The 248,398-nt window shown below is 37.8% G+C and overlaps 25 protein-coding genes and 2 long non-coding RNA genes across 32 annotated transcripts; 12 read left to right on the forward strand and 15 right to left on the reverse strand.

The window, feature by feature from the left end:
* The first annotated feature begins 12,260 nt into the window (after window positions 1–12,260).
* Window positions 12,261–17,073, forward strand: LOC134816319 (ELAV-like protein 1). The gene is made up of 8 exons (XM_063825117.1): window positions 12,261–12,399; window positions 12,577–12,779; window positions 12,946–13,011; window positions 13,216–13,370; window positions 13,732–13,846; window positions 14,009–14,160; window positions 14,289–14,403; window positions 14,609–17,073. The coding sequence occupies exons 1-8, from the start codon at window positions 12,270–12,272 to the stop codon at window positions 14,786–14,788; spliced, it is 1,116 nt and encodes a 371-aa protein (XP_063681187.1). The 5' UTR covers window positions 12,261–12,269; the 3' UTR covers window positions 14,789–17,073.
* A 22,282-nt stretch (window positions 17,074–39,355) lies between these two features.
* On the reverse strand, window positions 39,356–44,895 carry LOC134817015 (uncharacterized). The gene is made up of 4 exons (XR_010160459.1): window positions 44,760–44,895; window positions 43,500–43,587; window positions 40,771–40,905; window positions 39,356–40,563 (listed from the first exon to the last, which is right to left on the reverse strand). It is a non-coding gene; the product is annotated as an uncharacterized LOC134817015 (long non-coding RNA).
* A 14,587-nt stretch (window positions 44,896–59,482) lies between these two features.
* LOC134816318 (lipase member J-like) lies at window positions 59,483–62,268 on the forward strand. Its single transcript, XM_063825116.1, has 8 exons — window positions 59,483–59,728; window positions 59,841–59,983; window positions 60,217–60,393; window positions 60,897–61,061; window positions 61,190–61,294; window positions 61,495–61,613; window positions 61,746–61,869; window positions 62,051–62,268. Exons 1-8 carry the CDS (start codon window positions 59,532–59,534, stop codon window positions 62,215–62,217), a joined length of 1,197 nt encoding a protein of 398 aa, XP_063681186.1. The 5' UTR covers window positions 59,483–59,531; the 3' UTR covers window positions 62,218–62,268.
* Window positions 62,269–63,750: 1,482 nt separating this feature from the next.
* LOC134816553 (uncharacterized) lies at window positions 63,751–66,631 on the reverse strand. The gene is made up of 4 exons (XM_063825446.1): window positions 66,509–66,631; window positions 66,123–66,280; window positions 65,527–65,685; window positions 63,751–65,126 (listed from the first exon to the last, which is right to left on the reverse strand). Exons 1-4 carry the CDS (start codon window positions 66,612–66,614, stop codon window positions 65,019–65,021), a joined length of 531 nt encoding a protein of 176 aa, XP_063681516.1. The 5' UTR covers window positions 66,615–66,631; the 3' UTR covers window positions 63,751–65,018.
* Window positions 66,632–68,781: 2,150 nt separating this feature from the next.
* LOC134816324 (uncharacterized) lies at window positions 68,782–71,732 on the reverse strand. The gene is made up of 2 exons (XM_063825122.1): window positions 71,722–71,732; window positions 68,782–70,144 (listed from the first exon to the last, which is right to left on the reverse strand). The coding sequence occupies exon 2, from the start codon at window positions 70,100–70,102 to the stop codon at window positions 69,146–69,148; it is 957 nt and encodes a 318-aa protein (XP_063681192.1). The 5' UTR covers window positions 70,103–70,144; window positions 71,722–71,732; the 3' UTR covers window positions 68,782–69,145.
* A 492-nt stretch (window positions 71,733–72,224) lies between these two features.
* Window positions 72,225–75,638, reverse strand: LOC134817414 (uncharacterized). The gene has a single exon (XM_063826554.1). It carries the CDS (start codon window positions 75,636–75,638, stop codon window positions 72,225–72,227), a length of 3,414 nt encoding a protein of 1,137 aa, XP_063682624.1.
* A 3,256-nt stretch (window positions 75,639–78,894) lies between these two features.
* On the forward strand, window positions 78,895–79,647 carry LOC134817415 (uncharacterized). The gene has a single exon (XM_063826555.1). The coding sequence runs from the start codon at window positions 78,895–78,897 to the stop codon at window positions 79,645–79,647; it is 753 nt and encodes a 250-aa protein (XP_063682625.1).
* A 2,094-nt stretch (window positions 79,648–81,741) lies between these two features.
* LOC134817416 (uncharacterized) lies at window positions 81,742–83,428 on the forward strand. Its single transcript, XM_063826557.1, has 8 exons — window positions 81,742–81,815; window positions 81,918–82,007; window positions 82,097–82,174; window positions 82,327–82,518; window positions 82,662–82,741; window positions 82,826–83,012; window positions 83,163–83,226; window positions 83,402–83,428. Exons 1-8 carry the CDS (start codon window positions 81,742–81,744, stop codon window positions 83,426–83,428), a joined length of 792 nt encoding a protein of 263 aa, XP_063682627.1.
* A 2,504-nt stretch (window positions 83,429–85,932) lies between these two features.
* On the forward strand, window positions 85,933–92,088 carry LOC134816316 (ubiquitin carboxyl-terminal hydrolase 39-like). Its single transcript, XM_063825114.1, has 15 exons — window positions 85,933–86,037; window positions 86,917–87,558; window positions 87,846–87,940; window positions 88,119–88,271; window positions 88,402–88,468; window positions 88,654–88,823; window positions 88,984–89,073; window positions 89,240–89,371; window positions 89,620–89,742; window positions 90,068–90,170; window positions 90,410–90,573; window positions 90,736–90,866; window positions 91,109–91,303; window positions 91,526–91,610; window positions 91,743–92,088. The coding sequence occupies exons 2-15, from the start codon at window positions 87,513–87,515 to the stop codon at window positions 91,782–91,784; spliced, it is 1,596 nt and encodes a 531-aa protein (XP_063681184.1). The 5' UTR covers window positions 85,933–86,037; window positions 86,917–87,512; the 3' UTR covers window positions 91,785–92,088.
* A 143-nt stretch (window positions 92,089–92,231) lies between these two features.
* Window positions 92,232–93,514, forward strand: LOC134816332 (uncharacterized). Its single transcript, XR_010160398.1, has 3 exons — window positions 92,232–92,334; window positions 92,515–92,618; window positions 92,980–93,514. It is a non-coding gene; the product is annotated as an uncharacterized LOC134816332 (long non-coding RNA).
* A 5,287-nt stretch (window positions 93,515–98,801) lies between these two features.
* LOC134816312 (peroxisomal ATPase PEX6-like) lies at window positions 98,802–101,535 on the forward strand. The gene is made up of 2 exons (XM_063825111.1): window positions 98,802–99,633; window positions 99,971–101,535. The coding sequence occupies exons 1-2, from the start codon at window positions 98,847–98,849 to the stop codon at window positions 101,329–101,331; spliced, it is 2,148 nt and encodes a 715-aa protein (XP_063681181.1). The 5' UTR covers window positions 98,802–98,846; the 3' UTR covers window positions 101,332–101,535.
* Window positions 101,536–102,152: 617 nt separating this feature from the next.
* Window positions 102,153–103,854, reverse strand: LOC134816325 (uncharacterized). The gene is made up of 4 exons (XM_063825123.1): window positions 103,502–103,854; window positions 103,252–103,366; window positions 102,638–103,008; window positions 102,153–102,357 (listed from the first exon to the last, which is right to left on the reverse strand). The coding sequence occupies exons 1-4, from the start codon at window positions 103,809–103,811 to the stop codon at window positions 102,209–102,211; spliced, it is 945 nt and encodes a 314-aa protein (XP_063681193.1). The 5' UTR covers window positions 103,812–103,854; the 3' UTR covers window positions 102,153–102,208.
* Window positions 103,855–104,012: 158 nt separating this feature from the next.
* On the forward strand, window positions 104,013–134,988 carry LOC134816306 (mediator of RNA polymerase II transcription subunit 24-like). 4 transcript variants are annotated; one of them, XR_010160396.1, is made up of 14 exons: window positions 104,013–104,210; window positions 104,438–104,561; window positions 104,740–104,817; window positions 105,048–105,154; window positions 105,902–106,063; window positions 107,395–108,536; window positions 108,740–108,868; window positions 109,057–109,179; window positions 109,385–109,480; window positions 110,464–110,572; window positions 111,410–111,498; window positions 128,408–128,545; window positions 128,723–128,867; window positions 134,488–134,988. XR_010160396.1 is itself a non-coding variant. In XM_063825097.1 (14 exons), exons 1-14 carry the CDS (start codon window positions 104,087–104,089, stop codon window positions 134,678–134,680), a joined length of 2,760 nt encoding a protein of 919 aa, XP_063681167.1. In that variant the 5' UTR covers window positions 104,013–104,086; the 3' UTR covers window positions 134,681–134,988. The 4 variants fall into 4 exon arrangements, 2 of the variants coding, with proteins under 2 accessions (XP_063681167.1, XP_063681169.1); XR_010160397.1 differs by having other exon boundaries at window positions 104,746–104,817; XM_063825097.1 differs by having other exon boundaries at window positions 111,410–111,496; window positions 128,405–128,545.
* Window positions 115,988–117,569, forward strand: LOC134816804 (ZP domain-containing protein-like). The gene is made up of 2 exons (XM_063825798.1): window positions 115,988–116,415; window positions 116,607–117,569. Exons 1-2 carry the CDS (start codon window positions 115,988–115,990, stop codon window positions 117,457–117,459), a joined length of 1,281 nt encoding a protein of 426 aa, XP_063681868.1. The 3' UTR covers window positions 117,460–117,569.
* LOC134816326 (uncharacterized) lies at window positions 119,314–121,204 on the reverse strand. Its single transcript, XM_063825124.1, has 4 exons — window positions 120,986–121,204; window positions 120,251–120,383; window positions 119,994–120,132; window positions 119,314–119,888 (listed from the first exon to the last, which is right to left on the reverse strand). Exons 1-4 carry the CDS (start codon window positions 121,151–121,153, stop codon window positions 119,399–119,401), a joined length of 930 nt encoding a protein of 309 aa, XP_063681194.1. The 5' UTR covers window positions 121,154–121,204; the 3' UTR covers window positions 119,314–119,398.
* Window positions 134,989–137,159: 2,171 nt separating the features above from the next.
* LOC134816593 (metallophosphoesterase domain-containing protein 1-like) lies at window positions 137,160–157,520 on the reverse strand. Of its 2 annotated transcripts, none has more exons than XM_063825515.1 (9): window positions 157,064–157,520; window positions 144,184–144,374; window positions 143,981–144,036; window positions 141,975–142,088; window positions 141,199–141,358; window positions 140,849–140,964; window positions 140,249–140,359; window positions 140,011–140,130; window positions 137,160–137,619 (listed from the first exon to the last, which is right to left on the reverse strand). In XM_063825515.1, the coding sequence occupies exons 2-9, from the start codon at window positions 144,342–144,344 to the stop codon at window positions 137,552–137,554; spliced, it is 906 nt and encodes a 301-aa protein (XP_063681585.1). In that variant the 5' UTR covers window positions 144,345–144,374; window positions 157,064–157,520; the 3' UTR covers window positions 137,160–137,551. The 2 variants fall into 2 exon arrangements, with proteins under 2 accessions (XP_063681585.1, XP_063681586.1); XM_063825516.1 differs by having other exon boundaries at window positions 137,226–137,619; window positions 144,184–144,430.
* LOC134817144 (uncharacterized) lies at window positions 147,333–151,750 on the forward strand. 2 transcript variants are annotated; one of them, XM_063826265.1, is made up of 9 exons: window positions 147,333–147,544; window positions 148,046–148,154; window positions 148,399–148,517; window positions 148,728–148,857; window positions 149,073–149,202; window positions 149,508–149,816; window positions 150,006–150,158; window positions 150,260–150,421; window positions 151,269–151,750. In XM_063826265.1, exons 1-9 carry the CDS (start codon window positions 147,429–147,431, stop codon window positions 151,481–151,483), a joined length of 1,443 nt encoding a protein of 480 aa, XP_063682335.1. In that variant the 5' UTR covers window positions 147,333–147,428; the 3' UTR covers window positions 151,484–151,750. The 2 variants fall into 2 exon arrangements, with proteins under 2 accessions (XP_063682335.1, XP_063682336.1); XM_063826266.1 differs by lacking the exon at window positions 148,046–148,154 and having other exon boundaries at window positions 147,475–147,544; window positions 151,269–151,579.
* A 55-nt stretch (window positions 157,521–157,575) lies between the features above and the next one.
* On the reverse strand, window positions 157,576–171,547 carry LOC134816405 (uncharacterized). The gene is made up of 8 exons (XM_063825240.1): window positions 170,862–171,547; window positions 170,510–170,705; window positions 170,145–170,281; window positions 169,808–169,883; window positions 169,487–169,599; window positions 169,148–169,340; window positions 159,479–159,670; window positions 157,576–159,363 (listed from the first exon to the last, which is right to left on the reverse strand). Exons 1-8 carry the CDS (start codon window positions 171,150–171,152, stop codon window positions 159,017–159,019), a joined length of 1,545 nt encoding a protein of 514 aa, XP_063681310.1. The 5' UTR covers window positions 171,153–171,547; the 3' UTR covers window positions 157,576–159,016.
* Window positions 171,548–171,697: 150 nt separating this feature from the next.
* LOC134816407 (mitochondrial amidoxime reducing component 2-like) lies at window positions 171,698–173,786 on the reverse strand. Its single transcript, XM_063825242.1, has one exon. The coding sequence runs from the start codon at window positions 172,754–172,756 to the stop codon at window positions 171,722–171,724; it is 1,035 nt and encodes a 344-aa protein (XP_063681312.1). The 5' UTR covers window positions 172,757–173,786; the 3' UTR covers window positions 171,698–171,721.
* A 943-nt stretch (window positions 173,787–174,729) lies between these two features.
* On the reverse strand, window positions 174,730–175,755 carry LOC134816406 (mitochondrial amidoxime reducing component 2-like). Its single transcript, XM_063825241.1, has one exon. The coding sequence runs from the start codon at window positions 175,753–175,755 to the stop codon at window positions 174,730–174,732; it is 1,026 nt and encodes a 341-aa protein (XP_063681311.1).
* A 16,880-nt stretch (window positions 175,756–192,635) lies between these two features.
* Window positions 192,636–194,754, forward strand: LOC134816653 (actin, cytoskeletal 1A). The gene is made up of 3 exons (XM_063825594.1): window positions 192,636–193,690; window positions 193,816–194,115; window positions 194,263–194,754. The coding sequence occupies exons 1-3, from the start codon at window positions 193,189–193,191 to the stop codon at window positions 194,586–194,588; spliced, it is 1,128 nt and encodes a 375-aa protein (XP_063681664.1). The 5' UTR covers window positions 192,636–193,188; the 3' UTR covers window positions 194,589–194,754.
* Window positions 194,755–196,662: 1,908 nt separating this feature from the next.
* On the forward strand, window positions 196,663–199,024 carry LOC134816654 (actin, cytoskeletal 1A-like). Its single transcript, XM_063825595.1, has 3 exons — window positions 196,663–197,946; window positions 198,081–198,380; window positions 198,526–199,024. The coding sequence occupies exons 1-3, from the start codon at window positions 197,445–197,447 to the stop codon at window positions 198,849–198,851; spliced, it is 1,128 nt and encodes a 375-aa protein (XP_063681665.1). The 5' UTR covers window positions 196,663–197,444; the 3' UTR covers window positions 198,852–199,024.
* Window positions 199,025–203,731: 4,707 nt separating this feature from the next.
* Window positions 203,732–208,284, reverse strand: LOC134817227 (uncharacterized). The gene is made up of 8 exons (XM_063826361.1): window positions 208,191–208,284; window positions 207,646–207,825; window positions 207,328–207,470; window positions 207,056–207,147; window positions 206,833–206,892; window positions 204,514–204,568; window positions 204,248–204,354; window positions 203,732–203,929 (listed from the first exon to the last, which is right to left on the reverse strand). The coding sequence occupies exons 1-8, from the start codon at window positions 208,208–208,210 to the stop codon at window positions 203,900–203,902; spliced, it is 687 nt and encodes a 228-aa protein (XP_063682431.1). The 5' UTR covers window positions 208,211–208,284; the 3' UTR covers window positions 203,732–203,899.
* A 256-nt stretch (window positions 208,285–208,540) lies between these two features.
* LOC134816252 (dol-P-Man:Man(7)GlcNAc(2)-PP-Dol alpha-1,6-mannosyltransferase-like) lies at window positions 208,541–218,633 on the reverse strand. Its single transcript, XM_063825010.1, has 9 exons — window positions 218,447–218,633; window positions 218,107–218,194; window positions 217,738–217,919; window positions 217,324–217,469; window positions 216,634–216,736; window positions 211,916–212,076; window positions 211,460–211,609; window positions 211,059–211,180; window positions 208,541–209,488 (listed from the first exon to the last, which is right to left on the reverse strand). The coding sequence occupies exons 1-9, from the start codon at window positions 218,537–218,539 to the stop codon at window positions 209,067–209,069; spliced, it is 1,467 nt and encodes a 488-aa protein (XP_063681080.1). The 5' UTR covers window positions 218,540–218,633; the 3' UTR covers window positions 208,541–209,066.
* A 278-nt stretch (window positions 218,634–218,911) lies between these two features.
* Window positions 218,912–223,031, reverse strand: LOC134816251 (BTB/POZ domain-containing protein 9-like). Its single transcript, XM_063825009.1, has 7 exons — window positions 222,233–223,031; window positions 221,763–221,998; window positions 221,314–221,489; window positions 220,961–221,141; window positions 220,710–220,826; window positions 220,455–220,568; window positions 218,912–219,797 (listed from the first exon to the last, which is right to left on the reverse strand). Exons 1-7 carry the CDS (start codon window positions 223,029–223,031, stop codon window positions 219,672–219,674), a joined length of 1,749 nt encoding a protein of 582 aa, XP_063681079.1. The 3' UTR covers window positions 218,912–219,671.
* Window positions 223,032–223,985: 954 nt separating this feature from the next.
* On the reverse strand, window positions 223,986–227,800 carry LOC134816250 (uncharacterized). Its single transcript, XM_063825007.1, has 5 exons — window positions 227,621–227,800; window positions 227,373–227,475; window positions 227,069–227,189; window positions 226,798–226,834; window positions 223,986–226,638 (listed from the first exon to the last, which is right to left on the reverse strand). Exons 1-5 carry the CDS (start codon window positions 227,787–227,789, stop codon window positions 224,039–224,041), a joined length of 3,030 nt encoding a protein of 1,009 aa, XP_063681077.1. The 5' UTR covers window positions 227,790–227,800; the 3' UTR covers window positions 223,986–224,038.
* A 142-nt stretch (window positions 227,801–227,942) lies between these two features.
* On the reverse strand, window positions 227,943–230,181 carry LOC134816772 (palmitoyltransferase ZDHHC9-like). Its single transcript, XM_063825764.1, has 7 exons — window positions 230,041–230,181; window positions 229,715–229,876; window positions 229,420–229,538; window positions 229,098–229,214; window positions 228,854–228,970; window positions 228,615–228,707; window positions 227,943–228,473 (listed from the first exon to the last, which is right to left on the reverse strand). The coding sequence occupies exons 1-7, from the start codon at window positions 230,156–230,158 to the stop codon at window positions 228,384–228,386; spliced, it is 816 nt and encodes a 271-aa protein (XP_063681834.1). The 5' UTR covers window positions 230,159–230,181; the 3' UTR covers window positions 227,943–228,383.
* Between the last annotated feature and the right edge of the window lie 18,217 nt (window positions 230,182–248,398).

The raw sequence follows: 248,398 nt of genomic DNA on the forward strand, positions 1-248,398 counted from the left end.
TAAAACAGTACAAACTAACAGACTTCACTGGTAAACACTACCACCTCTGAACGGTACGGGATTCAAATCCCAGCATCACCTATTCTAGAGGTGAGCTAATAATCCCAATAATATCATTGTTTTTAAGCAATATTACAACACTGTGTAGAATCACCTCAGTGGACTCAGCTGAATGATCGGGATATCTGTGATTGATGGTTTAATGAGGAAAGTCCCTTCCCGGAACATAGAAGCAATGTAGGTATGATAACTAAAAATCCTGTATATCAGAGAAAGTTGAACACGATCATCACATGTCTTTTATTTCTGAAACAGAGAGGCTGTTGTATGAATTATGAATCTCCAGCTCACACAAATGCAACACCATCGTGCTGTAATCATGACGGCGGTTCAGCAAGTATAGCACTGTAGAATCGGCAACATCAAAAAGTTAGTGCACACGCTTTGTTGACTGTTTTGAATAATTCAAGGATAGCGCTCGATTCTTTTAGTGCGCTATATTTTAGATTCCCAGAATTTGCGCGGCTCAATTATTTATTATCTCATTCCACATTCTAAAGCAATAAATTATTTGTTAATATAATAATGTTTAATTAACGGCAATACAATATTTCGCTTTATTATATTTTGAATGTTGGTGGTTTCAATTTATATGGTTTTGTATTGTATCACGTTGCGACCCCCACGGTCGTTTCACTATACCTGTTTCAAAAGCATCCTGTCTGGAAGTTCCCTGACTGCCGTGTGAATCTTTGGATCTATTTTTGGATCTATTTTTATATTGATATGATTTTTATATACCTATATATTCCTCGCATAATTTCCATGTCCGCCTAAACAAACCTGGCACCATCAAATCTTAACTCTAGAAACCCCAGAACTCATCAAGCCTAGTCTGAATTCAAAACTAGTTGACCAGCTACGTACAGTTTCCTGGTATGGACAACTGGAACCTTTTGGGCCATGCACAAGCCAATATCATGTATGGTCCTGCAGTGGGGTCTCCTTGTCCTTGGATTTGTGTTTTGATCCGTCTTTTCTTAAAATTTTCCATTCGTGTCACTTAGAATCACCTTTTAAATGTAAATCGACACCACTGGTCCTAGTTAAATTTAGCCATGGCACGACTACTCGAACGTAACAGTTAACTGGGTGTGACGTACTATTATATTCTTATAATTATATCATATGAATTGATTGCACTGCTAATAAATAAAATACTTTGTTTTACTAAAAAATACTTTGTTTTACTACTATGGTCCTGACGATATGGTCCTGACGATACAGGGGGAGCTGCGCACTTCGTACGCGGCGGGTCATACAACGTATGACAAGTTTTGTACAGCTTAAAACTTTTAGCATAACGCAAAATTTGCGGCAGATTAAGTGATCATATGTAATATATATTGAATATGGCGCAATTTATTATATTTCCCTCGATAAAGCAGTACACTCCTTTCAAACTTCATAGATCGAGATCAAATCATTTGCAATGTATTTAGAATCAATTATATAATATGTTGTCATACGTTGTATGACCCGCCGTGCGCGGCTCCCCTGTATCGTAGAAACTTGATTCACGATGTCAATCCTTCGCATCTCGCCGATTTGCATGTGGTTGCGAGAAGTATTATTTGATGCGCGCGCGACCCAGTAGTGCATCGCGCTACAACGTAGAAACTCTACAGTGAAATGACCGTGGGTCACGACGTGATACAAATAATATGCACTTAAATAAATTACTTGAGATAATTTTAAAATATATCAACAAGCGCAAGCGATCAAAAACGCTAGTGTCCTATTTCCCCGCGTAAAAAGCACAATTACATAAAATTAATTTATTGTAAATTTTTTAAACCATTAGTTTTCTGGTTTTTGCCTTACTTTAAAAAAATAAAAAGTTTACCATTGTTAATGGTTTGGCCCGGCGCGCGCTACTTCGTAGCATTTGCCATAATATTATATAATATGTGCGTTTCAATGAAACTAATAAATCAATGAAACTAATAAATCAATGTTTTAGCTCATTTTACAAAGTCAAATATTTAAAACAATTAAAATTGTATAGTGCTCAATTTGTAAATGACTAGTTGATCTTTGCTATTGGAAGTTTGTCAAGGACTGGCAGCTAGCGGGGCAAGGAATGCACGGGCTTAGGTGCTTTTGTGCACACCAGAACACTAGCTCGGTAGATTTTTGGAAACTAGAAGGACTGAAAACTAAAATTGTTTTTGATGGAGGCTGAGGCATGTTTTTGAGAGGGACGGTATAATAGCTTGTGGTAACAACTGGCCTTTACTTTAATAGGATGAAGTTTTAGTTTTAGGACAGGAAGAAGGCATTAAGAAGATTTGCTCTTTGTTTACAAGGCAGAATATAAGCAATGTTGGTTATAATATGTATCAATATGATTTGATTTGATTTATATCTAGATCTTCGTTTATCAATTTTCACTAAATGGGTTTAAAATTTTAATAGGGAGGGAAATTCATCAACTTTATTAAGTACCTGTCAAAAATAAATCTTATATCAATGTAATATATTAAAAATCATAATCCTAAGTCTAATAATAAATCTGTTAAAAACACTTTCTCACTACACTGCGCTCACACACGTTAGTAAGACAAAGGAAAATGCACACCCAGCTAATTTTCAATTTCAAGATAATCATTTTGGATGTGTGGACCCTAGGGTAGACTTAATGTCAAAGTTTAGATTAGAGCATTCGAAATCTTTGTTTGTCCAATCAAGATCAGCATGGTTATGCTGGTTGACGAGCAGTGATTGCTTCATCCTAGACTTCAGGCAGGCCACACTTAGACAGTAGTCACGTATACCAAGCTTAGGCACAATTACGTTCCAAATACGAGTCGTTCTGCTATTGAAGTTGTTTGATGTGGGTGCCTGTTTAGTTTTATTCGACCTGATTTTTAGGGCCTGTCGTGATATCATGGATCGCTTAGGTTCCACCAGGATCTGGTAGTCCTCATAATTCTGCGGCCTCTATGTGTCGTCATCTCGCACAACTCCGAAAAACCGTTGTGAGTTTGGCATGTGAAAATTTGCAGCCCTCCAGACATCGATTGGGTTAACGAGTTGTCGTACGTCACCTCAAGATCGGGTGACAGGGGGCTGAACAGGCCAGAACCCAATTGATTGGGTCGGAGGTCACGTGATTATGAGCCTGAGGTCACGTGACTATGACGTCACCAGAGCTGAGAGCTCGTTCTCCGTTTCCCGCTCTTTGGACCAGGTGAGCTTGCATGCTTGTGAAAGTGGGTGTAAGTACAGCTGTACTGTAGTTACATCCAATTACCCCTAATAGAACGAAGATTTATTTTCTGACAGAAAGCTAGAAATTTACCAAAATATCGACTTTGTTCAAAATTTATTTTGATGACCACTCCTGACCTAAAATTGCACGAGAAATCGATTAAACTTGGTTTCAGAACTCAACAATGCTTCCTTATGCCTTAAAATCCATTTTTATCGATACAATAAACATTTTGATCCTGTGGATTAATTAGTAACAGGCACAGAAAAAACCGTCGCACTTACATTGTATTCTTAACGGGTCGATTTCGAGTGACCAATAATCGTCGTGATGATATTTATACGTCATGCGTTCCTGATCATCATCAGCAATCAAGAGACAGGAGCGGCGATTGCTTTAAATCAACGGTTTACGTTATTTTTTGTGAATTCGACCCCTGTTTTAACAGTTATCACACTTTGTCATTGAATGTATTGAGGATATCTTTACAAATAAGAGGACCAGTAAATAAAATTGTCACAAGTGTTCTCTTACTCACTTTCGATAAGACACAATGCAAATTCTTACTTAACCATAAGATTCGGAATTTTTCAACCGTTCGCGTTGAAGAATATCGGAATTTTATAAAATATAAGTTCAATTTTTACAAAAAATCAACGAATCGTATGAAATTCCATCAGCAGTTAGTTCCAGAGTAGGGATCACAGCAAAACGAAGGAATATAATTTCTTGCGGGAATCATTCCTGAAATATTGTCGACACTCGACAGGTTAAAGTCTACTAGCAGGAACCCGTCTAACCCCTGAGTGGTTTTAAGACTCAAGAGACTAAATAAATTATTACCTATTTAATTCGCGTTTTTGCGGAAAATCGTGTTAAATTTGATGCCGTGGTGTCAGTAAAATGGTACGGATATATATCGTCTCGCTTTATATATAGTAAGATTGTACTTCCGTCACTTGGGTGACATATAGTTGTTAAAAGCCTAAATAATAAGTTACATTCACTTAATATGGCTTATGTTTAGTCATATTTATAACCCATTAATGATGTGATCTGAAATTTAATTAAGCTACAGACGTTTTTTTGTGAAGTAACAAGAAATCGTGGACCTTCCTCATGGTCACGTGAAGCTTCTTCAGTTTTCTAAAGGTAAAAGATAAATGAATAAAATCTGTTATAGTTTGAGGATCAGTTAACGAATTTTAATGTTACATAGGAAAAATGTTACAGCACAAACAAACAAAGTCCGTCCGTAATTCGCTGATACGTGCTCTATGTTCAAACTTGCTCCCTTCTTAAACTTCTGACTTAGTCTACGGATATTGAATAAAAAATTCACGTGTAAAGTTACAAGTAATAATGGGGGGGGGGGGGGGGGGGGGGTGTCACGTCCGTCTATGTCCGCCTATGTCCTGTCCTTTTTGGATTCTATGAGACAACGGACGTGTTTTTTGGGACATTGGCGGACACGGACGGACATTGGCGGACACGGACGGACATTAGCGGACTCGGACGGACATTGGCGGACCCGGACGGACATTGGCGGACTCGGACGGACATTGGTGGACATTAGCGGACAAGGAGGAGGAGTAGGAGGAGGACTGAGGAGGGGAGGAGGAAGAGGACTGGGGAGGATCAGGAAGACCCAGGAGGAGGACCCAGGAGGAGGACCCAGGAGGAGGAGGAGGAGGACTCAGGAGGATGACTCAGGAGGAGGAGGACTGAGGAGGAGGACTGAGGAGGACTGAGAAGGAGGAGGACTGAAGAGTACTGAGGAGTACTGAGGAGGATGGCTGAGGAGGATGGCTGAGGAAGATGGCTGAGGAGGATGGCTGAGAGGGAGGAGGAGGAGGACTCAGGAGGAGGACTTAGGAGGAAGAGGAGGAGGAGGACTCAGAAGGAGGACTTAGGAGAAATGAGAAGGAGGACTGAGGAGAACTGAGGAGGACTGAATAGGAGGAGGATAAGGAGGGGGAGGAGGAGGAGGACTGATGAGAAGGATGAGGAGGAGGACTGAGGAAGAGGACTGAGGACCGAGGAAGAAGAGGAGGAGGATGAAGAGGAGGAGGAGGGCCCAGGAGGAGGAGGACTGAGGAGGAGGACTGAGGAGGACTGAGGAGGATGGCTGAGGAGGATGACTGAGAGGGAAGAGGAGGAGGAGGAGGACTCAGGAGGAGGAGGAGGAGGACTGAGGAGGACTGTGAAGGAGGAGGACTGAGGAGGAGGAGGAGGACTGAATAGGAGGAGGAGGAGGGGGACTGGGGGAGGACTGAGGAGGAGGATGGAGGACTGAGGAGAAGGATGAGGACTGAGGGGGACTGAGGACTGAGGAGGAAGAGGAGGAGGATGAAGAGGAGGAGGAGGACCCAGGAGGAGGACCCAGGAGGAGGACTCAGGAGGAGGAGGAGGACTGGGGAGGAGGACAGTTGAGGACTGATGAGAAGGACTGAGGACGAGGAGGAAGAGTAGGAGGAGGACTGAGGAGGGGAGGAGGAAGAGGACTGAGGAAGATCAGGAAGACCCAGGAGGAGGAGGAGGAAGAGTAGGAGGAGGAAGCATCTAAATGTTATTTCCATTTTTGTCCGTTTTTGTCCATTTTTGTCCGTTTTTGTCCGCTCTATTTTTTGTCCGTTTTGAAAATATAGGGTACCGAACGGACAAAAAACATGATCCCCCCTATAACAGCAAAAATTGAACATTTTATTTAGCAATTTAGGTGTCCATTAATGTTCGTATATGTCCGCCTATGTCCGTCTATGTCCGCCTATAGCTATGTCCGCCTAGAAGGAGGAGGACTGAAGAGTACTGAAGACTGAAGAGTACTGAGGAGGATGGCTGAGGAGGATGGCTGAGGAGGATGACTGAGGAGGATGACTGAGGAGGATGACTGAGGAGGATGACTGAGGAGGATGACTGAGAGGGAGGAGGAGGATCAGGAAGACCCAGGAGGAGGAGGACATTCTAAAAGATCGATTATTACGCTAAAACCCTGCTGTAAACAGCTTACCAAATTGGCCACTGTGTATGTGCTTATAGTCATATTAAGGTTGATAAGTGTGATTAGATTTTATAAAATTCCGATTTTCTTCAGCGTTTAAAAAAATTCCGAATCTTTACAAATAAGAGGACCAGTAAGTGGTCATCAAAATAAATTTTGAACAAAGTCGATATTTTGGTAAATTTCTAGCTTTCTGTCAGAAAATAAATCTTCGTTCTATTAGGGGTAATTGGATGTAACTACAGTACAGCTGTACTTACACCCACTTTCACAAGCATGCAAGCTCACCTGGTCCAAAGAGCGGGAAACGGAGAACGAGCTCTCAGCTCTGGTGACGTCATAGTCACGTGACCTCAGGCTCATAATCACGTGACCTCCGACCCAATCAATTGGGTTCTGGCCTGTTCAGCCCCCTGTCACCCGATCTTGAGGTGACGTACGACAACTCGTTAACCCAATCGATGTCTGGAGGGCTGCAAATTTTCACATGCCAAACTCACAACGGTTTTTCGGAGTTGTGCGAGATGACGACACATAGAGGCCGCAGAATTATGAGGACTACCAGATCCTGGTGGAACCTAAGCGATCCATGATATCACGACAGGCCCTACCTGATTTTGGAGATATTTTAACATATTGTACTGCTGTAAAATATAAATTAAATGTGCCGTGACCTGTTTGTTTTATCAATGTAGTTTTTGCTTGTGTTGTTTGAGCCCACAAATATTGCTATATGAGCTAATTCTTGAGACTTGACACCGTGTCGGGGGGCCGGGAAACGTTTGGCACCACATCGCAAATGGCTGCATTAATCTCCATAAAGTGTACTAGACAGTGTGAACCCTTGTCTAATAAGACAAAAGAAAATATTGATCAAATATGAAAGTGGATTTGTTTAAAATCGAATCTACAGTGTCACAGATCTCTCCAACAGATAAGAAGCCTGCTACTCAAACCCCCGAGTTTGTTGCAAGAAGTTCGAGCTTGACAGTAGTGTCCTCCTCACAGGAGGACTATAGTGCAAAGAAACTGCTGCTCACTGCTCACTGCTGCTCACTGCTGCTCACTGCTGCTCACTGCTGCTCACTGCTGCTCACTGCTGCTCACTGCTGCACTGCTCACAGCTGCTAACTGCTGCTGTCGCGTGTGCGCCCATAGCAGCAGTGAGCAGCAGTTAGCAGCAGTTGAATTGGGGCGGCTCAAATTAACACACGAAATCAATGTTTAGAGCCGCATCAATTCAGAGCCATGCCAATTTAGATGTGAAGGACACACTGTTACAATTCAAGAAAGTATAATACCACACCTCTAATTTAAGTGTAATAAACTCGTGTTTCTTATAACTAGGATAGTCTACCATTTATTATCTAGTTAATTGGGAACAAGATACAATTTATAATTACAAAATTAAGCCCCATTATGTAATGATGATAAATCTCTAACTCAAAATACATCAACTTTTGTGACAATGAAATGAGGTATTTATATCCCGCTCATATGATTAACCAACAACACAAGGAAGCTGGTTAACCATGTCAGAGCGGCTGATTGTGAGTGATGTGAGCAAATGTGTAAAAATGAACAAAAGCATAACTCATTATAAGGCTAAGACAAAATTAAAACATCTTTTATTGTAAACCACACTAAACTAAAAAGAAGCAGAAACCATACAATACATGTAGGTAAGAATCATGGAATTTCCAAACTTCTTGATTTGCACAGAATGCTAGACTTCCTTGCCGACCTTGGGTCAATGTGAAAAATAGATTTAGATATAATGCTGTATTATGGCCTTAAGGTGAGAGTTCAAGAAAATCATGAGACGATGAATTACATCCAAGCCCCTTTGAGTGTTATTGGAGGTTCATCTCTTAATTCGTTCACTGACACTGTCTTCTCGTTTTTGAATCTTGTCGTACTGATGTGAGTTTTCAGTCCGAGGTGAGGTTCAGGAATACTTCTCTTATTTATTGAAGGAGATCCTGCTATCCTTACACTGGTTGCCGAAACTTTGCACAATTCGCGCTTGCTCTTTCTTGAAAATCTGTATTGTATCTGGGTAAAGTACTTGCTTAAATATTAATGGAATAGATAATAATATTAATGTAAAATTGAGTGGAAAAGGTGAAATGTTTGTGTGAGCAGAACTAATGAAAAAATTTAATATAATAACCAAAGTCAGTGGGATGAGTGTCAAGCTTGTCAAATACAATGAAACGAGTTGATATGATGAAATAGGGTAATCCGATGTATCGTTATATAATCATTACAAATACATAGTACTTCCTAGATGGGAGTGATGGTTAATCTTAAGGTAAAATGTATTGTACTAAAATATAATATATAAATGGCCCCTGACAGGGGTCATAGAATCACCAACATAATCTGAAAATCTAGGTAAGTACTCATCATAACTATAGCACTGGTTTGTGGAAGGCAGGCATGGCTCCACCGTGTAGGTGAAGGTGGGTGCGCACCCACCCAAAGGATGTTGCACCCACTCAGTTTGGACTTGCACCCACCCAAACGATTTGAAAATTTGTCCACCAAAATTGTCAAATTTTGTATAAATTACGGGTCAATTCAATCTTCTGACTTCTAGTCAATTGAGACTGTTTTAGAGATATTGAAATACGTTTAGGAGGGTAAAATTCCAAAATTTTCCAGGGGGCTTCACCCCCCCCCCCCCCCCCTGCGCCGCGCTGCACCCACCCAAAGATTTTGAGCTGGAGCCATGCCTGGTGGAAGGTAAATGTGGGGTAGGTTGCCCTGATATTCATAATACCTCAGCATAAGATAAAGTTCGGGGCTTCCTTTCGATTTGCCTGTTTGAGTTACTTGTAGTTTTAGCACACAGGTATAGTAAAAACACTGAAATGAGAAATTAATCAAAGGCTACTTAAGCTAGGTAGGGCAAAATTTCGTCATAAGCTTTTTAAATATGGCAGTATTGAGATAATTATAAGTGATGTGTTTCATCATAGCAAATAAAACAGTAGTTTATTTGATAACACAGACACAGTCAATCATGTGTTATCTGCTTGAGAACAATCTTTTATTGAATCTTAGCTCAGTTTAAAAGAATCAACATAACTTTACCTGAAAGAACTCCTGAGAATGTAAGGAAAAATACAAGTATCTGATTGTTTTGAATATGAGTCTCTGACATTCAAGGTGTCCTGTTTCCCGTTGCAATTTTCACAGGCACATGTTCTGAAAAAGTCCATTATATATCAGAGTATAGTATAAACTGACGACAAAAAAAAGTTAGTTTTATTGTATTGGCAAACAGCTCTTGTAAGTTTGTTGTGAACAGTTTTGGTAAATTATGCAAGACAAACCTATATAACTGGAAGGTTATCCAATTGTTGAAAAATTGTGATTTTTAGACTTTTAATATTGAACGATTAAAATGATTCTACAGCTGCTTTGGTTTTTATGTTTGATGGAAGTGGCCAGGACCCATCTGATGGTCATGTCATGGACTTCACCACTGGTTGGGTGGACGATGTCTTCATTGGAACCTACACTCACTCTCTAACATAAGATTATCTCAACATATTTATGTGCAGCAGTTCATTAAAATTGGAGTTAAACTGAAAACTTTGGGCAAGATATATTATAATATACTGAGCTAAACCTCTAAATTTGTGCAACAAGACACATCAAAATATAATGCAGGTTTTTGTAGTGTCAAAAAGGACAAACCTTATGAGTTATGATACCTAGACATATAGTAAAAGAAAACCTGGCCTGGGGTGCAATGAAAAGGGGTTTGTGGGCAACGGCAAACCAGATTCGTGGAATAATACAAATTGCAAAACTTAGTGACGAAATACAAGTAGATTGCTGATTGTTAATTTTAGAATCGATAAGAAACAGAAGTTCAGCATGTAATTTGAAACTTTACATCATCACTGATGCCTTAAAAAATGACAGCCTATAGGCATCCGTACAGTATAATATCTCAAAATTTGATATCGTATCTCCTTATTTGTTACCATGGCACCTGAGCCCTGAGTGTTACTTAAGACCTAGTTTCTAGATTCTATTTAATTGAATCAAATTTGGTTCTGCTCCAGTAGTTTTAAAACTCGCTGGAAATTATAAAGCGATAAAATCTGTTATCTGACAATTTTGTTGTATCGGATTATATCTGAATTAATGTATTAATTAATGTCTTAATTATTCTATGAATTGCTATTGTAATCTAGTATAATTCCCAGAAGAAAAACAATCAGACAATTAATATTTGAAAATCAATCATTTTACAGCTATGAGAAGATCAAAACGTGTTAGTTTTCACCAAGAAGTGACGGTAAAGGAATTCATCAAGAAACAAGGTAACAGTTCCGTTGAATCAGACATAAGCTCCCCTGACTTATACCGAGCGCCCATAAACCACCGTGGCCAGGACATTGATGGCCAAGTTTCTGGTGATGATTCATCCATGGAGCTGACAGAAATATTTTCCAAGTCCAATAACTCGGGGATGAGTTCAGATGATTCTAACATGGATTTGACTGATGTTAGTTTACCAGGCGCGGGCCAGGGCGAGCTAACAATGATGATAAACAAAGATAAAAGAGAGTATGCTAACAATATGTCGCTGTTGGGAGACTGCACTGAAGTTGTGAACTCTAAAGCGGTTGCTAATGAAATGATCTTTGACAACCTGGATATTAGCCTGAATACAACTTCAAAGGGATGGAACCTCGACTCTTTAGCCAGAAAAATGCTTCCAGGGAACGCAAATTTCAACAATTCTATAAATGTGTCCCACAACTTATCTCATAACGTCTCTCACAACGTGTCTAACATGTTAGATGAATCTGAAAGTTCATCTGTTCGGAGAAGTCTTCGAATTGCCAAGCGTAGCAGTGAAGGAGGAGACACTCCCCAGTTTAAAACACCTCAAGTCAATCTGCAGAAAAAGAAAAATAAGGGAGGAAGTCTTTCGAGATCTAAACAGAAAAAGAATGTTTCTCTACTGAGTAGTGCTAATTCAACTTATTCCAGATCCTTTTCCAACGTCTCCAAAATGCCATCCATAAACCTACTTGAAAATTCTGGTGAGGGTTCTGAAATTTCGCTGCTATCAAATAACGAGAGTATCGCTGAAAATCAGGCTGTGGAGAAGCAAGAAAGACACAGCCAACTCATCCAATTAAGAGACGAAAAGTTGGCAGAACTGAAAAAGCAAGACGCAGAAATTGTTATGTGGGAAACGAAGATCAAAGAGGTCGAAGAAAAATTGAGAATGACTCAAAAGTCACGCCCTCACCCCTATACAGTGGAACTTTTAGAGTTGCTCGAAGGTTGAATCTTTTAGTTGATAAGATTTGAAGTAATTGATGCCAAATTGAAGAAAAGCAACGAAAGATGGACGGTCATATTTGTGAAATACATGACGTGATCATATTATTGTGATGAGCCGTTACTTATAGCTCTCTTTTGTTACATGACATTCGCAATATCTTGTCTCTATATTATGACAATCATTACGCTGTATCATGTTTACTTGAAGTAGAAATTTTGAACATTTCGTTTCTTTTTGTCTGTGGATTCTTTTCGGTTTTTATCATGTCAATTAGCAAAATGCATACCACCTAAAATTATTTGCTTTATTTTCATGACGTCGAATGCTTACATGTTTTAATTTGTAGTAAAATTGATCTTGGATTTAGTCATTTTGATATTAAAATGTTAACGTTTTTAATGTCATCCTGTGATTTCAATTCAATTTTTAATTGTAAATTAATTATTAATTGGAGTTTATAAGTTCGAAATTATGAAACATTTTCCTTCTTCAACATGTCCTAACTATTTAATCTCATTAGCACCAATTGATGATTGGTTATAACACCGATCTGCTAAAATCGCTTAACCAGAAATTATTTGAACTTGAAGAGTAGCCGATACATTTTCATTTCCTCACGCAATTCACTTGAAATGAAGTTTTTATACCCATTTTACACTAGGGAACACACAGATATGGTCATGACCGTGCAAATAGGTGCTGAGTGTTTTGGACCGCCAAAACATAAGTACAGTCCTGTACGAAACAGTTTGGAGTACACTTCTGATGATGAAGGGGAGTTCAGTGATGAAAGTAGAGGTTCAGGTATGTCTGGTATTCTGGCCCAAATTTAAAACTCTGACACGATCATGTAAGACCTTGAAGTCAACTTATACACCTTTTTTTTTCTCTACTGACAGCAGGATCATTCGAAACTCGTGTAAATAAATCAAATGTTAATCACGTGTTAATCACGTGATAATCACGTGTTCACATTTCCAGGATCACGTAACCACCGGTTGTTCGATGCCGAGCTGTTTCAGCACTATGTAACAGCATGCGGTAACCTCATCATCAACTACATCCCTCCTAACCTGACAGAGGAGGAGCTGCTCAACTTGTTTAAGACTGAGGGACCTGTGGAGAATGTTAAGATTGTCAGGAAGAAACCTGAGGGTCACAGTCTCGGTTACGCTTTTGTTAAGGTAGGCTCACTTGACTGATATCGATTGAAAACGTAAACAGTTCAACTGTATTTTAAGTGTTTTGTCATGATTGGAGTTTATTTAAATATTGCTGCGCCATTTTAAAGTTGCACTTAACGATCTGTGGATGACAAATTGCTCGGACTAAATCAATCCACTGTTACAGTACGTCTGTCCCGGTGACGCTCAGAAAGCTATCTGTAGATTTAACGGTTACCGACTCCAAAACAAGGTGACTCATTACAGAATACTAACATGCTAACATGCTAACATGCTAACGTTAACTTAAAATGCCTTGTTAAAACATATTATCTTACTGAACTAATCTAACCATAACTTAGACCCAGTTCCATAATACAAGGTGCTTGATTAATTGATACAACCAAGTTTTAGCATCAGCTATAATCTATATCAGCTGAACTAATCCTACTTGCAGATATTGAAAGTGAGCGTGGCACGGCCCTCCTGCTCGGAGATAAAGGACGCTAATCTGTACATCAGTGGGATACCCAAACATCTCACACAGGCTCACCTTCACGGCACTTTCTCCGCATTCGGCACTATTATCAACTGTAAAATCATCACCGACAAGTAAGACCTGTTTTAAAATTGGCGTTTAGTTCACCGTGTCCCATGCTTAGGCCTAGGGTTCGTTCACATATATTACGTAATCAACCGAGGGGAGAAGGGGAGCGGGGCGGGGGGGGGGGGGCAGGGGGTTACCAAATGATTACGCTAGTGTAACCTGGCACAATAGCTATGTGTAAAACTGATTACGGAGGGGGGGGGGGGGGGTTAATATAATGTGAACAACCCCTTAGAGTTCGCTAGGGATTCTTTATTTTTAAAGCTCTTCTTGGGTTGTAGTAGCCTTGTTCGGACAACTTGTCCAGGTACAATTTTTGTAGGAACAATGATCGTACAAATTTATAACAACCTTACCGTTTTTAAGCAACGGCCAGAGTAGAGGAATAGGATTTGTTCGATACAACACAAAACAGGAAGCACTGGCGGCCGTGCAGAACTTAAACAGACAGATCCTTCCTGGCTCCTCAGTTCCGTTACAGGTACGGATCATGTTCCTGTTAAGTTTACCTGTTGGCTGTTGTTCCAGTTATTTGGAAAGTGGTTTGTTGATTCCGTCATCAATCCAATAAAATTTGATTAAGCTAAGCTAATTAATCTGACTAATTATAATAATGATTGATTAATGACCTATTACTCGGCAGGTGAAGCTGGCCGAGAAACCGTCTCACCGTAACGTGAAGAGCGGCATGTATGATGAGATGCAGAAGTTGCTGTCTACCTACAAGCTGGACTCTAATAACAACGTTCATCCTGTTGTCACTAATATTCTCAAGCAGTACTTTCCCAATGTCGAGTGAGTTCTAGTTCATTTACTCATGTTTATAAGTTACGAGCGACTCTCACTAAGATTTCCAAATCTGAGAACAATGTACAGTAACCCATTACATCCTATTTAAATGTTAACAAATATTACATTTTCAGAGAGGAAGGTAACGAGATGGAACAAGGTCGTCCTGAACACCTGACTGCTCCTAACTCCGTGTGTTTGTACGTCTACAACTTACCTCCAGAAACTGACAGAGCTTTCCTTTTCACGGTCAGTTATCTCCTGTTTTAGCTGGGTTTTATACATAAATAGTGAAGAACTGAAGATGTTAATTGCATTACTCAGCGGGTTATTTGTATCATTTGAAAGTTTTAATAACAGTTCGTAGATTAGCAGTTCACGTATTCCATTACAATTCACATGACCCCCCCCCCCCCCCCCGGCACCCCTCCAATCATTCTATACTATTTGTCAGCTGTTTAAAGATTTCGGTGAGATCGCCTCGGTGCGCCCCATCATCCACTACCCTACCATGCAATGCAAGGGATTTGGGTTTGTGAACATGAAGCACCATTCTGCTGCTACCCTTGCTATCCACTCTCTGCACGGCAAGATCATCAACGGGAAACCACTCCAGGTTTCTTTCAAGAAATAAACTGAACATTTTGATTTTAGTGTGTCTTTTAAAACTTTATTTAAGATTTATTCAAAATTTGTTCAATTTATTTAGGGTTAAAACTTAATTAAAGATAGGTTTTTGTAATTATAACTTAATTTTCGACTTTCTGTGAATAGAATAATGGGTTATATAGTATATACTATATGGTTGTAGTAAAATTGTTCGTAGAGATTCTTTGTTAAAAGTATTTTGGGGATTATCGACTCTCGATTATAAATTGTTTCCAAAAATTCGATAATATCCTGACTTCATTAAATGATAATGATATATAAATAGTCAACAATCAGTGGTCTTTTTAAGATATTATTAAGAGAACGGTTATTTAGTGCTTCTTTTAGTCCTTATTTTGAGATTTCAAAACATTGCAACTGTTCTTTTTATACTTCCTTCATTCACAATGTATCTATTTTCCAGTTGATTGACACTTCACAGTCCAAATTTTAAAAATGATTCACTGTCACAGTCCAGATTTTTAAAATGATTCACTGTCACAGTCCAAATTTTGTAAATGATTCATTGTCACAGTCCAGATTTTATGCCGTTTTCTTGTATTTTAGATGATTTTATTTCCAAGTCCTATTGTTGATTTTTCACAAGAATTTTAATCATACATTTTAAATGGAATTTTTTGCTTTACCATAATACCAAGTATGTAAATTATTCATCAATGTTACGTTGAATATTGACCTTATGCTTAATGCTTAATCGTAAAACAAATTTAATAAAATTGTTTTGAAGGAGCAGTATATTTAACTTGAATGGTGTAATTGGAATTAATTTTGTGAGGGAAACTTTAATTTAAATAAGGGATTATGATTATTGTTAAATCTACGTTTGTTAGTGTAAATTTGGTGTGAAGTTTGATGTTCAAAAGTATGTTTTCAATATGTTATAAAAAGTTTACGTTGTAAAATTGTTTTTCAAATTGCATAGAATTGTGGGTCATAGACTTCCCATGTCTTAACATGTCATAACCATGTCACAACCGTGTCTGACATGGTTATGACATGGTTATGACATGGTTATGACATGGTTATGACATGGTTATGACATGGTTATAACATGGTTATGAAATGGTTATGACATGGTTATGACATGGTTAAGACATGGTTATGACATGGTTATGACATGGTTATGCCATGGTTATGCCATGTTTGTGACATGGTTAAATGATATGGTTCTGACATGGTATTTCTAGTCTATGACCGATTTGTGAAGGGCGATGATAACTTATTTATTGTTTCATCAGACATTATAATCGATCGAAATTGGTAAGGTATCAACCGATCAACACCCTTTCACCAATCTAATTTATATCATATTACCGTGCAGTGCTGTGTAGAAGGTTTTTAAAATACCTTTTATTGAGCCGTACGATAAGACATGTAGATAAAATCCCGCCGGTTAATAGCACTTAAAAAGCATTGCGATATGATTGTAATTTGATCGAACTTCTTGACCGAGGTTTCTTTTATTATAAGACTTTTATTACTGTATAAGATTAAGACTGTTATAAAAAAGTGACAATCGTTTTTTGTCTAGGGGATCGTTAACATAATAAAAATGTAGAGGAAAAGTGGTTAGACAATTTTGATAATGAAGTATAATGTTAACGATCACCAGGTTTTACTAATATAGTAAAACACGAAGATCATTTATCTTAATTTTGATTGTCAAATGTTAAAAAATTAATAGGATTTCTAATTAATATTTAGGTTTTGATATAGAGAGGCAAAGAAAGTTTTTAGGTAGATTGTGTTAACAGCACAATTTACATCAGCATTATTAGGGCCCAATAAATGAGGCATTAAACGATGGTTCACGAAAGTGTATCTCCAAAATAAAACCTATGTATGGATATGTTTCAAGGATAAATTAGGAGATATTATTGCTGGGTACAATTTTATTATTATTATTGATTTTGGGGTTTTAAGTATTAAATTAAGTTCTGCAAGAAGGAGATTCTTATCTTGGAGGAATTATAACAACTATTTTAAATTAATTATTAATTTGGGTAATTTTGTTTCCCAAGATCTGTTATATTTAATGACTTATTTCAAAATGCAGATACTATATTATGATTTCTCAAATAAATTGGGCGTGGAAAGCAATGATATATTGTAAATTTGCGGTTAAGAAACTTGGATCTTGTTTTTATAATGTGTTGTGTTTTTTTCTTTCTTGTTTTCTATATACATTGTTTATTATTATTATTATTATTAATTTAAATTGTGTTCCTATGGTCCTTATTTGATCTTTTTAATGAAACATTTGCGTTTTTCTTTGATTGCACAATTCATCGATTTCAACTCAAAATTGGTTAAACTGAGTTCAGTCTCTGACTTAATTCTAAATGTTCAGAAATCAATAAATTCAAAGCCTTATCTCTTCTCACAAATCGAAACTTATTCTGTTATCTTATTCTTAACGAGATGGAACAAGGTCGTCCTGAACACCTGACTGCTCCTAACTCCGTGTGTTTGTACGTCTACAACTTACCTCCAGAAACTGACAGAGCTTTCCTTTTCACGGTCAGTTATCTCCTGTTTTAGCTGGGTTTTATACATAAATAGTGAAGAACTGAAGATGTTAATTGCATTACTCAGCGGGTTATTTGTATAATTTGAAAGTTTTAATAACAGTTCGTAGATTAGCAGTTCACGTATTCCATTACAATTCACAAGACCCCCCCCCCCCCCCCCCCCGGCACCCCTCCAATCATTCTATACTATTTCTCAGCTGTTTAAAGATTTCGGTGAGATCGCCTCGGTGCGCCCCATCATCCACTACCCTACCATGCAATGCAAGGGATTTGGGTTTGTGAACATGAAGCACCATTCTGCTGCTACCCTTGCTATCCACTCTCTGCACGGCAAGATCATCAACGGGAAACCACTCCAGGTTTCTTTCAAGAAATAAACTGAACATTTTGATTTTAGTGTGTCTTTTAAAACTTTATTTAAGATTTATTCAAAATTTGTTCAATTTATTTAGGGTTAAAACTTAATTAAAGATAGGTTTTTGTAATTATAAAGCAATGAAAGGCATTAGTTTGGTCAAATCAAATGGAACATATGCTATCAGACTTTCAACTGACTATGGCAGGGTTAAAACAGTTTTAACGCTAGCAACGATCCCCTTTTACATAGTTCCACTAAAATGATAATTTAAGATTAAATATGTATACTGTATAGTGATAGGTAGATAAAGTAAAATGTGTAATAAAACGGTAGGAATAAAGTATACTAAGTAAACGTAGTCAACACGTCATACAATGAACTGACCCAAACTACAATTACTCCCGCGTAATTTCCCGCGTAATCCTAGAACTCCGATTTGCGCCGCCGCAAAGTTATTATAAAACTAAATTCAACACGTGCGACAAATATTTCGTAACATTAGAAAAGGATGCCATAGGTCAGGCTATGGCATTAATATATTTCCACACCCAATACCAAACTTATTCTTTAGCCCATGCCTCTTTACCACTGATAAGTATATTTTACTAAGACGATCCCGTCTAAAACCCAACTCAATTAAATCATCAGTAAACTTCAAAACCTTATCAGAAAAAGCAACAACGTTATTACATATCCTAGAATATCTCACAACCTGTGAACAGTACGTGCCATATAATACACTACTAGCTTGATTACTCATCAAAGGTTGAAACTTGACCACTTTAAAACCAAACTTATCCCTTTTATCATAAACTCTACACGAAAACTTCCCCTCGCTATTTATCGAAATATCAAGATCTAATACATTGGCGGCACTATCTACTTCATTTTCCTTATTAAGAGTAAGAGAGTCTGGATATATTAACTTAAAATATTCCTCTAAGTAACCATCAGAGTTAAGGGTAGTAATATCATCTATAAGTCTAAATGTATTATTTAACTTCTTTACAATATAGTATCTACTTTTATACGTACTGTCTAGGAAACTGTTCTCAAAATACCAAAGTGTTAAGTTAGCAATATATGGACCAGGGTTGATTCCAATAGGTACACCGATATGTTGCCGATATAAGATCTCTCCTACTTTAAAGTAACAATTATCCAGTAGAAACTCAACACATTTAATCAACTTAACTTCATCAAAAGCCACAGTCCCATCTCTAAAGCTATTAACCCAAGCAGACCCTTTATCGTAAACAGCTATAAACTTCTTTTTACTATTCCTAAAGGCTAATTTAACAGTAAACTTGAGAGCATCCTTGATATCTTTATGGGCTAAATTCGTGTATAAAGTAGAAAAATCAAAAGTTTGGATGTTTCTCGCTAAGCTATTATCATTAATTTTATCTAAAGCTTCTAAAATCGGCTTATTATTCAAAATGACCCAATTCCTATTAACTCCTGTTACTTTAAACAACATGTTAGTATATCTGCAGATCTCTGAATAAACAGCCTTTAAGGCTAAAGAAATCTTTACTGCCAAGGGCTTAATACTACAATTAGCATAAGAAATAACATACCTAAACTTTAAAATTGGCTTATGAAATTTAGGACTCGAAAACATGTGAGGTAAAATATCAATATTAGAATCTACTTTTATCCCAACGTCTTCTATGAACTTGAAAATATCTCTGTTAATATCACGAACTTCATGCTCCCCACTAACATCATCAATACCCTCATTAGATTGACACTCTTGTATAATATCACTTAAATAATAATGTTTACAAATAATAGCGACGTTCTTAGTTGCTTTGTCCACCGGACATAAAACAAAATACTTTCTGATAAACGCTAATTCTTCACAAGCTTTATCATTACTAAACACAGATTTCCGTTTAAGCTGTTTAGGATATTTCATTTTAAGAGCTTCAGTATTCTTCTTAACAATATCACTAAATTCATTAAACCAACCATTTAAACATGCACTATCGATTTTCTCTTTCCTACTCCAAGGTTTTAAGATTTCTTTAACATTATCTATTACCGAATTACAATTCTTATCAAAATCAATCGTTTTAGGTTCTTTATAAGAAGGACCTTTCTCTAACAGACTTCTCAAGGCGTCGTGCTTTACAAAATTAACATCCCCAGTCACAACATGACCACAATCCTGATTTACGAAATCAGTAAACATATGACATTTGCATTCTAAAGGTTCAGTGTCTCCCTTAACAACGTTATTATAATTAAATAACTTCTTAGAAACATTATCAGTACCTTTATATACAACAGTAGGTTCTTTAATGTTACAAAAATTAACAAACGATTTCAAATTAGGAGATCTAAAAACTCTAGGTAAATTTAACATTTCAATACCCTTGTTCACAAAATCAATAGAACATAAAACTTTAGGCTTACGGACGCTCTTACTTTTATCAGTTCTCGAGTTAAAAGGTCTAATTTTATAAGTGAATAAGTCCATTATAATACAATGTATCTGAGATCTACTAGGGTCTAGGTTATCAATTTGAAAAACTTTATCTAAATAGCTCTCTTTAAGTTTAACGAGTGTAGACTTATTTAAAGGAAACAATAATTTACGTAATAAAATATTAACATCGCTGTGAAATGGTTCAACAACTAAACGTAATAATTCACCCAAAATATTGTCAATATCAAACTGAGATAAATCGCTTTGCTGTCTATCAGCCCAGGATCTCTTTCTAGAACTGTCTTTACAAGAAATAAATTTAGCATATTCACAATTATAACTATCTTTATTAGCTAAACTATCAATCCTATCATTAACCCCATAAGGAAATTGTGTTTTAAGTACTCTGATCCAACGATCTTCATGTCCTTTCCTAATTTTAGAAATAATTTCATCAATAACAAATTTAGTAGAATTAGGACGCTTAACACCAGTTCTCCCATTACCTGCAAGTTTCTGAATAATTTGAACATTAAACGAATTACAATTAATAGATTCTAAAAAATGCTGTCTCAATCTAAAATTTCCCGAATTTCCAGTAGGATTCGTAGTCCCACGGTGTTGCGACATACGATCCTTAAGTTCTTGCACAGTCTCTCCTACATATTGAGAATTACAACATTTACAGCTCAAAAGATAAATAACATTAGTACTTTTACAATTAATAACTTTCTCTTCTCCAACATCAAACTCAAATATACAGTCAAATTTAGTCCCAGATACAGATGACCTAAAGTCCGTACAAAACACCATATCAGCACAGGTTTTACAGCGACGAGAGCAGCGAAGGAAGGACACATCCTGTGACTTAGAAGAAGCAGCAGCAGCAGTAGTAACCATAGACATCAAAACCATCAGAACCAAACCAAAAGACAGGAAGAGAAGCCAGACAACAATGAACCATCCAAATTAACAAACAAATACCAGTCTCCAGAGTTATCCCTTGGCCAGAGAAATCTCTTAAGCACAAGTTCCAACTCCGATGCTTATAAAGCAATGAAAGGCATTAGTTTGGTCAAATCAAATGGAACATATGCTATCAGACTTTCAACTGACTATGGCAGGGTTAAAACAGTTTTAACGCTAGCAACGATCCCCTTTTACATAGTTCCACTAAAATGATAATTTAAGATTAAATATGTATACTGTATAGTGATAGGTAGATAAAGTAAAATGTGTAATAAAACGGTAGGAATAAAGTATACTAAGTAAACGTAGTCAACACGTCGTACAATGAACTGACCCAAACTACAATTACTCCCGCGTAATTTCCCGCGTAATCCTAGAACTCCGATTTGCGCCGCCGCAAAGTTATTATAAAACTAAATTCAACACGTGCGACAAATATTTCGTAACATTAGAAAAGGATGCCATAGGTCAGGCTATGGCATTAATATATTTCCACACCCAATACCAAACTTATTCTTTAGCCCATGCCTCTTTACCACTGATAAGTATATTTTACTAAGACGATCCCGTCTAAAACCCAACTCAATTAAATCATCAGTAAACTTCAAAACCTTATCAGAAAAAGCAACAACGTTATTACATATCCTAGAATATCTCACAACCTGTGAACAGTACGTGCCATATAATACACTACTAGCTTGATTACTCATCAAAGGTTGAAACTTGACCACTTTAAAACCAAACTTATCCCTTTTATCATAAACTCTACACGAAAACTTCCCCTCGCTATTTATCGAAATATCAAGATCTAATACATTGGCGGCACTATCTACTTCATTTTCCTTATTAAGAGTAAGAGAGTCTGGATATATTAACTTAAAATATTCCTCTAAGTAACCATCAGAGTTAAGGGTAGTAATATCATCTATAAGTCTAAATGTATTATTTAACTTCTTTACAATATAGTATCTACTTTTATACGTACTGTCTAGGAAACTGTTCTCAAAATACCAAAGTGTTAAGTTAGCAATATATGGACCAGGGTTGATTCCAATAGGTACACCGATATGTTGCCGATATAAGATCTCTCCTACTTTAAAGTAACAATTATCCAGTAGAAACTCAACACATTTAATCAACTTAACTTCATCAAAAGCCACAGTCCCATCTCTAAAGCTATTAACCCAAGCAGACCCTTTATCGTAAACAGCTATAAACTTCTTTTTACTATTCCTAAAGGCTAATTTAACAGTAAACTTGAGAGCATCCTTGATATCTTTATGGGCTAAATTCGTGTATAAAGTAGAAAAATCAAAAGTTTGGATGTTTCTCGCTAAGCTATTATCATTAATTTTATCTAAAGCTTCTAAAATCGGCTTATTATTCAAAATGACCCAATTCCTATTAACTCCTGTTACTTTAAACAACATGTTAGTATATCTGCAGATCTCTGAATAAACAGCCTTTAAGGCTAAAGAAATCTTTACTGCCAAGGGCTTAATACTACAATTAGCATAAGAAATAACATACCTAAACTTTAAAATTGGCTTATGAAATTTAGGACTCGAAAACATGTGAGGTAAAATATCAATATTAGAATCTACTTTTATCCCAACGTCTTCTATGAACTTGAAAATATCTCTGTTAATATCACGAACTTCATGCTCCCCACTAACATCATCAATACCCTCATTAGATTGACACTCTTGTATAATATCACTTAAATAATAATGTTTACAAATAATAGCGACGTTCTTAGTTGCTTTGTCCACCGGACATAAAACAAAATACTTTCTGATAAACGCTAATTCTTCACAAGCTTTATCATTACTAAACACAGATTTCCGTTTAAGCTGTTTAGGATATTTCATTTTAAGAGCTTCAGTATTCTTCTTAACAATATCACTAAATTCATTAAACCAACCATTTAAACATGCACTATCGATTTTCTCTTTCCTACTCCAAGGTTTTAAGATTTCTTTAACATTATCTATTACCGAATTACAATTCTTATCAAAATCAATCGTTTTAGGTTCTTTATAAGAAGGACCTTTCTCTAACAGACTTCTCAAGGCGTCGTGCTTTACAAAATTAACATCCCCAGTCACAACATGACCACAATCCTGATTTACGAAATCAGTAAACATATGACATTTGCATTCTAAAGGTTCAGTGTCTCCCTTAACAACGTTATTATAATTAAATAACTTCTTAGAAACATTATCAGTACCTTTATATACAACAGTAGGTTCTTTAATGTTACAAAAATTAACAAACGATTTCAAATTAGGAGATCTAAAAACTCTAGGTAAATTTAACATTTCAATACCCTTGTTCACAAAATCAATAGAACATAAAACTTTAGGCTTACGGACGCTCTTACTTTTATCAGTTCTCGAGTTAAAAGGTCTAATTTTATAAGTGAATAAGTCCATTATAATACAATGTATCTGAGATCTACTAGGGTCTAGGTTATCAATTTGAAAAACTTTATCTAAATAGCTCTCTTTAAGTTTAACGAGTGTAGACTTATTTAAAGGAAACAATAATTTACGTAATAAAATATTAACATCGCTGTGAAATGGTTCAACAACTAAACGTAATAATTCACCCAAAATATTGTCAATATCAAACTGAGATAAATCGCTTTGCTGTCTATCAGCCCAGGATCTCTTTCTAGAACTGTCTTTACAAGAAATAAATTTAGCATATTCACAATTATAACTATCTTTATTAGCTAAACTATCAATCCTATCATTAACCCCATAAGGAAATTGTGTTTTAAGTACTCTGATCCAACGATCTTCATGTCCTTTCCTAATTTTAGAAATAATTTCATCAATAACAAATTTAGTAGAATTAGGACGCTTAACACCAGTTCTCCCATTACCTGCAAGTTTCTGAATAATTTGAACATTAAACGAATTACAATTAATAGATTCTAAAAAATGCTGTCTCAATCTAAAATTTCCCGAATTTCCAGTAGGATTCGTAGTCCCACGGTGTTGCGACATACGATCCTTAAGTTCTTGCACAGTCTCTCCTACATATTGAGAATTACAACATTTACAGCTCAAAAGATAAATAACATTAGTACTTTTACAATTAATAACTTTCTCTTCTCCAACATCAAACTCAAATATACAGTCAAATTTAGTCCCAGATACAGATGACCTAAAGTCCGTACAAAACACCATATCAGCACAGGTTTTACAGCGACGAGAGCAGCGAAGGAAGGACACATCCTGTGACTTAGAAGAAGCAGCAGCAGCAGTAGTAACCATAGACATCAAAACCATCAGAACCAAACCAAAAGACAGGAAGAGAAGCCAGACAACAATGAACCATCCAAATTAACAAACAAATACCAGTCTCCAGAGTTATCCCTTGGCCAGAGAAATCTCTTAAGCACAAGTTCCAACTCCGATGCTTATAAAGCAATGAAAGGCATTAGTTTGGTCAAATCAAATGGAACATATGCTATCAGACTTTCAACTGACTATGGCAGGGTTAAAACAGTTTTAACGCTAGCAACGATCCCCTTTTACATAGTTCCACTAAAATGATAATTTAAGATTAAATATGTATACTGTATAGTGATAGGTAGATAAAGTAAAATGTGTAATAAAACGGTAGGAATAAAGTATACTAAGTAAACGTAGTCAACACGTCATACAATGAACTGACCCAAACTACAATTACTCCCGCGTAATTTCCCGCGTAATCCTAGAACTCCGATTTGCGCCGCCGCAAAGTTATTATAAAACTAAATTCAACACGTGCGACAAATATTTCGTAACATTAGAAAAGGATGCCATAGGTCAGGCTATGGCATTAATATATTTCCACACCCAATACCAAACTTATTCTTTAGCCCATGCCTCTTTACCACTGATAAGTATATTTTACTAAGACGATCCCGTCTAAAACCCAACTCAATTAAATCATCAGTAAACTTCAAAACCTTATCAGAAAAAGCAACAACGTTATTACATATCCTAGAATATCTCACAACCTGTGAACAGTACGTGCCATATAATACACTACTAGCTTGATTACTCATCAAAGGTTGAAACTTGACCACTTTAAAACCAAACTTATCCCTTTTATCATAAACTCTACACGAAAACTTCCCCTCGCTATTTATCGAAATATCAAGATCTAATACATTGGCGGCACTATCTACTTCATTTTCCTTATTAAGAGTAAGAGAGTCTGGATATATTAACTTAAAATATTCCTCTAAGTAACCATCAGAGTTAAGGGTAGTAATATCATCTATAAGTCTAAATGTATTATTTAACTTCTTTACAATATAGTATCTACTTTTATACGTACTGTCTAGGAAACTGTTCTCAAAATACCAAAGTGTTAAGTTAGCAATATATGGACCAGGGTTGATTCCAATAGGTACACCGATATGTTGCCGATATAAGATCTCTCCTACTTTAAAGTAACAATTATCCAGTAGAAACTCAACACATTTAATCAACTTAACTTCATCAAAAGCCACAGTCCCATCTCTAAAGCTATTAACCCAAGCAGACCCTTTATCGTAAACAGCTATAAACTTCTTTTTACTATTCCTAAAGGCTAATTTAACAGTAAACTTGAGAGCATCCTTGATATCTTTATGGGCTAAATTCGTGTATAAAGTAGAAAAATCAAAAGTTTGGATGTTTCTCGCTAAGCTATTATCATTAATTTTATCTAAAGCTTCTAAAATCGGCTTATTATTCAAAATGACCCAATTCCTATTAACTCCTGTTACTTTAAACAACATGTTAGTATATCTGCAGATCTCTGAATAAACAGCCTTTAAGGCTAAAGAAATCTTTACTGCCAAGGGCTTAATACTACAATTAGCATAAGAAATAACATACCTAAACTTTAAAATTGGCTTATGAAATTTAGGACTCGAAAACATGTGAGGTAAAATATCAATATTAGAATCTACTTTTATCCCAACGTCTTCTATGAACTTGAAAATATCTCTGTTAATATCACGAACTTCATGCTCCCCACTAACATCATCAATACCCTCATTAGATTGACACTCTTGTATAATATCACTTAAATAATAATGTTTACAAATAATAGCGACGTTCTTAGTTGCTTTGTCCACCGGACATAAAACAAAATACTTTCTGATAAACGCTAATTCTTCACAAGCTTTATCATTACTAAACACAGATTTCCGTTTAAGCTGTTTAGGATATTTCATTTTAAGAGCTTCAGTATTCTTCTTAACAATATCACTAAATTCATTAAACCAACCATTTAAACATGCACTATCGATTTTCTCTTTCCTACTCCAAGGTTTTAAGATTTCTTTAACATTATCTATTACCGAATTACAATTCTTATCAAAATCAATCGTTTTAGGTTCTTTATAAGAAGGACCTTTCTCTAACAGACTTCTCAAGGCGTCGTGCTTTACAAAATTAACATCCCCAGTCACAACATGACCACAATCCTGATTTACGAAATCAGTAAACATATGACATTTGCATTCTAAAGGTTCAGTGTCTCCCTTAACAACGTTATTATAATTAAATAACTTCTTAGAAACATTATCAGTACCTTTATATACAACAGTAGGTTCTTTAATGTTACAAAAATTAACAAACGATTTCAAATTAGGAGATCTAAAAACTCTAGGTAAATTTAACATTTCAATACCCTTGTTCACAAAATCAATAGAACATAAAACTTTAGGCTTACGGACGCTCTTACTTTTATCAGTTCTCGAGTTAAAAGGTCTAATTTTATAAGTGAATAAGTCCATTATAATACAATGTATCTGAGATCTACTAGGGTCTAGGTTATCAATTTGAAAAACTTTATCTAAATAGCTCTCTTTAAGTTTAACGAGTGTAGACTTATTTAAAGGAAACAATAATTTACGTAATAAAATATTAACATCGCTGTGAAATGGTTCAACAACTAAACGTAATAATTCACCCAAAATATTGTCAATATCAAACTGAGATAAATCGCTTTGCTGTCTATCAGCCCAGGATCTCTTTCTAGAACTGTCTTTACAAGAAATAAATTTAGCATATTCACAATTATAACTATCTTTATTAGCTAAACTATCAATCCTATCATTAACCCCATAAGGAAATTGTGTTTTAAGTACTCTGATCCAACGATCTTCATGTCCTTTCCTAATTTTAGAAATAATTTCATCAATAACAAATTTAGTAGAATTAGGACGCTTAACACCAGTTCTCCCATTACCTGCAAGTTTCTGAATAATTTGAACATTAAACGAATTACAATTAATAGATTCTAAAAAATGCTGTCTCAATCTAAAATTTCCCGAATTTCCAGTAGGATTCGTAGTCCCACGGTGTTGCGACATACGATCCTTAAGTTCTTGCACAGTCTCTCCTACATATTGAGAATTACAACATTTACAGCTCAAAAGATAAATAACATTAGTACTTTTACAATTAATAACTTTCTCTTCTCCAACATCAAACTCAAATATACAGTCAAATTTAGTCCCAGATACAGATGACCTAAAGTCCGTACAAAACACCATATCAGCACAGGTTTTACAGCGACGAGAGCAGCGAAGGAAGGACACATCCTGTGACTTAGAAGAAGCAGCAGCAGCAGTAGTAACCATAGACATCAAAACCATCAGAACCAAACCAAAAGACAGGAAGAGAAGCCAGACAACAATGAACCATCCAAATTAACAAACAAATACCAGTCTCCAGAGTTATCCCTTGGCCAGAGAAATCTCTTAAGCACAAGTTCCAACTCCGATGCTTATAAAGCAATGAAAGGCATTAGTTTGGTCAAATCAAATGGAACATATGCTATCAGACTTTCAACTGACTATGGCAGGGTTAAAACAGTTTTAACGCTAGCAACGATCCCCTTTTACATAGTTCCACTAAAATGATAATTTAAGATTAAATATGTATACTGTATAGTGATAGGTAGATAAAGTAAAATGTGTAATAAAACGGTAGGAATAAAGTATACTAAGTAAACGTAGTCAACACGTCATACAATGAACTGACCCAAACTACAATTACTCCCGCGTAATTTCCCGCGTAATCCTAGAACTCCGATTTGCGCCGCCGCAAAGTTATTATAAAACTAAATTCAACACGTGCGACAAATATTTCGTAACATTAGAAAAGGATGCCATAGGTCAGGCTATGGCATTAATATATTTCCACACCCAATACCAAACTTATTCTTTAGCCCATGCCTCTTTACCACTGATAAGTATATTTTACTAAGACGATCCCGTCTAAAACCCAACTCAATTAAATCATCAGTAAACTTCAAAACCTTATCAGAAAAAGCAACAACGTTATTACATATCCTAGAATATCTCACAACCTGTGAACAGTACGTGCCATATAATACACTACTAGCTTGATTACTCATCAAAGGTTGAAACTTGACCACTTTAAAACCAAACTTATCCCTTTTATCATAAACTCTACACGAAAACTTCCCCTCGCTATTTATCGAAATATCAAGATCTAATACATTGGCGGCACTATCTACTTCATTTTCCTTATTAAGAGTAAGAGAGTCTGGATATATTAACTTAAAATATTCCTCTAAGTAACCATCAGAGTTAAGGGTAGTAATATCATCTATAAGTCTAAATGTATTATTTAACTTCTTTACAATATAGTATCTACTTTTATACGTACTGTCTAGGAAACTGTTCTCAAAATACCAAAGTGTTAAGTTAGCAATATATGGACCAGGGTTGATTCCAATAGGTACACCGATATGTTGCCGATATAAGATCTCTCCTACTTTAAAGTAACAATTATCCAGTAGAAACTCAACACATTTAATCAACTTAACTTCATCAAAAGCCACAGTCCCATCTCTAAAGCTATTAACCCAAGCAGACCCTTTATCGTAAACAGCTATAAACTTCTTTTTACTATTCCTAAAGGCTAATTTAACAGTAAACTTGAGAGCATCCTTGATATCTTTATGGGCTAAATTCGTGTATAAAGTAGAAAAATCAAAAGTTTGGATGTTTCTCGCTAAGCTATTATCATTAATTTTATCTAAAGCTTCTAAAATCGGCTTATTATTCAAAATGACCCAATTCCTATTAACTCCTGTTACTTTAAACAACATGTTAGTATATCTGCAGATCTCTGAATAAACAGCCTTTAAGGCTAAAGAAATCTTTACTGCCAAGGGCTTAATACTACAATTAGCATAAGAAATAACATACCTAAACTTTAAAATTGGCTTATGAAATTTAGGACTCGAAAACATGTGAGGTAAAATATCAATATTAGAATCTACTTTTATCCCAACGTCTTCTATGAACTTGAAAATATCTCTGTTAATATCACGAACTTCATGCTCCCCACTAACATCATCAATACCCTCATTAGATTGACACTCTTGTATAATATCACTTAAATAATAATGTTTACAAATAATAGCGACGTTCTTAGTTGCTTTGTCCACCGGACATAAAACAAAATACTTTCTGATAAACGCTAATTCTTCACAAGCTTTATCATTACTAAACACAGATTTCCGTTTAAGCTGTTTAGGATATTTCATTTTAAGAGCTTCAGTATTCTTCTTAACAATATCACTAAATTCATTAAACCAACCATTTAAACATGCACTATCGATTTTCTCTTTCCTACTCCAAGGTTTTAAGATTTCTTTAACATTATCTATTACCGAATTACAATTCTTATCAAAATCAATCGTTTTAGGTTCTTTATAAGAAGGACCTTTCTCTAACAGACTTCTCAAGGCGTCGTGCTTTACAAAATTAACATCCCCAGTCACAACATGACCACAATCCTGATTTACGAAATCAGTAAACATATGACATTTGCATTCTAAAGGTTCAGTGTCTCCCTTAACAACGTTATTATAATTAAATAACTTCTTAGAAACATTATCAGTACCTTTATATACAACAGTAGGTTCTTTAATGTTACAAAAATTAACAAACGATTTCAAATTAGGAGATCTAAAAACTCTAGGTAAATTTAACATTTCAATACCCTTGTTCACAAAATCAATAGAACATAAAACTTTAGGCTTACGGACGCTCTTACTTTTATCAGTTCTCGAGTTAAAAGGTCTAATTTTATAAGTGAATAAGTCCATTATAATACAATGTATCTGAGATCTACTAGGGTCTAGGTTATCAATTTGAAAAACTTTATCTAAATAGCTCTCTTTAAGTTTAACGAGTGTAGACTTATTTAAAGGAAACAATAATTTACGTAATAAAATATTAACATCGCTGTGAAATGGTTCAACAACTAAACGTAATAATTCACCCAAAATATTGTCAATATCAAACTGAGATAAATCGCTTTGCTGTCTATCAGCCCAGGATCTCTTTCTAGAACTGTCTTTACAAGAAATAAATTTAGCATATTCACAATTATAACTATCTTTATTAGCTAAACTATCAATCCTATCATTAACCCCATAAGGAAATTGTGTTTTAAGTACTCTGATCCAACGATCTTCATGTCCTTTCCTAATTTTAGAAATAATTTCATCAATAACAAATTTAGTAGAATTAGGACGCTTAACACCAGTTCTCCCATTACCTGCAAGTTTCTGAATAATTTGAACATTAAACGAATTACAATTAATAGATTCTAAAAAATGCTGTCTCAATCTAAAATTTCCCGAATTTCCAGTAGGATTCGTAGTCCCACGGTGTTGCGACATACGATCCTTAAGTTCTTGCACAGTCTCTCCTACATATTGAGAATTACAACATTTACAGCTCAAAAGATAAATAACATTAGTACTTTTACAATTAATAACTTTCTCTTCTCCAACATCAAACTCAAATATACAGTCAAATTTAGTCCCAGATACAGATGACCTAAAGTCCGTACAAAACACCATATCAGCACAGGTTTTACAGCGACGAGAGCAGCGAAGGAAGGACACATCCTGTGACTTAGAAGAAGCAGCAGCAGCAGTAGTAACCATAGACATCAAAACCATCAGAACCAAACCAAAAGACAGGAAGAGAAGCCAGACAACAATGAACCATCCAAATTAACAAACAAATACCAGTCTCCAGAGTTATCCCTTGGCCAGAGAAATCTCTTAAGCACAAGTTCCAACTCCGATGCTTATAAAGCAATGAAAGGCATTAGTTTGGTCAAATCAAATGGAACATATGCTATCAGACTTTCAACTGACTATGGCAGGGTTAAAACAGTTTTAACGCTAGCAACGATCCCCTTTTACATAGTTCCACTAAAATGATAATTTAAGATTAAATATGTATACTGTATAGTAACTTAATTTTCGACTTTCTGTGAATAGAATAATGGGTTATATAGTATATACTATATGGTTGTAGTAAAATTGTTCGTAGAGATTCTTTGTTAAAAGTATTTTGGGGATTATCGACTCTCGATTATAAATTGTTTCCAAAAATTCGATAATATCCTGACTTCATTAAATGATAATGATATATAAATAGTCAACAATCAGTGGTCTTTTTAAGATATTATTAAGAGAACGGTTATTTAGTGCTTCTTTTAGTCCTTATTTTGAGATTTCAAAACATTGCAACTGTTCTTTTTATACTTCCTTCATTCACAATGTATCTATTTTCCAGTTGATTGACACTTCACAGTCCAAATTTTAAAAATGATTCACTGTCACAGTCCAGATTTTTAAAATGATTCACTGTCACAGTCCAAATTTTGTAAATGATTCATTGTCACAGTCCAGATTTTATGCCGTTTTCTTGTATTTTAGATGATTTTATTTCCAAGTCCTATTGTTGATTTTTCACAAGAATTTTAATCATACATTTTAAATGGAATTTTTTGCTTTACCATAATACCAAGTATGTAAATTATTCATCAATGTTACGTTGAATATTGACCTTATGCTTAATGCTTAATCGTAAAACAAATTTAATAAAATTGTTTTGAAGGAGCAGTATATTTAACTTGAATGGTGTAATTGGAATTAATTTTGTGAGGGAAACTTTAATTTAAATTAGGGATTATGATTATTGTTAAATCTACGTTTGTTAGTGTAAATTTGGTGTGAAGTTTGATGTTCAAAAGTATGTTTTCAATATGTTATAAAAAGTTTACGTTGTAAAATTGTTTTTCAAATTGCATAGAATTGTGGGTCATAGACTTCCCATGTCTTAACCATGTCTTAACCATGTCACAACCGTGTCTGACATGGTTATGACATGGTTATGACATGGTTATGACATGGTTATGACATGGTTATAACATGGTTATGAAATGGTTATGACATGGTTATGACATGGTTAAGACATGGTTATGACATGGTTATGACATGGTTATGCCATGGTTATGCCATGTTTGTGACATGGTTAAATGATATGGTTCTGACATGGTATTTCTAGTCTATGACCGATTTGTGAAGGGCGATGATAACTTATTTATTGTTTCATCAGACATTATAATCGATCGAAATTGGTAAGGTATCAACCGATCAACACCCTTTCACCAATCTAATTTATATCATATTACCGTGCAGTGCTGTGTAGAAGGTTTTTAAAATACCTTTTATTGAGCCGTACGATAAGACATGTAGATAAAATCTCGCCGGCTAATAGCACTGCGATATGATTGTAATTTGATCGAACTTCTTGACCGAGGTTTCTTTTATTAAAAGACTTTTATTATAAGACTGTTATAAAAAAGTGACAATCGTTTTTTGTCTAGGGGATCGTTAACATAATAAAAATGTAGAGGAAAAGTGGTTAGAGAATTTTGATAATGAAGTATAATGTTAACGATCACCAGGTTTTACTTACTTAATTATAAGTAAGTTATTATGGTAATAGTAAGACACGAAGATCATTTATCTTAATTTTGATTGTCAAATGTTAAAAAATTAATAGGATTTCTAATTAATATTTAGGTTTTGATATAGAGAGGCAAAGAAAGTTTTTAGGTAGATTGTGTTAACAGCACAATTTACATCAGCATTATTAGGGCCCAATAAATGAGGCATTAAACGATGGTTCACGAAAGTGTATCTCCAAAATAAAACCTATGTATGGATATGTTTCAAGGATAAATTAGGAGATATTATTGCTGGGTACAATTTTATTATTATTATTGATTTTGGGGTTTTAAGTATTAAATTAAGTTCTGCAAGAAGGAGATTCTTATCTTGGAGGAATTATAACAACTATTTTAAATTAATTATTAATTTGGGTAATTTTGTTTCCCAAGATCTGTTATATTTAATGACTTATTTCAAAATGCAGATACTATATTATGATTTCTCAAATAAATTGGGCGTGGAAAGCAATGATATATTGTAAATTTGCGGTTAAGAAAACTTGGATCTTGTTTTTATAATGTGTTGTGTTTTTTTCTTTCTTGTTTTCTATATACATTGTTTATTATTATTATTATTATTAATTTAAATTGTGTTCCTATGGTCCTTATTTGATCTTTTTAATGAAACATTTGCGTTTTTCTTTGATTGCACAATTCATCGATTTCAACTCAAAATTGGTTAAACTGAGTTCAGTCTCTGACTTAATTCTAAATGTTCAGAAATCAATAAATTCAAAGCCTTATCTCTTCTCACAAATCGAAACTTATTCTGTTATCTTATTCTTAACGAGATGGAACAAGGTCGTCCTGAACACCTGACTGCTCCTAACTCCGTGTGTTTGTACGTCTACAACTTACCTCCAGAAACTGACAGAGCTTTCCTTTTCACGGTCAGTTATCTCCTGTTTTAGCTGGGTTTTATACATAAATAGTGAAGAACTGAAGATGTTAATTGCATTACTCAGCGGGTTATTTGTATCATTTGAAAGTTTTAATAACAGTTCGTAGATTAGCAGTTCACGTATTCCATTACAATTCACAAGACCCCCCCCCCCCCCCCCCCCCCCCGGCACCCCTCCAATCATTCTATACTATTTCTCAGCTGTTTAAAGATTTCGGTGAGATCGCCTCGGTGCGCCCCATCATCCACTACCCTACCATGCAATGCAAGGGATTTGGGTTTGTGAACATGAAGCACCATTCTGCTGCTACCCTTGCTATCCACTCTCTGCATGGCAAGATCATCAACGGGAAACCACTCCAGGTTACTTTCAAGAAATAAACTGAACATTTTGATTTTAGTGTGTCTTTTAAAACTTTATTTAAGATTTATTCAAAATTTGTTCAATTTATTTAGGGTTAAAACTTAATTAAAGATAGGTTTTTGTAATTATAACTTAATTTTCGACTTTCTGTGAATAGAATAATGGGTTATATAGTATATACTATATGGTTGTAGTAAAATTGTTCGTAGAGATTCTTTGTTAAAAGTATTTTGGGGATTATCGACTCTCGATTATAAATTGTTTCCAAAAATTCGATAATATCCTGACTTCATTAAATGATAATGATATATAAATAGTCAACAATCAGTGGTCTTTTTAAGATATTATTAAGAGAACGGTTATTTAGTGCTTCTTTTAGTCCTTATTTTGAGATTTCAAAACATTGCAACTGTTCTTTTTATACTTCCTTCATTCACAATGTATCTATTTTCCAGTTGATTGACACTTCACAGTCCAAATTTTAAAAATGATTCACTGTCACAGTCCAGATTTTTAAAATGATTCACTGTCACAGTCCAAATTTTGTAAATGATTCATTGTCACAGTCCAGATTTTATGCCGTTTTCTTGTATTTTAGATGATTTTATTTCCAAGTCCTATTGTTGATTTTTCACAAGAATTTTAATCATACATTTTAAATGGAATTTTTTGCTTTACCATAATACCAAGTATGTAAATTATTCATCAATGTTACGTTGAATATTGACCTTATGCTTAATGCTTAATCGTAAAACAAATTTAATAAAATTGTTTTGAAGGAGCAGTATATTTAACTTGAATGGTGTAATTGGAATTAATTTTGTGAGGGAAACTTTAATTTAAATTAGGGATTATGATTATTGTTAAATCTACGTTTGTTAGTGTAAATTTGGTGTGAAGTTTGATGTTCAAAAGTATGTTTTCAATATGTTATAAAAAGTTTACGTTGTAAAATTGTTTTTCAAATTGCATAGAATTGTGGGTCATAGACTTCCCATGTCTTAACCATGTCTTAACCATGTCACAACCGTGTCTGACATGGTTATGACATGGTTATGACATGGTTATGACATGGTTATGACATGGTTATAACATGGTTATGAAATGGTTATGACATGGTTATGACATGGTTAAGACATGGTTATGACATGGTTATGACATGGTTATGCCATGGTTATGCCATGTTTGTGACATGGTTAAATGATATGGTTCTGACATGGTATTTCTAGTCTATGACCGATTTGTGAAGGGCGATGATAACTTATTTATTGTTTCATCAGACATTATAATCGATCGAAATTGGTAAGGTATCAACCGATCAACCCCCTTTCACCAATCTAATTTATATCATATTACCGTGCAGTGCTGTGTAGAAGGTTTTTAAAATACCTTTTATTGAGCCGTACGATAAGACATGTAGATAAAATCCCGCCGGCTAATAGCACTTCAAAAGCAGTGCGATAGGATTGTAATTTGATCGAACTTCTTGACCGAGGTTTCTTTTATTATAAGACTTTTATTATAAGACTGTTATAAAAAAGTGACAATCGTTTTTTGTCTAGGGGATCGTTAACATAATAAAAATGTAGAGGAAAAGTGGTTAGAGAATTTTGATAATGAAGTATAATGTTAACGATCACCAGGTTTTACTTACTTAATTATAAGTAAGTTATTATGGTAATAGTAAGACACGAAGATCATTTATCTTAATTTTGATTGTCAAATGTTAAAAAATTAATAGGATTTCTAATTAATAATTAGGTTTTGATATAGAGAGGGAAAGAAAGTTTTTAGGTAGATTGTGTTAACAGCACAATTTACATCAGCATTATTAGGGCCCAATAAATGAGGCATTTAACGATGGTTCACGAAAGTGTATCTCCAAAATAAAACCTATGTATGGATATGTTTGGATAAATTAGGAGATATTATTGCTGGGTACAATTTTATTATTATTATTGATTTTGGGGTTTTAAGTATTAAATTAAGTTCTGCAAGAAGGAGATTCTTATCTTTGAGGAATTATAACAACTATTTTAAATTAATTATTAATTTGGGTAATTTTGTTTCCCAAGATCTGTTATATTTAATGACTTATTTCAAAATGCAGATACTATATTATGATTTCTCAAATAAATTGGGCGTGGAAAGCAATGATATATTGTAAATTTGCGGTTAAGAAACTTGGATCTTGTTTTTATAATGTGTTGTGTTTTTTCTTTCTTGTTTTCTATATACATTGTTTATTATTATTATTATTAATTTAAATTGTGTTCCTATGGTCCTTATTTGATCTTTTTAATGAAACGTTTGCGTATTTCTTTGATTACACAATTCATCGATTTCAACTCAAAATTGGTTAAACTGAGTTCAGTCTCTGACTTTATAAATCTTAATTCTAAATGTTCAGAAATCAATAAATTCAAAGCCTTATCTCTTCTCACAAATCGAAACTTATTCTGTTATCTAGAAATCCCTGATTGGTCGTTCAGATCACGTGACTGAATTCTTAATTCTCATTGGCTGAACTGACCTTTATTGAGTCAAATCGGCCTCTTTATCTTTTCAGAGATAAGATAGAACACTGTACTCAAAATTTTAATAAAATAACGGTCGTTTTATTTCTCATTTTAAAAGACGTTATCAGACAGCTACACGATCTTTCATTTAAGCGGGAGGAAAACGTTTTTTAAAATAACGGAATTATAAATGTATGTAACATGATTATAATATGTAGTCATATTATCTATTTATTTTAATACCCGAGGTCGTATGTGATATAAAACTTAAAAACCTAAAACAGATCCCAGATAAGTTTTGATGTACACTGAAATGATAGTTAATTATGGTTTATATACTATATAGTGACTACTTAGGGATGTAGGAGACATTGTAAGTATGTTGATGTGACTCCCAATAAAGAAAACTTTCATATAATTGGAGGAAATGATGTAACAGAGTCGATATATTTTAATGTTGCCATGGGGTGGCAAGTCCCCATACATCGTGGCCCGGTAGTTTCATTGCATCCTAATATAAGAGAAGTTGTAACCCGGGCCTTCGCGCATCCCATCTTACTTCACGTTCATTGACACGTCTTGCAGGACCATGGCCATACAGATTCAACCCGGATAGATTTCCCAGCTTCTATAAAAAACATCGACCCTTTACATGTGGGCCTTTCTCTATTGGGTCCAGAATCTGTCCCGTATCAGGCTCCACTTGTTTTAAGTGCGAACACTTGTTTTAAGTAGTTTACTTGATTTGAGTTTTGGTTTGTACAAGTAAGACAGCTATATAAAATGTGGTGATTAGAATAGCGTCTCACAATAAAAGTGGTTCAAACATCCTCGATCATCTTCCTATAAAGTTTGTCATCTTTTCTGTTTGTTTTTCCCATGTCCATTCTTGATCGTCAAAACATACGTCCTCGTCAAAACACCCATCTTTAACTTTCTGCCGTCACACCTTGTCCACAGGTTAAACTGTAGACTTTTGTTGCATGTATGAGACTTGAATGTGAAAGTGGTACCACTTAACTATGAGATCTGGTTGATCTCTGATCAACAAAAAATAGATCAACAAAAAATAGATCTATATTACAGTGAAATAATCATGTTAGATCAGCGTTGCTAAAAAATTCATAGTCCGAAAATCAAGTAGAAAATCCGTAAACCACTCGTATAGTTTCTCTCTTGCAATTAATACTAAGGAAATAGGCCAAGAAAATCTGATCCCTTATCTGATGTTATACAGGCTGTATAAGACAGTATTGGATTTAAATTTAATCTTAATGTTGCCGCCATAACGGAAGGAGCGATCGCCGAACGTCAAGTTCATTGACATTGATCAGCCGCGCCGCGCGCGCGGCGGCCTTGCATGCATGCCATTGCATGCATGCCGCGCCCGGGCGCCCACCCTGTCGTATTCGGCCCTGTATGTAGTACTCTAAGTAAACTATAGGTAAAAATATAATATTAATCATCAGCTAAAATGTACTAATCTTTGTATTCTAAATGGGGAAAAAGAAGAAACATTGTCAGTCAGTCGAGAAAATTGTCAGTCAGGCTATATGGCAGCTTTGTAGATGTTGTGACTATGCTAGTAGTGGTCCCAGGCTTGCGACTGGAATTGCGGTGTTAAATCGATTTAATGGTACCAACGATCCACCTCCCACTTGTTGTTTGGTACTTAGCATTAATAGTGTTAGCTGTAGCCATTTATAGCAAGAATCTTAAAACATAAGGGGATGACAAGGAAAAGAGGAAGGAAAAAGAATAACGGGACAAACAATTAATTAAAGTATTTATAGGAGCATTAGATATTGTAATTACAAGCTTCAATAATAAATCACTGACTAAAACTTCTAATTAAAATGACACTTGGTACGCTCGCCCATTTTCACTGGTCAGTCTAAATACGTTACGCATTTTAGTTTGTCCAAGAAGTGCGCGCAAAGTGGCGAAGTGATGGAGGTGATTCAAAAGTGATGGCAAAGTGACCTCAATGCTCAATGCGCACTGATTTTTGATGCGGATATGATGGCAAAGTGATTGCGTAAATGATCGCGAAGTTAATCAAAATGATTACGAGTGATGCGAAATGATTTGAAGTGATAGATTAATGAGAGGCATTCATGTGATAGTTGAAGTGAGTGCAGAAATGATGGCGAATGTGATGGAAAAGTGATGGAAACTCGCTGAACGTCGTTTTGGCGATATAAATGCCGAGGCTGTTCAGAAGGGCGATTTCTGCGATTTTAATCAGATAGGATTTATCCTAGCGCCAGTGATGCCTAGCGGAGAGCTAGCGGAACTTTATCGCGCGCGGGTCTGTTATGCGCAGCATTATTACCTAGCGGAAGCTAGCGGTGTACCATTTTAATCATTAAAGAACTATTATAAGTATAATCCACGGTTGATTCACGATGTCAATCCTTCGCAGCTCGGTGAGGCACAGTGGTGCATCTCGCCGATCTACCGAAGGATTGATGCATAACAACAAGACACGCGCTAAAGACGCGCATTTTCTGAGTGATGTTAACGATAGCTTTAAATTCACTGATGTCATTATTATTCAGCGTGACCGGTAATAGTTTAAAAATCAGAAGGAGAAAACACATGTTTAAATTACTAAAAAAGGAGTATCACTTTACAGGATTGAATTTAAATATAGTCATAATAGATAAGAGAGGAATTTGTTTCCCTTTGAATCAATCAAACTAGATGAATTGTTGTAAATACTTAGATCAAACTATCAATCTACAGGCTATCGTCAAACATGTTGCAAGGCGTCATCTTCAGTGACATAATAGATAAGAGTTTATTAACTATCATGCCAACTTTAGAGACGGTAACCACATTAAACTAAAGTTTTCCCAATCAAAATAAAGGGTTTATACAAAATAAAAGGTTTATGCACTAGACTGCGAGACAATTAACCTTATGCAATGCAGGTTAGTATAACTATAATATCGGACTGAGTTGAAATTTCTGAGAGCATGATACCCCAAAATAAATATATGCCTGTGTCTGGCAATAGCGTTCAGATGGCTTCCGAACTTGTGCGGATAAGATAATATAAAAAATACAAATAAACTATAATAACAATCTGAAAATTAATGTATCAGTACAGATCTTATACTCGAAATCAGGCACTTTCAAAACATTTCTCTTAAATTATCTTTCTTAACACCGTTCAATTGTAACTTTAAATTGAAATATTATGATGATCCGGACGATGATAAATATTAAATTACAACTGATTATATTTATGGATTTCGGCCTGTCGATGCTGGAAGCTGATCAGCTAATCGTTAATCGTTACCATGTGACAAGAATAGTATGATGAACCTCCCAATCAGTATCTATGTATCAAAAGAAAATATTGATCTAATTCAACTCGTCGGGAGCCCTTTTGAAACATCTCGAAGTTAGAGTGCAGAGTGCATGATTACTGATTATCAGCACGATTGGGTGAAACAAAGACGAAACCGTGTGTTGATTAGAATTAAAAGAGGAAGATATTTAGTGATAAATTGTGCACTCTTGCATTTAAGTTTTAATTGTTAGACTTGTTCGATGTAGGGCCTTTAATTTAACCTAATACTAATGCAGTTACTTAATACTTGGTAAGTCTAGGGAAAACAGGTGCTAGTTGTCGGAAATGAAATGGAGTCTGTTCCTGATCGAAGTTACATGATGCTGATAGATTTGATGCAGCTCAGCACTCAGCAGCCACTGTCTTCAAATAGAGTGTTCCAGTTCTGCAATCTGCAGTCTCAAATGTTTTCGCCCAGCTTTTCTTTTCATCGTGGTTATAGAAGACAGACCTGAAGAAATACTAGTATAATGATAATATAGGTAACATGTCCAGAATGAGTAAAATTGTATTATCGGCAAATTTACTTATGCGAAAACTCCCAACAGGGTGGCGCTGGCCCAGAAGTAACTGCACACAAGCAACCCTTTAATGATCACGCACGTAATTTGTGTGAAAATATGTAACTCATTTAACGAAGTCAGTGAAAAGAACCTACCTTTATTTACCAATGTCGATTTTTTGCTTGTGATGAAGTAGTCCTCGCAAATGTGAGATATGTATGTAGTTTGTTTTTAAAAGTAGGATTGTAGTCATAGTCGATGTATAGCGACGGTAGTTTACCAGCAGCTCCCTGTACAAATAGAAATGTGGTTTTTATATAATATTACTAGTTAAATTAATGAGTACAATGCAGGAATAAAAAAATGTGTCTTAAATGTTTTATATTAAATGTGTTATAATTATATTAACCACCTTATATTCGTATAATATGTACTCACAAACAATGATAGTCCCAACTGTTTTTAATTGCTTATAATTTAAACCTTCTTATTAAATAATTTAGATGACTGTGTCTGATCTAAAATTGCACGAGAAATAGAGAAAATTAGGTCTCAGACAGAACTCGACCGGGATATAACCGGCGCAGCCGGAATACCGGCTGGTATTTGGCGATTTTTTACCGGTACCGGCCGGGATTTTGGTTTTAGCCGGGATTTTTCAAAATAAATTCAGTTTTTCTCAACGTTAATTTGAGTCCAAAATTAACAAATCTGTGAACATTTTCCTAAAACATTTTGACGAAGTCATTGAACAATGGAGACTGGAGTCAATCTATATTTAACATAATCATGGGTGTACGAATTATGGACTTCTTTCTGACTTATGACTTAATTATTGTGACTAAGTGTCACGGCTCACGGTCTTGTGTTACCGAGGGACAAGTAAAACAGAGTTCTCTGGGTAAAGAAAGCATTAATAAATGCTATTCAGTATTCATCCTATTCAATTATTCAGGTAAGGTGATGTAAACTGTAAAGTGATAAGCTCCAACGTCAAACACCATGTTCAATTAAATAAGTTTAAGTAACCAATACCAGATCACAGGATTGTTATAGTTACGGAGACTGTTGGAAACGATGCAAACCAGGATCGGACTCCTATCAGAAATAGTCGACCACCGGTCCAGCCTCCCTCAAACTCAAATGCCCTACCACTACCCCAGACCACATCCACCTCTTCAGCCAGGAACAGCGCTCCCACTATACCACTACCAGCAGTTCCTACCGCCTCAGAGGATACACTGCACGTGCCCGTTATTCCTCATGCCTCGTCTTAAATGTCCAGTCCATGAATCCTAGTGCATCAAGTGCGAGTATATGGGAAGTGCCAAAAATCTCAGCTCTTATTCAGGAGAAATCCAAAAACCACTCGTTACCGTTTATTGCACTTACGGAAACGTGGCTCAAGTCCTACATGTCAGACAAATACAAAATGTGCATCACCTCTTTCTCCTGCTGAGCAGAACCTCCCCCTTAAAAGTAAACAAATCTGCATCGCCTCCCAACGACAATCCAGATATATTAAGCAGCAGAGACAATCATTTAAGGAGACTTCGATATCTATCAGGATCATGATTATACTGCCTGAGAACTCAGCACTTCAGGATGAAACATATAATATTTGGTTTTCTCGATTTCATTCATATTTAGACAGAAGTCCGTGTAGATAATTGGTTATAGAATAATTGGATATAATTTTATGCGAAGTTGTGTCTGCGAAAATATACGTGTGAACTGGTCATCCCGCAAATGCTGAAAAAGTAGATGTTACCTATCATAAAATAACCGCTCGCACCGTACAGTGTACACGACAGAGTTGTGACTGCGTTTACAAATTCTTTATCATATTGATGTGTTGCCATGGCAACCGAAACTCCATCGGAAGATCGGCCTGTAAGGCATAATCATGATAATACACAGTATCAAAACATTGCCATTGATATCATAGCAACATTCCAGAGATTAGATTATGTGTGTGTAAGAAAATGTATGTTATAGTATTATACAGTCTGCTATAACATTCCGTTTACACATGGTGGCCGATAACAACTTGTTTAATTTATCTCCGAATTACACACAAATTTCTGAAAGTTTCGTAGACTTAAATCAATTACAGAGGGTGTGGCTATTGGCCAGCCCCTCTATTTCACTATTATGGTTGAAACTATAAGAATACAGATTATATTGATACAGTGATTTTACAAAAGTCGAAACAGTAAACACCAATTTGTAGGATACTTTAAATCACACCAAAATTGGTCCCAGAATGCAATGAAATCTGATGGCGTCTTTTCAGTGAAAAAGAGGCCACACTCTCTGTAATTGATTAAAGTTTACGAGACCTTTAGAAAATGAGTTATATAACTTGCAACTTAAACTAAGATAAATTGAGTATTTATACTCAATTTATCTTAGTTGCATGAGTAATATATATATACTCTCATTTTTTTAGAGCAAACGTAATTTAAATGGCTAAACACAATTCAATAAAATTTGGCTCGATCCGATTATCCAAACTATCAAATAAATGCGAAAATGAACCTTCTTTTGAAAACAATGAACACAAATATGTTTCGATTTGACAAATTTCTCGAACCAGTGGTGGTAGTAAGTCATACCAGAACCAATTATTTCAATTGGGCACTCAGTGACTGAGCTATTAATGCCAACGTTTGCACACTGACTTTTGGCCCACCCTGTATATTTATAATATACGGCTGGAAAAAATGTAACTGGATATCTGCCACAATGCTGCTATTATTAAGGTTAAAGTAACATTTAGCACATAAAGAAGTCTGGTTTGCTAGGTTTTAATTGGTCGTATAATAACAAATAAAAATGAGTTAAGACTACAAAAACGGTCGATAGAACCTAATTATAATACCTGTATCGAGAACTCGACTTCAATGCACTGATAGCGTTGGTACTAACATTCTATCAAATTATGTCATATCTTGAGACTTGATAGCTGCCTGAAACAGTTTTGAGTCAACATTATCGTGATATTCTAGAAATTGAAACCAATTCTCAACTTTAAAAAAGCAGGTTTCAATAAATGCCATAGAATTAAATTCTACCTTTTTAAATTTTAAGAATTTGTTGATTTATTAAAATTCTGTCTCAATTAATATATAAGGGTACATGCAATGTATTTCGACACGCACTGTAGACTCACTTATTGGATTCGTGCTAGATGCTGTGTACGTCACCCTCTTAACCACCTCTATGGCGAAGATGAGGATGGTAAGTGCAAGTACAGTAATGTGAGGAGAGGATGGGTATCATTTAGCACATTTTTGCTGTAGGTTTAAAGTAGCTCTTAGTCAAGGAGTATATAAATGACGGCACGACAAGGTTCTGCAACAGATCTCTGAACATGTTATCTTGTGAGCGCCGAGTGAACACTTATAAGAACAAGGCCAGCGATGTAAGACAGTATCATTGACTTAGTCCATGCTGGGAGGAAAAAAGCAAGTACAGACGACCGAAAGGAGTCGTGGTTTGGGATCCTGAGTGTGTCTCGATATTGGATAGTGCTTTTATATATCGGACCTTATGATATTCTCAAGGTCACCAAGACGGCACAGTCTTATGGCGGGAGGTAACGGTACCATCTAAAGAGCAGATTGCTGAATCATACAAGTAAAAACTCTACCGGTACAGCAGTCTTACAGCAGACTGAGATTCAAGCGAAAGAATTGTGCTGTTATAATTATGCGGTTAACGTTCTAGCACCGGGAGTAGTTGTTCACGGTTTGGAGAGAGCTGAGTAGGCTAGTACGGGATAGAAGGGAAGAAGCAGCTCACTGTTCCAGATGGATCTACTTCTTATCAAGGAAGAAGGAGTGGTAGGTATAGTAAGGAAGATTGGAGCCTAAGAGTTAACTTAACATCTAGAGGTACCACAAACTTTATCTCGTCGCCAATTGCGAGCTTTAACGGGTTTCCTCAAGTGACTCGATGGTTTAATTGTGACAAATCATGATACGAACTTTGATGAACCCATAATAGTATAGTGCAATAATACTATGATAGTATTCTCATAAGTTCTACCCTTGCAACCGAGTACAATGTACATACTAAGTGATATCAAGCTGCAATCTAAAATTTATTAATTGAATCTCAAAATAACTTCAAATTTTACCTAATAATTGCGACATCGTTGGAAGTGAGAAATAAAATACATTAAATTTTAATCCAATTCTGCGAGAGAAGATTTGCCCAGACAGCTGACAAGAATGTATTACCATACTTCCTGTAAATGTGGTAGTTATTAGGTCATATCAAACTTGAAAATTATGTCAAAGTTTTTCTCAGTCTCTGGTGTCAATCACCAGTAGAGTGCCCAGCCGCACCAAAACAACCTGCGATTTTTACGTGGGAAACATCGTATAATACACATGCTATACACTCTAGTTTTATAGCAGCTACTGATATCATGCGGCAGTATTAATAAGCATACAAATTCAGCGCAAAAAATTGTACAGACGACACAAATTCATGCGGGATGTTAATAAATGTGTCCATGTTGAACTCAAACTCCGACAGAATAATATTTCAAATCGGATATATTATAATTAATCAAATGGTATCTGCTCATGTTCCGTCTATATAAACTACAAAACTTAATAAATTAGTGAAGTTCTGAAACAAAGATCACGACTAGGTTTTATCAAAATTGAAAAGAAAACCGATCGAAGTGCACTAGAGATATAGTTTAAGTTTAAAGGGTCATCATTACTAAAATCTCTTCCTAGCTCCTAGCAATCAAGTTGTTAATCCTAGTTCTACACCTAAACAAGTACAAAATTACAGCCTTACATTTTGAAATTTTTCGATATCCAGCTCAACATAAGACTTCGATACCAATAATGCATAATGGGTACATACCGATGATCGGTGTTCGTAAATATTTGATTATTTATAGTATTGAAGTTTAAAATCTTCCTAATTATGTAAGAATAACAAAAGGAATCACGTACTAGTGTGCTGTTACGAAAAACAACTATTTAATAAAAATAAATTAACAGTATTCGAGTACAAAATTAAAAATACAAACTCCAACATAATCGACAGACAAACTCAATAAGTGAAGATTTCGTCGTGAAACGAGCTATATATACAGCTATAACGTAGCGCTCGACTCCAGTCTGAACCAAAATTAAGTCGCGTTCGTAGGAAATTGACCACCAGCTGCTGGTGGTTCGAATGTTGGTTTGCACACTACTGTGGTTGCGAGAAGCATTATTTGATGCGCGCGCGACCCAGTAGTGCATCGGCAGGCATTTATAATTTTACCTTCATAGTTAAGCTGAAGGTAAGTTGACCATTGTTAATGATCTGACCCGGCGCGCGCTACTTCGTAGCTCTTGCCATTCGTAGCTCTTGCCATTTCGAGAAGAAAGCGGCGCCGCGCGCGCTACTTCGAAGAAATTTAGACGAGTAACATCCGTCAAAAGGTAAGCCATTCAATTTTTGATTCCTCAGTGATATGCAGTTCACCTAATGTCATGTACAATTGTATCAGTTTCATGTAAACTTGTATACAACGTATGACAAGTTCCCCTAGGATACCTCCGATGAGTTCCTATCGCCGAGCGGCGATAGGATGTGTAAGTTCCGAGAGGCGATAGGATTTGCTCTCGGACCCGATAGGAAATTAAAAACCTATCGGATCCGAGCGCTAATCCTAGCGGAGATAGGATTTAACAATTCCGAGTGCCGATAGGATTTGCTCTCGGACCCGATAGGATACTCAAATCCTATAGGATCCGAGAGCAAATCCGAGAGGCGATACAATTTCAAATATCAGGACCGCAATAATTGGAAGACGACGCCTATCTAACTGTAGGTTGAAACTTCATGCTTTCTGTCAGTTAACTTCAGAATCAGATCATGGCTTTATCTTAAGTTGATCCACGGTTGCCTGCAGGCTACAACAACAACATGGAGGTTGTTTAGGTTAAATTAAGTAGAGAAATGATAACTTTAAGCTAACTTGTAGTTCTCTTTAACTTTAAGAGTTAACTTCAGGATACCTTGTAGTACTCTTCGAGCTAACTTCAGGATACATTGTAGTACTCTTCAAGTTAACTTCAGGGTACATTGTAGTACTCTTCAAGTTAACTTCAGGATAACATGTAGTACTCTTCAAGTTAACTTCAGGATAACATGTAGTACTCTTCAAGTTAACTTCAGGATACCTTGTGGTACTCTTCAAGTTAACTTCAGGATACCTTATAGTTGATAGTACTCTTCAAGTTAACTTCAGGATACCTTGTAGTATTCTTCAAGTAGTATTCTTCAAGTAGTATTCTTCAAGTTAAGTTAACTGTTAACTCCAGGATACCTTGTAGTACTCTTCAAGTTAACTTCCGGATACCTTGTAGTACTCTTCAAGTTCAAGTTATCTTCAGGGTATAGTAGAGGCTCTTACGGGCATTGTCTGCTCGATACGCTAGGGACCCCAAATACACCTTCCTAGACGTATTTTTGACCGTAGAATCGATTAAAAGTGGTTTCAAAATGATTGGACTGAGTTAGTGCCGTTAAAATTGAAAAAAACCGATTTTGGGGCCAAAAATTGGCCAAAAAAGCATGTTTTTTGATAATTTGAGCAAGTTAATTTAGTTGGCATGTCGGCAAAATTTGCGTGAAGGTAGCTAAAAGACAGCCGCACAAGATGGTATAAAAATAAAAAAAATCCCTCTATTTTAGTGCAGGTAAAAACCCCAAAAAGTGATAAAAATTTTGAATTGTTTGCTTGAAGTTTGAATAATTTTCTGCAGTTGTATTAAATCAACCCAAAAATAGTCACATCGTGTTTGCCTAAATGTTTCCTTTCCGAGAAGTACCCACTTCATCTACTTTATAGAAGTTTGAATATTGTCACTCCGCAAGCGTTTTTGCCAAATTTTCGACGCGCACTACGCGCAAAAGCATTTAGTTGTTATCAATTGGCACCTGCGCGTTCATCATAAATTTCAAACAGCTATAACTCAGCGAGATTATGTCCGTTCTAGCTCATATTTTCACACCAAATAGAAAATAATGTGATCTTATTGCTGACAAAATATGAATATAATTACTCTATTTGCCTTAGAGTAATAGACTGTCAAAGTTTAAAACGCGCATTGGTATAGCACGTGACTAATAAGGCCAAATTTATACTTCTTAACAGATTGTCGATCCTTAGACATCATACTATTGTGTCCAATTAGCGGTTAGGTCTCTAAACTCGTAGCAGAAAACACGTCTTTTTGCCCGTAAGAGCCTCTACTAATACCTTGTATAGTATTCTTCAAGTGATGAATCCGAGAGCACATCTCTCGGAAACATAAATCCTATCCTATCGCCTCTCAAAAATAAAATCCGAGCGCCTAGCTCTCAGGAGCGATCGGACGACGATCTGAAATGCGATCGGATCAACCTAGGACAGCGAACGTCGTCCAATTTGAACTAAGAATGGCGAAATCCTATCGGATTAAAATCCACGCTAGAACAGCCGTGATGCGCAATGAATATCATTGCGCATGCGATGCCATACAAATTAAATAGTAGGGACCATCTACTTAGAACGTCTGCCAAAATCGCAGATTTTCATACCACCCACCTCCCCCTGTCCGGGCGTGTCCGAATTTTCGAAACCACCCGAACGTCCGGATTTCCAGCTACTTTTAAGAGTACAAATAAAACCAACTCAAATTCATTGTCAAAGAGTTGAAATAAATGAGACTTTTTCGTTAATTCTGCCAAAATTTCCAACGAAGTATTATATTGCCATTGTATTGTTGATTGTTATGTTGCCATATTGGTACAATATGGAATAAGTCGACAAAAGTAAAACTGCGATTGCGGCATGTACTCAGTCGGCCGAAACATTTGAAGAATAAAGACATAAGAAATCCGATTGTCTTCAAGTTTGAAAAGTTAAATTATTGATGAGTTGGTCCATGGTCTTCTTCTAGTTCTCTGGCCACCCAGATTTTTTTTGTCGGACGTTGCCCGTCCGGCGTCCCATCATTTCACATGTGAGTATAATAATCGTAGCCGAGCCGGCGGACGAGGTGCATGCGAAGAGCTACAAGAGTTTTTCGTTTTAAAAAATACCCGCTAAAGATCTACAATTTCGTCCGCCTCCGAAGTCCGATCAGCAGATGTTAAAGGTTATTAGGTTTATAACCTACTTCTGACACTATCCCGAGTTGCAGGCCGGTAACATCCGTTTAATAAACTATTCACTTAAATGATTCAGGAGAGCTTGAATGGAGACTAAATTGACCAAACTTTCGACCGTTCAGTCGACCGGGTTGAAACAATTGAATAGTCAAGTGACACGTTGATAGATTATTTCTATATTCACGGTCGAAACTTTCCGCTTGCAGTTACGTTCCGCACACTTCGCACATCTTATCTGGCCGGCCACCACTGAACACTAAAAGTATGGCACGCTTTTATTTAGGTTCGTGGTATTTGGTAAATGTTAGTTTTAGTTCCACTTTTTAGATTTTTAGGTTTTGGCCACATTGTATTTGCAACACTCCGTCCGGCCGGTCACCTCTTAGTCTAATATAATCGATAATTTCAACCAGGTTGAAAAGTCATTTTAAATAAAAGTAATTTTCAATATTTGACGTACTGAGGTACTACCTATTAGTATTAATTGTTTCCTCAACAAGTAAAGTTCCTTGGAGACTGGAGCCAAGTCAAGTCGTTGACACATATTAAATTTTAACTTTTTTAAATATCTCGTTTGAAAAATGCACTGGCAAGGATTCCAAATTGCAACAAACTTCTAATTACCCATGAGAAAGACCCAGATTCTAGTTCAACACCTTTCACAGTTTCGCTACACTGATGACAGACTTCCAGTTCCTTAGTTCCTGAAATATTTAAACCATTCTTAACACATTCTGAACTCGGCTGCCAACGGCACTGTTTTACTTTTCATTGTTGACTTTAGATTTACTGCTTGCAATTTCGGCAGAGATTATATATAGTTATGCCGCGTCTCAATCATCGTATTGTTAGTAATCAAGAGTGGCTGCTTACTAAGCACGCAAACTGAAGTGCAAATGCAATAGTCTTGAAGCTGTCTTTAAAAAGATATTTTTTCGATCCGCTTAAGCTGCTTCTTTATTCAATTTCATGTTAGCAAGTTGTTAGACAAAGTGGTTATTGTTCCTAAAGTCCTTTAATTTTAAACTCGAGATTTAGCCGAAACAAGCGAGTAAAAGTTCAAAAACCACAATGTAGCATGGACATTGGACAATGATTGGACCAATATACATTATTAAAAGGAGAACTTTGATCGAGAAAATCTGCAGCTTTTGATAAGATCCGTTGAATAGCTATTTCGAATCAGATAATTGTCCTTGATAACATGCAACTGTTATCAGTCCAGCATTTCATTGTTAACTAATTACTGATCTAACTGTTACATCGTGTGCCCAAACTGTAATAGTGTAATCATCGTCGGCTGTTTAATTTTCTACGAAATTTTTTATTAAATTGTTTCAAATTCTATCCTCGTACATACAACCACACCCTTTTAATAGATTGTTCGGTAGGATGAGGTGGTTCGAGATTGATGAAAGCATGGCTGCAGCTGATGGGCGAAGCGGCATCATCTTTAACTCCTAGATCGAAACGAGATCGTCCCTCTTCAACTGTTGTCTACACACCACCACCACCACCACCTCCACCACCCAAACCGACCAGTAGTCAGACTCCTCGACAAGCGGGCACCTTGTCAGGAAAGCAGCCGGCCAGATCAACAAATGGTTATATCAAGAAGACCGAAAAACCAAAACCGACCAAAAAACCAATAAACTTTGGGTTTTATCCACCAGAATATGAACGGAAATTCAAGGATGAGAGGATCAGTTTCAGAAAACCTAAAAATGGTTGGTATGATTAAGAAAACTAGATATCGTCCTCACAATGAATTGCTATTCTCACATTAATGATGCTAGTACAAGCCCAATTTGAGTCTTGACCCTTGCTGATCATTTTATGACTAACAAATATGCAGTTTGGGAGAAATTAGAATGCTGTATTATTGAGACAAGTTGGATTCAATAATCAAGAGGATGGAGTAGATCCCAACTCTCATAAGATTGTGATTGTCCAGGCCATGTTACCTCTCAAACAACGGTATCACGACAAAATCAGCATGGCTCAATCTAATGCTGCTATTGGAATTTAAGTACTCTATGAGTATGACGTCAATGGATCTCCCATATCGTCAATAGTGACGTTAAACTAAAGTGGCCAAGGTTGCTAATTGATTGAGTCCATTGATGGACAATGCACAATGGCCAATGGTTGGTCGTCATTATATTGCAGGAAGGTTAATTTGTGCCACTTAGTAGCGCCGGCATTGCTGTTAATGTTGGTGTTGACTATTCATGACAACTAGAAGGATCAATGGCCCCATCGACTTCGAGTGACGCCACTTATAATACAACTTAAAATCGTCAATTGATCCGTTGGAATACGCCAACATTTGTGACACAACTGATCAGAAAATGGCGACCTCAATCTTCATAACTACTGTCGTTCAGGCAATAAGATATAGTAGGATTATAGCAGGATGCAGTAGCTTGGATAAATTTAATATACTGTTAAAATGTTAAAGTGCCTGGAATTTAGATGTTATTTTGTATGATACAGATTAGATTCTGCGACAAGCTACGCCACTTACTTATAAATTTACAACAACAACAGAATAAATATAATGCGAATGATAGTTGCAACCGGTTTTTAATTATATTTCATTATATATATATTATCATCTTGAATAAGTTATTCAATCTTATTTACCACTATGTCAAGCTGAATGCTTGTTGATATGTCTTGTTTTAATTTATTCCAACCGGGCGGCTAACCGACCTGCAACCACATCATTAATAAGATTGAAGATAGTTGCTTTAAACAAAATTTTAGACAGCAATTCAAATCCTCTATGAAATTAACCAGTGTGAAAACACGTACATTATTAAAACACCGAATATCCAAGATGTGATGTAGAATTAGTAACTAGTAAGCACTGTTTGTAAATTGGTCACTGAAAATATCATTTTTCTTGCCATTGAATGGGCCACTGTTTATTTCATTTTGACAATTTCCTTAAAATCTGTGTGAATTGCAAACAAGCACAGGTCACACCTCGAATCTAAATAGTCAGTTAACAGATCTAGTCTTGAAATGGACTTGCATTATCCAAACAAGCAGACCGCACACACAAGAGCCGGACATGTGACTCTTGTACAACTACTATGTACATTTATAATTTTACTACTATAATATCTTAGATGGGCTTTCATAGTTTCATGGCTACTGACATCTACGTAAAATGCAGGTCTGTATTATTATTCGGAGCTTATTTGGTCCGCAAATAGCTAAGACTGAAGATCTAAACAATGCACAATCATAGTGTTGCATCACAAAAGATCGCAAATCAGAGTGATAATTTCCATTAGGTGGAGTGGTTGCCGATTTTTTAATCTAACACTTATTTTACTTCGGACATTCCAACAGCCACATTGTTACACGGTAACCAGCCAATTACAGGAAGCAGAAATCCCCTAAGCTTAACAAATGTAGCCGAGCTCATCTCCCGACCCATAATTGATAATACTTTAATAGCGATATGATTTATAGAGGACATAAACTTGAACGAAAGAGCTGACCCCAGTAGGATCAAATTATTTAACTGCTAATGTTATCTAATATCTGCATTCTGCAGTGTGGACCGTGGTACTTCTTAACTGCTGATGTTATCTAATATCTGCATTCTGCAGTGTGGACTGTGGTACTTCTTAACTGATGATGTTATCTAATACCTGCAGTGTGGACTGTGGTACTGCTTAACTGCTGATGTTATCTAATATCTGCAGTGTGGACTGTGGTACTGCTTAACTGCTGATGTTATCTAATACCTGCAGTGTGGACTGTGGTACTGCTTAACTGCTGATGTTATCTAATATCTGCAGTGTGGACCGTGGTACTTCTTAACTGCTGATGTTATCTAATATCTGCAGTGTGGACTGTGGTACTGCTTAACTGCTGATGTTATCTAATATCTGCAGTGTGGACCGTGGTACTTCTTAACTGCTGATGTTATCTAATATCTGCAGTGTGGACTGTGGTACTGCTTAACTGCTGATGTTATCTAACATCTGCAGTGTGGACTGTGGTACTGCTTAACTGCTGATGTTATCTAATACCTGCAGTGTGGACTGTGGTACTGCTTAACTGCTGATGTTATCTAATATCTGCAGTGTGGACCGTGGTACTTCTTAACTGCTGATGTTATCTAATATCTGCAGTGTGGACTGTGGTACTGCTTAACTGCTGATGTTATCTAATATCTGCAGTGTGGACCGTGGTACTTCTTAACTGCTGATGTTATCTAATATCTGCAGTGTGGACCGTGGTACTTCTTAACTGCTGATGTTATCTAATATCTGCAGTGTGGACCGTGGTACTTCTTAACTGCTGATGTTATCTAATATCTGCAGTGTGGACTGTGGTACTGCTTAACTGCTGATGTTATCTAATATCTGCAGTGTGGACTGTGGTACTTCTTAACTGCTGATGTTATCTAATATCTGCAGTGTGGACTGTGGTACTTCTTAACTGCTGATGTTATCTAATATCTGCAGTGTGGACTGTGGTATTTCTTAACTGCTGATGTTATCTAATACCTGCAGTGTGGACTGTGGTAATGCTTAACTGCTGATGTTATCTAATACCTGCAGTGTGGACTGTGGTACTGCTTAACTGCTGATGTTATCTAATATCTGCAGTGTGGACTGTGGTACTTCTTAACTGCTGATGTTATCTAATATCTGCAGTGTGGAGTGTGGACTGTGGTACTTCTTAACTGCTGATGTTATCTAATATCTGCAGTGTGGACTGTGGTACTTCTTAACTGCTGATGTTATCTAATATCTGCAGTGTGGACCGTGGTACTTCTTAACTGCTGATGTTATCTAATATCTGCAATGTGGACTGTGATACTGCTTAAGGGGGCAGGGGGGGTCTTTATGAAATTTCTCTCGAAATTGATTTTATAGTTGTTTCTGATAGAGGGGAGTGATATCTATCTACTGCTTTTGGTCCTATGGAAAAATTTTGTTCCTAGCCGAATTTATTGCCGGTCAAAGGTCAGCGCTCATGTGTAATTGTATTGCGCGAGCGATTTTCAATCACGCGCCCTGAAAATCGAGTCTAAAAATCTATCTTCTCCTACATTTTTTGAGCAATCACCTTGAAACTTTCAGGATATGTTCTAGGGACCATTTAGAAGAGATAAGCCGGATGGAATTTTGAGATAGGCCTTTAAAAATTTTTTATTCGATTTTGAAAATCTTGGACCTCGAAAAATCATCAAAAAACGAGGTCCAAGATTTTCAAAATCGAATACAAAATTTTTAAAGGCCTATCTCAAAATTCCATCCGGCTTATCTCTTCTAAATGGTCCCTAGAACATATCCTGAAAGTTTCAGAGTGATTGCTCAAAAAATGTAGGAGAAGATAGATTTTTAGACTCGATTTTCAGAGCGCGCGATTGAAAATCGCTCGCGCAATACAATTACACATGAGCGCTGACCTTTGACCGGCAATAAATTCGGCTAGGAACAATATTTTTCCATAGGACCAAAAGCAGCAGATAGATATCACTCCCCTCTATCAGAAACAACTATAAAATCAATTTCGAGAGAAATTTCATAAAGACCCCCCCCTGCCCCCTTAACTGCTGATGTTATCTAATATCTGAACCCAGCTAGGATTTTCGGAATCACTACTCCTCGATGAAAGCGGACTTGACTAAAGACATTGCTGCAATGATCCAGTCTTCTCTCCGCGATCTCCTACGATCTCCACAGGTACTCCAAAACCTTCAGCACCAGGACCTCCTGTATCCCCCACAACCTTCCCTGAACCATCACCTCTCCTCCCAGCAGCGCCAGCTGTACCACCCAACACCTCCTGTCCCAGACTACATTCGATCAGGTCACCACTCAGTCCTGTGAAGAGTAATCTTCCGATCTCCAACGCATTCCTCCTCAACATCCAAGGAATGAACCCTGGCATCACCAACCAGCGATGGAAAGTGAAAGCCCTCCAAGAATCTATCAGCTCCAACCCGATCCACACTCCTTTCTTCACCTTGACAGAAACCCACCTCAAGTCCTATCACTTAGATGCGGAGGTTCACATCCCAGTGCAGGTTATACCTGCTACCGAGCGGATCGTACCAGTCGAGCTTGTGGTGGAGCCGCTACCTATCTCCACAACTCCATCACAGCAGAAGAAACAAAGTCCTTCTCAAACTCCTACTGTGAACTCGTCACCATCTACAGTAAAGAAGCTAACATCGTGATAGCGGGCATTTACCGGCCCCCTTCAGCTCCTTTTGACAAGTTTGATAAATGCCTCTCTACCCTCCAACAGTTCATCAACGGAATTCAACGCACCCCTGTACTGCACATTACAGGAGACTTCAACCTACCCTTCATCAACTGGACGAATTCTTCTATCGACACAGGATGCAGTATCTCCCTTTCAGACCGACAATCAGCCCTAGCACTTCTGAACTTCAATGAAGAATGCCTGCTCCAACAAGAAGTCCTCGAGCCAACTCGCAAGAACAACATCCTAGATCTTGTTTTCTCAAACGACTCTGACTCGATCCACAGTATCTCTGTTACCAAGACAGAGTTATCAGATCATGACATTGTGAGCTGCACTCTCCTCAATCCTGAACTCCTCCTCCCATCGCAGTCTCCGGAGCGGCCAGTCTTCACCCCCTCCTGCCTCTTTGATGACATAAACTTCAACTCTGCAGACTGGGATGCTATTAATGCAGAACTAGTAGAAGTAGACTGGGCTTCTATCACTGACCCAAGCAACGATCAGGATACAGCTTGGACATTGTTTGAAGACAAGGTAGCGTTCATATGCTCTAAGCACGCTCCCTCGCACAGCAGAAACATCCAAGTGTCCTCACAATCCTCCATTCCCAAGTCCAGAAGGGAACTTATTCGTAAGAAGCGCCGTCTTAATGCCAGGATCAATGCTATAAAGCATGGTGTTAGAACTCCACGGAACAGCGTTAAACTCGATAACCTCAACAGCGAACGTGCTAACATCGAAATTCTTATGAAGGAAGACATCAAACAAGAACGGCTCCGACAGGAGATAGCTGCGTTAGCTAAGATGAAGATCAATCCCAAGGCATTTTATTCTTACGCTAAGAAATCGGCTAAGTTCAAGGCGCCTGTTGGTCCTCTCGCCGATGATGCTAACAACCTCCAGTGCGATCCCACTGTTATGGGCAATATCCTTCAGAAGCAGTATCAGAAGGCCTTCAGTAACCCTGAAAACGTCAACCCCGATAACATCCCTGACGAAAAAGGGCATACAGAAGAACTCTCCGACATCACCTTCTCGGTTAACGACGTCCTTAGTGCTATCAAGGAAACGGGGAGGTTCTCCGCTCCAGGACCAGACAAGTTCCCTGCTCTCATCTTGCGGGAATGCAAGGACGCTCTTGCTCCCACTATAGCCAAGCTCTGGCAGCTATCTTTTGATACTTCGGACATCGCTGAGATGTTCCGCTCCCAGAGTATCATCCCTATCTTCAAGAAGGGGAGCAAGGCTGTAGCCGCTAACTACAGGCCGGTTTCCCTGACCTCTCACCTCATCAAACTCTGTGAACGCATCATGCGCAACCAGATGGTCAGCTTCCTTGAACGCAACAACATGTTCAACCCTGATCAGCACGGTTTCCAAAAAGGCAAGAACTGCCTCACTCAGCTTCTCCATCACATCGAGGATATAATCTGCGATCTCAACCTCGACAAAAATGCTGACGTGCTCTACCTCGACTTCAGCAAAGCCTTTGATAAGGTTGACCACAAGATACTGCTCAAGAAGATCCAGGCCTTTGGTATCCGTGGTAAGCTCTACGACTGGATAGCCAGCTTTCTTACTGGCAGAAAGCAGCATGTTATCGTGGATGGGGTCATGTCCACGATCATCGATGTCATTAGTGGGGTTCCTCAGGGTACTGTCCTAGGTCCCCTTCTCTTCCTCATCTACATTGACGACATCTTCTCCGTAGTCAAGCACAGCAAGATCAAAGTGTTTGCAGATGACTCGAAGCTCCACTAAGATATATCTTCCAGTGAAAGCAGTATTAATGACATTCTCACTTTTCAGAACTAAGTGCCTAATATAATTAAGATAGAACATCTAAACAGTTTTATTCCTGTTCCATATGATCGAGGATAGTCAGGGCTACAAAACCTGACCAAGTTTAGCTCAATCCAGTACTGCGCGTTCAAGATATGAGGTTAAATATACCAAAAATAGAGGTTTTCTGGTGTGACATCATTGTAAATTATTTGGAGTATAACCTCAATATCTCACAAACTATACATTTGTGGTCTTTCTGAGTTACACTATCTGTTTCCTTTGGCAATTTCGGTTCAGAGTCAATTAAGTTTGAAACAAAATCTCAGTATATGTGAAAGGACTGAGGATATCAAGTTTGTAAAAGCGCGCGCGCGCGCGCGCGCGCGCACACACATATAATGACCTCATATCTTCCACATTTAACGATTTTTTATAGAAATTCTTTCACCATCCTGTAGCACTCATGTGCTGAGTAGGATAGCATTCAAATCATGTCTTTAAAAGATTTAGATAGATACTGAGGGAGAAAATTCATGTTTGTAAAAGCGCGCGCGCGCGCGCGCGCATGGCCCAGACTATATCAATGGACGGCCACGGGAGGATAAAAGTACTTTCATACACACCAGCATGCTCATTGATGGCTTAAAATGAAGCTAAGACATACTCCTATCAGATCCACCATAAGTTAGATACCATAATAATCATTAAATGTGTCTAAAATGAGGAAGCTTTGACAAGTGCGAGTGGTTTTGGCAAATTTTGGTATAAAATGGGCCCTGAGATCATATTTTTCTCATTAAAATCACATATATCACGAATATTTATGTGTGTTGGGTGTATCCTCATTGGTATCAACCATTTCAATCATCTAGAGCAGCTTTCCTGATTCTTTATCTCATGAAAATGGGCAAAAAAGCTCATAAATAGTCCAAAATCGGTCATTTTCGCCGCTTTAATAACCTCATTCCTGGCACCCAGAACACTTTGGGTACTCAAAACATGATTTTTCGGATACCTCAGACCCCTAACTAGCACATGGAGCCAGAAAGAACAGCATGTAGGGACTTCTAAATTTCCATGGTTGAGAACCCAATGTCACACTATTCGTTCATTAATCCTGCTTTCACTGCTTCCCATATCGATCGCATCCTTCTCCAAGAAGATCTTCTCTCGGTTGTGAATTGGGCTGATGCTAACAACATGGAGCTTAACGAGGAAAAGTTCCAGCTTCTACAACACGGCAAACTACCGGACTTGAAGCAACCCTACATCTTACCATCTGGAGAGACTCTTAAGGGCTCTGACCACGTGAAGGACCTGGGTGTCTATATCGACCCAGACCTCAACTGGCGCACTCACATAGCGATGAAGTCTGCCAAAGCCAGAAACATGGCTAGCTGGGTGCTACGCACCTTCATCTCCAGGGATGTAGCGACCATGATGCTCTTGTACAAGTCCTACGTACGATCTCATCTGGAATACTGCTGTCCTCTGTGGTCTCCTCACATGCAGTGCGAAATTATTAAACTCGAAGCAGTTCAACGATCCTTCACTGCTAAAATCCAGGGTCTTGGAAATCTAAACTACTGGGAACGCCTCCGTCACCTGTCTATGTACTCCCTTCAAAGGCGGCGTGAGAGATACACTATCATCCTAGTTTGGAAGATCTATAACAATCTCGCTCCAAACAGTATGAACATCAAATTCCGCGAGACCTCACGATACGGAACTACGTGTATATATACGACCACTAGGAATTAGGATCCTCCAAGTACACTAGTGTCAATAACCTGAGGTTCAACTCCTTTGCCTCTAGAGCCTCTGCACTGTACAACGTGGTCCCTCCTAGCATCAAGTCCCTCCTTACCTTGACCACTTTCAAACCTGCTCTTGATGCTTTCCTCAATGAATTCCCTGACACTCCACCAACACCTAGGTACACTGGACAGAACAGGAACTCAATGCTGGAGTGGGCCGGTGGCACGTGTCTCTGACGCGCTACTACTTGGCGGTGGAGATGCAAGACATTCTTGGCCTGGTAGCACTCTAGCTCGGAACCCAACCCAAGTAACCCAAGTAAGTAAGTGTGGACTGTGGTACTTCTTAACTGCTGATGTTATCTAATATCTGCAGTGTGGACCGTGGTACTGCTTAACTGCTGATGTTATCTAATATCTGCAGTGTGGACTGTGGTACTGCTTAACTGCTAATGTTATCTAATATCTGCAGTGTGGACTGTGGTACTGCTTAACTGCTGATGTTATCTAATATCTGCAGTTTGGACTGTGGTACTTCTTAACTGCTGATGTTATCTAATATCTGCAGTGTGGACTGTGGTACTGCTTAACTGCTAATGTTATCTAATATCTGCAGTGTGGACTGTGGTACTTCTTAACTGCTGATGTTATCTAATATCTGCAGTGTGGACTGTGGTACTGCTTAACTGCTGATGTTATCTAATATCTGCAGTGTGGACTGTGGTACTGCTGATGTTATCTAATATCTGCAGTGTGGACTGTGGTAGTGCTTAACTGCTGATGTTATCTAATATCTGCAGTGTGGACTGTGGTACTGCTTAACTGCTAATGTTATCTAATATCTAAAAACTGCAACTGAGTACACACTACCCGGTAATGCTTATACTTTTCACGTGATTTTCCTCCGTTTTAGTGTTGTCCTGTTATACTAGATCTAGTACGTCTCGAAGATGGGCAATTGGCGGCCCATGACCACATGTACTTGGTTGACCACTTTGGTCACTATGGTGATCTTTATCATGTTGTGTGATTGTCACGTGGATCCGGAGTGTCACATGACGACACCTCAGATCATCGAGTACTACGGACACAAAGTTGAAACTCACAATGTCACAACTGAGGATGGATACATTTTGACCATCCACAGGTATTTCAATAACATCACATGTTTACACGTATTGTAAGGTTTTTTATTGATCGGTTTTAATATTTTGGAAATTTAAATCCGAAGATAAACTTTAAACAGACCCCCTTTTAAGAATTATCCAGAAAACTGCCGCCCAAAAGGGAGTGGTATTCCTTCAGCATGGGTTACTGGACAGTAGTGCTACATGGGTAATGAACACGTACAACAATAGTCTGGGGTTTGTTCTGGCTCAGGCTGGCTATGATGTTTGGCTGGGTAGGTCTAAGAGAGGAGCTGTAAATATTGTAGAAACTGGAATAGATCAGTTAGTGATATTAGAATCAGTTTAAACTTATAAGAATCTAAGAATCTTAATTAAGCAACATGTCATTCTGTATCAAAGACTTCAGTGGATAGTCGGTAAAAGAAGTGTGTTTGTATTATCTGATCTTTCTTTAAGTTATATTGATATGAAAGTTAAATCATTGGAGCAAAAACTAAAACTTCAGGGAATGTTCGAGGGAATTACTACTCCCAGAAACACACCACTCTTACCACAAAAGATCCAGAGTACTGGAACTTCAGTTTTGAGGAACACGCCAAGTACGATCTCCCAGCAATGTTGGAATATGTATTGAAAAACAGCTGGCATCATGGGTTACTTTCCTACGTGGGACATTCACAGGGTTAGATACTTTTATACAGGGTTAGATACTTTTATACAGGGTTAGATACTTTTATACAGGGTTAGATACTTTTATACAGGGTTAGATACTTTTATACAGGGTTAGATACGTTTATACAGGGTTAGATACTTTTATACAGGGTTAGATACTTTTATACAGGGTTAGATACTTTTATACAGGGTTAGATACTTTTATACAGGGTTAGATACTTTTATACAGGGTTAGATACTTTTATACAGGGTTAGATACTTTTATACAGGGTTAGATACGTTTATACAAGGTTAGATACTTTTATACAGGTTTAGATACTTTTCAAACATCCAGAAGTTAAAATTTCCATCTAATTCTTTAATTCTTATATTATATATGACTTTCGTGAGGCTATATTAGATAAATAGCAACGCAGTGTAGCTGTGTTAAAATATTTAAAGATCACCGTGATTTATGATCACCCCCAAATCATACTCTGAGAAGCAGTAGCATTAATAGCACACTATTCTCAGGAACTCTGATGGCACTGATAGAATTCTCAAGGAACAAGGAGCTGGCCGGTAAGATCAATCTCTTCACAGCACTAGCGCCGGTGGGAAGGATTAACAAAGCTGTCGGGGCCTTCATACTCTTGTCGGATATTCTCCCTGAAATCTTAGCTATCACTGATAAACTTGGTATGACTGTAAGCAGCTGATCAGCAGGCAACAAATTAGTCTTGTACACTCCCTGTTTTACAGTTAGATTAACAATAACCTACCGAAGCTGAAGGATGTAGTTCCCAACAATCTCTCACTTTTCTCAGGTATTTACGATTTTGCGCCCCTTACACCAGTTGTATCTGAGTTTGGAATTCTACTGTGCCCACTTATTCCAAGCATTTGCTCGGAAGTCTTCTTCGTTATTGCAGGTAGGTGAATGCTTCATTTATCATCTCAGAACACAAAAAATATAATACACATTTCACAGTTTTGAAAGGGTCATCTAGCTTCTATACGTTATAGCTATAGCTCTATAGGAGACAGAAGCAGAAATATTAAGAATTTTATTCAAATGGTGGGGAAAGTTACAGTAAATACTGACAACTTTACAATTTTACAACTGTAACAGGACCAGACGAGTATCTTAACTCAACCAGAGTACCGGTGTACGGGTCCCACGCACCAGCCGGAACTTCTATGAAGAACATCCTACACTGGGACCAGATCTACCAGGCAAAACAACCTCAGGTAAACCCGTAAACCGAATCATATGCTGGAATCAAATCTGAAATGTACCAAATAACATCATCCTCGTAAAGCACGTGGAAATCAGAATAACATTCAAAAAGAGCTCCGTTTCAACAACTAACCCCACCCCAGATGTGGGATTACGGGTCTGCAGCAGAGAACCTGGCTCATTACAACAAAACCAAACCCCCTGTTTACCAGTACACCGGTCTTCAGGTTCCCACTATCTTCTTCTCTGGGGGTAACGACTATCTAGGTCAGTTCACATACCTTTAAATTTGGAATCATGCCAACACAAAACTATACTGTATGATGAAAACTAAGCAGCTGAAAAAGTGAGCGGCAGAGTCACTGTGTTGCCTAATAAGTAATAAGGGAGATTGTAGTTTGCGCCCTTGTTTGATTATGTGTAGGTTAAAACTCTGTCACTCTGCCAGGTGACCCTGAAGACGTACTGTGGCTAATAGGACAACTCCAGGCCGGCGTGTTGAAGCACAGCTACACATATGACGGATACGCCCATCTCAGTTGTCTCTGGGCGTTGAATGCCAGAGAGTGGGTCTTCGACAAGATCATACAGCATTTGAACGGGGTGTGGCAATAGAATGGATTTTAAAGCAAGTTCATAGGTGCAGCTTGTGTGAGATTTTTAAGTTTAAGTTTTGATGTGTGTTTTATAATAAAAGATGTTTTAATTGTGTCTATGCCTTATAATGAGTTATACTTTTGTTCACAATTACCCATTTGCTCACATCACTCACAGTCAGCCGGTCTGACATAGTTAACCAGCTTCCTTTTGTTGTTGGCTAATCATATGAGCGGGATATAAATACCTCATTTCATTTCGTTTCATGATTGTTAAGAAAAAGAAAGCATTTTAATGAGGAGGTCGTAAAAAAAATTATCAATTCTTACAGAATCGGACAGTCGGAAGCTGGGAAAACACATTAAATTCGATGGCGGTGTGTGAATGTAATTAGGCGAAATGACCACAGTTTAAATTTAATTCAAAATGGATTTGCTATCCAAGAAGTAGATTTGATGTTAGCTATAGCTAGGTTGAGATATAATAACTTAACATTCCAGTTAAGGCATGAAATAAAATACCATTTCTATCAAAAATAAACTGTTTAATATTTACTATTCAGTTTTACAATATGCTTAATTATCAATCAAATAGCTATTTGTACAATGGTACGATAAAGGGAGCGTTCACCAATAACTAAACTTGAAGGGACGGGAGGAGTTAACATCGGAAGGGGTATAAGGGTTAAGTTGCAGTCATAGAGAACGTATATGTTTTTTGGTTATCAGAAATACTAAAAATTTCAATATTCAATTCAAATTTATACTTACAACCTGGATCATTTGATACATTTGGTCGTGTTTACAAATAAAGCTGGTATGTAGAAGAGACACAGCAGTTTTAAGACCGATTAGTGCTTTTTTATTTGATATTAGTAGTGCTAGTCACTGCTTATCAGCTTTACAAAAGTGTTTAGTTTGTTTCATTCTATACTATAATTTTCCGAGTGGAGTTGTACCCCATCCATAATTACTTACATGCTACAAATTTTAACTGATTAAATTTTGCCTTTGTTACAATTTTTACGTTTGAGTTAATAAACTATGATGATTATATATGATTTTTACTTGATAGAGTGCTTATGTTAAGTTAAATGTTTTACAGGCTCTAATGATGTAGTTTTACGAAGATTTGAAGCCTTATGTTGTGTGTTTCCCTTCAATTCGTGTTCAAAAGAATTATAAAAATTTCAATAAGCTCATGATAAAAATTGACTAAAAAAGCTGAACTTCTTTCAATTTATGGGAGGGGCGATTATGGCGAAAATCACGGCAGAGAGTGTCGATGGAGACTTATAAAGATTTATAAAGGGGAAAATATTGGCATAATAAATGTTAAGTACTTTGTGAACGCTCCCTTATTAATACATAAATGTGCCCACCAAAATCGCAAGACAAAATATGAAGTAAAACGTCTTCATTGAGATCTATATCTTCCGTTTTACAATGGGATAAAAATGCGAGGAAAATTCATCAAAAGCACTCTAATCGTTGCAAAGTTGCGTGTGATCACTAGTCTTAACGTACAAAAATAAACTTTTCATGCTGTATTCAAAAAATGATTTTCATCTTGAAAATAGCATATCAAATCTTCCAAACTTTTTGATCGCTCGAAATCATTTATTTTCTGCGGAAAATCGGGTATATGGTCGATATTAGTTCGCTCATTAACCAATGGGAATTCATTCTAATAAAAATCGGCACACCTTTCAAATGTACAGCCGTCAATGTGTAACTTTGTATCAAGAAGGTCAAAAATTCCAAAATGCAATAATTTAATATAAGATGTGTAAAATGTGCCCAACCAAATTCGTTATCATTCCTAGTTCTAGCTTCATCAGCAAGCCACTGACTAGTCGGTTATATAAACATACCTAGGAATCAACTAAATTAAGCCTGGTAAATCGAGTAATTTTATAGCATTATAACTAGATGATATCCTAAATTAATAACAGCTCCAATTTATGGACCGCAATTAGTATTTGAATGGCAGATACCGATTAATCGATGCAAGTTGACACTTAAAACGTAAATACAGTCAAGGCTAGGCTATCCAATTCGCTATGATACGATTCCTTAAGTCAGCAGTAGGAATTGTTATACTGAAACCATAATGTCAGTCGATATATGACGGAGAGAGCAGGTTTCTTTCCTAAATACAGAATATTTCTATCCACAGGATGGCCTTTAAAGAAGCTATTTTAGGACGGACATACATATTGGAATAAAATAAAGTGGGAGGTAGGCATAATACTAGGGTATTTGACTTTTGGACTTTAATATTATGATGGCAGGAGACATTTTAAATGTTACTGCAGCCAATGAAACATACTACTTAGAATCGTATCAAAACAAAATTCATTTTCTAATTATTTCTTTAAAATGCTACCTTTTTCCGTGATTTATTTTTCTACCACTATTATGATAAAAGCTGAACTTAAACAGACAATGAGCCGTGAAATTGTGTACATATTTTATTAAACAATATGTTATTTATGTGTATTTTATGGGTTAAAATAATTTAATTTGAAGACAAATGTCCGTAATATTAATTCAGCGTCTAAGCCTATATATATAAAAAACTAACATACCATTTCATTTGAAGACAACAATTAGGAGACGAACAATTTCGAGTCGTTACAATGGGGGTGAGAAACTGTTTTGTTTTTCACAATTTGCTGGCGAAACCATCTTGAAATTTCTGATCTGATTTTGGGTGTGTCGGGAATAGGAACAAATTCTTCAATCTTTGAGTGGTCTCGTATCATGTAGAACGTCCGGGAAGTAGAGCAAGGAATGTCATCTATTTGATCTATTAAGCTACAAGGCAGAAATGAGGAACTGACTGCCGACAAAGAATGCCACTTGAACTGCTACCCTCTTGAAGTAGGACCAATAAACACTAGTCTTTCGAGACTGCACCAAATCCTGCGGGTAAGAATCGGATTAATACCAAGAGAAATTACAACCGGTATTAGTAGTTATCTAGTGCAGTAGTTATCAGCTGCAGTAGTAGCTGAGAAGAAAAAGAATGCGTAAGATGTACACCGTACATATTGTGGTACATGCGTCATCAGCTAGTTGTGCAATACATTGTTATTTCTACAGTAATTAAAGAAGATATGACGTGCGCGTCACAATAATGAATTCAATGACCAAGAAAATCACGTTCGGCGATCGCGCCACCCCTCCAAAAACTAGACTGTCATACATTACACGATGACATGGAATGCTGACGTCTTTTCATAATATCAACTTGACAACCACAACTCCATGGAAGGTCCCAGAAATTTCGCTTCTGGAAATTCTATCTGGGTGCTCTACTTACATCCAGCGACTTGGTGATGTTATCAACAGGAATTCCCATCTCCACGGCAATTGTTGCCACCATCCCACAGAACGATATACATGAAAGTAACGTGCCTGCTGATGTTCCGTTTAGCAAAACTTTGTACCAAATCTTGTACAACATATCAGATATCTCCTTCTGAAATTTTAAGGTGAATGCAACTGAAATTAGAATTACTATTGAAATCAGAATTGTAATTGAAATAAAAAATAAATCGAAGCATATTATAATATCATACATATAATAGTTTAGTTTTAGTCTATATGGTAATTGTTTATTTCTTTAACAATAATGCAAGTTTAACACTACTATATAAGAACTGCTGTGTAGGAGAATGAATCTCAAGGGTCGCCAAGCGATGTGATGGCCAGCCTTGTTCAATCTTAACAAAGCTGAGCATATTATGCGACATTGGTAGGTGCTAGGTAAAAACCGAATCAAGGGCAAATTCTGGCTAAAATAACAGTTCGCATTAAAATCTTTTGTTGCGTGACAAAACTGGGAACTACTGCTCCCAGCCGGTAGCAAATATGGTTGCACGGAAAGAAACCAAAAACATAATTTAAGAACCCAACCTCTGTTGAAAATTTCTGTATAGTTCTTCGGATGAGCTTGTAAACTTCTTCATCTTCATTTTGTTCGGCTAACATGCACATTTGTTTCTCGCATTCCGGCAAGGAATCCAAAAAATTCTTGGCACATTCTTCTGGGGTTGGTAACCTTTCCTCATCGCCTGTGGAGATATAACAAATATTTTAGTAAGATTAGAATTTAAAGCCATGACAAATTCCTTACTGCCTAAACTATATGAGTAGAGGGCTATAATTAATAATTATAGTGTTGTCAAATGAAAATGGCCTCTGAGATTCAAAGGGCCATGAAATTGCGAAATCGTCCCACACAAAATCATCAATCAGCATGTTCCCAACAAAAGGGCATTCCCACAATTTACAAGAATTACCTTGTTGGGGGACGCAGCATTTCCGGTCAAGGTGGCGGTCGGTGGGCAAGTTGGCGCGCAGGGCGTATTCTACATATACCGACGCAATATGACCTGGCTCTTTCATCCCCCTCTGAGAGCAGCACAGCTACGGTTAAAGGTACTGTTAGTGGGGTAGGTGCCAATATCTAGGAACGGTTTAAAATATATATGCCACATTGAACAAATTTTATAAAGCTGCGTGATTAGAAAGAAAAGAATGTATGACATAACTTTAAAAGGAAGCAGTAGAGTTCACGAATTATTATTATAATACTTTGATAACAATAAAACACGTAGATAGACAAGACGACCATTCTTAGGATTGAAAACAATTCAAAATCTTAATCTTCAAATCATCATCAATAATGATCAACTTTAAATCAATCATCCAATATCGTGATTGGCATTGACAATAATGCTTTACGGAAACTTCAATCCATTCTCTTATTGGTTTATCTTAATTGCAACTAATCATGATTTGTAACCCGAATTAGTTTAATTTATCATATCGAATATTGATGATATATAATGCAAATAAATGAACAATGGTTATGTCTAGACTTTAGAATTTACACTTTATTCCTACCACACACGGTGTTGAATTCGCAATATATCTCAAGAAACTTGGCATCATTACAAAAATGATCTAACATCTGAACTTGAACTGAAAAGGCTTCTAATAAGCTCTGATTACCAAAACCTTATGACTTACCTTAGAAATTAACTTAAGAACAAAGTTAAACAAGAAGATAAATCTATAACATCGGCACGAAAACTAAAAAGTACGGACCAAGTAAAACGAACTCGACTGTAGTGGTAATGGTGCAATTTGAGTTATATTCATTCATCACATTCATCGCATACCACGGACTTAAATCATAAATACCGATATAAGTACATATTAAGACGGTGGATCTTAAACCTGACACCACTACAGCAACACACAAGCCGACTAGCCGAGTCACTAAACATTACATCATGTTCTGTGTGAGTTAGAGGAACAAAAACAAAAGCTATGAGCTTATTGTTCTACACTCTTTATTGTTTGCTACTTTAGCATATTGTTATGTGATGTTTCGAGCTTCAAGGAAAACTCAATGTTTACCATAAAACTAAGTATTCCCTTCTCTCCTGATCCTAGTTCCTATATTACATAATAGTACCATTCATCACTTTCTCTAGCTTAGCTTTATATAGTATATATAATATAATAACAAAAGAAATTCATAATTTCCACTCGATTCTCAGCTAATTAAAATTTAAAGACAGACTTTTTATTTTTATCATGCTTCAACACCCGAGGCCAGGGACATTCAAAAATTGTAAGTAACTTAATAATTAAATACCCCCTAAAATTTAAACAATATCATCTAAAATTTCTGGCGATGTTTAAAAGCTACCTCCGACCCTGTCACGAGGTATCAGCCGGAGGTCCCTGCCGTGCTTTAAGAAAACGTTTCCCGCATTCTGTTGTGGATTTATACCCACACCGTCGTTTGTGATTATAGCGCTGGTTGCTGGGGGTACCTGTGTAATGGTAACTGAGTTACAGTACATAAATTGTAAATATTACAGTTATTAAGTTATGGTAGGAATTCGTGTGGACTGCGGAGACTGTAAATACATTGTAATGAATGCCATGGTATGATGATTATTATTTTGGTGCACATTCTTTCTGAAAATTCATTCGTAAACAATTTACAGCTTTATTTAAGTGACATTATGTGTACTCTGCCCAGTGTCCATGTTAATCCTGAAACATGAAATAGAAACATTATTTAACAGCAGAACTAAGTTCCAAAAATACCTTAAATTCTTCAGCAGCAAACTTCAGTACAGCAGTAAAGGGCGTAGTCTCCGGAACGCTCAGAACTTTGAAAGGGAGTTTAGGATCGCTGGTTAGGGTTATCTTGAACGTAACTTTCGGCGCTGCCATGTCTTGAAATTAAGATGTTCAATAAATACACTATACTTTCGGATTTAAAATTAGCACATGATACGTTTCCAGCACAAATTTTAGAATGATGCCGGCTGTTAAATAAATATTGTATACGAAAACTTACATATTATATTCTGACCTAATCATTTTATCGTAGCTTTGAGTATAAATTAGCTGTTGCAGGGTATTTCAATTGGCTGCAGCCACCGCACCTGTACTCTTACATACTTTTTAAACCATAAGAGCATATAGATAATTTGGTTAGATTACTTTATATTTTTAAGAGTACATAATACAAGTAAAACGATCTGAACCACATAAAAAAATCAAGCAAGCCCTGTTATTTATTATATGGTAAATTTAAAGACTCCCTCATGTAATCATATGGTATTTATTACAAACTTCATCATGCCCTTATCATGCCACAACAATCAAGCAAGCCTATCAATTAAGTGTGTTTATGACAGTCAAATAACTAGCACATGTAGTCATCAGCTGAAGAATAAAATACTTGTGGTACTATAATAATATGAGAATATAACAAAAATCTGTAAAATACGAATGGTTAAAATAAACACAATTTCCCATTAAAAAACTTTATGATGATGATGACATCAAAATGATTAGATTGTATAAATGTTTGATAGTGACTAATTCAGGGTAATCAGTTGTAAAATCTATTTGAAACAAACACTTATAGCACTAACTCTGACAGCTAGCGCTTCAATGGTCTCTTCTTCTTGACTCCAAGCTTTCAGAAGAGCATTCTCAGCACTTTTATCAGGCTTCATAGGGACACAATCACTGACAACAGATGTGAACACAAACAACCTGTCCTTGTATGGTGCATTCTCATTATCACAGTACCTAAGAAATAATTTGGCCTGATTCCAACTGAGGTCTGTGAAGTCCTGTATGACAATTGCTGAGGTTGTAGTTTCAAATTTGTGATCCAATATTGTATCAAGGTCTCCGAAATGACTGAGAAGGTATTCTCTTGATAGGGATTCTGAAGATTTTAAATATTCACTGCCACACTTAGAAAATATGTGTGCAATGTTATTTGCGAATGAAGTAACGCTACTTCGCTGATCTTCATGAAACATGAGAAAAATAGACAGAGGGTCAGAACTCGTTGAACTGTCTATTTTGGAGATGATGTTACGCCTTATCTCTAACTTTTTGCTGAGTGAAAGAAGAGGAAAACCATCCAACTCTTCTTCCAACATACTTTCTAGCATTATGGAACAACTTATAGTATTCTTTATCAGAGGAACAGCAAATGGTAAACACAAAAGAAGAAATATTATGATTTTAAAACACTTAGTGTCACTGAATGACGTATGCTCTTCAGAACTGTCTACTTCGACCTCAGGTTTGTCATCTACTTCAGGGATTTCTACCTCAGACCCGTCATCTGAGTATTCAGGTTCAGAGTCCTCGGATTGGCTCCTTAAAACACCGACTAGTTGCGCAACGTTTTCATATGCTCCTTTATCACAACCACTGTAATTGTCTTCAGACTCATTTCCACTATCTAAAGTTGGGTAGAGATTTGTACTCTGTTTGGTAAGTTCAAGAGAGTCTCTTGCTCTTTTATTTTTTCCTCTTGTATTTGGACCTTTGTCTTCCATTTAGAGTATCATACAGTTCTGGATTTCATTGACGGCTACAGCCTGAAATCATTAACAAATCTTATTACAAACTATGATAATATAGATCACTGGATGTGATATTGACACCCTGGCAACAATGTTAAAGGGAATCATATATATATAAAAGTACAAATTAATATACAATGGAGGAATCAAATTTTCGACACTAAAAGTATATTCAACTTATTTAATATGCTCATTGCAACTGTCTCTGTAAGACTAAAGCAAAGAATGGAATTATTCTAAGGAAATTTAACTTCAAAGTATTAAATAGAATATAGACTTTGTATTCTTTCATCCCTCAACTCAAATTATGTTGAAGTATAAATGTGTAAATGATTATTTTTTTCACAAAACTGAGTTTATGTCAGGCTTTACGATATTCTGAGGGAAAAATAAATCAAATCAATGGCTGATTAATTTCAGAGCTGAAAATCCTAGGATTCATCACTTAGAAATTTATTACAGGCAGAAAGACAGCAATCGTGTCCATTACTCTGCTATGTAACCAGAACATTTTCGTGGCTGACTTATCTAAGACTTTAAACTCAAGGCCATATCTGATCAATTTAAAATATATTTAAACTAGGAAACCAAACTTTTCTATTTTAGCTAATAATTTAATAAGCACTGCGAGTTGCGACCGCACTAAACCAGCATTGCAGAGCAACAATTTTTGTTATCATTTGTAAATTTAAGAGTGTAAAAGCATTGAAATACACTTTTAATTAATTGGGATGGGCGTTTCCGAACCTGCACCACAAATGGCAGCGTCACTAATAGTTATAAAACCACTTCTGTAAAGTTGTAATATGAATACTATGTATTGTCATTGATTGTGGATATATAATAAATTCTATGTTTGAATAAAACAGGATTTGAGCCTGTTTTCATGTGGGGCAGTGGCGAAACGTACCTGTATGCCACCCCCCCCCCTGCAAATTTTTTTCCACCCCAAATTTCATACACACACACACACTATACATGAATAAAAAGGTTTCCTTAGAGTGGCCTGGAACAAGTTTCTCCTTTAGGGTTGTTCACATATTATATAATCAGCCGAGGGGGGAGAGGGGCTTCCAAATGATTGCGCTAGTGTAATTTTGACACAATAGTAATGTGTAAAACTGATTACGGAGGGGGTAGACATTTTCCAGAAAGTGATTACGTAATATGTGAACAACCCCTTACTGATAATTAGGGGTCGTTCACATACTACGTGATCACTTTTTGGAAAATGTTTAACCCCCCCGGCCCATCCCCCCTCCATAATCATGTGCACAAAATCAAACCTCGACTTCTTGTATTCGGTCTACAAGTGAATGTATGGTCCATGTATAGTATAATAGTAGTTATTATATCGGGTCTCAATAAGAGGTCTCGACTGCCTAGGCATCAAACCTTGGCAATCGGTAATTTTCCTCTGGCCCGGAGTCAGCCGACCCTAGGGACCAGAGGATAAAGGCGTAGAGACTGTGTGTATCTACAAAAGTGGTTGTTTTTACAAGAGACAGGGCTTGCAACGCAAGGGAAGAAAAACGGGAGAAACAAACACAAAATGCATATTAAATGACTTAGAAATTCAAACAATCCTACACTACAATAAATGTTTATTACATAATTATAATATGTTGTATAAACAAGAAACAGGGCTTGCAGGGCAAGAGATGGGACACATAAGAGCTGGCCACAGAGTGTATAATACAGTAATTCAGCAAACACCTATTACTAATACTGAAAACCGAATCACAAATTATCACAATAATTACAAGAATATATGAAATACTAAACACAATTTTTATACAAGAAACAGGGCTTGCAGAGCAAGGGAAGAAAAACAAGAGAAATAACTGTAACAATTGTATATCACAAAGTCCAGACGAAAATAATCTTTGCACAAATCTGGGAGTAAATTCAATACAGTATACTTAATAAATACAATAACTTTCCGATATGTACATTGATATGAGTTAAAAGTTGTATAAACTAGAGACAGGGCTTGCGGAGCAAGGGAAGAGATAAAAGAGGACCAGGCAAAAAGTATATATTACAGTTATACAGAATAAACTAAAACTGAAAGAAATGTGTATTAAACACTCAATTAGATGTCCAAGACCATCCTGAGAATTCTAGCTGATCCAAGCAGAGCTGTCTTCTGAAGATTAGAGATGCTCAGATTGCAGTGGACTGCATCGAGGTGCTTACGAAAGTTTATGGTGACAGTTCCTAAAGCGCCTACCACCACTGGGACAATTGTAACCTTTCGTAAATTCCAGTTCTTCTTAATCTCTCTTTTTAGGTCTTGATAAGCTAGTATCTTATCTTGCTCTCTATCCAAGATCCGGGTATCTCCTGGGACTGCAACGTCGATGATGGTTGCTGCGTTGGTTACCTTGCCTACCAGGAGAAGATCCGGTCTGCAGTGCTCAATAACGTGGTCTGACTGGATGTGAAAGTCCCACAATAGCTTGACTTTTTCGTTCTCCAACACCTTCTCTGCTCGGTGTTCGTACCACTTTTTACTGCGTGGGAAGCCGTATTCCTTGCACAGACTCCAGTGCAATGCGGCAGCTACTTTGTCATGCCGACACTTATATTCTGTCTGTGAAAGTTTTGGGCACCCATTCAGTATGTGATCTATTGTCTCATAATGATTTCTGCAGAGTCTGCAGAGTGGAGAAGAGCCAGGTGTTTTGTCAATCTTATTCTTTACATAGTTAGTCCTAAGTGCTTGGTCTTGGGCTGCTATCAACAATCCTTCTGTCTCCTTCTTCAAGTCTTGTTGAGTGAGCCAGTTCCAAGAGGTTATCGGATCTGCTATACCCGTCATCTGCCTTGGAAACTGTCCGTGCATCACTTTAGTAGTCCACTTCTCCTTGCGTTTTTCCTCGCGTTGTGTTCGGTCAGTATCTTTGTCTATCTCTTCACCTAAGAGTATCTTGTCTTTGACAAAGTAGTCCTTCAGAGCAATCAGTTCCGGGTCTCTACTCTTCATCACATAGGTGGTGAGTGCATTCTCCTCTCTCTTTACGACTTCCTCTATACTATGAAGCCCACGGCCACCAAGTTGACGGCTGACGTATAGCCGATCAACATCTCCTTGGGGATGATGAGCTCCATTTATCCTCATTAGTTTCCGGGTCTTGACGTCCAAGGCTTTGATTTCTCCAGCGTTCCAAGAAAGAATTCCAGCTCCATATCTTATCACAGGTACAGCCCAGGTGTTAATTGCTTGTATACTATTCCTACCATGAAGCTGGGATTTTAACACCTTTTTGACTCTTCTGATATACTCCTTTGTGACAAGTGCTTTCATCTCTTTGTGTAGAATATTATTGGCTTCTAGTATTCCCAGATACTTATAGCCCTCGTCCTCCAACTCATGGATCTGTTCACCTGTGGGTAGGGTGATGCCTTCAATAGCGGCTTTTGCTCCCTTCTTCACCTTCACCACGGCGCATTTCTCTAGCCCGAATTCCATTTTTATGTCACTGCTGAACTCTGCTGTGGTATTAACCAGTGTTTGCATTTCGTCTTCACTCTCGGCATACAACTTGAGGTCGTCCATGTATAGCCTATGCGACACTTTTGGTCCATCATTTCTGTCCAGAGAGTATCCTATGTCGTGCTTATTCAAAAGAATGGAAAGGGGTATAAGACTAATGATAAAGTGGATAGGGGAGACTGAGTCTCCTTGAAATAAACCTCTATTAATTTTAATCCTCCCAAGGGAAACTTTACCAAGCATCAGGTTAACATATGATTGATTGAATGAGGCTTCAAAGAGGTCTATGATGGATGATGAGATACCGCACATGGTCATACAAGACAGGATCCAGGAGTGTGGGACGCTATCATACGCCTTCTTGTAATCTATAAACGTCATGTTCAAGTTCCGCTTCCTTCGTTTACAATTCTTCAGTATAAGTTTGTCTATCATTAACTGTTCTTTACATCCTCTGCTCTTCTTTTTGCACCCTTTCTGCTCAGGGGGGAGGAGTTTCTGTTGGTCTAGGTGGTAGTAAATGGAATCTGAGATTAGCCCAGTGAACAATTTCCACATTGCTGATAAGCATGTAATTGGTCTGAAATTGCCTGGGATGGGTCCCTTGGAATGATCCTTAATGAGCAGGTACGTGCGACCCAGTGTCATCCATTCTGGGATATCAGCATTGGACAGGCAATTCATCAGTTGATCTGCAATCCTATTGTGGAGTTCTTTAAAGTGCTTTATCCAATAAGCATGCAGTCCATCTGTACCAGGGGAGGACCAGTTGGTCATTTTCCTTACTCTAGTTGCAACCAGGGTGCTGGTTATAACAAACTGTCTTTGTTCATCTGCTGAGGATAATGCTGTTCTGACATCTGGTAACCATTCAGCATCGCTGTTATGTTCAACCGGCTTCTCCCATATGTTCTTCCAGAACTTCAAACAAGAATCCTTGTCAGCCTCAGGGTGGGAGATATCATGCTCTTCAGGGTTTGATTTAAGGTTTCTATAGAACTGCCTCTGGTTGTTTCCAAATAACTTGTTCTGGTGGAATCGTTCACATCTTTTGTTAAATCTCTTTATCTTAGCAGCTTTTGCACGGAGACGTTGCTTGAGCTCTTCGATGATGCATGGTATGCCCTTTTTCTTCAACAGGGGATGTCGTCTGTTAAGCCCTTCCAGTATTTTTTGTTTAAGGGCAGTACCTTTCTTCTTTTCCTCGAGATAAGAGATGTCTTTCCTAACTTGGGTAATCTTATCTTCGATTCTTCTTTTCCAGAGTGGCGTTTTCCGTTTCTCTGTATTCTTATTTGTAGGTTTTTCACCAAGTCTTTCACTGACTAAATGTGCTCCTGCTAGCAATAGAGTGTTGGTTTCAGTGATTGAAGAAGTATGAATCTCTGCTATACATGAGTTAATGAGAGATGTTTCCTCCATAAGCTTCTTCCTGTTCACGTGTCTAAGAGGTTTGGTTTCTATCACTGAAGGGTCTTCTAAGAGGGTTTTTAGCCGCTCAATGATTGCCTCCTTGTCAAAATCAGATACCGTTGCGGTGGGGGTGAGTTCTTCGGCGGCAACAGTTGGGATACTTGCATCCCTCAATGTCCTGATAGCTTGGGAGACAGTGGGTAAGGCTTGACTTGTAATTGTACTTGTTGGAGTCTCTTCCACTACACTAGTTGGGAGTGTTCCTCGAATCTCCAGTAGTTCTATGTCTGAAAGGAGATTGTTATTTCTGATTGACCTTGCTTGGTCTGCCAATCTTTGTTCCGTACAGGTAAAGAGTCCGGCATCATCCCACAGTGACCGGAGTCTCCTTCTGTAACCAGAGTGGGATGGTCGGCTCTGATAATACAGCGTCATGAGCTGTATGTTGTCCTCCTTGCTCCACGTGTGACGAGTGGAAGTCTCAGTGCGAGCCTTCCTCTCACGGCGAGCTGGAGGGGCGATGTTAGGTAGTTGATCCTGCTCTGTCCCATTAGTAGGGAGAGTTGGAGAGTTTGTAAAATTTGAGAGAGAATTCATATCATAACTGGGGGACTTAACACCCCCTAGAGAGTTGGCAGGGAAAACAGAGCACTGAGCGTTGCCCCGCGTCGCCCAGCTCCCCAGGTAGCTACCTCCTGGGTAGTAGACCCGTTAGTAACCATTTAACCCATGGCCACACATCCTTTCGCCACGAGTCCACAACTTAAGATTAGGGGACTTCTGCGGGTCAGTCCACGCCCGATAAGAAAACCACTAGGTGTCAATTGCACCTAGTCAAGATACCAAGAACTAGGAGAGAAGGATAAAAGCTTTTTACAGACGAGAGGCAAGAAGGGGAATTAACCGGGGGACAAGTAACACCAAATACAAGGATATATATAATATAATTTCAAATACAATGTAATTACTAATACAATGGGTATGGTAAATGGTAACACTATAAATAGTAATTATTTACTAAGGATGGAGAATCTTTCAGTACTGACAGTCTATGCTGCTATGATAACGAATAAATATTATATAATAAGGGGATACATCTTAAAATATTGCTGTTTCAGTCACAGATACTTTTCTTGGTTTTTCCATTTTGTGCTTTTTTTTTTTCTTTTTTGTTTTTAACTTTTTTTTGTAATTTTCTTTCTTTTTTTTTTTTTTTTTTTGTTCCTTCCTAAACATGAATTTTAAGCAATTACAAAATCTCACGATAACATTAAATGATGTTGAGAAGGACAATAGAGCCTGAGGTTCTGGTGGTCTACAGGTGTTTCACCAGCTGTTTGGTCAAGTTCTAGCCCGTTACTTGGACTAGTAACGGGGGAACTAACAGTGTTAATAGTTTAAACTTTGTGCTATAACTGAACCTCAGGAAGAAGACATCTGGCAATGCCAGGGAGTGAGTAGCTCTAGCCGGCAGCCATCCAATGGACTGCTGCCGTTACCGACCCCGGGGGTGCTGACCACGAGTATCAGCCTCGGACCCACTACTCACTAGCTCTGGTGTTCTGAGCGGGGGCCTAGTTATTATTATTATTAAATCTAAAATAGCTAATAATTTAATAAATTATTAACAGGCCCCTTAACGTGGGCAATAATATACGCTTTATAAATTATATAAACAAATGGAAGTCTATTTTCCAATGTTGTTAAGTGTCTCTTTAGATCTGTTTTGGTCTTTCGTGGGAGTTCCCACATTTGTTGGTTGAGAATGCTCAACATAACATACATGATGCTTGACTGCTTTATTGACCCGGACAGGCACCGGGGGCAGACATCCCAACACCAGTGCTTATGGGACATAGTGTTGGTCTGCTTCAGGACGTGTTAGATCCTAGAGAAGCCGCCATCCCCTCTACTGCTTTAGCTCAGCGGCAGCATGAGCCCTGGTTTCCTGCCACATTGGTACCTCTGAAAGTACAGAAAAGTGGTGGATTTCGGGGTCCAGGATACTCCCTCTTTGTTCTTTATGGTGGTAATATTTCTCTGAGATGTTTGCAGAGTCTTTATTTCATGATCTTTCTAGTCGGATAAATCCTGGAGAGCATCATTTTGTCCCCAAAGAAATTCGACTCTCCTAATGAATGCTTTTTGTGTGCTGCTTTTTGTTAACACTCCATCTAGATAGGAATGTGAGTCTGCCCCACCCAGCTCTTCTTTCAGTTGCAGGTAACTGGTGTCTTGCACCTCCAGACACAATAGGAGCTGGTGTACGGGGGAATCAATGAAGCTGTTACAGAAACGACAGGCCTCACCACTGCCACCACCCATGATCTTTTGGATGTTCGCAAAGAGTGGTGAGCTGCCGTGAATGTAGTCCATTATTCGGCTGTCCAGATTTTTACTCGTGTTGTGCCCGAATAAAAAGTTGTTTTTGTCTAGGAGCAGCCCACTGTTTTTGATCTTTGTGATCACACCGAGTATCTTGGTCTCCTTGTTGTTACTGACAGTTCTGCATTGCAGATTTGTTTCGATGCTGTCAATCCAGATCTTATTTTTGTAGCTCATTATGTCTGCCTGAGTGTAATAGGCTAGATCCTTGAAATGTTGCTGCGTTAGGTCTATCATTCTGGTTCCGTGTGACTTATGAAAACTTGGTATTCTGCTTTCATCAACTTGGTAGAGGGTAGCTGAAAGATTGTCACCTTGTGTGAGTATTTTGCACATGAATTTAACCGAGAGAGCTTCGAGTTGCACATCCAGTGGTGGTAGGTGGAGAGCAAGTTCGGTTAATTCCCTTTGTGGGTTCAGGACTGATCCAGATATTTTTAGAATTATTTTATTCCAGAAGCTTTTAAATTGATTGAGACACTTGTGAAGCCAAATAGGTGCTGCGTAGAACAGTTTAGTGAGGACCATTGTCTTAAGGAGGAGAGTGAGGCTGTAAACGTTTAGACCATAGTTGCGGTTAGTTGATTTTGTTATTAATCCCCACTTTCTTTTGCATTCTTTAAGTTTTTGAGACGCATGTTTCTTGAAATTGAGGTCCTCATCTACTATTACCCCAAGGACCTTCGTACTTTTGACGTAGTTGATGCTTTTCCCATTAATACATAATTCTGCAGGTTTCTGTTCTTCATTATAGGCTGCAGTTTTCAAGATTATTGCCTCTGTTTTATTTGTATCACAGTTCACTACTAGCTTGTTCTTGATGCACCACTTACTAACTAATTCGTGGTTTAAGCTCTTATTTTATTTATGATTAAAGGAATGTAAAATAAAACTTTTCGTTTCATTGACTAAGGTGGTCACATATCATCTGCATTTTTTCATGGCATCCGGAGATGTTCTCAAAGGAAATCATAAGTGTACCATCATCAGCAAATTTGTAGCAGCTTAGATATCTTTTTACCTCTTCCGGGGTGTTGTGCGTCATGTCTGCTATGTATAGGATAAAGAGGAGAGGTGAGAGTACAGCCCCCTGAGGTAGTCCAAATATTGTGCATTTTCTTTTTTCTCCTTTATAGTTGTTCACTTTTAGACATATCGTCCGGTTGAACAGGAAACTTCTCAACACGTTAAGAATATTTCCTTGAATACCGAGAGTTGATAGTTTGACACATAGTGATGGAAGATGAACACTGTCAAATGCCTTTTCGAAGTCAAGGAAAAGCACTATACATGCCAGCTTCTGTCGTTTAACTTCCTCAAGGTTAGCCAGCATTCTGAAAAGATATCGCGTTGTTGATCTCCCTCCAATAAAACCTTCCTGATCTTCATCAAGAGTTCCTTCAATGTCCAGGAAGAGTCTCAATCTTTTATCTAGCACTCTTTCACAAATCTTTCCAAAGTAGGAAACATGCTGTACCCCACCATACTGTACCCCACTCAAACGGTGAAAGATCTAGGAGTGACAGTTTCCGCTGATTTGTCCTGGACCCCACATGTCAACATGATAGCTGAACGCGCAGGAAAAGTTGCTTCTTGGGTGCTAAGTGCGTTCAAAACGAGAGACAAAGCCACCATGATGACTCTGTACAAGTCTCTCGTTAGAAGCCATCTGGAGTATTGCTGTCCTCTATGGAATTGCTCTAAGAACAAGGACATCCAACAGCTAGAAGGGATTCAGCGTACGTTTACATTGAAAATAGATGGCACCCAGCACCTCAACTACTGGCAGAGATTAAAGGCCCTAGATCTGATGTCATTGCAAAGAAGAAGAGAACGGTATTTAATCATCAACATGTGGAAAGTTCTGCATTGCAAGTGCCCTAATGATATTGGTATCCAGTTCTCGGTGACTCTCAGACATGGTCAAAAAGCAGTTGTGCCCAGTATAGCTAAGTCCAGCAGTCAACGTAATCAAGCACTACATGACAACTCATTTGCAGTCACTGGACCTCGATTATGGAATGTAATCCCAACACATATGCACACCATTGAGGATCTTATGCAATTCAAAGCGGCTTTAACGAACTTTGTGAAGTCATTTCCGGACGAGCCTCCAGCTCCAGGATACAGCCGTCGGAATGGAAACTCCTTGCTTGATTGGAGTGGTGATAAAACAGTTTCTACACTGTCCGGGGGGTCGACTTTTTCGATGGCCCGATAGAGGATTCTATGAAACCCTACAAAGTAACAAAGTAAGTAGGATGATATATGGAAATCGGTCTATAAGCACCAGGTAACATGTAGCTGGATTTTCCTTCTTTCCTCAAGAATGTTACATCGGAAGATTTCCATAGTAGTAATAAGAAGTTGTTACTTCGTTGTTTATCCTAACAGTGCAGTATCATTTGTCTCAAGAAATCAGAATAATCAGAAACTATTTGGAACTCCCAAAAACTGTCTATAGTATAATACTATCGACTTGTTTTCGTACACTACATTGTTTGCATAAAAGTAAAGTAAAGTAAAGTAAAATTTATGACATCACATCATCACACATGTCTACAAACAATCATCGCACTGTGTGAAAAAATATATAATAAATATTTCCCCACCAACATTAATTAATTATCAAATACAATATTTAAAAACAATTTCCTCAAAAACATTATCCTATTTTAAAAACTTCCTAGTGGAATAAAGATTTATAAAACGCTTCTTTGCCACATAAGGATGGAACCAAAGATAATTGTTATGTTTCTCTGCATACTAAAGGGTACCCTAAGGAAAGAAAAATTTTTATTTACCACAAAACAATCAATACATAATGTTATATTCATAAATAAATTCAAATTTCAATTTCAAACACATATACAGTACGCCGCGCACACAGCCACAATTTTCAATTGTTCAGAAATTCGTAGGTCAGCTGTAGGCGCCGCGCACAGGATCTATTTAATTGTTATCTTACAATTACATGTCGCATTTCTTAATTACTAGAGCCAAAATTTCAGAAGCAAAATAATTTAAAACATATTTCTGTCGTTCACGCAGTACAGGCCGTGAGCACTGCGATCTAATTAATAGATCGAACGTCATTTGATGGTGGTGTCTTTCCTTTCATCATTCAACACCATTCAGCACTCATGTGCGAAAATTATTCCACTGAATTATCAATTGGATGGTACAAGATTCTGGGGCATAGTATTATGACTGCAAACATGAAACAGATCGCATAGTTTGATTAAAAGCATGAATTGTCGAGCCTGCTTGGATTAAAATTATTTATTTATACGAACTATTGTAGATTTAAATATTGAGCCCTTTGGCTAGAGAATACTTTCTTAGATATTTTGGATAGTTTTTAATATTGGTAACATTAATGAATTGTAATTGATTGATATGTAATATTTAGGCCTGTGCACAGGTCCGTATTGCCTGATTTAAGTTAGGGAAAAACCAGCGGTCAGCTATCGGATTATAGCGGATATATATCGGAAACTAGCGGATGACTAGCGGAAGATGGCGTGCGCCTAGCGGAGACGCGCTAAAATGCTGCATTTTTACCTAGCGGATGGCTAGCGGAGTAAAGCGGACGACGCGCGCAAACTAGCGGCGAATAGCGGTGTTCATTTTAAACATATATTTTACAATACTCATAAATTCAGGGGAAAAAAACATTGTTTAATTCTTCTACAAAATACAATATCAAAAAATTAATTCAACAACTATTTTAGCTTTAAAGCCTATTTATTGTATCAAGTTTTGAATATTAATGTATTTGGGTAAGCCGCGCAAGTCAAGCAAAAGAATTTTATATCGCGTCGCGCTGAGAATATGAGAAATGATTGCGGAGTAAACAACTAAAGAATCTCTCAGCGAGCCTAGCTCTCAATAAATATAGAAATAAATAAATAATACTAACACGTGCATTACAAAGGAGCAAAAGTTTGCGGAGGCATCCTAGATACTAACACGTGCATAACAAAGGAGCGAAAGTTTGCAGAGGCATCCTAGAACGGTATAAAAACAACACATCATGCACAGGTGCCATTCTGTTTATTTGGTTCACAGCTATTTCCTAGACTCGGTGTTCGAACTTTTGATTTCTGTAGCAGTTTATCGTTAACTTAGAGTTAGATTTTTATTCCGCTTTTTAATTTCCCCACTCTACGTGATAGTTTACAAAAACTTGGTCGGATAAGTCCCTGCGTTGCATGTGCAGAACTTTTAAAACTTTTGTACCAGTTTAGAGAATTTGAAATAATTTCGTTGTGCTTGAATAAAATAAGTTGTTAGTAACTTTCTACAATCTAGAATGTCTTTCATGGATAAAATAACGAAAGAGCTTATGAAAAAAATTGAAGATAACGAACCACTTGAAACATCGATGTGAGTAAAATTTAGCATAAACTCCTGATAAAACATATAATCAAATCAGTAAATTAGTCCGTTCATTAATACTTCATTAGTGAACTGTATTTTTCCCTCTAGACCGTCTAAAAGGAAGTACAAAAGAACAATGACGCCGACCACAGTAGTTCCTCCGCCAGATCAGGAAGAGTACATTGAATATCTTAGGAGGTGAGGAAATGTTATGTGGATGTAAATTGAAAGTTTTGTAAAAGTTGCCAAATTGTTGTCTATAAGTGTTACCATTTTTATATCATCAGAGTACGGAACGAATCCGCAACGCCTCCCCCTCGATCACCTAACCCATCCACTCCTACACCACAGCCGCCACAAGAAATGTTAGTTTTTATTTGTACGGATTTGCTAGAATCAAACTTAAAATAACACAGTTCTCATTAGTCGTTATATTGTATGTACGTAGACATGAAAACTATTTATAAGTCTCCAAACTGATGTGTGCTCTCACCATGTTGAATGTTCATATTATCAGAGTGGGTACCTCAGAACAATTGGCACCCATCATCGACATTGAGGTGCCGATATTTCCGCACACAGTGGATTTTGAAGTGTTTTTCTGTGGCGTCAAGAATACTTACCAGACACTCCTTGATGGGAAGTCTGTCTTCAAGGGAGTGAAAACGAACCCCCTGAAAGTGTCGTATTCAGATAAACTCATCTGGAGGTAATTATCATTATCATGGTTACTATGTCAATGAAAAGTAAGACTCGGCTTCATTTATAAAAAAACTATAACGTGTATTGCATACCACAAACAAACTTTCAAATAAATTACAATTTTGAAGAGTTGACTGGGATATTTCTCAGCGATATGACGAATGCCCTAGCGACGGTGGGCTCGACGAACACCACAGTGTTACCTCATGTGGTGGACAAATACATCGCTGGTAAGATATAAAAAGCTGTAGTGTTATTTTTCTACAAATTTATTAATTTCAAGTATTGATAACTGACAATTGATCTCCTCACAGACAGAAAAGGAAGATCAATAACTCGTCTCCAACTTGACGAGATTGTTAGGAGGACAGCAGCAAAGGAGAGTGGGCGAAAGCAGAACGCCAAAAGAATCCTTAAGAGGAAACTCACTAATAGGATTAGCGCTGCTAAAGCGATGGAGGAGCAGCGGGACTGTCTCAACGAGAGACTCAGAATGTTATAGTAAGTAGAATGAATCATCATTACAAAATAACAGTAGCATTTATGGTTAAATCCAATGGTAATGAGAACTAGTATCCAATCAGTGCATCATTTTTTAGCATTCAACACATTGTATAAATCAATTACTGTTCTAACAGTACATATTTTCAGCGACGAGGAGGAAGTGGTGGTGACAAACCAGTGTAGTTCAGCTTCTCCGCATGACACTGTTTATGTAATAACTCAAAAGTTGATTAATCGACAACATTACGTAACATATTTTTGTATAAATGTACATCATGTGCGGTTTAATCATTCTATGCATAACATGAATAAATTTGAGGTCTAATGGTTGCAGCTGAGCTAAATGGATTGCAGACCGATTATTAACTAAAATGGTACACCGCTAGTGGCTAGATCCCGCTAACTTCCGCTAGGTATCCGCTGTCTTCCGCTAGGTAATAACGCTGCGCGGCTTACCTGAGGACCCCAGGCTATTATGTTCATTAACATAAATAAAGATTTGGCGGAATGACAGGCTGAGCGCGGCCCAGTAATGCGCGGCAAAATTGCGCACGTTAGATGTCCGCTAGGCATCCGCTAGCTTCCGTAGGACATCCGTTATTTTCCACTAGCTATCCGATATTGCCGCTAGGTCCGCTGGTTTTTCCCTAACTTAAATCTGCAAAATCGGCTATATACGGACCTGTGTGTGGCCAGTTTTCACAAAAATATAAAAATATAAATATATTACAACGCTCGATTTCATTTTTACAGAACTGTTAACATGTTAAGAAACGACAAACTAAACGCAACTTTCACATTTTTGATCAATGTACGATGTTACAATACAAATATCACCTTTTGTTAATAGATTAATTAACGTATGATGTATTATTAAATAATTAATTTTGAATTTATGATTTGTGATGTGAAATATTGTAACAAAATTTTGTGAAGTAGGCTTTAAAAAAGTTAAAATTGCATTAATTCTTCTATAGCTAGCTTGCTAGTTTTATTTATTATTAGTTTCATTTATTGCATTTCTCTTAACGGGTGATACTCGTAAAATATCTATTCCATATATTAGGACCGTCGACGAGTCCAACTCGGCGCGCGTCCTGGTAGGTTATAAACCTACAACATAGCTCTAACCATAGCCCTTTCGTTTGCAGTAGCTCCCGACTGCCGAAGGCGACACAGGAAACAACTTGTGAAACAATTTTTGTGAAAAAAGCGTTTTGCACAAGTAGAATAGTCTTGCCACCTTCGGCGGTCGCGCGCTACTGCAAGCGAGAGGGCTCTGGTTAGAGCAACAGTACGCGTAGACACATGGCTATGTAAATTTATTGTACGCTACTCTTACGTATATAATGCGAGAACATATTTCCAATATACGTGCGCAAAAGTAAAAAAGCTAAAGGTATTTAATAAAAAGTTACCTGGGTGCCCCAATTTGTAATGTTAACAAACATAATTTAAATATTTGGGCGGAATGACAGGCTAGGCTGAGCGCGGCTCAGTACATAGTAAACAACGGATCGTGTCATAAACTAGCAAGTTGAAATAATAAGTGAAAATTTGCTCTATCCAGCTCAGAGCCCTTTTGCTTGCAATCTCATGGCTAGGTGAAAGTGAAAATGCAAAAATAATCAAATTAATAAATTATCAGCGGAATTTAAAATTTAATTTATTCGTTAAAAAAATCTCAGCACTTATTTTAATTCGGACATTCCTACAGCCACTTTGTTACAAAAGTGTAACCAGCCAATTACAGGAAGCCGGAGGATTCAATTATAGATTAGGCCAGTGACGGTTAAGGTAGTGTGTACCATACTTGTAGCGCGATGCGTTACTGTGCCGCGCCGCGCACTCAATGAGGCTTCGTTGGCTAGATCGGCGAAATGCGCTACTGTGCTGCGCCGAGCTGCCATGAATTGACATCGTCAATTAAGTACCATACTTTATTCGCCCGAGTAGAGACTTAGCTGCAATGGGCAGCTCCTCATTTAACCCTCACACCTGATTTCTCGAGTATTCGGCTGAGTGGGCCGGGGGTTTGCATAGACCACTCAGGATTTTTAGCTGAGCGTCGATGACGCTCACCCTACGGCTAGTGACAGAGTCGGTAATCAAACCTGGTACCTCGAGAAATGCCAGGCCGATTTACCAACTAGAACTGAGCCACTAAGCCGAATAGATTCTTGGTTGACGATGTCAACCCATCGAGATCGTTGCTCTGCGAAGCAGAGCAACGATCGACGATGCGAAGCAAGAATGCTAGTTCGCGCGGCGCGTCGAAGCGGCGAAGTCCTCCAAAATAGATTCATATGTTGCCGTATAGATTCATATGTTGTATTTACTGCTGAAAGTATTGACACAGTGGTGGATTGAAAGAACCGGGATTTTTCCAATCGAGACACTTTTTGATATAGTGGTATCTATAGCTCCCTTCCAGATTCAATATTATGATGTTTCTCTGATATAGTATACTGGAATGCTGTTTTCAGCATCCCAATGATATGCTTTTAGCATTACAAAGCATTGAACAAAACAATAAATAAATGAATTGAAACTTCTTCCAGTGCACAATCGACCAGTTGTTAATTTCCTTTGCTTTTTATGTTTGATAGATAACTCAATAATCATAGCGTATGGCATCCAATCGAAAGCCAAATTTCCAATATTAGACTATTTAATGCAGCTGTAGTTTTCGCCTGTTAATTCTAACTAAACTACTGCTAATAACAAATTGCGGTAATTTCTTCACAAAGCTTGTTGCATGGGAGTTAAGATTTCCTATCTTCGGTAGTTCAATTTCTCCTGCTACACGTTTAGCAACCTTGGTACAGCTCTAAGTTATACCGCTCTGTGTGGGTAATTGGTCAGTATCATCTTGAGTCCTTGTAGGATAGAGTAGAGTTCAAACTGTTGATAATTTACAAATACTTTCAGGAGCTGCAATAATATATGTCAAATTATCGCTGTTACACATGTGATACAATTTGAGATCAACATCTGTTGTGAATATGAATGATAAATCAGTGTAAGTAAGATCACTAGTGTCTTAGACTTTTTGGTTCTTTACTGATAGTTGAAATTTGATATCTAGCGCTATCTAACACTATCTAATAAGTATGACAGTGTGCATAGACACACTGTTGCAAATGTTGCAAGTTAAATTGCATTACATTTCATTCCATCATGTCTGTAATGGTTTAATAGTTTTATGATACCTTGTTTTACTGACTACTTCAATGAAGAACGTACATATGGTATTCAATAAAAGTATAGATTGGACTCTGATATTAGTAAATGTGTATGATTTTCAAAATATTGAACATACTCTGCAACCTGGTAGCGCAGCTAACACAAAAACAAAAATTTTGGCCTAGCTTGTGCATAACCTAGTAAATAACCCGCACTCCGTTAAAAGCCGTCTGGAGAAACTCCGCAAAATGTTCATTGTAGTCAGCGGGCACAAAGAAGCATTACTAGCAATTGTGTTCTTTACACAATTTGAACATTTTCGTGGCTAATTCATTGAACAACGTCAGACTTAATATGTATTTAGTATTAAACAATTCAGTAAGTTATCTTTTCATGTACGCGTACGCTGCACTGTACACTGTAGTTAGTAAATGTAAACCAAACAAAGTAAAAATTGTGTATTTTTTGTACATTTTTTAGTGTAAATTAATTTATTAATTTATCACTTGTACACATATCACAAATTATTTTATTATAATAAAACCACTTCTGTGAAATGGTTATTTTGACTTTAAATATTTGAACTAAATATGAATTGATTGTATTGTGGGTATAAAATACAATTTTGTTTTACTAAGTTTTGTTTTACTATCCACAATTTTCAAAATTATTCTATTAATTACATGATTTTAATGTTAATGAAAATACATCTCAGGGAGTACTTGCGGCAAGCCATAATTTTACTTGGATTCACAGTTTGGTTATCAGTAGTATACTCATTCTGCTCCGAGGATGTAGACTCTTCCATGTGCTACTACACTGTCTTTCCCCCTGTGTTGGCTCCTGCAGCACTGGCTTTCTTTTATGTGAACTGGCTTGGTTATAAAATGTTTGTACATAACTGATAGTGTCTTTTAAAAATAATTTGAATGGTATTTACTATTTCTGAGAGAATAATGTTAACTAAGAAAACTTAAATTGTTCCAGATTGAAATTATAAATATAATCTCACAAATGTAATATTTATGATATAAGCATAACATATAATTTGGTTGTTATATATTATTGTTGTTCTACTTCCTTTTAATTGGATATTATGTAAATTGATTGATCGTATTGATTGATTGGTAATATTTAACTATAAAATTGTCTTTCCTCAAAAAAATGTCTTATCTCAATTGCATGAACAAAATTAATATCATTTAGCAAATTTGATCTTTTTCAGACATTTATGTATTTTATCAAAAATAGTCTAATATCACTTATTTGAAATTGAATAGGAGGACTTAATCTGGATCGTTTTAGTCTGTGATGACTACAGCAAAACGGCAAAAGCTTGACACTGAGGATGATGAAGGTGAATAATACTATACAGAAAAACTGGTCAGGAATTTGATCATGTGACAATCATATACTTCGAATTTCATGAATCTGCCAAAGTGCAATCGGTTTACCAACGTTATTCAACCAAATTAGTGCCACTTTTCTACCAATTTCCAAGGTCATCAACAATACAATATAGCCATGAACCCAGTGACCTGGGTAATTTATCATTATTTTGCATTGGCATGTATTATAATACTGTAGCTTCTTCTGAGGTAGACACTAGACATGTATAATAAATTTAAATTACCAATCCTTCAGTAAGATCAGAAGAAAAGCCTACAATCAAAGTGGAACCAGATGATTCAGTACCAGTCATTGTTAAAACCGACCCGATTAAATCAGAAGATATTAAGGTTTGAATTTGCAACATGTGATTAGTATAGGAAAAATCTGTTGCTTTTCAGATACAAGTAGACTTTTCAAGTTAACCCGGGGATTGACCCTTTTTAATTAAAGCTTGTTATAAGGCTATTCCTTAGATTTGATACAACAATTGATATGACTATAAAAGCATAATTAAGCTCTCCTCAGATTGAATACAACAGTGATGATGATTATGTTGATGAGGATGATGATGACGACAGAAAGCCCCTCATTTCTGCTCAAGAGAGGGAGTGGAAGTCTAAGCACTGCCCTTATCTTGACACCATTCAGAGGTCAATCCTTGATTTTGACTTCGAAAAGGTACGGTTTAACTTGTTAATAGTTCCTCCAAATAAACAAAGACGTTCAAGAGTTGAGTTTCAATCTGCAAACAAAATTTGTTTACAGTGTAAATTTGTTTCTTCTTTTGAAATCATGAAATTTGTTACAGGTTTGCTCAATATCTCTCTCCAACCTGAATGTTTACGCCTGTCTCGTGTGTGGAAAGTACTTTCAAGGTGATTTTACAGCGTCAATTATTATCTGTCTAATTCTGTATAATTCTATAGAGTTGCTTGGTACTGAATCCATACTGTTTTACTTTCATAGTACCCAAATAGATTGTTTTTTTTTCAACAATAATACTTATAAAGGTTATTGACGATTTTATCGTTCTAGCTTCACTGAATCTATCAACCACCAGGTCGTGGTAAGAACACACACGCGTACACGCACAGTGTTCACGAGGACCACCACGTTTTCTTAAATCTACACACTCTCAAATCCTACTGTCTCCCGGACAATTATGAGATCATTGATGCGACCTTAGAGGATATCAAATATGTGCTGAATCCTATCTTCACCAAAGATGAGGTGGGCGTTTTATAAATTGACAATAGCCCATAAATTGAATTATTTTTTGATCTTTTGACGAATTTTATAAAATAAAATAAAATTTGTATTAGTGAACATAAAGATGTATAGACATACAAATTTCCCAAATTTCTGTCCGTCTTTATCAACTTCCTAACAGATCAAATCGTTGAGACACACCCACAAAATATGCAGAGCTCTAGATGGAACATCTTACTATCAGGGAATTCAGGGGCTTAACAACATAAAGGTATTTTCTAAATATTTTCTCTTAGTTTGGCACTGTATTTCATTTTAACTTAACTTTGTTGATGATTAAGAAAAGTTAATTAAGCAGTACTTAATCCCTAAAATTTAGAACGTTGTCCCGATACTTGTGATATTCAAGATTATTTATGCATGTTTTATGTCTGCAGGCAAATGACTACATGAACGTAATCCTGATGTCACTGTGTCACGTCACTCCAGTTAGAGAGTTCTTCTTGGACGTAGGCAACTACTCCAAAATCAAACTCCCCCCTGGTAGCATCATGTATCCTTTAGTTCAGGTAACATTCACTAACTTTTAGCAGATCTTGTACTTTAAAGCAAGATCTTATTGTACGGATTAATCAATTAGATTGCCCTGCATAATCAATTTCCCACCTGATTTAAAGGTTAACTTGACTCGATTTGCTAGACCAAACTAATTTAATCTTATTTCAACTCCGAATAAAATTCAATCTAAGAATACCCTAATCTAACACTTCTTGTTTTCAAGAATATACCCTAATCTAACACTTCTTGTTTTCGGCAGAGGTTTGGTGATCTGGTGAGGAAGTTGTGGAATCCTCGGAACTTTAGATCACATATTTCCCCTCACGAAATGTTACAAGCTGTTGTGATCTGTAGCAAAAAGAAGTTTCAGTTCACTAAACAGGTACTGATCTCTTGGCGTTGAATACTTTTGTGTTAATAAATAAGAAAATGACTAAACGACTTTGATAATTAGGTGACTAGTATTAGTCAATAAATATTAAGATATTGTCTTATTTAGTTATTATCTTCTAAGTACATAAGTGTTATCGATTTTATTCAAGCATAAGTTTCCAGTCCTTACCTATTTTTTTGGGATGTTTAGATTAAGCAGACTTAATTTTAAGTCTTCAATTTATTATTATTCCTATCCATATGTTTCCTATCCATATTGTGTAGAGTTCCTTAACATGCGAAGTATGATTACTAAATCATAATGATAAACTCAGGGTGACCCTATTCCGTATCTATCTTGGTTGTTAAACTCACTTCATTATACGTTAACTGGAGCTAAGATCAAGAGGAGCAGTGTTATCTTCGATACTTTCCAAGGTAATGTCTAATCTACCTGTTGGCAGGAAGAAGTTCACTAATTTAAATTGAACTAAACCTTGTATTATTAATGACGTTCAATTAATGTCGATAAAGATTTATACGGAGAAAATAATTTTCAAGAGCAGCTACACTTAATGATAATATTCTTAGAGTCATACATGGTATCTTGTGTATCCCCATAAATGTTGCTATAACACACAGCTGTAACACACACCTCCCTCACTAACTTTGCACAGGGGAGATGACAGTCCACAGTAGGAAAGTGCCTCCGCCGGGGGAAGCAGCACTAGGTGAACAGTACAAGACAACCAGCACATCCACCTCCTTCCTCTATCTCACTCTGGACCTTCCTTCTTCACCTTTGTTTACTGAGGACGGGGATCACAACATTATTCCTCAAGTAAGATTATCAGTTGGGCTTTTTGGAACTCTCAACTCAGGGTTAATTGATCTTTCCTGGCCTGAGGGACTAAGTTTGTGTTATATTATACTTTATTTCAATGGGTATAGCTTTTTAAATCAATATTTTTGAGCTTTTTTTTGTTAACGGTTTGTGATCCAGGTTCCGATTTACAAGTTACTTGAGAAGTATAACAATGTGATGGAAGTAGAACATAAAACCTACGACGCAACCTATCTTAAGAAGTACGAAATCACTAAGCTCCCCAGATACCTCATCCTCGCTATCAAACGGTATGTGCAGGGTACACTAAACATACACATAACCATTAACCACCACGTCTTGGTGGTCATATAAGCTAGGTTTCCTTGAGATACTGAGTCTTGGACTATTCCGTCCTAAAAACAAAAAACAGTTAGTCCCGTGATACTATAAGTGTCCTGAAATGAAATAGACCCCAGAAACGAGCTTATGATTTTCCGTGATATGAATTTATCAGATAACATTACGTATGATAACTAAATTCTTCTCTCAGATTTACGGAGAACAGATTCTTTATTGAGAAAAACCCCACAATCGTTAACTTCCCGATATCATTTGACATGGCGGAATTCATTGAGACAACAGTATCAGACAAGTATACCAACACGGAGTACAATTTGTTGAGTAACATTTGTCACGATGGTACGCCCACTGCTGGTACCTACTCGACTCATCTTCACTTGTCCAGGTACTGTTCAATCTATTTAGTGACGTAATTATTTGGTATTACAGTACTATATTATGTGATACTGTGTTGTTCTACGGCTGTACAGTGTAAATACAGCTTTAATTAGCCCTTCTCATTTGCATGCCCCTGTGGGCCAGTATTCACCATGCTCCTTGTTATTTGCATGCCCCACCCTGTGGGCCAGTATTCACCATGCTCCTTGTTATTTGGTTTTAACTTCAGTGCGAATCAGTGGTTTGATGTGCAGGATCTGCACGTAACTAAACTACAGCCTCAGATGATTACCTTATCAGAGTCCTACATACAGGTACAACTGCTTATCTTTTATCAGGGTTTCTTAATCATTGAGATACAAATTTACAGGCTTTCAAAATCTCACAATACCTCTTTATAAATAATTCTAGGATTTATTTTCACTCTGATGAAACGTTACTCTTAGATTTACGAACGAGCGGATTTGGCTGAAGATTCAAAAGGATAGTGAAGAGTCAAACTGTAGGCTTTATAATGCACATGCCATAATACTATACTATACATGAACATTCTCCTTCAGATATCGTGTTTAATATGCTAAGCACAGTACCCATTATAAATTTACGGCCATGCTAATTATCGGCTTGGGTAGATTTAAATTTGATTTGGCGAGAGTTCATTTTTGCTACATTTGGTAGATTTGAGAGCCTTTTTTATTATGTTACCTTTTTATTGTACGATGGTCTGACAGCTATTGTTTGCTTCAAATGTGACAATTCTAGATATTTATTGAATCAATATCCTTTTATCAACTGTTATTTTTTATTTAACTTGAATTTATACAATCACTCGTAAACAATTATAAGTCACAAATTTAACAATACAATGCAGTAAATTTTTTGAATCATCCTTCAAGTTAAAAGTATCTATAAAGTTTGATAACTTTCCACCATGAAGCATGGACCCTCTTGCGATCAGTAACAACTTGAAACATCTGTCCCAGCATTCCGCCTCGGCTCTCGCTTCTGTAACCGAGGCCAGCAACAATGGAAATAGTGGTGAGCTATTAGATATTAGCTATATTTGCTTTAATAATGTTGAAATATTCATCCTTTCTTCAAGATGCTACCAGATGTAAAGTACCCAAAGATTTAGTTGATGAAATCGAAATTAATAATCAAAACTACGAATTACCATTTCCAGTAATATTAAAATTCCTGTAACCCTTGATACTGCAGTGAAAGAGCGGTTCTCTTCAATAGAAACACAGCTGAACAGTGTAAGGAAGATGGTTATTGACGGGGGTATGGGACCTCTTTCCTGTAGTTCTGACCAGATAAAGGTACACTATATATATTACAAAATCTGCTAATATACCGATTCACTTTGGTGTTGATTTGATGACATTTCATGATGTTAATATTAAAATCTTCGCTTGGTTGGGTCAGTATGGTCTAAATCATGCAGCTCACTGAATCAAGGCAGTAAGGTAGTACGTTTCGTGAAAAGTCAGGATGAGATGTGCCGAAATTTTTCCTTCCTTTTTAATTTATATACTAGATTTGAAAGTTCAACCTTTTTGTCTAGCAGTATTCTTGCTCTTATTGTAGGCACTGGGCATGAACAATGATTCTCATAATCAATTCATATTTCCTGAGAAGCAAGAACTTATCATGGGGTCTTTTAACTGTTTCCTATTTCAGTTCCAAGTTGAAGAATTAAAGCTACAGAACACAAGATTAGAAACGAATAGTCTGGCTGCTTTTAACAGAATGAAGGAAGCTTTAAATATGCGTCATTGAATATTACATGTTCTAGGGCAAGAGTGCCTTTGCATAGGTATTATAACAAACAGTGTTCATCAATTAATGTGAAATGGTTGACGAGTTCGTGCAGTGGAATCAAGAACAAAGAATAAGATTGCATACACAGACTTAGGCGATGAATGCAATATTATTGGGACATTTCTTGTTCGTTTCACTGGGTTATCAATTATAATTAATATTTCCATATTGTAGATAAAATCCTTGACAAGTCATCTTTATCGTGTTTAAGCTCTAATAGTGTTTAAGCTGTAATAGTCCTCTAAAAGACCATTCGCATTCCTGACATTGTTATTAGACTGCTTCAAAAATTGAATTGTAAGTTTGAAATTGATCGCTTTATTGATAGCAGTTTCTTTAAGTCTTTATTCTCTCTGTGTAACATGTGCATTTCTTTCAACAAACTGTTCGAATTTACCGTTATAATTCCTGATTCCTAATCTAAATCTCCAATTCGTCAGTAAGGTGTGTACTTGTGTTGCGGATGGAGGGCAACTTGAAAGTCTATGAATGTGAAGAATGTTCTTACAGTACTAAATATGAGCATTACTTGGAACGTCATACCAGAACTCATCTTGACAAGGTTAACACATCAAACAATCTACTGCACGATTCTGTAAAAATAACTTCTGCACTTGGAAAGCAAGATCCTGTCAAGATTACGTCACCTGCATTGCAACAACAAGAGTCAGGCGATGTAAACAAGGCCCAAGATACCATGTTAACTGAGTACAAAGAATGTGTGCCGTCAGATGATTCGACAACCGATTCAGAATGTGATAAGACTGAAAATTATGAGGTGGTGGAGGGACCTACAAAGAAGGTTAGACGTGACCTGAAAAAGGAAGAGCTACCTGGTCTTCAATTCCAAGATGGGGTTTATCATTGCCACCTGTGTCAATATAAAAGCACTCGCACAATAACAGTTAAAAATCATATTAAAGTCAAGCACCTTGGAGAAGCTCTGTTTTCATGTAAAGAGTGTGATATCCAATTCTTTGCTCGAAAACCGTTCCATAAACATAATGTTTGTTTTCATCCTTCACGTGTTAAAAAACGCCCTTATCCTGTCAAAAAAGAACATGCCAAACTTTTTTCATGTCCAGATTGTAGTTACACCATGTGCATAGGAAAGAAAGCTGTTTTTCAGAGACACTGTTCGATTCATGCGGTCCCAAAAAGTGAACTATTTACTTGCCATGTATGTCTTGTAGATTTCAAAACACAACATGGTTTGAAAACCCATTATGGAATGTATCATAGAAAAGGAGAATCATTAACATGTGACATGTGTTTTAAAACCTTTGGTAGAAATAGTCAGTTGGAAGATCATGTTCGTAGACATACTAGGGACTTCAAATTATTTTGTGATAAATGTGAGAAGGGATTTGCATCAAGGTTTGAGCTAAAAGGTCATCATATAACATGTTATGGACTAGCAAGCATCATTGAAATGCACAATTGCAGTTATTGCAGCTTTTCGACAAAAGAGAAAGGAGTTTTGATGGATCATGAATATAAGCATGGTTCAAAAGAGCCACCCTATAAATGTGAGCTAACAGATTGTGATTATACCTCTTTCTATAGAAGGAGTCTTCAAGAGCACAAGAGGAAAAAACATGGAATATTTGTACATCCGAGAGTTCAAATACTTACTAATTTGTGAACCAATATAATTTATTTAAAAAAAACAGAAATAGGTCGTATCTTAAAATCTATTCCTTTAGAATAGATGGTCGATATTTCAATTTTAATTTTTATCGCTCATTTTTTAATCACAAGTTTTTGTCCTTCATCATATTGTGCACAAACGATATGGATTTTCTCCTTCTGCACTATTGACCTTATCCAACGGTTTTGGCTGGAAATATGGGATTGCTTGATTTCAATGTAAGCCGTTTAACTGACCATCATCAGTTTTAATACATCATGTAGGAATAGGATGTGTAGAAATGTGTAGGAATAGGATGTGTCTATCGCAGAATTGCAATTTATTATAAAATATATCATGAGTACCGTAATGTGTAAATTATCTAGCTATTTTTTATCTTTGTCGCATAGTAGCGGGGTAGTAAATACAGTGTTTCGTTTATAATACAAATTTATCATAAAAATTTATGAGAACAATTTATAATTTTTTATTAGAATTGTAGGTTCTTTTGCGATAGTCAAAACGCGACAACTAGCGCTGGATGGCGACAACTAGCGCTATCCAGCGCTAGTTGTCGCCATCCAGCGCTAGTTGTCGCTATCCAGCGCTGGATAACGCTGGCCAGCGCAAAATATATATGTTCGATAATTGTCGCTATCCAGCGCTAGTTGTCGCCATCCAGCGCTAGTTGTCGTCATCCAGCGCTAGTTGTCGCTATCCAGCGCTAGTTGTCACTGGCTATGCGACACTGTCGCACGCGATAGTTTGCGATGGCCAGCGCAACTGGCCATCGCAGAAAACAGTTCGATAACTAGCGCTGGATAGCGACAACTAGCGCTGGATAGCGACAACTAGCGCTGGCCAGCGCTAAGCGATAGCCAGCGCTGGCCAGCGCTGGCCAGCGCTGGCCATCGATATCCAGCGCAAACTTTTTGCGCTATTACCCGTCAGCTAGCGCTGGCCAGCGCTGGCCAGCGCTAACCAGCGCTAACCAGCGCAATGTATCGAAATCATATACTTGCGATATTACTCGGATGATGATTAATCACTTTGCACTCGACTGTCACGTGACTTTTTTACCCATTCTCTGACTCTAGCTGGTTCTGAACGACTTTTCGAAACCCTAACCCTCTAATCTGATCCCAACCCTAACCCTATAACCCAATCCTTAACAAAAACATATGCTGAAACCCTAACCCTAACGGTAATTATTAATTATATAAATACATCGATTGAAGTTGGTTACAACTATCGGGGGCCCTGTTAGAACAATCTCGAAGATCGACTGTAGAGTGATTTAGCAGGCTAGATATTAGTAATAGTATTACTCGTCAGCCAGCGCTGACCAGCGCAATATAGTTGCAATATTACTCGTCAGCTAGCGCTGGCCAGCGCTAGCCAGCGTTGGCCAGCGCAAAATATAAAAATCAAATATTTGCGATATTACTCGTCAGCTAGCGCTGGCTAGCGCCAGGCTAGCGCTGGTTAGCGCTGGTTAGCGCTGGCTAGCGCTGGTTAGCGCTGGCTAGCGCTGGTTAGCGCTGGCTAGCGCTGGTTAGCGCTGGTTAGCGCTGGTTAGCGCGGGTAATAGCGCAAAAATTTTTCGCTGGATATCGATGGCCAGCGCTGGCTATCGCTTAGCGCTGGCCAGCGCTGGCCAGCGCTAGTTGTCGCTATCCAGCGCTAGTTGTCGCTATCCAGCGCTAGTTATCGAACTGTTTTCCGCGATGGTCAGTTGCGCTGGCCATCGCAAACTATCGCGTGCGACAGTGTCGCAAAGCCAGCGACAAATAGCGCTGGTTAGCGACAACTAGCGCTGGATGGCGACAACTAGCGCTGGATAGCGCTAGTTGTCGCCATCCAGCGCTAGTTGTCGCGTTTTGACTATCGCAAAAGAACCGAATTGTAATCTGCTTTGATCATTAGTTTCCATCTCTTCAATGTATCAGCCAATTAAATAAAGATACTTGATGTTGTATTGATGCTGCAGCTAGATGTGTAATTTCCTTTCACAATATATCTACCTATAATTATCAAATTATCATACAAAATATACTTTATATAGTATAATATACTTGTTATAATTTATTATTATCTGATATTTTGATAATATTATTAATGATCTCCTCAGTAAGGTGTGTACTTGTGTTGCGGATGGAGGGGAGCTTGAAAGTCTATGAATGTGAAGAATGTTCTTACAGTACTAAATATGAGCATTACTTGGAACGTCATACCAGAACTCATCTTGACAAGGTTAACACATCAAACAATCTACTGCACGATTCTGTAAAAATAACTTCTGCACTTGGAAAGCAAGATCCTGTCAAGATTACGTCACCTGCATTGCAACAACAAGAGTCAGGCGATGTAAACAAGGCCCAAGATACCATGTTAACTGAGTACAAAGAGTGTGTGCCGTCAGATGATTCGACAACCGATTCAGAATGTGATAAGACTGAAAATTATGAGGTGGTGGAGGGACCTACAAACTCTACAAAGAAGGTTAGACGTGACCTGAAAAAGGAAGAGCTACCTGGTCTTCAATTCCAAGATGGGGTTTATCATTGCCACTTGTGTCAATATAAAAGCACCTGCACATTAGCCGTTAAAAATTATATTAAAGTCAAGCACCTTGGAGAAGCTCTGTTTTCATGTAAAGAGTGTGATATTCAATTCTTTGCTCAAAAACCGTTCTATAAACATAATTTTCGTTTTCATCCTTCACGGGTTAAAAAACGCCCTTATCCTGTCAAAAAAGAACATGCCAAACTTTTTTCATGTCCAGATTGTAGTTTTACTACATATATTATATATCGAAAAACTGTTTTTCAGAGACACTGTTCGATTCATGTGGTCCCAAAAAGTGAACTATTTACATGCCATGTATGTCTTATAGATTTCAAAACACAAAATGGTTTGAAAATTCATTATGGAACGTGGCACAGAAGAGGTGAACCATTATCTTGTGACTTGTGTTCTTATACAACAAAAGGTTATAAATCGTTGGAAGTACATATTCGTAGGCATACCAAAGAGTTCAACCTGTTCTGTGATAAATGTGGAAAAGGATTTGCGTCACCGAAAGAGCTAAAGAGTCATGGGTTGTTCAGCGCATGTTCTGGACTAGCACATGTTATAAAAATGCATAATTGCAGTTATTGCGATTACTCAACAAGATTTAAAAGAGTTTTGATGGATCATGAGTATGAGCATGGGTCAAAAAAGCCACCCTATAAATGTGAGCTAACAGATTGTGATTTTACCTCTTTCTATAGAAGGAGTCTGCAAGAGCACGAGAGGAAAAAACATGGAATATTTGTAATGCCACGGATTCAATAATTTATTAATTTCTTTATATGTTATAACGTTTGCATTTGTTTAGGTGTTCAAGTTTATGTGTTCATTTACCGACTGTAAGTTTAACGTTTCAAAGATTATACAACAACTTGATTTGGGACCATTTTCGAGATAAATTTTAGTTTCCTTAACCTTAAGGGGCTGCAGCCTGAACCCTGTTATTAAACGAACATTTTATAATTTAAATTTTTTAAATCAAATGTTTTGGTTCAATCTGGTCCAAAAAAAAAAGCACTTGTTGGATGTCATTATTGGTAAATGTATTATTTTTAGTTTTTACCGCAGTAATCATGAATAAATGAATTATGTAAATCAATAATCCTTTCAAGAATAATTTGAGATCCCTTAAAAAGTTAAGAATTTATTTTTATTGGCACGCTTTCCACTTTCTTTGACTTTCAAGTAGCATGAGTTATTTAAAACATTAAATTGAGTAAATTAAGATTTCTTACATTTTCTTCATCAAGTATATCATTATAACTTTATAATGACGAATTGGAGCATATTTTCATTGATTGATAAATTTGAATACTTCAATTGTTTTTCTTGTTGAGATTTTATACAACAAGGTTAAAAGTACTTAGAAAGTATGATTACAGCTGTACTTTTAAGGCAGATGCTATTTCAACCAATTATCGAGTAATCTTTGACAGCACGGTATCATCTGAATTTTTCGTTTGATCGAACTAACATTTTTATTTCAGGTAATGGCTTTCGAGCACTGTAAAACTCGTGACAGATGACTAAAACTTGCCAAAGTGACACTTCGATTCGCTCCTACTTCATGATAGATCCTTCCACCCATATAACAGTCACTCCACCAGCGTTGAAGCAAAAACAGAAAGTTTTAGTGGAAATAGACAAATATGCGGAGTATTCCTATAACTTAACTCATATCGAAGCATCCCGTCACTTGATCGCTCTCCGGAGTAAATCCGGCTCTGTCCTCATCAGACAGCAAATAGACAGTCAAACGAAATCAGTAGTTTTGAATTCATGTGACCATTTCAATCTGTTTAATTCGAACGAGGCAACTGGAAAAAAGGCCAAGGTCGCAATACTATCCTCGCCACCTGTCCATGCTTCCTCTGTGACGATCAGTCTAGTTCGGTCCGGTAAACACGCTGTCACTAACTTCACCGAACATCTAAAAATATTTTTTGAAAGTCCCAAAATTTTACACTCAGGACACATATTTTGCGTGAAGATCCCAGTAAGCACACCTGCAAACATTCCATTGACTGCGTGGTTAAAACACACTGCTTCCAACAAAAACTTTATCCAGCCTTCCTATTCAGTTTGTTTCAAAGTCATTTCGGCCGTGGAAGGCGAAAAGAAGTTGTCGGAATTTTTCTACATCAGCTCTGGGAAAACTACTCTTTTTGAAATCTCCAACGTTCACGAGAATATTCCAACGTTTGTTCCGCATCAGAGAGTTGACTTGTATTACTCATCAGAGATTGAAGTTTTGAAGAGTCAGCTTAAAAGGGATATTTTCGTCCCAATAGTTCTTCCTGGTGAAAAAGGTATGGTTTATATTATTATTTGTATAATACATACATTACCATCGGGATTCGATTTAGGGTTTCTATTTTTTTCTTTCGGTTTCTTCTGATTTTGATTAGATTCTTCACTGTTCCTACAGGCTAAACCTTAACTCTTTTTAGAACACGGTATGAAGCTTAATGTTTGAAGCAAATACCCAAAATCTTAAATTAGCTCCTATATTATATTTATTTAGTTATCGGTACATCCTATCGAATTTTCAACCGACACTGTACTTTTGAAATAACCTTTAATTAGAATTAGAATTATAATCAAATTGTAAGGTATATGTTGGATTTAACACCCACTCTCCCTCAGGAAGCTGCAAGTCGGAGGTAGTACATAATCTTGCCGGACATCTCGGAGTTGGCCTGTACCACGTTCCAGGTGTCAACTTTTGTGGGGAGGCTCCAGGAGCTCTGGAGAACAAATACTCCACCCTCTCAGATAACATTGCCTTATCTCTACCGTGTCTTGTTTACCTGGATAATTTAGAGCTGCTGGGTAAAACCCGTGACGGAAGTTCTGTTGACCCGAGGGTTGTGCTGGCACTCGGCCAACTGTTCGAACGGGTTCGGAGACTATGGCAGGAAGGAAAAGTGTATGTTATTGGTGGTTGTTGTGAGACTAGCAGTGTCGCTATGCAGATTAGACACCTTTTCGATTCATGCGTTGTGTTGCCTTCTCCTAAAGTCGAGAAATTATACAGCTTTTTGAGCAGACACGTTAACATCGACAAAAGCCCAGTACTTGAAAAAGATGTGAAACGGAAACTTACGAAAATGTCTCTTAGAAAGACTCTTAAGTTTATCGACGAACTTCAGATGCAGCTTGGTTTAGGTCTCAACGATAACGAAACTGTTACTCCGGATAAATGTAGAAACGTTCTCCAAAATATGAGACTGGCAGAACCAACTGAGACCTCTGGAGTTCCGGACACAAAATGGGAGGACATTGGAGGAATTGATCACGTGAGAAGAGAAATCGAGGAAACGATAGAGATTCCTCTCAAGTATGCTGAGCTGTTTGGACCGGGAATTAGAAGGTCTGGTCTACTTTTGTATGGTAAGCCTGGATGTGGTAAAACCATGGTGGCTCGAGCCATTGCTAGTCAGTGTAATCTTAGCTTCATCAGCATTCAAGGACCTGAGCTACTGAACAGTTTCGTTGGACAAAGCGAAGACAATGTTAGGAAAATTTTCGAAAACGCCCGAAATGTAGCCCCTACTGTTTTGTTTTTCGATGAAATCGACGCTATAGCTCCAAAACGCTCAGGAGGTGTCATTGACAGAGTGCTAGCCCAGCTCCTTTCAGAAATGGACGGTATTCAATCTAGTAGCAATGTCTTTATAATCGCTGCTACAAACAGACCCGAACTGCTTGACCCAGCTCTCCTGCGTCCGGGACGTCTCGATAAAAGGGTCGAGGTGTCTGTTGGTGCAGATGTGGAGTCAAGAGTTCAAGTATTCCAGGCTCTGTCTAGGAACCTTAAACAGTCAGATAAGGTAGATTTTAAAACAGTGAGTGAGATCAGCGGTCCACTGAGTGGAGCTGAATGTTATGGGGTTCTGTTGGAGGCGTGCTATAATGCTATTCAGAGGTGCATTCAGTCTGGGGAAAAGGAGTTCCTCATTAACTTGAATGATTTAATCTCTTCAGTGCATTCCCGTGGCAGGTGATACATTTTGTAGGTTAAAATGGGGCAATTTTATTTGTTGATTTAGATGTTAGTACTTTTCTGAAGAAAGTGTAATTGTTTTAATATGTTGAAGTAATGTTTATGTGTCATGATATATGTTTTAGAAATGATCAATTTTAAACAATTGTTTTTCTAATGAAAAGCTCAAATAGCGTTGTCACTTTTGAACTTTTAATTTATGCTATTAATGTTTCATTTTTTATATAATTTAATAAACCCCTGTAAATTCAACATCTAGAAGTATTACTAAAATATGGACATTGGGAATTGGGATATTTCGTAAGAAAATGCTGTTAGAAACAGACATTAGACACTCCTCAAGCTAACTCATAAACTTGTCAGCAATTGATATTTAAAAATTCGTAAAAGTTATTATTTTGACCGAGTCAGACATGCACCTGATATATGAAGAGAATAATTTAAGGGTCACATTCTGATCAGTGCGTGTTTCATTGTAATTGATATATAACTCAGCTTTCTATAATAGATAATATGTAATAGTAGCCCTACTAAATTGCTCCATTAGTTTCCGCATACTAGAACACAGATTCTACAAAATGCAAATTCGAGCCTTGAAGGGTTTATCATTCATATTGTCTGGGTTCTGTGCAGTTTTTTTCTGACTTTAATCTTCTGTTAAATCTCATTCTGCTTTATTATTGTCCATGATACAAGATGATATGATATACGATGCTTAAGTTTCCGGAAACATTAATATAACATAATTAATATAATGTCAATACTAAATAATCTGAGCACACTATATTAAATCTATTTGCGAGTTTTGGAATCTCCGATCTTTGGATAGTATAATAATATCAGTAACAAGTTTGTTTGTGGGGGCCAGTTACTTTTCATCAATAGCAAGTTTGTTGGTGGGGGCTTGCTGCCCTTCGTATTTCCGGAATTTCCTCATCCTCGCCCTCACTTTCGGAAATTTCTCGAAGCACTTCTTCTCGTTTTAAACGTCTTCTCAGTGCTTTTGATAGATGTGTCGCTGGTTTTGCTGGAAATTTTTAATTAATTGGCTATGTTCTTATGTTCACTGCTACTGACTACTGAGTATAGCTCAGTTATATAATAAGTTGTTCATAAAACAAAAAAATTCATCAAAAAACTGTCATTTTAGGAGAATTTTCATCCTATTTTATAATGTTAAATTACATACCTACAGCTTACCAGTTTTTAAAATTTTCAAATCAAAAAATTTAAAATCCAATTATGGAACATAACTTGTATTGGTGAATTTTGTATATTTTAATGGTTTAAAAACAACTTTAAAGTACCTGGCAGATACTCCTTTATCTTAAGCTCTGGGTGTTCCTTGTAGATAACATGCATCAGCTCCGCAAAATCTGTCCTATCATTGAAGGGTCTATCCATCACTGGCTTGCAGATTCCAGCCAACTTCAGTTCAATATCTGAGATTTTCAAGTTGGGATTGAGGTTTGGAGATGCAAGGCAGTGTGCTATTTTCAGTGCTGCCCAGGCGTCCAGCGCAGCGTACTTCATCTGTTCTGGTGACAGCACTTTGCAGTTCCAGTCACCTGCTCGTAGGTCTAAACTTTTGTCCATGCTGATGTTCAGGAGTGTTTCTGACAAGGCCCCCAATCCTTGTCTGGGTCTCCAGCTTCTTCTTTCTTCCAACATGTTAAACCTGCCGTGTTTCAGTTAAATCTTTAAATTACTGCCGAAACTGATCAATTTACGGAATATTTAGCGGAAGAAAATTACAAAACCCCTCAAACCTAATGATAAATACTATAGCTATCATGAGTAACGTGCGTCACAGCTCTTTATTATATATAACAAGTACGATATTCCAAACGGTTCCTGACTCCTGTGATTGTAGGAAGTAGGCACCTGTACCTAATGCCTATAATGTACCTATCATATTTACCTGGGGTTGAACTGTTTCTTGCTTTGGAGCTCCCTCTCGTGCTCTTGAATCTTCTTCCAAAAATATTCCTGGTACGGCTTGCTGTGGTTCATCAGTTTCCGTAGATCAACTTTACCTGTAGAGATTTTCAGTTAGGGCGTTTCATGAGTCTTCTTGTCATACAAATTATATCACTGTTCCGTTAATAAGTTGATAGGCATTACATTTTAAGATTTACAAGACGTAACCTATTAAATAATATTGACCTTACCTTCTAGAGGCATTTTGAAATCCGTCATCATCTTTTCCCCGTCTCTCGATATACTGACCCCAAACTTGATGACGGACGAGTCCTGCAGGAACCTCTCCAAGCACTCGGTAATAACCATCTGTTTCACTCTGATCAACAACACAGTCTCCAGAGTAGCTATCTGAATTAGTGATATCTTCTTTTTCTTGATCCACTCACAGTCGAACCCCACAAACTTCGCTCCACCCAATTTAGTCTTGATTAGATCGTCACATGTGATCGCGTCTTCGATTACAAAAGTTTCAAATTTGGGCGAGGTTTCCTCCGTCATATTAAGAGCATACTATTAGGAACAAACGGCTTGAAAAACTGTAAACTGAGAAAAGCTGGTGAGAGTTTCACTGTCAGCTTTTTGATGTGATATCATGTGGCAGGTCTTCATGTGATCTTGCAGTGAACATCGTGTCCTGTTTGACTGTCGGTCTACAAAACCACTGGTTAGTGGTTATCTGACCAATTACCATATTTAATGACCATTTAATTGTTTAATTACTGATCTAAACACTATGACGTACCCTACGAACTAACAGCAACCTCACAGTTATTATGGTGGAGACAGTAGAGGAGAGCCGCACAGTACTGACAGCATGGAAGGAGAGGTGGAGTGACGAACAGTGGCTGTGTGAACTCATTGATAACAGGCACAAACACGACCCTATTAAACTCTCTAGTTAGTAGTTTTATTACACTGCAACTGGTTATTAGAACTATTACACTGCAACTGGTTATTAGAACTATTACACTGCAACTGGTTATTAGAAATATTTAGCCTGGGCAGGAATTGAACTTCATAGATAGATTTGATAACCTTTTATTTTGGCCCTCCAATCAATGAGGTAAGGTATAAGATCGCTTAAGTCCGCGTCGGTCATATTTCTAAATATTATTAACTTTCAGATGTTGTTTTGGAACTGTTATCTGTTGGCAAGAAGCCAAATCTGCAACTGTTACATTATCTTGACCTCGCTATCGCGTGTCAAGCTGTACCTTTGTGTGCTTTTATCAGAGCAGTTCATGGCAGGTTAGAACATGTTGATATAATGCAAATGTGACTGCCACTCAAAAATCTTGATCTTGTTGTATCGCTATCTGGTTAAATTCCACAATTAATGTCACATTGTTTTGGGTGCGTTATTTTAATAAAAACCGCAATGTTGTCATTATATCATCAAGCTGCAATTGTATTTATGATGACGAAGTTTCAGGGCTAAGAGCGGATCATTAGATATCATCAACAGCTTAGTTACAACCGTTTCCAATCACATGGCAAATCTAAGGTACATTTTGTTAATAATAGGTGATTTATTACACTTTTTATATTTGAATTAATACATATTTTTTAAAATGTATCATAAGTTAACACAAAACCTTATGCATCTAATGTTTAAAAATATTTCAGCTGCCCAATGAATAGTTCATGACGTGTTAAGCTCGGACAAAGGATTTTATATTATTAGTAGCATATTCACATATCCCACTAAACTTTGAATAACATGTGCGTTTTCAGAGATGAAGTAGACCAAGAAGACCCAGCCAAGTTACCCACTTCTCTTCTAGCTCTTGTAGAATGGCTGGTGTACGTTCAAGTTAACGCCATCAAGCAGCTTTCTTTCGGTATGTTATAATTGTGTCTTCAAACATTTGCATTATATATTTGTACCATAGAGTACTGGGCATCTCTAAGCAGATTGAATTGTTGTTGGGCGAAATGTCATCTCGAAATATACTCTTACCCAATCGGAAGCATGAGATGGGCCTAGTCTAGTATGACAATTCAGCAGAAAGGGTCTTCACAAAGTTAGTGCAGTAATGCGCGGAAAATATTTTTGTGTAGATTTGCATCGTAAACTAGCAATAAATGCGCGCTCTGCACATTTCAAGCACGATTCGTATTTGCCTCGCTCTTCGTCTTTATCAGATAGATGTTTATTATGATGGAGTAGTGGACACAAATCACAATATAGCCTAGAGGCCTGTACTCATGCCTGAGTTTCATTCACTCCAAAATCACACGAGCTTTCTAAAAATAGCCACGTTTGCGAAATAACTCAGCTTACGCAACGTTATTAGTGCGATATTGTTTTCTGTTACAAGTGTCAGCTGTCTCGTACCTCATTAAGTATTGCTTCGACTTTGAGGAGTTGACTACTACCAACATAGCGACCTTTAACCAGCGTCAACCGACAATCAATCAGATTAGTAAATCTATGTCTAAATATACACTCCATTTCTCCATTAGAGGTTTATTAGATGTAGCCGCAAATATTGGGTTCGCCCTACTGTGCCAAGTTCGTCACCGTTGTTGGTTGTTGGTTGTTTTCTAACTAATTTAATCAATTTAACGCCAAACTCACTCTTCAGGCACGGAGGAAGAATGTTTGTCACTTTTCCGAGGATGCACATCTATAATACAATCAATATCCGAGGATATACTGCTCTCCTCGCTGGCTCCTTTGTGGGGCGCTGGGAGATGGCAAAACCTTACTTCTGCTACTCAAAACATTCACATTCCCCTTGATGCTTGTGAGTTATCTTTTTGTGCCTAATTTTCGGAACTCCCGGACCTATGTGGCAAGCATGCTCCCTGAAAAAAAATTGTTCCCCCTACTCTTGCCGAAGGCAAAAATATCGTAGGGAATAAGTAATCGGGTTTGGATATATGAGGTGGCCCGACGGTCCTACAAAAGTCTGCTCCTTCGCAATATAGACCACTCCCCTATGCTATAATTATGTGTATAAAAGGAGTCTATTTTGCGCGCGCGACGCCAGTTATGTGTTATTAATTACAGGCACAGCAACCAGTTTTTGGTGCTTGACGACTGTTACACAGGTTTCCATCGGGTTAAAATTCACTCTAATTCATTATTATAGCATATTAGTCATCTGAGCGGATCAATCATCAATATACCTTACAAGACATATTTATGTGGATCATAATCAGCGGGGATCGAAATTATGGGGGAACGAAAATATGGGGATTTTTTTCAGAAATACAGTAATTCAGTACGAAACTTCAGAAATTCAGTATAGTACGAAAATATGGGGATTTTTTCCCATTTTTTCCAAAAATCCCTAAATTTCGTACCATATAAATATGTCTCGTAAAGTAAGTGTTATTTTGGTAAAACAAGCTTAATAAATTACCGAGTGATAAAATTCAGCAAGTCAAAACAAATTAAATTATGATATCAGCTGATAAACTCGTGGCTGATCATTTAACAGTTGATCGAAATTTAATGGTAAAAAGCGAAAACATAGGTAAGAAAAGATGTTACTTTACATTTACATTCAAGAAGCAACTAAGATCAAGATTGCGGTATGCTTTTAAAGAATCCTATATCAAATCAAAGGCTCGATAGTCGATGGTGCTGTAGATGTGTCGAGTAAGCATCAAAATGTATTAGTTTATGTTAGATACAAATAATAACTAAGATGAGACAGAATATTTTATTACAGTCAATAAAGTTGGCATACGATGCAATAATATGACGTGACATGATACGCATCGTTAACACGAAACAAAATTGCGCAAAATATGAAATGATCTATTACCAAACCACATACAGATCGACGGCGACACCTCAGATGTGCGGAGAATTTTTCAAGTTCTGCACGCCTAATATAATATAAACGATCATCACGTGCGCCAAACACCATTCTGGGATACAATAAAGTAGAACAATTACATTGTAGGCAGTAGGGAAATTTGATCGTGCGTGGTGTTACCGCGGAGAAATTCTTGTTGTATTTGGAACATCCATTAACTATTTTAACTTATCATTGAACTTTAGATAAAGAAATAAATGACGAGTTTGTTAAATGTATTACAACTTTCTGTTACTCATCTTTGCCAGGTTCTGAAGACGGTAAGAAAGCTTTGGCCTCCTCTGTCGTCTCCTTTGTACGGTATTTAGAGAAGATCCATCCACCTGCCTCCTCCCCCACCCTTAGCAACCACCTCTTCAACTTACCCTGCAAACTCCTCCTACACCTAGATATCCTGCACCACGGTTCTCTGTGCAGCGCCACCTACTTCACCAAAACAGCACTGCACTACCGGTGCTCCTTGCAGAAAGTGTGCATCGAGTGGGGCAAGGCACACCTGCAGGTCATGAACGAGAACAAGTGCACAAAACCAGCAACCATACTGGACGAGAAGAAGAAGAGTTGCAGGGAACTGGTCCTGGCGATGTTCCTCTACAAATACCCTAGAGTTGTTGCTGAGTTGTTCCCCAGTACGAAACAGAGTGAGGTTGTAATTACTCATCTCCTCCAACAGGACGTGTGTTGGGCTACTGTGTGTTCTACTCCAGAGTGGAACATTGCACTCCCCTTCTTACAGGCTGCTCTCAGACACAACCTCATCACTAACGCAACGTTTGAGAAACTGAAAGAGAGCAAGTCTTCAGAGCATACTTCCTCGGAGATCGTAAACGCGCTGCACAACGCAGAGCGCACGCTCGAGGAAGCGTGTGAACTGTTCAACACCACTACGTACACCGCCAACACTGCAAACCAAACCATATCCCTGCTGGAGGGAATGACTTGTAGCTCAGCTAATATAATCGAGATATTTGATCGGTTGTTCTACGTTGCAGCAGCTAAAGGAGAGCTGAAAGTTCTGGTAGCTCGGATATGTAACCTGATAGATAACACGTGTGATGGCAGCTCTACTGACCAGTTCGAGGAACAGAACAGAATCGCTCTGTTTGATATTTCCTGTCTTCTCCTTATCCGCTGCTGTATGATGTTCGGTTCTGAGGTTGTCCCAGAGTCGGCTCCGTTCTGCCGCTGGCTGGGAAGTCACGTGTGCGGGTTAAATAACCCCCTGCAGCCCCTCATGCCGCTCATTCATCCCGGACACCATGAGAATGTTAACATGTTGGTTAAGTTTTTCTCCTCTCCTGAGTGCAAACTTAACACCAACTCGCTGCAGAATGTTATCTCCGCTATACCTGATACTTTAAGCGATATAATTAACGGATTCAAAACTGAGGTCAGTATCTTGAGCTCGATTTATAAATCTTGTGAATTTGAAAACCACGTACTTTTCGGTGTTTTATTTTACTGTGGACAGATAAGAATAAAAGTCTCTTAACATGTCAGAATACATCTATATTATATAAGTTATTATTATTGCTGTAGCACTAGATATCAGTTCACCACAGACCGCCTCCAGTTGACAAATCCCTGTTTCAGATGATACAGCAGGACGTGTTCAACCAGCAAGCAATGATTTTAAGAGAGTACATGCTAGCTCCTTCCTTCATCGCAATTCACTGGCTCATAAACTTCAAGGATACGGCAATAGAGGATAACAGGCACATGGTTCGTTACTTTAATTTGATATCAGAGTCTGCTTATTTTTTAGACGTACAATGTGTATTATTAATTATTATCATCGTTTCAAACCAGGTCATTATGACTTCACTTCTTCTAATTGCTTCAATACTTACCTACCCATTTTTCGTTGTAAACTGATAATTTTACTCTAACCATGATATATATCCCGACAGACTATCATGATGAAACCTTTACTGAAGCCATTCCGCCCATCTGAAGCAGGGTATACACAGGTACTCCTCGGACAAAGGATAGAAATTCTACACAGATCAATTAACGCTTCTGTCAGTCTACAGGTAAATATAACAATTCTTTTAGAGATACCAATTTAATGATGTTTTTGCAAGTTTCGACAATGTGGTTCACGACACGGCACAAGAGTGCACCTGATCATCCCAAACTGTCACTGAATAAAGGGATCAGCAACCTCGTCTAATAGTTGTCAGATAGAGATTATAATGTTATTGAGTCTAATACTCACTATGATACCGGTATTCTCAGGACATGAAACTGAAGAAGTTGAACAAGAAACCCTTCTGGGTAAACCACGTGGAACGGCCAGTTAGTCAGGATTCCTTAGACAGTGTCTGGACTCAGGTTAGTGTTGTGTCGCAAGTGTCGCAAGTGTTTCTGTGCAATTATATTCTATGTGTAATATGTTATGATTGCGACCTAACCATATGATACAAAACTTACCGAACTTTTGTCGTTCAACAGCCAGATAAATTGTCTACAGCATCTATACTCTATACTTCTATATAATATGTGATAATATTGTTGACGTTTACTTTAACACGTGACTGTCCATCTAATTGGACGATGCTACAATGCAAGGTTAATCTCTGAGTGGTGTACCACCTCCCCGGCCACCAGGCACTTGTTACTGTACCCGACTATTGAACTGACATATGGTTAATGATTGTCAGCTGGTTAAAAGCTGCCGCCTAGACAATACTGTTAAGCAAGTCTATCTAAATTATCACGGTAGTGAATTAGTGGACCGAACGAGTTGACGTTATTTATGACAATGTTAGGCGTCAAAGTCCGTGAAGAACGTGTGATTATTTTGAAATGTCATCATACATGTCAAAGCGAATATTTTAGATACTTAAATGAAGAGTAGCGGGAGTTTTGTTAAAAGCAATAATTTTAAGAATTATTGCAGAATGTTATTCTAAATCTTTCTGAAACGTTTTTAAATTTTAAACAAACATAGTCAGCTGGACAACTTTACAAAGTAACAAAGAATTTTGTTAATTAACAAAGAATTATGTTAATTAACGAACAATTTTGTTTATTAACAGAGAAGTATGTTAATTAACGAACAATTTTGTTAATTAACAAAGAATTTTGTTAATTAACGAATGTAATTTTCATATTTAACGAAATATCGCAGATATTTAACATCTCAACTCGTACCATCCATTTTTAAACTCAGAAATATTCCAAATAGTTCTAAACAACTCTTCTTCTTCTTCTTAAAACAAAAGAGGCTAATAAATATATTGATTAACAGTCGGTTAACAAATTAACATTTTATTAATTAACCAATGATTGGTTTATAATTATTATAAAATCAGGTACGTAGCAGTGCAACTCTGGACAAGCTGGCTCAACTGTTCTTGTCAGATAACGTTCCAGATGTAGTCTATACTGCTGCAGTACAAACTCTCAGTCTCAAACTTTCAGGTATGGACCTCGGGGACTGGGAGGGGAGGGGAGGGGAGGGGGTGTTGAGGGGCTGGGAGGGGGAGGGGAGGGGGGTTGAGGGGCTGGGAGTCAGCAGCTGGACGGTGTATTTTGTGGGATATACTTTTATTCCAACTCGTGGCACACGTTTGCTGTGACACGTGACAGCTCATTACTAATCAAAGGGACTGACCGGATTACTGCCACGCGTCAATACAAATAATTGTTACCGACGTAATGAAACATCATGTTCTCATCTGATTAAATTAGCATACATTTCTGAATGTTGCTAAAGAAAGTTTATTTTACTAATTTAAATTCTGAATTTGAAAAATGTTGTTTTTGACTCTCAAACCTTTGAAACGCTAGCCTCCAAATAATCCCAACGGATCCAAGCCTGAAGGCCATGCAACTCATTTCTGATGAAAAAAAAAGATATTTTCGAGCTAAAAACAAAGATCGAAAACAACTCGATACGACCTGACGGCTGACAGCCCTTGCATCAGGGTTAATATTACAAATTACATAATAACATAAGTTAATGTACATGCATATTGCATATTATGTCTGATATTTAGCACCTCCTGTACAGATCAGTACTCAAAGTCCACCGTATAACATACTGTTTCTTTCTCGCTAATGAACGCATCCATTGTGCACTCGGTCGGGGTTTCAATCATCATTACCACCATTTGATACCCGTGGTGGACTTGCGGGGTTTCTGGTGCCGCAATGTCCACTGATGACGTGCTTTCGTCTCCTGATGACGTCATTTCGTCCTCTGATGAAGTAAGTTCTATCATTTCCTCTTCTGTTATAATGATTTCCTTCTCGCAGATGATATCAGACATGCTATTTTCTCAAGCGCTGCCGTTCTTCAGACTGATCCTAGATATGTTCCCTGGTTGCTTCAGCACACTGTCCAGGTCAGCTAATTAATTAGTAATTATTTAATCGTGGTGATTTATCATGTTTAGTAATAATTGTTAACGTATTCATTATAATTATGTAAGTTACAAATATCCGACAAAGAGAACTGACGACGAAAACACAAAGTGGCTCACTGGTGCCGCAAACTTAAATATATTAAACAATTGTAACCACTTTACTTGCTTATAGCCAATAGCCATGTTATAGTTATCGAGACAAGGCGCCCAATTGAAAGTAAAAAAGCAACGTTTCTTTCAAGTTTCATAGCTAAAAGTCTGGAAGAAAATGAGTTAGTAAGTTGTTGTAGACTTGTGCATTAACTACTTGACAACGGTACACTTTATACATTAAAGAACTAAGTGACTTTGTAACAAGACTTCTATGACAAAGCCACTAACAGCAAAAATCTTAATGAAAACAATTTTCTTCTGTATATATTATTTGTATTATATGTAATACTTGTAGCTCATTTTTACGATTTCCAAGTATCACGCAGGACCATTACTTTTTTAATACATTGCCATTCTAAAAACTTTTAAACTTAATCTTCTGATGACAGCTCTAGGATAAAGTTTGAAAATGAAATTTTATTTAAACGTACGAATATTGCGTCTACTAGACCGGGGCTATTTTATGATGATTTCACGGCTTATTTGTCTTTACATTATACTTGTATAATTAACACTTTTGTTGTTGGCGACTATGCTTTTAGTTTAGTAAATAAATAATACTGAAGAATTTTTAACGCATTAGCTTTACACATTCCGGTACTTCAAAGATGTAAACAAACAATTACGGATCGATTTCACGATGATAACTAAAAAGACATAACGACTCAGTCTTCATCTTTATCAGCATCTAATAGACATTTTGTAACGTTAAATTTTATTTTTAAATGAGTTTTTGATTTATTGATTGATTGATTGATTGATTAAGGAGCACTGTTAAGCACTAACTAACATGTTTAATTACAATCAATTCAAAGATATATGAAATATACATATATTTGAGATCACTATCAGAAAGTCAAAATAGTTTTTATCTCTGATATTTGTTTTAAACAGTAACAAAGGGTCTGAAACAATGCACACAAATATTTTATCAACATGGGCATCAAAACAAACAAGAATCAACCAAACAAGAATAAGCCTTCCTAACTACAACCCTGTCAAAGTGAGCTCTTGATCACGCACATCAAAAAGTGAACAAGATGATATGGAGGGTGACGGTAGGGCAGAATAGCATGCGTCACCAGACAGACCGAAATATCTGCAACATATTATTATACCACATATTATGCACATATCATTATAAGATATTAAAAAACTTTACAAAACACGACACACAGTAATTGCTCACTCTCTAGGGCGCTTACGGCTGGTAACCCTGGTATAGGCGCACTGTGATGTAGAATCATGAGATTGGGACGGTTAAGAGTGGAATTTTTGTACATTTTCAGGTGTGGTTCTGGGATTGTGTTTCCGATTGGTCGGTGGTACTTTTTGTTTTATGCGCGTGATACTTGATAGGTGGTCATACATTTTGCTCTCATGTGTTTCTCGGAACTGAATTTGTCGAAAATATTAACAAATATAATTTAGACAACTAGCACAATATATCAAGGGATATAATGCTGATCAATTTTAATGAACGCTGGTTTACACTACACGACAGAATTACGTCGGCTTATACCCTGTTACATAATTAGCATGGTCGAGACTATTAAGAGTCAGAATCTGGTATTAAAGTGTTAACGAGGGATGGTAAGTAGCAGGGCCTAGAGGGGTGGAGCAACTTTCTCTTGGCACTGTGCCAAGTTAGCACGTGACAGTGATAAACCAACCAGCTCACAGTTTTGATAATTCAAATCCCAGTATCGCCGTCACGTGTCAAAACAATCTTGTGCATTTTCCCGCTATTTCCTCCGTCTATAGAGCGTATCACATAGAACTCTCCCTAGAAGTCTGATAAACTGGAAATAAGGGGCATGCATGCGCGTCAACCAAACACGTCACTGTTCACAAGTTGTAAGGTAGCAACATATGGCTCAAAGTGGCAACATATGGATCAAGGTGGCAGCATATGGATCAAGGTGGCAACATATGGATCAAGGTGGCAACATATGGATCAAGGTGGCAACATATGGCTCAAAGTGGCAACATATGGATCAAGGTGGCACCATATGGATCAAGGTGGCAACATATGGCTCAAGTTGGCAACATATGGATCAAGGTGGCAACATATGGCTCAAAGTGGCAACATATGGATCAAGGTGGCAGCATATGGATCAAGGTGGCAACATATGGATCAAGGTGGCAACATATGGATCAAGGTGGCAACATATGGCTCAAAGTGGCAACATATGGATCAAGGTGGCAGCATATGGATCAAAGTGGCAACATATGGATCAAGGTGGCAACATATGGATCAAGGTGGCAACATATGGCTCAAAGTGGCAACTTATGGATCAAGGTGGCAACATATGGATCAAGGTGGCAACATATGGATCAAGGTGGCAAAATATGGCTTGAGGTGGCAACATATGGATCTAAGTGGCAACATATGGCTCAAAGTGTCAACACATGGATCAAGGTGGCAACATATGGCTCAAAGTGGCAACATATGGCTCAAGGTGGCAACATATGGATCAAGGTGGCAACATATGGCTGTCGTATTGGTTCAGTGAGGTTAACCCTTTGAATGTACTGATTATGTATGAATACTGATGAAGTGCAAAAGCAAATGTTAGACCGTTCTTGCCATTTTCATGAAAGTCTGGTAAGATATTGAAAAGAATGTGTTGTCGGACTATATTACCCTGTAGAAAGCTATTGGAAATGCTTATAGTTATAATACGAGTTACAAGATGTTCTACATTATACAGAGCACTAAAATCTACAATAGCAACTGTTATGTGGAGTTATTAATGGAGCACACATAGTTAGAATATCACATATTCCTGCAGGTAAGATATGCGCTGTCGAACGAAGTTTTAAAATGTCCGAATACCAACTTTGTACTCGAATGAATGCAGCAATCTTAGTCTGCCTACGATAGTTATTTCTAATTGCAGCCTGATCTAATTATAAACTTCGAGTCCTGTTTTTACTATATTTTATTCGATTAACTGTGCTAACTGCTATCACCTTGACGTATACTGTTGGGTCGAATACCTGAGTTATTTACACAGCAAGTGCGGACCGTTTTCAGTTCTTTTAAAATAGACCGCTATATAGGGCCACTATGTTGATTGTAGGGTCGCTAAGTAGAGTCGCTAAGTAGAGTCGCTAAGTAGAGTCACTGAGTAGAGTCACTGAGTAGAGTCGCTAAGTAGAGTCGCTAAGTAGAGTCGCTAAGTAGAGTCGCTAAGTAGAGTAGCTAAGTAGATCTAGAGTCACTAAGTAGAGTCACTGAGTAGAGTCGCTAAGTAGAGTCGCTAAGTAGAGTCGCTAAGTAGAGTCACTGAGTAGAGTCACTGAGTAGAGTCACTGAGTAGAGTCGCTAAGTAGAGTCGCTAAGTAGAGTCGCTAAGTAGAGTCACTGAGTAGAGTCACTGAGTAGAGTCGCTAAGTAGAGTCGCTAAGTAGAGTCGCTAAGTAGAGTCGCTAAATAGAGTCGCTAAGAAGAGTCGCTAAGTAGAGTCACTAAGTAGAGTCGCTAAGTAGAGTCACTGAGTAGAGTCACTGAGTAGAGTCGCTAAGTAGAGTCACTAAGTAGAGTTGCTAAGTAGAGTCGCTAAGTAGAGTCGCTAAGTAGAGTCGCTAAGTAGAGTCACTAAGTAGAGTCACTGAGTAGAGTCACTGAGTAGAGTCGCTAAGTAGAGTTGCTAAGTAGAGTCACTAAGTAGAGTCACTAAGTAGAGTTGCTAAGTAGAGTTGCTAAGTAGAGCCGCTAGGTAGTCATTGAGTTGGGCCGTTTAGTAAAGTCGCTAAATCAGTAAATAGATGAGTGGTCATAGATAAGAATCCCGTAGGTGGAGTCCCCCAGCATAGCAAACCTGTGTTAAATTTGTTAATTTTAAAAATCCTATAGAATGAACAATTAAAATAACGTCAATGCTAAATTGTAAGCTAAACAATTATATAAGCATAATCTTTAGATTCCAGCCGCTGTTTGATAAGTGTGTCAGAAAGAACTCCTAAATGAGATCATTCCTTTCTTCAGACCCCCCAGCTGCATTCTCCCCTGTCTTACCTTCTTTTATTCAGGGTTTGTTAAACTAATTAGCGAGACGGCCAGGTTGAATGAGACACGTGATAATTGGGCTAGAATAATGGAAACTCAATATTAATGAACCTCCAGTAGCAAAATTATTGAAAATTTTTATCCTCAGCAGATGGCTAGAAACCTTGACATCTGCAACATACAAAAATTGTAACAAATTTCTCGCAAAATCTAGAAACGTATTTAAATACCCCTGCTCTCGGCTCATTATTTATCAAAGAACTTTACAATAAGCAGTTAATTCGGAGACTTTTCCAGACCATGATGCTGGAGATCCTACTGCTAGCCCTGGTAGCAAGTGTCTACCCAGTAGCTATAGAGCGGTCCACTATGGAGGCAGATGGGAACTGGAAATTAGTTTGGCCCAGGGTTGATGAGAGGGATTTCGTGCAGTCTTCAGGTTCCCTTAATCGAGATCTGAACGCCTTTACCATCTCTCTTTGGGTCAAAGATCTTAAAGGTGACACTCACTCTGGTTACCTTTACTATACGAACTCGAAAAACGCTTTTCTTCTTGGCCTGTACCGATACAGAGGCAACCTTTATCTACAGTTTGGTGGTGTGACTACTCATTGTGCTAGCTGCATAAGTTACGATTCTACTTGGAAGCATATCGTCGTGACTTGGTCTGGAAATGGAGCTTCAAACGGCATGGGAACATTCTGGGTGAACGGAGAGAAAATTCACGGGTTTTCGAATTTCAAAAAAAGCTATGTCCTCCCCAGTCATCAAGGCCCAATATATCTAGGTACATTAGGTCCCTCAGAGCCTGCCTACAAGTTTAAAGGAGAGTTGGCGTACGTGAACATGTACGCTGTCAACATCTCCACAACAGAGCAAGTCATGCAACTATCCGGAACGTCTACAGATGACCCTTCAGCCATCAGGCTCTGGTTCAGGAGTTCGACATCTACACTGCTTCCTACATAGACCTGGACTGCCTTGCTACCAACATGACTGTGTACTTGACTCGCACTGCTTTCCCCCATCTCATTCCAGGGAGGATGGGACTGACAGATAGGGAGTGCGGAGCACAGTTTAGCGAGACTCATGTCTATATCACCACAAATTTGGACGAGTGTGGAACTAAGATAACATACACCAACAACACCGCTCAATACAGCAACTACATTGTTCCTGACATATTCTGGAGTCCTGCCAACTCTTCAATTGACACTCCGCACGCAGTCATCAATCGAGGAACACTGCTCGTGCAGGACACCTCTATGAACTTCCACTGTACCTACCCTCTCCTGTCTCACGACACCATCCCTGCGTACGCTGTCAAGACCTCTAACTTCGACATTGACGGAACAGGACGAAGAGAGATAGAGTTCAAGATAGAGCTGTACCACGACGCCAACTACACGAACCAGTTCAAGAAGCACGAATACCCCCTCAGAGTGGACACCGGAGAGAGAGTGTACGTTAGGGCGGTAGTGCACGGTGACAACTCCAGGATGGCTGTCTGGGTGGACAGATGTGTGGGCACTCCTAACCCCGACCCTGAGGCAGTAACTAAGCACAACCTCATCGTGAACGGATGTCCCAGCGACGAAACGGTACAGTACCACAACTCTACAGTGGAGGTGGACCAGCGGTTCAGCTTCGAGTCCTTCAGGTTCAACTCCGTACCTTCTGCAGTGGTATATCTCCACTGCTTCATTGATGTGTGCAGGGTTGACAACTTGGAATCTAGATGCAGCAAGGGCCTGGATCTTTGTCCTCAGTAGACTTAGCGGACCGAAAATTAACAATTTGTGGTACTGCGCGGGCTGCTAGTAGATGTAGCGGACCGAAAAGTAACAATTTGTGGTACTGCGCGGGCTGATAGTAGACGTAGTGGACCGAAAAGTAACAATTTGTGGTACTGCGCGCCGCGCGGGCTGCTAGTAGACGTAGTGGACCGAAAAGTAACAATTTGTGGTACTGCGCGGGCTGCTAGTAGATGTAGCGGACCGAAAAGTAACAATTTGTGGTACTGCGCGGGCTGCTAGTAGATGTAGCGGACCGAAAAGTAACAATTTGTGGTACTGCGCGGGCTGATAGTAGACGTAGTGGACCGAAAAGTAACAATTTGTGGTACTGCGCGGGCTGCTAGTAGACGTAGTGGACCAAAAAGTAACAATTTGTGGTACTGCGCGGGCTGCTAGTAGACGTAGTGGACCGAAAAGTAACAATTTGTGGTACTGCGCGGGCTGCTAGTAGATGTAGTGGACCGAAAAGTAACAATTTGTGGTACTGCGTGGGCTGCTAGTAGACGTAGTGGACCGAAAAGTAACAATTTGTGGTACTGCGCGGGCTGCTAGTAGATGTAGCGGACCGAAAAGTAACAATTTGTGGTACTGCGCGGGCTGATAGTAGACGTAGTGGACCGAAAAGTAACAATTTGTGGTACTGCGCGCCGCGCGGGCTGCTAGTAGACGTAGTGGACCGAAAAGTAACAATTGGGGGGGGGGGGGGGGGCCAACCATATTAAAGTATATTAAAGTATATCCCCGGGTCAAAATCGGAAAAAATCCTACATTTTAATATACTTTAATATACCTACAATTAGTAGATTAGAAGATAAGCCAATTACTGGTCCCCTGAACTCATACTTCATATATTTTGGCTCATAAATTGGTCAAGTATCTATATCTTTGAACAAGACTAACTTTACATGAAAGGTAAATCTAATCTATACATTAAATAAAACAACATTTTTCACATAATTTTTTATAATGTAGGTATATTAAAGTATATTAAAGTATATTAAAGTATATCCCGGGTCAAAATTGGGAAAAAAACCTACATTTTAATATACTTTAATATACCTACAATTAGTAGATTAGAAGATAAGCCAGTTGCTAGTCCCCTGAACTCTCAATTCATATATTTTGGCTCATAAATTGGTCTAGTATATGGTAAGTAATATGGATTCAATATTTTAATGGAGAAAATGTAGGTATATTAAAGTATATTAAAGTACATTAAAGTATATTAAAGTATATTAAAGTATATTAAAGTATATTAAAGTATATTAAAGTATATTAAAGTATATCCCCGGGTCAAAATTGGAAAAAATCCTACATTTTAATATACTTTAATATGGTTGGCCCCCCCCCCCCAACAATTTGTGGTACTGCGCGGGCTGCTAGTAGATGTAGTGGACCGAAAAGTAACAATTTGTGGTACTGCGTGGGCTGCTAGTAGATGTAGTGGACGGAAAAGTAACAATTGGTGGTAATGCGCGGGCTGCTAGAAGTAGAAGTAAGAAGCGGAACTTTTTAAATCTTACTGATGTAGAAGTTTACTGATTAACATGCTTATATTCATATTTTGGAAACAAAGTTTTTGTCGGAAAATTTTATTTTATTGCAGATTTCTTTCTATGGAAAATTGGAACCATAATCTAAGGGAACTATATTTATGTGTAATAGTTAATAAATGAAAGTTCTTAACAAGGGATAGTTAAAAACAACGCCCAAGTCTAATCTTTCCCTAAAACAGATAACTAAATATTAAAACTTCATTGTAATTTCTGCCAATATCTCTTGCCATAAGCTAAATATACGGAGATAATACAGATCAAAAATATTATTCATATAAAGGTTTCTTTTACAAAAATCATGCACAATCAGCGAGAATATAATAGTATTTTAATAATTCTCTGAAATCATCTTTTTATTATTAGTCACTGGGATAATACTTCTGTATCCAGGTTGCCATGGCACTGCCAAGTTTGGGCCCGTAAAATTCAGTATCATCTCTGATCCACTGGGGGAACTCAATCTGAACGCAGTCTATCTCCCCTCCGTTCAATGAACCCCATTTTCTAGTGATGTAGCCTCCACGGAAGTATTTGCCTTCTGTTCCCATCTCTGGACGGGAATACTCGGGAGAGGGTACAACTCTAAACCCTTCGTCTTGCACCAGTTTTCCTAGACTGTTCTCTCCACGAACCAGATCATCAAATTGTATTCCACGTGCTGCTGCACGTGCAGCTAGTGCGCGCAGTGAGGATTCCTCCTCCGTAAAGTTGTCAGCGTTGAGGCGCGATCTCTGGATATTGTAACCTATCTCGGTCCAGTTGTCCGTAGCATGGGTCACATAACCATGGATGTCAAAGTGAACTGCTGGTCCTCGTGCGGCCAAAATGTTATGTACGCGTTTGATTATCCTGAGGTTGAATATTTAATGAAATATACAAATATAGGAAAACATGCATTTTAAGATCCTGAAAATAACCCTACCGAAAATTGGTAATTTTGTAGCAAACACTGACCCGTGGAAAGTATCGTAAGCGCGGTCAGACACAGAGTTGTACTGAGCAGCGTCGTCTTTAAATCTGTTCGGGTCCAGTTTTGATCTGTGTAGTCTACTGACCACCAGATGAGGTGTCTTCCCTGTTTTCTCTGATATTGCTGTGTGGATTTCATAACTTCAGATTGTAATTCATATATACTCCTATACTACACTGATCAGTTATGAATCTAAACAAAAAGCTGTGGTTGGGAAAATGAGAGACGGATTGAAGGTTACTTTTTCTCATCTGTTTAGCTAGGATAGAAGAATGTAGGTCGGAGTTTGTTACAGCGTTACATTTCCCCGTCACGCGCTCTCCAGGACAATCGTGTCTCCAGTTACACGTCTTCGTTACATTGTCATAACAACCCTGGGGATTGGATTGCTTAGAGGTTTGTTAAAACTAAAGACACATCCGTAAATTCTAATCTTTCAACCTTTTTTATGTGCTGAAGATCGTAGTGGAAAATGAAATTTTCAGGAAAGCAATTATTGATCGCATACAATATACATTTTATTGTTAATACCTTAAGAACGACACATTAAGTTTAAATTGATACTTTCAACACTACTATTAACTATATAACAAATAATGTGAGGGCTTATGTCACTGAAGATGACGCCTTGCAACATGTTTGACGATAGCCTGTAAATTGATAGTTTGATCTCAGTATTGACAACAATTCATCTAGCTTGATTGATTGAAAAATTCCTCTGCAAGTTTAAATTGAATACGATTAAATTAACCATGGTCAATGGTCATTGATCGGATAATTCAATAGCCAACTAAAATGTTGGTAGACCATGAATACCTTATTATAAATCCGTGTTCTTGATGAATTATTGAATCGGGGTTTACGTTTAATCAGGGCGAGGTAAGTCGGGATTTTACTATATCAGAAAACAGAAAAAGGGGAAATTCCATCTATTAACAAGTTTTTATTAGACATTTTAATGTAACATTCCACCCACCTGACGCCTGTCTGGTATTGAATCGAGTTTAATCCAACCATCATGAGGGGCAGTGAGGATGACATTAGTGTCTTGCGAGCCCGGATAATAGTCCACGAACTTGAAGTATTTGTCTCGTGAGGTACAACTGAGAGCAATAGCCGGTAGGAGGAGGAATATAAGTTTCATTACGCACAGAAAATACCAAATTGAACGGCAATAAGTAACATTGAATTATGCGTTGATCAGTGTTGGACAACCATTGCCAAACTGTGATTACGGCCAGGGGATCATATTTCAGGTTTCTAATTCAAAATTGTATTTCCATTTTTAATATAGGCGATTCAATCGAATGAGAATATTATGGTAGCTCAGATGAGATTACTCATAACAGTTGGATTATTCTGTTACATTAACAGGCGAATTTTCCAAACCGGCTCTACAGAGCTGTCCCTAATGAATGTTGAGGAACCGGGACTAAGACCGGAACCGGGATTTTTGAGTTACTTAAATTTAACTTTTTATAAAACAAGATACTTATTTTTAGGCCAGCGACGGTTAAGAAAGTGTATTTTCCGAAATCACGAATTTTCTTTTCTATTAAAACACTCAATGACACAGAATTATTTAGATTTTACTATTCTCAGTTTTTGAGAATGATCCCCTGCTGCCTGGCAACCAACTTTTTTGTTGAGTAGTTCCATCTCATGAGAATTATCTAAATTTTACAATTCTCAGTTCCTGAGAATGGTCCCTTGGTCCCAGCTGGCAATATTTGATTGGTTATTCAGCTTCCAGAAGCAATATTTCTGCCACGTTATCATAAATTGATCTTCTTAAGAATAAGGAGCAGTTCTCGTAACTGATAGAAGGATATAAAATGGAAGTGACTTCAAAACTTGACCAGATTTTTACACAATTGGTTATTGTGTAGTGCACGAGATAATCTGTCACATTATTGGTATTTAGTTGACATCATTAGTACTTTGTCCATGAATTTTCTTGTTTTGATCCTGCCGATATAAATAGGTCACCCAGTCAGTCATCTTAGAAACGCTCAGCCGTTTTAATTGAATGAATAATGTTCAATATTTAAGTACGTGTATTTGACATTCAAAATCAACTTTTGGCAATATCCAATACGAGGCTCAAAGATTCCACATTTCATAATGAATCATAAATTACTCCTTTATCGTATTCCAATTTAGAGGAATGAATGTTACGAAGAACACTTATTTCTATAAAATTTACGGTCAATCCCAGCTTTTAAGTATACCGATTCATAACGACGTTATAGTCTTCCGTAAGGGCTGCGATCACCTTTGGATAGCAGGTTGCTGAGGTTACATGCCTATTTTTTCACCATGGGAAATGTGTAGGAGACCACCTACTCCACAATGGCATCTAATACTACCACAAGCCATTCCCAATAACATGATTCATATTGCAATTTAAACTCTCAAAGGATCGCTTAGTATTAGAAACCATTTCATTAGAATTACAAATGCTCGAGAAATTTTTTTTTGTGTGAAATAAATTGAACAAAAACAATAGAGGCACGGATTTTAAAAATCCACGCCAACTGGCGGGAGCTCTGCCCACACTACGCGCCTCGTTGTGTGAATCCGGTTTTTTTGACCCACGCTATGTGGCCCGTCACCACATGGCGTAGTGTTGTGATTTATTTATTAACCATTTATCATTGTTAGGCATGTAGACAAATTTCCAGTTATCGCAAGAGTTGTCTCACTTGTTCAGAACATATTTGTCTACATCCCTCATCGTGGAAAAGTTTTTAAGCCCTCAGCGCTTGGACATCACCCTCACATATAAAGGTGACGAAGTTGCAGATACCTACCTGCACTGGAAACAGACTCTAGACAATTTTATTACTATTCTTGGTGAAAAAGCTAACACCGAAGAGACACAATATATGGTGCTTTGCAATTATGTGAGCCCCTCAATATATACAACTATCAAGGGTGAAACAAAGTTTTCGGAGGCAGTTAAGATCTTGAATGGTTTGTTTGTTAAAACAAAGAATACTAACTTTGCGAGATTTTGTTTATCTACACGGAGTCAAACTGAAGCTGAATCAGTTGATCAATTCGTCTTGGCGTTGCGGACACTGGCGAAACAGTGTAATTTTACCGAAGTATCAGCTGCTGTTCATGGGGAAGAGAGCATTAGAACAGCTCTTATCAGTGGGCTAAGGGACAAGCAAATTCGGCAGCGCCTAATGGAGGACACTAAAAGTTTAGATGATACCATCACTCTGGCTTGTACTCTGGAGCAATCAATCTCAAACAATGAAAAGTATAACGGTTCTAATCTAAATGGTATTGTTAATGGAAACGATTCTGGACTGGATTCAAAGGATCATGCGGTTGTAGCTGCCACTCACGGCAATTCAGTTAGTCCTAATATAAAGTGTGGATATTGTGGTAAGGAGTACCATGTTCGAACAGCGTGTCCTGCTAATAATACTACTTGTAAAACTTGCGGTAAGCGCGGACATTGGGCACGAGTATGTCGATCAGCGACGGGTCTTGGGAAGACCGCACCTAATGATTACTTCTCTAAGAAGAACTCTGCAAACAACGCTTATACTCCAGTTAACAACGCCTACAACGTCCCGTCTGCTGATCAGCCCCAGCAATCATCCCCATTCTCTTATCTTTGTGCTATGTCTCCATCGACACCTTCAACGCTGTCTCAGACAACCGTCAACGCAAAGGTAAATAATCATATCGCTTACATTTTGATTGACACTGGTAGCTCAGAGAGTTTTGTTGACTTGGGTTTTGCTAGACGAAATGGCATAACGATAGGCCCGGGTACGAACAAAATAACTTTAGCTTCGGAATCAATGTCAACAAACACTCAGGGGTCCTGTGTAGTAGATATTGTGATTGAAGGCCACTCCTATTCAGAGTGTAAATTATCAGTTATGGACAAACTATGTTGCGACGCAATCGTGGGTTTGGATTTACTCCGAAGTCATACGAATCTTGTGGTTAATTTCGGAGGAAATAGAGATCCCTTGGTGATAGATGAAGCTGGTAGGAACTGTGCACAGCTTTCAATGTCGAACCTTGAGCCCATACCTCTATTCTCCACATTAATGGAAGGCACCAATCCAATCGCTTGTAGGTCCAGAAAGTACTCTGATGCAGAGAGAACATTTATAGCAAAATCGGTTAAAGAGTTATTGGAACAGGGCACTATTAGGCCGAGTAATAGTCCTTGGAGAGCACAGGTCCTCGTTACAGGTTTAGATTCGGCAAGGCCCCGAATGGTGGTAGACTACTCTCGAACGATCAACAAATTCAGACACTTAGATGCGTATCCTCTGCCAAACCTTGATACTATGGCCTCGCAGATAGCTAAGTACAGGATCTATAGCACATTTGATCTTAAGTCTGCCTACCATCAAATCCCGATTCTCGAAGGAGAAAAGCCACTCACAGCCTTTGAAGCAGCTGGGAAACTATTTGAATGTTGTTGTGGCCGGACTTTACCCCTGCATTACGTAGGTCACAGAGGACTAATAAGGGAGTACCTCCTCCGCGGTTTGAGGCAGGTTGAAACTTTATTGACTTGCTGTTTAATGAATGAGATATTTTCTGGAATTGTGATTTTTATGGTATTAACCGGATTTATAACTTGGTAGATTTGAGGTTTTACAAATTCATGTTGAATCGTGTTTTACAAATTCATGTTTTATGAGTGCCGTTTAGAACAACACATGTTTCTGAAAGATGTATTTTTATACGAACCGATTATTTGGTTTTTGCGAGTATGTGACTTTTGAGAAGTTTTATCAATGTTTTAAATGTATCCTTATCTGCGCATTGAAATGGCGCAAATTCGTATAAAAAGCACGAATTTTCAGCTGACGCGCGCATTTGCGCGTTTCCATTTGTTAAATTTTTAAATTTTATTTGATTTTTACGGGTGACGGGGGGTGTATGTTGCAGTGGCGTAACGAAAGGCCCTGCTGACCCCGCTGTGCAGGGGGGCGCCGTCTTAGGGGGGCGCCAAATCGTCGTTTGAATGTGGGACAATTTCGAAAACTTAACTAAAGTACTAGCAAAACTGCGCGTTTTGCTCTAGATACACACTTTTTTAGAGATTTTACCGGTGTATTCTTTAAAATCACCTAATTTGTTCAATTTTAGGGAGGGGCACCAAAAGGGGAGGGGCGCCAACAGGGGGGCGCTTTTTTCGGCAGGGGGGCGCCAACAGGCAACGTTACGCCACTGGTATGTTGTGATTTATTTATTAACCATTTATCATTGTTAGGCATGTAGACAAATTTCCAGTTATCGCAAGAGTTGTCTCACTTGTTCAGAACACGTAGTGTGGGCAGAAATTCGGGGAATAGAGGCGTAGTGTGGGCAGACCCTTATATCAGGCCATCTTAGGAGAGAAGGTGTAAAAATAATAAATTAGGTTTTTCTGAATGTAGAGCAAAATATGTTTTTTCCGTATTATACACCTGTTACTCTTAGAAGAGCAAGTATGTTCTCACTTGTATTCTGTTTGTAGTTGCTCAAGGTAGGATTTCCAGTCTAGAAATGAAGTACGATAATTACACAAAATATGGAATTCATGACAAAGCTGAAAGATATGTTCTCTCAGGATACATGTTCCTAATTTTCCTATCGTCCCTGATAGGAGATACCCTCATTCTCATTGGCTCTATGAGGTATAACGCTATAAAGCTTCACAAGATCATGGTGGTATTCACTATTCATCCAGTACATTGCTGTCTCTGATTTGGTTTGCTCCATTTTCAGAGTCCTGCCTGGTGCAGTTTCACTTGTAGCTAATGATTGGATCTTTGGTGACTTTCTCTGTTCTGCAGCATTCATTGTGATGCTCATCTTTGCAGGAACAGGGGTTCTTCTTATCAGTGCACTTACATTTGCCAAGTTTATGATAGTGAAATATCCATTTAGAGCCGTCAATTTCTCAAAGAAACATGGCCATCTGGCAACATTTGGAATGCTTGCATTTTGGTGCTGCTGTGGAGTGATTTATATTGTTGGTGAAAAAGGTATTTACTTCAGCTACATGAGCTACAATTGCGATTTATATCACTCCCTTAATTCTAATATTTATTATGTCGCTAGAGTAGCTGCTGGAGCAATAGGTCTCATTTCTACAACAATAACCATCGTTAACAGTGCAATGCTGCTATATCTTGCAAAGAAAGTTGCCGATAGACGAACAGGGGGACTCCAGTGGCAGGGGGTCAGAACAGTGCTTCTCACTGTGGCAGCCTATGCCATATCGACTGTACCGTTAGCAGTTTACATGATAGAATTCACAGAAACCCAGCCACAGACTACTGCCAACAAATTCCATAGGCTTGCAATGTTCATTTTTATCTGAACATCGTTTCCAACTTCTACATCTACACAATCAGTCTGACCAGTTTTCGGGAATTCCTGAAGTCCAGGATCAGAGTGGTAGCTGTTTACATCGTGAGATGTTTTGTTCCCAACGGAGATCAGCCTACAGCTCATCGGGGGACGGAGCGACAAAGACTTCTGCCTTGATCTGACTTTCTCTTATTTTGCGAACTCATTAGAAACTCATAGAAACTGCCGAGAACGTTTTGGACAATTAATTGAAATATTTAAAAAAAAACATAAAATGACAGTGAACTTTATTTTCCTTAATACTGCCCGATGCACAATCTGTTCATAACTTTAAATATTCGATTTAATTTGATTGAGTAAATTTCTATGTTGGTGTTACAAGAAATAACTAAATTTATAAATTTGAAAATAAGTGTATGTACTTAGTCTAAGTTGTTTTTTGATGAGCTCGAATTAAAACAATATTTCTCATCGTTTGAGGCACATGATCTATATCTTATGTCGTTATTCAGTTGATTGGCATAATGAAAGCCATTATATTTTTACCGTAACATATCGACTAACCTTGCAGATGGATATAACATAGTGAATCAGTATTTTATTATTAATGAACATACTATGTATATGTATAATTTTGTACGCTTATTGATCTCAATTGTTGTGTTTCATTACTCAAATGCACAGACACAGATGGATTGAAAAATAGATGTTTTATGTTTTATAACAATTTATAAGAATTTATATTATTATAATTATAATTATAAGAATTAAAGTAATTGAATTAAAAATTATAATTTATAAGAATACTATACTTGGTCACTCGGATAATACTTCTGAATCCACGTTGCCATGGCACTGCCGAGTTTGGGTCCGAATAACTCAGTATTATTCCTTATCCACTACACTGGGGGAACTCAATCTGAAACACAGTCTATCTCCCCTCCGTTCAATGAACCCCATTTTCTTGTGATGTAGCCTCCACGGAAGTATTTGCTTTCTGTTCCCATTTCTGGACGGGGATACTCGGGAGAGGGTACAACTCTAAACCCTTCGTCTTGCACCATTTTTCCTAGACTGTTCTCTCCACGAACTAGGGTACACTACATTACATTGACAACACCTCATACAAATAATGGTTGAGTTAAAAGTTGTCGGTTGTGGGGTAAGGAATGAGAGTTTAGAACTCTCACCATCATCTAACAAAGAACCATATACTGTCCACAGCATAATTTACTAAAAACGAAGTGGAGAAGATAAGTGACAAGTAATACAAGTAGCCAATCAAGCAACGACCAATTATACTCTTAACTCGCTGTTACGTGTCAAAACAAACTTGAGCCACCATTTTGTTTCTCTTCAGATCATTCAGTGTTTAATATCAGAGAGATACGAATCACACGAGTCATTTAAGTTATGAATTGTACTAATGACAGTGTAACCCGTGCCTACGGCCGGGACTTCACTATCGCAGTTCAATTGCAAAAGTATAAACGGCGCAAAATTAAAACGGCGCAAAAGTATAAACTCGCTCAGTTGAAACCGGCCGCATTAGACTTAGTGTGCCCCTCTCCTCGAAAAAACTTTCTCTCCTTATCGGAGCAGAAAGTTAAAACAAAAACTTGATTTATTATTATAAGGGGCCATCTACTTAGGACGTCCAGCAAATAGGGAGGGGGGTGGTTTTGTAATTTCGGACAAATCCGGACAGGGGGAGGGGGGTCTGAAAATCTGCGATTTTGGCGGACGGCCTAAGTAGATGGCCCTTAATATACTCCAAGAACTAATATACTAAATTTATGAATAAGATTGTTCAAAAAAAATTAAGAACCAAAACGTACTTTAAACCATCAATTAAACCACTTACTACCTGCCGATTTTTAAATGAAAATATGTTTACAATACGAATTACGATAATTGTACCTCGCTATAACGCATCGACAGTCGAGAGAGGAAACAATTTTTTCAAAAAGACCGCGTTTTTACATAATGATACGTCATGATAAAAAGTCTAGACTAAAGATAAATCTGATGATAACACATGAAACCCCCACAGGATTGCTGAACGAAGGCCCACCCTCTAACTGGAAGTCGTACATCTGGTCCCTGGCACAACTCACCTTTCTATCTGTTGATTTGTACCTCAGTAATATGGCTGACAACAGCAACTCATCTATTGATAATGAGATTAGAGGTGAGAGTCTGCTTCCATGATACTTCTGAACTTTGGAGTTAAAACGATTATTTCAAAATGCCTTCTGTACCGATTTGTAGGTTCAATCATGGGCGTAGCAAATTGAACATGGAATGTTAACTGAATATTTTCCCCCTTGTAAACATTTATTTATTGATAATAAATACTTACTTGCAGCACCAAAAAGACAATGCCGGCGAAGACAGCTGGAGTCATTTAACCGTTCTGACAAGTTGAAGGAAGCTCTGCAGGTGTTTTGGCGGGAAATGAAAGACGTTATTAAGGAGGAGGGCTTCAGTTATTCCACCACATTCCTTCACAGGTATAGTTTTTGTTTGGGGCTGGCTTTTACACCAGTCAATGTTTACTCAAAATATATAATAATTGTAATAATCAATATTAATCCCCGAAGGGCACGCAAATTACATGCCATCGAACTCATAGCTATTTCGTCTAGATTTTATCAGTTTATTCTGATGACCCTGATCTGCAAACACATTTAAAAGCTTAAACGTTTATATAAAATTCTTTACTTGATAATACTGTCGTAGGTGTTTTATCAGTATAGGTTTGCGCTAGTTGGCAGTGAAATATGGAATGTGCTGTCAGGATGGCACGATAAGTGATTTAGATGGACACTGATAATAGTGAAAGTTGAGCTGCATATGTTAGGTTGATATCTAGTTTACTTATCTAAGGTTATTCTCGGTAGTTGATTTGTTGAGTGCCTGATCTTGCTGATTTACGTAGCCCGGGTAAATTATGTAACAGAAAAGTTGGCCATTCTTCATCGTTTCCTGAGCTTTGTAGTTCTATCATTACACGCTTTGCTGATTTCTTATAAATGCTTATTGAGAAAATGCTAGATGGGCAAGTTATGCGACTAATGTTGTGCTCGGTAATAGCTAATATAGGACCTTTATACAGAACACTAGCGCGTAGATCTGGTTGAGAGTACGTTGTTAGCCAGTCGATATTGTCGTCATAAGATGTGCCATACTTTGGTAAATCGGGAGGAAATAAGTCTTTTATCGACGACGGCAGAAGGCCAGGCATGTAATTTAACTTGTGCATCAGAGTCAGAGCATTTTTTATGATTACCCCGTGTACAGTTAATATTTCGTACTCTTTAAACGTAGCTTTAGTATGATCCGGAAGTTTACCATCTTTGTAATAGTAATTCACGTAACCCGGCATAACTGCTCGTATTCCTTGTTTTTGTTTAGTGAACAGTGAGTCAATGTGAGATTTTGCAGCAAAACCCCAAACGAGCGAACAGAAATTTAAGTGAGATTGTACAAAACTTTGGAAAATCTGTAAGCGTGCTTTGATTGGTAATTTGCGTTTTATTTTGAACATAACACCTATAAACCGTGACATTTTTGTTTTGACAGCTCGAATGTGGCTGGCCCAGTTTAGTTTGTCGTCGACAATAACTCCTAAAAATCTGGCCTCCGTTTTGCGTTCAATAGGAGTGTTGTCAATTTTTACCTGTAGAGACGATAAGTCTACCCGTCTTTTTGAAAATACCATATAGCAAGTCTTCTTTAAATTAAGAGCTAAGCCGTTTGAGTAAACCCATTTTATCAACAGATCAGTGAGGTGGTCGATTTTGGATTCAATTTCTTGTATATTTGATCCGGTGATAATTATATTTGCGTCGTCTGCGTATAATATAAATTTAGCTAAGTTACTGATTCCTGGTAAGTCATTGATATATATAACGAAAAGCAGGGGGCCTAATATGCTACCTTGTGGAACACCGTATACCATAGATTCTAATGATGAATTGGAGCCGTTCAAGGAGACAAATTGACTGCGACCATTAAGGTATGACTCGAACCATTTCAAGGCAATGCCGCGAATACCGTAATGCTCAAGTTTCCTGAGTAATGTCGCGTGATCTAGGACGTCAAATGCCTTACTATAGTCTAAAAGTAATAGTAGTGTTATTTGGTTCTTATTTAGGGAATGCAGAATGGAGCTCTGAGCATTGAGAAGCGCATGCTCGCATGATCTTCCTGGTCGGAATCCGTATTGATTCTCGAATAGTGAGTTATTCTTGTCGAGAAATTCTAGTACCCGCCTGTGCATGAGTTTTTCGTAAATTTTAGAGAACGAGCCCAAAAGCGAGATAGGTCTATAATTTGCTACGTCGAGTTTGGAACCTCCTTTGTGTATAGGTGTAACTTTTGCGGTTTTCAGAGCTTTAGGGAAAGTTCCCTCTGCAAAAGATGTGTTGACTACTGATGCAAAGGTACATACAAAATTTTGGCATGTGCTAGCTACTTTCAAAGGCTCAATTTTTGAATCGAGAGTTGCCTTATTTTTGAGGCCAATAATAATTCTATGTATCTCGGTAGGTGTCGCAGGTTCAAGGTAGATAGACGTTGGACATGACCCGGTCAGATAGTCCTGGAACCCCCCAGGATCGAAGGTCTGTCGGGAACTGATCTGAGACTTGATGTTGGCTGCGATGCTGGAAAAGTAGCCATTAAACTTTTCAGCGACAGCCGAGTTAGTACTCAGGATCGTCCCGTCAGTATCCCTCAATCTAATCTGATCAGATCCCCGTCTTTTTCTGTTTAGCAGGCCGTTGATTATCTCCCATTGTTTTTTGGAACAGTCCTGATATTTTTCAAATTGTTTTTTGTAATATCGCTCCTTGGCAAGATTAACGTGTTTACTGCAAAATAATTTCATTTTATCGTATGCGGCTATGTTTTCATAAGTAGGCTCAGTGATATTCAGATGATATAACTGCTGTTTACGAGAGCAGGCCGTTTCGAGCCATGGAAGTATCCACGGCTTCGGATCAGACCGTTCATTTTCGCGACGACTACGATTGCTCTTAACGGGGTATGCAGTGTTGTAATGTTTCATGTAGATTTCTGAGAATTTATCATACTGTTCATTTGCACAGCCTGATTCCCGCGCTTCCTCCCACGTCTCCCCTTCCAATAGCTCCTTGAAGATGGCATTGTTGGCTTCGTTAATAGTACGTGTTTGACGATATTTTGTGGTATTAGTCCTATTCGAGTGTGTGGTGTGCTTTTGTGATACTGCACGTAGCTTTATAGTGGTTAGAGTTGCAAGATGATCAGAGATGTCGAGTGTTAGAACGTTACTACTTAATGTGTTTTCAATATTATTTGTGTAAACATGGTCAATAAGGGTGGCACTGTGGTCAGTGACTCGTGTTGGTTTGGAAACTGTTTGAGCAAAACCATATTTTGCCAGTGTATCAATGAGGTTCTGGCTTGAGGAATCAGTGTCATATTTGATAAGATCAACATTTGCATCGCCAAAAAACATAACGTGTTTGCGTGAGTGTCTATCTAGTCTATTGAGTACGTGATCGAGTAAGCTAATGAAATTATTAGTATCTCTTGACGGTGATCTGTAGAAATTTACTATTACCTTCGTTTTGTTAAGACCTTTGCAGTTATGAATTTTGACTAGTTGAAACTCGCCACTCATATCTTCAGGATCCAGAGCTAAGTCAATACGTTCAATTTTCTCGAAATCGCACACGCGTTTGTTTATATAGATTGCTAACCCACCTCCTCTCCCCGATTTCCTCACAGGTGCTTGTATAACAGGTTCGTGAAAACCCTCGATCATAATATCATCAGTACCATTAGGCAGCTTGTTAATGTTACAGTTAGTTTCATTAAAGCATAATACATCGCATTTTGAGAAGGTGTGGATTTCTTCTCTGAGATATGTTATGTTTTTTGCTAGTGATCGTATATTTAATGAAAGTGCTTTTAACTCGTCTTTGGCGGAGTTTGTAACGTTTTTAGGTTCTTGATATTTGCACTTGGTTAAGATTTCGCTTATTTCATTCCAGTATTCGTTGTTTGTGTCACTGTTCTGATCTAAACTATTGCCAATGGAATTTATTACGTGCGAGCGATCATATGGATTGAAACTAAGACGTGATGCGTTAAGGTGGTCGAACTTATCATAGAGATCGAATGTATCTACATTGTAACCAGGAATAATTGATTCGCAACATCTGATGCAACCTAAAGTTTCCTGGAAACATTTCTTGTGCACAGGGCCCTCGCACCATGCACAAGTACGCAGGTTAGACTTAGAGTAACACCAACCCGGACAGGCCGTGCATTTGATTTTTATTTTTTGAGTATTGCTGACTTCACCATTAGTGTTCATGAAGTTGATAAATAAAGCTGATAAAATTCCGTTATGATTTGGTTAGTCAAAAGAAAAATGTATATGATAAATGTATATTGCTATAATTAATAATTATATATATGAAAGTCAGACCTGCTTCGCGAAAACTAACAGTTTTGTGTGCTAACAGATCCTGACTGATATTCTAACTAACTAATAATCTAAACTAATCCAAACTATCTATTTTAAAAATAAAATTAAAAAAAAATTTAAAAAAACTAACTAACTAGCAAGCGAGTATGCTCGGAGAGCAAGTAGCTTATACTGAAACTGTGATGAAACGTGTAGCTTTAACTTTAATGTAGCTTAACTTCAACTGTACGAAATTGACTTTTGCGAGGACAACGGAATGTGGATCAGTCAAAAGAGTAATACGGTGGAGTCATGTTTGTCTAGTAGTAAAGCAGAAGTTAGTCAAACGTCAAAAGTTAGGTGTATTGTCACTGAAATTTATTGATTTCTGTATTAGTACAATATAGTAAAATGTGAAATGTGCTATGGGCAATGTATTTTATTGTGTAGATAGTGTATCAAAATTTCGATTTTAAGTGTTTAAGTGTTTATTACCAATAATGTTACATAGGGGACTGTAATTACTGATTAGGATAACTGATAAGCTTTATTTAGATTACTGATAAGACGGGTTATAGTATGAAAGGTGTGAGCGTGTAACTTGTTAAGATACGACTTGTTTTAAGGTTTTAAATTTGCCGTGCTACGTTGACTTGGTTTGAAATATGTTTGCAGATCAGTCTTTTTGTTTAGTATTGGTATTGACAATAGTTTTATTTATTCAATTCTCATCCGAAACCGAAACCGAAACTGTTCATATAGTCATAGTATAAATCTAAAAATGGACGTCTTAGGGGTAATGATCCTTTACGAAACCCTAGGCTTATTAGAATAGAGTCTACCCAGCATGCAGTTACTATAGATTTCCCAGTGTTGTTTAGGTGAAGGCCATCTCGTGCGAGGTGAGGTAGACCAAAATACAGGTTGTCAAACAGGTGAAAATTGGCCGAACGTAGAGAAAGGTGGAGTAGCAGTTCGTTCAGGTTATCAATTCTGTCGTTCAGCTCAAAATAGGGGTCTGCACTCAGGTTAAGAGGTGTGATAGCGTCAAAAATGAATTCCGTTTTGAATTTACTTGTGAAATGCTTTAGGTGGTTGTGCAAAGTCATGGGATCAGCTCGACCGTATCTGAGATCATTCACTCCGGCACTGATCAGGACTAGATCGGACTGTTCAATTAAGGCTTGGTGTTGAGCTAAGTCCCTCAGATGGAATAGGTCTTCTCTGAATGCGATGATCGGCTCTTTGAGAAGTGAACAGTCAAAGGTGCGATTCTTAGAGTCAGACAAAATGAGAACTCGCAGATGTCGTTGCGGGGTTTGGTGATCCTCATGGTGCGGAGATGACAGACCTGGTGACATTAAGCGTCCTTGGTGTCGTCTGTTCCTCTTGTTTGGTCCGGGGTCCTCTATAGTATTTGCAGATTAATTAATTGTGACAGTTTGTGCTATGGACATAGTTGAGAGTTGTAGAGTACATGGTTTGCTTATTTGAGATTATTTTATAATTAATAGACAATGGTATTTACAGTATTACTACCCGGGGACTTCAGGCTTAGGTGTTTAAAAACATCGAGAACATGTGACATGGTGGAGTGACAGGCTTTAGCTTTTCGGGTATACTTATTTGATATTAACTTTAAGTCCAACTGATAGTCCATTCTCTTGCAGGTTCATCAAGTTTGGAATAGAAATGGATAAGTCCCGATTAAAAGACATTATTGCGGATGTAGACAAGGATGTGATAAAATCTATAGCTACCCATCTCATCGAACACGAACTCATTTCAGATGGAGTAACCTTGCTCCTTTTGTCGGGGGTCGATCAGAGTCAGTGTTCTTCGATATTGCAAAGTGTTCTCTGAACGCTGTCAGAGGTCTCACGAAGACCAATCTTGAAACGCTTTAAATCGACTTTCGTGTGATTATATAAATCGATATGCTTGTCACGTACCTTCACTGCTATTGAGATACTACTATTAGTATTTGTAACTATTTCATTTGTCATTGCCTCCGGTGTTGCCAGAACTCAAGAAGAATTTGAATTTTCCGCACTTCTTAAATTTGACGGCTTTTGCCTTTTTACTTTTAGGATATTTGGGTTACAGTTGGAACTGGAAGATTTCAATTTCAAATTTTATTGTGACTGCTCGAAATTTATCTTTAAATCTCAGTTGTTTATTTTGATAATTGTCAAATCTAACTTTGCTTCCAGCTGCTTTGATTTAATATTACTATTAGCACTTTGTAGTTCGATGCACTAGTACTACTGCCACTGGGGCCGCTCCACTAAATAGGCAGTGCGCCATCGATAATAAGACGCGCGCGCTGACCATTGAATGGTTTTTTTGCTCTTATTTCAGCCAGCACATTATTTTGGAAACAATCGAAAAGTTATAATACTTCCCATATAACAATTTGTGGAAATTTGGTCAGCTTACGTAAAGTTAAACACTTATGTTCTACTGAACCTAATTTAGTTTGAGCAATTTCGATGCTCAGAATTTGAGTTATCAACGAATTTATACCTATTTTGTCATTTTTAGACCTCTTAGTCAAGGCCAATCTCTCCCAACTAAATTAGGTTCGGTAGTTAAGTATGATTGGAAGGTTCTGACAAATTTTCAGCATGATTCATGTCCAGGAACCGAAGATATGACGTACAGAATAATACGACAAAAATCAACGAATTTCGTCAAATTACGCGACTTTTACACCTAATTTTGCTCCAAAAGCCGCGCACCATCAAATATGGCACCTAGGCGAAACTCACTGATCATTCAAAAAAGGTATGATAAATTTGGTACTGTGAAAATTCTCACAGTCTCTAGAAAACGATGGTACAAAAATTTTGAAAATCCGAGCAAGTTTATTTTTATCGTGCACCTTGACCATTGTTAATGATCTGGCCCGGCGCGCGCTACTTCGTAGCACTTGCCATAACATTTCGAGAAGAAAGCGGCGCGCGCTACTTCGAAGAAATTTAGACGAGTAACATCCGTCAATCGTGCACCGCCTACACTAAATCGCTCGCACAAATTAAAAATCTTGTGTAACTGGAAATTTTTCATTTTCACAAGATTTTTAATTTTGTAGTAGTACTAGTGCATTGCACTTTGACGGATATTAGGATGTTACTCGTCTAAATTTCTTCGAAGTATGAAGTAGCGCGCCGCTTTCTTCTCGCCCGAGGCAAGTGCTACGAAGTAGCGCCAAGCGCGCGCCGGGCTAGTCCATTAACAATGGACGATGGAGCGACTTTCAAGCTTTCATACACTCCACACTCAGGACCAGAGGACCTTCAAGGTCTTACTGGGCGGCGCTCAGCCTGTCATTCCGCCGAATCTTTATTCGGGCTGAGTGAATTATGACCTCCGATCCATCGCCCTGGCCCTGAAAAAAGTGCGAATGCTCATTGGATGTTTAACGGGTGATACTCGTAAAATATTTGTTCCATAGGTCCTGGTAGGTCGACAAATCCAACTCGGCGTGCGTCCTGGTAGGTTATAAACCTACAACTTAACATCCCTCCATTCGATGTATTTTGGACGATGATTCCCAATCGCCCCCATTGACGTAGGGCATTTATGTTTCCCTGAGGAGTTACAAAAATGAAAAAACTGCTACATGTTGCACATCTGTTTTCTGGCCAGAAAACATGATTAGGTCGAGTAACTGTAACATGTAAGCCTCCTTCGCATTGTACGTGTGTAAATGGACGCGTTTTCGTTTAAAGTGTCTTTTAAAGTTATAAAATATCTGATATTTTGAAATTGTTTTTACAGGATCGTAATCAGCTCTGTCCACTATCAGACACAACTTTTGCCACTACTACTAGTACTACTACAGTACAAGTAGCGCGCGACCACCATTCGGCTCACTTGTGAAATGTGAAACAAGTGAGTCATATCACGCGGTATGTAGACGTAGTACTATAACTATACAGATACTAGTACTAATAGCAGTAATGCGCGAAGGCCCATGGTTTTAGGTAAAGTTGAACTCTAAACCTACAGCTAGGCTTAACTTGACGGATGTTACTCGTCTAAATTTCTTCGAAGTAGCGCGCGCCGCTTTCTTCTCCATTCTCTACGGCAAGTGCTACGAAGTAACGCGCGCCGGGCCAGACCATTAACAATGGTCAAGGCTTAACAGTTGTACTTGTAGATTTATAATCTACAATTACAAATTACCAAGACGCGCACCGCGTGTTAGCCTCTTCGTTCTTGGACGGTCTTGGAACAAATATTTTATCGTATCACGTTGCGACCCCCACGGTCGTTTCACTATGGTGACGTGCGCGGCGGGTCGCACAACGTATGACAAATATTTTACAAGTATTTTAAGATCATCACCAGTTAAATTTGACAGGGGACATTAAATATCATTGAAAATGTAGTTTGATTTTTTGGGAAAGGATAAGTCAAAATTATATATGATATATCGAATCTATAAAATGTAGTCTATGGTCTACAAAATATAAAACCTGTCAACATCATAATTAACTTTAAAGACAGTAATACTAATAGTTATATTAATGAAAACAAAATAAAATTCAAATTTAAATTCCACAATAAATCAATACTTAATCTAATACATGATATTAATGCATAATGGCAGTACAAAATTTGAATGTCAAATGTAAAACTAAACGTAGTTCTTATCAATATCTTAAAGTTAAAGTAAAAGTAAAACTAAAAGTAAAGTTAAATTTATCTTCTGGAGTGCAGCGAATTTCACTTTAGTTCTGGCTCTGTTGTCAGTCCAGGAAATTCAATTTCTTCTTTCGGCCCCATTTCCAGCTCTGAAATAGTAAAAGCGTAAAACTTAAAACAATATATTATGTCATCTATCAAGGTTATATGTAAAACAAAGAAATTATATCTAAAGGTCACGTTGACACTCTTTTTCATTTTGGTAATTTTCTCCATAGGTAATCATCCACCTGCGTTCTTTCGCATTTCCATACCCATTTAAGTTTAATCATAATGGTATGGACTTAAAGTGTAGAGGGGGACACACATTTCTGACATTAACTTGTACAATTTAAAGAATAAGAATAAATTAGGAAGTTCCTCAATGCTGACGGTGATTTGCAAGTGGGAGGAGGGATCGGCTCTAAAATAGCTTAGTCTTATGTAAGAATAAGATGTAGACCATGCCACACTGAAATTAGAGTGCTGACGCGACACTACAACACTACTAGTCCTTCAAGACTACAGACTACTACCAGGTACTATAACTACTAAACTGGGATTATTAAATATTAAAACAAACCCCGGCTGTTTCCTTTTCAAACCTGTAGGCGTAGCAGGAAAGTGGCCCAATGAAATCCATTTAACGGGAAAAAATATTATCCACTTTTCCCATTTCTGTGCATTTTCCAGTGACCTTATTGCTTATCACTTATATGTGCAAAGAGAGGCTGGAACACAGGAAGCTGTTTGCAATAGAATTATCTAGTATCAGAATGATATGTGATACCCTGACCGGGCGTGATGAATAAGACTTTAGAGTCTTATTTCATGTTTCACAAAAACTGAGTACAAAGAAGCAAAAGTGCTGCTATATTTACCGTTAGATAAGGACGTCGATTGCTAAAGCTATAAGTCATAAGTCAGTGTGTATTTCACAATTCAGCTTTTTATTGATATCGTCGTTAGAATGGTTGTAGGGCTAATTATTGATATTTGTAAAATAGTGCTTCAACTGTGTAACTGTTGTGTTAAAGCCAAGGATGTAAGGTTACAACAGGAACAGAACGAAAGACAGAAAAGGATGGAGGAAAGACAGAGGTTGGTCAACAAAGGTAAATGGTGTACAGTGCAGTTATCTTACGAAAATTACGATTCAGCTTTTAAAAGCATTTGTTTATTACAACTTTTAAACAGCGTAATGTATGAAATAATCAGGCTTGAATATTATGTTATAAACATTTATTCACTGGTACACATTTCTTTTGAATAGCAGCTAACACTGTACCGGTTTGAAATGTTGATAATCAGTTTGCACCTTGATAAATTGTAGTTTAAACCATAATTTGAAATTTAAAATAATGTTGTGATCGAGCTAAAGATAAAGATTCGAGAGAAAATTGGGGTTCAAAATGAAAAATTATATTTTAGAAAATCATATTTAAGAAAGACAAAGAGTCCAACAGGAGGTTGAACAGAACCCTGTAGTGTTTAACCCGGCTTTAAATGCTGATCTGAGAGCTGTGAACAACCACAATACTGGGGGTGCAGGAAGAGAAAGGACAAACACAATTTGACAGAGATAATCATCATCAGATACTTTTACAACACAAAAATAAAACTGTTGGCCAACATGGTATCAAACATTTATATAATTATAACTTTATAACTTTGTTCATGATAGTATTCATGTTAATAATTATTATCGTGTGTTACATTTTTCTACCTTTTAACACCAACTTCCTTCGTGATTGATAATAATCGATAATTCAGCCGAGTTTCGACCGTATTTATGTCTTAAGCTTTTATTATTTTATAGCGGAATTTGGAAACCGAAAATTTCGTGATGGTTCAAACTGATCTGGATTGTGTATTATGTGGATTCTGGTTGAGGAAGTGGGGCATATTATTTTGACACATGACAATCCCCACCAGAATGATGTATAAATTTATAACCCATGTACCGATCAATACCCCAAGTATTCCTTATTAATGTATACAAATATCGTAGAGTACATCTTATGTTGATTGTATGCTTTCTTATTCATACGATTAATTTAATGGCAGAATTTGTCTTCATGTTCATATGTTCAATGTTCATACATAATTTTGTATATGCACAAAATTGTCTATATCAAAATTACATATATATAATTTTGATAGTTCTCTCTGTTTTATATTTTCGATCTCCGTCATTTGTTTCTTTGTATTTCTATAGTTATTCTAAGATATCCAGACATCTCGCCACAAAGCAATGTTAGCTGTTTGAGATCCCTCGATTTACCGGGCTTTTATTTACCGTTTAATGAGTACTCGAACTACCTGGTAACCTGGTAACCTGGTAACCTGGCAACCTGGTAACCTGGTAACCTGGTAATCGGGAACCTGAACAAGTCACTTCCCAAACTTTCAGTATTATGCTCAAATAACGTTAAAAAATATGTCTCTCGCATTGATTGTAAAACACGTACCTTTTTTCTTGTCATTAACAAAACACGTACCTTGTTCGAAAGGTCCGTTGGGAAGGTCGAATACAATACAATCCTGAACTGCTCGATACTGTCTATTACAGGTGCTGGCGTTTATGTAATATGTCTCCCCATCTGATGTCATCCCTGGATCTGAAGGGGGTCATCACATTATTTGTTATGTTTACATTCCGAAGATGTACAAGAATTTCGGGGATACTGCATGATTCCTTCAACACAGAAAATTAAATAAATAATTAAAAATACCTACCCTCGTGGATGTGTCCGAAGACGTGGTATTTGGGATGGACTCTGGTCTGAATTGTCCTCATCAGATCCACACAACCCGCTCTCAGACCACTGTTACACAAATCTCCGTGCCCTGGGATGGTAACCTCAATCAACCAATGAATCAACCGCATGTTAACTAATACCACTATACAGAGTCATATACCACAGAGTTACCGCATGTTAATACTTGATACCACAGAGTAACCGCATTTTAATACTTGATACCACAGAGTAACCGCATTTTAATGTTTGATACCACAGAGTAACCGCATTTTAATGCTTGATACCACAGATTTACCGCATTTTAATACTTGATACCACAGATTTACCGCATTTTCCGTACGATTTCTGTCAGTATATGGATGCCGTGATATTGAAAAGAAAGGTCCAGGAAATAAGTCGATGCCCGATGGTTGCTTGATGGATATCATACAAATCATGCTAGTGATGCCGCCAATTTGGTGATTATATTCGTAAACGCTGCATAACAAACTACATGGGAATATTGTAAATATGCAGTATTTAATATTCAAAAGTCAAATTTTAGATAAATATACAGTTACAACAGCGGTATTCTTACTTATAGGAGGTCCGTGAGTCATAAGAACGTCAGTATCATCAGGAATCTTCTCCCAGACCTTCTGAAGAGGTACTCCACGGTCTAAATTATAAGCCCAGGCTGCAAACTCTGGCTGCCTTCATGGGGTGTGTAAGGATTTAGAACTTTAGGTTGGATTTAAGTTAATAAATTAGACGTCTTCGGAAGGGTTAGAATATAGTGAATTTTAACATTCGTTAACCCTCGCGGAGTGAAGTTAAGTCTCCAAATGAACTTAGGAAATCGTGTTGATGACTGACGTATGACAAGTATCGCAACAATTCTCATCGACTTTGATTTTTAAAAGGTAATTAAAATAAAACCGAACAAACCATGGAGATCCGTAAATTTTGATTCCGTTAATCTTAACCCAATGATCCTCAAGAAAGATACAGTCGGTGATACTCTTCAGACACTCATCTCTTTTTCCTCCCGCCATATTGTACGTCGCACCCCTTCCAGCAGTCGGATCTAGTCCTAACTCGTGGTTACCTGCACCACAATTACACGGTCAGGCTGGGAAATTGATACCCAAAGTTTAGCTATAAATCTATTAATTGTTTCAGATAGATGTAGTTAGTCCTATCTTATTTGTTGCCGACAACAGTGGGCTTACACAGCTATATTGTGCTTATATAAAGACTATAGATGCCATAAAAAACAATTGAGGTACTGGAAGTTCGAGTCCGGCCGGAGGTAATATTCCACAGAAAGTTTTTTAAAATGAAAATTCTTATTTTCTAATTCCTGTCCCGTTTTCAAATATTTCAAGAACATAAATTTCGTAGATTTGACAGGATATTTGTCCAGTGTGTTCTAGAATTAATCAGTTAACTGAGAATGGTAGACCAAATTGAGGTACTGTAAGTCAAAATTCCATGGAAAATCATAATTTTCCTTTTTCTGTCCCATTTTCAATTATTGAACATGAAATTTCCTGAACAAAAGTTTGACAGTTTTGACTGAACTTACTTCCAGTAACCAATTAGCTAGTACGTTAACTACACAATATAATACTTCAGAGCTATCCTTGCAAGGCCCTAACACTGCCCGGACTGATTTTCTCCGGGTCTGGAATTAAAGTTAGGACCAAGATTCTCCATCTCACCTGGTATAACAACCTTGTACTTGTGTGGTAAAGACTGCATCAGCTTGCTGAATTGGACGAATTCCCCTGGCTGCCCGATCTTGGTCATGTCCCCGGCGTGCAGTAAAACATCACCTAATCCGGGATACCATGATTTTAAGTCTCTGAATGTTACATTTAAAGTTATGCAATGTTACAGTTATAGGTTTTTGATAGCTAAACTTTAACTTATCATTCATAATTGAATTTTCTCCATATTGACACAGCGAGATTTATGGATAATTCTTTGATTTGATGATAATGTAACTCTAACTTTACCAACTTACCAAGTTAACATACTGCCGAGACAAAGACCATAAAGTCTAACAACAGACAAATTTATATATATTTTTCTCATTCTCAACATCCGAATTCCTTCAGTATTCGATTTCGAATAAACGATCAACAAACTAAGTATATATATTTCCAGTCAATCTGTTAATATAATAGCGATGATTCGCATGATCAAATTATAATCGTAATATTAAGTTGCGTATTTCTGTCACCGGAGTAATTTCCAAAGATGCACTCCTCACTGGACTGCTTGTAGTTATCTGTTCTTATTCTTATTTTTTTATCTAATTATAAATATTTAGGGCTTGCGGTACGTGTGCATATCTTGTATTTAATCGTCGTCATTTCGGGCACCATTTGTTTGTCTTGCATGTTTTACAAGGGGATGAAATCAAAGCTTTTCAACACAATTGTGAAAATCGTATGTGACTTTTGAGAAGCCGCTCATGTAAACTACGTCTGAACGTTTGAATGATGCAAAATTCTTAAAATCACATGATTTTCTCTAATAATCTCCCGAGACACCCTAGTATAACATTTTTACCCACAACTAAGGAAAGCTATCATAAGATTAAGCGCGATGTGTTTAACTATGCATACATGGATTGTGACAACTACCGTGCAAACTGTGAACTGTGAAGTTATCTGGCCGCTTGAGGATCCAATAACGGTATTAAAATAAATGGTATCACCGATTGTGCAAGTGCTTGTGTTCTGAAAGACTGTTAAAACGCTCCAGTATCAGTTAGACGATCCTGTTAAACTAATGTTCTTGCTTTTACCAGCATGTTCGTCCGTGTGAAACTTTCTATTTTTAATCATTCTTTCTTCGAAATTTATATAATTTAAAGATCCTTCCAGATCATCATAGTTAATGTCTTTACGGCAGTATCCAAGAAGCCTACCCAAGTCTGCGGATACTGCCGTCTTTCCTTACAATTCCTGATTTCGTCTACTAGACGAAATCAATGGACGATATTAGATTATGTTGTTCGAGACTTCTTATTCCAGAAAAAACCGTCTAAAGGATGCCATGTCCATGATTGAATCACAATCGCGGATTCCAGAACTATTGGAGTAACTGTTGAGCAGCAAGAATATTCTTATTATGCGGCTAGAATATTTTAGTTGTGCTTGATAAACTGATATTGTGCTTGTTACAAGATACTGATTTTAAAAAGCAGATACCATAAGGCGCAAAATCAATCGCAAAATCTTCTTTGATCAGTTATTACGCCTCACGTACTGCATTAGTCGCTTGAGTTCTAGTACCCCACAATTTGTTCCTTTGTGTGTATAAAATCTCCAATTGCTGTTGTCGAGATTATTGGTTGTTCTAGCTTCAACTTGATTAACTTAATCAACGATAATATAACGTTAACGTCAAAACATCATTAAATTGTCCATAATAATGAGACCCCTGTGAGTCGGCTTCTGCCAGAACATTCTGCCAGAACATTCTGCCAGAACATTCTCGAACTATCGATACAATCATGACCATGTGATAAGACGCAGCAGTGGCTAATCGCTGATTGGTATATCATATAGGTCTCACGAAACTATCTTATTGCTGACGTATCTGGAAGTGTAAGCATTTCAAGTCTCCGATATTAGAGTAAGCTTGAAAGCACCTCTAAGTTCTAATGGCAAGACCTTTCAGAATAAATATGATTTGAAAGCTTTTAAATGGTTACCTGCTGGTACTTCGATCTGTAACTTTCTGCTGTGAGTGTCTGACATGCATACGAACCTGTAATTATTTCACTTGTTTTTCTCTGTTTAACTTTATTTCATTTTTAAATTTTACTTAGATTTAAAAATTAGACAATCTGCAAAAAAACATACAAACACACCGACAGTCAAACAGAAAAACAGCTGACCTACACCAAAGATTAACCTTGTATGCCCCTCCTTTTGCGGAGCGTCGTGATCTAGTGGGGTCACCTCCTCAACTAGTTGAGATACTTGGAGTCTTTCAGCGACCCAATCTGGCGATATCGACCACTTCGGCTCGTATCTTTCCCAGAAACTGGCCAGGGGCTTGGGCACTCGCGGCATTGGGAATCTGGCGACTTCTTCTCAGCTTATCTGCACAATGTTATGGATTACTAGTTACTACCCATAGATCTGTCTAATTGAGTTGCCTGGATAATTAGATAAAACGTGTTAGAAGGTGTCCTTCAATGCGACCATGATAAATAAAGCGATATACCTTATCGGACCTTATTTTGACGGACATTACTTGAACGGACATAATTACGAACGGACATTAATATGAACGCTAGAAGGCGATCAAAACCATCAAAAATCCGAATTTTTTTCATCTTTTTTAAAGGTTTTTTTAATTTTAGCAAATGATTTTTAAATCCATTTTTCATGCAGTAAGGAAGAAAAATACCTTGTTTTTATTGATTCAACGACATAGTTTAGTCTAATGATAGCTATTGAAATTGACTGACATTAAAAAGTCGTCATATGCTGGACAAAAAGTTCTAAATGGAAAAAATTTTTGAAAAAATTTCAACGGACTTTAACTTGGACGGACATTAATTGAACGGACTTTATTTGAACGGACATTAAGATGAACGCTAGGGCCTCCAGCGTTCAAGTAATGTCCGTCCAAATAAGGTCCGATAAGGTAAGTCATTTTATTTAAAATTCCTGCATTTAAATTATTTACAGCACTCACGCCCGCGCCCTAATAATATATTATTCCTATTAGGTCCCAACCGCTAAATTGGTTCACACATCGAATTACGGGATCAGTATGCATATTAAAAAACGTGGCATGGGGGCTTCCAGAAGACAACCATTGCCTATGTATAGACACAGTGAATAAATTTTTGATTAGTGAACATTCTAGGCTGTGGTTATGTGTTTTGTACCGTGTTTTCAGTAAATCAGTTTGTTGATTCATTCCTTATCCGTATTTTGTTAGTGGAATCCAAAAAAATCACATTTTTCGTCATGTTTCTTAATGCTAGTATATCACTGTATAGTAGAGGTTGGCTGAACCTTCCGGTCGTCTGCGATATTCATCATTTAATGACGGACTATCGGGCGTGAATTATGATTTCTAATTTTAACTCAATTGTTGTACTTGATCTTAGGAGCGTTTTAACAACAACAAAAATAACGAATACGGATTACACCCATCCAGACTCTTGGATCACTTTTAGTGTTTAGCTAGTTACAATAAATAACCGATACCATTAGATTTTATGAGGCTTGAATTAGGCTATTAGTGATAAAAGTCAAGACCTAAAGAGGGAATCAGGGAACTATTAGTCTATAAAATTGTTCAGGTTTTTCTTTAAATGTGTATCACGAGTAACCAACCACGATTCAAATTCCTCAGTTAAGCGAGTAATCAAGCAGTTAAGTGAGTTAGGATCCTTTGAGTATAAACAAGGCTTGTATATAGGCCTGTAATTAGAGTATTTATAAAGCCACAACAAAGCAGGAGCACGCACACACATACACACTTATAGTTATTATATACACGCACATTGTAGCTGGCTCGAGATTCAAGAACGATTACCGTAGATAATGAACCGCGTACACTGCCCAGAGTACAAATGTTATATGTACAACTGTATGCAGAGTGCATGTCTCTTGTTATTATTTTGCTCTTCGTGCTAAGCTTTTTGAGTGCTGGATTTCTATTGGTCCAAGTCGGAGTCTGTCCTTCAAGTTCGGAGCTCGATCATATGTATCCGAACCAATTGATCACAAGTTGCGAGTAAGGCCATGTATGTATTAGCGAGATGATGCAGCTGCACAAGCTGCCAACAATTTCTATACAGTCTGCCAGCACAAAGCCTTTCAACAGTTCAATATTTATACTGTAGCTGGACAAATGGTAGGTCAGCAAGGATTGGCGGTTAGGAATAATGGAACTGCTGATTATACAAGCCTCTATTGAGTGTTGTAGTGTTGTTATTGATTATAAAAGGGTTTATTGGCTGCTATATCGTAGTTATATCTCTGTAGGTACGCGGTTTACCGTGTCTTAGTATCATAATTCATAACGCACTGCCTTGTTTTGCAATCAGCAAGTCAAAGGACAATTTTGCAAATTTCCTAACTCGCACTTGGCATTTCAGGTTAATTTTTCTAGTCGTCACAGTTTACACCTTTTATCAAGGAATAAATATAATATTAAAGTCAGCGTTAGTTAAATTTATAATATCCTACTGGTAGTTGAAATGTCGTTGACTCATTAACATTTAATAAGAGTGTCCAATATTTGTGATACGGTGGTCTAGGTCATTACAAAATACACGTGTATACCCAACAAAATACATGTGTATACAATGCATGAATGCAATGTACATACCCAATATAACTATTTTTGAGTAGAAAGTAGTAGTCCTAGTGGCATCATCATGATACAAACGATGATTTACATATTTTTGATTTTTACCTATGGACTGTTCTCGACTAACTCTAAATTCAACATGACAAAAACATTGCATCTTGTTAGTTTCCTGAAGCGCGCAGTTAATAATGTGATGTCAACCACTACAGCTAATAACTAATAGCTTAGTTAGCTATCCTGCATACAGCTTTCAGTTGGCCGAACATCTAATTATGCATTTTGCTGCGTCTGTTGTATGTGTACAGCGTTGGTCAGCCCATTTTGTCTATAGTTCATTGTTGTAGCAGAAACAAGTTCACTTCTGTTCAATTCTTGAATTAGATTACTTAATTACTATGTTGTACATTTGTTCTCAATATGGGCTATATTTTACAGATTTATCCTAACTTTAGTCTTAACCGTAATAATTGCCCTAATTTTCCATATATTTCTGCTCATTAACAACGTTGGACATTTCATTATATCGATTGTTTTGATTAATTTAAAGTTACATCAGCCGCACGTTAGTCAGTTTGATTTCTTTGCCAGAAGATATTATTTGATGAAGGAGCGCTAACATGTATTTAGCAATTGGAACACATTTCAGGCAAACGAAAAACATTGTGTTTTTACTAGTCTTTATAACGAAACTATCCCAAAACGAGGGATTTTATATAATTTCTTTTTTTTTAATTCCAAGATTTTACAACCTAGGATTTGAGGCTATTTTCACACGATCGAATCGTGTATTGAATGGGAAAATACATTTGGTGCACTGATAAATGGAAAATGATGATGACGACTGCAGTAATACTAGTCCTGAGCCAGAGCCAGATTTAGCTACAGATCGAGAAAGCTGTCTTCCGTTGCCAAGCGCTGTCAGCAGTCGAAGATGGATGTAAGTTCTAGTGTTTCACTCGATTTTTAGTTGTACAGATTTACCAGAGTTTAATCATTTTTAGAAGTCAGTCAAAAGGATTCAATTAAACCATATTTGTGAAAAATTTACAAGTTAATGATTTGTTCTCCTGCTATAACAATAACTAAATAAGTAAACCTTGACGTCTAAGCTAAGGGGACTATCCTGAACTTGAAAAAAAAAAAAAACCGACATTTATCAATTGCTCCTTAACCGATGTATTTTAGCAACATTTCAATTAACATTAAAACACATATCACAAATGCCCGAACTCAGAATCAATCCGAAAGACGGTAGTCGATCACTCGATCAATATTATTTACATAGTGAACAGTAAAATGTACAAAACTACGATTAGATAGTTTCAAGATAAAATCTTGGAAGACAGGCAGCAACGAGCAAGACTTTGTCGATACATACATTGTACTCAACAAAACCTCAGGATGTAGTTTTAAGATGTTAATGCCAATTGTATTTCAGGTCAAGAAAGTCAATCAGAATTCTAACTTTATGTACCTTGATAATCATGGTTGCAACCACGGTGCCAAACATACAGTGGGGGTATATAACCCTTTTCTTCGAAAAACAAGTAAGATAACTGATTACTAAAATAGAAATTGTTAGCAAATCCTACTGCAGGTCTAGCGTTGCATTACACTGCCCATCAAAATGAACGACTGTTTTGCGCACAAGTTGAAGTAATACATTATACATTATACATATTTTTATTATGTATCATAAATCATATAAACAAGAAGATGGATAACTAGCTTCTATTCAGGGCGCAAGCACGATCATATAAACATAAATATCGATAACTAGCTTCTATTCAGGGCGCAAGCACGATCGGAATTGCGATTTACGCATCATGTATGAGCGTGTTCGTCCTGTTCTCGTCAATATTCTCTCAAAACATAATGCGATTGATGACACTGAAGAAAATGCTATTTCTGTAAGTCCCGTGGAATTGCAGCAATATAATATTTGATGAGTTAAACCAGCAGTAAAGTGGCAGTCGTGTCATTTGAATTAAGTCTATAACGCAAAATTGATTCCCAAAATGGAAAAAGATTTCACTTAAATTTAAAATATCTGTGGGCTTATTGCGAATAGCTGTGAGCCCCAAAATTTAGAATCCCAAGCCTATTATCCAATTTTCCAGATCGGTCGTTCTCCTGAGTGTTTCCACTTGCCTACACGGTATCATAGTGTTAATGGATGATGTTTGTTGGATGATTGTGGCAGGAATCATCGTTCGAGCAATCCAAGGTGTCAGTTCAACTGTTATGCAGGTAATTATATAATTATATAGAAGCCACTATCTCTTTATATTTTATGCTTTTAGTAAGTAAAATTTGTATTGCAGTTCATACCGTAGTGTATCGTGATCACCCACGTGATATGAAAACCTATTATATATTAAGCTATTAAGCTATATTATATTAAGCTATTTTACTTCATTTTCATAAAAATGAACCCACTTTGATATGATATAATCATTGTACAGGTTTTGGCAGTTTCCGTCCTGATTTTGCGATTCCCGGAAAAGTGTGGAAGGGTGTCAGCCGTAAACGAAAGTGCCCTTGGCCTGGGATTTGCGATATCACCTTTACTAGGAGGCATACTCCACGATAAATGTAAGTTAAATGAAACTTCTCATCCCCATTTCGAGAGATTCAGTTGAATTGCGTTTGTACAATGTACACATTAAAACACCGAGCTCCGGGATCAAATGGCGATACCTCTAATATAGCGCTCATGGTACAGTCCTCAATTCTCATGTTAGTTATTTCAAATGCTTACGGTTGATTACGGGGGGAGGGGGGGGTGGGGTTTTGGTCGTTGATTACGTAATCAACATTTTAATTTTTTACCGATTTTCGAAATACCAATTGGACAATTTTCGTTAATCATGTAATCAAAATTTTTTCAACAATTCCAGTTGGGTTCCTGTTGACGTTTGTGGCAGTGGGAAGTTCCGGCCTCCTCATGCTAGTACCCCTCTTTTCCACTTCTACTAAACTTCTCAGCAGCACAACCAGCTACCAGAAAAGGTACTCCAAGATGGACTGGAAGGATTTCCTCTTCCTGTCTCCCATAATCACGTGCTGTCTCTCCTCTGTGGTGGAGGCCTGTGTGGATTATGTCATGGCGCTTTATGTTAACGATGTGTTCGGAGAAGACGCTACATTCACTGGGCTATTACTCAGCGGCCTCTCACTATCCTCAATCTTGTTCGCTTTCGTGTTAGGTAAGTAAGCAACCTCATTTTTTATCTTTCGGCACTTCCAACATTTTTAGCTCTCCAACAAATGACGTGGTATTTACATTTTACACATTTTTAGCTAAACAGTAGGCATAGACGCATGATGATGTATTATCATCTAGATGGAAATAAAGGATTTTAAAGTTGACACAATGACACACACAACACATTCAGGGTATTTCTGCGACAAGTTCAACCCCTTTTTAACCGGGCTTATCGGCTGCTTTCTGACTTGTCTGGGACTTTTAGCCATGGTTCCTCCCCCCTTCTTGCAGCCCTTGATATTAGTTAACAAACCTCAACTTGTTACCGCGAGCATCGTTACAGGTGATTTTCTAATTAAGAGCTTTTAAATATTTCAATATAAAAAGTTCGGATAAAATGTCTTTTGAGGAATGGACAACTTAAAAACTCTGACTTTGTTTCAGGACTAGGACAAGCGATGATCTGGTTACATGTACTACCAGCAATGCTCTTTGTGAAGACCAAATGTAGAAATAAGCCCGTGAACGAGGAGCTATCTAACTTAGTTTCTCTGTTGTACATTGTTGCTACGAGTATGGGCGATTTCGCTGGGTCCTTTCTTGCAGGTTCGTGCTTATTTCATGATGTGTATATTCTTATGGAATCTAAAAACATGTAACTATGTTCAATATCATGAATATGGATATGGATATATACGGAATTTAGAGTATACGATATTTAATTGGAGATTTAACATTTTAACAAATCAACACGGTAACACGACATCTGTCCGACAGCGACATCTGTCCGAAAGCACTATTTTCGTGTATTTGAAGTGATATCTCAAATTTGGCACATAGAAATTTATCCAAACTTGCACAAGTTATTTGTCTTAAAGCTATCTTACTATCTAGAAAGTTTCAAGAAAATCGTATCGTTGGATCTCCAGATATATGCTTTGGAACCACTGAAACAACCGAATTGGATATATTTTTAGTGTTTAAGTAAAATCCGGATTGGAGTATTATTTATGAGTCGCATTGTTGTAATGTAATTTTTTTTAATACTTTCAACACTACTATATAACAAATAATTTGAGATCATGAATACGATGTAGTTACATTGAAACGTCGAGTAATCTCCTTTCCCTAATAAGAGCATTTTTACTTGTCGCAACAACCGGGATAAAGATAATTTTACCCAGAATACATTAGTGTTTAAGGTAATATCTTAAACTTGGCACATAGAAACTCGCTCAAACTTACACAGATTATTCGTCCTAAAACCAACATACTTTGTGGAAAGTTTTAAGAAAATCGTACGGTAGGATCCGACATAAACTATTGTCCAAATAACCTATTTTCTGAGTCGGACAGATGTCGCTGTCGGACAGATGTCGCCCAATCAATCAACACATATGCACTATTTTAAATTCGCAAAACTTTATAAACTAACACTAAGCTCTCTTTTCAGGAGGTCTACACGAATGGTGTGAGTACTGGCAACTGTTCACCATAATTTCCGGGGCCATGTTTTTCTGTACCATGTTCTGTTTCGTGTGTTATCTAAGATCGGCCAGATCACTGTCTCACTCTACCGACAGCATCAGTACGGTCATTACTAGCGGGGGTGACAGCAAGGATATTGGGGAAATGGCGTCTCTTACCGGTGATATGACGCCACTCTGAGGGGTTATCCCTCTTGGCAATAAAAGACGTTTTTTAGAGATTTTCCTGTGATGGACACAGTTACTGTAAATAATCGTAGAAATAAATGTATTTTGGATAGTGAAAAAGGATTGAATATTGCTGTCATGCTCTCAGGATTTTAAATGTTTAATTATTTCGATACAATCAAACACAATATTTGTTTATTGTCAACCAAACAAGGTTTTATTCAGAATTTAAAATGCATGAAGGATTTGCAACAAATTTTTACATTCAGCAATAATTTAAGTGTTGTGTTTTTATTTGTACGACTTCAGTACCACTTACCAGCCTAGGTCATAATCTTACATCAACTAACATACTATTACATCAGTGTCACTAGATGAGTAAATAAAGAATGGCTTTATCAGCTGTTTGAATCTGTTCAACGTTCCACATTGATTATCAGGTTAATTATTCATATTCGATATGTCACAAATTCTTTACTGAGGAAATTATCCATACTCTAATTTTGTATCAGCTTACATCTAAAAACTGGATCAATGCCAGCCAAACAAAAGTGGTTAATTGACGCGACAATTTATTTCTACACAATTAAATCAAGCTAGCTAAGATAAATCAGTACGTGCGCGCACACTACCCAGCAATAAAGCTAGTGCCGCGTACGTTATTGATCTTCTGTAGACCTACCCCCCAGTGGATGTCAGGATGGCAGAGGGTTTATTATCGGTTTTTGTGGCGAATGTGAATCTCGTCCCATCATGTAATTTGCTGATTATTGAGCTATTACCAGTATTATTCTGACTTGAGCTATTAATAACTATGAAATCAATTATCGAGAATTGAACAAGTAATTAGGTCAGATATAGAATATTATGGCTGGGGGAAAGCGTGCCACAAATGGGGACAAGAAATGGGGGCGTGCCACAAATTTGCCACAAATATTTAGAATACGTCGCCTCAGTAGATTTAATGGATGCACTTTTGCGAAGAAAAGTCAGAGTGCTGTTCTTTATATAAAAATTCAAGAGTGACCAACTATACACCATACTATACCATATACATAGGTTTGTTTCATTGCGATCCCACCATCAATAATGGAACACACAACATTTCAAGACTAACAATAATAAACTAATTAACGTATGATCATTTAAGCGTATTTAGCTATTTCAATCAGGTACAATAATGGTACCGATTGACATCCAGCAATAAGAACAACTTGAAAAATATAAAGTATACTAAATCTTGCCAAAGAAGAAGTTCAAATTTATTTTCAGAAGGGGGTCGTTCACATATATTACGTAATCAGCCGAGGGGGGGGGGGGGGTTTCAAATGCTTACGGTTGATTACGGGGGGGGGGGGGGGGGGGGGTTTTGGTCGTTTGGATTTGGACGTAATCAAAATTTTAATTTTTTATCGATTTTCGAAATACCAAGTGGACAATTTTCGTTAATTATGTAATCAAAATTTTCGTTTTTTAAACCAATTTTCGTTTAGTAAGTGCTTTGCGATTATTTCATTCATTAATCCGTTGTGATAGCTTTTAATAAATAAATGGCTTAACATGAACATTGAACATGCAAAAATATTGATTACGTAATATGTGAACGACCCCAAACCTCAGTCTTACTTTTTTATCAATAAACTTTCAAAATGTTTACAAACACATCATTTTATTACGAAGAAAATTCGCCGAATGTACGAAAAAGTAAACTCTTAAAGTTGAAAGACCGTTGAAGTTCCCAACCTTCTGATAGGAACAAGTTCATAGACGCAGTATTTTCCTTTTTGATACAGACATGTATCCGACATTCCATCTCCTGAGCTGTTTTCAGTGTATGTCGGATAAGGATTCTAGCAAGTCCTCTTCCTTTGTGATCATTCTTGACGTTTAATTGTCCGACGGTTCCTTCGCTGTACACACATATCCAAGCGATCGGAGTCGTCGGATCACTTTCGGTGAAAATACCGAAGCTCGGTCTTTCTTTTATATTCCTTAATGACATCGAAAGAAGACTGTCATCGTTTGCATTCTCGAATCTAATATTCGAAGCCCACTGTTTAGTGATGACCTCAGCATGCGCCTCCAACAGTGGACCGAGTGTGTAGCCTTGTGGTACAGGGATTTGTACTGGTTTTGAGGCAGGAGCAGTGATTATGTTCATGTTCTGGCTAAATTTAACGGGGTCTTCTCCAAAGTGAAAGCCGACACGTTGGATGACACCTTTGACAATATAATCATAATATCTTGTTTGGATATTCATTATGAACCAACTACTAAAATTAGCCTCATTCTTGTTGTTCAGTACTTCATCTAAAAAAAGGTCGATCTCTTCCAAGGTTGCCTCATCATCGATGAAGCAGTCGATTCTTAAAATTAGTTCATTGTCATCTCGGTGATGGATGATGCCAGAGAAAATATGCCTCGCAGCAGATTGATAAGATTCTACCACCGCATTACCGTCCTTTGGCAGCCAACCCTTTTCAATAAATCTAAGATGAGTCTTAAAAAGAAACAGCTCTTCCGGGATCTCCGACGACTTTAAAGAAGCAATTTTCTCCATAAAGAAAAATGCAGTAACCACACCCTAGCAATTCTGATTAAGTTAACAATGTTTATCTATCAATGTTTGACAATACCTTAAAAAACCAAACTCCAGTTTTTGCAGGGTAGATTAAGATAATCAACTTCAGGTGTGAAGAAAAAGGAACGCGTGCCGCGTTGCAATATGTGTTACGTAACAATAATAGACAAGAGAATATCATATTATGATTACCACTTTTTACCACCTTTCTTGTTTGTCGAATATCCTTAGTTTTGAACATCGTAAAAGCTTGCGGATTAATCGAAGGTGTACATCTTATCAGGAGGAAAAACTTTTGTAAGGCAATTTTTACGTCAGACAATTAGTAAATTGGATAATTATCAATAAGCTATTAAGCAAAATTCTAAAATTTTTTATTGGCTCAAATTGATTGGAATAGCTTGAAACACGGAGAAAAGTGGTTTTTAGAAAAACTTTGTCACTTACATTTTTTTCCGAAAATTCTAAATATTTTTGTCGCCAAAAGTGATCAAATTGCATGAAACGCGGAGAAAAATGATTTTCAAAAAAACTTAGCGAATTTTTCGTTTCAAGAATACTTAAATCACCAATATTTGTAGTTGGAGTTCAGTAAATCTCGGCAGATTTTAGTAATCAGGAATTACTAAGTGGAAAGGTCTGAAACTGAAAAACGTTAACCATACGATATTATACTTTCATAACTAATTACAATACAGCCTTATCGATTTTCACAGAAACTGCACCAATGGCACAATCAAGATCGAACCGATAGCCTGCTGTACTATCATTTTATTGATTTCAATGATGAATTAGTGGGGTTAAGATAATCACATTTATAATAAAGAAAACCTCTCTGTACCGTCAATTGTGCTAATCTAAACCGGCTTATCTGGAATCTGGATTACCAGACCTCTTCTTTTCCTCAACAATCAAACCGAGTTGTTCATATCGCGTTTGGTGGAACAGTGGGTGATGTAAGTACATATCGAGCTGTATTCAATCACAATACGACATAATACGCATGTATATTATATGGCCCTTAATGCGGTATATGAAACGCTACCTGGTGAGTGGTGGGGTTGAACTCGCAACCTTTTGAATAGTAGTAAGGGTAAAAGGGTTATGTTACATTCCTCAAATTATTCTAATTGCAGATTAGGACGACGAGAAACATCCTTTCTGTCCCTGGGGGGGGGGGGGGGGGGGGGGGGGGGTATAGTGAGCACCATTCTCTGTTCTGTGGTGGGGAACTACCTGACTCTCCTACTCTCAAGGGCCCTCATTGGTTTTACTGTCGGGTTGCACCTGTCGGTCTGCTTTGTGCTGCTGACTGAGCAAGCTAGCAGTAAGAAGGTTCTAGTCGGCTGCTTAGGTTACTCTTTAGGTAGTATCTGGGTTCCAGTACTCGGGTATTATATTTTAGATATGCTCGGCTGGAGAACACTTCTGATTATTGCCTCTCTTCCAGTCATGATACCTCCAATGTTAATCCTACACTTTTCCATAACCAGTACATCGAAGTTGGAACTTAGCAACCAGACAGAACAAAGTGAAGATGAAGAAACAGAAGTTGTGGATGTACCAAATTTCAAAATGAGACTATTTAAATTGTGCTTGTTTTCAAGCATCAATGATTACCATGGCTCGGGGACTATTCTACTTTTGCCAGCATTGATAAAACTTTTCAACATTAAAAAAGGGGGAGGAGGAGGTAGCAACTGCGAATCAATCACTCACGGAACTGAATTCTTCCTCCTAGCATGTGTCGCTGGAGCAGCAGCACTGGGAAGAATTGCATCTCCAATCATCAGGAAGAAGATAAGATTTAAAATTTTGTACTCCTCGATTGCTGTGCTCGTCCTAACATCATTTTTCTCCGCGTTTCATGCAATTTGATCACTTTTGGCGGGAAAAAAATTTGAATTTTTCCAAGTCTCGAAGTGATTTTTAGAATTTTGTTAATTAACTTATTGATAATTATCCAATTAACTGATTGTCTGACGTAAAAATTGCCCTCGATTAATCTGCAAAGCTTTTACGATGTTCAAAACTAAAGATATTCGACAAACAAAGAAAGGTGGTAAACAGTGGTAAAAGTGGCAAAAGTGGCCTTAAGACACGTGGAAAAGTTTGGAAAAGTTGGTCAGCCATAAAGGGCACCACCTAATGGGACTAAAAAACGTCAAAAATCCTTAGAAAGCTTCTTGTCTCGGTAAATCGATTTTTCAGACGGATCTGTCTAAAGTACTAAAGATTGAAATGTTTCATGGTGTTTATATTTTATAACTCATATTTATATTAAATGTTAGGGATAATTTCCAAGCAGAATAAGTACCTAATCGATGAAACATGCAAACGAAACAATGAATATATATCCGGTAAGTGCATTGAATGCGATCATGAACATTCTATACAATAATATTCTGCGTAATTCACTTCCTAATTTCATTCGAACTAGACAGCAAAGCCACGGACATAATTTAATATAGTATTGTACGCGGTTTTATATCCGTATTGTACGCGGTTTTATATCCGTCCTGATTCGAGTATTTCTTAAAGTCCAAATATGAATATATACTAACATTTTGATATGATCGTAAATTATTGTAAAGATCGTGAAACTTACAGTCCAATTACTACGGAACCTCCCACGGATTCTGTACCCTTATAGCCGGAAGGAGCTTGGCGAAACAACATTCTTACTGTATACTGTGTATACTGTGTATACTGTGTACTTACCTTGTGGTTTACGTAAGTATAGCTTACCTTGTGGTTTACGTAAGTATAGCTTACCTTGTGGTTTACGTAAGTATAGCTTACCTTGTGGTTTCCGTTACCAATGTCGCTAAAAGTGCACACTCAACACCTCAACCAGTTACCGGAGTATTGAACTGCATGCCCTCAATAATTATGCAGAATAAAATAACTTTTTAATTAAAAAAACACAGACACAAATTAATAGTCCAAAATTTACATACCGTCAGCTGCTAAAAGGGGGAGATGCTAAATGCTTTTCAAAGAAACACTCACCAGTAAAGGTTTGAGAGTAGAGACACACCCGATTAACACGACATCCTATAGGTGATGTTATAACAATAATTATAACAATTAGTGGAATCAATGGAATCAAAGCAGTAAATAGGTCATTTTAATCTAGATTAAATGGAATGTGTAGCCTCTACGCATCAGAGCCTACAAATTGACTCTACGAAGTAACAAAAATGTTATCCCAGATGAACATTTTAAAGCACATTATCATAATCTAGATTACAATGACCCATTTACACTGTAGAATCGTAGACTGACTAGGGTCAGGTCACTCAGGGGTTTGGTATTTCGCATACAACAGGAATCACTTTGAAAGATCTAATCATTATAATCTAGTTGATTTAGTTTGTATTTGGTATTCATGACACCGGGATAGATATAGAATATGCTTGTGATGGCAAACATTAAGCTTCTGCTAAATTATATCTTGAATCCTGATCGAGGGGGGGGGGGGGGGGGGGCTCCTGAAGTCTTCAATATTTAGACATTTACACTTGATAGTTAACAGTTAATTACATTTACACTTGATTGAAACATATAGAAATATGGATACTTTACCATGCAGAGCAGACTCAAACTTAAAATTAGAAATATAGATCCGACTTACTATAATAAGTTTTGTACTTGAAATTCGTTTAGATATTTGTGAACATTTTATCAAATGAGAATCAAAGAAGCACATCATGTCATTATTAAAAGAATAAAAATTTAAACATTAAACAGAATATATAGTCAGATATTCTCAAAACAGAAATAATCAAGAAACCAGATTTTGCAGTGCTAACGAAACACATAGCTATTTTACTGTCAATAAATCTATTAACATCAGAATTGAACGTACCACAAAGGTGAAACAGAAAGTTAACCTGATACCAACGGAAGTAATCGTAAAAATGTTTTTAACCAGAACTTTGCAATAAATATTCACCCGCACTTGACTTTTAAAAACTTCGGATTTACAACAAATATAAAATATTTGACTGAGATAAAACTTAAAAGAAACAGAAATACAAACAACAATCTAACCTCTGAAATACCAGTCCTGAAACTCAATAACCCTTCGTTCTTACATACCTACAGTAGTACAGAGTAACAGTACTCAGTGCTCCAAACTATATTCACAAGGAGCCAGTAAACAATAATCAGCCAGTGAGTTAAATAAACAGTATAACACACCACAATACACTACAATAACCCAATGTTAGCAACTCTTTGTCTCACATCATTCACACTCATATCACACTTACCCTGGCTGTTCCTGCCGTAGAACTTCCACTCATACTGAGACGGGTCATAGTCCACACTAGCCCTGTCACTAGTGACATTAAACATCACCAACCCACTTGATGGTCCTAATGGTTTGACTGATATTATGGCGATGTGTAATTCCTCTTTGAAATCCAATTTCTGATTGAAAGTGTTGTTTATCTCCTCGAATTTTACTTCTACCAACGATGGAGGAATGGTAAGTGATCCGTTGGTTCGCTTTAGAATTTCTTTATCAGTCATGATGTCATCGATAAGAAGGTTAATATCGTCACTCATCTTTCTGTCAAGCTTTAATCCCATAATAGTCCCTTTTTCGTCTGGCACGACTCCAACAAAAATATCTCCTCCTTTGTGGTTCAACATTGAAATCAATTCTTTAGCTATCTCATTCTGTAGCGAGCATTGTTCGCATGCTGCACAAACGCACATTTCTCGCCCATGTAAATCTTGTAATTCCTCAGTTCCTCACCTTGACTGAACTTCTGTTTAAAGTCGGGTATTGCTCCTGGATTGTAAGGAGGTCGTACTCTGGGAGCTGAAGATACGAGTGGAAGTGACGAGCTATTATTGGGAGTCTCAGCTTTCTCTTCAGATATCTCATATCCCTTGAACACCTCCCTGGCAATGTCTACAAAATGTGCTTTAATCACTTCATCCTTTTGGTGTTCACTGAATATCTTCATAATGAGGCCCATCCCTGGGCCCTCTGCCAACTTTTGAACAACCTTCAAGTTCTTCCCCACTACAGTCATGTAAAACAACATAACAGGGCGCATCACGTCTGCACACTCCATATACTGGCCCACGTGCGCTGTGACAGGGTCGAGGAGTGCGCGGCCCGATCTGCCTGTCCGCAGCAGCGTTAGCTAGCACGTAGAGCACGTGTCGTGCAGTGTCTAGATCGTGAGAATTGTAGAGAAGAGAGAGGAGGAGAGTCTGGTGGGCGGGATTAGAGAACGCTGCTGTTGCAAAGGTCAAGTTCTGAGTTATTCTGTGGAGCACTTTTAGGCTTCCTGGGAGGGGGATTGTTTAAAACGGTTAAGAAATTTTAAAATATCTTTAATATAAATTCGCATTTTTGACTCACTAAGACATCTTTATTTAAAATTTGTGCGATTGGAAGCTAACCTAAAATGAGAGCTTTGTCGTTTGATTCCGTGGGGATAACATCAGCTAGTTTGCAAAGACAAGCGATATTGTAATCGTGACTTTTACCTAGCACCCTCCTTTTCTGGTAAATATCCTTCTTGGGCACGGTACAAGTCCATCCAAAGTCAATAGCGAGCACTTCGGCTGGTTCACCTCCTAATGCTGTGGATCCTGAGTGAATATTGCAATGTGTGAACAATTTTTGTTTACAAAATATGGCGAAAAAGTGACTGTTTTATTACAATTTGTTGTTTTGTTTTATTTTTCAGCAAATTGATAACGGCAATTATATTTATGCCAATTCGTGCCGTGCTGCATGTTATTCATAACATACACAAACAAACTTTGAGGATGAAAAACACCAATACTTTCTGGGAACATGACATAATATTATGAATGTTCAAAATTATCAAAAGTTAACAAAACAATCATTTCACTAAATCAGTTTTTAAAAAGAACACCTTCATTTGAACTTTTGAAAATACTTAGTATAACTAGTACCTACATTCGTAAAAAAACAAAACAACTTCAAAATTTCAGAGGAATCTCACAATCATTATTTAGAAATCTTCCATAACTTTTAATAACTAATAAGGTTTCATAATAATATGATAATGCTTCCATTGCTCCAGCAGCAATTTACTTAAATATTCAACATAATAGAACTACATCATAATATTATTATCACAATCTACATCGTCGTCGAAAGAACTAGCTCCTGATTCACCGTCTTTTCTTCTTTTTCTTCTTTTTTTTCTTTTTCCTTTTTATTTTGTTCGATTTATCGTCTTGTAGCTGTTTTTTTAGCGCCATAGTCTCGGAGGGATTTTGAGGGGTTTCGAATTCAATAATTCTACATACGTCACGACGCTGTTTTAACTCCTCTATAAGTTGTTCGTCATATTTACAAATATTCGTTGCATTATAATCACGCATGATCGCTGCTGAGTACACTCTGGCTCGTGAGATTCCACTGTAAAGATTTGGAATAATATTACTGAGTGTAAACTTATTCTCACTTTCATCAGGTGCGTATCTTATTGATGGTGTGCATGTGTGGATATAGATAATAGCTGGCCACTCTGCAGACGTAGAATTCGCATTCCACATCATCATAATCTCGTTATCTTTCTCATTCCACATACTTAATACGCTGGTTACAGTAATCTGTGTATGTTCATGTTGATCTATACCTGCATAGATTATCACTGCGATATCCTTGTTTTCAAGATAACTGTCAGGCCCTTTTACTTTCTCCAGCTCTTTAACAAGGATTTCTTTCCATGTAGCTGTATTATCATCGGTCAATAGGTAGATTACAGGTTTACTAGCACGGAGAAAATGACCTATATCCTGTTTTTGATTGCGGTTTACAGGGATATTCTCACTAATATCCATTATCTCATCGTGTTCTTTGATTATAGACAGCACAGAAGAAATCTCGTAAGCGTTCCTTAGATTAACAGATAAATCTAAGTTAGCGAAGCAACGTTTAAATTCTTCTCTATTGAGGTTGAATTTAAATGGATACTTTTGAAACTTAACGTTTGTATACGATTGAAGTTCGTCACAGAATACCCAAATACTAGTATTATTGGAATCACTTTTCTTCACAACATGAAATAATCCATCAGATATGATATTTTCACCCGCACAGCCAGCTAACCTTGCATAATTTAGATCAGAGCCTGTACGATTGACGAGAAGCTGATAATCGTCTACAAAAATGTAATCAAATTTCCGTAGAAAACTCTGTGTATCTTTAGCTAAACCTTTCCCGACAATTAGTAATACGATTTTACTAGTACAGACTGTCATTTGGTATGATAAAATACAGTCTACTACAAACTGATTATACTTGACAATATAATCCTTTTTGTGTTCGTTACTGTATTCGTACGTAATCATCTCGCACTTAACAGTATCATTTATATCGTTAAGTATTTCTAATTGACGCACCGCGGCGGGAAACCTTTTAGGCATCAACGATCCAGTTAGAATAACAAGTATTCTCTCCTCTGGAGGTGTGGTTAAAGCAAGATCTATAACTTTACCCAACATTACTATGGTTTTCCCTGAGCCAGCAGGGCCCTCCACCCAGAGAAACCTCTCATCACTTTGGAAAGCATCAAGTTGATCTTTTGTAAGACTGTTTATCTTTAAGTAGTCTTTAAAAAGTTGCGGCGCATCAACCATTTCAGGATTATAGGGATACTTCTTAATCTTTCCTTTCCATTTTCCCTTTTTTGGGTACTCCTCTGATTTTGCTTCATCGACTAGTTTTCGTGTTATTAACGCATATCTCAGTTTTTCATCTACATCTTTCAAACATTTAGGGAAGCTACAGCTATTGAAATCCCATTTATTTTCCAGGTTTATACACCACAATCCTAGAAGGCAGCAACGTGATCCGTCCATTACACTTACAGTTCCCAAAGAGCTCCTTTCTTCACAAGAGTCGACTATCGAAACCAAGTTCATGAGATCATTACTGAAAAGGATTGTTTCATCACAGAGATATGACTCGTCTACCTCATCCTTGGAAATATTCGGGAAGACTGTGAACTCGAATATCATGACAGAAGGTTCTATAGATTTGATGAAATCTTTCGTCCTTTTCCTTTGTGTGAGAGCGCTATCGCAACAACCCTTAAACTTAATATTGTCTTCGTTTGTTTGCTGCAGAGATAGTCCTTTAACTTCAAACACAGCCACATAATGATCTCCCATAACGACAAAGTCGCACTCTCCTTCAATTTCTCTCGCCTTTTTATGACACAGATGTTTTTCTGGTCCTTTCTTGCACTTTTTGGTGTTACAATGATGCTCTGGGAGAAATACAGAATATTGTTCGTGAGTATACTCTAACTGATGAACAACTAGATGATTTCCTTTTGTCTCCTCAAAATACCGATACAGTTCTACTTCTGCTACATAGCCGTCCTGATGTTTTTTTTCTTGTACATTAGCCCCCTCTAACGAATCTTTGGGAGTTTATCAAAAAACTTGGAATTGGGTATTGGAGGAATCATTATTGGACTTGAAAACTCATCTCCCCTCGAACAGTGTTTTTCCAGAATTTTCCTGCCGATGACATATTCAATTTTCTTCCGGAGTCAGACTTGAACTCATAACCTAATAAGGATTCGAAACTAAAACAAAAAACGATTATGAAAACACGAATTTGCCATTTTAGAACTTTGGATGAATCTAAATTGTTAAAAATTGCAAGTCAGCCGAAATGAGTTACATCTATTCTAGCCCAAGAGAGGTTTAAATTATACCAATTAATTAGAAGCAACAGGATGAGCCATTGTCAGTTTGTCACATACATTGTATGCTTATAAAAGGACGGTATCTGAACTTTTGAGGGCGCACAAAGGCAAAAAACTGCAAGATGAATATCAAAAATATGTAGCATTGCCATTGACATTCCATGGAACTACTGCACTGGTAAATTAGATGAAGAAAGGATGAAGAAACTTGGTCTTGCGAACTGAAATGAGGATTGAGGGTGATGTTTAATTGGGTGATAACTTAGCTTACTAGTTTACTAGCTTACTAGCTTACTAGCTTACTAGCTTGGGGGGGGGGGGGGGGGGGGGGGGGGGGGGGGAATATTCCTACTTTATCTTACTTTATTCTACGTTGGCCCCAAAAGTACTTGTAGATTAAGGTAGATAAAAGTATAATGTTCATCCATTTTCTTTTGCGAATTCTACTCTACCTTTATTCTACTTGCCCCCCCCCCCCCCCCCCCCCCCCCCCCCCCCCCCCCCCCCCCCCCCCCCCCCCCCCCCCCCCTAGCTTACTACTAGGTAAGTTAAAGTGAATTCAGCTCAAGTAGAATGCGATGGAAGTGGTGAATGAACTGAAACAATCTGGAATCGTAAAAGGATAATTAATACACACGCGGTAAACAAATATTTGCAGCCATTACAAAACTTTGAACTTATTTTAACTTCAAACGAATGTATCGCACAAACACAATTCAAAAGGGAGAGCCTTCAACATACAACACGAACGTGATGTACAAAAGTATATAAAAATAATTATTCCATATATAGGAAAAACATAACAAAACAATTTTGAAGCATCCATATTAATATAATGACATTTCTGCCGTTTTCTGACAAAAGTGCTTAAGTAACACAAGGTTCATTTTGTGCAAATTGACTTGAAAGATTTCAATTCTGTAATTGCTCTGGGCTAGCTGCTGTCAAATTTAGACTGCACCCACTATGTTTCTAAGGTGCTTTGTCGACTTTTGATACTAATGACAAGGTTTCATCTAGGCTCACTTTCATCATCCTAACTTCTCGGAAAGTGCCTCAAAATCAAAAATTATAGTTTGAATTTCATAGAAAAGTGCTAAAGTACAGCCACATCGGCAAAAACTCCACATGCACATTCTTATGAAAATTACCCGTTCAAACCATTGGTCATCGAAAATAAAACGAAAAATTAGCCTTAAACTGTTGTGATGAAACACGATGAGGACACGCTGAAATAAAAAATTTCGTTTTCTGAGAAAAGTGCATACACCAAACCTGTCCAACCCGAATGACCTCATAGGCAGTTCAGTGACCATCTAGCGCACCGTTTCCACATAAAACAAATCATTTTGAGAATACCCATTTTTGTAATCGAGCATTTCCTGGTTAGAGTGGAATTTTCGGAAAAACACAATTTGTTTCATGGAGAGGCTATAAGTTAATCATTTCTTGCGGTATCGGGTTGAAATTTTGCTGGCCGTTTATTCACATCTATTTCAAGGTGTGTGTAAAATCTTGATATCGTGTCTAAAAAGGCTGGTGTGTTATAAATTTGTAAAGTCAGAAAGCTAAAATTGTCCTTTTCAGGCTTATTTTAACAAAAAGTCAGTCAGGGAAGATCGGATTGATTTGATGCTTGACATCAAATTGTTCTCTGAATTCTGGCGCAGTTTTCGATGCCCTCAAAAATGTTTTTACTTATTTATCTTCAGATCTATTGGACCTCAAAGCCAAACAACAAGTTTGGGCACATTTTTCGTTTGAAAAATCAGTAAATATTAAAAACGAAAAATGTACCTAAATTTGTTGTTTGGCTTTGAGGTCCAATAGATCTGAAGATAAATGACTAAATGAGAAAAAACATTTTTGAGGGCATCGAAAACTGCGCCAGAATTCAGAGAACAATTTGATGTCAAGCATCAAATCAATCCGATCTTCCCTGACTGACTTTTTGTTAAAATAAGCCTGAAAAGGACAATTTTAGCTTTCTGACTTTAAAAATTTATAACACACCAGCCTTTTTAGACACGATATCAAGATTTTACACACACCTTGAAATAGATGTGAATAAACGGCCAGCAAAATTTCAACCCGATACAGCAAGAAATGATTAACTTATAGCCTCTCCATGAAACAAATTGTGTTTTTCCGAAAATTCCACTCTAACCAGGAAATGCTCGATTACAAAAATGGGTATTCTCAAAATAAATTTTTCTGATGTGGAAACGGTGCGCTAGATGGTAACTGAACTGCCTATGAGGTCATTTGGGCTGGACGGCACTAACCACTGTTTTGGTGTATGCCCCCTAAAGTGCACCAACATTAGTGGGAACTTTATCTGCGATCATTCAGACGTAAAATTTTACGACAAATTGATTGGTGACGGTTTAAGAACACCAAAACACTCCCTTCTCCCAAGCGGATTAAAAAATAGTGGCAACGAGCGGGAATAAACGTTGCAATTCCTTATAAAATTTTGTTTTCGAATCGGAATTACTAGCTTACTACTAGGTTACAAGTTAAATTGAATTCAAGTAGGATGCGATGGAAGTGGTGAATGAACTAAAACAATATGGAATCGTAAAAGGATAATTAATACACACGTGGTAAACAAATATAGTTAAAAATATTTGCAGCCGTTACAAAACAAAACAAAAACAACAACTAGCCCCACAACGAAGCACAAGACGTAATGTAATAGATATCTGAGTACTAATGATATAATGATGTAATGTAAATACACCGGAGGGTATGTGAGTATATATTATTTTATGAGTAATATGATGAACATTGAGCATCGTTATAAGCTTAGAAGTTCGAATATTTAATATTTATGCATGTGTCTGATAACGGATAAAACCTTTTATAGTTTCCAGCTACTCCAGATTCCTTTATGTGGCTATAACATTACCGGCAATAGGATTAACGGTTTTTGAAAGATAAATCCGACGACTGTACTGCCGTTTTCTGACAAAAGTGCTTAAAGTAACACAAGGTTCATTTTGTGCAAATTGACTTAAAGATTTCAATTCTGTAATTGCTCTGGGCTAACTGCTGTCAAATTTAAACTGCACCCACTATGTTTCTAAAATGCTTTGTCGACTTTTGAAGTTTTGAGACAAGGTTTCATCATCCTAACTTCTCGGAAAGTGCCTCAAAATCACAAATTATAATTTGAATTTCTTAGAAAAGTGCTTAAGTATAATAACAGCCACATCGGCAAAAACTCCACGTTCTGATGAAAATGACCCGTTCAAACCATTGGTCATCGAAAACTCGAAAATAAGACGAAGAATTAGCCTTAAACTGTTGTGATGAAACACTAGTTGTAATATTGGGAGACGCTGAAATAAAAAATTTTAAAATTTCGTTTTCTGAGAAAAGTACTTAAGTGCACCAACATTAGTGGGAACTTTATCTGCGATCATTCTGAACTAAAATTTTACGACAAATTGATTGGTGATGGTTTAAGAACACAAAAACACTCCCTTCTCCCCAGCGGATTAAAAAATAGTGGCAACGAGCGGGAATAAAACGTTGCAATTCCTTATATAAATTTGTTTTCAAATCGGAATTCTACCAGTATTTTGACGCTTGTTTTGACGAAGAGTCGATTGGTGATAGTACGGGATAATAATAACTTAATAAATAAGTTTCTTTCTTTAGATATTAAATTAAGAACTAAATTAAGGCCAAGGTTTTGCGAATTATCTATATTATATTTTAAACTTGACGAATTCCCCCCGGCCCCGGCAACGGGGACAAAACACTGAAAATTTACCTAAAAATGACCCTCTGGCGTGACCAATTTCAGCTCGCAAATGGAGTTGAAACATCGCTATTTTTAGCAGAATTGTAAAAAAAGGATTATAGGAATAGCCTATAGCATTCTTAGAATTTTGATTAAGGCTTAATATTTTCTATAATTAACGTCGGAAGTGAGGTAAAATAAACGTTAGAATAATGGCGTTATTTTAGCAAAGGTAAACAGCGTCGTTGCTTAGCAACATCAAGAGATTGCACGTGCACGAGCTAGAACAGATTAGCGCGTTGTCACTTGTCATGCTCTATGATACGTCATAACTAGCTCACATTACAATTTACGCTATGACTATCCATAACTTTGGCTGTGATTAATGTTTTTTGATGCAGTAAAAGTATCGATTAGGGAAAACTTAAATAAAACCTTTATCGTTATCGGCAAATAAAAATCCATACGCCGAGCTAGATCGTAGATAGATAGATGATAACAAGAAACTATAACATAACTGATTTTAAATTTCCTTGAATAAAGCGTTCAGCTAGCGGATGTACAGGTTTGAGGAAGCCTATGAGCTAGGCAAGCGGATAACTAAAACTTAGTGTTTACCATGTTATAAGGCACAACACTCATTCTCGAAAAAAGCTTTAAAATCGTACAAGAAAAATGTATTGTCAGGAACAGGTTGTAATAATACGGAATATTGAATCCGTCCCTTTGATCACGAATCAATACGAACAAAAAGGTAGATTGAAAACAGCGTGAATATGAGGTATATAAGATGAGCTATAGAAATGAATAGATATGTTTCGCTCTATAGCTTGTTGAGTATTACATGCGATGAGCTATTCTTACTTTATATCGCAAGATCCAATCATGTCCTAACATTCCCTACTCAAAGTCAATATCCCATTCACTATAATTGATAAGCTAAGGTACACGAAACGTGTGTGAACAATGTTGCGTTATCCAGCTATTGTCGTACGGAGTACCTACAGCTTTACACGTCACGAGGCACACTGTTCCTACTCAAGTATTGTATCCTACAAATCTTCTCTCCAGATACTATTTATTCAGGCAATACTACCGAGAATATATCTATTTATATTTAAAACTTAACGAAAAAATCGGGGCTCATAAGTCTACAAAGTTTTAAAACTATATCTTTCTTTTTATCGCTTGCTAATCCCGTGTGATTGATTTTGTGATTGATTTTGTGGGAAAGCTATGATTATACCTAACCGGATCAATCTCTCTTCTTTCTGCCGCAGAAATGGAGCAGAACAGAAGGAAACCTCGTTCTGCTCTGATTTCCATTCCATTTGGACCGAGCCACGCTGAAACCTGATAACCTCCACCTTCTCGAGCAGTGGTCTTTCTGTTTTGCAGCGGTTGCTTGTCCAATATGACCTTATAGGCCAAAAATGAAAGTCCGAACAGGCCATAGAAACAGCGGTACCCACCTTTTCCACTGCACCACCAAAGTCCTCAAGTCATAATTGATGATTATGTAGCTGTCCGCACTGTTTGATGAACAGTTCCACTTTATGGTGGAACGAGTCAGCGCTTATGAACGTATGGCCTGGCTCCAGATATTTCACGGTTATCGTGTCAAGCCCGAGGTCAGGGCTGTTTATGGCGAACATAACGCAGTGAAAAGCGTCCAGCATTTGTTCTGAGCGGAACAATTGTCTGCCCACAGAATTTTTTCCCGGCTTTCACCATTTCTTCCTTCAGCATAATACCTTATAGCTTTGACCCAGGTTGAAGATACGTTCTCATCTTTCCTCCCAGCAATAGCAATTTGCTTCATTTTAGGTCAGACAAGCTAAAAATCTGCAGTCTCAACTGATTAGAGAATACAAATTTTAAAGCAAATTAATCAGAATCAACATTTAATTATAAAAGTATATGGCACTTAAGCACTTTTGTGAGAAAACGAGCTCGTTTTCACAAAAGTGCTTAAGTGCAATAAATTGTTTTTTCCAGGTCAAAGGACCCACGATCACCAAATTGCCGTCACTAGGCCAGTTTTGGACGTAGAAAACAATGACACCATTTTTTGTATTTTAGGGGGTTCCAAAAAGGGGGTTTCGGGGGGTCGGCGAATGTATCCAATGGTCCTCAGGGATAGTTCTTGACCCAAAAACAAAAGTTAGACCAAAAAACCCGAAATTTCCAAAATGTTACTTAAGCACTTTTGTCAGAAAACGGCAGTGTACAGGTTGTTATCATCGGAGGGAACGTGAACAGCAAAATAAGTTTAATTTGATATGTAATGATCGAAATTGTAACATTAAAGTCGCAGAGAAGTTTTGCCAAAATAAACTAAACTTTTACAATCAATTAATGATAGTTGAGTGTTGTCACGGCCACGGGTCTTAACAGTTTTGCTTACTTACTCCACTGTGTTTAGTGTTCAGAATTTTCGATTATTCCGTAAATACGACCTAGGGAAACTACTCTTTTCAAAGGTAAAGGTAACTGTGCGAAGTTTCAACGTAACTACATCATATTCATGATGTCTGAAATTATTTGTCATACAGTAGTATTAAAAGCATTAAAACTCTTACAAAATAATAAATTACTATGATTAACAATAAAACTGCTCACCCTCAAGAATCCTAGCTCTGAAAGTGAACCCAGTCACCGAGAGTCTCACTATTACATCCTCGTCTGTGTAATCGCTTGGCAGGGGCATCAGCTCAAAGCTGGGCTTGTTCAACTCTTGTTGGATCTTGTCTAACGTGCCCCAGTCCTCTTCAAACTGTATCCACACATATTGTGGTGATATCACCTGGCTTATCTGATGGAACATTGAGATATTATCACCTAAATTGTCTGATAGAACATCGAAACTTGATATTTTGTCGAATCTGGAATGTAATTTTTCGTAAAATATAAGAATGTACGCAATGTTGCAGAATGTATTTTTAAACACAGTCCTCTCACCCGGCAAGTGTCTAAGATAGCATCAGTGTGTAGTGAGTCTGGACTGTAAGATCTAAAGTGCGGAACTGAGCAGATGTTGTGAGAAAACAGCAGTTCTGATACCAGCATGTTACCTGAAATTAGAGACAAGATGCAACTAGACTGGAGAAATGTTACATGAAACACGACTTATATTGAGAAATAAACCAGGATTCCAGGAAAAGCTAAGGTTCCAGGAAAAGCTAGGATTCCAGGAAAAGCTAGGAATCGGGCAGTTCTGAGACGTAACCAGTTAACTTCATGTCTACAAGATAAGAGCAAAGAACAGTGTAGCCTTTTTACCATGTTCAGTAGTCAGCACCACCTCAAGTAACTCCCCGTATCTCGTCTTTTTATTCGATATCTTCTTTCTCAGCATCTGAGCGTAATATACTGTGTTATTCAACATGTAGAAACATTCACAGAACATATAAAAACAGGAACTTTAATGAACTAATTTAGGGAAAATAGTATTGCCTCGTTTTTTGATGAGTTTTAAATGAAGCCTTTAGAAATAAGTTTAAATAATACTAGAAGCGGGAAGAAGTACAACCCTGATAAAATTGTTCTACTTTTAAATATAAATAAATGTAAAAAGGGGTTAAAATTAACCCTCCCCCAGCCTTCCTCTGTTTCATACCCCGAATGTGTTCCCAGAAAGGTGCTGGTGAGCAGTTGCAGTTTGTTGTTTGGACCAGGTGGTGGTCAGGTTGTCAAGGCAACAGTACACGTGCTTGTTCTTAGCGTCCACTAGATCCAACAGTCTGCTTAGTTCCTCTGAAAAAACTCTCGTTTTAGATGAGATCTGTGAGCGGGTATTTCCTTCAACTTGTCATCATAATTTATTGCCCAATTAGACAAATTTATCGCCGCAATCATTCTAGAACTTAGGAAGTCAGTGCTTGCTTTTTACGTTAAAAGTTAAATCATAAAACGCATTTCGGTCAAGATCTCAGCAATGTGTTATGAATAGGTAAAACTGATATAACTATAAGTATAACACACCGGTATGGATGATATTGAGACTAAGAAACATCACAGTATCATGCTCCAGTACCATATCCAGGATACGGAGACACACCACATGGAGCTGGAACTTAAGAGAGCCGGAGTTCCTGACATAGGTCAGTGTGTGCCCGTCATCTGACCTAGTGTAGTTCCACACCGCCTTCAGTAGGTCGCAGAATTCTCTTGTTAACAACTGGGGAGGGGAGGGGTTACGTTTCTAAATGACATTATTTTGAAATTATAATCTTTAATTTTGTAATAAAACCTCATTGAGGATAAAGTGAAAGTACGCGGTAATACGCACACGTACAATGTACATTGTAATTTAAGATAATCAGCAGAAACATACCTCACGAATAACGTCAGGTCTCTTCATAAACTCTAACAAACCCCTCAATATCTCGAGCCGAGTTCGAGCATTAGGCCGGACAATCAACAACTTCTTGGAGTACTCTCGGAGTGCGTGGAGCATGTTACCTTCGGTACATGAAGCAAAGCAATCAGTCAGCATCATATTGATAGAATGTAGTACGTAGTATAGAACACAAAGCAGAATAATGGAGGGCAGTATTAAATTTTGAGAAAGAGATTGAAAACCACTGCCTGAAATCAACCAGGTCCCTAGCCTATGGTTACACATACTGGCATCACGTGACTACAAGAAACTATATATCAGATCCAGGAACACTGTCACAATCCCATGGTAACAGTACGGTTACCATAGCAACACGCTTCCAGGGATACTAGACCCTTGTTTATTATGTAAGTGATAGCTGGAGCATTAAGTGGCAGTTTAAATTACAAGGTGAAGCTTTCAGGTTAACACTTTTTACATCGTTTGGTTTTAAATTAAAATTTCAATGAAATAATAGGAAACTTAATATCAATAATACGCCAGAGTTTATTGTAAAATGATGATTGATCACATTCAATTATATGATACATCTGTAAGTCTGATACATAAAATATTGTACTGTTTAATAAAGAGTAAAATAGTAGTAACTATTCTGCGATATACATGATAACTTTATGAGGGTCGATCTATGTTTTAAAACTATTCCCATAAAAATAATAAAAAATCAATTTAGAATCGTTTTTAGTCTGTCACACCCAATTCAGTCCTCTCACCTTCAGCTAGCTTTCACAATAAGAGGACGAGAGGTCCTTATTATATTATATTAACAATTACTCTGTTTGCACAAAAGACAGTCACCCCAAAATAAATTCGTCGGATAAAACATACGGTCCAGTTAGTTCACGATCAACAGACTTCAGCACCACAATCTCATCTCCAACCTTCACCTTACCTGGTCGCAACACCTTCCAGTAACTTCCAAAACAAGCCCTGTTTCGTGTATCCCTGAACGGTCCATGTTTAAAGACAGTGTCATACACCTTGGTGTCCATTTCACCTTTAAAAGCATTGATAACCCCACATCTAGGACTCATGAACGTTTGCTCCAACTCCAGCTGATCCCCAATTCTGACAACTTTCCAGAGGTTCTCTGCCCCAGCCTCACATCCAGTAACCACCACACTCGGTCTGAACCTTTCCATTTCCACTGCAGTACCTGCCTCCGCGTTCATCCTGTCCAACGTGCTCACGGAAGTTATAAGAACAGGAGGTATTGCTGCTGGTTTCTTATTTGGTGCTCTGTACACAGGGAAGTTGTGTTCACCTGATAGTTTTCTATCTGGTACATAGAGTAGGGTTACTGGTTGTCCACCAAGAACAGCAGTCATCCAATTGCCAGCCTCCTCACCAGCGTTTATATACTCCCTGTCATCGGAGAGCAGATCATCATTGAACTTCAACCCAAAGATTCGTTCTCCAGACACAATTTCACGCAGGCACAAGATCAAATCATCGTGTCCTTGACAGGAGATGCACATCTTCTCACAAGAGGGATCAGTAAAGGTGCATGATATGCTGGTTAACTTGCTTCCCAGCTTTGTATTCCCATAAAGCCGAGCTATTTCAGGGTTTTTAACATACACAGCCAGACGTTTGTTGTGCTTGAGGCCGACTGTTGTAACGTCCCATGATTCTACGGATAGCATCTTTGTTGTTCTGATCGGAGCAACATTTACTTTACTGACGATACCAACAATTTCTTGTTTGTCATGATGGAGGTATCTCTGCACTGTTTCGATGACTGCCAAGGTACCATTCATTGCCACGATAGGAATGAAAAGCAATGATTTAATATGATTTTCAAGAAACTGGATCGTAGTTTCTGTCATGTTGTACACAGAGTTTCTGGAAACAAAGAATTGGTATGTTGTAGAACAATTATTGTTATTGTTGAACAATTATTGTTATTGTTGAACAATTGAGGTCAAAATGAAAAGTTTTTATTGTTGGACAATTCTAATTGTTGATCAATAGTACTGTAGCTATTCTGGACCGCTTCAATGGGCAACCAGGTTGGATGGGATCAATAGTTTGTTCTGAAGCTATTGAAACTGAATGATTGGTATTTTTATGAACATAGTTGTTTTCAGAGAATTGGGTTCAAGTTCAAAGAAAATCCTGGACCACTTCAATGGGCAACCAGGTTGGATGGGATCAATAGTTTGTTCTGAAGCTATTGAAACTGAATGATTGGTATTTTTATGAACATAGTTGTTTTCAGAGAATTGGGTTCAAGTTCAAAGAAAATCCTGGACCACTTCAATGGGCAACCAGGTTGGATGGGATCAATAGTTTGTTCTGAAGCTATTGAAACTGAATGATTGGTATTTTTATGAACGTAGTTGTTTTCAGAGAATTGGGTTCAAGTTCAAAGAAAATCCTGAACCACTTCAATGGGCAACCAGGTAGGATGGGATTAATCATCAATAGTTTGTTCTGAAGCTATTGAAACTGAATGATTGGTATTTTTATGAACATAGTTGTTTTCAGAGAATTGGGTTCAAGTTCAAAGAAAATCCTGAACCACTTCAATGGGCAACCAGGTAGGATGGGATTAATCATCAATAGTTTGTTCTGAAGCTATTGAAACTGAATGATTGGTATTTTTATGAACATAGTTGTTTTCAGAGAATTGGGTTCAAGTTCAAAGAAAATACTGAATCACTTCAATGGGCAACCAGGTAGGATGGGAATCAATGAGGTTTAACTGAATAGGTCAAGTAACAGTAATAGAACATTCAATTTACGGTAAAATGTAACCGTTCAAATTGAAAACCTTTTTCAATTTCGAATGAGTACGATATAGAAAGCAAATATTTCATCACAGCTTTATCTCCGTTTTCTCTTTTGTTAATCTCTGAACTCTATTATTATTGTTCTAGCTCCATATGAACAGGGGGAACTTTAGTGCATGCCCTTCCTAAATTCCTAGGATTTCAATGAAACCCTTCTCCCTGTGTAAAAAGCTTGGGTGATGAAAATAGAACGGCCAAAAATCTTTCCCAGAGGGAATTCTAATATTGGGACCGATATCCAGCTGAGTAAGGTTAAAACTTCAAACTCGACTGGGGGAATCTGGTACTAAACTCTCATGAGATACTGAAGAGTATTGTTGTCGAATGTCGTTGTGCTATTGCAGTTTTAATAGCAAAATTTTCTATTAAAACTGAATGATGGTTCAAGTTCAAAGTAAATTCCAGACCACTTCAATGGGTAACCGGTTGGATGGGATTCAATGAGGTTTTAAAATAGTTGAGTAAAAGCAAATTTAGAACAATCCACTTACAGTAAAATGTAACCTCTCAAAGTGATTCTCACTTTTATTTTCTTTACTGAACAAATCGAGTAAGTATATAGAAATCAGATGTTTCATAGTGCTTTATACCTGTTTTATTTCACAGCAATCTCTGATGATATGATGTTTATCATATTCTACCTCTCAAATGCTTAGGGAAGTATGAGCATCCCTCCTGCTCCTAATGCCAGCCTTTCCTGTCAGTTTGTTTAATTGATTATTTGTTTAATTGAGTTATTTTCACTCTGGGAAAGTTCCCATAGCCGAGGATCATATTGGCTAATGATCCAGTAGTATAGTCAACTACCTTTCCCAAACTGACACCCATCTCCTGACGAGGCAGGGGAGTGTCATTGATCCATTGTTAACTACGTCAGGTGATAGCAGTGGTGGAAATAGTAAGGTCCCCCCTGGCAAGCCAAAAGGGTACGACCCCCTAATATGATCCCCAGATTGATAATTATAAATAGGTATCAGATATAAGTCTTACAGATATAATGCATCATTTTATCCCACTACAAACTGATCTGTCAGGCTGTACGGGCCAGTTATGTTGCTCTCTAAGGACTTCAATAGCATGACTTTATCTCCAACATGAACATCCCCTGGTCTAAGAACCTTCCAATAGCTTCCAAAACAGGGTCTGTTCCGCATGTCCCTAAAAGGTCCTTGCTTGTATATTGTATCATATACCTTTGGGTTCAGTTTCCCATCTAATGCGTTTACCACACCACATCGTGGGTTCATGAAGGTTTGCTCCAACTCTAACTGGTCCCCAATTTTTATGACTTTCCAAAACCCCTCCGCACCTGGTGTGTTGCCTTTTACCACCACATTTGGTCGGAGTCTTGCCATCTCAACTTTGGCACCTGATTTTTCATTCATTTCTTCCAATGTGGTGATTGATGTTATATGAACAGGTGGTACAGGAGCTGGTCTTTTATCAGGTGAAGATCCATAGATAGGGTAATTTACTTCACCTGACAATTTTGTCTCAGGCACATAAAGCATTGTAGCGGGTATCCCCAGAACATTGCTAATCCAATTATCTGCTTCATCTCCAAGCTTTTGATATTCTTTGCTATCATTGGGCGTGTCTTTGAACCTTATTCCAAATATTCGCTCTCCAGACAGAACTTCTTGAAAGGAAATCAACAAATCAGGGTGTCCATCAAGTGATAGGCATAGCTCATCATCATTGCCACTAGCAAATTGGCAATTTATTGCAGACAATTTACAACCTGGCTCTACATTACTAGATAACTTGGTAACTTGAGGATATAACTGATAGACAGCTATGCGTTTGTTGTGCTTCGGTCCTGACACCAAGATATTCCAACTGTCTAATGGAATCATCTTAGCTGACCGTAATGGGCCCAAGAACAATTCAGAAACAACACCCACATTCTCTTCTTTATCGAAATAATAGAACCTTTGCAAAGTTTCTATCAATGCTAGGGTTCCATTCATTGTCAAGAAGGGTACCATTATAAGTGATTTATAATGGTCTTGTAAGAACTGTCTAACATTCATACCTAGATCACTGCACCTGTTATAGAAGTTACATTAACTATGATATTTGCTATGGCTTTACTGTTAATCAGAGGACACAAGTGCTATACTATTAAGTTCATAATTAAGATAGGTTTACCTACCTTGAATTTGAATATTTGTTATTATTAATCAGTTTTAATGTACAATATCACTCCATGAGGAAGCCATCAACAGTTATATTTAGCCAATATAATATATCACTACTGTAATAACGACGATTTAGCCTCCCGGCATCAATAATGCTACAGTAACACAAAATCAATTTATTTTTATACTGGCATTATCAAAAACATTTAAAAATAATTCCTACATATTTGTAAATAGTTGTAATTGTTATTCACTCAAATTACTTTAGTTTTTTATTTGAAAATTCAATTAATCATTATATATATAAATCAAGCGTTACATTTCAGCCATGCAAAATTACAATGACATATTTTGATATACTAAATGATAAATGGTACTGCAATATAAGTTGCTTAATGTTTGGCCGGATGACAACTAACGAGAAAAATAAACTTGATTATATAATAATTAATTCGGCTGAACCAACACATAGCAAGAGCCACATTAACGTTGGGGCCGTCTACCAAATTTGAATGACAAACATTAACAAGAAATCAAACATATCATAAATAATTATAAGGATTTTGTTCATTACAATTCCGTCACAACTGATAAAGAAAAAAGAAAAGGACAAGCTGATAGGAAATTGGACGGACAGAATTGTAACCAACAAAAACAAATTTCTGAGACTCATAAGACTGATGAGCTAATCTGGCCAGACTGTATCGGCAGCCCAGAGGTACTTGATCAGTTTGGCCTTAAAAGTAGAAATCTGCTCTGACTGCCGGATACATACTGGTAGACTATTCCATTTCAGCATAGATCTATGAAAAAAGCTATTTCGGAAGGCATCCGAGCAGGGCACAGTGGTACTCATGTAAGTTGAAGTATCCGACATATCAATTATTTGAGCATTGTGCCTAGTGTATCGGGTGCCCTCTGGACGGCATAGGACTATATATGCAGGGAGCGAAACTGGAATTATGCTATTCACTATTTTATAGAAGGTCATAAGATCGTTATAAATAAACTTCTGTTTAACAGGGAGAATATTTAGTTTCTTTTGCTCTGTAGCAAGTTTATCGTCATTATAACTGGAGTAAGGTTCACCATTGATCCATTTAATAGCCCTCTTTTGGATAGCAACAAACTGTTGAAGATGAGTTGCAGATTGAGGGGACCATATGACAGAACAATGTTCAAATATAGACCTAATTAACGCTAAATAGAACGATCTTTTCTGCCTTTTATCAGTAGTGAAATGACATGTTCTCTTAAGTAGTCCAAGTCTAGAGGTAGCTTTGCACAACATTGTGCACCCCAATTAAACCTGGAGTTTATTGCGACTCCTAAATCTGACTGAGACGGCACAAAGTCAATATCACTTCCAGAAAGTTTATAAAAGAAGGTATTGAATGGCAAGTTATCCAGCACGTTTCTTTGCAGGGACACAGAGAGGGCTTTGCACTTTTGTGGGTGGAACTTCATTCGATTTCTCACTGACCAATCATATAATCTGTTGATGTCATTTTGGATTATGTGATGGTCAGGGTAACCAAGGATCTCCCTCCAAATTTTAGTGTCATCTGCATAAAGGGCGATATTGGTGCCTTCAGAGACACAGGAGAACATGTCATTTATAAATATTACAAACAATAAAGGGCCAAGTATAGAACCTTGAGGGACACCAGACCGAACTGGTAGAGAAGAAGACGTTTCGCCTCCTATCACTACTTGTTGTTGTCGCCCCTCAAGATAGGACTTAATAAATTTAAGCATTAGTCCATCGACATTAAAAATATTCTTTAATTTACTTAAAATGAGGTCATGCGAAACGCTATCAAAAGCTTTCGCAAAATCAAAATATATTATATCAGTCCTGGACCTGTCATTCAATGCAAGTGCAAGATTGTCCGTGAAAGGTATCATTTGGGTTGTGCATGAACGTTCATTAACAAAACCGTGTTGTCGGTCATCCAACAGATCAGAACATGCAGCGTATAATGCAGTCTTTATGCACCTTTCAAAGACTTTCATTACAAGAGATGTTAACGAGATAGGCCCGTAGTTCTCAACCGAAGACTTATCGCCCTTTTTGTGCACTGGTACTACAAGTGCCAGTTTTCAATCAGGGGGTATGCATCCGCTCGAGAAAGACAGGTTAAATAAAACACTAAGTGGGTATGCAAGGCTTTGGGCACAGTTTTTGAGGACTCTCCCATGAATCCCATCAGGGCCAGGGGCCTTGTTAGGATTTAACTTTTTAAGAATCAACAGAACATCTTCTCTGCTAAACACAAGACTTGAAAAACAATCATCACGAAAATCTATGTCAATGTCATAATCGCTCTCTTGAGAAAACTGCTCATAAAAATATTCGTTAAAAAGGGCAGCTTGATCAGATGGATTGTTTCGAAAGCGATTATGATATTTGACAGTTTCAGGGATCCTGGTTGACTTTGATTTAGATTTAACATAGGTCCAGAATTTCTTGGAGATAAGAGCATCATCGGAGTCATCCTCAACACTGAGTCTCATTCTTTCGTCCATCAAATTTTTAAATTTTGTGCGAAATGCACGAAACTTTTGTTTATGAGACTCAGAGTTGCTCCCCTTATGCCTTATTCTCCATTTCTCCTTATTTCGTAGGAGACGATCACATTCGGAGTCATACCATGGGGGCTGGAACTGAGACTTAATGGTCTTTTTAGGGATCCATCGGTCACAGGCTGCACCGAGAACTCCTCTGAATCGACTCCAGGCAAGATAAGGATCATTACACTCAAATATACTATCCCAATCGATGCTAAATAACTCAGAATTCAGGCCCCTAAAATTACCTTTACTATAATTAAAGATCTTTCTTTTAGGCTGCTTAATATACTTGGTCTTAATATCAATGTCAAATGTGATACAAAAGTGGTCGGACATACACATTTCGTTTTGATCTAAAACTTTAACATTCTTAATAAGGTTTTGAATGTTAGTGAACACAAGATCTAAGGTGTTGCCTGACTTGTGAGTAGGGGAGCTAATAAGTTGTGTATGTCCGAGGTCATCAGTGAGAAAATTTACAAAGCTAGAATGTAGCTGGCAAGATGACTGACCATCTGGCCAGGAAATCGAAGCCAAATTAAAGTCACCTACCAGAATGTGCCTTTGCAATTTTCTGGCAGATGCTAAAGTAACAAAATGTTTCTTGAAAGATTCAAAATTATCTAAGCCAAGCGTTCCTACTCTATAAAATGTTGATATACAAAAGTTTCTTCCACACTGAGTCTTAATTATGATGGATAATAATTCAGCTTGAACACTAACTTTAGAGAACTTTAGACTCGAGATATCAATGTCTGTTCTATGGGCAATCAGAACACCACCTTCGTTTTTTCTGAATTTCTTGGGCTGGGTTGCATCCACTGGATGCGATCTTAAGGATCGGTCAAGCCTAAATACTTTGTATTTGTCAGGGAGCACCTCATTACTGAGAATGGAATTTTTCAGCCATGTCTCGTTTAGAATAATGATATGAGGCTTATGTTTGTAGATATAACCATGGAATTCATGTATCTTGGTCATATTTAGTGGTGGTGTTCCTGATGCTAAATTGCGTGTATTTAGGAAACCATGGACATTATTGTAAACAACGGATAAATTTGGTCCAGGGTTCAGTAAGGAACAATTACAAATTACTATCAGGGAAATATTAAGGAGAGATAGAAAAACCAGACCACACCTAGACATGACCCCAAGCCAGCTGCTGGTTATACTGAAAAGTAACTTAACAGTCTGTTTCGGTGACATGGTAGGTGACAGTTCGGTTTTTGTGGTAGATAGCAATTTGACAGAAATTGCAGCTAAGGCTGTCCCAATGCCCCCCTCCCCCCTATACACAAGTTTAAAGTGTCTGAGAAAATGGTACAAAATATTACTATAAAGTAAAGATTTATGGATGACCTCAAACATGGTACAGAGTGTATTTTAGGTTGTAGGGGAGCACCAGGGAGTATATTAGCATCGATAGTCAAAGAAAATATATACAAAATAACATAAAAATAAAATATACCCAATAGAGCACATAACATATGACGAGACAGAAGACAGGACAACAAATTTTCCCCGTTACCTCTATTACTTTTACTGATGATAACATACCTAGAAAACATACCAGTTGCAACACGGTGTTGTTGAGCCGATATTCCCATGGAACTTTAAAGTATATTATCAACAGAATTGTGTCTCGCCGTTGTGTTTTGTTAGGTATTGTGCTATAATATGAAGTAACATACATTATGCTATCACTTCGTTTGAATACATATAAATAACATCCAAATGATCAGATCCAATAGGATACTGATGCAGACAATGAAAAATTTAAATATTGAATTGAATTACCACATCAGTATCCCAATGGATTAAACCACTTTGAGTGTATGATTCTGAGATAGAACTTTGCCAACACTGGCAACCCAGCTTTGGGGCTGGGATGAATATCATAAAAGCCCCTATTGTCACATTTAGGAAATAGTAAAACAAATTTTTTAGTAAAACAAATTTAAATTTTGGTATTTATTAATAACAATCAAAACATATCATATCATAAAAATAAAGCCGCGCGTTGGTTGACTGCCTCAGTATGGTGAATAATTTAAGCTTGAAGGTGCCCTGCGCATTTACAGAACATTATGCGGCGATCACATGATCACGAGGACCTGTGAGCGCCAAATTTAATTTAAACTTTCTAGAAATCGTACATCACTACGAGTTACTCATGCTTTTGAATTATAGGAGTGCGGATTGTCAGGTATTTCATTCATTCATACTTAATCGGTTTAAAGCTGTATATTTAGAGCTCACTATTGTTTGAACTATGAAAGCAGAACGTAAATAATGGACAATATACCGACGACAATACCAAGGACCCGAGTGCCGCATTGACTTTTCCGGATCCGTTTTTACCGAAGGCTTATCCACCAGTTACTCATGCTGCATGTATAGTCTGATAATATTTTGTTTTATCTCTAGCAAGCATTCTGTAAGTTGGAGTGTCGTATTTATTATAGAAGAGCCAGCCAACCTCCGCATTACAATCTTTTGTATGCCAGGTTCGTTTATAAAATCTAATCATATAATAAGATTGATCCAATAGTCTAAGATGAACGGTATATCTTAGCTCATCGTTATTAAAATCCTAATGGATGAATTAATCAAGTAATGTTCCCTTCCAACACAACTAAACAACAAACAAATGCTTGCTCACCAGTGGTGACGCAATCGTAGGGGCATGCAGTTGGTTCAGATAACTCTCACCCCGACGACAGCGTCGAGAAATTATCAAATTATGCATTTGCGCCATACTGGACACATTTTATATTTAATATTTTGTGGTTTGTAGAAATTAGTGTCATCTAAAGTATAGCTTAACTGGCGAGCAAGCATCGTCCCACTCGGCGGGGACGAAAATACCGAGTCCAATCACAGAAAGTTAACCAAAAGATAAAAACAAGAGCTCGGATATCAACAAAAATCACACGCTCCAGACGACGGGGGAAGAGAGGATATGAAGTAAGCTGCTGGGCTCAACAAATTTTGATAATTGTAAACAAATTTGTTCTTGTGCCCTATAATAATTTGGTATTGAGGTATGACCCTGTACTGTGCGTGATAGTGAAAATGAAAGTGAATGTGAATCTTTAATGCGAACGAAATGAGTTATGGCCAGACGATTCTTCAATTTCAAAATAATAAAGTCAAAGGACTCTGTTTTAAAATACAAGCTCATTCTTATCAAAGTTTAATTCTGTCCATTCTAATTCTTCGTACCTGGACTGTATCTTGAGTAGCTCACTTTTCAGTGTTACTTTAACTAAGTTCGTTGACTTAGTAAAGCTTATCAAACTGTCAATTTTTCGACAGTCGTTCCACATTTTTGTTGATTGATAAATGAAAGAGGAGGATGGGTTCGGGGTGGGGGTTTTTTTCCATAGCGGTCTAAGAAAGCCCAAAAAACATCAAGGTAAAACAGTTTATGCCTAGAGCAGCGATCAAAGATCAAATTATTCATAGCACAAACATTACCAGGGATTTTATCTTGTCCGTTGGGGTGGACTGGTGGAATAGCTTGTACAAGAACACGTGCATTTGGATAAAGTTTTTTTGCTGTCTTCATAAGGTCACTCACAGGGGTCTTGAGATGATTGACACCCTGGGTACAGTACCGGATGTCGTTGGCACCGAAGCTTAAGAACAGTTTCTTTACCTGCACAAGAGGGTTCTTTGTATGAAAGGCCTCAATAGATTTCTGTATAGCTGAGATCTTAAGCCCACCCTTAGCTATGTTGGTGACAGTTTCTTTACCTCTACTGAGGCGATCAGCGTCCAATCGAGCAGCAAAGGAGTCACCAGCAATGAGAATGATAGACTTCTGGTGTTTTTGAGAGTCTGTGATGGGAGCTTTTGGGGATACCTTATTAGGACTGTCGGATGTAGGAGAGGGAAGAATAGGAGATGAAGGAGAAGAGGAAGGTGTGGTTAACTTTCTGAAGGAGAGACTATACCTCCAACAAATTTCATTGTCAGAGGGTGCAACTCCTGGGGCAATCCTGTGCCTCATGACTTGCTGTGCACCAGGCTTCATGATGTTCAGTGTGCCATTGGTGGCAGGAAGGGTGAAGTCTGCGTTAATCAACTCTTGGGCTGGCCTTGACCTAGAGGCCCTAGTTGTGCGTTGTTCTACTTGGGTTGTATCGAGCACAAACTCAAGTGACCGCGGAGCCCCTATTGAGTAAGTGCAAATGGAGCTGGACTGTGATATTATTAGGTCTTCATCGTCTTTATGGAGGCTTAACTTAGCTTGCTGAGTGTCGTACCTAGTAACAAGGCAAGCATCCATGTTGTTGGTGGTGGAGGGGAGGTCATTAATAAGTCCCATCAACTTAAAGATGCTAGGGAAGTTGTTGATGGGATGTGGCTTGTTAACTATGTTACCAAAGCAGTAGTCTTCTGATGAAGGGCTTAGCCATAGGGTGTGGACTTTTTTAGATTTGCCTTCAAGATTCATTGAATCTAATTCTTCTGTGATTTTCTTGAATAGATTTTCATCCATTCCAGGGAGGACTGGAACGTGCTCTACGAGCGTATGTGGGCTATACGAGACATTTTGAACAGTAGTTTCCTTCTTCGTTTTCTTTTCCTTCTTCTTTTCATCTATACGTTCTATTTTAGAAGCAAGCTTTTTCTCTTTCAGACTGTCCAGGATACTCTGAGTAAGGATATATTTTTGAGTTTGTTATAATTGTCATTCAAACGTATTTTGAGTGATTTGTATGTAATAAATGCATTCATTCATTCTATTTGGGGAGCCGCGCACTCGTGCGCAGTGAGTCATACAACTGACAACGTATAATTATATGACAAGACCTTGACTGATTGTTGAAATTCAACATCTAACGTCATCTTGTCATACGTTGTATGACCCGCCGCGCACGAAGTGCGCGGCTCCCCCTGTATCGTCAGAACGATAAAGTGGGGGTCGCAACGTGATACAAACGTCATCAAGCGTCATTTAGCGTGATATGACGCTAGATGTCGCTAATTGTCGGTAGTATATAGTATAGATGGCGCTAGATACCGCTTACTGGGCAGCGCTCAGCCTGTCATTCCGCCTAATTTCTATTTATGAACATGATAGCCTGAGGTCCCCAATTAAGATGCCGCCAGTTAAATATTTGAACTAAATATTTTGAAAATAAAATTTTGTTTTACTAGTTAGCGACAATTAGCGACAATGCTTAATTGACGATGTCAATTCTTTGCAGCTGATTTCCAGGAAACTTTACTGGTAGGGGCCTAACTTCGAAAATGAAAGAGATAGGAACGTCTGGTTTTCAACAAAATTTTCGCCTTGTAAAAATAACGTTTCCTCCCCAGGTGGAAAATTCAAAACAATGTAGATTTTGAATTATCGCGAAAAGTCTTACCTGGGGACCTCACGCTATCTTGTTCATAAAAGAGATTCGGCGGAATGACAAGCTGAGCGCGGCCCAGTAAGAAAAGTCATATTTTAGGCCTTATAAAACTTTGACCATTGTTAATGATCTGGCCCGGCGCGCGCTACTTCGTAGCTCGTGCCATCGGGCAGATTTCGAGAAGAAAGCGGCGCGCGCTACTTCGAAGAAATTTAGACGAGTAACATCCGTCAAATAAAACTGCGTAGCTTTAACTTTGCGGATTTTTGTTCTCTGATCAGCTGAATTGTGTCACATGGTACGTCGTGCAATTGTATTCTTGGCATAATTGAAGCGTGCAAATGTAATGAACTAACGAGCGCGCGCGGAGTTCAACAAGCTGTGAAGAGGCGATCACCTGTAGTAATATCGCCAGCCAGTAAGGTCTGCTATTGATTCACAATGTCAATCCTTTCTATAGCTCGGCGAGGCCCAGTGGTGCATATCTCGCCGATCTACGGAAGTTGCGAGAAGCATTATTTGACGCGCGCGCTACCCAGTAGTGCATCGCGCTACAACCGAACTAACTACATATTATTTTATACAGGGTGTTTTGTTTTAACGTGTTCAGTGAATCAGTGTTATAAGTCAAATCTAGTTTGGTGCGTGCATCATGCATTGTAATATTGGAGAACAATATTTTCTGGTTGGATTAGAATTTGTAGCTAGGGAACTAGTAATCTACTTTCTTTTATCAAGCACATTATTACACAAATCTTCATTGCTTCTTTGTTCGTTGCTATCATTCGGCAGATCTGAGATCATTCGGAAAATGATTCGGCGGATGATTAAAATTAAAAGGAGACATACTGCATGATACTTTAGTTAATGTTAAATTCTCAATAACCAGCAGCATGCAAGCAGACTTGTTACCAGTTACTTTGCTTATGCTAAACTTGTCATTTGCAATTGGACATTTGTTAATTCAAAATGTTGTCAATGTGTAATTTCTTTGACCATTGTTAATGATCCGGCGCGCGCTACTTCGTAGCACTTGCCATCGGGAAGAAAGCGGCGCGCGCTACTTCGAAGAAATTTAGATGAGTAACATCCGACGATCCGTCAAGTAATTTTTCTAATTTTAATATAGGCATAATTATGTTTTTTGTAGGTTTATAACCTTCCGGGACTCGCGCCGAGTTGGATATTTGAAACAAATATTTTACGAGTATCACCCGTTAAATGATTTTGGATAAGATTTTTGTAGAAAAACACTGTAAGCAAACCTACCCTAGTAGTATTTGACCATTGTTAATGGTTTGGCCCGGCGCGCGCTACTTCGAAGAAATTTAGACGAGTAACATCCGTCAACCCTAGTATTGGTTAGCAAACAGTATTATTGATTAATTCCCTAAATAGTTTCCAGTCCAAATATAACTGGAACTGGGAACGTCGAGATTTCGAGCGTGCTAAATCACTCTACAGTCGATCTTCGAGATTGTTCTAGAAGAGCCCTCGACAGTAGAAACCAACTTCAATCGATGTATTTTCGGACGCTGATTCCGAATCACCCCTCATGACATAGGGTTAAAATGCTCCCCTGACGAGATATTAAATCAAGAGGCTTGCATATAATGAACATATTGACACGGGTGCAGAGTTGAGTCTGTACGGAACCTAGTAGTTTCAGTTCCTTGTTTAACTTGCCGTACAGCAAGGACATCCACTACTTTAGCCCGGCGAGGCACATATCTCACTCTACAACTCCATGACAAATGTTTCATATATACTAGCCAAGTTCACAAGATATATCCTTGTGTTTGAGAAGCGCTCGTTAGAACTGCTTCTTTTCCTTCAGTATCCCACAGTCTCTCGAGTTTCGTAACTGCCAGAGAGCTCTCTTAAACAATTACTAGACCCGGTGATTATAAATCAAGAGGCTTTTTTTATTGGCGAAAAACTGTCTCGATCACGTGATATGACCGTATAACTATAAGGGTTTCAGCATATGCTTTTGTTAAGGATTGGGTTAGGGTTAGGGTTGGGATCAGATTAGAGGGTTAGGGTTTCGAATAGTCGTTCAAGACCAGCTAGAGAACGGGTTGAAAAAGTCACGTGACAGTCGAGTGTAGAGTGATTAATCATCATCCTCGAGATTTCTTTAATATTTAAAAATGTAAAAGGGTTCTCCCGCTCGGTCATTTCACAACATGCGTTGATAATTTAGGCGAGCGATTCAGTGAAAGCGCCATGATCACATCATGAGTCATGACATGGGGTAAAACCGATTCTCTGAGGAGTTATAAGTATAAAAACCTGTTTGATCACGTGACAGGCTAGTTATTAAAGTTAAACGGAAATTCTATAGTTTAGGGTATAATAAGGGTTAAGTTTTCAAACCTAGTCTGAACTCAGCAATGAACGTTTGTTGTTTATGAATCCAGAAACTATAACGCACTCGCAGATTGAACAAAATTTAATCGAGCGTCCGATCGTAAACAGAGCTCATCCAATTATCAATTAATAACTTTAATCGATAACTTTACCAGGTTTTACATCTGACGCCTGGACCATGAGGTTCTACTTCTAGATTGAGATCAGATACATTGTTTCTAAAATCTTGTGAAAAAGCCCTGCAAGGTGTGAAAGTTACTTGGATGAATGTATTTTTAACGCTGATTCCGGATCACCTACTATGGCTATATAATTATATGACAATTGACATAAATTGTAAATGCTTCCCTGAAGAATTGTGTATTGTGGGCAAAAAACTGTTTGGTCACTTGATAGGCTGGTTGTGGTAGAACACGATTCGATTATTTATTGTTTATAGTATAAACAATTTGACCAAAACCCATAATCATGGGTAGAGTGTACCGCTGCCAGTGTCTCTCTTTTCCAAACAAAAGGAAATGATATTAATTTGAGGAACAGTCCGCTAATGCAAATTGATACCGAGAATGAAATCGGTCGCTCGCTTTTTCAAATCAATAAGCTTTATTACAATTCGTGAGCCGTGATCGAATGGAAAAAGCGAGCGACCGATTTCATTCTCGGTATCAATTTGCATTAGCGGACTGTTCCTCAAATTAATATCATTTCCTTTTGTTTGGAAAAGAGAGACACTGGCAGCGGTACACTCTACCCATGATTATGGGTTTTGGTCAAATATCATCTCTTTTTGATTATAATGTCAGGATAATTTACACAGCTAGTCGAAACTTCATTAACAAGGAGGTAATTTCGACGATTTCGAAATTCTGCCTTTGAAAACGTTTCCTTGTGTTTAGTTAGGTATATCTGTCGATAACCGACTGAATATGGCACTTTTTACTCATTCAAGTTGGCATTAAATTCATAGATAATGCCATTTAAATATCGTGGAAAGCAGAATATGTTCGAAATCACGAATGAGCAAAATTCTCACCTTTCGCACGTGCAAACTTTGAGCGGACGTTGCGTGCGCATACAATATTGAATCACCGTAAATTTTTGCATAGTGGTATTTAATATATAGTTTGATAAGCATGCAATGTTTCAGAAGATTTCAAAAAGAACTTGGATCACAACGGGACTCCAAAGTTGATAAAAATCGTGAAAATCAAAATTTTTAGTGATTTTAGCTATTTTAAATCAATTTGGGCGTGTCCCCACGTGTGCAACTTTTCGATTTTTAACTTTAAAACTAGCCTATAACACAATTTACACCTTTAAGAAGCAAAATTGAGCTCCACAACCCAAGGGATAGCCCAACACCAGAGAATACTAATTCACAACTTTTGTGTTTTTATAAAATTATTCTTCAAAAAAGCACTAACTTCAATAGCAAATATCTTTATGAAGGAGTAAGGTAGGAAACTTTTCCGGTAGATTTTTAGAATGCTTGAACAATTATCTAAGGTGAAAATGTCCTCAGATTTTGAATAAAATTACTCTTTAATGGTGTAAAATCGATTTGAAAAGTTGTTGTTTTGTCAAAAATCAAGTTTTAAAAACACTTAAATTGATGACGTCATCAAGTGATGATGATGATGATAAATTATTTTTCAATATAAAGTAAAGTAAAGTATAAATGATTATCTTTAAAACCTGTGGTTCAAAATGACTGTATCTTTTATACTTTTGAATCTACGGACACTTAAATGTAGGCTACAATTGACTGCAAAAAGCGTCTATACATATTATTATATATCTTCACGACAATCTGTTGTAAAACAGGGGTTCCAGAAAACCCACTTCCCGATACTCCTGAAACATGAAATTTTTTTTACTGTCGACTTGGACAAGGTCTAGACGCCCTGCAAAGTTTCAGATCTCTAACTCAATTTTAACATGGTTTTTAAGGCACCTGAATATGGCGATTTTGGGTTTTTTACCTAATTTCGTATAACATGCTGGCGCGTATTTTGCGCAAATTTCTTAAAAACCTCCATATAACTATTTCTTATTCCTGTCATCTTTAACATTGAATTAGAATGTTTTGAACTTAAATGTACCTGCTGAACTACTTTCGAAAAAGTCTTAATGCCTGGAAAACAATAAAGGGGATATAATAGTATAGGGGGTAAATAGTATTGTCATTGTGAATATAAGGGCGACGGTAATGCTTGCCAGCATTGTGATAAATAATCGAATTCGTGTATAAATTATACTTATAGCTTGGGTCAGACTTAAGGTTGTGGTTACTGTTAGGGTTAGCGCAGTTGGAACTAAGATTTAGCTATTATAGACCGTTCCGTTCGGCTGTAAAACCCTAAAAACCCAATTCACATGATAATTTTTGGACGAACGAAATAATATGAGCCCAGACACATAATATTGGCATGATCTTGTCTTTTGCAGAGAGACCTAAATTAATATCGCGGGCAGTACAGACGCCGACGGGTAGCACCAGTGGCGTAACGTTGCCCGTTGGCGCCCCCCTGCCGAAAAAAGCGCCCCCCTGTTGGCGCCCTTCACCTTATGGTGCTCCTCCCTAAAATTGAACAAATTAGGTGATTTTAGAGAATACGCCGGTAAAATCTCTAAAAAAGTGTGTATCTAGAGCAAAACGCGCAGTTTTGCTAGTACTTTAGTTAAGTTTTCGAAATTGTCCCACATTCAAACGACGATTTGGCGCCCCCCTAAGACGGCGCCCCCCTGCACAGCGGGGTCAGCAGGGCCTTACGTTACGCCACTGGGTAGCACTAGCACTAGCAGTGGCCACTCAGATCATATTGCATAGACTTAGAGTTCCATATTCGACCTTCCAAACCGCAATCTTTCTAATTTGGTTCGGGAATACAGAATAGCTGATGGTTTCAGAAATATTAATTTGACAAACATTTACATTTACAGTCAGTTATACTTACACTAATACGGTATACCTATAAAGACAGAACAAAATGCCGGTAACACGAAGGACTGATAATGTAGTTTTATGACACATACTGTTAATGTTGCCCACTATTTTGCTCTTGTATCAGTATTACTATTAACGGGTGATACTCGTAAAATATTTGTTCCAAATATTACAGGACCGTCGACGCACGACGAACGTCTTACTGGGCCGCGCTCAGCCTGTCATTCCGCCGAATCTCTATATGAACATAATAGCCTGAGGTCCCCAAGTAACGACGAGTCCGATAATGTTTTTTCGACCCTTACATTTTGGCGGAATCAGGAATGAAGACTAACATTATATATAAATACCAGGCCACTAAAAGTAGTAGCCTATGCTGAATTCGTATTCCTATGTCCCTGTCTTAGCTATTGATGTATTATTAAAAGAGAGTAGCCATGGTGATCTGTCCTACCTTTGGAGGCCCGGCTCCTTCCCTCGTGTACAGCCTATTGCAGTCATTAGCCACTCCTTCTGGAGCAGTCATTAGCCTTCTGTTCTGTGTTTCTCAAGAAGGGGAGGCAGGCATTAAGATTATACTCAGCATTTTACCTATTACCTACTTGAGTTACCTAGAGTTAACTGCAACTTTACCAGAACACAATGGCAGGTCAAATATGAAGTCTAGTAGATACAATATCAGGTTACTGGGAGACGGGGAGGATCTTTCTATTTCCTCACAGTTCAGACCTCACCTGTAAACTGCTGAATGTACGGGGAGGACCCGTGATCTTTCTATTTCCTCACAGTTTATACCTCACCTTTTTTTTTTTTTTTTTTTTTTTTTTAAGAGAGGCTGGGCCAAGATAGCCCACGAGAGGATAGCATTGAGATGCTCTGCCTACCTCTGGGGTGTGGCAACCTTGGGGAAGGTTGCCGGTGAAATCAGAGTGATTGGTGGAGGATGGTGTAAGATGATATATGAGTCAAAATGATACGCTTAAATGCCAGCTGGGTTTGGAAAAGTAAAACGAGACGAGACAGCATATGAGCTAATACTTTAAGTCACCCCGGTCTGATCCAGCTCTTCCGGCACAATTAAGCGTTTGGTGCGGTTTGCGAAATTGACAATTGTGGTGATGTGTTGGTTGTCGAATATGTCATTGACAGAGAGGTAGTAGTCCTGGAAATATTGACCTCTAATTTGGGCAATAGCTGGACACTGTCCAAGGAAGTGTGAGACAGTTTCCTCTCCGTCGCCGCACATAGGACAAGCACTGGTGTTTGATTTGCAAATGGTGTGAAGGTGTTTGTTTAAGCCGCAGTGACCCGTGATGAGGTGAACTGCAGTTCTGTAATCTTGTCTGTTTTTGCTGAGTGTAGTGTTGAGGTTTTTGATGATTTTGGCATGCTTGTGGCCGAGTGTCAGTTTGGTGTGTCTGGGACCGTCAGTTAACCAAGTTTCCTGATTCAGTCTGTTGACTTTGTTGTCGATTTGACGCTTGATGTAGGATTGTGGAATTGGACACTTCAAAGTGGATTCACTGGTTGTACCAAGCTTGGCCAGCTCATCTGCTTTTTCGTTCCCCCACAATCCGATGTGTGCTGCAATCCATCGTATCTCTAGCGTGTTGTTGGATCCGAGTGCATTAAGAGAGTCGTAACAGTCTCTTGTAGTTCTACTTCGCGTTGAAAGCGCAGAGATAGCTTGTATAGATGAGAGACTGTCAGACCATATGATGATATGTGTGTTGGTATAGGTAGAGAGATATTTGCAAGCTTCAATGATGGCGGTGAGCTCTGTTTGGTAAACAGTGCAATAATCAGGGAGCTTGAATGATCTTTCTTCAAGGGTGGTGTTATTGTTGTCAGTTGTGATGATATAGCCAGCCCCGCATCCTGAGTCTGTGAGTGACCCGTCAGTGTAGCAGGTGATCGTTTCACTGGTAATGTTGTCGATGGTGTTTTGAAGTGACTTTCTATATTCAGTGGTATCGGCTCCAGGAGTTGTGACGGTGATATACCTCACCTGTAAACTGTTGAATGTAGGTACAATCACAATACCCGGTACACGAATGATGTAGGAGGGGTGTGCATTGTTCAAGCTACCTCACCTAGAAGTAGACTTACTATTTATTGTGGGGAGAATAAAACTCGTAATTTAACAATGCCCGCCTTGAACATGAAACAAAACATGGCGTTCTCGGTAAACACTGGTTTCTTGATAGATTTCTAGTCCAATAGTAGTAGTACATACTGAATAGTACATACTGAATAGTACATACTGAATAGTACATACTGAATAGTACATACTGAATAGTACATACTGAATAGTACATACTGAATAGTACATACTGAATAGTACATACTGAATAGTACATACTGAATAGTACATACTGAATAGTACATACTGAATAGTACATACTGAATAGTACATACTGAATAGTACATACTGAATAGTACATACTGAATAGTACATACTGAATAGTACATACTGAATAGTACATACTGAATAGTACATACTGAATAGTACATACTGAATAGTACATACTGAATAGTACATACTCATGCTGTCAGTATCAGTATGTGATATGATTATGTATGTAAATTGTAAAATGTAAATCAGTACATGCAGTGTTATACTGATCTACATAATCTAAATCAGTGCCTATCAAGCGCAGCGTAATTAATCACCCGTGCAGACTTAAAGTGAATATTAAGGAGAACGTTTTGAATTTGATAACGGGATTTGGATCTGAGTCAGGGTTTGGGATAGTGTTAATGTTAGGTTTAGGTTAAGATTAGGGTTGTGGTTAGGGCTAAGTTTTTACTTTTTTGTTGGTGAGGTTCGTTGGGTGAGATAAAATATCATGAGTTTAAAGTGGCGTACCTAGTCTGTTTCATGGTCTCCTTTGTAACCCCAGGTAGGCAGTATTAGTGGTAATAATTTGTAATAATTAGTAATAACCTTACATAGGCTGGAAAGTACCACTAATTTAATTCCAGAAACAGTTTCTACCGCCAGACATTATCCTTGCTAATTATATTGTTATATCTGAATAAGCAGTTTAATAATGCAGATTGCTCTAGATTACCGCATCTTATTATATACTGGCACTGCCCACTCTTTGTTGTTTACCGTTGACTCAAAATATTCTGCATGATCATTATGAATTATGTAATTTACACCGACACAAAACGTTCAATCAGCATGATATAATATGATGTAAATTGTAAATTTATAAAATGACGATTTTGATGAAATTATTTACCACTGATAAGGCCAGGGAAGTATTAGAGTGTGGCGTCATATTCACCTGTAACCTGTCCCTATCATCAATAATAAGCCTTCGGTAACCTGAGATTTGTCATACGTTGTATGACCCGCCGCGCACGAAGTGCGCGGCTCCCCCTGTAGCGTCGAAGACGCTACAGGGGGCCACTATAGTGAAGCGACCGTGGGGGTCACCACGTGATACAACCTGAGATGCCTTCCGGCTTCTGTCAAATCCCACTGACCATATCACTGAGCCGAGACACTGTTACTCCAAAGTTATTAGAGAAATAATTAAAGATTTTAATGACGGTTTGTGTTATTTTAAAGTGAAGAGAATGAAGATCATTTGCTGTGGTATGGCAAAGGTATTCAGAATGAACCTTTGCTGTTGAGCATGGCTCTCCCCCTTTCCGCGGTCACTGAGCATAAGAGCGCATTATCTAATTTTCACAGAGCGCACAGCTCCAGGATAATGGACAAATGGACATCACGTGATCGTGCTTGTATCTAATGTGAGAGCAAGGAGTGGTCACGTGGGCGCCATGTGCCACAACTCAGATAGCGTTTACATGTAGGTCGCCTCCTCGCATCCATATATGGTTAAAAAATTGCACAAAATGGATCTTTCCCTGGGATTGCGAGCAGCTGCGACCACGTGACATAGAGAAGCCATTAGGAGAGAGGGAACGCTGATCACGGGGTAATGTTGCTATATAAACCGCGGAGCAGAGGAGAGAAGCACAGTTTATTGCAAACACACAAACTTCAATTCCTCTTGTTGATCTTGATCCAACACTTATCTAACCATGGATGATGACGTAGCTGCCCTGGTTGTGGACAATGGGTCCGGTATGGTAAAGGCCGGCTTTGCCGGAGATGACGCTCCCCGAGCTGTCTTCCCTTCCATTGTTGGACGACCCAGACATCAAGGTGTCATGGTCGGCATGGGACAGAAAGACTCCTACGTCGGAGACGAAGCCCAGAGCAAGAGAGGTATCCTCACCCTGAAGTACCCCATCGAGCACGGAATCGTCACCAACTGGGATGATATGGAGAAGATTTGGCATCACACCTTCTACAACGAGCTGAGAGTTGCCCCCGAGGAACACCCCGTCCTCTTGACTGAAGCTCCCCTCAACCCTAAAGCCAACAGAGAGAAGATGACCCAAATCATGTTCGAGACCTTCAACACACCCGCCATGTACGTCGCTATCCAGGCTGTCCTGTCCCTGTACGCTTCTGGCCGAACCACTGGTATCGTCCTGGATTCTGGAGATGGTGTCTCTCACACAGTCCCAATCTATGAAGGTTAGTCCAAAATTTTTCTGTTTTCGATAAATTCCTATTCGATCCAAACCACAATTTGATGAATCCCCATTTGTTCTTGCCGATTCTGACTTAAGTCCCACGATCTAAACAACTGAATTTTTCAGGTTATGCCCTCCCCCACGCCATCCTCCGTCTTGATCTTGCTGGACGTGATCTGACTGACTACCTCATGAAGATCCTGACCGAGAGAGGTTATGCTTTCACCACCACCGCCGAGAGGGAAATCGTCAGGGATGTCAAGGAGAAGCTTTGCTACGTCGCCCTCGACTTCGAGCAGGAGATGCAGACCGCTGCCAGCTCCAGCTCTCTCGAGAAGTCCTACGAACTCCCCGACGGACAGGTCATCACCATTGGAAACGAGCGATTCAGGTGCCCAGAGGCCCTCTTCCAGCCTTCATTCCTCGGTAAGAACAACATTTTAAAATCAATGTCCCCTATTCTCTTTTATATCCGTGCATCTTTAAATATTTTAGTTCACCTTGATCCTAGATTTAATATGATTTATCGATTGAAAATAAATGTCTGTAAACTAACCGACCCCCTCTCCCCAGGAATGGAATCTGCCGGTATCCACGAGACTTGCTACAACTCTATCATGAAGTGCGATGTTGACATCAGGAAGGATCTGTACGCCAACACCGTCCTCTCCGGAGGAACCACCATGTTCCCAGGAATCGCCGACAGGATGCAGAAGGAGATCACCGCCCTTGCTCCACCCACCATGAAGATCAAGATCATTGCTCCTCCAGAGAGGAAATACTCTGTCTGGATTGGAGGATCCATTCTTGCTTCTCTGTCCACCTTCCAGCAGATGTGGATCTCCAAGCAGGAGTATGACGAATCTGGCCCCAGCATTGTCCACAGGAAATGCTTCTAAGTCTAAGGATGAATTATTGAACAGTAGTTGTTACACTGACTAGTTGGACAGTTTTAGGTTTTTGTAGTGAATGTTTTATTTCTGATTTTTTTTCTATTCTATTTTGTAAATTTGAACAATTGTTGCTAAATGTACTTGCAATAAATGGGAATTACCATTTTTAAAATACCGTCTTTATTTTCGAGTTCGACAGTAGAAAAAAAGAAATAAAATGAAGCATAAATGATAAAAGAAAATAATATGAAATAAGATGAAATGACGCCGAATGAAAAATAATGGCTTGTGATAAATGATAAATTGCATCAACAAGCGATATTAACAATTATTAATGAAATACAAATTGCCGATGTTAGTTCATAATTCATAGTTAAAACTTGTACATTATATCAAGTCAGAGCTTGAAACTATTGGCCGAAAATGTATCAGTATACGTATCAACAAAAAAAGACACTAAAATGTCATTTATACAGGCACACACCATATACCATACACTATAAACCATTTATAAATCAGAAGTTTGATATTCTTCAGACAACATGTCATAAGTTTATATGGTGCGGCTTCCGGTCACTGATAATTACATGCGTGCCTTTACAAAGTGTGCAGATATAGGATTCTTATCAGTTTGTTCACAAAAAATGTGAATGTGTAGTTAGAATTGCTTTTGTGCAGGCAATTATGTTGCTGTTTTGTTCTATCCATGATTACCTACAATCTACCTACATGTATATTGTATAACTATAATGCTACACTAAAGGTCATTAATAACCTGACATCAGACATTTCCTCGAAGACCCCGCTGATCTATACGACCTGAAACCGTGTCTACAGCCACGAGATAGACATAATCCTTCCCTGTTCTTTATCTGAATATAAAGGCAGTGTATAAACATAATTGCATTAGACTAGTTGGATGTTTTGAATCGACATGCGGGAGATTCTTAAAATCCTCATTCTCTCTCTGAAGCAGAAAGCTCTGATTTATTCCAGCAAAATGAAGTGTTATGAAATGGGCCTTTAAATAACACCTCAATTGGGTGTTTCACTATTATATACATTGAAAAATATGACTGGCTTTTAGCATGTATTTTATCTCTTCACATAAATGTCAGTGTACAGAGTTACATACGCTGGGTCTTATATCACCGCCGTGTTTCATTATATTTGAGATCACTTGTTGCTTTGCAGATGACATACTGCACTGTACCTACTCATTCAAGGATTCTGTCGTCAAAATTTGAAAATTTGGGTTTTAGGGGCCACATCCAATCAACATTGAATTGCTTATAATTGTGTTTGCGAAAATACTAGAAAATTCATTGTAACATATTGCAATAGGTAATTAAATACGGAATTCGATCTGAAAAGATGGCGCCAAACGGATTCAAAATGACGAAGTTATCAAGCAATTTGTTTATCTCGTTAGCAAAATTGATTGGGTAATCATGTGATTGCGTGCTACGACACCGTATAAGTTGGGCTCTCTGCACGATTCCCATAGTGCCAAACCAATCACCTGATCACACGTAATGAATAACCTCGTTGTGCTTCATCTTGGTCATCTGATAAGCTAGAACTATTATTCAGGGCGAATGTAATTTGAATGGTCTAACACAATGCTATACAATTTGGCTAGATCCGATTGTTCAAACTATCAAATAAATGCGAAAATGAACCTTCATTTAAAAAACAATGAACATGAATATCTTTTGAGTTGACATATTCCTCGAATGAGTGTTGATAGTAAGTCATACCAGAAAGAATTATTTCAATCGGGCACTCAGTACAGTGACTGAGCTATAAAGGCCAACGTATGTACTATGTACACTGACTTTTGCCCCCCCCCCCCCCCTGTATATAGCCACTGACTGTGTATAATGTAATAATGTTTGTACATCGGGGCAGTTTAATGATTATGTAAACGTTGATCTGTGTAATTCGCTCAGTGATCTAGATTATAGGAACTGCAACTTCCCATCTGCTCACCACTTCCTAAATTGTTTACAGCTGCATCTAAATATCCGGCATGATCATAACATAACTGAATGGATTATGTAATTCTCACAAAACTTTCAATCAGGATGACAGGATGTAAATTGTAAACCTGGGAAATGACGATTTTGAGGAAATTATTCACCCTGATAAGACCAGTGTTATAAGAGTGTGGCGTCATTTACCTGGCCCTATCATCCGCCACTAATTATCCTTCGGTAACTTGAGATACCTTCTATCATCTGACAAAATATATCACAGAGTTGAGACAATTTCTAGCGATGCCTCCTTCAGGTTATTTAAAGAATCAGTGAAGATGTTAACCAGATGACCTGTTGACTGTAACATTTGAAGAGAACAAAGATCACCAGTCATTCCCTATTGTATAGCCCTGTTATACAGAATGAAAAGTCCCAATGTTATTGTTGAGCAGCTCTCCCCTTTGTCCGCGGCCACCGAGAGCTAGAGCGCATTATCTAATTTCGCAGTACGCACCGCTCCGAGATAATGGACTAATGAACATCACGTGATCTGGGCCGTGACCATTGTGAGAGCAAGGAGCGGTCACGTGGGCGCCATGTGCCACTACTCAGATATCGTTTACATGTAGGACGCATTCTTGAGTCCATATATGGTGATAAATTGCACAAAATGGATCTTTCCCTGGGATTGCGAGCAGCTGTGGTCACGTGACCGAAAGATGCGCGGTCTCCGCCAGTAAGAGGGAGGACTGACTGGTCAGGTGATCTCACGGGGTAACGGTGCTATATAAACCGGAGAGCAAGAGAAAGGAGCACAGTTTATTGCAAACACACAAACTTTAATTTCTCTTGTTGATCTTGATCCGACACTTATCCAATCACCATGGATGATGACGTAGCTGCCCTGGTTGTGGACAATGGGTCCGGTATGGTAAAGGCCGGCTTTGCCGGAGATGACGCTCCCCGAGCTGTCTTCCCTTCCATCGTTGGACGACCCAGACATCAAGGTGTCATGGTCGGCATGGGACAGAAAGACTCCTACGTCGGAGACGAAGCCCAGAGCAAGAGAGGTATCCTCACCCTGAAGTACCCCATCGAGCACGGAATCGTCACCAACTGGGATGATATGGAGAAGATCTGGCATCACACCTTCTACAACGAGCTGAGAGTTGCCCCCGAGGAACACCCCGTCCTCTTGACTGAAGCTCCCCTCAACCCCAAAGCCAACAGAGAGAAGATGACCCAAATCATGTTCGAGACCTTCAACACACCCGCCATGTACGTCGCTATCCAGGCTGTCCTGTCCCTGTACGCTTCTGGCCGAACCACTGGAATCGTCATGGATTCTGGAGATGGTGTCTCTCACACAGTCCCAATCTATGAAGGTGAGTTCTAAGATGTAGAAATTTACTTTCACTTAATAATTCTATTTTCTATCTATACTTCAAGCTGATAAATCTCTTTTTGTAATTATCAGCTCTCACTAATGCTCATTGATCTAAACAATTTAATTTTTCAGGTTATGCACTCCCCCACGCCATCCTCCGTCTTGATCTTGCTGGACGTGATCTGACTGACTACCTCATGAAGATCCTGACCGAGAGAGGTTATGCTTTCACCACCACCGCCGAGAGGGAAATCGTCAGGGATGTCAAGGAGAAGCTTTGCTACGTCGCCCTCGACTTCGAGCAGGAGATGCAGACTGCTGCTAGCTCCAGCTCTCTCGAGAAGTCCTACGAACTCCCCGACGGACAGGTCATCACCATTGGAAACGAGCGATTCAGGTGCCCAGAGGCCCTCTTCCAGCCTTCATTCCTCGGTAAGAACAACATTTTAGGAATATTCTCTATTTTCTTCTATATCCGTGAATCTTGTAAATATTTGAGTTCACCTTTATCCTAGATTTAATATGATTTATCGACTGAAAATAAATTTCTGTAAACTAACCGACCTTTTCTCCCCAGGAATGGAATCTGCCGGTATCCACGAGACTTGCTACAACTCTATCATGAAGTGCGATGTTGACATCAGGAAGGATCTGTACGCCAACACCGTCCTCTCCGGAGGAACCACCATGTTCCCAGGAATCGCCGACAGGATGCAGAAGGAGATCACCGCCCTTGCTCCACCCACCATGAAGATCAAGATCATTGCTCCTCCAGAGAGGAAATACTCTGTCTGGATTGGAGGATCCATCCTTGCTTCTCTGTCCACCTTCCAGCAGATGTGGATCTCCAAGCAGGAGTATGATGAATCTGGCCCCAGCATTGTCCACAGGAAATGCTTCTAAGTCTAAGGACAGGCCGAAAGATTTCTCGAAATCGAACAGTAGTTGGACAGTTTCAGTTTTTGCAGTGAATGTTTTATTTCTGAGTCTTACATGATTTGTTTCTATTCTATTTTGTAAATTTGAACAATTGTTGCTAAATGTACTTGCAATAAATGGGAATTACCATTTTTAAATTACTGTTCTTCTTCTACAATTTCGCTATTAACAAGAAAAATTGTCTCTTCTAAAATATGTTCTAATATGAAATCGATTACTCGTGTACACAAAACACTTATAAAACATTTATTCCTCAAGAACATCATTATATAATTATATGGGGACACTAAAACAATATAGATCTAACTCAAATTAAATCTAACTAAATAATTGTTCAGCACACTTCTTAGCAGCATCAGCTGCTAACTACACACAATAAAAATAAGTCTGTATCTCTAAAACTCCTTGAAAACATAAGTTTGTTAACTAAAATTTAGCGATCTAAACTTCAAATTCAGTATGACACGTAAGTTAAACCCGACCATCTTTTCATATCACCTAATTTCAGACTTAAATTATTGTGAAAAGGAATCTTTTCTGAAAACGTCACACTGCCGAGTGGCAACAATATCATGTTAAACCAGGGGTAAATATTTGTGTTACATCTTAAAGTCCGGGCCTCTCATTCCGATACATAAAGCAATGTGCACACGTTACGCTTAGATAAGGCATGTTTAGACAGTTTATTCATGGATCTGGCCGGAAATTTACGCCGTACTCATTAGGCACGGAACATCGCAACTGGTTTAAATATCTTAGCCTGGTTATGATGAACCCTTGCTTCTTCATTTAAGTTTGGAGATGGCTGGCAGGCCGGGCCCCGAAATGCGATAATTACCATTTAATTTATCTATATGTAAGTGTATGTATCTGTATGTATCTCATGTTACTGGCAGTTGGCACCAACGTCTATCCAGGGCGGAGTTTGCTTGTTGTTAGTGATAGTAACGTGGGTCACTGAATTGTCGCCATATCTTAATATACATGCTCCACTCCTGTTCCCATAGCTGGATCTCCCTTGGCTCGCTTGTTAACGACACCGCGAGCCCAGGACCCTGTTCTATCTGTCGGATTGGTGCTGTTCGTTGATTACAATTAAAGCCCAATTGCATACTACTACTAGCGGGCTAAACGTTGTGGGAGGTTCTGAGATGTCGGATTTACGTGTATACTTTAACTGTATCTGCCCAGATCTGTGGTACTGAGAATGTCACGAAGCACGGCCCATAACAACTTTCATTAGTTTTACATCTACTTATTTGAACGACTATAAAGTTAATTAATATTTTACCATCTCTAAAATCAGGGCCATTTTACTATCCTACCACTTGTCTTACCAATACCATAATAACTTAGTTCCGTTGCTTTAACGTCCCTGGCTCTAAGTTGTATATTGTACAAATAAATTGCCCTGCAGTGAAGTGGCATGTAGCTGTAGTGTTCTTGCGAGATGAACACAGAACAAGGAACTAAAAATGGATGAGAAATGTTTGCTTTCATATTGAATAATTCGTGCGTGTTTCTATTCTAATAATAGTCGAGGATTTTGCTACAGTTAATGTTAGTGTTAGACAAAAACAATCCAGGTATCCAGGTATCTAAAGAATGCAGGTTCTCGGAAATCGGAATGTTATGATCTCAATGACCTGCAGGCTATTAGAATTTGATCCAGGAAGCAGTCCAGTCATTACTTACTAAAGTTAAAGTTTGCTGCCATCCGACACCGCCTTGCGATACGAGGGGAGTGTCTCATGTCTTTCTACAGAAAAATGTTTCTCTTCACACTTCACGAGTGCAGTTAAGGAGATCTGATTTTATAACCGATAAATAGTTTATCCTGGAGTGGAGGAGTGCAATACCGACAGGAGCGGGATGTATCATTAAATTACCAACTACGTGCCCCTGTTCAGGGAACCGGCGACTTGTGACTCTTAAAGATTCTAGAGTTATAGGGGGGAGTAGAGGGGGGTCATGAGTATTTTTGAGAATTTGTGAATCTGAGAATTTGACCATTTTCGCCGGGAATACTCACAAATTATTTTTGAATTTGAGAAATTCAGCATGGATTTCTCATTTTCTCAAAAATTGTCCACTCAAAAATAGTGATATACCAAATCATTCTTCATATCAGTGCAATGTGGTCCAATTGAGATGAGACCTTTTCGCCTCTCCTGGAAACGTTTCTCAAAAATACTCAAAAATAATGTTTGAGAATGAGAATTTAGGCCTTTTCGTCGGGACTCTCAAAAATACTCATGACTCTGACCAAGCCAAATGATTAAGGTTTTTTAAATCGGCCGGTGGTAAGTGGTTTAATTGATGGTTTTGTACTGCAAATTTGATATTAAAGTGACTCACTTTTTGTCCCTCTCTCACATTCTCTCTCTCACTCTCTCTCCCCATTTACAGCTCTCCTAATTACTGCTTTGTACATCGGGTAGGTACCGAGAGTGCCCATTTTCCTACGGTTTGTCACATTTTGTCAATCTTGTCGTATACTGTCATATATTGTCAAATATTGTCATATATTGTCAAATATTGTCAAATGTTGTCATATTATATTGTCGTATACTGTCAAATCTTGTCGTTTATTGTCGAATCTTGTCATGTATTGTCATATATTGTCGTATATTGTCATATAATGTCAAATATTGTCGTAAAATTGTCATGACATTGGGCACTCTCGGTTCCTGCCCTACATAATTAGGTAATTTTGCAGTGGAGCCTATTAAGTATTACTATTGGATACGTATTACAGTATTACGTGACATGATGGGCGCTCAGAATTAAATTTACTCTAAATTTACTCTATTCAACTGAGCGAGTTTATACTTTTGCACAATTTTAACTTTTGCACTGTTTATACTTTTGCAATTCAACTGCGAATTAGCGAAGTCCCGGCCGTAGGCACGGGTTACACTACTCGTTTACATAATATTACGAAAGCCAACCTTGGGGGAGGAGCCTTGTAAAAGCTTTGTAATTTCTCAACAATAGCTATGTGTAAAGTGGGTTGCAGGGGGAAGGGGGTTTCGAAATTGCAAAAATGGCTTACGTAATATATGAACGATCCCTAATCGTATTCGTAGTCCCATGTACATGTGCCATTTTTGCAAATACGAAAACGTGACAAGGACATATTATATTACTCATGTAAAAATTCGATTGATTTCATCACATGAAATTGTACCCAACAAACCCCTTATCACAAAAAACACTCCGGTTATGAGGCTTCAAGATGATCTATAAATGCTCTGTAATTACACATATAATGGCAACGATAAAGATATCAAATTGGGGCTACTACTGGCAGATGTGATATTTAGAGATAGGAAGACTTGTCATTTGTATAGCCCTTAATTAGCAAATAACTTTAAATAGTTATGGCCTCTCATTACTCATGTTGGAGCTGTACATTGAAGCGCTAACATTTCAAAGTTATTTTCAGTGATACCACTTTTCAATAACGATACATAACAATTAAATGATATTTTCAAGTTCTTCTTTAAATTTCATTATTTTATAATGTAGAAAACGGTTGGTCCTTCCTGAGCTGCCACGATATGTGATTGTGATTACGTAAATTCAATCAAAAAGCTTTTTCATATTAAAACCATTCACTTAACACAAAAACAATATTGAGCGAATCCGACTCAATATTACAGTCCTTTACTGCTTCTTAAACCCTATAATATTCCCATAATCTGCAGTATTCGAGAAACCGGACAATATCCAACAGTAAACACTGACCAGCTCAGTTAACAAGATAACTGAATAGTGCGGTTATAATAATATAATGGTCCACGATATGAGCTCTCTGTGGGTATCTAACAAAATCTCTGTCTGATTTCTAGGATACTGCCATAATATACTGAAATTACTGGGGAAACACATTGTTCTCAGTACTTTAAACCATTCAACCATAACATCATTATATTATATGGGATTATTTGCAAGACGCCGGCTATATCTCCGTAAAATAACCCGGTTAAGGCCACAGGGGGGGGGGGGGGGGGGGGTCCGAGGTCGATTTTGAGATATGTTGTAGAGCTCGATCTAAATTTTTAAATGCTTTTGTCCTTACCGAAAACAAAGTTTCCTATTTGAAGATATCGCGCGTTGAATTTTGAGGTTTACCTGTAATTCTATTGTAAATGAAAACTTTAAATGAAATCGTGTTCAAAATCTATCTTAGCTTCTTTTTCAGTTTATGACTTAGAACCTTGTAACTTGGCAACAATGTTCTTCAAGGTATTTTGAGTTTTCGTTATGTAACGATTTATGATATCTTGCTCCAAAGCTGAGATATGAGGTTAACCATGAGTGCGGGTTACAAAATTTAAAATGGTTAACCTCATAAAAAGAGTTAGGAGCAAAATTACAACAATCGTTACATAACAAACTTTTAAATTTATGCCAGGAACATAAGTTCCAAATTTGAGGTGAAATGGATAAAAACTCTAGGAGAAGATAGATCTTGAAGTCAAAAATGCGAGGTTTTCAGGAGAGGCAAAAAACTGTTTTTTATGTTATGTGATTTTTGAGTATTTTGCCTTTATTTGTATATTTTTCAAAGTTTAACTGCTGAAATAACACAAAAACGATAAAAAACAAAGCTTATCGTAGTTTAGTAGTTTTCAGTTGTAATGGCAACCTATTTCTGCCCTCCATTATCGATTTATCAAAAAAATGAGGTTAAATGAGAATTGGTTAACCTCATTTATAAAAAAAAGTAAAATAGCTACAGACAAATGAGTGGTGGCAAAGTATCCACCACAAAAATATATATTGATTCAAAGCATAATATTTTTTTGCATTTTTTGAAGCCTCGACCCCCCCCCCCCCCCCCTGTGGCCTTAAATAGGCCAGGTAATATTTCAGTTTTGTTCCGTCAATTTGGGGAATTTCTTTTTACGGAGAAATAACCGTACAGATTTAATTCATACGAAACCTTTCTTAAACATGAACACAAACTTTTAACATGAATAGAAATATTATAAAACTAACTAAATTCAGTTTCCACCACTGTCTGTGCCGTTGTCCTGAAAGAAGAGAAGTGTTAAATTATGGTGTTGTATCAGAGTAGATAATTGAATAGTAGGTAATCAGCCCTCAATCAGAGGCTCAGAATCATACCAATTACCCAATCACAGAGCGTTTACAAATGTTGCGGTAAATATACAGAGTAGTTTCATGAGGCTTGGAAACTAACTAGAGTCGTCCTGTGGGAGTGATATTCGGTATTCGGGCACGGTGCCAAATGTAAGAGTGATGTAGAGATTGATTTAACAAGAGATAATGCTAATATGATGTCGCAAAACGAGCAAAGGAAAGATTAATATAATGGACTGTGGTATCACCTTGCAATTAGTTATTTGACAGTGAATGTCCTTGTTGTCGGACAACATGCTCCAAATGTTTTGAGCTGTAAGCGATTCTTTCAATCCTCCTATCTGACTTTCCAAATCTGAAGTTAGAATTAATTCTAAACTTAAAAAATTCAGGATAGTCTTTCCCAATAATATCTCAGCTTGGCTGAAGGCGATGAAATAAATGTTGTTGTTATTATACATAGATCACTATATTATTGTAACCACTGAAAAACGTGGCTTAACCTTACGTTTACCTTGTACAGATTGTGTTAGCTGTTTTTGGATCTGGGCTAGGTCGTCATACTGTCCCTGTGATAAAGTTTAGTCATAATTATGAATTATAGTTATGACTCATAAGTCATAGTTTAATTAGCTATAAGCTAATGTGACCTACAATCATAGTTGATATTCAATCTGTCAAGATCATACAACACCAGTTCAGTGTTCACTACGTTCAAAGACACGGAATTTTGGAATAGACTGAAGGAAGTGAAACCATCATCCCTGCAAAAGCGCCGAGAACGCTATATTATCGTACATTTGTGGAAACTTCTCCACTGTATAACATGTCCAACTGATTTAGATGTACAGTTCAGAGAGAATGCCAGACTGGGAGTTAAAGTAATACTTTCTTCTCTCACAGACGCCTCACTAAACAAGAAATGCTTTTCTTTTGTGGATGGCCGCTCAATTTCCCGACCCGTGATGACGTATTTTATTATATTCCATACAACCTGGGAACCCCAGCTTTACTGTTTATAAGCATGCACAATGCATGTATGGCGGACTGACAGTGGATAGGCCGAGCGCCGCCCAGTAAGCAGTAAATTCCATATTGAATTTGAAAATCGTGTATATTTCTATGTAACCATCTTAGGGGGGCGCAAAATCGTCGTTTGAATGTGGGACAATTTTGAAAAACTTAACTGAGGTGGGGAGAGGGCGCCAACAGGAGGGCGCATTTTCGGCGAGGGGGGGGGGGGGGGGGGGGGGGGGGGGGGGGGGGCAACAGGCAACGTTACGCCACTGGACGGTGGCAAGCTACCATATAATACAACAACAAAAAACCTCGTTCGCTAAACATTGTCCTTGACTCTTTTGTGCCTTCGGCACAGGAGTCATGGATCGGGGAAACATCAGCTGCTGAACGCTCTGCATACGGTAACTCATTCGCAGGTAGAGCTGCATGACGCGGGAATGTTCTGTCCAAAATGTTCAATACACAAAAGACTCTGGGTTCGGGACATTTCTTGGAAACTTCCTAGACACTCTTCCAGACAAACCCCCAACTCATGGATACAGTGCAGAAAACCCGAACTAGATAACAGACTGGTGCAGTCAAGGAGGTGGTTCACAGATTGTTTCAATAGGTAGGTAGGCAGGTGGTCTATTCTTACCTCTGTCTACAAAAACCAGCATAATTCTTCTTAAAGCTTTTAATGCTTGCTCGCCAGTTAAGCTATACTTTAGATGACACTAATTTCTACAAACCACAAAATATTAAATATTAAATGTGTCCAGTATGGCGCAAATGCATAATTTGATAATTTCTCGACGCTGTCGTCGGGGTGAGAGTTATCTGAACCAACTGCATGCCCCTACGATTGCGTCACCACTGGTGGGCAAGCATTTGTTTGTTGTTTAGTTGTGTTGGAAGGGAACATTACTTGATTAATTCATCCATTAGGATTTTAATAACGATGAGCTAAGATATACCGTTCATCTTAGACTATTGGATCAATCTTATTATATGATTAGATTTTATAAACGAACCTGGCATACAAAAGATTGTAATGCGGAGGTTGGCTGGCTCTTCTATAATAAATACGACACTCCAACTTACAGAATGCTTGCTAGAGATAAAGCAAAATATTATCAGACTATACGTCATGCAGCATGAGTAACTGGTGGATAAGCCTTCGGTAAAAACGGATCCGGAAAAGTCAATGCGGCACTCGGGTCCTTGGTATTGTCGTCGGTATATTGTCCATTATTTACGTTCTGCTTTCATAGTTCAAACAATAGTGAGCTCTAAATATACAGCTTTAAACCGATTAAGTATGAATGAATGAAATACCTGACAATCCGCACTCCTATAATTCAAAAGCATGAGTAACTCGTAGTGATGTACGATTTCTAGAAAGTTTAAATTAAATTTGGCGCTCACAGGTCCTCGTGATCATGTGATCGCCGCATAATGTTCTGTAAATGCGCAGGGCACCTTCAAGCTTAAATTATTCACCATACTGAGGCAGTCAACCAACACGCGGCTTTATTTTTATGATATGATATGTTTTGATTGTTATTAATAAATACCAAAATTTAAATTTGTTTTACTAAAAAATTTGTTTTACTAATCGATAAGTTGAAAACGTGCCAAAATCTAATTTGTATATTTTATAAATTCTACCATCAAAACAACAAAACGATACGTGTCCATGAATAGTGGGGAAATGTCACGTTTTACTTGTTAAAATTGCGCCGCGCGCTACAAGGCAAACACCATTCTGGTGTGACTGCCGGAGAATGTGCATACGTACATGCAGTAGTAGCTGTAACAAATGCAAACATACCTTTTCTGGTGACTTATTCGATGCCTCAACTCTCTCGATATCACTCTTGATACCTTGTATCTGCAATGTAATTCATATTAGGTATAATCCGGTTTCTGATGTGTTTATGCTATGTTTGGCATCCGCGATGAACGATAACTAGTTTATAGGATACTGTAAACATGAACCGGGAACACAAATTACGTTATACGTTGACATGTCAAAATATAGATTTATCGCTTACTTGGCCACTTAAACTATTCATCGTGGTCTGAGTAGAACTCCAAGTCAGTTGAGTCCGTAACAAGCTATCAACATCGTTCGCCAGTCTCATAACTTAGGGATTTATTTGATAAGGTTGTTAAAATTTTTAGATTACGTTCATAATTAAAATAATACATAATTGCATAAAGTGCAGTAATTACTGTTGAGCAGAACGAATAAACTTTTAAATTGTATCCACAAAACATTATATATTAATGTTGTTGGTAAACTAGGAGTTCTGCTAGTTCAAACCTTTAACTTCCAAAGTTTCAAGTCGGAACTTCATGGTAATGACGAGCCAAGCCATAGTAGCCAGAAGCACTAGAGCAAGAAAGAAAGTTCCCGTCAAGAACACGCTTCTCCAAACATTACTGCTTGATAACGCAGAGTGTCTCCTGAAAAATCAAAGCTTGAGTTTTGAGTATAGACAGTGATATGATATTAAAATCAGTATAATTATCAAACAAGATTGTTTACCCATTGATAATTCTAAGCTGAGGTAATCTGTGCCTTTAACACAAATTGTTGCAACAATGGAATGTTGGAAAATGCCTGGTTACAAAAACAAACCGTTTCTGTTTCCGATGAGGAGGTTGAAGTTGCTTGCAATCACTGTCTGAACTGGAGCGCGTAGCGAGTATGCTATAAAACTGGTCCCCCTCCCGAGTGCGCTCGATAAAGACTGCGTGGTTACGATCCACTTTACCGCTCCGCATCTTACTGCTGCCGCTTTTCTGTCTTTGTATCAGTCTGTTGCAGGGTTAGGAGGTAAAATCACACACAGTTATCAGAGAAATTAACATATTGGTTAGAGAAACTGACATGTTGAAAATAGTCTGAAATCAGATGGCTGTTTGTTGTCAATCACATAGTAGTGTTTAGTAGGAAGCATCACAGCTCTCGACTTTGTCTAAGTAAAACAAGGCAAAGAACTGGTAAAACTATATGAAAATGATCGACGTTTTGGCACTCATTGGCCTTTTACTAAGATTACTTAGGCCGACTAGTGCAGAAACGTCGACTATTTTCATATTTTTACCAGTTATTTGCCTTTTTTTACTAATATCTATGTGCTGTCAATCAGAAAGATATCACGAACAATTATCTAAACTTACTCGCAAAGAGAACTACTCATAAAGCATTGATGATGTTTATGTGTTAGTCGGATTGAGTGAGTTGCGAGATACAAGTACTCTTACTTCACATCATGCTACTGAGAAGGTAGGAATGTTAGATAATATCACGAGGTAAGTATTAGATATCATCCTGACAAATTGTTTGAATACTTTGTCGACTGTTTTGTCACAAATTCTTGTAATTGTGCAATCCGGCAAACTTCTTTAAGTAGAAGGACAGACGTCCGTATGATTTAAAAAGCCAATGCTGTGATGTTATTACCCAAATTGCCCAATTACAGCAGTTATTTAAAGTTTGGAAGTTTAGAATGCGCAAATAAAACAGTGCAGTAGTATGCTGTTATAAAGTATTATATAATATTATTAATCAAAATACGAACAAAAAAAGATAAACTAATCAAACAAAATTATAATACCCGTTAAAAATTCAAACCATTTGCAATCAAAATTCGAAAATAACTTATCTAAAATATAATTGTATTCATGCTTTAGATAATAGATATAGAACACGATTTCCGCATCAATAAATTAATAAAACATACGTAAGCACTGATATTATATAATGGAAAGTTAGGAGTGAGCAGTAAGTTAGAAAAAGAAACTGCAACGATTCAGTAACAGGTCAAGTATATATAATCATAGTATGTAAACATAAGTCTGAAGAGTAAAGATGCATAACGTGTCTACCACTGGATAGGAGTTATTGTTAAGATAAGGAAACATGCACTGCTACTTCTGTAATCGTAAATTATATGCAAAGCGTGTTCAATCCAGGATAGTTCTCATAAATATGGTGGTTTATATGTAAATTTGTTGGCAACGAGAAACATGTTAAAATAATATGTAGTATTTGCGCTACGAGTCTTTCACATAAACTTTCTTCTTAATCTTTTTAGACTTCATCAAATAAATAGCTTCTTTTTTCTTGGTCAGCACAAAAGGTGGATCCTTGGTGAACTGTAATCCAGCATAGACATGAAACTTTTCAACCACAGAATGTGTGAACTGATAGTGATGTGCCTCTTTTGGCTCAACCAGCAGTATGTTAAAGTTTCTGATTGTCTCAACGTCCAAAGTTTCTGTTTTGACGTAATTCCAGCGGCGATCACCATAAAGAGACTCACACTTCTCGCCGAAGCGCGACACGCCATTCTGTGCAGCGAAGTTGCCGATATAAACAGTTGTGTTTTGAGAACAGGGGGCTTGGTTGTGGAGTGCTTGTAGGGCGTAACCACCAGGGTAGTTGTGGTGTGAGGCAGACAGGAACAAACCACAACCTGAAACAGGGGTTGTTAGGAGGAAGTAAGGTATGTGAGGAATGCAGTTACCACTAATTATTGTAGTACTTGGACCGGCGGCTTTCTGTGCGAATATTCTATGAACGGTTCTGATTGACACAGAACATACCTGTCATACGAATAACGAATTGAAGATGATACTATGTACTATTATACTATATATATACTATATACTAGGTACTATTCAAGTTATTACATCTGACTGAGCAACAACAAACACACTGAAATAACTCTCTTAACACCACATTTTGCTCTAACTCTACATTTAGTTATAACTTTAGTAAGATGTTTCGCTTTATACCTGTCACCAAAGTGTGACATTATACAGTTTATATTATACGAGACAAGAGAAACACTATCTGAGGAGGATTATGACTCCTCAAATACTTACTACAGTTACCATTTACATAAAACGGCCCAGAAAATCTCTAAATTGCGAGCTTTTATTGTAATTTTATTGTTATTTTGAGCTTGAGCGGTAATCTTTGAGATGCTGAAGTAAAGTTAGTATGGTCATATCCAAGGTGGTTTAAGTTGTGATATATTGTATTTTGTATTTATACAAAATACAATATACAATATACAATATACATTATACAATATACAATATACAATATACAATATACAATATACAATATAGTATAATAACAGGAAACGATGTAACAGAGTCGATATATTTTAATGTTGCCATGGTGGCAAGTCCCAATACATCGTGGTCCGGTAGTTTCATTGCGTCTTAATATACAATATACAATATACAATAACTTGCTCCAGCTTTTATAAAAGCTGGAGCAAGTCATTTCGTATTTAAAGTGTGACAAATGTAATAAATTATAAAAAGATACACGATTATAAACCAATTCTAAGTAACTAGTAAAACAAGCACTGACAAGATACAACTACTCATATTAAAGTTATCGTGTCAGAGGAGTAATTACAAGTCACTTCAGCCTCATGTCACACACGACCTGCAGAAACAACTACTAACTAGAACAACTTGTCTCATCTTTATACACAAGTGCAAATGTTCCATGTAATTACCCAATTAGATAACACACACAATACAGTAACAACCGACAGGCGTTTTAACGCCTCTAGCCTCTAGCTTTAACATGCCAATATCACATACCTCACTTAACCAGGTTAGTCATACCAGCACTTAGAATTACTAACATTTAACTGGTGGGCTAGGATCTGCAGAGGGTAATGGAGCACTATAATAGATCTGCAGAACTAAAGATGGTTATATCTACTCAGCAAGATGTCCACAGCCGTCCAGCTGTCGCTTAGACAGAATTAAACGTTGAGCACCAGAAAATAACTGGACAATGTTTCAACTTTTCAAGCCAGAAAGATTTTGTTGTGGTACCATTACATTACATACCCATTCCGATGAATAATTCCTGCTACCATATAATGAAGTAATCAATGTAGATAGAGTCATCTATGACTATAAGTAACCCCCTCCGTCACTTTTTTGTGTATAATATTCTAATCGGATCTCCTCTCTAACTCCGATATTAACCATGGTTAACCAGTCTCTACTTACAAAGGAGATGGCCAGCAAAGCCCCCCACTACAACCAGCTTAGCAAGTTGTCCTTTACTCCAGAGCTGAGAGAGCGTATAGGCTGCAGCCACGTTCAGTAGAGGTACAGCATACAGGACAAATCTGGGGGAACAATGGACTAGTTAATTAATTGTTTGATAAGTAATTAATTATTTGATTTTTATTATACATAGCTAAACGAAAACCGTTTGCTGGTCCGAAATTTATCATTTTCCACTTTCCAGCGTGAGCGCTGAATACTAGGCAGGATTGCTTAAAGTTTTAAACTTAATGAAAGTTACCATGATAATGTTATGACAACTGATACCCTCGCAATAGTTCAATATTTACACAAAGTATTTGAATATTTGACCCTTATAAAACTATATCCTTGTGATTAACCTGAGTTCTTTGTGAGGTAGCAAGGAGTAAAGCGCTACAAAAAGAAGCGCTGGTGCGGCAAAGTTCATTACTCTCCGGTCTGTTAGACACCCAACAACTGATAGGGGGAGTGCTAACAACATCGCGCGGGGCAGTGCAGAGTAGAAATACCTGAGGGAGGTCACAATTTATTATTAAACATATTATATTATAATAAAATATACATTCTACTATGCAAATATACACAATGAAACTGAAACTTTATACACTCATATTATGCGTACATGATACAGTATCTTGATATTTCTGTAGACCAATAACCAAGTCTAAACGTAAACTGAACTAGACACATTAGTGGATCATCTCCCTAGAGAATTTAATATTGATAAGATACGGCTGCATGTGGGCAACCAGGTACAGATACCGACATAATAATTATGATCCTTCAATCATGTAATTATGTAATTATCTGATTACCATAGCAGAGGGAGAGTGCCCCAGTCACTGCTCTTATTAAGCCAGGTATTGTAATAGAGCACCATTGCTTCGGGCCACACCGTGTATCTCCACAGGTAGCTGTCTACTGAACAGCAGGCTACTAGGATTAGAGCGGCCGTCTGGAGCCCTGGTGTTATCAGCTGAAAGAGAAAGTGAGAGAAAGTGAAAGAGAAAGTGAGAGAAAGTGAATTATTAGGTTAGGTTACTCGAAATAACGGTTCAATTGGAACAGATACAGCTCAAATAACGACTTAAAAACTGTACAAGGGACTCAAACAGTCAAACAAACCCGTAAAATGTAAATACCCTCAAACACAAGTTATATCTTTATATTATATAACATTATAATTATGGCCTCACGTGACACATAAGATAACAAAACACAGCTGCTGACCGTACAGTTAAAATATTATACTCAATGAGGTTCAGGTCATTAATTATTCTCACACAAAAAAAAAAGAGACCTACAAGGCCAGCCTAGCCGTTAGAATGAATCAAAGAGTCAGAGTCCATCATCTGAAGTAAATTGGCTGCCAATTAGTAAACTTGAGAATCCTATCCATATTAGCCTTCATTCCTAAACAGTATTCATACCTTTGGGCTATGTAATACTTAAAATAGATTCAATTTTACTCCGTAACAAGTGATACTGAAATCTATTTCCTGGTTCTAAAACCTGCATTAATGGAATTGGCAGCTTTATTTGACGTAAAAATGCCAATGAATCAATTTTTGGATGATGGCCAGCAAATTTGCTTGTCTGCAGCTCTATCAGTAAATTGCGGATATATTTAACATGATATTGTAGGATTACATAGTGAATTAATTAGCAATACACTTATATTATATGCATGAATATTGAATATCAGAAGCTTTGATGATGTTATGAATTATTGGGAAATGTAATAACTTAATAAGGTTATAGAATCTTATCTCAAAATCCTGCTTTAGCAGTCCAGACTCCATATTTGCCTTCAAATTAATAATCATTCACGAAGAGCTCAAAGAATCAAAGGGGTGTTCGCTTCTGTAAAGCAGCTTTTATAAAAATTAGTTTTTAAATGATCGTATTTTTTTCTTAGAAAAGAAAGGCCAAGATTCACCTTAACAAGCGAATATCGACAGTAATAGCCACTCGGTAGATTATCAAATAGCACATAAGGACATAGGACTATCCATGACAATAATGTAACCACGAAAATAACCGTCAGTGCAGAAAACAGCTTCAGACTTTCTGTTTTCTAACAAGAATTTCAAACAATCCTCGCAACCCATCAAATAGCCCGGAAACCCTGGGCGTGGTTTTAAAATTCCCATCTTACGTCGTCAAGACGACCAACTCCGGTTACCACGTGGAACAGTATCAGGTGTATTTTCTTGCAGCGCAACCACATCCGCCACACGCAACCTCCGCTACATATCTTGAGATACACCGTTCATATTGGGGCAATTTAAATTGGACGGGTGTTAGCTCTTTTTCAAGATATAATATGAGGAATGTTTGTCGATGTTCTCGAACAAATACATTATAGCCAATATATTGGGGGGGGGTGTCACGTCCGTCTATGTCCGCCTATGTCCTGTCCTTTTTGGATTCTATGAGACAACGGACGTGTTTTTTGGGACATTGGCGGACACGGACGGACATTGGCGGACACGGACGGACATTGGCGGACTCGGACGGACATTGGCGGACTCGGACGGACATTTGCGGACCCGGACGGACATTGGCGGACTCGGACGGACATTGGTGGACATTAGCGGACATATAAGAGGTCTAAAGAATAAAGATCTCACAAATATTCTCAATATTTAATTAAATCCAGTCACCAAATCCGGTCGCTAAATCCAGATCTATTTGTGTCGTCAACATATCTTTGAAACAGTTACACAGTGTACACAGTAGGCACAGTACCTATTTAACGAAATATAGGGAATATAACTTATTAATCACACTAAAGCTATTAATAGCTTTAACTTATTTTATCAAATTATATAGGGACCAAGGAAAAGGCCCCAGGAGGAGGAGGAGGAGGAGGAGGAGGAGGAGGAGGACTGGGGAGGAGGAGGACTGTTGAGGACTGATGAGTAGGACTGAGGACGAGAAGGAGGAGTAGGAGGAGAACTGAGGAGGGCAGGAGGAAGAGGACTGAAGAGGACTCAGGAAGACCCAGGAGGAGGACCCAGGAGGAGGACCCAGGAGGAGGAGGAGGACTGAGGAGGATGACTCAGGAGGAGGAGGACTCAGGAGGAGGACTGAGGAGGACTGAGAAGGTGGAGGACTGTTGAGTACTGAATAGCACTGAGGAGGATGGCTGAGGAGGATGGCTGAGGAGGATGGCTGAGGAGGATGACTGAGGAGGATGACTGAGGACTGAGGAGGATGACTGAGAGGGAGGAGGAGGATCAGGAAGACCCAGGAGGAGGAGGAGGAGGAGGACCCAGAAGGAGGACCTAGGAGGAGGAGGAGGAGAACTGAGGAGGATTACTGAGGAGGAGGAGGACTCAGGAGGAGGACTGAGAAGGAGGAGGACTGAGGAGGATGGCTGAGGAGGATGGCCGAGGAGGATGACTGAGAGGGAGGAGGAGGAGGAAGAGGAGGAAGAGAACTGAGGAGGAGGAGGAGAAGGACTGAGGAGGAGAAGGAGGACCCAGAAGGAGGAGGACCCAGGAGGAGGAGGACCCAGGAGGAGGACCCAGGAAAAGGCCCCAGGAGGAGGAGGAGGACTGGGGAGGAGGAGGACTGTTGAGGACTGATGAGGACAACTGAGGACGAGGAGGAGGAGTAGGAGGAGGACTGAGAAGGGGAGGAGGAAGAGGACTGGGGAGGATCAGGAAGACCCAGGAGGAGGACCCAGGAGGAGGAGGAGGACTGAGGAGGACTGAGGAGGAGGACTGACGATGACTGAGAAGGAGGAGGACTGAGGAGTACTGAGGAGGATGGCTGAGGAGGATGGCTGAGGAGGATGGCTGAGGAGGATGAATGAGGAGGATGACTGAGAGGGAGGAGGAGGAGGACTCAGGAGGAGGACTCAGGAAGAAGAGGAGGAGGAGGACTCAGGAGGAGGACTGAGGAGAACTGAGGAGGAGGAGGAGGAGGACTGAATAGGAGGAGGAGAAGGAGGGGGACTGGGAGAGGACTGAGGAGGAGGAGGACTGATGAGAAGGATGATGAGGAGGACTGAGGAGGAGGACTGAGGACCAAGGAGGAAGAGGAGGAGGATAAAGAGGAGGAGGAGGACCCAGGAGGAAGAGGACTGAATAGGAGGAGGAGAAGGAGGGGGACTGGGAGAGGACTGAGGAGGAGGAGGACTGATGAGAAGGATGAGGAGGACTGAGGAGGAGGACTGAGGACCAAGGAGGAAGAGGAGGAGAATAAAGAGGAGGAGGAGGACCCAGGAGAAGGAGGACTGAGGAGGATGGCTGAGGAGGATGACTGAGAGGGAAGAGGAGGAGGAGGAGGAGGACTCAGGAGGAGGAGGAGGAGGACTCAGGGGGACTGAGAAGGAGGAGGACTGAGGAGGAGAAGGAGGAGGAGGAGAACTGAATAAGAGGAGGAGGAGGGGGACTGGGGGAGGACTGAGGAGGAGGATGGAGGACTGAGGAGAAGGATGAGGAGGAGGACTGAGGAGGACTGAGGACTGAGGAGGAAGAGGAGGAGGATGAAGAGGAGTAGGAGGACCCAGGAGGAGGACCCAGGAGGAGGACTGGGGAGGAGGAGGAGGAGGACTGGGGAGGAGGAGGACTGTTGAGGACTGATGAGGAGAACTGAGGACGAGGAGGAGGAGTAGGAGTAGGAGGAGGACTGAGGAGGGGAGGAGGAAGAGGACTGAGGAAGATCAGGAAGACCTAGGAGGAGGAGGAGGAAGAGTAGCATTAGAGGAAGCATCTAAATGTTATTTCCATTTTAGTCCGTTTTTGTCCATTTTTGTCTGTTTTTGTCCGCTCTATTTTTTGTCCGTTTTGAAAATATAGGGTACCGAACGGACAAAAAACATGATATAACAGCAAAAATTGAACATTTTATTTAGCAATTTAGGTGTCCGTATATGTCCGTCTATGTCCGCCAATGTCCGCCTATGTCCGTCTATGTCCGCCTATGTCCGTCTATGTCCGCCTATGTCCGCCTATGTCCGCCTATGTCCGCCTATGTCCTGTCCTTTTTGGATTCTATGAGACAAGCGGACATAGACGGACGTGACACCCCCCCCTATATTATAAGTACTAAAGGACTGTAATATTGTGAATTTTTAGTGACTTTTTCAGATGAGACAATTCAAACGAGCGAGTTTGGAAATCTTCAAAAGTCACAGTGAATAATAATATTTTCTTGAAGGACGAAGTACGAACCCGTATTTATAATGATATTTTAGGATGATGATGTAGTGTTGTGATGATGTAGTGTTGTGATGATGTAGTGTTGTGATGATGTAATGTTGTGATGATGTAATGTTGTATCCCCACATATTAGTACTTTAGTAGTGCTGAATGAATCAACTACTGACCAGGTGGCCCAGTCAGTTGATATGAAAAACGCGATATCACAAATAACATTATGCTAGAACATTCAAAAGCTCGCGCTCAGGTTACAAAGAATGGTGGGAAATTTGCTTAATTAACGTAATGCTTCCATTTCTACAGAAACCTATATTTTAAGAAGTACTACGGACCGAAATAAAGTTGTTATAAAAACAAACCTCGTTGATTTTAAGTTTGCCGGAAACCATCTCCAATAGCAACATGGGCCCCAGTAAAATGACTAGCTCTGATCTGAATACCAATACTCCCAATCCTGCCCACCTGCAAATGTGGTAAAATCGTTATTTTGAGTAGCTGACCAACAAGGGTACAACTTTCTTGAAGTAGAAATTGTAAAACTGCGATCAATATAATATAATAATGTAAGTTATATAATATAATATAATAATATAATAATGTAAGTTTTGTACTAGTTGTATAAGTTATATCTTTTAGTGTACAATATGTTTTACGATCGCTGAGTGATTTAGTCTACCGTAATGATAAACCTACAGAAGAAGAACATGTGTATTGTGTATTGAGAAATTTAGCCCGTTCTCACGAATCATGAGTATTTACACCTCAATTCAAATCTTTGATACATTAGCCAATAAAGAGATTTATACATTGAAACTCCAAACCAGCTTTGCCTAGACCAAAATAAAACTGGATCAACTAAATTCCAAATTTTTATGCTGAGCGGTGGGGTGACGATTATCATAACAATAATACTGTAAAACCAACTTATTCCCAGCAAACATTTGACTTGTTTGAAGATAATAACCTAGTTCGGACTTCAAAGTTTCACTGCATCTGTGTCTCAAATACATTATTACATTAAGTAGAAAGTAACCAAAGTAATAATGTACCAAAGGAAAGATTCCCATTCTTTGTTGATCCAGTACGCAGTAGACAACAGGAGACAACACATCCCAAAGGTATTAGGGAGGGTTCTAGAAGCGTAGAACATAAAGTGGAACTGTGAGCACGTGATCCACATCAAGCAGCTGGCTGTCTGAAAGGAAAACATCGTATCATATTCATGACACAACTTTCACCTCCAATTTCACCATCAACCCTTGAAGATGGTATTACAGGGTGGACAAGAACTAACTGAAGGTCGAGACTAACAATTTGGTTCATTATTGGATGGAAAAATTCTATTCGGTATGTCGACTACCTCGACATACAGTTGATTCTGACCCGGCCTGCATAATACAATAAGCAATAAATACTAATTTTTGAAAAGTTTAATCGAAGCTCAATAACTGAATATTACTGACAGTGCCCCCGAATATCTTCTTGACAGCCCTTCTGAACGTACTAAAACTCCAGACCACGTACAGCCCCAGAACCATCCTAGCCAGGGAGTAGGTGATAGCTTTAGGGCATTGTGACAGGTAGGAGACAGCGCCGGTGGGTAGCGCTACTGTTAGGGCGCCCACAAACGTGCGGGGAACTGATCCTGAGGAATGAGGGATAGTTTTTAAAACTCTGTTTATTTACTTTTTCGCCTTTCGTGGTTTAAAATCCTTTTAGTGATGGACCTAGACTGATTGAATACTGCCCCATGTATAGCTAAGGTTAATTTAAGCACAATATTTTCGAAACACAAGTCAAGAGATGGATTATCTGTTTAACAGTGCCCAAACCTGGAAATGAGATGTGGTCGTAATAGTAGAGGTATTTAGTGTTGTAAATCATGTCGTGAATCGCTTGCGTGTTGAAGCTCTCTTCTACCTACATTGGGGAAGAATACTAATGAGGAAGGAGGAGAGAGGCTGACTAATGACTAGTAACTAGTGACTAATAACTAGTAACTTGTGACTAATGACTAATGATTAGTGATTAATGACTAGTGATTATCAACTAAACGTGGAATAGGTCATTCTCTCGACAGCAAAGCATCGAGTAGTAAAACATTAGAATAGGTTTATTTTAGACATGTGAAGATCTGTTTCTTTTGTACGAGAAATTATTAACAATTATAACCTTGTTAAAGGGGCATATCATCAAGTAGAGATAGACGAGAGCTAACATCACAAGTTCATCTTTACGGAGTTTGAACTTTATCACGTCAGACATAACTAGAGGGACGTTGTTATTTAAATACTAATTATTTTATATTTTGTATCACTTTTATTGGCCAATGACTGTAACAAGGTCTTGCTGAATAACTAGTTCAGGTTGATTTAGGATTTTAGGGGTCTATGATAGTGAAGTCAATCCCGATCAAAATATTCAATCCCGGGATTCGGGAATCCCGACCAAAAAAGCAAAAAGGTGACAATATTAGTTTTGGCTAATAGGTACAATGCCAGCCGGCTATTAGCCAGCTAACAGCCCTCTAACATCCCTCTAATAGCCGGCTAACAGCCGGTTATTAGCCATTTTAATTGTATTTTTAACGTGTTCTGTCGCACTACAGTCTGTCAATTAGTCAATAAGACACACATTTTAATGGTAAAATAGTCTATAATCAGCAATTCCATATTTTTGGAGCGACAAATCTTTAAAGAATTATTTACAATTACAACTCAATTCTATACGGCATTTAACACTACCTTCTTTTACAAATATTCGTACAAAAATTATAATCGTCAAATATTTTTTCTTTCCGATAAAACTTTCAAAAACAGTGCAATAAATTAACAACAACAAAAACTATCAATAAGAAATGTTTTCAAAATTTCCGTCATATTTTAGCGTTCGAATGCAGAATATCTTATAAAACTTCGGTATTTAACGAAGTCATGCAAGCTGTAACATATCTTACAATTCACCTCATATTTCATATTGCACATACATCAAAATAGTAGGAATGTTTAGTCTTTAAATGATTATATTATGAACCAACTATGCGTGAAAACTAGTTCTATGGAAATTGGGTATGAAGAATTCAGTGCTCAATTTCAGTTCTCATACCACGTTTAAAACAACAAACCAGCTCTAACTCCAAATCTCTCCAAAATGGACACAGTAGCAAGATCAAACTCAGGAATGGTCTAATATAGCAGATAACAGCAGATAATGTTTAGGGTATAAAGTGAGCGAAGTTTTGCACTTGAACAACCTTTGCAAATGTGTACATAGCATAGAAGGGCGAGTAGAATCCCAAATAATCACTTACAAGCCATTTTACCACTACGTGAATTTAAAACAAACCAACCAATAAAATGTTCCCATTCCCCATGCTCACTCGCACTTTGAATGTTCCTCAAGTATCACTGATCTCGCTCTTAACAGAGCTTCTGTCAGAGAATGAGTTAGCAGAGCTGCTGGATTTGTCCGCTTCAGAAGGCAGTTCTATGTGGACCAGGTGGAAAACTGAGTTTGCGGAATTCTGAGGGGAGGGAAATGTTAGTTTTAGCTTTTTATGTGCAGGAGTCTAGCGAACAAAGAAGCTCACTATATATTCTCAGTGTTAGATCAGTTTAATAAACAGACCTTTATGTATTACTAATGTGTGTATAAGTCAACATAACATCGGTTATTTGATATTAATGTGAAGAATCAAATATTCTCGCTTGAAGACCATACTTCAATCCGATAAAATTCCTAACTCTAATGGTTGCCACATCATGGTAACTGTTTATAAGCCTGTCATGTATCTGCTTGACAGGCACCTCTCAAAAGAATAAAGTTCCCGTTACAAAGTACTCCAATAACACCTCATTTAGTCATCTCATTACAGCTGCAGTCCACATAATTAGTAATAGTTTTCACAGCTTCAATCACCAGCTGGTCAATTATTTAATGACATTACCCAGTTAACTATGGGTCTGATAGGATCCAACAACCTCAAAATACCTAATAATTATAGAGTATGACTAAACATAAAAGTAAAGTTAATGTGCGGCAAACGCGTATCTTTATCTGTCGGAGAGCTAAAATTGGTCTCGACGGAGGGTCACTTTTTGGTTGAAATTAAACGTACATTTTTAATCCATAAGGCAGCAAACAAGCACATAAAGTAAAATAGCGAAAGTGATTTAGTGACCTGAGTACCGATGACCCTGATATAAGAAACAGGGAGGGTTGGAAATGTCAGGTGTTGCCAGGAACTACACTGCTCCCCACTTCTATCAGCCACATCTATCCACTCTCTCCTGTCCTGTAATGTGGATCGCTTTCAAGTTCTAACCAAGATTTTAAACTAAATTCAAAGTTCAGAATTAAGTTTATTGATTTAATGAAGTAATGAGCTTTTAAGTGTTCACTTAAAAGGCCTCAAGGCACAAATTACACCACAAACCTTGCTAACGGAGACGATATAACTGTAGCACCTTGTATCACAGTCCCACAATAACATGGATATTGTTGAGACAAGGTAGGGTTGGTTTAACAGGACTATTATCGCTCCGGAACCGACCTGAGATTACATTTAAAATATTATCTAACAAAAGAAGCAAGATACACCTGCCAAATAATTTCTTTAGAAAACCCAATCAACAAAATATCGCATCTGCAGATCTAAAATGAGCAGCAAAACCCCCCACCAAATACCTGATGACAAGTGTAGCCATCCTCCCAATCGTACTGGGTAGTGTTACCGTTCAGCAACGTAGACCGGTGTCTGGAGACCCCTTCAACTACTATAGCACCCCGCTCTATTGTTGCTACGTTATCACTGGGCTCTATCACTCCGTTACAGTCAACAGATGTTGTGTCCAGTGTCCCGTCTAACCTGTTATTTGATAGGTGGGATGTGAGGAACATGTGCTGGGACAACGTTAAAACGGGGCTTCGTAATTAGTAAAGATAATTATAATTGTGCGAAGTCGTGGAACATAACTTTAAAGTATAACGTTCAGAGTCGCCATTAATAAGAAGGATGATTATTTATTGTTATGACTAACTTGACGCTCATTTGTTCGATACAGAAGGTCTTGCTCGTAGAGCACCACAACCCCTGTATTTTGATGTAGGCTAGAGATTTGGGGGTGGGTAGAACTATGTGCTGCCAACCGTGACAGTGGTAATCTGAATAGTTAGCTACCACTTTCCACGACTTTCCGTTTATTGAGATAGATACCTGCAATTAAATATTTTGTCAGATTGACGAAAACGTGGTAGCACTAATATAAAGCACTAATAAGTAAACTGGGCTTTAAATCAATGCTGTCCATAAAACAAGTTGCACCTTTAAAGGACCTAACACGATAGGATGAGCTGTACATGATAATATGTAAAATATAAGAAGACATTTTCTTCTTCTCATTTACATAGAAAAGCTTCAGTAGGCAAGATGAACATTGAACATGAGTTAATAGCAATTAGTCATGAGAATCTAAATTTACACACTCACCTGATATGTGTAGAGTCTGTTAAACTCCTTATTACAAGGCAGCAGGAAGGATATCTTGTTAACAATGTGAGGATAGTAGAGTTTAACGGAGATGCCTGCCTCGTCCCCTATGATGTGTCTACAATGAGGTCTGTCAGCTTTACACTCGAACTGTGTGAAGAGAACCTCACCGTTCTCCCCTGATACCACCCCCATCACATTGCTGTTCACAAGCTCTCCTGAACTCGAACTTATACCTGGTCATTATTTATTTATCAGGTTATTATCAATTAGATCCTATTAGAAGATATAATATACTTCATTGATTTTTATCATCTATTGGAACATTTTTCTTCGCAAATTGAATGTTTGAATAGTATTTGAAGGTTAGGATTGGGCCTAAAATAACTTACAAAATCTTACTGATCACAATTTAGCAATGGGTCACAAATCACAATATAAATTTATTGGCTCCTGCTGTATAATGTTACCTCTGTGTGGAAGGTCCACGTGATTAAGCAGAGTCTGATCCCTCAGAGCATCCAGAATCTTCTCACTGGAAAACAGCTCAGTTGGGATTATCTTAAGGAAGAGATCCTCAGGAGAGATGAGAGGTAGTCTGATGTCATTCAAGAGAAACCGCTTCTCCATCTCGGACACATTGTGTACCGGATCATTTAGCCAGGACTGCACAACACTGAAAATCTCCATCTCTGGGAGCGGGTAACTGTCTCTGCAGATAATAGCGTGGAGAGTGTGATAGGATAAATCCTCCAGGTTTGTTAGAGAGTCACTAGGGTTCAGGTCTATGAGGGTGAGACAGTGTTCTTGGAGCTGAGTCAGGTTGTAGAATGTAGCAAGTTGGCAGATCTCAGCTGCATTACAGGCGTTGATCTGAGTCCTGAGGTAAGAACATATGTCCTTCTCGAGGAGGGATAAGGTGTATCTGTGAGCAAGTTCCAGTAGTTGAAGTACTTGAGTGGTGGGGATCCTCGACAATTTAACGTTTGAAGAGTAAAGATATTCCAGTAAGATCTCAAAAGTGTCAGGGTTAACATCCTTTATATCGATAACAGCACCAGGTCTTGATTCCTTCATTCCTCCGTACAACAAAGCTTTAAAGTAGGTGGATCTAGCACCCAGGATAGCACGGTGGCAGGAGAAGGTGCGGTTGCCACAGTTGATGGTGATATCACCCTCCAGCTCCATGTCCTTTAACAAGTTACCTAGTTGCACTGACATCTCTTTACTATGGTTTATGTTTCCTTTACTCCACCCTGCTCCGGCCATATTCCTAGTACAGAGTGGTATATTAAGTAATTTTTAATCTGAATATTTTATCTATTGATATGAGCTCACTGTGTTGAATTACATTTTTGCTTTTTTCACAGTCGAATAGTTTGGTAATTGTCCTTTTTAAGAATTCCATGTAAAAATCAAGATAATAAGCTGAAGACGTATGGTGCTGTGTATCTCATGGAAAGACAAGGTTAACAATGTTACTTTACATGGTAATTGGTAGCCTACCTAGGCTGCCAAAAAAAAGTTACGAAGCAGGAGATTAAAAATGGCGGGACACTGCATCAGACATCCTGAGCTACTGACCAGTAATTTATGCTAAATGGGAACCAAAGCAAGGCCGACCAAGACAAAGCTATTTGTCCATGTTACTGAGGGAAGTTGGGACAAACTCTAAAGAGGAACTGCAAACCCTGATGTATGGAAGGGGTTATCTGGCGTAGATCGGACTTAGTTCCGACCTAGAAGTAGTAGCAGTATACCTTTTAAATGTGAATAATCTAATTTAAATCAATAATTTGAATAATATGGTAGGGTACAATTGGAAACGCTTGACTATTCTTCATTCTTCAACTAAAATTTTGAAAAACTAAACATTTCATTAATCATTAGATGAATAATCTAAAACATATGTACATAATAAACAATGCGAATTGGGTTAACCAAAAACGTAAAAGATTAAAGTTTAAAATCGAAATCAAATATCGTATTTAAAGTTATATAAAAAAAACAAGTTAATAATAATTCATCAAAGTAACGGAATTGCAAGACACAAAAACTTATTGATTAAGATTTATGTACCATGAGTACAATAAAAGTACATAATTTATAAACTTCATTTTTCTATTTTTAGTTTTGATACATTTTCTAGTAGTTATGTTTTCAGGAGTGCCCATGGCCATTGCTCCACTGGGGTTTTTATTTTAAACTGATTATGATGTAGACAATAAATTAGTCCATTAAATACAATCCGGGCCTTACTTTCAATCAAAATTATTCTAATATCTTGGTAAAGAAGCATGCTCCTGACAATCAGGCACCGTTTTGTAAACAAAATTCTTCTTTTTATATAAAGCGTATTCTCCCTCTTCATTAACTAGCGGAGTTACAGAAACATTATTGGGAAAACATCGATACCTATCTATCTCAGAAATAGAAAGAGGCGGATCTCCATATATTTTATGCAAACATCTCATTACCTCACAATGTTTTTTACGTTCGAAATTGCCAAGTTTACCAATAACAACATGATACACTCTTGCCCTACTCATAACCACGTAAAGAGGGGAAAAACTCAATTTAATGTAGGTTTCAAAAATCGATTTTGCATTCTTGTAAGCATCTGAAGAGGATGAATTGCACTTCATTATTTGTGGAATATCCGTTAAATATCTCGGTTCTGAGGGCGGGAAAAATTCCTTAAATTCATATAGATCAGTGATGTGAATAACTGCTTTCCACTCAGTAGCTTGTATAGTGTCCTTGTCTTCAGTTACTCTAACAGTAACTCCGCCAAAACCATAACATTTCAATGAAAACATTTTATCCATAACCTCATTATCAGCGTTTAATAATATGCAACCAAATGAATCTAATATTATAGCTATATCGCTTTGACGAATCTTTTTATCTTTCAGAAGCTCTTCAAGAACATCAATTAATATAGCTAACACAGTTTGCTCTTGGTAATCACTGTTTTTTACAAGGAAGAATGCTGGTTTTGGTCCATGAATGAGATGACCGGTTTCTTGAAATATGTTGGATATTTCCAAATGATCAAACATTTCCTTCAATGGCACGTTAGAAAGACAATAGTGCTCAGCCTGATCCTTGAATACATTTTCAATACATCTACTAATGTCCACGGTATTTCGAAGGTTTCTGGCGAGGTACCTAAACATAGTATTGCGGCTGCTTTGGTCACAAATAATCTCATCTTTCAATGCATTTTCAAAATCACTCACATATGTGATCATTCGACGGTGACGTGTGCTATCAAAACCAAAATCATCGTCCTTGAGGATGCAGGAGGTCATTTGAGAATGATCATAAATTAGCCACAAATAAGGAGGATTGGTGTCATTTGAATTTCTTGTGTATCTTCTTCTCATGGCAGTGATAAGTTCATGCAACAACGTCTTTGAATAATCTTTAATGAACATGAAAGGTGGTTTCATTGTAATTGAGCTAAATATGGTATCCACTGCATTATGAAAATCATCTATGAAAATGTGGTTATCTTTATTACAGATGACACTCAATAAACCATGCTTGATAGAATCCTCAGTTTCGTTCGACTGTGGCCAAAACGTTGTGTCCTTCAGTGCAGAATGGTGCAAAATAAAAGCGTCAAAATTGCTCTGAGTGCTATGAAAATCTTGGTAAAAATCGTCATTTCTCTGTAATCGCATTTTCCGTAAATCATGTTTTTCACCACCTAAAACAACGTGAGATCTACTTGTTTCCATTCCAGCTTTTTTAAACAGCTCAGCAATATCATCAAGCCCAAATGATCCAGTAATTAATACGAATTTTCTTCTTGGGGAGTTATTCGGTTCCTGTCTTTGGAACACTTGGATCATCTTCCCTAACAATAACAATGTCTTTCCCGAGCCAGCTGGTCCCATGATGAACTGAGTAACCTTATCATCTTCAAAGATTGCTTCTTGTTTGTTAGTTAAACAGTCAACATCAAAATAAGTTTGAAAGATTTTTGGACTTTTTTTGACACCTTCGGAAACTGGCTTCAGTTTATTTTGTGTGATTTCTGCTGAGCGAACTGCATCATCAATTTCTTTCACAGAATGTCCCAAACTGCAGATTTCAATATCACATGAATCATTCTGGTTTATGCACCAAATGCCAACTAGAGTAGATGTTAAATGATGAATATCTTTTGAATTCTTTTCTCTTTCCATGCAGACTTTAGTCAGGTAGGCTGTGATGTTATTTTCCCACCAAGCACCAAAGTTCTGGACATCATCTTGATAAATAATCCCAGTTTTTCCAAAATCATTGTATGCTGGAAATTTACTTGTAGTTTCCTTATTCGCCTTTGGAAATGCTGTGTATTCCAAGACATCGACAGTTGACTGATTGATGTTCCAGATGTTGCAGATATTCGTGATTAAGCTTTTTGCTCTGCCCAGTTGCTTACGTGATCCTTTCACATTTCGTTTAAATGAGTTGTTTGTGATATTTAAGGGTGACTTTACTTCAATAAGGACGATGGCAAAATCTCTAACAATAACAACAAAGTCCTGTTCCCCCTCTGACGATTCTTTAGACCCTGAGAACAAACAAGCTTGGCTTTTTGAGAACTTGAAACTGTGTAGAACAGTTATCTTTTTTCTGAGTACTAAGCTCTCGAGTGCCCTGTAAAGGTCGACCTCTGCATCATATTGAAGCTGGGCTTCTTGATGCTTTATGCTGGAATGGGAGTTATCTGCTTCAGAGAAGGCATCAACAAATATCTGCCGTGGCGCTCTAGGAAACAAAATCGGATTCTCATTCACAGTTTCATATTTTCTGACACGGTTGATGTAAATCCTCTTAATCATATCACCTGCTGCCAAAATCTTTTCTACCGAGAGTTCATCTGAAAAGTAATCATATATTGATTTGAGAATGGTGAAATTTGATAACGTCATCATAAATGCATTTCTAGTCATTTTGAACACTTAAATTTTAACTGCCTAGGTTGATTCTCAGTTTCAGAAAGTTAAAAATGGTAAAAATTAAGTACTAAATACTATACCTGATCGTGAGAGAGATAACTTCACATCTTCATAAACCTGACAAATATGTAATGTAATCTTCTAGACAAGATTCATATTATGAACACTCTGTACAACTTTACTTTTTAACTAGTACAAATTTGGCAAACATGAACAACTTTTTAATCTAATTTACTGTATCACAATTCGAATTAAACATCACTTTAATTCTTGTTTCGGATAACATCGTTTTTTCAGGTGAATTTAGCACTATAGTTTACCCTTATTTGATATTTTACAGTTTATAATCACCTTCTCAAGATCGTTTCCGACACTCAATTTACTGTTCAAAGACAGAGCTTCTTCATACTTCCACATAGCATTGTATACATCTCCAAGTTTCCAGAGTGCTCTACCCATCCGGGCTATGGACCTTAAACAATAAATAATGCACTTATTAAGTTATTATATGCATATAATAAGACAAGTTATTTAACTTGTAACTTCTTATTTATCTAGTAGAATGATAACTGAGGCCGATGTAGATACATTTGTGAAGAATATTCAATTATGTGAGTCAAATAGTTTTATTTCTATACACGTGATAAGGACATACTTTGATAAATCCAAGCTACTTGCTCCGTGAGATTCACCAACTTTGAAAGCTTCGTCACATACTTCTTTTGCCAAGCCGTACTCATTTTCTTCCATGTGCACAGCTGAAATTTCAGTAAATATTCACTATCTAGTAAAATAAATATCACTATTATATTGATTTTGAGTTTTTAACAAGAAAATGTATTCAAATAAATAAATGTATACAAATATTGTACTGCACTTCCAAAACAACAAGAGACAAATTACCTGCAATATTGTTATAAAAAGATATTTCAGCAGGATGAAGCAATATAGCCACTTCATAGTAGGCAACCGCTTCTTCGTACTGTTTTTCTTTAAAAGCAAGATTCCCTAGTTCTTTTAGTTTAATAGCTGTTTCTCGTACATTTTCATACCCGGCTGACGATTCTGCCATTATACGTCAACCTAGCTATTAAAAACGATTTAGAATCGTGAAGACGATTTTATAGCTTAGACTTAGAGTATAGTAGGCTAATACAATTTCATCTCAGTAATGTAACCGTTTGTGCTTAATATAATAATTGATGCAATAAAGTAAAAACGGGATGATACATTATAGAAACTTCAAAAGAAAGAGAAACTACCAATACAACAAAACAAATATTCAATATTCATGTGTCACCACGTTATAAAAATATAATGACGAAAAACATTACAATTTGTTTTGGTAAATTTTAACCTTTTTCAAGGTCAAACCACTGAATATAAAGCATGATCAAATATTATACAAATTATTTAAATAATCAAAACAAAAGTCTGATAATCAATTGTATACTTAAAATAATTATATTTTGTTGCAACATATCTTTGATATATAGCTAATGGTTGCGGTTGAAAGATTGGCAGTCGGGTTGCTAAGATCACAATATGACAATGATGCCCTAAACATTTGTTCATTTTTGGCCTTATTTAAGGCATGAGCCATGATTGTCTACAATCTTGATTTATCTGCTCATCTAAGTCAAACTACTGTAGACTTTTTTATTCTTTACATAACTTTAGTCACTCCATACTGTTTTTGCACAGTTGACTGATGGGTTGGATCTACATAGAACTTGTACCATTTCTTTCCAAATACCTGTAAATTATTTAAGATCATGAAACCAAATGGGTTGCCATTTGCCAACGCTCTAAAAATTAAGCAGAATTTAAAAATAACAGTCGACAAAACAAGTTGAACTCAAAATGACACAAAATGATGACCATATTATTATCATACCTCTCTAATTCTATCCAATTTCGACATCTTTAGAACACCACTGCTAGCGATGGGCATAGATTTGGTCAGGTATGGTTTGTTGTGGAATAGCAACTGAGAGGATTAAGAGGTCAGATTTTGATTTTTTTGAATCTTTGAAATATTGTATACCTAAAGCACAATAACGATCATGTCTACTAAATTTTAGAGAAATTTATTGAACAAATGTAATCAACTGTAAATAGAAAAGTGCCACTCACGTTATACTCATGGTAGTTCAGTATGATTGAACCAATAAAGGCAGTAAAGGATATCACTATATTGAGAGATATTAGGCAATGAGACAAGGATACATATCCAAGAAAGTACCATAGCACCTGTAAAGAAAATCTTTCAAATAAGTCATAGTAATATTACCTAAATTTAATTTATAGGGAGATCTCTCAGCTGTTAAAATCAAGAAAATATTGTATAGGCTTTTCATTTAAACTCAATTGTGAATACCTGAATAGGAGCAACCACAGTCAGGAGCAGAGTTCCAGGAGTCTCATGTGTAGTGATGTAGATCAGATTAGCGCTACAGTAGGTCAAGGTCAGTCCAAACATTGATGTAATAAGAACCTGTGAAGTATAATGTTTTTTCTTGAATCTAATTTGCACATGGGTGGACACAAATAAAACTTCGAACTATAACGGAGATACTATGCATCTGATGATCAACTAATCTCAATCTTGACTTCTATTTTCTCACATTTTTAAACACGGCTGGGACTGTAGATTTACACAATAATAATGATTTACGTATTAATAATAGTTAAATACTCACCATGAAGAAAGGGAGACTGTTTTGGCCAATACATTTGGCCACAAAGTGGCAGTGGTGATCTCTTTGTATAATACAAATATCACATTGATGGCAATGCCTCGAATTGATAGGCACACTACCTAAATTTGAAGAAAAACTGTTAATTGAAGTTGAAAATTATACCATGCAGTGTAATACGTAAAATAACAGTTTGAAATGTTATTAAATGATTTTCAGTTTGATTGAAATTTTAAGTTTTGTTTAAGAGTTTTGTTGACTATCAAAAACTGCAATAATTTAATCTACTGGATCTCACCAGAACAACCACTGTAAGGGCAATATCTCCAGCCATCTGTTTGAATGCTGGGGGCTTTCCCAGCAGATTTTGCAGAGCTGTCAACCTTAACACATTTCCAATAGTTAATCACTGTCATCGACACAAAAACCAATGTTGGAGGAAGAAACAGCCCGATGTAACCTGACAAACAAATTGATTGAAACAAAAGAGAAGAATATCTCCAAAGCCAAAGTTTAAAAAACAAAACTGGTAGATGTTACTCTCCTCTTTTAAACAACATCATGTAATGAGGCTCCCGATCCATCTCATATTCAGAACAAGGATAACTTCTTTACAAAACAAACCTATCTCTCTCTGGACTAGAAATACTTGGACGGCAGCAGTGAAGATGATGAGGAAAAATGTGAAGAATATCACAAACTTGCGTACCCTCTCTTTGCTAGACTGTGTAGCATCTGCCATAGATTCTCGGAATACTGGATAATAATAATTATTAAATTATACAATTTTGCAACATAAATGAATATTCAACAATTTAAATATGAAATAAAACAAAAGTTAAATTTATTACCATTTATTCAATCGATACATGATATCATAAACTAATACTGGAAACACACAGCAAAATGGATGTCTTAAACTATAATTTTGTTGTAACAAATAATCTAATAGTTCAAAGATAAATTTTAGTTAAGTATGAAATGCCACCACATCATAGTTAATGATAATGATAATTCTATACAGTTACATAATTGAAACAATAATTGAATCAACAACAATAATTGAATCAACAACAATCTCGTCTTTTCTCAAAAAAAATTGTCTTTTCTCAACATAGTAAGGGTAAAAGAGTATTTTTAAATTATAAAATTCAGTCTAGGATTGATCTATAACTTAAAATTTAAAATTCTAGCAGGAGCTGTCTAATTTTTAAACAGTTGGTTGCAGAGCTGGCAGGACCATCTTAAATGTAGCTGGTAAAAGGACCAAGTTGCATGTACGTTAGGGCTTCAAAGAACCCCTGGGGTCTACAGTGTATTAATAAGAACAGGCCATATGCATCCAGATGTATCTATGTATTTATTTATTCCGGAGCTTTAGTTGCATGATATCTATATTATATTTTAAACTTGACGAAATTTCCCCGGCAACGGGGACATAGAAGAAAAAACACCGAAAATCGACCTCAAAATGACCCTCTGGTGATGCCAAACCCAGCTCGCAAATGGAGTTGAAACCTCGCCATTTTTAGCAGGGTTGTAGAAAAAGGATAGGAATAGGCTATAGCATTCTTAGAATTTTGATTTAGGCTTTAGATTTTTTATAATTAACGTCGGAAGTGAGGTTAAATAATCGTTAGAATAATGGCATTATTTAAGCAAAGGTTTACTGCGCTGTTGCGTAGCAACGATAAAAATGCACGTGCGCGAGCAACCACAGATTAACAACGGGCGTTGTTATGCTATATGATACGTCATAATTTCAAAACTAGCTCACATTTACGCTCACGCTATGACTTGTTATAACTTTGTTTGTGATTGCAATATTTTGATGCAGTAAAAAGTATCGATACTTTTTTTTCGATACTAAATTCGCTAGAGCTACACACAATGCTGACATGACGCCGCGCACACACAATCAACAAAAATATTGTTGTTTTCTAATTACGCAAATAACTTTGCGCAGTTAAACATTTTAATTGCCTGGCAATAATTCAATTGACTGTCATTCTCGATTGAAATATCAGAATTTCACAACTAGCTCACATTTACCCTCATGACGCTATATACCTATATATATTTATAACTTTGGTTGTGATTGAAATTTTTTGATGCGGTAAAAAGTATCGTTTTGGGGCTATATGATGAAGAGAAATTAAAACATAACTGATGCTTAAAATTTCCTCGAACAAAGCTTTCGACTAGCGACGGGTTTCTAGTAGTTGATATTTTATAGGTTCATATTTAGAGGTTAGTTCATCCTTGCATGCTAATTTTCCATCCAAATGCATAGTGTAAATAAAACATGCCCTTCTACGATACAAGGTTTGAGAGGACTCTTTGATGTGCGCATTTTCAATCCTAAATCGCCTACATATCAAGGAAAGACCATGCCACAGCTCTACACTCTGCACGAGAATGAGAAAAAGAACCAGTACATGAACCGAGTGCTACAATTGGAGAAAGGGTCATTCGTCCCCCTTGTATTTACCACTACAGGAGGAATGGCACCGGAGGCCAAGCGTTTCATAAGGAGACTTGCTGTGTTGATAGCCACCAAGACAAAGGAGGACTACAGCCAGGTGATGTGTAACATCAGGACACGCCTGAGCATGGATATAATGAGGAGTGTGCTAGTAGCAGTTAGAGGTGTACGTGGAAAGGCAAAGAAGGCATGGACTGCCCCTATATCCAATGTCTCCTTCAACCTGATACCTGAGGAGAAGAGCTACGAGGGATAGATGATATCTATTGCTCAGGATTTACGATTGTGCTCTGCCAATTGCATCACTTGATTTAATTTATTGTATATATACTGTTTGACATTTTTTCACGATACAAGGTTTATTCATAACTTTGGTCAAGACCAAGATTTAACAATCCATATTCTTTTGATATAAACGTGTTTTTATTTATTTGTGATCTATATGAGACACCACTATCAGAAGTCTCTTATAACCTCATCCCTGCCCCTATGATGGAGTAGATGTGTATATATCTGATTGTTGATATTTCATATTATATAATATTGGTAGCGATGGACAATTTCCGTTACCTCTGTATTGTGCTCTGCCAATTGCAACACTTGAATTACTTTATTGTATATATACTGTTTGACACTTTTTCCACATTAGTTAAAAACAATTTGTGATCTATTCCTCAACCCTACTTCACAACAAAAACTTGTCGGACCACCGATGAAACACGGTTGCAGAAGAAGAGAGCCCAATTATTATCTTCTATTCTGAGACCGTGTATACTATAAACTGGCTAATATATATAACAGCAGTGAAACAATTTTCTGGAATCATTGCAGTCGTGAATGATATTTAATTTTAATTATATCATGTTTTACCTCCAGGCTATTATGTTCATAAACAATAATTAAGATTCGGCGGAATGACAGGCTGAGCGCGCCGCCCAGTAAATTATGTTTAAACTAGTATACAATTTACTGGGCCGCGCTCAGCCTGCCATTTCGCCTAATCTCTATTGTTAATTATGAACATGATCGCCTGAGGTCCCCAGGTAAGTATACAATACATATGACTTTTAAAGTAAAGTAAAGTAAAATAAGATTGATGACATCACATCTTCATGACAAATGTCTACAAAATATCATCGCACTATGTAAAAATATACAACATGCAATAAATACTTCCCACCACCAACATTGATTATTTACCAAATAAAAGATTTGACAATACATACTCTTTTTATATAAATTATCCAAACAATATATATATACACATAATCTAATTGTCACAATGACCTTCACATAGCTATGTGTATACGCGTACTGCGTGACGCGCTTGTTTCACGCAAGTAGAATATATTTGCCGCCTTCGGCGGTCGCGCGCTACTGCAAGCGAGAGTCACAGGGGGAGCTGAAACCAGGTTTTCGATCAAACGCTGCCATGTGTAGACAAACGTCGCCAAAAGTTGCTCTCGTCCAATGAAATCGCTGCATTATGTAAGCCAAGCTCCGCATATGAATATATGTAATTCAATTATGCATACTGACTTGCAAAATGCAGCGATTTCATTGGACGAGAGCAACTGTTGGCGACGTTTGACTACAAATGGCAGCATTTGATCGAAAACCTGGTTTCAGCCCCCCCTGTGGAGTGCTCTGGTTAGAGCAAACAATGACCGTATATAAAAACAACTCTTTTTTGATATAAACGTTCCTTTCTTTATTTGTGATTTATATTTTGCTGCAGGATCGATGCTTCCTTTATATATATTAAAAGGGTTTGCACTGATTTTTTGTAAAAACTTAATTTCGCGTCGAGTCGTCATACGTTGTATGACCCGCCGCGCACGAGTGCTCGGCTCCCCCTGTATCGTAGAAACTATACAGGGGTTTCTGTAGTGAAACGAACGTGGGGGTCACGACGTGATACAAATTTCGAGATAACAATCGATCATCAAACTAGGGCCTGCATGTCCAGAGTTTTGAGGGGGTACTGGTTAACGGGTGATACTTGTAAAATATTTGTTCCAACTCGGCGCGCGTCTTGTCATACGTTGTATGACCCGCCGCACACGAAGTGCGCGGCTCCCCCCACTATAGTGAAGCGACCGTGGGGGTCACCACGTGATACAACGCGCGTCTTGGTAGTTTGTAAACATTCAAGGGTATACTGGACTTTGGAGTTTGGGCGGCGGGCGCTTAACGGGTGATACTCGTAAAATATCTGTTCGTCGACGAGTCCAACTCGGCGCGCGTTCTGGTACGTTACGTAAACCTACAATGCATTATGAAAGCCAAGCTTCGTATACGAATATATGTAATTCAATTATGCATAATGGCAGGCAAAATGCAGCGATTTCATTGGACGAGAGTAACTGCTGGCAACGTTTGACTACAAATGGCAGCGTTTGATCGAAAACCTGGTTTCAGCCCCCCTCCTGTGCAGCCTGTTATTCCGCCTAATCTCTATTAATTCTATGTTTATGAACATGATAGCCTGAAGTCCCCAGGTAAGGGCTGAACCAGTATTGCAAAGTAAAAATTGTGTATTTTTTGTACATTTTTAGAGTAAATTAATTTATTAATTTATCACCTGTACACGATATATAATATCACAATTTATTATATTATAATAAAACCACTTCTGTGAAATGGCTATTTTGACTTTAATGTTTAAATATTTGAACTAAATATGAATTGATCGTGGGTATAAAATAAAATTTTGTTCTACTAAATTTTGTTTTACTAAATTTTCTTTTACTATGGTAATGGTATTGTATGCAGTCATCAGTGAATAGACATCGGTAGTTTGGGGGGGGGGGGGGGAGCTTGGGGTGGCCCCCACGCCCCCCAGTCCGTCCATTGACGATAGGACACTCAACAAAACTGCCAGCCAGCTCCCACGAGCCGCCTCTGTCAGGGGTACCACAAGAATCTGTTGTAGGTCATCGCCTTTCTGTGTTACTTATTAGTGAGGTGCGAAAAAGAACTTTGTCAATATAGATAGCCCAAATTTGAACTTGGAGCCACAAGGCCAAGGGTGACTTTCAAATGTTTCTCCCAATATTTGAGATATAAGGGAAAATATTGAGTTTTTGAAGGGTCCTAAGAACAACAGTGATTTCTCTACGGGGGGACAGAGGTGCAAGAAAGAACTTTGTTGATATATATAGTTTAGATTTGAATTTGGAGCCACAAGGCCAAGGTTAATATTAAAATATTTCCCCCTATATTTGAGATAGGGAATATATTGATTTTTGAAGGGTTGTTTTTATAAAGGGTCATTGTTTCAATTATGTGTATATTGTTTGAATAATTTATTTACCCCAAAAAAAATTGGTTAGCAGTGGCGTAGTTACGTTGCCTGTTGGCGCTCCGGATTGATCACCTGAGGAACGAACTATCCATCAACAGTTGGTCTTAGAGATGAAACAGATTGCCAAAGAAGGCACAGATAAACATTATTATATCAGAAGTTGTAAAATTTGTTGTTTGGACAAGGTATTGGAGTGAACGATTTATTTTATAATAATGTTTAATGATATACATCCTTAAGTTTTTTTAAAATACCGTTGCTATACTAACTTTTAATGTCAATAAGTAATTTGGTTTTGGATTTTTAAGAATTTATATCATATTCATTAACTGAATATCTTAGTTTGGGGTATATTCATTGGCCAGCCGCTTTGATATCAGCAATCTTTATTTTTATTTGGATTGTTGATATAAACGGGTTAAAAATGCTTTATTTCATTTCATTTCATTTCAAAGATAAAGTGCAATATGACAGCCATACTACACATTGAATTATGATTCCATTAAATATCAAACTGATTTATTGTAAACTTGTTTATTCTGTAAAAAATGGCATAAAATTGTAATTTTTGTTTAACTGAAATTTTTTGTTTAACTGAATATTAAAAGCTCTAAATTACGGAATTTTTGAAAAGATTTTCTACTTGAGAGTTATACCTTACTACAATGCCTACCAGTCATGAGTCATAGATGTTAAGAACTCTTGAAGTGTAAATAATTTAAGATAAATCTAGAATGTATATTGTATCCTTAAAGGAATTTGTTATCATTATCATTGAGGAGGTGATGAGGAGGATCAGAGGAGATAACTATTTAGAGAGTAATCGTAATGACAATCTGTGGTTTCATCTGTATTTAGCAAAGAAGAAGTTTATTGATTTGAACTAGGGCTGTTGGGCTTAATATGAAATGTCTGATTTATTAAATTAGATATCTTAAATTATTAAGATATTTTTAAGAACATTTATGATGATCTTATGTATCATTATATTGTTTTGATTTGATTTGATTTGGTTTGATTTGCTCTGAGGTGTCCCACCTACTAAACGTGATTCTAATTCTAACCAATCACCTGGTTGTATAATGGGCAGCATAGAAAAAAACAGAGCCTGATCACGAGACTGTTACCTGTTGCTATGTGCCACACAATAACCAAAAGAAGTCCATATTTGATTGGGCCTAAAAAAATGTTGCAGGTGATTATTTTACCACAAGAGCAACATATATATTTATTAGATGCAAGATATAATTATTTTGTATGATATTTTGTAAATTTTAGGAACTGACTTCCAAACCTGGAATATTGATTTCAAGCATTGCTTCACAGAGTTTTAGTGACTTTACAGCATAGTTTGCACAATTTAATGCAAAACCATTTACCATTCCACCTCTATTTACCTCTCAATTTACTGTAGAATATGGAATTAAATTTCAGTCTCACCAATATTAACAGTTATACTGTCATAGTCGATTGCAGCAATTTTAAAACCATACCGGCTAACTATTTTAACTCTTGTAGGCAGCGCCCCACCTTTAATATAAGTACAATTACAACTCTAAGCTCCATTTGAAGGAGCATTTTAATAAAAATATGAGCAGTTTTACTCATGATATCAGTCTTTGACAAATTCAAAAGTGCACCATTCTTGTTAGTAGAGGCTCTTACGGGCAAAAAGACGTGTTTTCTGCTATGAGTTTAGAGACCTAACTATTAATTGGACACAATAGTATGATGTGTAAGGATCGAGAATATGTTAAGAAATATAAATATAGCCTTATTAGTCACGTGCTATACCAATGCGCGTTTTAAACTTTGACAGTCTATAACTCTTAGGCCTACAAAGTAATTATATTCATGTCATGTCAGCAATACGATCACATTGTTTTCTATTTGGTGTGAAAATATGAGCTAGAACGGACATAATCTCGCTGAGTTATGGCTGTTTGAAATTTATGATGAACGTGCGGGTGCCCATTGATAACAACTAAATGCTTTTGCGCGTAGTGCGCGTCGAAAATTAGGCAAAAACGCTTGCGGAGTGACAATATTCAAACTTCTATAAAGTATATGAAGTGGGTACATTTCGGAAAGGAAAATTTTAGGCAAACACGATGTGACTATTGTTGGGTTGATTTAATACAACTGCATAAAATCATTCAAACTTTAAGCAAAAAAGGGCACATTTTTACCACTTTTTTGGATTTTTACCCCCAAAAAAACAGAGGGATTTTTCAAATTTTTATATCATCTTGTGCGGCTGTGTTTTAGCTATCTCCATGCAAGTTTTGCCGATATGCCAACAAAATTAACTTGTTCAAAATATCAAAAAACATGGTTTTTTGGCCTATTTTTTGCCCAAAAATCGGTTTTTTGCAATTTTACCCCCAAAAAGTCAGTCCAATCATCTTAAAACCACTTTCAATCGATTCTACGGTCAAAAATACGTGTAGTAAGGTGTATCTGGGGTCCCTAGCGTATCGAGCAGACAATGCCCGTAAGAGCCTCTACTATGTAAACTTGTGTAATTTGTAGGTGCAGTATGAATTGTTGATCAACAGATGGATGACTTAAAGAAGTGCTTTCCAGATTGGTAAGTTTTAGATTATACACTAATCATTAGTGTAGGATGTCAATATTATTAGTTTTTATACGTAAATTTTAAGGTTAAAATTCTCTACTCATTTTATTGGAGTGTAACCATAATTTGGAAGTCAGACAGAAATCAAAATCTACAATATTGACAACGAAAAAGATCTGAGATTGCCAAATACACAACCTCTTTTCTCGATTGGAGACTTGAAGAAATAACCGATTCATTTTGAACTGTGCTATGTGTTAATTTCCTTAGGAAGCTTATACCTGAGGTGGTTGTCCCGCAATTAAGCTTGATGGAAAGAAAATTTGTTATTACTGGTCTTTATGTCAAATATTGCCACTCTCTTAGTACGTTATAATTGTGGTCGGTACATCATACACTTGGTATGCACATAATTATACGTTTGTATTTTCTTATTGTAGTTAAATCCGCAGCCTGGCCTGAATACAACTGCCCACAGTAAATATTCTTCCTGATTTAGCATCTCTCAAACTTCTAATCGAACTTCATGATTTGTCAGATAGACTCGAAATTCAAATAATATCCGAGTTAACCGCAATATCAAATACCAGACGACATCCTTATTTATAGTTCAATGTGATCAGATCATTGAACTAGTTACAGCCTTTGTTCGGTGACCAAACCTTCTAATCCCACTGAAACATCAAGATAAGTCCTGCACGGTCCACTGAGGCCAGCCCTCTCCCGAGCCCGCCGCCTGAAATCCAATTAGACAGTTAGCGAAATGTCACCTCTTTATCCTTCTGTTAACTCGTTAGCATTGTCTCAGACAGGATTTACCACGCTTAAGCTCGCTAAATCTCCAATTAAATCCACTAGTTTTTTAGCACCTCGTATCTAAGTCTGTGTCGCTATAACATTTCTGCCCCTTATCACGGGAAATTATCTTCCGTACAAGTGTATGTATCGTGAAGTATGCCCGTTATTTTGGCGGTTCCCTTTTGTTGGTTAAACAAAATGTAGATTATAAGCTTATCAGTTGTGATATAATAGGGGTTGGAATTAGTATCATTAAATGGGTATTAGGGTGGCAGGAACAGCCTGTCAGTAGCTGGGTACTAAGATTAGAGAATCTGTATCACAACACAAGACTACACAAGACTACACAAGACTACACAAGACTACACAAGACTACACAAGACTACACAAGACCACACAAGACTACACAAGACTACACAAGACTACACAAGACTACACAAGACTACACAAGACTACGGAAAACAATAATATCAGTGGTATGATGTGCAGGGGAAGTTGGGGTTTTGACCTGATCTATCAGCCAGGTTGGGGTGGATGGAAGCTAAATTTTGCTACTGAATGTTTCATTATTTGAACGTACCAGGTATCCGTATTTTGTACAACATACATTGGCTGATGGCTCGTAGTGTAAATCAACGGATTTATCAGTATTTTCTATGGCTTTTTCTTCTTATTCTTTCAAATTATGCAACTTGTTATCACACCACGTGTTCAGTAGCTAGTGTGCAGGTTACAAGAGAAATATACAGCTTACCCCTGCTTACCCCTGCTTACCCCTGCTTACCCCTGCTTACCCCTGCTTACCCATGCTTACCCCTGCTTACCCCTGCTTACCTCTGCTTACCCCTGCTTACCCCTGCTTACCCCTGCTTACCCCTGCTTACCCCTGCTTACCCCTTCTTACCCCCTTCTTACCCCCTGCTTACCCCTTCTTACCCCTTCTTACTCCTGCTTACCCCTGCTTACCCCTGCTTACCCCTTCTTACCCCCTGCTTACCCCTGCTTACCCCTTCTTACCCCCTGCTTACCCCTTCTTATCCCTGCTTACCCCTGCTTACCTCTGCTTACCCCTGCTTACCCCTGCTTACCCCTTCTTACCCCCTGCTTACCCCTGCTTACCCCTTCTTACCCCCTGCTTACCCCTGCTTACCCCTGCTTACCTCTGCTTACCCCTGCTTACCCCTGCTTACCCCTGCTTACCCCTGCTTACCCCTTCTTACCCCCTGCTTACCCCTTCTTACCCCTTCTTACTCCTGCTTACCCCTGCTTACCCCTGCTTACCCCTTCTTACCCCCTGCTTACCCCTGCTTACCCCTTCTTACCCCTTCTTACCCCCTGCTTACCCCTTCTTATCCCTGCTCAGGGGTGTAGGAAGCGGGGGGGCAGGGGGGCCATCGCCCCCCCCATGAAATCTGGGCAAGGGGCCAAAAAGGGCCAACTTTTTAGTTTAGGTTTCTAAAAATTTTTGGGAAACAAATTTTTTCCCGAAAATTTTATAAGTGAAGTCAAAAATTTTCTAAGTCAAAAATTTTCTAAGTTTTCTTGGAAACTACTTTTGTTCATGTTTCATACTACCCTGATCATTATGAGCAAAAAATATTTTTTTCGGTTTTCGAAGTTTGATATACGATTTTGGACTCGAGGGTTCACCTTTGACATGCGATCTCGGAAGGCAGGCCTCCCCTTCGCAATACGAGCTCGGAAGCGGGAGCTCTGCTTTCAGAGGTACGTATCGAGAATGACTCGGACTGAACATTTTCTATGTCAACAATTTTCAAAGTTTTCTTGGAAACTACTTTTGTTCATGTTTCATGCTACCCTGATCATTCTGAGCCGAAAATATTTTTTTCGGTTTTCGAAGTCCGCACCTACCCTCCGATATACGATTTTGGACTCGAGGGTTCCCCTTTGTCATGCGATCTCGGAAGGCAGGCCTCCCCTTCGCAATACGAGCTCGGAAGCAGGAACTCTACTTTCAGAGGTACGTATCGAGAATGACTCGGACTGAAAATTTTCTAAGTCAAACATTTTCAAAGTTTTCTTGGAAACTACTTTTGTTCATGTTTCATACTACCCTGATCATTATGAGCTAAAAACATTTTGTTCGGTTTTCGAAGTTCGATATACGATTTTGGACTCGAGGGTTCCCCTTTGTAATGCAATCTCGGGAGGCAGGCCTCCCCTTCGCAATACGAGCTCGGAAGCGGGAGCTCTGCTTTCAGAGGTACGTATCGAGAATGACTCGGACTGAACATTTTCTATGTCAACAATTTTCAAAGTTTTCTTGGAAACTACTTTTGTTCATGTTTCATGCTACCCTGATCATTCTGAGCCGAAAATATTTTTTTCGGTTTTCGAAGTCCGCACCTACCCTTCGATATACGATTTTGGACTCGAGGGTTCCCCTTTGTCATGCGATCTCGGAAGGCAGGCCTCCCCTTCGCAATACGAGCTCGGAAGCAGGAGCTCTACTTTCAGAGGTACGTATCGAGAATGACTCGGACTGAAAATTTTCTAAGTCAAACATATGTTTCAGTCCGAGTCATTCTCGATACGTACCTCCAAGAAAACTTTGAAAATATTTTCAAAGTTTTCTTGGAAACTACTTTTGTTTATGTTTCATACTACCCTGATCATTATGAGCTAAAAATATTTTGTTCGGTTTTCGAAGTTCGATATACGATTTTGGACTCGAGGGTTCCCCTTTGTAATGCAATCTCGGGAGGCAGGCCTCCCCTTCGCAATACAAGCTCGGAAGCGGGAGCTCTGCTTTCAGAGGTACGTATCGAGAATGACTCGGACCGAAAATTTTCTAAGTAAAAATTTTTCAAAGTTTTTCTGGAAATTACTTTTGTTCATGTTTCATGCTACCCTGATCATTCTGAGCCGAAAATATTTTTTTCGGTTTTCGAAGTTCGATATACGATTTTGGACTCGAGGGTTCCCCTTTGTAATGCAATCTCGGGAGGCAGGCCTCCCCTTCGCAATACAAGCTCGGAAGCGGGAGCTCTGCTTTCAGAGGTACGTATCGAGAATGACTCGGACCGAAAATTTTCTAAGTAAAAATTTTTCAAAGTTTTTCTGGAAATAACTTTTGTTCATGTTTCATGCTACCCTGATCATTCTGAGCCGAAAATATTTTTTTCGGTTTTTTGAAGTCCGTATACCTACATTCGGAAGGTTGTGGATGTGATACTGATTGGTTTCATATACTAATTATAGAAAACGTGATATTTGGCCCACAGATATGAAGGAAAATACGCGAATTTGGTCCTCAGATTTAAAGGAAAATGCGCAATTTGACGCGGAGAACTGAAAAAATCGCGATTTGTCGTGAGGCCAGGATCTGAAAAATAGGGATTTGTCGCGGCAAACGTGAAAAATCGCCATACCGCACATGCTGCAATTCCCTTTTTTCCTTACCCTCGAAATTCAGGCATTGGCGCGAAGCGCCAAAAAATTTTGACTGTGGCGCGAAGCGCAAAAAAATATTTAGAATTTGGCCCCCCCATGAAGAAAATCATTCCTACACCCCTGTCCCTGCTTACCCCTTTTTACCCCTGCTTAGCCCTAACTCCTGCTTCAACGAAGAGCGCAAATGTAGACCATGGTTTTAACAGTAAGGAAGTCTAATCACGTTTTATCATACAGATTACAGGTAGTTATAATTTGTACAACCAATTTTCTGTAGTTTTAAATTACCCGAATTCGGAGGAAGTAATTAATCTTGATCTTGATCTAGTGTGTAAGAGCATATATTGGCCAGACAACATACGTTTAACAGATTGCTCGTGTAGCTTGTAGAAAAGACCTTTGATTAATTTTTGTATGATAATATATCTGTATAAAGCATCTTTGCACAACCTTTTGGGGAGTTTAACTAACTTATCATAAAATAGATACAAACAAGTTGAAATTTAAGAGCTTTTGATTTGTCAAACTATCTGTGTCGCAGTGAACAGAGATAAGTCTGAATCACAATTGATAACGTCATTAATATACTTTTATATACGCCATGATAAGCATATCTAAGATGTTTCTTAGGTCTCTAGTCTATTTCATCCTTCATATTCTTATTCTTAGAATCAAGATGTCCGATCTCACTTGCAAAAATCCCCTTCACTCAACAGAAATTTGATACTTCTCATATAAATCGTTACCATGTGACTGTATCTTATTGTAGGTGATTATAAATAGCAGGACTAACCTGACACGATTAAAATTTTAGTAAGGACAGATATTGGTTACTTCCTCATCAACTAAAATAACCGTGTATAAAGTTGGTCACGTGATTAAGCAACATCCGTTTTCCTACCACTTATGCCGTGGAAACGAGTGATGAGAATTAGATGGTTTATTAAACAATTGGTGGAGGAGGAGTATTGATTATTTGCCGGTAAAGTTCAAAGCGACGGTGATGTTGATTCAAGGATCGGTTTAACTGAGGAGGGTGTTTCTCGAATGTCTTGGTAAATGTTAGTGTTAAAACGTATAATCATCTCAAAATGGTCAATATCGATCTCAGATTATCATTTCCGTAGCTTTTGAGACCCACAAACGTTGTAATGATTTCTCAAAGATATATAAATCCTGAGCCTGAATCATAGGTTTCGGCAAGGATGAATTAAATCCTTTGCTCGTCAATTCTTTGCCATGCTGGGGAAAATGAAGCAGCAGTCACTTACCGGCTCCGAATGTTTAGTCTCCAAAAATAAAACATTCACACTAATTATTATTATTTGGCGACTGCTGAATATTTTATCGACACTCATTAATACTCTAATATAATAAAAATATATATATAATACTCTAAATACTAAGCAGCTTCTTAATTTGGATGATAAGAGAATACGGGTCACATAGGTAGGTAGGGTGCCCTCTCTTTATTCATTCATTAATTCCACCCAACTGCCTAATTGGAAGATCACGTTGAAAGAAGACGGAGTAAATTAAAGGAAGCGTTGTAAGACTATCCCTGATTGGTTAACGATCCTGACAATTGGTACTGTTTCTGGCGGATTTCCAGGACTCGTTCGCTACCTTTGATCTTGCTTGTCCTTGCAACCCCACCAGCAGAACTGACGCCGTGAAGATTAGTTTTTTGGATTAAATTTGTCAAAATGATAACATCGTGATAATGATGTGCTAGAAGTATTGGGTACTGCTTCAGTGGACAGGGGTTGTCATGACAACGCCTCGTAACGAACGATGTGGCAGATTTAACTGGAGCAGCAAGACCGACACTTGTTTGGAAACGAGGTATGTCCAGGAATTGCAACACTGGTTTCCAATCACTTTGATGAATTGAGCAGACGCCGGTCTTTTCTGCCCGACAAATTGCTCTTTCTTTATCAAGAAATAAAACTATGCTCATTGGCGAGCCACAATTCGACCGTTTAAGTATTTACCATCCTTTCGTTGGAAGTTAGATAATGCTCACACCTTCAAAAATTAATTTTTAGAATATTAAAACAATTCGGTACGATTCCAGAAGTAAGATTAGCCGATTCAGCCATTTTTGCGGGACACTCCCTCAATAAAATAAAACAACAATAATGGAACGACATCATCATACAATTAATATCATTTTATACAAATCCAAATCATGGTCACGTTCTTTACTAGAATATTTGTATAGAAATTAGAAACCTTAACAAATAACGTGCGAACAAAACTGATTTTTACATTTTTAATCGAAACAGCAAGTTAATTATGTAATTATGAAATTAAACTAATTAACTGACTGTTTCAGGGAGGTGCCTCTGTCGGTGGAGCAGTATTTCAGAATGTTGTACGAGAAGCCACATTCACCCAGCTGGGCCCTTCTACCACCTGGTAAGCATACCAAGATACCATTCATTACATATCGTGACTGGTATGCGAACATATGATCTGCTAACCATCATGTCATGAGTAGTCCGCGGGGCGATGACTACTTTTTGGGGCTTGTTTGAATGTTTGACTGGCCAGATAATACGTAGAGACCTGTTCCTATAATGTGCGTAGAATTGAGAAACTCTGCTTTAGCAAGTTTTACTCTCTCAACTTTTACCCGCGATGAAGGTTCCTTTAAAGTTGATGGTTAACTCATACTGTCTTCATTAATTAATTCATATAATATCCCCTGTCTTTAATCCCTTTATAATACACCTGAAAAGGAAGAACTTAAAGCAAGTATTGTTAACTATGAAGCGCTCAGCAGTTTAGAATATGTAATGCAGCTGTTAAGTACTCATGTAGTTGAGGTTAGTAACATAATAACCTTGTGGTTAGTGCATTTAACCACTTTCCGCTACAAAAGAGGCTCAATGTCTCACACTATCCTTTATTTCATTAGCTAACACTAAATAACTGAACTACAGTGAAACTTAACAGCGATCTTAATTTATCTAAGACATGATCAGTAGTTATCACTTATTTTCCGATCCTCTTTAATTAACCTCAATTTAACTAAATTGTTAAATTTCTACCCGCGTCAAATTCTCAATCAAATCACTGTATTAATGTAATGTCTTTGAACGCTACTGATCACCCACCACCTACATTTACCTTTCAGCTGTAATGGTGCCTTCTGAAGAAGTTAAAATATCGTAAATAAATCGCTAATGATATTTCAAAGATGATTTTTTAACGGTCGGTATCAAATCAATATGTTGCTGGTAGTCGGGTTAAGGGTGGCCGGTGGGTAATGTAAGGAGTGTATTTATTAGTTATATATTACGATAGAATATTCTAAGAATTCATATATTATCCATTAAATTCTGATTACACTATATTATTCCAATGCTCTCGCTGAGAGACGGAGTTGTTGAAGATGATCGATTAGATACGATGGCTCTTAATTCTATCAAGCAACCACTATTCAACATGTTAAACAGGCTGATTAGATATTACTGAGACCAGTGTTGTTAACAGGATATGCATATATTATATTTATATTAAATATATATGTGCAGGAAATCATTTTGGGGAGTCTGGAAAAATGTGTTTGAAACGTGAGGTTGTTGCTTCTGAAGCTTTCCGAGAACACGTGTTTTTAACTATGCACATTTTATTTTAACTTAGCTATAGGTGGACAATGTGTAATGTGTCGCTCAACCTAATTTACCGAAGTAGTATGATTTCAACCAAAAATGCGATGTACTATCGAAAGGGATAATCGACTATTGACTGTTACTGCGAAAATTCGATTTAGAATTGTGACCCTGTTCACTATACGCTATAGATAACGTTAAAGATTAATGATCTCAAGTTCTTATTAATTTCTAGCACAGTACAACCCTGATTTACCGCGGTCATGTCTTCCTCCAAATGGGGGGTTATCGTATGTATATGTAAACAATCAAAATTCCGATTTACCGCGGCTTTTGCCTTTACTGTAGTAATGCTGGTCTTTCTCAAATTATCAAATTATCTTCCCGTCTGAGAGTTCTTATTGAGAATTTAAAGGAAAAACAGGCGTTAGAATAATAAGATCATTTTCTCACTGATTGTGCATGATTTAAGAGATAAATACTAAAATAATCTTCACGATTTAAATTATCCAAGGAATTTAGTCTTCATAGAGGTGTTGTTGACGAAAATGCATGTTTTGGTTTTTTCTTAGAGAAACAAAAATATTAAGTTCGGATAATGTTTTAACTTCAACACAATTACGAAAATAGGAAAATTAACACCACAAAGGATTCGTAACATTATTTCAACACAATCAATAACAATCAATCAAAAATTGTTTAATTTAATTAAATTCTATCAACAAAATATACTCATACTTATTCATTTTTCAGATGATGCTGTAGTGAAGGTAAGCATTTTATCCTTTATACCATTGCTCATAATTTCCTGTAAAATAAACAGTTGACACGGTTCGATATTTCTATTTTCCTATCGAAAATAAATTACAGAAACTTATTGCGAATTATGCATCTAATCAAGCATATCGCTTATATGAACCTCGTATGCCTAAGTTTGTGAATTTTTATATGAAATCAATTTTTGGGAATCCAGTACAGATTATAGCCCATATTTGACCGCTAAGCTTACTTTGCCGATTGGTTCTCAAAAAAAGATAACGCCTAAAGTTAGTGAAAATGAGGCCGTTTAAGTCATTCATCAGTTCAATTTCTTAGATAAAAGTGATAAGGATAATGCGCCATGGCATTATTTTGAAGACATTTTCTTGTGTTTGAAGTGATATCACGAATTTGGCACATAGAAATTTACCCATACTTGCACATATTGTCAGTCTTCTGTCTTATAGTTATCTTACCATTTGGAAAGTTTGAGGGATATCGTATAGTAAGATCTGGAAGGAATTATTCTATTTAATTTAATTGCTTTAACCGCTTGATTTTCGGTCTTGCAATTTGGAACAGTTTAGTCAAAAGTCCTTCTGCGCTTCTCTCTATATGCGAAGTTATGGAACACGCGGACGCCGCTTACAATTATAACATATCAAGGGCCCAATAAAATATCCACTATGGTCGGAAACGCGCATTTTGCGATTCGCGCCAAATCGAATTAAACGTCATTTCATCGATAACCGAAAGTTTCACTTTATTTTCATGGTCTAAAACAATTTGAAACTTTCGTGAACGTCTTAAAAGTGTGTAACTTACATCGAACCAATTGTCAAGTCTGTGTCAGACTTACACACGGTATACTATACACCGGTATCATACAGGCAATTGGCAAGGCCTTTACACTTCCAGTATTCTGTGCAATTCACATTCTTAACCTCCCCAAATATCGAATATGTAGCGTTACACAGTCAGTCAGCCTTGTTGTCGAGTGGTATATTATATATCGAGTGGCGGTATCCCAATGGGATGTGATTGTGGCTTTCAGGTGGCGGACCTATTTCTATATAACTGGTACGAGCATGATTACATTACATTGCAAGTTAAAAACAAGAACCCTGTAGTTCACACATTGAAACATGCTAGTCGATATATTGATGTTTTAACTACCCCCAATATCAGTCATAAGAATTTCGACATAATTTGCAAGGATATTTACCCTGTAAAGTTGAAGATTATTATAGTTACTAACTCTAGCAATTTATCTAGCGTAACAAACTCGGTCAGCCTTGTTGTCGAGTGGCGGTATATAGAATGAATGTACATTGTACGTTTGATAGTTTAGTGACTAGTGGTGTTACTGTGATCGTGTGAGCGAAATACGTTGCTGAGTAGTTATTGGCTATCCCAATTTCCACACCCATAAACAACAAAATTCCTGTAAGAAGGTGAAATTCATACCTGCTGTTTTGTTGCTCCACCATCGTTCGTCATTTGAGTTCCCAGCTTTATCGGTCGTTCTAGTCTCAATATACTCAGCCCATGGATCCTTCTTCTTCCCCTAAGAAGAACAGCTGACCCTTCTTCTCGCACGCCATGCTGTTTCTCTTTCTTGCAGGAATCCTCGCACTGTGTATTTTTGGATTAATACAACTTCGTGAGGCGACAAACATCATGTCAGCACACGTGACCGAAATGAGACAGCTGAAACAGTCTCTACATTCCTTTCTATCGAGGCTAGACAAGCCTGAAGATGCTGCTAAACTAAAAGAAATTCTAGTTTTATGATGCATTTGTGACCCGCTCAGATCGCAGATAGACTGTGATATCAATGCTGTGATAGAATAGACTGTAAAATACAGAATCTGTGGTTCTATAATATAAGTAGATGGACAGAATTAGGGCACTATCGTTCTGAAGTGACCAAGTTTATGAAATTATGTATTTTAGCACTTTTGATGTTTGTTGTTTTAACATTTTGAGTGCAGCTAATTTTCTTGAGCATAAAACACACA

Source organism: Bolinopsis microptera, chromosome 6, assembly GCF_026151205.1.
Source record: "Bolinopsis microptera isolate Bmic1 chromosome 6, MBARI_Bmic_1.0, whole genome shotgun sequence".
Taxonomy (NCBI): domain Eukaryota; kingdom Metazoa; phylum Ctenophora; class Tentaculata; order Lobata; family Bolinopsidae; genus Bolinopsis; species Bolinopsis microptera.

What these genes read in the sequence shown, in the direction of transcription:
- LOC134816325 (XM_063825123.1), bottom strand. Translation starts at nt 103,811, where the DNA reads ATGACGGAGGAAACCTCGCCCAAATTTGAAACTTTTGTAATCGAAGAC. An exon ending in TTTCAAAATGCCTCTAGAAG is followed by an intron (nt 103,367 to 103,501) that starts GTAAGGTCAATA and finishes AAATCTCTACAG; the next exon opens with GTAAAGTTGATCTACGGAAA. An exon ending in GATAAAGGAGTATCTGCCAG is followed by an intron (nt 102,358 to 102,637) that starts GTACTTTAAAGT and finishes AAAAATTTCCAG; the next exon opens with CAAAACCAGCGACACATCTA.
- LOC134817415 (XM_063826555.1), top strand. Translation starts at nt 78,895, where the DNA reads ATGCTGTACCCCACCATACTGTACCCCACTCAAACGGTGAAAGATCTA.
- LOC134816772 (XM_063825764.1), bottom strand. Translation starts at nt 230,158, where the DNA reads ATGGCAGATGCTACACAGTCTAGCAAAGAGAGGGTACGCAAGTTTGTG. An exon ending in ACAGTCTCCCTTTCTTCATG is followed by an intron (nt 229,215 to 229,419) that starts GTGAGTATTTAA and finishes TATACTTCACAG; the next exon opens with GTTCTTATTACATCAATGTT. An exon ending in CTGTGGTTGCTCCTATTCAG is followed by an intron (nt 228,971 to 229,097) that starts GTATTCACAATT and finishes TTTTCTTTACAG; the next exon opens with GTGCTATGGTACTTTCTTGG.
- LOC134816653 (XM_063825594.1), top strand. Translation starts at nt 193,189, where the DNA reads ATGGATGATGACGTAGCTGCCCTGGTTGTGGACAATGGGTCCGGTATG. An exon ending in CACAGTCCCAATCTATGAAG is followed by an intron (nt 193,691 to 193,815) that starts GTTAGTCCAAAA and finishes TGAATTTTTCAG; the next exon opens with GTTATGCCCTCCCCCACGCC. An exon ending in CTTCCAGCCTTCATTCCTCG is followed by an intron (nt 194,116 to 194,262) that starts GTAAGAACAACA and finishes CCCTCTCCCCAG; the next exon opens with GAATGGAATCTGCCGGTATC.
- LOC134816553 (XM_063825446.1), bottom strand. Translation starts at nt 66,614, where the DNA reads ATGAAAGAGCCAGGTCATATTGCGTCGGTATATGTAGAATACGCCCTG. An exon ending in TACAGAAATTTTCAACAGAG is followed by an intron (nt 65,686 to 66,122) that starts GTTGGGTTCTTA and finishes TTAAAATTTCAG; the next exon opens with AAGGAGATATCTGATATGTT. An exon ending in ACATCACCAAGTCGCTGGAT is followed by an intron (nt 65,127 to 65,526) that starts GTAAGTAGAGCA and finishes TCTTACCCGCAG; the next exon opens with GATTTGGTGCAGTCTCGAAA.
- LOC134816250 (XM_063825007.1), bottom strand. Translation starts at nt 227,789, where the DNA reads ATGGCAGAATCGTCAGCCGGGTATGAAAATGTACGAGAAACAGCTATT. An exon ending in TTTTTATAACAATATTGCAG is followed by an intron (nt 227,476 to 227,620) that starts GTAATTTGTCTC and finishes CTGAAATTTCAG; the next exon opens with CTGTGCACATGGAAGAAAAT. An exon ending in GTTATCTCTCTCACGATCAG is followed by an intron (nt 226,639 to 226,797) that starts GTATAGTATTTA and finishes ATTACTTTTCAG; the next exon opens with ATGAACTCTCGGTAGAAAAG.
- LOC134817416 (XM_063826557.1), top strand. Translation starts at nt 81,742, where the DNA reads ATGTCTTTCATGGATAAAATAACGAAAGAGCTTATGAAAAAAATTGAA. An exon ending in GAACCACTTGAAACATCGAT is followed by an intron (nt 81,816 to 81,917) that starts GTGAGTAAAATT and finishes TTTTCCCTCTAG; the next exon opens with ACCGTCTAAAAGGAAGTACA. An exon ending in GAGAGACTCAGAATGTTATA is followed by an intron (nt 83,013 to 83,162) that starts GTAAGTAGAATG and finishes ACATATTTTCAG; the next exon opens with CGACGAGGAGGAAGTGGTGG.
- LOC134816316 (XM_063825114.1), top strand. Translation starts at nt 87,513, where the DNA reads ATGACTACAGCAAAACGGCAAAAGCTTGACACTGAGGATGATGAAG. An exon ending in CTCATCCTCGCTATCAAACG is followed by an intron (nt 90,867 to 91,108) that starts GTATGTGCAGGG and finishes TTCTTCTCTCAG; the next exon opens with ATTTACGGAGAACAGATTCT. An exon ending in ACTCATCTTCACTTGTCCAG is followed by an intron (nt 91,304 to 91,525) that starts GTACTGTTCAAT and finishes TTTTAACTTCAG; the next exon opens with TGCGAATCAGTGGTTTGATG.
- LOC134817227 (XM_063826361.1), bottom strand. Translation starts at nt 208,210, where the DNA reads ATGAGTAGTTCTCTTTGCGA. An exon ending in TGAAACTTTGGAAGTTAAAG is followed by an intron (nt 207,148 to 207,327) that starts GTTTGAACTAGC and finishes TAAATCCCTAAG; the next exon opens with TTATGAGACTGGCGAACGAT. An exon ending in GCTAACACAATCTGTACAAG is followed by an intron (nt 204,355 to 204,513) that starts GTAAACGTAAGG and finishes TTCTAACTTCAG; the next exon opens with ATTTGGAAAGTCAGATAGGA.
- LOC134816324 (XM_063825122.1), bottom strand. Translation starts at nt 70,102, where the DNA reads ATGGAAGACAAAGGTCCAAATACAAGAGGAAAAAATAAAAGAGCAAGA.
- LOC134816407 (XM_063825242.1), bottom strand. Translation starts at nt 172,756, where the DNA reads ATGACAGAAACTACGATCCAGTTTCTTGAAAATCATATTAAATCATTG.
- LOC134816804 (XM_063825798.1), top strand. Translation starts at nt 115,988, where the DNA reads ATGATGCTGGAGATCCTACTGCTAGCCCTGGTAGCAAGTGTCTACCCA. An exon ending in AACGGAGAGAAAATTCACGG is followed by an intron (nt 116,416 to 116,606) that starts GTTTTCGAATTT and finishes ATGACCCTTCAG; the next exon opens with CCATCAGGCTCTGGTTCAGG.
- LOC134816252 (XM_063825010.1), bottom strand. Translation starts at nt 218,539, where the DNA reads ATGTCTGACGTGATAAAGTTCAAACTCCGTAAAGATGAACTTGTGATG. An exon ending in AGAAGATATTCGGGGGCACT is followed by an intron (nt 217,470 to 217,737) that starts GTCAGTAATATT and finishes TTTTCCTTTCAG; the next exon opens with ACAGCCAGCTGCTTGATGTG. An exon ending in GGCACTCTCCCTCTGCTATG is followed by an intron (nt 211,610 to 211,915) that starts GTAATCAGATAA and finishes GACCTCCCTCAG; the next exon opens with GTATTTCTACTCTGCACTGC.
- LOC134816405 (XM_063825240.1), bottom strand. Translation starts at nt 171,152, where the DNA reads ATGTGTAACCATAGGCTAGGGACCTGGTTGATTTCAGGCAGTGGTTTT. An exon ending in CAGAGCTAGGATTCTTGAGG is followed by an intron (nt 159,671 to 169,147) that starts GTGAGCAGTTTT and finishes ATATTCACTCAG; the next exon opens with GATCCACAGCATTAGGAGGT. An exon ending in CGACAAAGCTCTCATTTTAG is followed by an intron (nt 159,364 to 159,478) that starts GTTAGCTTCCAA and finishes TCCCCCTCCCAG; the next exon opens with GAAGCCTAAAAGTGCTCCAC.
- LOC134816306 (XM_063825097.1), top strand. Translation starts at nt 104,087, where the DNA reads ATGGTGGAGACAGTAGAGGAGAGCCGCACAGTACTGACAGCATGGAAG. An exon ending in AATCACATGGCAAATCTAAG is followed by an intron (nt 104,818 to 105,047) that starts GTACATTTTGTT and finishes GTGCGTTTTCAG; the next exon opens with AGATGAAGTAGACCAAGAAG. An exon ending in TCCACCACATTCCTTCACAG is followed by an intron (nt 128,868 to 134,487) that starts GTATAGTTTTTG and finishes ATTCTCTTGCAG; the next exon opens with GTTCATCAAGTTTGGAATAG.
- LOC134817144 (XM_063826265.1), top strand. Translation starts at nt 147,429, where the DNA reads ATGGAAAATGATGATGACGACTGCAGTAATACTAGTCCTGAGCCAGAG. An exon ending in TCAGTTCAACTGTTATGCAG is followed by an intron (nt 148,858 to 149,072) that starts GTAATTATATAA and finishes ATCATTGTACAG; the next exon opens with GTTTTGGCAGTTTCCGTCCT. An exon ending in TACCGCGAGCATCGTTACAG is followed by an intron (nt 150,159 to 150,259) that starts GTGATTTTCTAA and finishes ACTTTGTTTCAG; the next exon opens with GACTAGGACAAGCGATGATC.
- LOC134816654 (XM_063825595.1), top strand. Translation starts at nt 197,445, where the DNA reads ATGGATGATGACGTAGCTGCCCTGGTTGTGGACAATGGGTCCGGTATG. An exon ending in CACAGTCCCAATCTATGAAG is followed by an intron (nt 197,947 to 198,080) that starts GTGAGTTCTAAG and finishes TTAATTTTTCAG; the next exon opens with GTTATGCACTCCCCCACGCC. An exon ending in CTTCCAGCCTTCATTCCTCG is followed by an intron (nt 198,381 to 198,525) that starts GTAAGAACAACA and finishes TTTTCTCCCCAG; the next exon opens with GAATGGAATCTGCCGGTATC.
- LOC134816593 (XM_063825515.1), bottom strand. Translation starts at nt 144,344, where the DNA reads ATGCCGCGAGTGCCCAAGCCCCTGGCCAGTTTCTGGGAAAGATACGAG. An exon ending in CAAAAGGAGGGGCATACAAG is followed by an intron (nt 144,037 to 144,183) that starts GTTAATCTTTGG and finishes AAATAATTACAG; the next exon opens with GTTCGTATGCATGTCAGACA. An exon ending in CAACGGACCTTTCGAACAAG is followed by an intron (nt 137,620 to 140,010) that starts GTACGTGTTTTG and finishes TTACTATTTCAG; the next exon opens with AGCTGGAAATGGGGCCGAAA.
- LOC134816319 (XM_063825117.1), top strand. Translation starts at nt 12,270, where the DNA reads ATGGTCATGACCGTGCAAATAGGTGCTGAGTGTTTTGGACCGCCAAAA. An exon ending in CAGTACTTTCCCAATGTCGA is followed by an intron (nt 14,161 to 14,288) that starts GTGAGTTCTAGT and finishes TTACATTTTCAG; the next exon opens with AGAGGAAGGTAACGAGATGG. An exon ending in ACAGAGCTTTCCTTTTCACG is followed by an intron (nt 14,404 to 14,608) that starts GTCAGTTATCTC and finishes ACTATTTGTCAG; the next exon opens with CTGTTTAAAGATTTCGGTGA.
- LOC134816251 (XM_063825009.1), bottom strand. Translation starts at nt 223,031, where the DNA reads ATGGCCGGAGCAGGGTGGAGTAAAGGAAACATAAACCATAGTAAAGAG. An exon ending in CGTGGACCTTCCACACAGAG is followed by an intron (nt 221,999 to 222,232) that starts GTAACATTATAC and finishes AATAATGACCAG; the next exon opens with GTATAAGTTCGAGTTCAGGA. An exon ending in ATCGAACAAATGAGCGTCAA is followed by an intron (nt 221,142 to 221,313) that starts GTTAGTCATAAC and finishes ATCAAATAACAG; the next exon opens with GTTAGACGGGACACTGGACA.
- LOC134816312 (XM_063825111.1), top strand. Translation starts at nt 98,847, where the DNA reads ATGACTAAAACTTGCCAAAGTGACACTTCGATTCGCTCCTACTTCATG. An exon ending in AGTTCTTCCTGGTGAAAAAG is followed by an intron (nt 99,634 to 99,970) that starts GTATGGTTTATA and finishes ACTCTCCCTCAG; the next exon opens with GAAGCTGCAAGTCGGAGGTA.
- LOC134816406 (XM_063825241.1), bottom strand. Translation starts at nt 175,755, where the DNA reads ATGAATGTTAGACAGTTCTTACAAGACCATTATAAATCACTTATAATG.
- LOC134817414 (XM_063826554.1), bottom strand. Translation starts at nt 75,638, where the DNA reads ATGAATTCTCTCTCAAATTTTACAAACTCTCCAACTCTCCCTACTAAT.
- LOC134816318 (XM_063825116.1), top strand. Translation starts at nt 59,532, where the DNA reads ATGGGCAATTGGCGGCCCATGACCACATGTACTTGGTTGACCACTTTG. An exon ending in CTACGTGGGACATTCACAGG is followed by an intron (nt 60,394 to 60,896) that starts GTTAGATACTTT and finishes CACTATTCTCAG; the next exon opens with GAACTCTGATGGCACTGATA. An exon ending in AGCTATCACTGATAAACTTG is followed by an intron (nt 61,062 to 61,189) that starts GTATGACTGTAA and finishes CACTTTTCTCAG; the next exon opens with GTATTTACGATTTTGCGCCC.
- LOC134816326 (XM_063825124.1), bottom strand. Translation starts at nt 121,153, where the DNA reads ATGAAACTTATATTCCTCCTCCTACCGGCTATTGCTCTCAGTTGTACC. An exon ending in AGCTAAACAGATGAGAAAAA is followed by an intron (nt 120,133 to 120,250) that starts GTAACCTTCAAT and finishes AAATCCACACAG; the next exon opens with CAATATCAGAGAAAACAGGG. An exon ending in GCTTACGATACTTTCCACGG is followed by an intron (nt 119,889 to 119,993) that starts GTCAGTGTTTGC and finishes ATTCAACCTCAG; the next exon opens with GATAATCAAACGCGTACATA.